This window comes from Loxodonta africana, chromosome 4, assembly GCF_030014295.1.
Source record: "Loxodonta africana isolate mLoxAfr1 chromosome 4, mLoxAfr1.hap2, whole genome shotgun sequence".
Taxonomy (NCBI): domain Eukaryota; kingdom Metazoa; phylum Chordata; class Mammalia; order Proboscidea; family Elephantidae; genus Loxodonta; species Loxodonta africana.
The window spans coordinates 42,311,641-42,599,998 of NC_087345.1; the positions used below are offsets into that span (position 1 = coordinate 42,311,641).

A 288,358-nucleotide genomic window follows, 5' to 3' on the forward strand; every position below is an offset into this window, starting at 1 on the left:
CTTCATAGTTCAATCATGTATATGAGACTAACGGGCACACCAGCCCAAAAGCAAAGACTAGATGGCAGGAAGAGAAAGGAAAGCTGGACAAATGGAAACAGGGAAGCTGGGGTGGAGAAGACAAGAGTGTTGACACATCACAGGGTTGTCAACCAACATCACAAAACAATTTGTCTATTGACTGTTTAATTAGAAACTAATTTGCTCTATAAACGTTAACCTAAATCACAATGAAAACAAAAAGTCATGGATTGAATTTGGTAGTCCTCACGTAATCGGAATATAAACAATTGAATCTGTGCATTTGTTTCTATTAAGTTGATTATTATAGCTCATTAGCTCAACAGTTAAATGTGAAAATGTTATCAGACCATCTTATGTGAAACTATTATTTATGTTAAAAAATAGGTCTGCTTATTTCATAGTTTAATTATGGCTTCTTAGTGTCAATTAAAGTCAGCAACATGTAAAAAAAATTGGCATAGAACACTTACAAAAATATGTGTAGGGGGTTGCAAAGTTGGAAAAAAATGTATAAAGTGCCTTATTTATGAAAAATACAGTACATGTATTAAACTATGCCTTGTAGTAAAAAACTCTGGTGGCATAGTGGTTAAGTGCTACAGCTGCTAGCCAAAAGGTCAGCAGTTCAAACCCACTAGGCACTCCTTGGAAACTCTACGGGGCAGTTCTACTCTGTCCTGTAGGGTCACTATGAGTCGTAATCAACTCGATGGGAGTGGGTTTAGGTTTGTATTAATATAAAAAATAAAATTTAGATAATTTTATGATTTGGATTAATCTTCTCAATAGATTTAATTTTTTCTAGATTAGTAGACCCCAATAATAAATGGTTAGATATACTGTCACTAAGAAACAAAAACAAAAACCCATTGCCAGCGAGTCAATTTCTACTCATAGAGACCCTATATGACAGAGTAGAACTGCTCCATATGGTTTCCGGGGAGCAGCTGGTGGATTCGAGCTGCTGAACTTTGGTTAGCAGCCAAGCTCTTAGCCACTGTGCCACCAGGGCTCCGATACTATCACACATATATTTAATTTAGGCCAAAAAATTTCTGTGAAATCTTAAAGTTATTGGTGGTGCTATTTTTCCTGTAATATTTACTTTCATTGTTTGAACTGAGTATTGTTTGGAAATAGGTTGTTTCAGTGACGTATCCTCAAGATGTTGAGGGGATACTTGAGAAGAAGGTGTAATGAAACATCTTCAATAGTTCTGGAATTAAACAATCTTTGGATTCATTCCTCAGTTTTGACCTTCATTAATCGAGTAACAAGGAGCCCTGGTGGTGCAGTGGTTAAACACTTAGCTGCCAACTGAAAGGTCTGCTGTTCAAACCCACCAGGAGGAAGATGTGGCAGTCTGCTTCTGTAAAGATTTACAGCCTTGAAAACTCCTTGGGGCAGTTCTACTCTGTCCTGTACGGCTACTATGAGTCACAATTGACTTGACAGCAACATTTTGTTTGTTTGTTTTTAATTATACAAGCTTGGGTAGGCCCCTAACCTTGGGCTTCAATTTTCTCATCATATAATCATCTCATCTTGCAACTACTGGAATAATTAAATTGGGAGAGAGACAGAGAGAGACTGCATGAGCACGTGAGCATCAAACCCAATGACTGAGAAACAATATATTTTCTGAAATAGTTACTATATAGTGGACTCTTACTGTGTGCCAGGCACTGCTGAGCATTTTCAAAACATTAATATGATAAAGGCATTATTATTCTTTATATCATTTGCTTTCTTATTTATAAATAAGAAAGTGGAGGTTCAAAAAAGTTTAAGCCATTTCTCTAAAATAACATGACTAGAAATAAGCATAGTATTCAAACTCATTTCCACCTGAGTTAACCAGTGTTATGGGGTGAATTGTGTCCCTCAACAAGATACTTTCAAGTCCTAATACCCTGAACCTGTGAATGTGGCCTTATTTGGAAATAGAGTCACTGGAGATATCATTAGTTAAGTTAGGATTAGATCATTAGGGTACACCCTAATCTCTTTATGACTGATATCCTTACAAGAGAAGAGATAAGCAGTAAGACACACACAGGGAAGAATGCCATGTGACAATGGTTGTAGTATTTGGAGTTATGCTGTCACAGCCAAGGAATGCCAAGGATTGCCAGGAACTACTAGAATCTAGGAAGAGGGAAGGGAAATCTTCCCTTAGACCCTTCAGAGAGAGCATGGTCCTGCAGACATGTTGATTTCAGACTTCTAGCCTCCAGAACTGAGATAGTGAACATCTGTTGCTATAAGCTACCCAGTTTGTGGCACTTAATGGAAGCCCTGGGAACCTATATGCAACCAGCATGCAAACATTCTAGGTGTCAGCCTAGCATTTATTAACAAAAGTGTATCACTTTATATTGATTAGTGTAAAATAATATTATAACTGGAGTCTAACTCACATAGCAGAAAATCAAAATGGAATGACCTATGGGACATGCTTAAGAATGAGGTGAATATCAAAAGAAATTGTCAGAAATGAACTGAGATGGACAAAGAGAAAGCAATGGAAATGGAAAACATAGAAGTCTATGTCCATAGCATCATCTTCTTCCTTTTTTTTTTTTTTTTCTTCTGGGGTGTGTGTGTGCGTGTGTGTGGCCAGCATGCATTAAACAATGGAAAGGTTTGGGAAATATTGATCATTTCTTAGCAGAATTTATTGAGGGAAGTGGTTGCCTAGCAGCAAATATACACTGCTTTGACATTATAGGGAAGATTGATGAAACATTAAAAAGTTTATTTTAAAAGCTTAAGGTTGCATTGGAAAATGTAAGGACATCTTGTTTTCTAGATTTTTTTTAATAGGCTTTGCATCAGTTTTATATGCCATGTAACAAACTGCTAAAAACTTAGTGACTTAAAGCAACACCCCCGCTTTATTATCTCACAGTTTCTATATCTCAGAAGCCTGGGCACAGTTTAACTGAATTCTCTGCTCAGGGTCTCATAAGGTATCAGCTGGGCTAAGTTCTTCTCTGGAGGCCGGACTAGGAAAAAATCCATTTTCAAACTCCCTCAGGTTGTTGGCAAGGTATGTTTTTTTGAGACTGCAAAATTCATTGCAGCTTGTTTCCTCAAAGACAGCAGTGGAGAGAGTGATCTTTGCCACTTGGAGTCTCTGACTTCAGGGAAGACCTAAGCCCTTTTTTAAACGCCATACTTGAATAGTTCAGGCACACTCAAGAAAATATTCCTTTTGATTAACTGAAAGTCAACATATTAATAGTCAAAACAATGTATTCAGACATACCAACGATCATCAAAATGGGTCAGGAAGACACAATGTTTCTGTTATACATAAGGTTGTTGTGAGGACTCAGTTTATATCTACACTCAAAGGGTTGATACTCAGGGGCAGAAATCATGGGGGTCACCTTAAGGTGTGTACACCACAGGCATGAACTAGTAGTTTCGTTCTTACCTCTCTTACCTTGAGTGAGAAAAATGAGCAACATTAAATTTTTTTCAGAGGGGTGGACACTCTTTTATTGGACAAGTTAATGTACAACAATTACTTAAAAATGATTATTTATGAGTCACGTAAAAATAATTTCCCCATTCTTAAATTAAAGTGCAACTTTTAGGGGATTCTCTATGGTGCTATATAAACAATCGAGTGATGATTTTTACAAAACAGATGGAAGCAAGTCTTTAAAACTTAGCAAATACAGTAAGGCTATTTTACTTATTTAATTTTTTTTTTTTTTTTTTACTTCTACCTAATCTGTGTTCTTAGAAAAGGATTTTTTTTTTAAGTCAGATTTTCTAATATGGTTTATGTGGCAGGATATGAAAAGAAAATTAATATATGAGTAGAAATACGTTGTTAGGTGCCTTCGAGTTGATTACAACTCAAAGTAACCCGATGTATAACAGGAGGAAACATTGCCTGGTCCTGTGCCATCCTCACAATTGTTGCTATTCTTGAGCCCGTTGTTGCAGCCACTGTGTCAGTCCATCTCATTGAGGCATTTCCTCTTTATCGCTGACCCTCTACCTTACCAAGCATGATGTCCTTCTCCAGGTCCCTCCTGGTAACATGTCCAAAGGAAGTGAGATGAAATCTTGCCGTACTCACTTGCAAGGAACACCTGGCTGTATTTCCTCCAAGACAAACTTGTTCATTATCCTAGCAGTCTACAGTATACACAATATTCTTTGCCAACACCATAATTCAAAGGTATCAATTCTTCTTCTGTCTTCCTTATTCACTGTCCAGGTTGCACATGTATATGAGGTGATTGAAAATAGCATGGCTTGGGTCAGGCACACCTTAGTTCTCAAAGTGACATCTTTGCTTTTCAACACTTTAAAGTGATCTTTTGCAGCAGTTTTACCCAATGCAATGCATCTTTTGATTTCTTGACTGCTGCTTCCATGGGTGTTGATTGTGGATCAAATTAAAATGAAATCCTTGACAACTTCAATATTTTCTCTCTTTATTATGATGATGCTTACTGGTCCAGTTGTGAAGATTTTTGTTTTCTTTATGTTGAGGTGTAATCTCTACAGAAGGCTGTAGTCTTTGATCATCATCAGTAAGTGCTTCAAGTCCTCTTTGCTTTCAGCAAGCAAGCAATCAGGCATATGTTATTTTTAGTTAACAAAATAAAAATTGACTTTGATGGTTATCTAAAATTTCTTTAGTAAACAACAGCAATGATCTCAAAAAAAGTTAACATGTCATATCAATTGTTCTCATATCTCACTAATTTCTTGACACAGAGGATATTAATGAATTTGGCATTTTGTATTTCTTTCTTGAGTAAAATTAATTCCTAATTCTGTGTAGATTCTTCCCTATATGCAAATCTTGAATAGCCTGGTAAATTAGGTTCATCTGAATAGATACTAGAGTCAAAGAAAGAAATTATGCCTCCAGTTTAAAATGGAGTAAAAAGCATTTGAGGAAAAAAAAAAAAACACAGAATCCGGTTGAATCAATGTAATTTATTTAATTTGTTTTTATTCATCATTTTAACTTCTGCTATTCACAATGCTTCTGCTTTCCAGATATCTTGACTTAAGTTAAAAGACTTAGTAGGAAAAATTATAATTAAACATTAAACTGTTCACAAGTTGCTTTAATTGACATTTAAAAACCTTTAGAATCCTGATATATGTTGATTATAAAAATGCACTACTATAAGCAAATACAACCTGAGTCCTACGGTCTTCTGGAATTACTTTTATTTTCATAAACAAATAAAACAAGTTGACTTCTCATTTCTGGGGGACATCAATATTATCATCCATATTTTGAGAATAATCAAGGATGGTGCTTATTTTTCCTTGGTGTTTGCTTGTCATCTCTTGTTCTGATTCACAGCTTTGCCCCTCAGTTTTCAATCTACTGGTTCTCTCTCAAAAGAAACAAACAAAAAATATATTTTACAAGTTATTTATGTAAATAGTTTATTGAGAGAATTTACAAGAGATTTATTAAAAAACAAAAAATCCCTTTACATTCATTCCCATTTACTGTGCATCTCTGACAATTTCTTTCACAACTTCTAGCTGATACTTTTGGCACTTATCTACATATCAATTGAAGGCATCAATCCTACACAGGAGGTGCTACACAGGGGTAGTGCTAGCTAAACTTTAAAAACCTGCTTCTATCACAAAACAGAGGAATCCTAGAGTGAAGATCACATGCACTGGCGGCTCAAAGATTAGACACTTGGCTACTAAAAAAAAGTCAGTGGTTTGAACCCACCAGCTACTCTGTGGGAGAAAACACCTGGTGATCTCCTTCCATAAAGGTTTCAGCACAGAAAACCTAATGGGTCAGTTCTATTCTGTTCTATAGGGTTGCTGTAAGTTGGAATTGACTCCACAGCACACAACCTGGGGTGGCACAAATGGTCAACTAAAAGGTGGACATTTTAAATTCCCCCTAGGGTGTATCAGAAAATGTACAATCTACGTCTGAAAGATCACAGCCATTGAAAACCCTGTGGAGCACCATTCTACTCTGACACAGATGGGGTTACAAAGGGTTGAAATTGATTCGATGGCAGGTGATTTTTTTTTTTTTAATTCCATTTAAAAATCAACTTACTGTTGACTGCCTCAAACTGATGGCATTTCATCTGTGCTTTCATTGCCAATTAACTACAGCTCTATTATAAAACTGCTGTATTACATTCTAGTCATTTTTATCATCTGTCTTCTCATTTGGGCTCCAAAGTGTTTGAGGCCCCTTAATATTTATGTTTATATTTTCTAACAGAATGACTGCCACATAGTCAATTTCTAACAAATACTTAACTGAATCAATTTAAATAAAATGTCTGATGTCACCATTTACGTGGCGCACTTACTCGACATTGTACTATGCTCTTTGAGAATCTACAATTCCTTTGGTTTCAGAGCCATGCAGCACCACCCTGAGAGTCACTCCACACACGTACCTTCACTGTCTTATTCCTGGAACCCTGGCAGCCTAGAGGTACCGCTTCAAGTTCTTACACTGTAAGAGGAGAATGTTCAAAGTAAAACTCTGATCATTCTTGTCTCATAAAACTCCTTAGCAGTAGCATAAAGTTAGGAGAAAGATAATCATCTAGGAGTAAAAGGATTATTGGGGAAAAATAAGTAGAATTGTTGCCTTTTGCTTGCCTAGCAAGTATTTCTATGGCAATTTTAAGGAATTATGGAATATTTACCAATATTTAGCCTTGGTAACCTTAGGATCTAACAGTCATCTGTCAGTTTGTCACACGTGGTAGTTTGCGTGTTGCTGTGATGCTGGAAGACATAACACTGATATTTCAAATATCAGCAGGGTCACTCATGGTGAGCAGGTTTCAGTGGAACTTCCAGACTAAGACAGACTAGAAAGAAGGACCTGACCATCTACTTCGAAAAAGATTGGCCAGTGAAAACTTTATGAACAGCAGCTGAACATTGTCTGATATAGCTGCAAAACATGATCCTCTGGAAGGCACTTAAAATATGACTGGGGAAGAGCTGTCTTCTCAAAATAGAATCAACCCTAATAAAGTGAACAGAGTAAAGCTTTTGGAATCTTCGTTTGCTGATGTGGCATGACTCAACATGAGAAGAAACAGCTGGAAAAATCCATTAATAATCAAAACATGGAATGTACAAAATATGAATATATGAAAATTGGAAGTCATCAAAAAAGAAATGGAGCACATAAAAATTGAAATTCTAGGCATTAGTGAGCTGAAATGGGTTGGTATTGGCTATTTTGAATCAGACAATCATGTATGTGGTCTACTATGCCAGGAATGACTAATTGAGAGGAATGGTTTTACATTCATCATCAAAATCAATTTTTCGATATCTATCCTGAAGTACAGTACTGTCAGTGATAGGACAATATCCATATGCCTACAAGGAAGACCAGTTAATATGACTATTATTCAAATTTATGCACCAACCATCAATGCCAAAGATGAAGAAATTGAAGATTTTAACCAACTTTTGCAGTCTGAAATTGATCAAACATGCAATCAACATGCACTGATAATTACTGGTGATTAGAATGTGAAAGTGGGAAACAAGGAAAAAGAATTGGTAGTTGGAAAATATGAACTTAGTAATGGAAATGACGATGGAGATTGCATGATAGAATTTTGCAAGACCAATGACTTCTTCATTGCAAAAACATTTTTTTTTCCAACAATATAAATGGCGACTACATATGTGGACCTTACCGGTTGGAAAACACAGGAATCAAATTGACTACATCTGTGGAAAGGGGCAATGGAAAAGTTCAATATCATCAGTTAGAACAAGGCCAGGGGCCGACTAGGGAACAAACCATCAATTGCTAGTATACAACTTCGAGTTGAAGCTGAAGGAAATGAAAGCAAGTCCATGAGAGCCAAAATATAACCTTGAATATATGCCACCTGAATTTGGAGACCACATCACACTGAACACTAATCACCAAAGACCAGATAAGTTGTGGAATGACATAGAAGACATCATATATAAAGAAAGGAAAAGGTTATTAAGAAGAAAGAAAAGACAAAAATGGATGTCAGAAGAGACTCTGAAACTTGCTCTTGCATACAGAGTAGCTAAAGCAAAGGAAAGAAATGATGACAAATAGCTGAACAGAAGATTTCAAAGAGTGACTGGAGAACACAAAGTAAAATACGATAACGAAATTTGTAAAGCCCTGCAGTTAGAAAACCAAAAGGGAAGAATAATCTTGGCATTCCTCAAGTGGAAAGAACTGAAGAAAAAAATTCAAGCCTCTAGTTGCAATTTTGAAGGATTCCATACGCAAAATGCAACACAATGCCATTACTCTTCATGTTGTCATTCCCGGCATAGTAGACCATACGACTTTCTAATTCAAAATTGCCAGTACTTGTCCATTTCAGCTCACTAATGCCTGGGATATAGATATTTATGTGTTCCATTTCACTTTTGATGAGTTCCAATTTTCCTAGATTCATGCTTCTTACACTCCATGTTATGATTATTAATGGATGTTTGCAACTGTTTCTTCTGAATTTGAGTTGTGCCACATTAGCAAATGAAGGTCCTGAAAGCTTGACTCCATCCATGTCATTAAGATTAGCTCTACTTTGAGGACGCAGCTCTTCTCAAGTCTTAATTTGAGTACTTTCCAACCTGAAAGGCTCATATTATGGCATTATATTAGACAAAGTTCCTCTACTATTCATAAGGTTTTCACCGGTTAATTCTTTTCAGAAGTAGGCCACCGGGTCCTTCTTCCTAGTCTGTTTTAGTCTGTAAGCTCAGCTGAAACCTGTCCACAACTGGTGATCACGTCGGTGTTTGAATACTAGTGGCATAGCTTCCAGCATTACTGCAACATGCAAGTACCCACAGTACACAAAATGATAGATGCATGGGGTCTACTATCATATATCAACTATGCCAGGAATGAAAACCTGAAAAGGAATGGTGTTGCATTCATCATTAAAAACAGCGTCTCAAAATCTATCACTAAGTACAAAGTTGTCAGTGGTAGGATAATATCCATTCACCTACAAGGAAGACCAGTAAACACGACTCTTATTCAAATTTACACAAGCACTAAAGCCAAAGATGAAGATTTTTCCCAGCTTCTGTGGTCTAAAGTTGATCAAACTTGCAATCAGGATGCATTGATAATTACTGTTGATTGGAATGAGAAAGGTGGAGACAAAGAAGATGAATTGGTAGTTGGAAAATATGGCCTTGGTGATAGAATTGATGCTGGAGATGGCATAACAGAATTTTACAAAACTAAAGACTTCTTCATTGCAATAACTTTTTTCACCAACAGAAACAGCGACTATACATGTAGACCTTGTAAGGTGGAATACACAGGAATCAAGATGACTACATCTGTGGAAAGAGACAATGGAAAAGCTCAATGTCATCAGTCAGAACAAGGTCAGGAGCCGACTGTGGAATGGACCATCAATTACCATATGCAAGTTCAAGTAGAAACTGAAGAAAATTAGAACAAGTCCACGAGAGCCAAACTATGACCTTGAGTATATCCCACCTGAATTTAGAGACCATCTCAAGACTAGATTTGACATGTCGAACACTAATGACCAAAGACCAGAGAAGTTGTGGAATGACATCCAGGATTTCATACATGAAGGAGGCACATGGTCTTTAAAAAGACAAGAAAGAAAAAAAGACCAAAATGGATGTTAGAAGAAACTCTGAAAATTGCTCTTGAATGTAGAGTAGCTAAAACAAAAGGAAGAAATGATGAAATAAAAGAACTAAAGAGTTCAAAGGGTGGCTCAAGAAGACAAAGTATTATAATGACATGTGCAAAGACCTGGGATTAGAAAACCAAAAGGGAAGAATACACTCAGCATTTCTCAAGCTGAAAGAACTGAAGAAAAAATTCAAGTCTCAAGTAACAAAATTGAAGAATTCTGTGGGGGAAAATATTAAATGACGCAGGAAACAAAGAAGATGGAAGGTATATACAGAGCCACAATATAAAAAGAATTGGTGGATGTTCAACTATTTCAGGAGCTAGCATATGAGCCAGAACCAATGGTACTGAAGGAAGAAGTCTAAACTGCTCTGAAAGCATTGGTGAAAAACAAGGCTCCAGGAATTGATGGAATACCAATTGAGATGTTTCAACAAAGGGAGGTAGCACTGGCAGTGCTCCTTCATCTATACCAAAAAATTTGAAAGACAGCTATCTGGTCAACCAGCTGGAAGAGATCCACATTTATGCCTATTCCCAAGAAAGGTGATCCAACTGAATGTGGAAATTATTCAACAATATCGTTACTATCACGTGCAATTAAAATTTTGTTGAAGATTATTTAAAAGTGACTACAGCAACATATCGACAGGGAACTGCCAGAAATTCAAGCCAGATTCAGAAGAGAACATGAAATCAGGGATATCATTGCTGATGTCAGATTGATTCTTGCTGAAAGCAGAGAATACCACAACAATGTTTACCTGTATGTTATTGACTATGCAAAGGCATTTGAATGTGTCAATCATAACAAATTATGGATAACATTGCAAAGAATGGAAATTCCAGAAAATGTAATTGTGCCCATTACATAGACCAAGAAGCAGAACAAGGGGATACCGCTTGGTTTAAAATCAGGAAAAGTGTTCATAAGGGTTGGATCTTCTACCATACTTACTCAATTTGTATGCTGAGCAAATAATCTGAGAAGCTGGACTACCTGAAGAAGAATGCGTCAGGTTTGGAGGAATTCTCATTAACAACCTGCAATATGCAGATAACATAATCTTGCTTGCTGAAAGTGAAGAGGACTTGAAGCACTTACTAATGAAGACCAATGACTACAGCCTTCAATAAGGATTACACCTCAACATAAAACAAAAATTCTCACACCTGGTCTAATAGGCAACATCATAATAAATGTAGAAAATGTTGAAGTTGTCAAGAATTTTATTTTACTTGTATCCACAATGAACACTCATGGAAAGAATGATCGAGAAGTCAAATGACATACTGCATTGGGCAAATCTGCTACAAAAGACCTCTTAAAGTGTTGAAAAGCAAAGATGTCACCTTGAGGACTAAGGTGCACCTAACCCTAGTCATGGTATATTTGATTGCCTTATATGCATGCAAAAGCTGGACAGTGAACAAGGAAGACAAAAAAGAATTGATGCCTTTGAATTGTGGTGTTGGCGAAGAATATTGAATATACCATGGTGTGCCAGAAGAACGAGCTAGTCTCTCTTGGAAGAAGTACATACAGCAGTGAGAATGGCTGGACTTCATTTCACATATTTTGGACTTGTTATCAGGAGGGACTAGTCCCTGGAGAAGGTCATCATACTTAGTTAGGTAGAAGGTCAGAGAAAAAGAGGAAGACCCCAGAGGAGTTGGATTGAAACAGTGGCTGCAACAATGAGCTCAAACATAACAATGATTGTGAGGTTGGTGTAAGACTGGGCAGTGTTTTGTTCTGTACTTCACAGGGTCACTGTGAGTCTGAACCAAATTGATGGCACCTAACACAACAATTTTAGAATAGAGCCAAATAGAATTCTATTCTACCATTAATATTTTTTGACATAGTAATTTTATAGTACCAGATAAAAAGACATTCCAAAATACAGACGATTACAATTTTAGTGACATTTACAATTTTAGGACACTGTTGCAAACACTTTACACAGATTTTCTAATACTCTCAGAAAGTACCTCAGAGAGTGCTTTAGTTATGTTCAGCTGTAACAGAAACCATCTTGATCTTTGTTATCTAAAACAGGGGAATGATCATAAGGATTCAGGGTGCTTAAATGAGCCTAAGGGTAGGCATAGAATCAGAACCTAAAAAAAAAAAAAACCTTTGCCATAGAGTCGATTCTGACTCATAGCTACCCTATAGGACAGAGTAGAACTGCCCCATAGAGTTTCCAAGGAACATCTGGTGGCTATAGCACTTAACCGCTACACCACCAGAGTTTCCAGTAAGTTAGAACCTGCCAAAACCCCAGTGCCGTCGAGTGGATTCCAACTCATAGTGACCCTATAGGGCAGAGTAGAACTGCCGCATAGAGTTTCCAAGGAGCACCAGGTGGATTTGAACTGCTGACTCTTTGTTTAGCAGCCATAGCTCTTAACCACTATTCCACCATGGAAATTAGAACCTAGAAGGTACTAAAGCCAGTACTGAGTAATTTTTCAGAAATTCTGTGTTTTTTATTTTTTCTTGTTTTTCTTTGTAAACTGCCTGGCTTCTCTTTGTAAGCCCAACCCACACTAAGGAACTGGGGGCACTGGTTCTGATCAGTTTAGGAATTCTCCACTGTAGGCTAGCAATGGCAGGTATTAGAGTATTATATGTTGCAAGTGAATATTATATAAATCTTACTGGCCTTCATATCCAAATAAAAGTCAGAGGAGATAATATATGTTATAGAAATATCGATATAGGATACTATTAGTGCTGTGATTTAGAGCATGATCAATAATTTTTTTTTAATAATTAGTACAATCAGTTTAGAGAGAAGCAGTTATTATTATTGCTATTATTATCATTATTATTATAACCAATATAGCTATAGGTGTTCAGTAAAATCCATTTTTTTTTCTTTTTCAGCAGTCAAAAATAAAAGATAATGGACATTTATCAATAAATTCAGTCTAGCTTTTGCATTTGATTTTTCCCCTGAAGATCCAAATAGAAAGAAAAAATGCCATTTTCATTATCATTTCTTGAGATTTTATATATTTTACTCTTGCTAATTTGGGGAACAATGATAGTTATTGCCACGCTTATAATTCCATTCATGTTGGAGCACAGAAAATCCTCTGGGCACAACTGTTTATAATTTGAAAAGTATACTGCATTTTCTAAAGATTATTTTAAGCTGTATTAATTATAAATAGAAGTCATGTTAACAATTCATGAAATCAAATGAAGGTATCATAGAATATCAATCTGGGGAGGATATTTTCTTTTTCTCAGAAATGATATATGGCTTAACTTAAGCATCTATTTTCTGAAATTTTAGAAGTCTTTAGAGTTGAAATTTGGAGGATAAACTTAATATCGAAGCCATATTTAGTGCCCTAAGTCTATTCAACTCATTAAAAAGAGTTTGTAATTTATTTGTAAGAATACATTTTAAGGTAATCCAACATCAATGATTTTTAAAAAAATTTCCAAGGAAATATTTTGACCACTTTCAACACAGTTTGTGTCAATAAGTAATGAAAATGAGTGAACAAAATATTTAATGTCTCAGATATTGAAAATTGAAAGGTGTATGAGATATACATTTTCTTCAAAACATATACAATAAAAAAAATACAATAGAGTCATAAAAATGAATAGCTGGCTATAAAACATATATGTAACTAAAATTATAGGCAAGACATTGGATAAAATCATTACATAAGGGAGGCAAAGCCAATATGGTGCCACAGGCAGACAGATCATGCTGTCCTCTGCAGCAAAGACCCAAAAAGCTAAGTAAAATAGATACAAACGTTAATCCTGGAACCCTATGTATCAAACGAAGGGATAAAGAAATAGTTCAAACACTGAATGGAAGAAGAAACTGAAGGAAAACAGAGAACAAGGAGAGATATGGAGTGGAGATCCCCTGCCAACTAACATGGCACAGCTCCACCAATTTGGAACACAGCCATCAATGACCTCAGACCTCAGACAGGGAATACAGGAAGACAACTTCACAGAGCTCCCGGGAGACAAACACCTGGTAAACAGAGAAACACACTTTCCTACCCCTCACCCTTCTGCCCCATATACCACCTCCACCCCTCCTGAAGGGCCACACTGAGCCACCTTGGCTAGAGTGCTACTGGTCTCTCACCAGCTGAGTCCACATCACCCCCACCTTCGTGCCATTTTTTAAATAATTTCTCTTTCCTCTTTTCCTTCTTCCCTCCCACCTAGCCCATATCTCACCTCTAGCCTGTCCTGCAGGGCCATGCTACACCACTGTGGGTAGAAAGCTACTTGCCCACTGCCAGCCCAGGTTCCCCCATCCCCACCTGCCTACTCCTCCCATACCATTTTATTTTTTTAATTTTATTTATTTTCCCCTTTTCTTTCTCCCTACCACCTAGCGCCATACCCCACCTCCACTCATTTCCACTAGGCCACCTGTACTGCCTTGGCAAGAGAGGCACCAACCCACCACCACGCCAGGTCCACCCTGCCTCCACCTGATGGCTCTTACCATGCCTTTTTTTTTTTCTCTCTTTCTTTCTCCCCTTTTTACTTTTTCTTCCTCCCTCCCACCTACCCCTGTACACCACCTACGCACCTTCCTGCTGAGTCTTGACACACTGCTATAGATAGATAGCTACTGGTCCACTTTCACCCCTAGTCCCACCCACCTCCATTCACCAGCACCCGCTGTGTCATTTTTATTTTATTTTATTTACTTATTATCCTTTCCCTCCCACCTAGCCCTATAAGACAACCCCTCCCCTTCCCCCAGGCCATGCTGCACTGTAGCAGCTAGTAAGCCACTGGCCAGCCACATTCTACCTCCCACCTAGCTCTGTACACCATCTCTTCCCCCTTTGCCCTGCCCCCAACTGTGGGCTACACCCCCTTTTTTCTACTTCTTTTCTTTGTTCCCCAACTAGCCCCATACTCAGCTCCCACTTCCCACTGGCCATTGCTGTGCCACAATGGCTAGAGCATCCCTGGCTCAGGCTTGCTGCTGCACTGAGCCTGCACTGCCCCCCTTCTCTCCTGCCACTTGATCAGCTGCTGAGTGGAGGAAAATAAGCCTGTACCACTCCCTGTCTGATAACCCCACCTACTTGTCAAGGGACTGTGAACACTTCCACATTGCTGGACCAAAGTCAGGAGGTAGACAGCATCCACTCAGTCTTCCCTCACCTACCTTGCCAAACCAATGTACAGCAAAATGTGCTTGCCCTGCCTACTGCTGTTGCCTTGCCCATCCAGACAAGGTGATGAGAGCTATCGTGTCCACAGATGAGCAAGAAGCAAGCATGCCAGCCCACCTGCCTGAAACATCAAAACAAAACAAAGGAGTAGGATGAAACAACAAATGAACATACAACCAACAAATAAAGAAGATAATACTTTAATGTCTCAGAGAAAGCAGACAATATCAAAACAAACAAACAAAAAAAAAAGCAGGACAAGATGGCTCCAGAAAGTCAACAAATGAAGAATCAGATGACTTTCTGGTAGAAGAAAAGGCAGTGGAACTACCTTACATGGAATTCAAAAGACTAATATTTAGGCTTTCCAAGAGATTAGGAAAGAGACCAAGGGAAAAAACAGACAAAACCAAGGAAAAAATAGACAAAATCATGGAAAACACAGACAATACGAACAAAAACACAGCCAAAATCAAGAAAAGCACAAAGCAATAGAATAATTCAGGAAATAATACAGGAACAAAATGTCAAAATAAATACACAATTAAAAATCATACAAAAACAGAAGCTAAAAATCCAAAAGGTAAATGACAAAATTTCAGAAATGGACAACTCAATATTAAGTTTTAGGAGCAAACCTGAAACAATGGAAAACAGAATTAACAAGATTGAAGAAAAATCTATGGACACCAATTAGTTTGATGAAAAATTAGAGAAAAGAATGAAAAAAAAAAATGAAGAAATCTAAGAATGATGTGGGGCACAATCAAGAGAAAAAAATCTGTGTGTGATTCGCATACCAGAACAGGGGGAGAAAATAGAAAACACAGAGAAGATTGTTGAAGATTTTCTGGCAGAAACCTTCCCAAATATAATGAAAAATGTAAAGCTGACCATCCAAGAAGCTCAACAAACCCCATGTGGTATAGACCCCAAAAGATAGTAAGACATATCATAATCACATTTGCCAAAACCAAAGACAAAGAAAAAATCCTGAGATGAGAGTAGCTCAAGAAAAATGAAAAGTCACTTACAAAGGGGAAACAATAAACTATGCAAGCAAGAAGACAATGGAACAACATATATAAAACCTTGAAAGAAAAAAAAATTGCCAGCCAAGAATAATATATCCTGCAAAATTCTCTCCTAAATGCAATGGTGAAATTAGGACATTTCCAGACAAAGAGAAATTAAGGGAATTAGCAAAAACTAAATGCAACTTATAAGAAATATTGAAGGGAGTCCTTCAGTTAGAGAGCCAACAACGTCAGACAACAACCAAAGTCTAGGACATAAGACAGCATCGGCTAGACCCCAACCTACATAAAGAACTCTTTCAATAATAAAACAAAGCTAAAAGACTTAAAATAGAGAAACAGAGGCATCAACCTGTATACAACAACAACATGAAAACAATAAAAAGGTGAATAAATGGTATACGTATAGAATGTTCAAATGGAGAGGAAGTCAAGGCAATATCAAGTAATAAAAGATTGGTTCAAACTTAGAAAGATAAGGGTAAATTTCAAGGTACCAACAAAGAAAGTTGACAAAACTACTCATCAGAATAAAAAAGAAGAAAAAACATGAAGTCTCAGAAATACACAACCTATAAAAATGAAAGAAAAAAAAATCTACAAAAAAAGGAAATCAGCAAAGGAAAATAAGAGGAACAAAGAAAAGATCAGCACCACACACACACACACACACACACAAAATGCCCAACAGTATGACAGCAATAAATTCATACCTATCAATAATCACACTGAATGTAAATGGCTTAAATGAACCTGTAAAGAGACAAAGAGTGGTAGAATGAATAAAAAAAAAAAAAAAAAAACTGGACCCATCAACACTCTGTCTACAAAAGACACACCTGAGACCCAAAGACATAAATACATTGAAAATTGAAGGAAGGAAAAAAAAGGTATCAAACAAACAGTAAACAAAAAAGGGAGGAGTGGCAATACTAATCTAAGATAAAATAGACTTTAAGGCAAAATCTGCAATAAAAGGCAAAGACATTATATAGTGATTAATGGCACTATCCACCAAGAAGGCATAACCTTAATAAATACATACGTACTCAATGACAGAGCTTCCAAATACACAAAACAAACTCTAACAGCACTGAAAAGAGAAATAAACCATTCCACAATAACAGTAGGAGGCTTCAACACACCACTCTTGGTAAAGGACAGAACATCTAGAAAGAAACTTGACAAAGATACACAAGATCTAAAAGCCAAAAATCAACCAACTTAGACATATATAGAACACTCCACCCAACAGCAGCAAAGTATACATTCTTTTCCAATGTACACAGAAAATTCTCCAGAATAGACCACATTTTAGGCGGCAAAGCAACCCTCAATAAAATCCAAAACGTGGAAATAATACAAAGCGTTCTGTCTGACCACAATGCCATAAAAGTAGAATGCAGTAATAGGGAAAGCAAGGAAAAAATCAAACACATGGAAACTGAATAACACCTAGTTTAAAACCAACAGGATAATAGAAGCAATCAAAGAGGAAATAAAATAATTCCTACAATTACAATGATTATGATTGGCTTTTAAATCATTCCAAATACGGGCTCACGATGAATTCCAAACAAGGCAGGGAAAAGTATTGAGCACATATATTTGTTAGGAAATCAACTGCAGTATCATTATGGAGGATGGCTTAGAAGGAAACTAGAGACAGAGGCCAGATAGTCTGTTCTTGTTTTGATTCCACACTGGAAATGCAAGAGGTCCGTTGGTATGCTTGAGACCATTATTGCAGCTATTGTGTAGTGCCTTTTGATATAGGGGCTCATTTTTCCCCGTTCCTATATACATGTATGTAAAAGCTGGGCAATGAAAAAGGAAGACAGAAGAATTGATGTATTTGAATTGTGACATTGATGAAAAATATTGAATATATACTGGACTGCCAGAAAAATGAACATATCAGTCTTAGAAGAAATATAATCAGAATATTCCACAGAAGTGAGGATGGCGAGATTTCAGCTTCCTTGGAAACTCTATGCGGCAGTTCTACTCTGTCCTATAGGGTCACTATGAGTTGGAATCGACTCGACAGCAACATGTTTTTTTACAGGTTTACTTTGGACACGTCATCACGAAGACCAATTGCTAGAAAAGATATCATGTTTGGCAAAGTAGAGGATGAGCAAAAATGAGGGAAACCCTCGATGAGATGGATTGACACAATAATCGCAACAATGGATTCAAGCATCCCAATGATCGCGAAGATGGTACAGGAGTTTTGTTCTGTTACACATAAGGTCACCATGAGTCAGAGCTGACTCCGTGGCAACAATCAACAATAAGAGAATAGAGAAGGCAGGAAATGAATGAATTAAACAGCGAATGCAGGGATTGAAGCAAAGTCACATAAGACCCAATGGGTACATGCAGGGAGGAGAAACAGAAAAGCAAAATGGAAAAGTTAATAACTAGCTTTGATGATTTATAAAACATTAAACTGGTAGGTGGTTCTTATACTACATCCATCCAGCATTTAAGTGTGTTTGGTATTAAAGTCATTAGACTATTAAAATTTTAAATAATAATAAAAAAAAATGTTGCAAAAAAATGGGATAAAGAATGCATCAAATCCTTTACAGTATTTGTACGAAGGGTAACAAAAAAACTATTCATTTAAAAAACTTAAAATGTTATCTTTTCATTAATTGTCTTGTCGTTGCAACCCACCCCCGCCCATATATATGTATATATAACCATCGTCTATGCTTGGACACCTTTGGCATGTCCTTGAAGATGTCTTAGCCGTTTTGACTTGAATTCACCATTAAATAATAGTGAAGAATAAAAGAAAGAAATAGAAATAAGTACATGAAACTAAGTAATTTATAATTACTTTTTTTTCAAGACCTGCTTAAAACACACACACACACACACGCACGCACGCACAGAAACCATGACGGAACTACGAGGCTATAAATATGGGGAGTAAAATAAACTTAAGTATACACCTTCCAGTATTTTTTATCGCAGATTACAATGGAGGTTAATCATGTGTTTAACATGTAGTATTTCTATATGTCATTTTAAGTATGATTAATCAGACTTAACTCTTTTATTACTTATACTTAGTTCTTTTGGAAACGGGTGATATTTTGAATTTGAAAATAGCTATATGATAAAATTTTAATTCACTGAAACCAACTGGGCTAAAAATCATTTTTTTTAATATAAAACATGAATCATCTAGTAAAAGAAAAATTTGAAAACTGTCTTAAAATGTTTTTCTATATGGAATAAAATGGATACGAGAAGAAATGTATAATGTCCTTTCCCTTTCTTGCCTTCTTTTTTTTTTTTTGAACACACCTACTCAGATTGAATCAATTTTTACACCTAAAAGAGCAGAAATCATTTGATTCAATTTTCACATATTACAGATGAGTGGCCATTCTATTTTTAAAGATTTGTTTTTCATTCTTTCATGGGCCGTTGTCTCCAACAAAAGAGTAATGAATGGTGTGGAATAAAAGCTCGAGTTTATCTTTTATTTTAAAGAAATGTATTGTTATTGCTACAACATTCAAAATATTCTAAAAACTCTGACAGGAAAGAACCCACACTCTATCGCTGCTGTAAATGACCCTCTCATTCTGTACTTTCAACCAAGCTAGTGGGAGAAGTGTTGTTGTTAGGTGCCTATGTCCAACAGAATGAAACCCTGTCTGGTCCTGTGCCATCCTCACAATCTTTGCTGTATTTGAACCCAGTGTTGCAGCGTCTGTGTCAATCCATGTCTTTTTTTTTTCACTGACCCTCTACCTTAACTTCTCCAGGGACTGCTCCTTCCTAATAACATGTCCAAAGCGTGTGAGGAAAAGTCTAGCCATCCTCACTCTGGCTATACTTCTTCCAAGACGGTTTTGTTCATTCTTCTGGCCCCATCGGTGGTATATTCAATATTTGTCACCAACATCATAATTCAAAGGCATCAATTCTTCTTCAGTTTTCCTTATTCATTGTCCAGCTTTCACATGCCTATGAGGTGATTGAAAATATCATGGCTTGGGTCACACACACCTTAGTCCTCAAAGTGGCATCTTTGCTTTTCAATGCTTTAAAGAGATGTTTTGCAGCAGATTTGCCCAATGAAATATGTGGTTTGATTTCTTGACGGCTGCTTCCATGGGTGTTAATTGTGAATCCAAGTAAAATGAAATCCTTGACAGCTTCAATATTATCTCCATTTATCATGGTGTTGCTCATTGATCCAGTTGTGAAGATTTTTGTTTTCTTTATGTTGGCATGTAATCTACACTGAAGGCTATGGTCTTTAATCTTCATCAGTAAGCCTCCAAATCAAGTTTTAATGTTTTCTCAATAAACATTAAACTTCTAACCATGGATTTTGAGTGTCTCCACCAATCTTTCTCTCAATGTACCCAGTTACTGTCATTTCTCACTTGATACTGATTACACGAAGCTGGAAAAGATGGCTTGAGAGTACAACAGAACACACATGGAGGTAATTATTTCTTCGACTTAAAGAAGCTAATGAAATAAAAAAAAAAAAAAAAGAATTCTAATTCCTGTGTAGCAAATTTTAATTTCTTGATGCCCTCCTAAATGACATTCATTCACACATACATACAAAGTATATAGGAACAATGAGTGGGTGCCATTTTTTTTTTTTTTTTCCCTACCCAGCATCTATTCCTTATAAACTAAACCCAAACTCATTGCCATAGAGTCAATTCTGACTGAGTAGAAATGCCCCATTCGGTCTCCAGGGCTGTAGATCTTTATGGAAGCAGACTGCCATGACTTTCTTCTGCAGAACAGCTGGTGGGTTCCAACTGCTGACCTTTTGGTTATCAGCCAAGCACTTACCCACTGCATCACCAGGGCTCCTTCTATTCCTTACAGTCCTTTCCAAAAAAGCCCAGCTTTGCTCATGTATCTACTCCTCAAGAATCAGCCATGTACCGTTGGGGAAGTCAACCTCATCTCCAAACAAAGTTTATACTAGACCTTATTGGTCTAATGGCAATCTCATTTACCAATACCTGCTATTGGTTCACAAAAGGGTAGGAGATCCTATTTCAACCAATAGTATTCGAGAAAAAAAATTGCTATGGGGAGGGGATATTTAGAAAAATTTCCCTCACTATTGTGAGAGATGCACAAAAAGTGATGGGCTGTCTTCTTTTTCTGGACGTTGTTATGCAAGGAACCGATTAAGGTGGCAACCTTGTTCCCATCCTGAGGAAGGAAGATCACAGATCTGAGATATGGAAGGAAAGCATCTATTGTACATCACCATGGAATTCCTTGATCAACCAATATATATCTCAACTTATATCTGGGTTCCTGTTATAAGAGGCAGAAAATTTCCCTGTTGTTTAAGTCTCAGAAAAGTTTTCATTTATTGAAACAGATTATCCTAGCTGATATAGTTGAGATAATTATTATTTAGCTGAGAGTTAAGAATAAGGGTTAGCATAAATTTTTCCACATAAATTGACTCTCTCGAATGGATTATTTCTTTATATGATTAAATAGATTTGTATTAATATTACTGATACATTGCATACTGAGCTCAAGACACATACTTGGAAGGATTCTGTCCCTTTCAGTGTGCTGATTCTTCTGTCCATGCATCTGATGTTTGGCAAAAATCTTATCAATACCAAAAGCAGCTTTTTCAAAGTCTCACTACAGTTCTGGGAAACAGCTGCTTGTAAAGTTTTTTGCAACAATGTTTTAGTGAGATATGAAATAGACACATATGGATTTAATTGCCCATAAATTAGTTTAAACTAATGAAAACAATTAGGCTATTGTTTTTACAAAAAAAAAGATAGCAAAAATAAATCACTGAAGACAACCCCAAGAAGAACAATTTTTTTTCCTAAGCCCATTCAACTCATTATTAAAATTTAAGAAATAGTTATAAATAGCTAAAAGCCAGGGTCACAATGAGTGTGAAAAATCTTGGCAAGTCACACCAAATATAGAATGAGTACCGCAGTCCGAGTAAAATGCAGTAATTCTTCTCATGTTCAGAATTAAAAATAAACAAACTTATGGTTCCCACTGACTCATAAATTTGGAATGCAGTCTTTTTGAAATGTTTGTACAAAAAGAAAGACTAATTGTTTCAACTTTTAAATGTTAAAATACATTTTATTTCTCTCGGGACACATTCCATACAGAACAATAGCTAGAGATAATATATGGCTCTCAGGATATCCTCCCGGTGTGAGCTGACATTTTGAAGCTCATAACCTATGTAAAGCAGTATGTTGTTGTTAGGTGCCTTCAAGCTGGTTCCGACTCATAGTGACCCTATGTACAACAGAACAAAACTTTGCCTGGTCCTGAGTCATCCTCACATCTGTTGCTCTTTGAGCCCATTGTTGTAGCCACTGTGTCGATCCATCTCTTTGAGGGTCTTCCTCTCTTTCACTGACCCTCTACTTTACCAAGCATGATGTCCTGCTCCTGGGACTGGTCCCTCCTGATAACACGTCCAGAGAATGTGAGAAGTCTCATCATCCTCACTTAGAAGGAACATTCTGGCTGTACTTCTCCCAAGACAGATTTGTTCGTCCTTCTGACAGTCTATGGTGTATTCAATATTCTTCACCAACACCACAATTCAAAGGCACTATACAACAGTACAAGTGAGGTGAAATACAGCCATTCTTAGAAAGAATTGCCCAAATGCATAGTTTTCTATTTCTTTGTTGCTGCCATTTTTAATGTTTTCATTAATACTTTCTTTCACTTATTTCTTTTCTTGAAGACATTGTTGAAATAACTCACCTCTAGATTTCTTATTTAGGATGAAAAAAAAAAAGCCTTGATCTTTTAGTGTTGGTCATTTGAAGAGATCAGGATATCATTTATTAATTCCATCATCCAACTTTGAATTTTTAAGCATCTAATATATATAATACATGTTAGAGCCACAGTATTCAATGCAGAGTCTATAACGGTAAGCAAGATAAATGCTGTGTCTGCCCTCACTGTACTTCCAATCTTTGGGGAAGATGGAAAATTAAACTAGGAATAACTCTAAGTATATTTAATGTTGTAATATGAGAAGTTCAAGGTCCAAGGGAATTATACAGCAGGGGTGTCAAGTTAGTGTACAGGGGGTCAGATAAATAAATGGTACTCAAGCAGTGGTTTTCAGATTGGAGATTATAAAATCAATTTATTAAATCAAGCAGAGTAGAAAAGAATAGAAATTATGAGACTGCATTGCACATAAAAAGTACAGATATCTCTTTTTGGGTAGAAACAATATATTCAATTTTTTTCATTAAAAAAATCATGAAAAAAAAATTTTTTTTGTATGTGTGGGGGGAAGGGGGAGGGGAAGAGAGAGAAAATTTGATATAAAATATGTTTTTTTAAAGATGGGGCATGGCCAAAAATGTGTTTGAAATCCAATAGCCTAAATGATGAATGGAGATTAGGTAGTCAAAAATGAGAAATGAGAATTTTCCCAGCCCAGAGGTATGAAAGTTCTAGCAACTGAAAGACATTCAGAATAGATGGAAGAGTTGCGTGAAGTGAGGGTGTGTGAAGGAAGTACAGTTGGGAGCTGGTGGTTGCCTGGAACATGAGGAATGAGGTTGGAGTCAGGGAAGAAAGTCACTGTGAAGCATTTTATAATCCAAGCTAAGAAGTTTGGATTTTATTTTCAGATAAATAGTTAGCCAATAAATAGTTTTAAACAGGTGAATATGATCCTCTTTTCATGTTAGAGGACTATCTCGTTGCATTTTCAAAGTGGGAGAGAGAAAAATCAATACTGGTGGCAGGAGGCTTGAAGATGTCTTGGTCAAGCAGAGTGATTAGGGGAATAGAGAGGAGAGGATGAATGTGAAAGTCATGTGGAAGCAAAACATCATTAACACTAGTAATTGGCTGGGGGAAGGAAGGCAGTTGGAGGTGTCTGGGATGCCTGACAAATTTCAGGTGTGGAAAATCTAGTGTACAGTGGCTACTCTCACTGACTGGGGAAGGAGCATGTTGGCTGGTAACAGGGACTGCAGTTCTCAGTTTGGAACATATCGTCAAATCTGCTCACCCTCAGATCACTCACAGTGACAAAAGTTCAAAGGGCTTCTGCCAAGGCTCAACTCATGATAAACACATGCAGCTCTCTGGAACACTTTCCAAGTGAGGAGCTAAATTTCCCAACTTCTTTATACTTTTCAATCTAGGTTCTGCCACTCTGGTTTTCTACTATAGTTCAAATAATAATGACCAATAGCTTACGTTTTAAAATACTACTTTTTGAACTTTTCATTTCATTTTCAAAGGGAAATTCATTTTTTATTCTATAGAAAAATTTCAAGCTAAAAATCACAATGTTGAAATAGTTTCGTAGTTTACCATAAGCAATTAAGATTCTGGTGCAGTGCTTAAATGCTTGGCTGCTAATGAAAAGGTTGACAGTTGAAATCCACCAGCCACTCCTTGGAAGCTCTATGGAGCAGTTTCTGCTCTGTCCCATAGAGTCGCTACAAGTCAGAATCGACTCAATGGCAACAGGTGTGGTTTTGGTTATGACATATCCATGGGCCCTAGTGCTACAAATGGTTAGCACTTGATTTCTAACCTAAAGGTTGACAATTCGAACCCACCCAGCAGCACCATGAAAGAAAGGCCTGGCAATCTGCTTCTGTAAAGATTATAGCCAAGAAAACCTTATGGCATAGTTCTACTCTGAAACTTATGGGGTCACTCTGAGGAGGAATTGACTGGATGGTGATGGTGTTTTTATTTTTAAATGACATATCCAATTCCCTAATATATGACGGTACTAAGGAAACCCTGGTGGTGTAGTGGTTAAGTACTATGGCTGCTAACCAAAGGGTCAGCAGTTCGAATCTGCCAAGCGCTCCTTGGAAACTCGATAGGGTAGTGCTACTCTGTCCTATAGGGTCGCTATGAGACGGAATCGACTCGACGGCACTGGGGTACGATGGTACTAAAGCTTAATTTTTTACACTTGGATATATGAATTGAAGATTGTTTATTATTTAAGCTGATTTGTTTGGTTTAAGAAAGAAATTAAATTGTATAGATGTATGAACTTTTTATTTAAAAAAATAATTTGAGTTCTCTTTAGACACATGAGATGCTTTGAAAACACGGACTTTTTAAAACTCAACAAATGTACATTTACACCACATCATTGCAATAAAGAGGATATTCATCCTGACAATTGTAATTTTCTGCTGGCTGAGCACTCAGGATGTAGCAGAATTGTAAAGCACAAATAGAAATACTGCCCCATCTCTAACAATTCATTTAGAAATTTTTGTCGAACTTTTTTTTTTTTATTATTAAATAAGTTCTTCTGTCTGCAATCTTGGGGTGCGGATGTGTATATCCTCAGAGCTTGACACCAGTTACCCATGTCAAAGAATGCTAATTATTCAATAATACATACTGATCAATCATGAAATGATTAGTCATGAGCGCGGTGTTTCATATCACGTATGAAACGTTTGTATTACTGTTGAGCAGGGGCAGATTAACCAATGAGCAAGGCATGTAAGGGCTTACAGTAAGCCAGTTCTCACAGGCTTAATTGTGTTTACTTGCTAATCTGTAGTAAACAATTTCATCAAAGATGTGGCGAAAAACAGATGAAATTGTGCACTACAGATCAGTAGGCACAAGTAAGCTTGTATCTTGCTTATTGAGTAATCTGTCCTTGCTATCGAGAAGACAGGGCTCTCTCTAAGAAAGTGAAGAACACAGGAAAATGCCACCGTGAGTCCCTCACATTTTTCTCTAGCGATAAAATTAGTTTAAAACTACACACCTACAGAAAGTGAAGGAAAAGAATTAGGAAAAGGGAAGGTATGTAGGTGAATGCATGCACACATGTGTGCATGTGCTTCTATGTGTATGCATGTGACTGTGCCTGTGTGTGTACATACAGGTGTGTGTATGAGTGTGATGTCAGGCACCCTTTGCCTACTTGCATATATGCTTACGCAGCTTGCATTGTAAGTTGAACCTGCTATTATTATTCAGAATCTGACTTTTTGTTTTGAATTCTTACAGAGCATCTCAGAAAAATCACGGCTCTTGAAAATGAAAAATTGTGACTTTTGATACTATTTTTTTTTCCAGTTATTCTGTAAGATTTAAAAGTTATTTTGGAAGGTCAAAGCTTCAATTCTCCTACCACTCTCTTTCTTGGGCAATGGCAGCTTCTGAGGATGTGTGGAAGGAGACCTCAAGGCTAACCTGGGAAACTGTTCTCCTGTCACAGAACAAGGCCACAGTGGATGCCACCAGTGCTTGTGGTGAATATACTGAAAATTGATTGTCTCTATTTATCAAGTGGCAGTCAGTCTAGGACCTTAACAATGTCCATGATCCCTGGCCCAATAATTTTATTTCTCAAAACTTGGCTGTCAAGTTTTCATAAATAAAGGAGTTCATTGTAGCATTACATATAATATGGAAAAAAAAAAAGCTAAATGTCCAAAACTAGAGAATAAATAAATTATAGTAGAGTCTCTTGATAGAAAACTATAATGTCATTAAAATGTTTTCTATGTTTAAAAAAGAAACATGATGGTTTACAAAAAGTTTACAGTCAATCAAAAAGCAAAGGAAATGAAGCAAGAAATATCATTGTATAGAATTTTTCCTGTTTTTTATATAATACCTATCAACTCAAAATAATTTTAAAAATTAGCTTAAAGGAATTATACTACAATATTTACAGCATTTATTTCTGAAAGGTATTTTTTTTTTATTATCATAAATAAAATTTTTATCTGTAGCTTAAAAATATTTGAGAGTGGATATGAATTACTTACTAATGAAAATCATGAACTATTATTAAATGTTCTGCAAATTCATAGTCTACTTCAAAAAAAAAATTCTGTTTATTATTTTCTGTTCTTCACCCCATCCTAGACTCTGCCAAACTGGAAACTATAGGTGGGTTTTCACATACTAAGAAAATTCAGGTTGGGTCTATTTCCATTTATCGACTAGATTTTTTTTTTCCCCCCAGTGTCAAGATGCCTGCCATTACTGTTTTTTCTGCAACCATTTGGTAGCCATCTTTGCAATAGTGAAATGCGAGGCAGCAAAATAACTGCAGTCTATTTTCTGTCTCTGTAAATTTAGCTGTATGGTACTGGAAATTCGACATAAAATCTGGATCCAAACATGAACAATAGCAAATATTGCCGTATCAAGATCCAACTTTTGTACATTCAACTCAATATATGAGGATGGCAGTCAAAGTAGAAAGGCAGTAAGTGACGTTGTAAACAATTCATCTGTACATTTCTCATCCTGGATGTTACCTTTCTCCCACAGTGGAAAAACACCTTTTGTGTCGAGTCGATTTCAACTCATAGTGACCCTATAGGACACAGTAGAACTGCCTGCCCCACAGGGTTTCCAAGGAGCGGCTGGGTATAGATTCAAACTGTCAGCATTTTGCGTAGCAGCCAAATATATAGTGAACTGTATAAGCTCTCTCTCTCTCTCTCTAGCTCACTCTTTTTTATTAATGTGAAGCCAGCTTTATGGTCTCCCAAAGCTGCAATTCAATTAGACACATAGAGTAATTCCCTGTTTCAATGCTTCTTCCCTTTGTCTGGTTTAGAATACAAATGCAGGCAATATCCCAGAGGCAGCCTACTACAATCTTTTTCTTTCTGTAATAGAGGCAGAGAATAAACATTTCTTGATTGAAAGCCACTTGTCTATAAACAGAAATGACATAGCTGACATTTCTGGGAAAAAAAAAAAAAACTGAGCAAGATTATCATTTCATAGCCTGCGGTAGATTGAAACTAGTTGAAAAGCAAATACTTATTTTAGCACATCATTTTCTCTCTCTGATAATGGGTGTTGATCTTTTTGTCCCAGTCCTTCTAATTGCTTTGCTTTTATTTTTAATGAACACCCATTTTACTTGTTCATCAGGCATGTATAGGTGAAAACGGATGGTGATGGACAATCATTTATAGGTGCACTTTCATTAAAGATAAAAAGCTTCTGGGGATTGTGTTCTTAAGAGGAAGTTAAAGGGTTTCATTCTTCTTTCCAGTTTCTTTCAGCTGTGTCATTCAAGCTCTATAAACCCTCACAGAAAAGGAAAAGCATTCACAATGTGCATAAAATAAGAAACCACCCTGAGTCATTATTATTTAATTTGTATGCATAGTCCTGGGAACTGAGCACATTGATTTGTGTCTGTGCCCCCATGCCCTAAAAATTGGGAAGGGTGGAATCTAAAAACAGTTATAAAGTTTTGACACATTGTCAAGTGCTTGACTTATCTGAGATCAAAAGTTATCTCAGATTAGTTACGTTCAGAAGGGAAAGTAAAACTAATCTGTCTACACCTTGAAGTGGTTTAAAACCACAACAAACCAACAGATCAGAGAAGTATACTAGGCATAAACCTGGAGCCAAGAAAAGAGCACAGGATTTGGAGTCCAAAACTGAGGTTTAAATTCCTGCTAAGTGTCTTGGAAGCTGCTGAACCTTAAGCAAATAATTCTGAGCCTCTGTTCCTTCACACGGAGCCCTGGTGCAGTGGTTAAGAGCTATAGCTGTAAGCCAAAAGTGTGACAGTTCAAATCCACCAGCTGCTCCTTGGAAACACTATGGGGCAGTTCTACTCCTATAGGGTAGCACTGAGTCTGAATCAACTCAGCTGCAATGGATTTTTGGTTCCTTCACATAGGAAAGACGTATACCAATGCTATCTACACTGCTTATCTCACAGCACCATAGTGAGGATAAGCTGAGAAAACATAAATGAAAACACTTCAAAAATTATATCAGTAAGGGGGAACCTTTCAAATGAGTAAAGAAAGGATGGCTTATTCAGGTAGTAATTTCATTGAGACAGCTGTCTGTAGTTTGGAAGAAAAAAAAAATATTAGAAGCCTCGCTCAAACTTCTCACGAAAATAAGTTGTAGCTAAGACTTAAATGCATAAAGTTAAATCCTAAAAGTACTAGAAGAAAATATTTTCAGTTATGTTTATGATCTTCAAGTAAGAAAGATCTTCTCATATAAGACGTAAAAAGTAAAACCTCGCATGAGAATATCTGAAGTATTTAACAATTTTTACACATATATGTTGTCTTAGTCATCTAGTGCTGCTATAACAGAAATACCACAAGCGATGGCTTTAACAAAGATAAATTTATTTTCTCACAGTAAAGTAGGCTAAAAGTCCAAATTCAGGGTGTCAGCTCCAGGGGAATGCTTTCTCTCTCTGTCAGCCTTCTTATCAATCTTCCCTGAGACTAGGAGCTTCTCCTCGTAGGGATCCCGGTTCCAAAGGTCATGCTTTGCTCCCAGCACTGCTTTCTCAGTAGTATGAGGTCCCCCAACTCTTTGCTTTCTTCTTTTTCTTTTTATCTGTTGTAAGATAAAAGGTGGTGCAGACCACACCCCAGGGAAACTTCCTTTACGTTGGATCAGGGATGTGACCTTAAAAAGGGTGCTATAATCCCACCCTAATCCTCTTTAACATAAAATTACAATCACAAAATGGAGGACAACCATACAATATGGGGAGTCATGGCCTAACCAAATTGCCACACACATTTTTGATGGGACATAATTCAATCCATGACACACACATATTGAGGAATATAGAAATACATGACACTTTACACATATTGAGGAATATAGAAATACATGACATTTTAAAAATTATATATATGTATATACACAGCAGCCAGAACTGACACAAATGAAAGAATTAACAAACAAGGATATTAAAACAATTCTTACAAATATATTCAATATATTATATATTAAAAAATAGTCCACCAAACCCTTCAGAGTACGTTATGAGGCACAGCCTAGAAACAATATTAATTAAAATAGTGTCTTTTCATTAATTCTTTTAAAGCTCATCCCAAAAATATTTATTGAGTGCTTACTTGCTTTGACATGTCATCAGGAGGGATCAAATGCTGAAGGGGACATAGTTTGGTGAAGAAGAGTGCCAACGAGGGCGAAGGAAAGCCTCAGTGAGACGAATTTGCACAGTAACCACAATGATATACTCAAAGATGTCAGGGATCGTGAGGATGATGCAGGACCATGCAGCATTCTGTTCTGTTGTACATAAGGCTGCCATGAGTCAGAGGTGATTTTGCAGCAACTACAGACATATCTACTTCATATTATGCTCTGTGAAAGGCAATGGACTTTAAATAGTAAGCACAGGAGATTCTGTGCCTGTTTCCAGAATGCTTGTATGTTAGTTTGCAGCCCTGGTGGTGCAGTGGTTAAGAATTTGGCTGTTAACCAAAAGGCTGGCAGTTTAAATCCACCAGCCACTCCTTGGTAACTCTATGGGGCAGTTCTACCCTGTCTTATAGGGTCACTATGAGTTGGAATTGACTCAATGGCAATGAGTGTGCCTTAGTTTAAACAAAAATAATAACAATGTATTATGGGGTTTGTAACACATGTAGAAGTAAAATGTATGAGGGAGGGGAAATAAGAAAATATGCAGTTTTAAGCACTGTGGTTAAGCATTTGGCTGCTAAGCAAAAGATCGGCAGTTCAAAACCACTAGCCACTCCTTGGAAACACTAGGGGGCAGTTCTACTGTGTCCTGTAGGATCACTATGGGTTGGAATCAACTCAAAAGCAATGGTTGGTTTATTTTTTTAATGCTAAACATGGAGCCCTGGTGGCACGGTGGTTAAGAGCTTGGCTGCTAATCAAAAGGCCTGCAGTTGGAATCCATCACCTGTTCCTTGGAAACACTATGGGGCAGTTCTACTCTGTCCTACAGGGTTGCTAGGAGTCAGAATCCACTCATCGGCAATGGGTTTGGTTTGGGGGATTTTTTTTATACTATACATGGAGATCTGGTGGTGCGCTGGTTAAGAGTTTGGCTGCTTACCAAAAGGTTGGCAGTTCGAATTCACCAGCTGCTCCTTGTAAGCCTAAGGGCCTTTCTATTCTATCCTCTAGGGTTGCTATGAGTTGGAATAGACTCAATGGCAAAGGTTTTTTTATTTTTTTATTTTAATACTATACATAAGGAGCCCTCATGACATTGTGGTTAAGAGCTTGACTGCTAACCCAAAGTCAGTGGTTCGAACTCACCAGCCACTCCACGGAACATTTATAGCCTTGGAAACCCTGTGGGGTAGCTCTACTCTGTCCTGCAGGGTCACTGTGAGTCCAAATCATCTCCACGGCAAAGGATTTTTGTTTTTTTTATACTATATGTGATATGATATAACATCACTTGAAGGTAAACTATGATATGTTACATGTATATAAACTTTAAAACAATCATCTTAATAAGAAAACAGTAACAAACAAGCCAGTAGAAGGTATAGAATGGAATCAGAAGAAGATACTAAAACTGATCGCAGAAAAATAAGGAAAAAAAACAAAGAACAGATGAGACAAATAAAAAGGTAATAGACTTAAACTTAACCATATTAATAATCATGTAAAATGTAAATAGTATAAATTCTCCAATTAAAAGAAAAAGATTCATATATTGGATATAAACAAGGAAGACTCAAACATATGCTACTTACAGGAAACTTAGCTCAAACATAAAGACACAAATAGGACAAAAGTAAAAGAATAGAGAAAGATCTATACCATGCTAACATTCATCAAAAGAAAGCTGAAGTGGCTATATTAATAATATTGGACAAAGTAGATTTCAAAGCAAAGAATATTACCAGGGACAAAGTATCTCATTTCATAACATAAAGGGGTAAATTCACCAAGAGGACACAAGATTCTTAAACATTCTGTTACGTATAATAGAGCTTCAAAATACTTGAAGTAAAAACTGATACAACTTGGAAGAAGAAAAAGATTTATTTACAAAAAACGCTAAGAGATTTCAATACCCTTCTTTAAAAAATAAAGAGAACAAGTTGGCAGAAAATCAACAAGGACATAGTATAGACTTCAAAACCACTATCAACCAATTTAACATGATTAACAATTATAAAACATTTCCCTCAACAATAACAGAATATATTCTGAATGTAGACCATATTCAAGGTAACGTTCCTAGATTTAGCAACAACAACATCAACAAAAAGGAATTGAATTTCAGATAAACAAATAATATTTTTAGTATAAATATCTTCCATGTAATATTTGAAACATACTAAAAATCACTCAGTATTTTATCTGAAACTCCAATTTAACTTGCCATCTTGCATTTTATCTGGCAAGCTTAATCCCAGGCCATAAAATTACAACATAATTAAATGAGAAACTAATAACCGAAAGATCTCTAAAAATCTCCAAGTATTTTTAATCTAAATAATACCATTCTAAATGACAAATATGTCAAAGAAAAAAATAATGAAAAGGGAAATTGGAAAGTGCTTGAACTGAATGAAAATGAAAATGGAACATACACAATGACCAGTATTCCTCATGATCATGGATGCAACACTTCTAAACAAAATTTGGGCTAATCGAAAACGACAATCATAAAATTGATAAAATGTCATGACTAAGTATAATTTGAAGCCCTGGTGGTGCAGTGGTTAACAGTTTGGCTGCTAATCCAAAGGTTAGCAGTTCAAATCCACCAACTGCTCCTTGGAAACCCTATGGGGCAGTTCTACTCTGTTCTATAGGGTCAACATGAGTCAGAATCGACTTGATGGCAATAGATTTTGAAGTAGGATTTATCTCATATGTGCAAGGTTGGTTTAATAGTTAGAAATGAATCAATATAATCATCATATTAAATTGAAAATAAAAGCATTATTATTTGAATAGATACAGCAAAACAATTAACAAAATCTAGCATTCATTTTTGAAAAAAATTCCTAGCAAAGTAGGAATAGAAGAGAATTTCCTCAATCTGATATAGGACATCCGTGAATAACCTTAAGCTATCATCATACATAATGGTAAAAGATTGAGTGTTTTCTTTCTCCTTATGATCAGAAACAACCAGGATGTTCACTACCATCACTTCTTTTCGATATTGTACTAGAGGTTCTGACCTTTATTATAAAGCAAGGAAAATAAAAGCAACCAAAATAGAAAGGAAAAACTAAAATCTCTTTATTCACATATGACACCATCATCTATGTATAAAATCTCATGGGTTCTATAAAGTCTGCTTAGGTTAGGTTAGGTTAGGTTAGGTTAGGTTAGGTTAGGTTAGGTTAGGTTAGGTTAGGTTAGGTTAGGTTAGGTTAGGTTAGGTTAGGTTAGGTTAGGTTAGGTTAGGTTAGGTTAGGTTAGGTTAGGTTAGGTTAGCCCAGCTTAGCTTAGCTTAGGTTAGCTTAGCTTAGGTTAGCTTAGCTTAGGTTAGGTTAGCTTAGCTTAGGTTAGGTTAGCTTAGCTTAGGTTAGGTTAGGTTAGGTTAGGTCCTGTCGAGTCAAATTCGACTCATAGCGACCCCATATAACAAATTAGAAATGCCCCATAGTGTTTTCTAGACTGTAATCTTTATGGGAGCAGATCACCAGGTCTTTCTCTCACACAGATTCCGGATGGATTTCAACCTCCAGCATCTCAGCATTTGAGCTCTTAACCATTTCTGCCATGAGAAAAACAAAACAAAAAACCCAAAGCCCTTGACATCGAATGCATTCCAACTCATAGCTACCCTATAGGACAGAGTAGAACTGCCCCATAATATTTGCAAGGAATGGCTGGTGGATTCGAACTGCCTAACTTTTGGCTAGCACAGCCAAGATCTTAACCACTGCTGCTAGAACTAATAAATAAGTTCAGTAAATTTGTAGGGTATAGGATTGTTGCTGTTGTTAGGTGCCATCAAGTCAGTTCCAACTCATAGCAACCCTATGTACCGTGGATCGAAACACTGCCCTATCCCACACCCTCCTCACAATTGTTATGCTTGAGCCCATTGTTGCAGCCACTTTGTCAATCCATTTTGTTGACAGTCTTCTTTTTTGCTGATGCTGTACTTTACTGAGCATGAAGTCCTTCTCCAGGGACTGATCCCCCCTGATAACATGTCCAAAGTACATAAGACAAAGTCTCACTATCCTCACTTCTAAGGAGCACTCTGTCTGTACTCCTTCCAAGACATACCTGTTCATTCTCTTGGCAGTCCATGGTCTATTCAATATTCTTCACCAACACCATAATTCAAAGGCATCTATTCTTCTTCAGTCTTCCTTATTCACTGTCCAGCTTTCGCATGCATATGAGGTGACTGAAAACACCATGGCTTGGGTTAGGCACACCATAGTCTTCAAGGTAACATCTTTGCTTTTTAACACTTTAAAGAGGTCTTTTGCAGCTAATTTGCCCAATGCAATGTGTCTTTTGATTTCTTTACTGCTGCTTCCATGGTTGGTGATTGTAGATCCACATAAAATGAATTCCTTCACAACTTCAATCTTTTCTTCATTTATCATGATGTTGCTTGTTGGTCCAGTTGTGAGGGTTTTTGTTTTCTTTATGTTGAGTTGTAATACATACTGAAGGCTGTAGTCTTTGATTTTTCATCACTAAGTACTTCGAGTCTTATTTCACTTTCAGCAAGCAAGGTTGTGCCATCTGCATAATGCAGGTTGTTAGTGAGTCTTCCTCCAATCCTGATGCCCCATTCTTCTTCATACAGTCCAGCTTCTCAGATTATTAGCTCAGCATACAGATTGAATAGGTATGGTGAAATGATACAACCATGACGCACAGCTTTCCTGACTTTGAACCATGCAGTATTCCCTTGTTATGTTCAAATGACTGCCTCTTGAACTATGTACAGGTTCCTCATGAGCATAATTCAGTGTTCTGGAGTTCCCATTCTTCCCAATATTATCCATAATTTGTTGTGATCCACACAGTCTAATGCCTTTGCATAGTCAATAAAAAAAAAGGTGAACATCTTCCTGATATTCCCTGCTTTCAGCCAGGATCTATCTGACATCAGCAATGATATTCCTGCTCCCATGTCCTCTTCTGAATCCAGCTTGAATTCCCGGCAGTTCCCTGTGAATGTACTGCTGCAATATAGCAGTAGTGTATATTATATTCTGTTTTCTATTTACTAGACATGAACAATCAGAAATTGAAATTAAATAAAAATTACCATATATAATAGTACCAATATAAATGAAATACTTCTGGATAAAACCAAAAAACCAAACCCTTTGCCATCAAGTAGATTCTGACTCAGAGTGACCCTACAGGACAGAGTGGAACTGCCCCATAGGGTTTCTAAGGAATGGCTGGTGGATTTGAACTGCCAACATTTTGGTTAGCAGCCAAATGCTTAACCACTATGTCACCAAGGTGCAACACATGTACACTGAAACCTACAAAGTGCTGCTGAGAGAAAGAAGGCTTATATAAATGGAGAGATATAACTTCTCATTAGTATATCAATTCTTCTCAAAATGGTCTACAGATTCAGCACAATTCCGACAACCAAATAGGTTTTATGTGGAAATTGACAAACTGACTTTATATTTACATGGAAAACCAAAGAACCTAGAATGCCGTTGTTAATTGCCGTTGAGTTGATTCCAACTTACAATGACTCTATGTGTACAGAGTAGAACTGTGCTCCATGGCGTTTTCAAAACTGTGATTTTTGGAAGTAAATCACCAGGCTTGTCTCCCAAGATGCCTCTGGGTGTGTTTGAACTGCCAATCTTTAAACTAGTGCTCCTTAGGACCTAGAATAGTTGAAACAATTTCTTAAAAGAATAAACTTTTAATACTTTCTCTGTTTATTATTTTTCAAAAAAAATAAGTTTTAAATGTTTATAGGCTTTAAATTTTAAATGATTAAAATAAAATTTTTTTTGCTTTGTTTTGAAAAAGTTGGCACTACTCCCAGAAAATAAGAAGCCTGTAAGAGGAAAGTAGAAATACCTGGTTCTGTTTTATCAGAGCAGACATGTCCTTACAGAGGGATAAATGGATCAAGGTCAAATATAAACTATATGATTATTGGAAAAAAGTTAAAACCATATGAAGTAGGGCACACTAGTAAAAAGCTGACCTTAGTAAGCCATTCAATATACAAAAAAAAAAGAAAGAAAGAAATTTCTCTGTCTTTGTACAATCTTTCTTTTCCTATTTTCTGTGCTTGCTTTTGAACACAGAATGAGGGGAAAACAGGTGAGGGAGATTATCAATTTGTTAATGCTGCATTTTGCAGCTTGTCCTATGTATACATATGTATAAAAAGAAATACATACACATATTTCAGTTTTTTAAAACCATCAGCTAAATGACACAATTAATTTAAATATGTTCCTTTCCTGGTGGCAAAAGTAGTAATAACCACCAATCTTCTGTCCGTTTGTATACAGTGGGAGCTCGTATGTTACTATGATGCTGGAACTTATGCCACCAGTATTCAAACACCAGCAAGGTCACCCATAGTGGATAAGTTTCAGCAGCGCTTCCAGACTATGACAAGCTGAGAAGAAATCTTGGCAATCTACTTCTGAAAATTAACCTGAATCCATTGCTGTCTAGTCAATTCCAGCTCACAGCGACCCTATAGGACAGGGTGGAACTGCTTCGTAGGCTTTCCAAGGAGTGGCTAGTGGATTCAAACTGCCAACCTTGTGTTTAGCAGCCTAACTCAAACACTACACCACCAGAACTCTGAACACACCTTCTGAAAAGTAGTCAGTTGTCTTAGGCTGGGTTCTCTAGAGAAGCAAAACGAGTAAAGCATATAAATATATATAGAGAGAGATTTCTATCAAGGAAATGGCTCATGGGATTATCCATAGATTAGGATAGAGGCTTCTCTCGATTGACTTAGCTGCAGGGGTTGGCAAGCCCAAGATCAGCAGGTCGTGGAGAGCAAGGCTTTTGCTCACAGGCTGTGAAGATCAATGAATCCCAAGATTGGCAGGCAAGACCGCAAGACTTGTCCTGATTCATGTAGCTGCAGGGGCTGGCAAACTCAAGATCTGCAGGTTGGAGAGCAGGGATCCCACTCTCAGGCTGTGAAGATCTAGGAATCCCAAGATTAGCAGATAAACTGATAGCTCAGATCTCTAGAGCCAGAGGTCAGACAAAGAGGAGGCAGCCACAGGATCCAGAGCAAGCAAAAAAGCCAGAAAGTCTGCTTATATTTGGATGCAGGTCACATCCCCGAGGAAAACTCCTTTCAACTGATTGGCTACTCACAGCCGATTCCATCCTTGGAGTAATCACATATAAACACTGAGAATCATGGCCCAGCCAAGGTGTCACACAATCTTAACCATCACACCAATTAAAACCTTACAGACCACAAGAGAACATTGTCCCACTAGCTTGCTTTAGACATGTCATCAGAAGGGATCGGTCACTGGAGAAGGACATCATGTTTGGTGGAGTAGTGAACCAGTGAGTGTGAGAGAGACCCTCAGTGACATGAATTGGCACAACAGCTACAACAACAGACTCAAACATTCCAGTGATCACGAGGGTGTTGCAGGACTGGGCAATGTTTCATTCTGTTGTACATGGGGTCACCATGAGTATGAGCTGACTCAACAGAACCTATCTGTTTAGTGTCACTAAGGTCCTAGTTGGGCTACAGTAACCCAGCTTCCCTTTATATCTGTTTCTATCTAGCTAACTCCCTAGCTAGTCAGATAACTCTTGTTTTAGCATAACAGTCATAATTTCAGCAGAAGAGTTTTTGGTCCCCACTCTGCTTACTCTGTACCAAGATGTCTTCCTTCTATTCCCCTGAACTCTATGCCTACTGCTCTCCTGTATTGATTGCAATAAAAAGGAGTCTATTTGTGTTTCTAACTCGTCTGATTGCTTATGAGTGCCTCAATGAACAAGCCCTTTTTACATTCGTATCACCTGCGCCTAGCAAAACGCTTAGCTCTTAATAAGTACTCAGTTTGTATTTACTGAACAGATATACTTTCTTTAGTAATTTCTCTTGTTTCTTAATGCAGAGTAAGACACTCTGGAATTCACATTTGTAAAATGCATCATGGAAATAAAGATAAATGAAAGGAGTCAGTGAAATTAAAAGAAAAAAAAATTCCCTTAGGAAGCAATTATTCTTCAGTAGAAATACCACCTGGGCAAAGGAATTTTAGCAAAGATAACCAAGTAGTGGAAAATAAAGTGCTGGTAATTTTAGAAGGTCAAGGTAGATCATAGAAGAAGGATTTTTGTTAAACCTCTTAGGATAATGCAATGTTAAAATCTTCACTTTTCCATTTAGATACTGTTTCCATTGCTTTAAAAATTGTTGCTCCGTAACTTAAAGGACACATAAAAACCCATTAGGAAGTACTATTAATTTTTAACTAAACGTTATTTTATGGAAATTAAAGTTTTAAGAGCAGATATGCATCTGTTCATTCTACTTCTGCAGAAAGAAAAAAAAAAAAGAGAGAAGTGATTAACAGCACTCCTGACTATGGCTAAAAAAATGGCTAGTGAATGTTAAATATTGATTTTGGCTCTGTTATCCTTACAAATGAAAACCATATGTAGAATCCAAACTTGTCACCATCGTGTCGATTCCAACTTATAGCAACCCAATAGGACAGAGTAGAATTGCCTCATATGGATTCCAAGGAGTGGCTGGTGGATTCAAACTGCCGACATTCGGTTAGCAGCGGAGCTCTTAACCACTGCACCACCAGGGCTCACATGTAGAATGGACCCTTCTTTATTGTTCTTTGGAAGAGAGAGTGGGAGTATTAGGAGGACGGGTATTTAGAAGAGAGTAAAAACAGAACTTTCTAGGTGATCAAGTACACCCTAAAAGGATATAAAACAAACAAATATCTATTGCCACCAATTCGATTCTGACTCACAGCAACCCTATAGGACAGAGTAGAACTGCCCTACAGGGTTTCCAAGGAGCGGCTGGTGGATTCAAACTGCCAACCTTTTGGTTAGCAGCCAAGCTGATAACTGCTATGCCACAAGGGCTCCAAAAGGATATAAAGAGAAAATGTAAAATCTACATGAAATTTCAGCCCTAGAAAAGCTTCTGTGATTATATAAGCAATTCTTGCATTGCCCAAATGAGAAAATCTGAGGATGCGGGAGATACAGCTTCACCGTGTCTAGAGGCAGAGCTAAAATGAGAACCTAAATGATAGACTTTATCTCTTTCCCTACAATTCTCTCTAAGAATTAGGATGCTGATTTCTTGAATTCTGAAGGAAAAAATGAAAATGATCCTGCTTTGCAGGTGATGCCAAAGACTGAGATTAGGTAGAGGAAAAAGCACACCAGGAGAAACCGGAGGAGAAAATCTGTGTGGGCCACTGAGAGACAGTATCATTTGTCATCATGAATATACTGAGGACCCAGGACAAAGTGGAGATTTAGGCTGTGGGAAAGAAAGCAACATGTCTTCCCAAGCATCTGTATGCTCTAAGTTGTATGGCTTTAGGAAATTTCCTTAACTTCTTTTCCCAGTCATGTGAAATGGGCCTAACCTATTATACAGCTTTGTTGTAAAAATTAAGTAAAGTAATACATGTAAAGAGCCTAATGCCTGACATAAAATATGCAAATTTTAAACTACATCCCTGGTACCTGGTAAGCACATGATAAGTGTTAGCAATAATAATAATAATAAATGATGATGATTGTAAATACAAATAATCTCAGCGACAGGAACAAGGCCTTCTCAAGAAGAACACCCTGAGGCTGGGCTGGAAAAGCCCCCAATGGAAAGAATCATAAAAAAAAAAAGAAAGGTAACATTTTTTGTTGAGTTGATTCTGACTCACAGCGACCCCATGGGTGTCAGAGTAGAGGTATGCTCCACAGGGCTTCCAATCGCTGATTTTTCAGAAGTAGATTTCCAGGCCTTCCTTCCAGTGTGGCTCTGGGCAGACTGGAACTGCCAAACTTTTGATTAGCATCTGAGTGCATAATCATTTGCACCACCCAGGAGCAATAGTACTTAATATGTGCCAGACACTGTATTAAGCTCTGCCTTATGAAATAATGTAAAGATTAGAAATTAGCATTTTACCAGACTCTGTTAATTGACAGGTCATAGCTTAGACAGGATATTCCCAGCTTATATAATTTTTCATGGGCTCCACCAAAAAAAGTGGTGCTGGGAGCATCTATCTGTTTTGTTTCCTCTCTGCTTAATAACTGCCATGCATATCCCAGTTCCACTGCCATTCACATAAGTGAAGAAAGGAAATGTGGATACCTCTCAAGGATGCAACAATGGGTCTAATTCTATAAATGGATGTGTGGTGCAGGATAAAGAGACTTCTATGGCCGTTCTCCACCAAGTTAGCCTACTTGATTGTCCCCATAGAATGAAAAATAAAAAGAGAATTGCCTTTTATGTCAGGATATTGTTTGATATTGTAACAGTCAGTATATTGGTCTCCTAACTGATATTATTCTGATTTCCCCAAAAGACAGAATTCTAACATCTGCTAAGAAAATTATATGTATTTTAATATATTTTTATCCTTGGTTCTTGTTCTCATTATTATGTTGCTTAAGTCTTCTGTTGTTTATTCCTGAACAGTTAAACTAGTTCCTTCAGCTATATTAAAATTAGACCAAGTTTGAATTTTCTATTTATGATTAGAACCACTTTGTTATTGGCAGACCTGGCATTTAATCACAGCTTGCCATTTCAGAAATTTGGATTAAATGAGGTCTAAAGCTGGTATTTGTCATCTCTACCAAACCGATACATTCTTCAAACCCTCTTTTGTTCTTCATTTTGATTTTTTTGCCTTCTTACTATTTGGATCCCATGTACTTAACTTCTAAATGTCCTGGCTGGCTGACTTACTGACTATAAATCCTTTATCTGCAATTACCAAATCCTAACCTATTAGTAGGAGTTCCTGAATGGCAGAAACCGTTAAGTGCTGCACTACTAACCAAAATGTTGGTGGTTCGAACCCATCCAGAGTTATTTCAGAAGACAGGCCTGATACTCTGCTTCTGAAAGGTCAGTCTGGAAGACTCTAGGAGTGCAGTTCTACTCTGCACACAGGGGGTCACAAGTGAATCCACATCAGGGCAACTTTTATTTTATTTTATTTTTTACCCACAGAGCCACTGACCTCTGGATTTTCCACCTCCTTTCATGGCTTCTTTGTACTTTAGTAAAGAAACAAAGAGTCATTATTTGCAGGTAGTGGGGGGTCCACTACCAGGTCATGCCATTCAGCCTCAACTAGGTACATCTACTCAGCAATGTTTTGCCATCAGTGTTTAATTAATCGCATACTCTACTGAAGATGTACTCAGAATTTTCCTCACTCTCAAACACTCAAATCTACTCCTACCCTCCTTACCATTCGTCAACTCCCATGGTTCAGAAAAAACGGGAGGAATTTGATCCAGAGACTTTGTTTCCCCCTGTAACTCAGAGTTACTGTCTTTGTCATTATTCCTATTTGCTTCTGGGAAAAAGATATCTTTATCTTTCTGAGTTGATCCCTCCACTTGTTTTCTTAATGGCTTATTATCTCTTCATATATTGTTCTGTGAATTATTACTTTCTCCTGCATCTTCAACTCTTACTCTTCACTGGATCTCTCTCTTCTACTTACAAACATGTTTGTATCTGTTCTATCCTCAAAGCCCAGTGCTTTTCCTCAAAATAGCATTGTATGACTTCTAAATTCCTCACAAATCTAATCTACACTAATTATATTACTTACCATGAGCATACCCCTTAACCCTTGGCTGTTTGCAACCCACCTTTCCTAAACTACTGAAATGTCTCTCATAAAATTTTCACCGGCCTACTCCTCACCAAGTATCATGATGTCCTCTCCATCCTCTTGTTCCTTGCTAGAAATAAAATCAAAAGTAAAAATTGCCTTTCTTGCCCTTTCCCAACCTTAATTCTTCTACTCAAAAGCATTACCTACCCCCAATAACAGTCTTTTGTCTGTTGAAGCATTTGTAGACAGATGGATAGATAGATAGATAGATAGATAGATAGATAGATAGATAGATAGATAGATAGATAGATAGATAGATAGATAGATGATAGATGATAGATGGATGGATGGATGGATAGGTAGATAGATAGATAGATAGATAGATAGATAGATAGATAGATAGATAGATAGATAGATAGATAGATAGATAGGTAGGTAGGTAGATAGATAGATAGATAGATAGATAGATAGATAGATAGATAGATAGATAGATAGATAGATAATTAGTTATTAGGCTGACATTTAGACAAATATATATCAGAAGTTCTAGCTATTAACATATAAAAATATTTCCAGAAAAGTTGCCAAAATATCTGCTATCCAGAGCACCAAGTCCTCCTTCCCCTGTGCCCTGGCAATTCCATCCAGGCTATAAGATTCCTAGGACTTCTGCACAATCTACTAAATCAGTAGATGCCTGACCAGGCAGTGAATCTCCAGGCTCTGCTCCAGCTCTCTTGTTGGGCTTTATTCTGATTGGTTACGGCCAGGGATGACATCAGTTGGTAAATGCTTTGAAAATCGTCAACAGACACATTGAAAGGTAAATAGAAAATAAATACTTTTAGGTGGTAGGGTCAATATTATAAATGTCTTCATTTTCTGTAATTGCTATAACCACAACCTCCTTCTAAAACATCATTTCAGCTGCTAGTGGGAAAACAATCTTGCCGTTTTAAACTAATTCTTTCTTTTCTGGTTTGGGCAAATAGTCAAATCCAGAATTCTCCCATTCCCATTTCTCCTGCTTTTCTCCCTCAATGTGACCTAAATTCTTTGGGTCTCATGCATTGATTTGTTAACGAAAACGGTGTCTGATTCCTGCTACCCTCCAGTTGTGGTGTTTCTTAGCATCAGCTACTGTTCTTTCTGTACCTGCTGCTAGAATATAACAAGGTCCTTTTTTTCCACCGTAGTTATTGTTCCTGGGAGATATTTATCACTCTCTGTCCTGACTTGTCTCCCCATCTCGATTCCTTCTGAACCTATGAGACTCAATTGTTTCCTTCATCTAGTTTCTGATCTTGGACTATTTAATCTGAAGTCTCTATGAAAACCCAGGGTTCTGCCGGATACCCTGGCAGGCAGGTATACTGTTAATACCTAAAGACCTCCTATTTTCTCTAGTTGAGCCACAAGAACGGTTCTCCATCTCCTCTATGGCTTGCCAAACTACGGAGGATTAAGGGTTTGAGGAGTGTGATCACCAGCCTTTGCTAACCAAATTCCACACACACCAATTCTGTAGCCATCTTCTCAGTACATTTGGTGCTTCTTTATCTTATCCCACACTTGAGGGAAGACCCAAGAAGTGGAGGCGTGGGGCATCTTCTCAGAGATCTAAACAGAATCTATAACCTAGGTGTGTAGTTGTTGTTAGGTGCCATAGAGTCGATTCTCTTCTAACTCATGGCAACCCTACGTACAACAGAACGAAATACTGCCCAGTCCTGTGCCATCCTCACATTCATTGTTATGTATGAGCCCATTGTTGCACTCACTGTGTAAACCCACCTCAGTGAGGGTCTTCCTCTTTTTTTCTGACCCTCTACTTTGTCATTCTCCAGGGACTTGTCCCTCCTGATAACATGTCCAAACTACATGAGACATAGTCTCGCCATCCTTGCTTCTAAAGAGTATTCTGGTTGTACTTCTTCCAAAACAGATTTGTGCATTCTTTTGGCATTTCATGATATATTCAGTATTCTTCACCGGTGCCAGGGTTCAAAGGCATCAATTCTTCTTTTGTCTTCCTTATTAACTGTCCAGCTTTTGCATGCATATGAAGTGATTGAAAACACCATGGCTTGGGTCATGCACATCTTGGTCCTCAAAGTGACATCTTTGCTTTTTAACACTTTAAAGAGGTCTTTTGCAGCAGCTCTGCCCAATGCAGTGTGTCTTTTGATTTCTTGACTGCTGCTTCCATGGGTGTTGATTGTGGAGCCAAGTAAAATGAAATCCTTGACAAATTCAATCTGTTCTCTGTTTATCATGATATTGCTTATTGGTCCAGTTGTGAGGATTTTTTTTTTTTTATGTTGAGGTATAATTCATACTGAACACTGTGGTCTCTGATCTTCATCAGTAAGTGCTTCAAGTCCTCTTCACTTTCAGCAAGCAAGGTTGTGTCATCTGCATATTGAAGATTGTTAATGAGCCTTCCGCCAATCCTGATACAACGGAGTTGTATCCTCTATGAATTATCCTTCAGAGGGAAAAGTCAGTCCCAATCCCTGGTAGCGTAGTGGTTAAGTGCTATGGCTGCTAACCAAAATGTCGGTAGTTCAAATCTGCCAGGTGCTCCTTGGAAACTCTATGGGGCAATCCTACTCGGTCCTATAGTGTTGCTATGAGTAGGAATCGACTAGACTGCAATGGCTTTGGTTTTTCCGGTTTTTACGCACCTTGTTTCCCAGCAAACACAAGAGAAGAAAGTATTTCACGAGGTGGAGTGATCAATCCTGTTAAATATTGTTGAGACATCAACTGTACACCAGAAGGATCTTTTTGATTTGGTAATATAACCATCATGAGCGGAGTGGCAGAGATAAACATTAGAGTAAAGTGAGTTTTTGAGACATTATATACTTAAGTTTTTTCTCCTACCTCTATGGCCTTTCCTTCTTGTACCACTTTCCATCCTCAATCTCTTCTGTTCAAACTTTAAATTTGGGACTGCTCCATCGTGTGGTATACCATCTATCTGTATCCTTTTCCTGGGTGAGCTTATTTGGTCCTGTGACTTTAAATACCGGAGACTTATCAAAGATTCCCAAATTTTTCCATCCTCAAGTTATCTCCAGAACGTTAGTCTCATGTTTCCCTATTTCTACCTGACATTTCTGCTAAGATATCTAGTATAATCTCAAAAATATCTCTGAATTATTTTTCACTCCCTAAGCCTACTTAACATCTTCCTATCTAAATATAAAATACCATAACCCTCCAAGTTGTCCAAGTTAAAAAAAAAAAAAAACTTTAATTTCTCTCTTCCTCACCTCTCTCACAATAACCAAGCTATTAGCCAGTCTTCAGATTTTTTACTCCAAAATATATCTCAAATCCACCTGTTTTCACCATTTCCAAAACACCACCTAAATTAAACCACGATTTTTCATATGCGTGAATGTTAATAGTCCACTAACTGACTTCCATTCTTCATCTTACCCGACCCCCGCCATAAAAACAACAATAGCAACATTTCCCACTAGAAACCAAAGTAATATTTTTTTCTTAGACTTTAATTATTAGAGAAGTTTTAGGTTAACAGAAAAACTGTGCAGAAAGTAGAGTTTCTCTGCTTGCACGCTGTTTCTCCTGTTATTAACAGGTTACATTTTTTTTTTATTCATGTGGTACATTGGTTACATTTGATGAACCAATATCGATACATTATTTATTAACTAAAACCCACAGTTTACACTAGGTTTCATGCCAAATTAATCTTTTGAAAATGTAAAATCCAAATCGGTTTGAGCATATTATCATGTTCACTGGCCATCTGTATTTCTTGTTCTAATGAACAGTTTGCTCAAATCCTTCGTCTATATTTCCAGTAGGTTGTTACTTTTCTTTTTGGTTTTTATAAGCTCTTTGTAAGTTAAGGAAATGAGCATTGTCATAGACGTGGAAAAAAAATTTTTTTTTCAATGTTACTTGTCTTCTGACTTTGATAGTTATTTTGTGTTATCGGAGTTTTATAATTCTTATGTAGTCAAATTCATCTACTTTTGTGATGTATGGGATTAGAGTCCTGCTTAAGGATGCCTTCTTCATATACGTATATATGTATTTCTTATGGCATACTTGACTGATTTTTGTTCTTAGCCTTCGAATTCATCCGGAATTTACTTTGTTTCTCCAACCTGGTGACATGTTAGAGTCACTTAAGATTCGTTTTTTCTATCAACTATATTGCAGTGCCCTTCACATACAGTAAAATATATCCCTCATCTAACTGGGTCATAATCAAATTTTACATTTCCGTCAACCCAAATAGTTTCTTTCTGTCCCTTTGCATTCAATCTTCCATCTAACTATCCGAGCCAGGCAACGACTGATCCACTCTGTCGCTATAGATTCTGGAATTTCATACACTTTTGAGTATCTGGCTTCTTCCACTCTGCATAATGTTTTTGAGTCCTACCCATGCTGTTGTATCTGTCGGTTTGTATATTTTATTGCTGAGTACTGGTTACCTGAGTTTGTTTGTTTTAAATTACCAATGTCCTTGCTGCACCCCATATCAACTAAATCAAAATGTCTGCGTGCACCATTAAATATATATATATATATATCCCCACTGAATCCAATGCAGAGGGTTAAGAACTACGGCTCAAAAGAGTGAGGTAAAGCTCCAGATTTAGTTTTTCTTTTGTTTTTTTCCCCACTGCATAGTCATGTTCTTCAACACCATGTATTACATAATCCATCTTTTCTATTCTGATTTGAAATGCTATCTTTATCATATGCTATATTTCTCTGTGTAAATTTATCTATCTCCAGCTATGCTTTTTGGTGTGTCTATTTCCTCTCTAGTTCCAATCTACTCTGAATGTTGCACTTTCAAAAGACAGGCTAATATCTTGTGTTTTTCTAGAATATCACAATTTTTTCCAACCCATACAAAAAAATATTTAAAACAATAACAAAAAATACAAAAACTCTTAAATGAAAGTGAAAACATTCTTTGTGCATCAGAAGATGAGGGAAGTGGTTAAGAAGGACTCTTATCTGACATAACTATTGCAAAGTTGATTTTTTGTGTATTTGTTTTGAATGATTCTGTCCTTTTCTCTTTATATCCTTTTTAGGTTTTTGTTACTGTTGTCATTGTTTCTAGATACCTTTTTAGTGAGACAGCATATCTTTAGGTTTTGATTTTTAACTTACCCTGTGACTATTTTTAGGAGCTCAATTTAGCCCATTGGTATTTCTTGTTCTAATAGATATTTCTTAACTTTTAATATTGATATTTTATTTCATGCTTTCAGGTTTCAATACTTCCTTTGATTTTTATGTTTTGCTAAATGGATTGACCTTGTTTTGTCTCCTTTATTTATTTATTCAGTATATATTTAGTGAGTGCCTACCGTGTATGGGTGGCTATACTCTATGGGTAGTATGATAGGAGTGAACCAAGCAGACAAAAGTTCCTTTTCCACTGGAGCTGAGTGACTTTTCTAACAGGAATTTGGATTATTAAATAATCTGCTTTTCTGTTTTTTTAGCCATTTAAAATTTTATGTATTGTATTTAAAATTCTATTTCCTTCTGTGTTTTTTTCTTTTTAGATAATATGACTTCCCCATAGCTGTGAAAGAGATTTTTTTCATTCACTTTTTTTTGGTGTACGTAAATCTACATTTCTTGACTTTTCTACTTTAGGTAACATCTATATTCTGCTAAACCACATGAGAAAATCTTTGACCTCAATTTTCTTCCCTTTTCTGGCCCCCAATATACTGAATTTTGGTTTTATTTTATTATTTTTAAATTGTCAAGGTTTGTAATATTTATCTTCTGTATTTTCCCCTATATTTTGGCTTAGTATACCACTTAATTAGATTCAATGATCACCATCAGTCCATTAAACCATGGCTATCTGTGGTTTGTGTATGTGTGTGTATTTATTTTGTCAGAAGTAACCCAAAGGTTCATAGGTTATGAGTTCTTGAAAGTTTGAGAAGGCATATCTATTCCCTTTATATTTGAATAATAACTTGCACCCAGATTCATTCCGTCATTGAGTTCTTGTCCTCTTATATATTTGGGCTTTACCTCCAAATTAGTATGGAGCCCTGTAAACTTGTCTTTCCCCATAGAAAATCTGCTCTTCTGTGCCCTCTCTTTGTCCCAAACTCTCTCCTGCATAGGCCCACTCCTGACCTTCCAGTCACAGGAGAGTAAAAGCAGTGAAACATAGCAAACTTGGTCTTTCTATTATCAGTCCATAGTGAAGAAAGAGGAACTAGAACTGGAACTCTGGGTGCCCTTCCCTTCTGAGCCCTCCTTTTGTCAGAGTGTCCTCATTTGTTGCTATGAGTTATTTCTGGGAGAATACTATTGATTTTCTCTTCCTCTTCAGCTTGCCTCCTAAGAAAGGAAACTTAAAATTAGTGAGTCTGACTTATCTTGTGTCAGGTAGGATAATGTTGATGGTTGTAATGAATCTTTTCTTCAGGGTACTTTTATATATTCTCAGTCCTTTCCTTTCTAAATTGGGAGCGTATCTCACTTCTTGGGCACCACATCTACTTATCGTTGAAGTTTCTTACAAAGGCACAAGGCTGTCTCCTAAAAGTTCTCACAGGGTGACATTTAACGAAATTCAACTCTTATCTTCAGTATCATATGTTTTTAAATCTCACTTGCCCACAGAGAATAAGCTTCCAGTGTTAAAAATTTCAATAAAACATGTAACTTTCACTAGTAAAAAAATATTGTTACCGATATGACAATCACAGTTCCCCACTGGAGGTTTATTTACATTGGAACACAATTATAACTTGGAATATGATTACTGAGACTCTTGTCAAGCCAAAGAAGTTGGAAGATCTTAAGAAATTCTCTTCAGTTAAAATAGTTTGAGATTATTTTCCCTGCTTTAGGTACTTGTCAAACAGACCAGTAATGTTCAAAGTCCATGACCGATCAACAAATATAGCTTGTTATATTCTCAATTTAGATATATTAACATTTTATATAGAGCTTATATTTTGTGCAAGGAGCCCTGGTGGTGCAATGGTTAAAGTGATTGACTGCTAACCAACAGGTTGGCAGTTCAAAACCACCAGTGGCCCTGCTTAAGAAAGATGTGGCAGTCTGCTTCCTTAGAGATTTACAACCTCAAAACCCTGTGGGGTCGCTATGAGTCGAAATCAACTTGACTTCAGTGGGTTTGGTTTTTGGTATACTGTGTGCAGCATAAGTTCTATACCTTTCATGTGACTACGTATTGGAACTTTTCTAATAGTTTCACAATTTAAAAATTGAGATCGATTATCCCTATTACAGAGATGAAGAAATTGAAATCCAGGGGGGCTAACTCGCCTAATACAGGTCATATAGCTAGAATGGCATAATTAACCAAGTCTCTATGGCACCATTGCCTATGCTTCTTCTATAGTGTGTCATCTGAGCTAAAAAAAAGCTGATATGTTTCTGAGATCTTCGTATCCCTTCCTGTACTAGTTGATCCTTTTATCCTATGTGGGTCTACACAACAAAATATTCAACTTACAAGATCCTTGGAAATATTTTATTTACTTATTTATTTAATCAAGATATATATATCCAAAAAAAAACCCACTGCCATCGAGTCTATTCCAATAGGACAGAGTAGAACTGCCCCGTAGCATTTCCAAGGAGTGCCTGGCAGATTAGAACTGTCAACCTCTTGGTTAGCAGTCAGCACTTATCCACTATGCCACCAGGAACACCATAGCACATGTTCTCAGTGTCACACACATATCCCCTCTGGACTTACTGCTGAAGGCTGCTTTCTAGGAATACTTATGTTCTGCCTAAAGGCTTGGTTTTTTGTTTGGTTTTGTTTTCTGGCCTCAGTAGCATGCTCAAACTGCACCCACAACAAACTAGACATAAAAAGAGTCAACATTTCTGGAGATAGCCCTCAACCGATGACAATCAGAGAATAGGTGAATAAAATACTCAGGACCTTCACTCTTTGGTTGGAATAGCCCTGATGCATGTTCTTCACTGTCTTTCAGAATTGTCCATGGTACTAAGTTCCCATTACAAATTGGTAACTTGCCTGATATCATACTCATTTTGGCTTCCTTCCCTTCCTTATCTACTTCCTTACTCCCCTGCCAGTTTTTACAGGTCACCAGTAAAACTATATGCATTCGTATTTTTGCCTTAGTGTCTACTCTTTGGAGAACCTAAGCTAAGAGAAACACATACTCTGTCCAATCACTATTGAAATATCTAGGGATATTGCAGTGGAAAAAAAATAATCAAATTCCCTGACCTTGTAAATGTCAGAAAAATAATTTGCAACTTGGAAACAGGCAAAGAGATTGCTGGGTGTCCTTTCAGTGCAGTCCTGTGCTTGATTTACCATCAACCAGGCTATTACAACTCTGTTGGGGCAGAAGTTAACTTGCAGATTCTTGTTCAGTAGAGATGCAAATAATGTCTGTTCAGTGGAACAGATAGTGCCAAAGGTTACACCTTATTGCCCTGTAGGAAATTAATCAATTCTATATGTAACCCAGCAATCCTATCCTAAAACTTCCTTATTAAAATGTCTAGCTTCACCCAATGTTCTTTGAACCAGTTTTAACATTTTACTGGTTGCTTTATTAATTAAAAAGTAGAAAAATGTTTTTGACATGTGTTCATTTTATGTTTGTCTGAGAATAGTGTTTATAACCTTTTTAAAATTATATTTTAACCCAAGGGAGATGGGGGAGACAAACACACGCACACACAGTCAAGTCTTACTATTCATAATACTTATTTTCTATGTCACAGACACTGAATAGTGAATACTAAACCATTGTTCTAGGGGAAGTGCAAGGTTTGGTTCCTGTGAGCTTCTGGTCACAACATTTTCATTACATAGCCTTGTTTTTATGTGCCTCTGTTTAAAGACATCTTACTAATATGAATTTTTGATTCAATAACATTGAGCTCATGGACAACTCATGCCAGAATGAAGCTTATCTAATAGATGTATTTTCGCCATAAGCTATTATCACAGACTTCTTGCACTGCGGTAATAGATAGCACTCCAGCACTAATGCTGGGGGGACCATTTTAAACAACAAAATCACCACCAAAAATACAAAATGAGAAAAATATGGCGGTAAATAGACCATGAGAAAGACATTTGTTTACAGTATCAGAGCTGAAACAAGAAGGCAGAGCGTCACCTTGTTCAACCTCATTTGGGAACATGTGTGTTGGACAACTCAATTTTTTTTGTCACTCCATGTCTTGTTGGGGAAGCATAAGTAAAAACAAAATCTCCTGCTAACACAAACTCTCTACAAAAAATAGATGAGAAAGAAAACAGTTCTATTATTGAATAAGCATTAACCTAGAATAAGAGGCAATCCACTAAAGAGACTGCAAAAACATAAAGGAATGTTATCCTTTTATATAGCCAAGCTGACACAACCCATTTCTCAAGATAAATGATAACTAATCCTCAAGTAAAAGGATTTGACAGGACCATTTGTCATACATGGTTCAGTCTAAATTCACTTGGTAACTGGAATAGCCACCTGGGCTTGCTAACTGCCTTTATCCAAAGAGGGTGAGCGGACCCTCATATGTTTATGACCTGAAGTAGATTTGATACTTGGAGCCAATTGTCAAAAGAAGTTAGGCTCCTAGTCTCCCAGGAAACTGGGAGATAGAATACTATCTCTCTTGATTGATTACATTTCAAAGAGATGGCTTCAAGGTCCTTGAGGAAATATTCCAGGGCTGTAAAATTGGCAAGAGGTGTATTTAGGCTTTAAAAGCATTTAAATTTACTTCACAGTTGTAAAGAAAGAACTTACAAGTTTCCTAAAGTAAATGTTTAAAACAAGGTGTGTCTCTTTCCTCTTTTTTCAGTAGGGAGAAATAAGCCTCTCTCTTGCTCTCTCTCTCTCTCTCTTTTTTCTCACTTTCTTACTTCTATGTTGTATTTGCCACTACATCTTGTCCACGAATGATGGCAAAAGGACCAGCATATTGATTTGGGGGTTAGAAATAAATTTTACAAGTAGGCAAATTTGCAAATATGGAATATATAAATAATGATGATTGACTCAGTGTATGTGTATATACATATGCTTATATATGCATAGATATATGTAATAAGTATATTATTTATATTGTATTGTATTATGCTCCTTAGAAGTGAGGATGGCGAGACTTCCTCTCTCTTACTTGGACCTGTCATGATGGCACCTAACAGTAACAACAACCCATATATATATATAAAAAATAATAAAACATCCTGATAAATGTTATGAAGAAAAAAAAAATAATGGCTTTGGGGTGGGTGCTGTTTTATACAGAGTGGTCATGATGGTATTTTTGAGTGCAGACCTGAAGGAAAAGAGATAGTGGGACACACAAGTATCTGGAGAACAAGCATTCTAGGCAAATGGAACAGAAAGTGTGAAGACTCGGAGACAAGAGTTGTTTGACAAACTCAGGTAACAGCAACCAAATCATTGAGGTAGAAATTCAGTGACTGTCAGGGGGGAGGGGTAAGAGATGAAGACAGAGAAGTGATTTGGGCCAGATCACATACGACTTTGTTGGGCTTTCTGAGGGTTTTGGCTTACACTCTTTCAGTGAGATAAAAAGAAGCCAATGGAGGATTTTTTTAAGAAAGAAGTGATATGATATGATCTGTTTCTAAAGGATCAAGTGGGCTACTATAGTAAAACTAGACTAGAGTGAAGTAAGGACAGGTAGGGTCCAATTAACGTTCTATTTCTTCAATTGAGGCAAAAGATGTTAGTGGCATGGACTTGGTGATGGTGGTTGTGAAAAAGGTACAGATCCTAAATAAATTAAGAAAGTAGAAATGATATAATTCTACAAAAAATGATTGGATGTGATTTATAATCTATTTCATTCTTTCATTAATTCATCCTTTGTTTTTTCAATATATTTAGTGCAAGGAACTAGAGTAAGCATACAAAAAAACAGCTCCTAAGATGCATAAAGACCTTTGTTACAGTTATAACAAATCTGAGATTAATACAGTCATGGCACTTCAGATTTATTTTAATAGTACTGTTTCCACAAATGATGATAAATGCATCAGCTCAAAATCGCATGATAGCAACTCAAGCCTAGGTGGTCCTAACCTGGTCAGTTCTGAGGTGCAGCCCAATTCTCAGGGAAAACATGCATATGAAGCAAAAATCACGTTTTTTTTTTTTTTTTTTCCATCAATACAACAAAAGTACATGAAAGCAAAACTCAGAATTTGAATTTATCTAAATGAACTTTAGGACTATGAAACCAGGGTTGTGAAAATTTTAACTACTTATTTTTTAAAATGGTGTTGATTTCCGAAATTGATACCTAATCACTCATAATACTCTGAGTAACTACCTAGAGCAGTGCTTTTCTTTGGCATTGATTATGATAATATTTTTCCTAAACTTAATGAATTCCATACACTTCTTGCTAAGAATTGTGTATTTTTCTTTCAACTTATCTTTTTACCTTTAAATAAAGAGATTTTATTTTACCTTTAATGGTGTATATAGGTCAGTGGTTCAAACCCACCAGCTGCTCCACTGGAGAAAGATGTGGCGATCTGCTTCTGTAAAGGTTACAGCTATGGAAACCCTATGAAGCCATTCTATTCTGTCCTATAGGGTCACTATTTCTTAAAGAATTGCTCTCTAAAGCAAGATGCACATACCAGAGATGGAGTGAAAGATACCTTACGTTTACACAAATAATGCACACCTTCTATGTTTGTTTGCCAAGTGCACCTACCCCCTCTGAGGTATTTTCATAAACATCTCTATGTCATTTTTTTTAACATGTTGTTGTAAAAAAAATTAACATAGCATGCTTTTGAAAATGCCTTGTGGGGAGAGGGCACGGTTGGCAAGCAAATATAGAAGGTGCGTGTTGTTTATGTAAAAATATGAACTTCGTTAAGGCAGAAAAAAAATAGATCTTCAGTTAATATTTATCTTTATATTTTCTATTTCAATGTAAAATTTGAATATCATTTAATATGGCTATACATGAATAAAAATTATACTATGCATTGCCCAAGACCAACAGGAGCATGACAATACAGTGTGGGTAGTAAGCCAACAGAAACAAGAAAAAAGCTGAGAGAATTTGAGGAGCCACGTAGGTTTATGTCTCAATACAAAGGCAGATAAAACAAAAGAATGCACTGCTTCTTGATGCCTCCTTATGCCCACCTCACATAATGCCAGAAGAAAAAGAGGGCAGAACTCAGAGAAGAAGGCCTAGTTAAAGTACTTTGGGACAAAATAGGAGTGCTTAGAATAGCACTCTAGACTAAGAGTCCAATTGAAGCAAGAATATGGCAAATCTAGACTAGACCTAGGCTAGTGTTTGTATCCTAAAAGTTGGACCCAAGGGTAAATTGGTAGGCAAAGTTGAAAAGCTCAGGGAAAGGTCAAGGAGAGAATGTGAGCTGTGATAAACAGAAGTTGAAATATCTGAGAGTGCAGAATCTCAAAGCAGAGGAAGGTAAAAATAAGCTCTGGAAAAATGGCTAACTGGGCAGAGAATGGACACCCATGAATTCATGGATAAAAGCAGAAGAGAGCTAAGTATGTAAGTGTATGCCATGACCTGTCATTTTACATATTGTTATGATAATAATTGACATTTATTCCATGCATATTATATACCAGGCTTTGTGGGATATTTATATTTATTAACTTATTTTTTTCTCCCATTGATTCTTATGAGGCAAGTATAGTTATTATCTCATTTTAAAAATAAGAAAAAGACATCAGTTGAAGTGCCCAGTGTATTAGTTTCTTTGAGCACCATAATGAATTACCACACACTAAAACTAAAGCACACCAGCTGCCATTGAGTCAGTTCTGACTCATGGTAACAGTGGAACTGCTTTGTTAGAATGGAGCTGCTCCATAGGGTTTTCTTGGCTTTAACTTTACTGAGGAGTACCAAGCCTTTCTTGGTGCTGGTGGATGGGTTTGAACTAACAAGAGCAAACTATTTGCACTGCCCAGGGGCCGTTCTAACACACACTAAGTGGCTTAAAACAATGAAATTTATTCTTTTAGGCTTCTGAGGGCCAAAAACCTGCAACCAAATTGTTGGCAGGGTTGGTTCCTTCCGAGGAATTTGAGGGTGAATCCTTTCCACACTTCTGTCCTGACTTCTGGTAGCTGCCAGCAATTCTTGGCATTCCTTGGCTCATAGCTGTGTAACTCCAGTCTCTCTCTATTTTCATATGGCCTCCTCCCTCTGTGGGAAACCCTGGTGGCTTAGAGCTACAGCTGCTAACTAAGAGATCAGCAGTTCAAATCCACCAGGCGCTCCTTAGAAGCTCTATGGGGCAGTTCTACTCTGTCCCAATAGGGTCTGTATAAGTCAGAATCAACTCGATGGCAGTGGGTTTGGTTTTGGTATTCCCCCTCTGTATGTGCCTCTGTGTGCCCTCTCCATTTTTTAAAAGAATACCAGCAGTTGGATTTAGGGCCCACCCTAATCCAAGAAACCCTGGAAACCCTGGTGGCATAGTGGTTAAGTGCTACGGCTGCTAACCAAAGCGTCGGCAGTTCAAATCCACCAGGTGCTCCTTGGAAACTCTATGGGGCAGCTCTACTCTGTCCTAAAGGGTCGTTATGAGTTGGAATCGACTCAACGGCACTGGGTGTTTTGTTTGCTTGTTTGTTCGTTTGCTAATCCAAGAAAATCTCATTTCAAGATCCTTATTACATTTGCAAAGACCCTATTTCCAAATAAATTTGCTTTCTGAAGTTCTGGGTAAACAAGAATTTGGGAGGTGGGGAGTGGATACTACTCAGTCCGAAGTGCTTTTTAACGGAAATGGTTAACACACTCAGCTGCTAACCAAAAGACTGACAGTTTGAGCCCATGCAGTGTTGCCTCAGGGGAAAGGCTTAGAAACCTACTTCTAAAAAATTAGCCACTGAAGATCCTATAAAGCACATTTCTACTCTTACATACACAGGGTTACCAAGGGTTGGAATGGACTTGACAGTGCTTGCTTTTGTTTGGTTTTGTACCATTAAACACACAGCACCCAGGTTGCATAGCTAATATAAGAAACAAAGCCAGAATTTTAACCTGGGCAGTCAGCGTCCAGAGTGTGCAAAGAGGAGGGATGTTGGCTACCACCAGCATCAAGGAAAGGCTCAAGAGTCTAGGACTTTGATATGTCTCTCCAACTCATTTAACATAAACGGAATGAGCAGATTTCCAAACTGACCAAATTATCAAAATAGAATGTCAGTTTATTTTAATGACTATGAATTCTCAAAGAGAATTTTCACAGTGAAGCATATCATGTATTCATTGAAATCTCCTACTGAAAAAAATGTCCAGTAGTATTAATAATCACAGACAGAATAAAAAAGAAAATGAACAAAGTTAAGATGAAAAACCTCCCCATGACTTAGAAATTCTTATTTAGGAAAGTTGAAATAATCAGTAGCGAAGAGAAAATCTGAAAGTGCAGCTACACTATTCAAATAAAAATTGCTTATCACAGGGGTAGGGCTATCATTTCAATTCATTCCTTCTCCACGGTTTCATTATTACTAGGTTATTGTCATGAGAAGTCACTTTTTATTTTATAATTCCTGTTGCACCCAGTTGCTGTCAAAATAATTCCGACTCATGGTGAGCCCACGTGTTCCAGAGTAAACTGAGATCCATAGGGTTTTCTCGGCTGTAATCTTTATGAAAGCAGACCACCAGGCTTTTTTTCCATGGTGCCACTGGGTGGGTTTGAACTGCTAACCTTTCAGTTAGTAGATGAGTGCAAACTCAGGGACCTTGTTTTACAATAGAGGGCATCAATATGCATTATTGTACATTTTATGCGATAAATCATTGCAACTTTGCTGGAATGCCTTGATCCAGAATGGTAAGATATCTTTACAGAGTCAAAGAATTTACCATGAAACAGCAAATACATCTGTGCTATATTTAGGATTTTGCTCTCTTTGAGAAACTACTCAGATATCTGCAAGTTTTTAATATTTCTTGAATAAATTTAAAATAAGATAGGAGTGCTTTATAGGGACCTTGATTTTGATGGCAATTAAATATAAATTAGCTTTCTCACTTTCACAGTATTATTAGAAGGCTGGCTGCAATTTAGGCTTCATCAAGAGTTGATCTGAATATTTTAACTTCAAAGCGTTAATAATCACTTGTGAAAATCTTTATATGACTTCTTTTTTTTCTTCTACACTTTGAACAGAAAAAAATGTTTTCTCTTTTGAAGAAAAAGTATGAATATCCATTTAATGTTGGAAATAAAACCAATAAAGAAACCCTTAGCCACCATAAAACTAAAGACTTATTTGAAGAAAAAGAAAAGGTGGGTAGGAGAAGGTCAGTGCATAGCCATGTGTGTTTCTGACCTCTCTCCTTTAATTTGCCAGAATGACAACTAACAGGTCCGTCTTCATTGAAGGAAAATAACTTTAAGCTCATACCTTTGAGACAGTCAAAGCACTTTCACCAGTCATGAATGTTTATTTAAATGCCCTTTAGAATGACTCACTCATCTGGAGTTGCAAATGAGCAAAACATTTGTAATACAGCACCTTTTTTCCTTAAAGCAATTACTCTCTTAATAACTAGCTGATATTGAGGGAAAATTCCAATAATGTTTTTGTAAAAAAAGTGTAAAGCACTGGGCATAGTTGGTAGAAAGTAGTGCCCAGTTGATTGCATATTTCTGTCGATACTTTCTTGAAGTTTTTTCTGGCTTCTTTAACTCATCTTCCTTGTTGTCTTTATTCTTCCACCCTCTAGTTTCCCGCACAGATTTCTTCCTTGTATTTTTCTCATTTCTTGGGCCTGTGACACCCATAGCTCTTAATCTCTCTGTTGACTTTCATCTTCTTATTGGTTGCCATGGAGTTGATGTCTGCTCATGTCGACCTTGTGGATTACAAATTAGAACTGCTCCATAGAGCTTTCTTGGTTGAAATCTTTATGGTAACAGGTCACCAGGACTTACTTCCGTGGTGCTGCTAGGTGGTTTCTAACTGCCAACTTTCACATTAGCAGTCAAGAGCAAACCATTTGCAGCCCCCAGGGATCTTGTTCATAACTAAACTATATGAAAATATTAGCTATTTTTCTCTAATACATTTCAGTAAATTAACAAACAAGTACTTCCATTAATGAATCAAATAGCACGCTAAAGGTGGGATTTTATGACTTCTTATTCCATTCCCTAGCTCCCCTTTCGGTCCAAAGAAGTCTTTGTGAACCCAACATTCAATCTCCTTAACGAAGTAAAAGGTCAGGAACAGAATCATTGGAGCTTGCCTTTTCTTAATCTTGAAGAAAATATCCAATGTAGACATCTACTTTATCGGCCTTAATATTTACTAAACATTAACTATAGGCCAGAAAATGTCTTTAAGTGCTTTACAGATATAAACACATTTAATCTTCATAACAACCTTGTGAAGTAAATACTATTGTTATCCCTATTTAACAAATAAGAATGATAAGACACAGAGGTTAAGTAAAATGTCTAAGTTTGCATGACTGGTAAATTGTGGAGCAGGATTAGAACCCAAATTTTCTAGCTCAAAAACCTGAGGTGTTAACTGCCATGCTATAGGGACTGTTAATCCTGTGTTCTTAGCCACAGGCCATACAGAGAAAATTAATATTGAAAAGAAACACTTCAAATATAGCTACAGAACAGTTCTGCAAACCCTGTAAAAAGTATCTATTGTGTTGTTCACAGACATGAATGAAGCTCTTTCTACTAAGGGCCATGTTTAAATAAACATTTTTGTCACTTCATATTTCCATATGAATATGAAGTAAGATTGTCCCCGCTTCTGTTTAAAATCAATCCAGTTTCCTTTCCATAAGTTTCTGTGTAAGAAAAAGATGATTTGTTTGTAGAAGAGCTGTACACTATCCAGGTGTTTTTTATGGTTGGGCTTCACATTAAAAAAAACATTTGTCATGGAAACATCTGGAAAACAGATCAAGCAGACAGCATTTTACACAAGGAGATCTACTTTAATTCAGTTGCTCTTTTTTAAAATGGGCCACCCTGTTCATGCCAACTGTATGCATTTAAAAAGCATATGAGCTATAAAAAAGTCTGATGTTTAAGCAATCAGTTTTTCATTATTCTCAAATATTTTATCTGCTGGCTGGATTGCACTCCACAGCTAAGGTCTTTCCTTCTATTATCAGCTCTGCCCTGTGATAAGGGATGGTTCGGAGTCCCCTTGCCACCCCTTCTTTTGCCACGAAAGATGTAGTTAATGCAAAGAAGACTCTGATAAATGGTAAGGAATGGGCTAAAGAGAGAAAAACTTTATGTGTAAGTGCTTCCTCTATAACTGAATAGCAGTATATGAGAATAAGAAAGTTAAAGTCTAAAACAATGGCTCCTAATTGGGAGTTAGTGCAAAAACAGCTGTAGAACTTTTTCACAATTTCTGGACCTCACTTATCTCTTATTCATAAATTTGAGTGATTCAATGTATATGTACATGTATATGTTTAAAAATCTTCCTGTGTTAATCATCTAGTGCTGCCATAACAGAATACCTCAAGCAGATGGCTTTAACAAACAGAAATTTATTTTCTCACAGTCTAGTAGGTTCAAAACCAAAATCAAACCCAGTGCCATCAAGTCGATTCCTACTCATAGCGACTCTATAGGACAGAGTAGAACTGCCCCATAGAGTTTCCAAGGAGCGCCTGGTGGATTTGAACTGCCAACCTTTTGGTTAGCAGTTGTAGCACTTAACCGTTACGCCACCAGGGTTTCCTCTAGTAGGTTACAGGTCCAAATTCAGGGTGTTGGCTCCAGGGAAGGCTTTCTCTCTCTGCTGGCTTTGGAGGAAGGTCCTTGTCCTCAATCTTCCCCTGGTCGAGCAGCTTCTCAGCCATGGGGACCCCATGTTCAAAGGATGCACTCTGCTCCTGGTGCTGCTTTCTTGGGGGTATGAGGTCCCCAACTCTGCTTGCTTCCCTTTCCTTTTATCTCTTGAGGGATAAAAGGTGGTGCAGGCCACAACCTAAGGAAACTCCCTTTACCTTGGACCAGGGAGGTGACCTGAGTAAGGGTGGTGTTACAATCCCACCCTAAACCTCTCAACATAAAATTACAGTCACAAAATGGAGGACAACAACACAGTACTGGGAATTATGGCCTAACCAATTTGATATGCATATTTTTGGGGGGACATAATTCAATCCATGACACTTCTCATGTGACTTTGGTATGTACTCCTAGTGAAAAAACATTTCTATAAATCAGTGTTTCCAAATGTTTCTTAATGATAAGAGTGGCCGGGGCTGCTGCAAGTTGTCAGGTCCTTCCTCTGGAGAAGCTAAATTTTGTAAGTTTGGGGGATGGGAAGGGCAGTTTATTTTCTCTTTAGACAAGTTTCAGGAACACTGCACTAAATCAATATTTTATTACAAAGCCTGGTAAGGTACATTGCCAGGAAACAGTTACCTGCAAGGCAGACTATGCATACAATAATCCACCAGTTAGATATTTTCAAAACACTAGCACAATAAAGGTTCTTAAAAGGCTTGCTGAAAGGAAAGAAACCTGTTAACATTGCTTTGGGAAAACATTCTAGGTCTTCAAACGTGTTATGTATAATGCCACCTGGCAAGAGCAACAAGCGGCAGATTCAGTCTAGTTGTACAAATTAGAAAGATATTCATCTGGGTGGAAGAATTGTAATAGGAGTGGCTTTTCTGGGCATTTAAATTACAGAAAGACACTCCTTCCACTGGGATTTTAGCCCCTCTCTGACCTCTGTCTGTGTGCATAAACTGTACTATTGTCCACAGTGGCCCTGTTCTTTAAGAATAGAATAAAATTCTTCTTTTACTGAAACAGGAATGCCAGTGAAAGATACTTGCTCTCAGTCCCAACTTTGTAGGAATATGACACAATATCACTGGTCTTAATATAGGCACAGAGTCGAAGCCCATCATGAGGACGGGCAGGAGTCTAAGATAACCACAAGTATACTAGGTGTGAGCCCATTATGAGGACAGGTGGAATGGAGTTGTCAACTGGGGTATACCAGGTGTGTAGCCACCACTTGTCTGTCAGTTTGTGTTGCTGTAATGCTAGAAACTATGTCACCAGTATTTTAAATACCAACAGTGTCACACATGGTAGACAGGTTTTAATGAGCTTCCAGACTAAGCCAGACCAGAAAGAAAGACCTGGAGATCTACTTTTGAAAATTATCCATGGAAACCTATGGATCACAACAGAACATTGACCAACTTGTTTGCTTTGAACATATTATCAATCACTTAAGAAGGACATCATGTTTGATGAAGTAGAGGGCCAATAAGGGTGAGGGAGACTTTTAGTGAGACTGAGTGGCATGATGGCTGCAATGATGGACTCAAATGTGCTGGTGATCATGAGGAAGACACATGGCCAGGCAATGTTTCATTTTGTACATAATGTCTCCACGAGTCAGAGTCAACTCACTAAAAGCTACGTATCTATCCTGTCTATCTGTCATCTATCTACCTACCTACCTATCTACTTATCTATCTCAATATTTAGATACTTATCTATCTGAATACCTAGATATCTACTTATGTAAGTATATATCTAGATACCTATCAAGATATCAGATACTGCTAGTTGTCCAGAAATATTTTTCCTTCACCAGTTTTATAATGGTAAAATGTTGCCATTGTTAGGCGCTGTAGAGTCTATTTTGACTTATAGTAACCTCATGTGACAGAATATAACTGCCCCATAGAGTTTTCTAGGCTGTAATCTCTATGCGAGTGGATCATCAGGTCTTTCTGCTACAGAGTGGCTGGGTGGGTTCGTGCCCCCGGGGCTCATTAGTGATAGACTAGAACCTTGATTTTCTACATTTCCCAGACTCCTTTGCTTAAAATTTTGTCCATTACTCTAAGTGATGGTCAATGACATATAAATGGAAACTGTGTGTGCAAGTTCCAGGCTGGGATCTTAGAGGGAGGAGTGCACCATTAGCCTTCCTTTTCCTTCCTGCTAGCTAAAATTCAGATCAGTGGCTTGACCAAGAGTGGTCACCCTGAAACATGAAATGAACTTGCGAATGGAAGCTATAGATAATGGACTAAAAAGAGAAAGAGTCTGGGTGCCTTACACCCTGAAGGGCCCTACTGTCTATCTCCAGACCACCTACCCCCAGATTGCATAAACCAAACCAAACCAAACCCACTGCTGTCGAGTCGATTCTGACTCATAGCGACCCTATAGAACAGAGTAGAACTGCCCCGTAGAGTTTCCAAGGAGCGCCTGGTGGATTCAAACTGCCAACCTCTTGGTTAACAGTCGTAGCGCTTAACCACTACGCCACCAGCGTTTCCGCAGATTGCGTAGTGAGAGTTAAATAAACTCACTTTACATACCAAAAAAACCCAAACCCATTGTCATCAAGTTAATTTCAACTCTTAGTGACCCCAAAGGACAGAGTAGAACTACCCCCATAAGGTTTCCAAGGCTGTAAATCTTTAAGAAAGCAAACTGCCACATCTTTCCCCTGTGGAGTGGCTGGTAGGTTTGAACTGCCAATCTTTCAGTTTGCAGCTGAGTGCTTAACCACTGCAACCCCAGGTTTTCTTTACATAACACAGTATTATTTGTTTTTTTTCTCTATCGCTTGTAATCAAATATAATTGTAAAAAAGTCAGTATCTGTGGTTGATAAGTGAATTCCCAAGAAACATTACTACCATGTTTTAAAAAGATTATCTATGCTGCTTCCTGCTTTCAATTAGCATCACTAATTAAAACTTGATTTTGCTTCTGTAATTCTGTCTAAATTTAAAAGGCCTTTTACATATTTTATATGTATTAATTGCTAAGTTTCATATATTTTTATATGTACTAATTGCTAAGTTTTAGGAAAAGGCAAAGGTCAACCTAAGCAGCCATCTAAGACTTATTGAGAACCCTAAACTCGGAAAAACTTATCCATAGTATGAATATGATTTCAAATTTAAACTGATATTTCCTGATTGACAGCAAAGATCAAGATATTCCTATTGTTGTTGCTAGGTGCTGTTGAGTTGGTTCCGACTCACAGCGAACCTATGTACAACAGAACGAAACACTGTCCAGTCCTGCGCCATCCTCACAATCATTGTTATGCTTGAAGATATTCCTGTAGTAAGTTTTTTTTCTAGGTTTGTAACTTAAACATCGAAATATAGTAAGATACACTCATCATATTTAACAAATGTACAGCCTTGAGAAAAGTAGTCAAATAGAACTGATCATTTACACTGTGATAAACTCTAACGTGGTGTTGTTAACTGCAGTCAAGTTGGTCCCCAAGTCATGGCGACCCCATGCACAATGGAACCAAATGCTGCCAGGTTCTGTGCCATCCCCCAAATTGATTATGGATCAGGCAGTTGTGATCCATAGGGTTTTCACAAAACGGACTAGGAATCTCTGGCCTAGGCTGAGCTAAATATATATTAGTAAATATACTAAAAAAAAAAAAATTAAAAAAAACAAACCCAAACCCATTGCTGTCAAGTCAATTCTGGCTCACAGTAACCCTAGAGGACAGAGTAGAACTGTCCCATAGGGTTCCCAGGAAGTGGCTGGTAGATTCAAAGTGCCAGCATTTTGGTTAACAGTCAAGCTCTTAACCACTGCACTATGACGGCTACAGTAAATATACTAAAAATAATAATAATAATAACAAATTCATGTGTTTCATGTATCTTACAAATTTTCAGTTATGCCTAAAATAGGCCTCTAATACAATTCATCTCTTCTTTCTATGGCTCATTCTTTATTTGATATATCATATCCCACATTAATAGAATCTAACAATGTTATATAATCAAATGGAAGTATACCACCAAGTATTGGAAATCACTTTTTCTGCAATTTCGTGATTATACAAATGCGTGTTAGACACTATTTATAACATCCTATGTATGTTTATTTGTTTGTTTTTATTTGGTACTCTAGCACTTACGAGCTACTCATCGGGTACTCCCTCATCTCCTGGGAATACTTCTTCCTCTGTTCCAGTCATATAGTTACTGAACGATGTTCCTCTGTGCCCTCACGTCTCTGATATAACTAGTTAAAAGTTACCATGGGCCAATTGGAGACATTTTCTGAAATTTTTGAATTTGGGACCAGGGAAAATGTCAGCCATTTTTCCCCTGTTAGCTGACTCTGTGATTTATGAAACTCAAAGACTATCAATGGTCAAATTTCTCTCCAAGTGAAGAAGAGAGCCAGTTTGCAATCACAGGCAATAATGCTAAATGGCCTGAGAGAAGTATACTCAAGAGGGAATGAGAGAGAAAAAGAATTCTGCAGCAATCAATTCCTAGTTTTATCCTGAGGCCAGATGGGTCACTGTTCTTCCTGTGGCTTGACCTTTCAAACCATGTCCGTTGTGCTGAAGCTCCTTGAGATGATCTTTAATCATTCTGAACAGATTCCATTATGGTCTGGTAATGAACAATCCCCAAATATAATGCCTTAAAAACAAATCCACTGAGGTTCATTTGTCTCTCCTATTACATGACAACCAAGAGTTGGCAGGGGGAGCACTGCCTATTACAGACATTTGGAAACTCAGGCAAATACTACAGTCTATTGTATGCCAAAGGGAAGAGAGAGAGTTTCAGAGGTTCTCACAGTAGCAATTAAATGCTTAAGCCAAAGCCAGAAAATAATACACATCGTTTCTAGTCATTTCTATTACCTACTCTTTGTCCAGAACTACTAACATGACCCCAACCCATCACAAAAGGACTAGGAGGTAAAATCCTGCCATATGCTCAGAAAGGAGGAGAATGGGACGTAATCACATTAGCAACTAGAGTCTTAGTTATTATAGCAATAAACATTCTACTTTGTCAAAGTGTCTTAGTCATCTAGTGCTGCTGTAACAGCAATACCACAAGTAGATGACTTTAACAAGGAAAAATGTATTCTCTCATAGTCTAATAGGCTACAAGTCAGAATTCAGGGCATCAGCTCCAGGGAAAGGCTTTTTCCTTCTGTTGGTTCTGGAGGAAGGTCCTTCTCATCAGTCTTCCCCTAGTTGCGGAGCTTCTCATGTGCAGAGACCCCAGGTCCAAAGGACGAGCTCTGCTCCAGAGCTGTTTTCTTGTTAGTATGAGGTCCCTACTTTCTGATCACTTCCCTTTCCTTTTTATTTCTCGAGAGATAAAAGGTGGTACACGCCACAACCCAGGGAAACTCCCTTTACATTGGATCAGGGATGTGACCTGGGTAAGGGTGTTACGATCCCACCCTAACCCTCTTTAACATAAAATTACTATCACAAAATGGAGGACAAACACACAATTCTGGGAATCACAGCCTAAACCAAGTTGACATGTATTTTGGGGGGATACAATTCAATCCATGACACAAAGTAAACCAAAAAAAAAAAAGACATTGGTATTTAGAATGAAATCTGTTGCAGTGGTCACATTTGGTTTAAGGGTTTTGTTACATTTATAAATTTCGATGTTGTGGGGCTGCAACTTTGGATGTCTTGTAGGTTTTGATAGTCACCTAGAATTATAGAAAAGTAGAAGAGGTTGGGATTGTTATGTTCTTGGAAGTGCTTAAGTCGCAACATAAGTTGCCATAGAAAGGCTCTTTAGGTTGAGGTTTCTAAAGAAACTCAGACTCTACCTAGGCACCAATGAATTTTCACTGTCTAGTAGATATATGCAAAATGAAATCTTGAGACAGCAGTTGGTGACTGCTGTGAAAGATTTTCAGTGCTGTCAATTCATTTCCTGCTTGGCCATCTTTTAATGTGTGACTCCAGTATCTCACAATAACTCCAGGCACTATAACACAAGATATACAGGTAGGTAGGCCAAAGGGCCTATGTCAAATAGGTCAGCTGAGTCTTCCCTTTTAAAATCTTTCTGGAAAGTTCCTTCCAATAGATGTCACTTACATTTTATTGACCAAAACTTTGCCACAGGAAAACCTGGGGAACAGGATATTTTAGCTTTCTAGCCTCTATAAATCCAAGTTGTCTTATTTACCATAAGTTTCTGTATTTAAAACTTGAACATTTACTTTCCTTTGGGAACAAGAAAGGGCAATGAAACTTGGATATAAAACAGAATTTATTTGTGGGGAAGGAAAGGAATGAACATTTTCAAAGAAAATAGATTTGTTGTATTGGCTTTTCAGATGGTAAAATGGGGAATTTTCTGTACCTGGTAATTCATAGATGTTACTTCACCAATACACTTGGTGTTTCTGAAGCTGAAAGAACTGAAGAAAAAATTCAAGCTTCGAGTTGCAATAGTGAAGGATTCTATGGGGAAAATATTAAATGACGCGGGAAGCATCAAAAGAAGTTGGAAGGAATACACAGAGTCATTACACCAAAAAGAATTAGTTGATGTTCAACCATTTCAAGAGGTAGCATATGATCAGGAACTGATGGTATTGAAGGAAGAAGTCCAAGCTGCTCTGAAGGCATTGGCGAAAAACAAGGCTCTAGGAACTGATGGAATATCAGTTGAGATGTTTCAACAAACAGATGCTGCGCTGGAGGTGCTCACTCATCTATGTCAAGAAATATGGAAGACAGATTCCTGGCCAACTGTCTGGAAGAGATCCATATTTATGCCTATTCCCAAGAAAGATGATCCAACTGAATGTAGAAATTATAGAACAATATCATTAATACCACACAGAAGCAAAATTTTGCTGAAGATCATTCAAATATGGCTGCAGCAGTATATTGACAGGAACTACCAGAAATTCAGGCCAGTTTCAGAAGAGCACGTGGAACCAGGGATATCATTGCCAATGTCAGATAGATCCTGGCTGAAAGCAGAGAACAACAGAAGGATGTTTACCTGTGTTTTATTGACTATGCAAAGGCATTCGACTGTGTGGATCATAACAAATTATAGATAACATTGCAAAGAATGGGAATTCCAGAACACTTAAATGTGCTCGTGAGAAACCTTTACATAGATTAGGAGGCAGTTGTTCAGACAGAACGAGGGGATACTGATTGGTTTAAGGTCAGGAAAGGAGTGCACCAGGGTTCTATTCTTTCACCTACCTATTCAATCTGTGTGCTGAGCAAATAATCCGAGAAGCTGGACTATATGAAGAAGAACGGGTATCAGGATTGGAGGAAGACTCATTAACAACCTGTGTTATGCAGATGACACAACCTTGCTTGCTGAAAGTGAAGAAGACTTGAAGCACTTACTAATGAAGATCAAAGACCACAGCCTTCAGTATGGGTTGCATCTCAACATAAAGAAAACAAAAATCCTCGCAACTGGATCAATGAGCAACATCATGATAAACGGAGAAACGATTGAAGTTGTCAAGGATTTCATTTTACTTGGATCCACAATCAACAGCCATGGAAGCAGCAGTCAAGAAATGAAAAGACACATTGCATTGGGTAAATCTGCTGCAAAGGACCTCTTTAAAGTGTTGAAGAGCAAAGATGTCACCTTGAAGACTAAGGTGCACCTGACCCAAGCCATGGTATTTTCAATCACATCATATGCATATGAAAGCTGGACAATGAATAAGGAAAACGGAAGAAGAATTGATGCCTTTGAATTGTGGTGTTGGCAAAGAATGTTGAATATACCACGGACTGCCAGAAGAACAGATAACTCTATCTTGGAAGAAGTACAACCAGAATGTTCCTTAGAAGCAAGGATGGCGAGACTGCTTCTTATATACTTTGTACATGTTGTCAGGAGGGATCAGTCTCTGAAGAAGGACATCATACTTGGCAAAGTACAGGGTCAGCAGAAAAGAGGAAGACCCTCAACGAAGTGGATTGACACACTGGCTACAACAATGTGCTCAAGCATAATAACGATTGTAAGGATGGCTCAGGACCGGGCAGTATTTCATTCTGTTGCGCACGGGGTCGCTGAGTCGGAACCGACTCGACAGCACCTAACAACAACAACAACAACTTCACCAGCTGTCAGTTTGTTGTACTGTGAGGGTTTACATGCTGCTATGATCTGGAAGCTGTGTTATTGGTATTTCAAATACCAGTGAGGCCACCCGTGGTAGACAGGTTTCATTGGAGCTTCAGGACTAAGAGACTAGGAAGAATGTCCTGGTGATCTACTTCCAAAAATTAGCCAATGAAACCTTATAGATAACAACAGAATACTATCTGATATAAGGAAGCAAATCAGACCCAAAAGTTCGAAGGCAATGCACAATAGTAACTACAATGGAGATGAGCACACCGATGATAGTGAAGATGGTGCAGGATCAGGCAACATTTTATTCTATTACACATAAGGTTGCTGTGAGTTGGGCCCACTCAATGGCAACTAACAACAATATAGATTGTACTAATTTGATTCAATTATTGGGGCATGTCGTATAACTTCGAACAATATCATTAATATCACGCGCAAGTAAAATTTTGCTGAAAATCATTCAAAAGCAGCTAAAGCTGTACATTGACAGGGAACTGCCAGAAATTCAAGCCAGATTCAGAAGAAGAACCAGGGACAACATTGCTGATGTCAGGCGGATCCTGGCTGTAAGCACAGAATACCACAAAGATGTTTACCTGTGTTTTATTGACTAAGCAAAACCATTCGACTGTGTGGATCATAAAAAAATTATGGATAACATCGCAAAGAATGGGAATTCCAGAAAACTTAATTGTGCTCACGAGGAACCTATGCACCGATCAAGAGGCAGTTGTTTGAACAGAACAAGGGGACACTGACTGGTTTAAAGTTGGGAAAGGTGTGTGTCAGGGTTGTATCCTTTCACCATACTTATTCAATCTGTATGCTGAGCTGGGCTCTATGGAGAAGAATGGGTCATCGGAATTGGAAGAGGACTCATTAACAACATGCGTAATGCAGATGACACAATCTCGCTTGCTGAAAGTAAAGAGAACTTGAGGCACTTACTGATGAAGATCAAACACCACAGCCTTCAGTATGGATTACACCTCAACATAAAGAAAACAAAAATATTCAGAACTGGACAAATAAGCAACATCATGATAAATGGAGAAAAGATTGAAGTTGTCAAGGATTTCATTTTACTTGAATCCACAATCAACACCCACAGAAGAGGCAGTCAAGAAATCAAAAGACACATTGCATTGGGCAAATCGACTGCAAGAGACCTCTTTAGAGTGTTCAAAAGCAAAGATGTCACCTTAAAGAATAAGGTGTCCCTGACCCACGCCATGGAATAAGGAAGACCAGGGAAGAATTGATGCCTTTGAATTATGGTGTTGGCAAAGAATATTGAATATACCATGGATTGTCAAAAGAACAAACAAATCTGTCTTGGACAAAGTACAGCCGGAATGTTCCTTAGACGCAAGGATGATGAGACTATGTCTCACATACTTTGGACATGTTATCAGGGGGGATTATTCCCTGGAGAAGAACATCATGCTTGGTAAAGTAGAAGCTCAGTGAAAAAGAGGAAGACCCGCAATGAGATGGATTGACACAATGGCTACAACAATGAGCTTAAGTGTAACAATGATTGTGAGGATGTCACAGGACCAGGCCGTGTTTCGTTGTGTTGTACATAGGGTGCCAATGAGTTGGAACTGATTAGACAGCACCTAACAGCAATAACAACAGCATAACTTCAGCAAAAGGGCTTGGGGTAGGTTGGGCATTAAAAAAAGAAGGATAATTTGAGATGGAAAATAAAATGCAAGGAATGATTTCTTTTCTTACTAAATTGTTAATTTTGGAGAAGACAGAATTCGTGTATTTTCTTGGCTTCTGGGTGATATATAAAAAAGATATTACTGAAAGTCTTTTAGTAGTTAAATTCCTGCGGTGGATTGTATTATATCTTCATAATTCTTCCTTTCTACCTTGACTTGCTCTGGCTCGCTGTAGATTATGTATACTTCCCTGTCCCATTACCTTTGTTGTTAGCCATGGAGGAAGAAGAGACCACGTGCCAGTTTTGTGCAAAGCCAGTAAGAAGCATCATGCATTTCTGCTGATCACTCTCATGCTCCTACCATCCACCACAAAAAAAAACATACCCCAAATAGAGCCTGCTCTTTATTCTTGGCCCAAGAATGAAGGAAATGTGGACCAGACCTGAATCAAACCCAGCCATGTCCAGCTAAGCCTAGCTGTGCCACATCTGATGTGACGACCCATATGCAATGTTGTACGGCACTAAGGTTTGGAGGTTGTTTATTGCCACTGAAATAATGAATACATTTCCCATTTCACACGTCCAGGGAGATCCCCAGAAGCAGTTGCTAGGACTGAAAAAGAGATCAAATGCATGCATGTAGTGCTTTTCTGGTATTCAACAACCTCTTGAAAAGGTCAGTATCATCCCTGAGTAGCTCTAAGCCTGATTGTTAAAGCCATTAAGAGAAGGTAGGAACAACATATGTGAAAATGAGAGCCTCATAATCTGACATCCAAAGAGTTCAAGGCTTTTCTTCTACTCAATTAACCCTAAAAGAAAAAACCCTCTGATATAAGGCTCAGGCAAAATGGGAACTTACTGAAGAAGTGCCCTGACAAGTATATGAACCCAAAGTTTTAACTAGTTATAGTGAATATGCATTTGCCTTCACTAAACTATAGTATTTCTTTGCATATGTCAAGGGTATATTGGAAGTGTCAAGTTTTTAAAAATCATAGCCATTCATATTTTTCTTTAGATACAACTAAAATGATTTAGTAACCCAGTGGTTAGTGTTAATTACCACCAAATAAATTATAATGATCATATCTAACTGAGAGCTTATGCATAGATATTGTCATGAGACACACTGGGCTAGACTCCTGGCTATAAGATATATTACATATGTGCTCATGAGGACAGGTCTTAGATTTATTTGTTTCACCATTAGGTACTCAGTGCTCAGTGCAGTGCCTTGTTCCTCATAAGTGCTCAATAAATCACTGTTGAGGGAGCGAGAGTTGAAGGAATCTTGGGATGTTACTTAAAGTCTCTTAAGCTTCAGTGCCCTCGTCTATAAAATGAACATAGTAATGAACGTTCAGGATTACTGAGAGGATTTAGTGAGATGTAAAAGTTTTAGCATAATGCCTTGCACATAGAAATTACTCAATACATTACAGTGTTGTTATTTTTTTTCATTATTATTATAAAGTTAATGGAGTTTAGGCAAGTTTAAAGTATGCTTCTATTCACCTCACGATCTAAAAAAAAAAATCTTTGGAACATCTTTTATTCAACATAGTATTTGCTTTATGTTGCAGTAGAGCCGGTAAAGTTAGGTAGTGCAGATAATTCAGCCAACACGTAGAACTTACCATAACAATATATTACTATCTTTAAATACAGGTCTTTCTGTGATCTGAAAATTTATTGAAGAAAATTATAATTTTAGATGCATTCTTTCTTCTTTTGTTTAATGTAAAAAATCATGATCATGGCAAAAATTAAAAGACTTCATATTTTAACCTTGCCTAAAAACCAAAAGCATTTGATGAAAAGACATAACTTAAAATGAAGCTTAAACTTAAATAATTTGATTCAAGAGGCACTTCCTTTCCTTTTGTCTAGCACCTCATTCAAGAAATAACATTGGTGATGTTGATAAATATATGAGCAATGGAGAATAGGGAACTTAGGTTCCATATTCCTTATTCTTCTGTGAAAACAAAAGCAAATGACTCAACTTTTGAAGGCTTTCCAAGTGTAAAAAATACATAATGCTGTTTATTTGAACTCATTTCTAAGGAAGATGTTACCGTCCTTCAAAAAATCTAAGACACCATTGATCTAAAAAAAATGTTTTATGGACCACTAAGAAATTAAAAACGAAAATTCTAGTTAAATCCTGACATGTCGTCAATGGTTAAGACAGATCATGATTTAGAGATGTTAAAATGTGGGGAAAATTTGAATCTCTGAGTTGAATATTACATTTTATTAATACAGAAAATACAACTGAACTTGAACACAGCCTTAACCTGTTTTCTAATTAGACCTTATCCATGTCTCTTAGCTTTTTACTCAACCTCAGTTTGTCTTTTCTGTAAAAGGGAAATAATTTTAATCTACATTGTGTGGTTGGTCTGAAAAACTGAATTTAATAATATATACAAAAGCAATGAGCACAATGCCTTGCACATAGGAAAAGCTCAATAATAGTTCATTGCTTTGTATTACATGAAGGCCAAAATGAGACGCAGAGCACAGGTCAGAATGCCTTTGTTTATAAAGTGAGAATACAGACCAGGACCCAGCTGACCTGGCTCCTGCTTCTTCCTGGGCCAATATTCCAACATAATTGTCATAATCTCCTAATATTTAGGTGGTACCTCCTGTGCCATGAACATTTCCTCCATTTATTTTTGCTTAACATTTATGTATTACGTATTTTCATTTCTACTTTTTTTTTTTTTCTCCCAGGTTTGGACTAACATAGCTTTGTTTGCTTCATGGGTTTTTTCTGGTTTATCCCCTCAGAGTTTGATAATATTTATACAGCATCTGTTCAAATTTGCTTTCATGCCCAGTGACTCCTTGCAGTTCACCTGTGCTGTTACGAATTTCCTCCAAAGCAGCAGTGAAGTTAAATTCTCTGGGAGTTGTCATTCCTGCCACATATATGTTAGGATGCCTCAGTTTTAGCATCTTCATGATGAGTAAGAAGTTCCAACATCTCCTTTTCCTCACAGAATCACATACTTTCCTACAGGCACACTGGACTTTATTGGGAAATCAATGCCACAAATAATTACTGACCACCAATTTCCTCACTAAACTGATAAGAACATGAAAATCCAAGAACATTACATGGATTGTCAATCACCATACAGATAGTTTGGCTTATTTTTCATGCCTTTAAGATTCCTTAAGAAGGATTTCAAAAGACAAAAAGGACAGAGAAAAACTAAGCCAAGTACACATGGGCTGGACCAGTGACTAAAGCCCAGAATCTTGGAAAAGAAGATAACTCGCCCTGAAGCACTTCTACATGGGTTTTTTGTTTGTTTATTTTGTTTATTTGTTTATTTATTTTAAGGTGACTTACTTGGATAATACGAAGTGCTTCATTTTTTTTTAAAATGTGGTCTTTTTAAGAAAAAAAAAAATATATTGGAAAACACAAAATTGGATTAATGTAGTCTCCAAAACTATTTCTGCCAGCAGAATCGATCAGACACACGGACAGCTTTTTGGAGGCTTTTCTCTTCCCAACTCCCAAAGAATTCTCTCTGAGCCTACTAACAAGAGTAAGAAGTGGGCAGTCCAAAATTCTGACTTCATTCAGATGCTTTGCATAAAACATTGTTCTACATATGAAATTAATTTTTATTGTGCTTTAAGTGAAAGTTTAGAAATCAAGTCAGTCTCTCATAAAAAAAAAAAATTATATATACTCCTAATCTCTGTCCCCATAATGAGACAGCACACTCCTTTACTCCACTCTCTATTTTCGTGTCCATTCCGCCAGCTTCTGACCTCCTATGCCCTCTCATTTCCCCTCCAGATAGGAGATGCCAACATAGTCTCATGTGTCTACTTGATCCAAGAAGCTCGTTCTTCACCAGCATCATTTTCTATCCCAGAGTCCAATCCAATCCCTATCTGAAGAGTTGCCTTTGGGAATGGTTCCTGTCTTGGGCTAACAGAAGGTCTGGGGACCATGACCTCTGAAGTCCTTCTAGTCTCAGTCAGACCATTAAGTATGGTCTCTTTACGAGAATTTGGGGTCTGCATCCCACTGCTCTCCTGCTCCTTCAGAGGTTCTCTGTTGTGTTACCTGTCAGGGCAGTCATCGATTATAGCTGGGCACCATCTAGTTCTTCTGATCTCAGGCTGATGTAGTCTCTGGTTTATGTGGCCCTTTCTGTCTCTTGGGCTCATAATTACCTTGTGTCTTTAGTGTTCTTCATTCTCATCTGTTCCAGGTGGGTTGAGACCAATTGATGGGTCTTAGATGGCTGCTTGGTAGCGTTGAAGACCCCAGGAACCACTCTCCAAAGTGGAATGCAGGATGTTTTCTTAATAGCTTTTATTATGCCAATTGACTTAGATGTCCCCTAAGACCATGGTCCCCAAACCCCCGCCCCTGCTATGTTGGCCTTTGAACCATTCAGTTTATTGAGGAAACTTCTTTGCTTTTGGTTTAGTCCACTTGTGCTGACCTCTCCCATATTGTGTGTTGTCTTTCCCTTCACCTAAAATAGTTCTTATACACTATTTAATTAGTGAAAACCCCTCTCCCTCCACCCCCCTCCCCCCTCTTATAACCATCAAAGAATATATTCTTCTCTGTTTAAATTATTTCTTCCATTTTTATAATAGTGGTCTTATACGATATTTGTCTTTTGCAACTAACTTTAGTCAGCATGTCTTCCAAGTTCCTCCATGTTATGAAATGTTTCACAGATTCATCACTGTTCTTTATCAATGCATAGTATTCCATTGTGTGAATATACCATTATTTATCCATTCATCCATTGATGGGCACCTCGGTTGCTTCCACCTTTTTGCTATTGTAAACAGTGCTGCGATAAACATGGGTGTGCATATATCTGTTTGTGTAAAGGCTCTTATTTCTCTAGGATAGATTCCAAGGAGTGGGATTGTTAGATCATACGGTAGTTCTATTTCTAGCTTTTTAAGGAAGCGCCAAATCAGTTTCCAAAGTGATTGTACCATTTTACATTCCCACCAGCAGTGTATAAGTGTTCCAGTCTCTCTACAACCTCTCCAACATTTATTATTTTGTGTCTTTTGGATTAATGCCAGCACTGTTGGACTGAGATGGAATCTCATTGTTGTTCTGATTTGCATTCCTCTAATGGCTAATGATCATGAGCATTTCCTCATATATCTGTTAGCTACCTGAATGTCTTCTTTAGTGAAGTGCCTGTTCATATCTTTTGCACATTTTTTAATTGGGTTATTTGTCTTTTTGTAGTTGAGTTTTTGCAGTATCTTGTAGATTTTTTTTTTTTTTTTTTTGCAGATTTAGAGGTCAGGCGCTGATCAGGAATGTCATAGCTAAAAACTGTTTCCCAGTCTGTAGGTAATCTTTTTACTCTTTTGGTGGAGGCTTCAAATGAGCATAGGTGTTTGATTTTCAGAAGCTCCCAGTTGTCTAGTTTCTCTTCTGCATTGTCAGCAATGTTTTGTATATTGTTTATGCCATGTATTAGGGCTCCAAAAGTTGTTCCTATTTTTTCCCCCATAATCTTTATCATTTTGGATTCTATATTTCAGTCTTCGACCCATTTTGAGTTACTTTTTGTGCATGGTGTGAGGTATGGGTCTTGTTGCATTGGTTTGCAGATGGATATCCAGTTATGCCAGCACCATTTGTTAAAAAGACTGTCTTTTCCACATTCAACTGATTTTGGGCCATTGTCAAATATCAACTGCTCATATGTGGATGGATTTATGTCTGGATTCTCAATTCTGTTCCAGTGGTCTATGTATCTGTTGTTGTACCAGTACCAGGCTGTTTTGACTACTCTGGTGGTATAATAGGTTCTAAAATCAGGTAGAGTGAAGCCTCCCATTTTGTTCTTAATTCTTTTTTAAAGAATCGGTTGTTTACAATATCAAAATGAGTCCAGAAAATAATTCTAGAAACAAGTCAACAAATCTTGGAGAGAAGTAAAGAAAGAATTTGCAAAAATTGAGTGACTTCAAGGAACCAAAATCCACAGAATTACTGGATCAGGGCAATGTGCTCCTCCAAATCAATTATCAAAGTTTTGTCCAAGTAAAATCAGCTTATTTGTTTGTATTAAAAAAACAAACTAAAAAAAAAGCCTCGAGGCGGAGCCAAGATGGGGGAATAGACAGACGCTTCTGGTGAGTCCTCTTTACAACAAAGACCTGAAAAAACAAGTGAAACAAGTATATTTGTGACAAGCTGGGAGCCCTAAGCATCAAAGGCAAGCTTAGACAATGAAATGAGGGGCGGGGGAGGAAGAGACCATTCAGAAGTGGAGAGGAGTTACTGGACCTGAATTGCGGGGAGCCTTCAGGCACCATTCCCGGAGCGGTAATGACAGAGGTGGCGGGATGGTAGTAGCGTTCAGCCACAGTTTCCTCAGGGAGAAACAGGCAGCCACGCAGCCCACTCACACATCTGGAACCTGAGGAGAATGGAGCTCTCAGCAAAAGCTAAGTACCTGCGTATATTTTACCACACCCCCCCCCACCCCCAAGCCAGCTTCAGCAGCTGAATCCCTGGGCCTGAGATAGACCGTGGTGAGCACCTAGAGTCATCCTCCTGGGCTTGGGGGAGGAAAAAATTTGCAGTTGGGGGGAAAAGATAATTTGCTAGCTCCATTAACCAGGGGAGCCCAGGACAGAGCGGCTCCTGTCCAGGTATAAGCCGTCCATGGACCTTGTGCACCTTTCCCTTCTGTATGGACCTACGTGGGCCTATTTGGGGAGAACAGGCCCTTGTTGGCAAACTCCAACCATTTCAGCTGTGCAGTGGAGAGGTGGGTGTTTGATGTTTGATGTTGCTTTGCCTATTAAACAAGTTCCCCACCTACCCCTATCAGGGACCTAAGGTCTGGTAGCTCCACTCAGGTCACTCAGCCACACATGACAGGGGTCCAAAGATAACTGGTGCCTCACACTCCTTACAACCAAAAGCTTTGGGTGCCCATGATCTGTCTGCAGAACCCATCCACCAGCATGCTGCAGGGAACAGAGATGCATTTTCCTCAGAGACACATGGGGGTTGGTTCTCAGCCCCTGCCTTGTTCAGAACGTGACTCCCTGCTGCAATCAGATACCGGTATATATGCCAATCACCTCTGCCCCTCTAAAACTGTAGGACAGAGCCTACCACACACTTGATGATCAGCTACCTGGAAACCTGAGCTGAATTCATACAAGAAAACTGAGTTGATTCCTAGACTGATATACCTGATAACAGCTCTAGCCAGCTGGGGACAGGACGCCAGAGCTCCAAAGGTGAAAATAATCAAGCTAGCTCACTCAAGCAACCCATAGGGGTATACCAAAACAAAGCAAAGCAAGCAGCTACGACACAGTAAGCAAGCAAATACTAATACAATAACTTACAGAGGGCTCAGAGACAACAGTCAATATCAAGTCACATAAAGAAGCAGACCATGATCACCTCAACAGGCCCTCAAAACAGAGAATCCAGGGATCTTCTAGATGAAAGTGCATTCCTGGAATTACCAAATGCAGAATACAAAAGTTTAATATACAGAACACTTCAAGACATCAGGAAGGAAAAGAGGCAATATGCACAACAAGCCAAGGAACACACAGATAAAGCAACTGAAGAAATTAGAAAGATTGTTCAGGAACATAATGAAAAGTTTAATAAGCTGGAAAAATCCATAGACAGACAGCAATCAGAAATTCAGAAGATTAACAATAAAATTATAGAATTAGACAACTCAATAGAAAGTCAGAGGAGCAGAATTGAGCATGTAGAAGCTAGAATTTCTGAACTCGAACATAAATCACTTGGCACTGATATATTTAAAGAAAAATCAGACAAAAGAATTAAAAAAAATGAAGACACCGTAAGAATCATGTGGGACTCTATCAAGAGAAATAATCTATGAGTGATTGGAGTACAAGAACAGGGAAGGATAACAGAAAATACAGAGAAAATTTTTGAAGATTTGTTGGCAGACAACTTCCTTGATATCATGAAAGATGAGAAGACATCTATCCAAGATTCTCATCGAACTCCACATAAGGTAGATCTTAAAAGAAAGTCACCAAGACATATTATAATCAAACTTGCCAAAACCAAAGATAAAGAGAGAATTATAAGAGCAGCAAGGGATAAACGAAAAGTCACCTACAAAGGAAAGCCAATAAGAATAAGCTCAGAATACTCGGCAGAAACCAAGCAGGCAAGAAGGCAATGGGATGACATATTTAAAAAATTGAAGGAAAAAAATTGCCTGCCAAAAATCATATATCCATTAAACTGTCTCTTAAATATGAAGGTGAAATTAAGACATTGCCAGATGAACACAAGTTTAGGGAATTTGTAAAAATTAAACCAAAACTACGAGAAATATTAAGAGAGTTCTTCGGTTAGAAAATCAATAATATCAGGTATCAACCCAAGACTAGAACACTCGGCAGTGCAACCAGAAGTCTATCCAGACAGGGAAATCCAAAAAAACAGAGCAAGATTAAAAAAAAAAAAAAAAGCCCCAAACAGGGTAACAGCGATGTTATTATATAAAAGAAGACAACATTAAAGTAAAAAAGAGGGACTAAGAAATGTAATCATACACCTTCCATGTGGAGAGGAAGATACAGTGATACAAAGAAATAAGTTAGTTTTAAATTTAGAAAAATAGGGGTAAATAATAAGGTAACCACATACGACACAAACTATCCTACTCACCAAAATACAAGGGAAAAATAGAGCCTCAGCAGAAACAAAATCAACAACAACGAATATGAGGAAAGGACAATATATGAAGAAAATACACTCAGCACATAAAATCAAATGGGAAAAAGAAACTGTCAACAACACAGAAAGAAAGACATCAAAATGATAGCACTAAATTCCTACCTATCCCTAATTACCCTGAATGTAAATGGACTAAATGCACCAATAAAGAGACAGAGACTGGCCGAATGGATTAAAAAACAAGATCCGTCTATATGCTGCCTACAAGAGACACACCTTAGACTTAGAGTCACAAACAAAATAAAACTCAAGGATGGAAAAAAATATATCAAGCAAACAACAATCAAAAAAGAGCAGGAGTGGTAATATTAATTACTGACAAAATAGACTTTAAAGTTAAATCTATCAGAAAGGATACGGAAGGACACTATATAATGATTAAAGGGACAATACACCAAGAAGATACAACCATATTAAATATTTACGCACCCAATGCCAGGGCTGCAAGATACATAAAACAAACTCTATCAGCGTTAAAAAGTGAGACAGACAGCTGCACAATAATAGTAGGAGACTTCAACACACCACTTTCGGTGAAGGACAGGACATCCAGAAAGAAGCTCAATAAAGACACGGAAGATCTAAAAGCCACAATCAACCAACTCACAGACAATACAGAACACTCCACCCAACAGCAACCAAGTATATTTTCTTTTCTAGTGCACATGGAACATTCTCTAGAATAGACTACATATTAGGTCATAAAGCAAGCCTTAGCAGAATCCAAAACATTGAAATATTACAAAGAATGTTCTCTGACCATAAAATAAGGCCATAAAAATGGAACTCAATAACAGGAAAAGCAGGGAAAAGAAATCAAACACCTGGAAACTGAACAATACCCTGCTCAAAAAAGACTGCATTATTGACGACATTAAGGATGAAATAAAGAAATTCAGAGAATCCAAAGAGAATGAAAACACTTCCTATCAAAACCTTTGGGACACAGCAAAAGTGGTGCTCAGAGGCCAGTTTATATCAATAAATGTACACATCCAAAAAGAAGAAAGGGCCAAAATCAAAGAATTATCCCTATAACTTTGAACAAATAGAAAGAGAGCAACAAAAGAAACCCACAGTCACCAGAAGAAAACAAATAATAAAAATTAGAGAAGAACTAAAGGAAATAGAAAACAGAAAAACAGTTGAAAGAATTAACAAGACCAAAAGCTGGTTTTTTGGAAAAAAATCAACAAAATTGAAAAACCACTGGCCAAACTGACAAAAGAAAAGCAGGAAAGGAAGCAAATAACCTGAATGAGAAATGAGTTGGGTGATATTACAACAGACCCAACTGAAATTAAAAGAATCATATCAGATTACTATGAAAAACTATACTCAAACAAATTTGAAAACCTAGAAGAAATGGATGAATTCCTAGAAACACACTACCTACCTAAACTAACACAAACAGAGGTAGAACAACTAAATAGACCCATAAAAAAAAGAAGAGATTGAAAAGGTAATCAAAAAACCCCCAACAAAAAAAAGCCCTGGTCCGGACGACTTCACTGCAGAATTCTGCCAAACTTTCAGAGAGGAGTTAACACCACTACTACTAAAGGTATTTCAGAGCATAGAAAAGGACAGAATACTACCAAACTCATTCTATGAAGCCACCATATCTCTGATACCAAAACCAGGTAAAGACACCACAAGAAAAGAAAATGATAGACCTATATCCCTCACCAATGTAGATGCAAAAATCCTCAACAAAATTCTAGCCAATAGAATTCAACAACATATCACAAAAATAATTCACCATGACTAAGTGGGATTCATACCAGGTATGCAGGGATGGTTCAACATTAGAAAAACAATTAATGTAATCCACCACATAAATAAAAGACAAGCATCACATGATTTTATCAATTGATGCAGAAAAGGCATTTGACAAAGTTCAACACTCATTCATGATAAAAACTCTCAGCAAAATAGGAATAGAAGGAAAATTCCTCAACATAATAAAGGGCATTTATACAAAGCCAAAAGCCAACATCACCCTAAATGGAGAGAGCCTGAAAACATTCCCATCGAGATCACGAACCAGACAAGGATGCCCTTTACCAACCCGCTTATTCAACATTGGGCTGGAAGTCCTAGCCAGAGCAATTAGGCTAGGTAAAGAAATAAAGGGCATCCAGATCTGCAGGGAAGAAGTAAAAGTATCTCTATTTGCAGATGACATGATATTATACACAGAAAACCATAAGGAATCCTCCAGAAAACTACTGAAACTAATAGAAGAGTTCAGCAGAATATTAGGATACAAGATAAACATACAAAAATCAGTTGGATTCCTCTACACCAACAAAAAGAACATCGAAGAGGAAACCACCAAATCAATGCCATTTACAGTGGCCCCCAAGAAGATAAAATACTTAGGAATAAATCTTACCAGAGATGTAAAAGACTTATACAAAGAAAACTACAGTACACTACTTCAAGAAACCAAAAGAGACTTACGTAAGTGGAGGAATATACTTTGCTTGTGGATAGGAAGACTTAACATTATAAAAATGTCTATTCTACCAAAAGCGATCTATACATTTAATGCAATTCCGATCCAAATCCCAAGGACTTTCTTTAATGAGATGGAGAAACAAATCATCAACTTCATATGGAAGGGAAAGAGGCCCCAGATAAATAAGACACTACTGAAAAAGAAGAACAAAGTGGGAGGCCTTACTTTACCTGATGTTAGAACCTGTTATACCACCACAGTAGGCAAAACAGCCTGGTACTGGTACAACAACAGATACATAGACCAATGGAACAGAATTGAAAACCCAGACATAAAAACATCCACATATGAGCGGTTGATATTTGACAAAGGCCCCAAAACAGTGAAATGGGGAAAAGACAGTCTTTTTAAAAAATGGTGCTGGCATAACTGGATATCCATCTGCAAAAAAATGAAACAAGACTCATACCTCACTCCATGCACATAAACTAACTCAAAATGGACCAAAGACCTAAATATAAAATGTAAAACAATAAAGATCATGGAAGAAAAAATAGGGACAACGTTAGGAGCCCGAATACATGGCATAAACAGTATACAAAATATTACTAACGATGCAGAAGAAAAACTAGAAAACTGGGAGCTCCTAAAAATCAAACACCTATGCTCATCCAAACACTTCACCAAAAGAGTAAAAAGATTACCTACAGGCTAGGAAAAAGTTTTTAGCTATGACATTTCTGATCAGCGGCTGATCTCTAAAATCTACGTGATACTGCAAAACTCAACTGCAAAAAGACAAATAACCCAATTAAAAAATGGATGAAAGAAGTGAATAGACACTTCACTAAAGAAGACTTAAGGTAGCCAACAGATATATGAGGAAATGTTCAACATTCATTAGCCATTAGAGAAATGCAGATCAAAACTACAATGAGATTGCATCTCCCTCCAACACGGCTGACATTAATCCAAAAAACACAAAATAATAAATGTTTGAGAGGCTGTGGAGAGATTGGACCACTTATACACTGCTGGTGGGAATGTAAAGTGGTACAACCACTTTGGAAGTTGATTTGGCGCTTACTTAAAAAAATAGAAATAGAACTATCATATGATCCAGCAATCCCACTCCTTGGAATCTATCCTAGAGAAATAAGAGCCTTTACGAGAACAGATACACGCACACCCATGTTTATTGCAGCACTGTTTACAATAGCAAAAAGATGGAAGCAACCAACGTGCCCATCAACTGATGAGTGGATAAATAAATTATGGCATATTCACACAATGGAATACTGTGCATTGATAAAGAACAGTGAGGAATCTGTGAAACATTTCATAACATGCAGGAACCTGGAAGGCATTATGTTGAGTGAAATTAGTCAGTTGCAAAAGGACAAATATTGTATGAGACCACTATTATAAGAACTTGAGAAATAGTTTAAACTGAGAAGAAAACATTCTTTTATGGTTACGAGAGGGGGAGGGAGGGAGGGTGGGAGAAGGGCATTCACTAATTAGACAGTAGATAAGAACTACTTTAGGTAAAGGGAAAGGCAACATACAGGGGAGGTCAGCACAGTTGGACTAAACAAAAAGCAAAGAAGTTTCTTGAATAAACTGAATGCTTCGAAGGCCAGCGTAGCAGGGGCAGGGGTCTGGGGAGCATGGTTTCGGGGACATCTAAGTCAATTGGCATAATAAAATGTATTAAGAAAACATTCTGCATCCCACTTTGAAGAGTGGCATCTGGGGTCTTAAACACTAGCAAGCAGCCATTTAAGATGCATCAATAGGTCTCAACCCACCTGGATCAAAGGAGAATGAAGAACACCAAGGACACAAGGCGATTACAAACCCAAGAGACAGAAAGGGCCACATGAACCAGAGTCTTCATCATCCTGAGACCAGAAGAACTGGATGGTACCTGGCTACAACTGATGACTACCCTGACAGGGAACAAAACAGAGAACCCCCGAGGGAGCAGGAGAGCAGTGGGATGCAGACCCAAAATTCCCATAAAACCAGACTTAATGAATGGTCTAACTGAGACTAGAAGGACCCTGGGCAGTCATGGCCCCCAGACCTTCTGTTGGCCCAGGACAGGAACCATTCCCGAAGCCAACTTATCAGACATGGATTGGACTGGACGATGGGTTGGAGAGGGATGCTGGTGAGGAGTGAGCTTCTTGGATCATGTGGACACTTGAGTCTATGTTGGCCTCTCCTGCCTGGAGGGGAGATGAGAGAGGGGAGGGGGCTAGAAGCTGGTGAAAAGGACTTGAAACGAGAGAGTGGAGGGAGAAGGCAGGCTGTCCCATAAGGGGGCGAGTAATTGGGAGTGTGTAAAAAGGTGTATATGGGTTTTTGTGTGAAAGGCTAGCTTGAACTGTAAATTTCAGTTAAAGCACAATAAAAATTATTAAAAAAAAAAAAAAAACCTCAGTGCTGTGTAGTTGCTTCCAACTCATAGCAAACCTATAGAGGTACATTTCATGTGCTGTAAACTTTGGGCATATGTTTTTGCATATATATATATATATACACACACACATATAGTGTGTGTGTGTGAATTTTGCTTCAGCTTCTTTAAATAGTTGAGCTTCTGAAATGGCAGAGCACATATACATCTATAAATTATATATATATATATATAGTGTGTGTGTGTGTGGTTGTTATTAAGAAAGTGGTCTTTTGAAATTTGAAATTTGTATCTTTTTCTGTTCCAATAGGTCAAGACAACAAATGATCTCAGAGCAGTTTCTTTTGCTTTGGGAGGAATCATTCCATTGTTTCCACTATGTAAAATCAGCAGCCCTGTCCTAGGGAAAGATTAAAATGAAGAAATGTTTTGGCTTAATAGTCAGGGCCCCATCATTTACCGAATGGTATGCCAGATGTTAAAGCTGTTGACCAAAAGATCAAAATTCCTTGCTTTTGGGAGTTGGAGTTATCAAAATATTTCTAATGGATTGAGATTGGTCCTAAATAAAGTCATCTGGCAGAAAATGAATACAAAAATGGTGCAAAAGATAAGTCAACATGAGAAAGTACAGAGCATAGATTTATAACCACAGAAGACTTGACTTGTATGGGGGAAGACGAATAACGGGAACAGAGTGTGCCTAAATCTAAACACATTTACTGACACAGCTATCTTGGTATTGTGAGTTTGATGAGAGAAAAGACTGTGTGTGACTGTAAATAAAGAGTCATGACTAACGGAATCTAGGCCTGTGTTGGCTGGAGTGAGCTGCGAGAAAAACTCACTCTTCTTTCACTGCCCATACCTAAAAAAAATAAGGCCTGACTAGCATGGTGACATGATGTGGTCCTTGAAACAGGACATGAATCCATATTGGACCTGATCTATTTGGGAGCAAAGAGGATCCTCCAGTGCTCCCTCTTTAAAGTGCCTGAAGACAGGACTGACACTTTGTACCCAGCCAGCAATGAAATGTATCAGGTAGGAATAGGGTCTCATGAATCTCAGATGAGGAATTCTCACTCTATGGAGATTTGATACAATTATGGGAACAGAAGCAAGGTTTAGGTTATTTGCAGGTTTAATTCCTCCATTTCCACTAGCTTCACGTTCCAGTGGCAATTCTGATGCTAACAGTGGCAGCATCAGTAAGTAGAAGATATCCCTGGAGTAACGAGAAAACTGCTGCTTACATCATTTTGAGAAGCAAACCAGGGTGGCGGATGATTCCGGAGTAACTGATTTTCGGTGATCCTATGACATCTTCAGTTTCCACCCGAGTTCTAGCTGTATCTGTGAGGTTGAATGATGGGGGTGAACTGATGTAATTAAATATCCAGGAGCTTTGAGATTATTATACAAGTGCTGACCCATCCAAGAGAAGGATAAAGGGGAGTAAAATTAATTTTGATTTGAAAAATCAAAGAAATGGTAACTCATTTTCTACAGTCCAGAAAACTGGGTCATGTCAATTGTATATAAAAAAGATTAAAACACATCTTTATGGGAGGAAAGATAAGTGGAAAGGAAAACATAACAAGGTAATTTGAGCTAAATAGTTTAGGAGACAGCCTATGAAGATATAAGAATTACTGATTTCTCTAATGATGATTAATTTTCAAGAAGACAATCCTGCTTTCCAGGACTGTTATGTTTATAGGAAGATCCAACCTTCTAGTGGGGGAAAAAAGTGATATTAGCTTTATAACCCATTTGTAATCATAAATCACAGGAGGCAAACATTTTCAGTAAAAGGCCAGACAGTAATTATTTTAGGCTTAGTTGGCAATATGAACTCTGTCACATCTACTAAACTTCGCCAGTCTAACTCAAAAAGTCTCATAGATAATGCATAAATGATTAGAGCATAGCTGTGTTTCAATAAAACTTTATTTATAGAAACAGGAGGCAGCTGGATTTGGCTTCTGAACTCCTGTCCACATTATAGTATAATAATTATTTGCTTAACTTTTGAAGGATGTTTTATGCAAAGCTAGCCCTTTTTTCAACAAACATTTATTGAGCTTCCACTGTGTTTGATTTATTATGCTTTTGCCTAGAGATAAAAAGAAAAATAACACACTGTTGCTTTTAAGGATCTCACAATTTAAAGAGAAAGACAGATACACAAAAGCACAAAGTTCTAGTACCATACTCCAAGTGTAATTGTAAAACACAACAACCATGACCACAAGTTGTCATCAAGTGTGTTCCCACTCACGGCAACCACGTATGTGTCAGTGTAGAACTGTGCTCCATAGGGTTTTCAATGGCTGATTTTCTTTTCTTTGTTTTTTTGAAGTAGATCACCAGCCCTTTCTTCCAAGGCACCTTTAGGTGGACTCAAACCTCCAACCTTTAGGTTAACAGCTAAGCACATTAACCACTTGTACCACCCAGGAACTCCAGATACAATGTGGGAATTCAGAAGAGGGAATAATTAAATTTCCCCAAGGGCCTCAGCAAATTCTTCAAACAGAAGGTAACATGAGTTGAGAATTTGTGGATCAGTTACTATTTAAAAAGATGGATAAACAGTCACTTCTAGTAGAGCCAAAAGCATGAAAAAGATACTGACAGAAGAAAATATATGAAAGATTGGAGAATTCATCATTGTATGTATATATGCTATCCCAATGAATTTGGGCTATCCTCTGTAGCTAATAATGATAATTAGAGTAATAAACATGAGGATGATGGTTAACATTTATTGAACATTAAATTACCAATTCACAAAAAAATCAATTTCCTGAAACTTATTTTGATGTTCTTATTGTTCTTAGGTGTCACTGAGTTGGATCTGACTCAGCGACCTACATACAACAGAATGAAACATTACTCAGTCCTGCACCATTCTCACAATTGTTGCTATGTTTGAGACCAGTGTTACAGCCATGGCATCAATTCGTCTCTTTTAATGGTTCCTCTTTGTTGCTGACCCTCTACTTTACCAACCATGATGTGTTTCTCCAGGGACTGGTCCCTCCTGATAACAAGTCCAAAGTACTTGAGATGAAGTCTAACCATCCTTGCTACCAAGGAGAATTCTGGCTATACTTCTTCCAAGATAGATTTGTTCATTCTTCTGGTAGTCCATGTATATTCAATAGTCTTCAACAACATCATCATTCAAAGGCATCAATTCTTCTTCAGTCTTCCTCATTCATTGTCCGGATTTCTGACGCATATGAGATAAATGAAAATACCATGGCTTGGGTCAGGGGCACCTTACTCCTCAAAGTGTCATCTTTGCTTTTGAACACTTTAAAGAGGACTTTTGCAGTGGATTTACCCAATGCAATACGTCCCTTTTTTTTTTTTTTTTTTTTCTTGACTGCTGCTTCCATGGATGTTCATTGTGGATCCAAGTAAAATGAGAATCCTTGACAACTTCAACATTTTCTCCTTTTATCATGATGTGGTTTATTGGTCCAAATATGAGGATTTTTGTCTTCTTTATGTTGAGGAGTAATCCACATTGAAGGCTGTAGTCCTGATCTTCATCAATAAGTGCCTCAAGTCCTCTTTGTTTACAGCGAGCAAGATTGTATCATTTTCATATCACATTTTGTTAATGAGTCTTCTTCCAAACCTGATGCCACATTCTTCTCCTTAGGGTCCAGCTTCTAGGATTATTTGCTAACATACAGATTGAATAAGTATAGCAAAAGGATACAACCCTAATGCATACCTTTCCTGATTTTAAACAATGAAGTATCCCCTTGCTCTTTCGAATAACTGTCGCTTGGTCTATGTACGTGTTTTGCATGAGCACAATTAAGTGTTCTGAGATTCTCATTCTTTGTAATGTTATCCATAATTTGTTATGAGCCACACAGTCAAATGCCTTTGCATAGTCAATAAAACACAGGTAAACATCTTTCTGGTTTTCTCTGCTTCTAGCCAGGATCCATCTGCTGATGACATCAGCAATGGTTCCATGTCCTTTTCTGAATCTGGGTTGAATTCCTGGCAATTCCCTGTGAATATACTGCTGCAGCTGCTTTTGGGTGAAATATCTCATCAAAATTTTATTTGTGTTTGATATTAATGATGTTGTTGTTGTTAGGTGCCATCAAGTAAGTATGTACAACAGAACAAAATATTGCCCGGTCCTGCTTCATCCTCATAATCATTGCTGTTTCAGCCCATTGGTGTAACAACTGCTTGAAATCATCTCCTTAATGGTCCTTCTCTTTTTTGCTAATTAACAACACTAATGATACAGATTGATAATTTCCACAATCTGTTAGATCACCTGTCTTTGGAATGGGCACAAATATGGATCTCTTCCACTCAGTTGTCTAGGTAGCTGTCTTTCAAATTTCTTGGCATAGATGAGTGAGTGCTTTTAACATTGCATCTGTTTGTTGAAACATCTCAATTGGTATTTTGTAAATTCCTGGAGACTTGTTTTTCACCAATGCTTTGCATGTTTCATTATAGTACTGTAGCTTGCCTTCTTAAGCCACCATTTGAAATCTTCTGTTCAGCTCATTTACTTCACTGTTTCTTCCATTTGATTTAGCTACTTTATATTCAAGAACAAGCTTCAGAGTCTCTTCTGACATTTATTTTGATCTTTTCTTTCTTTCTTTCTTTCCTGTCTTTTAGTTACGTTATGCTTTCTTCATGTATGATCTCCCTCATGTCATCTCACAGCTCGTCTGGTCCTCAATGTTCAGTATGTCAGAACTTTTTTTGAGATGGTCTCTAAGTTCAAGTGGGATATACTCCAGGTCATATTTTGGCTCTCGTGGAGTTGTTTTAATTTTCTTCAGCTTTAACTGGAACTTGCATATGAGCAATTGATGGTCTGTTCCACAGTCAGCCCCTCGCCTTGTTCTGTCTGATGATACTAAACTTCTCTATCTCTTGCCATAGATGTAGTCAATTTGATTCCTCTGTATTCCATCCAGTGAGGTCCATGTGTATACCCACCCACCCATTGCCATCGAGTCAATTCTGACTCATAGTGACCCTATAGGACATTTTGTTGTTGAAAAAGGTATTTCTCATGGGTAGGTCATTGGTCTCCCAAAATTCTATCATGCAATCTCCGGCATCATTTCTGTCACCAAGGCCATATTTTCCAACTATTATTCCTTCTTTTTTGTTTCCAACTTTCACATTCCAATGCCCAGTAATTACCAATGCATCTTGAATGTATGTTTGATCAATTTCAGACTGCAGAAGTTGGTAAAGATCTTCAAATTCTTCATCTTTGACATTAGTGGTTGATGCATAAATTTGAATCATAGTTGCATTAACTGGTCTTCCTTGGTCTTCAGTTGTTGTTGCTGGCATAATAGACCGTATGTTTGTTTGATTCAAAATGGTAAGTACTAGTTCTTTTTCAGCTCACTAATGCCTAAAATCCCCCATGTGTCTATCAGTTTGTCATACTGTGGGGGCTTGCATTTTGCTGTGTTGCCGGAAACTATGCCACCAGTATTCGGATACCAGCAGGGTCACCCATGGCAGACAGGTTTCAGTTGAGCTTCCAGACTAAGACAGACTAGGAAGAAGGACCCAGCAGTCTATTTCTGAAAAGCATTAGCCAGTGAAAACCTTATGAATAGCAGCAGAGCATTGTCTGATATAGTGGGGGAACATGAGCCCCCAGATTGGAAGTCTCAAAAGATGACTGGAGAAGAGCTGCCTCTTCAAAGTAGAGTTGGCCTTAATGACGTGGATGGAGCAAAGCTTTCAGGACCTTCATTTGCTGATGTGGCACGACTCAAAATGAGAAGAAACAGCTGCAAACATCCATTAATAATCGGAATGTGGAATGTACAAAGTATGAATGTAAGAAAACTGAAAATTGGCAAAAATTAAATGGAATGTATAAACATTGATATCCTAGGCATTAGTGAGCTGAAATAGGCTGGTATTGGCCATTTTGAATCAGACAATCCTATGGTCTACTATGCCAGGAATGACAACTTGAAGAGGAATGGCCTTGCATTCATCATTAAAAGGAACATTTCAAGATCGATCCTGAAGTACAACACTGTCACTGATAGGATAATATTCATACACCTACAAGGAAGACCAGTTAATACGACTATTATTCAAATTTACACACCAACCACTAAGGCCAAAGATAAAGAAACTGAAGTTTTTACTAGTTTCTGCTGTCTGAAATTGATTGAAAGTGCAATCAGGATGCACTGGTAATTACTGGTGATTGGAATGCAAAAGCTGGAAACTAAGAAGAAGGATAGGTAGTTGGAAGATATGGCCTTGGTGATAGAAACAATGCCGGAGATTGCATGATAGAATTTGGCAAAACCAATGACTTCTGCATTACAAATACCTTTTTTCCACCAACACAAATGGTGACTATACACATGGACGTTGCCAGATGGAATGCACAGAAATCAAATCGACTACATCTGTGGAAAGAGATGACGGAAAAGCTCAATATCATCAGTCAGTACAAGGCCAAGGGCCAGCTGTGGAACAGATCACCAATTGCTTATATGCAAGTTCAAATTGAAACTGAAGAAATTTAGAACAAGTCGATGACAGCCATAGTATGATCTTGAGTATATCTCACCTGAATTTAGAGGCCATCTCAAGAATAGATTTGAAGCATTGAACACTAATGATGGAAGACCAGACGAACTGTGGAATGACATCAAGTACATCATACATGAAGAAAGCAAGAGATCATTAAAAAGACAAGAAAGAAAGAAAGAAAAGACCAAAATGGATCTCAGAAGAAACTCTGAAACTTGCTCTTGAACACTGAGCATCTAAAGCAAAAGGAAAAAATGATGGCATAAAAGAACTGAACAAAAAATTTATAGGGCGGCTCAAGAAGACAAAGTATTAATGACATGGGCAAAGAGCTGAAGATAGAAAAACAAAATGGAAGAACATGCTTAGCAGTTTTCAAGCTGAAAGAACTTAAGAAAAAATTCAAGCCTTCAGTTGCAATACTGAAGGATTCTATGGGGAAAATATTAAATGACACAGGAAACATCAAAAGAAGATGGGAGGAATACACAGAGTCATTATACCAAAAAGAACTGGTTGACATTCAACCATTTGAACAGGTAGCAGTTGATCTGGAACCGATGGTACTGAAGGAAGAAGTCCAAGCTGCGCTGAAGGCATTGGTGAAACACAAGGCTGCAGGAGCTGATGGAATATCGATTGAGATGTTTCAACAAATGGATGCAGTCCTGGAAGTGTTCACTTGTCTATGCCAAGAAATCTGGAAGACAACTACCTGACCAACCGACTGGAAGAGATCCATATTTACACCTATTCCCAAGCAAGGTGATCCAACAGAATGTGAAAATTATTGAACAATATCATTAATATCTCATGCAAGCAAAATTTTGCAGAAGATAACTCAAAAGTGGCTGCCGCGGTATATCGACAGGGAACTGCCAGAAATTCAGGCCAGATTCAGAAGAGGACGTGGAACCAGGGATATCATTGCTGATGTCAAATGGATCCTGGCTGAAAATTGAGATTCTCAGAAGAATGTTTACCTGTGTTTTATTGACTATGCAGAGGCATTTGACTGTGTGAATCATAACAAATTATAAATAACATTGCAAAGAATAGGAATTCCAGAACACTTAATTGTGCGCATGAGGAACCTGTACATAGATCAAGAGACAGTTGTTCAGACAGAACAAGGGGATATTGCATGATTTAAAGTCAGGAAAGGTGTACATCAGTGTTGTGTTCTTTCACCATACATATTCAATCTGTGTGCTGAGCACATAATACGAGAAGCTGGACTATATGAAGAAGAAGTGGGCATCAAGATTGAAGGAAGACTCATTTAACAACCTTTGTTATGCAAATGGCACAACCTTGCTTGCCTAAAGTTAAGAGGACTTGAAGGCACTTACTGATGAAGACCAAAGACCACAGCCTTCAGTATGGATTACATCTCAACATAAAGAAAACAAAAATCTTCACAACTGGACCAATAAGCAATAGCATGATAAATAGAGAAAAGATTGAAGTTGTCAAGAATTTCATTTGACATGGATCCACAATCAGCAGCCATGGAAGCAGCAGTCAAGAAATCAAAAGACACATTGCATTGGGCAAATCAGCTGCAAAAAACCTCTTTAAAGTGTTGAAGAGCAAAGATGTTACATTGAAGACTAAGGTGCACGTGACCCAAGCCATGGTATTGTCAATCGCATCATATGCATGCGAAAGCTGGACAATGAATAAGGAAGACCGAAGAAGAATTGATGCCTTTGGATTGTATTGTTGGCAAAAAATATTGAATATACCACGGACTCCCAAAAAAAAACAAACGAATCTCTCTTGGAAGAAGTACAACCAGAATGCTCCTTAGAAGCAAGGATGGAAGACTGCGTCTTACATACTTTGGACACGTTGTCAGGATGGATCAGTCCCTGGAGAAGGACATCACGCTTGGTAAAGTGCAGGGTTAGTAGAAAAGGGTAAGATCCTCAGTGAGATGGATTGACACAGAGGCTGCAACAATGTGGTCAAGCATAACAAGGATTGTGAGCATGGCGTAGGACTGGGAGGTGTTTTGTTCTGTGGTACATAGTGTTGCTGTGAGCTGGAACCAACTTGAGAGCACCTAACCACAATAACAGCAATGCTAGAATATTGATCTCCCAGCATTCCATTTCATTTTTGATGACTTCCAATTTTCCTAGATTCATACTTAGTACATTCCACATTCCTGTAATTAATCAATATTTGCAGCTTGTTTTTTCTCATTTTGAGTCATGTCACATCAACACGTAAAGGTCCTGAAAGCTTTACTCCATCCACGTCATCAAGGCTGACTCTACTTTGATAAGGCAGCTCTTCTCCAGTCTTGTTTTGAGTGCCTTCTAATCTGAGGGGCTTTTCTTCTGGCACTATATCAGACAATGTTCTACTGCTACTCATAAGGTTTTCACTGGCCAAGTTTTTTAGAAGTAGATCACTAGGTTTTTCTTCTTAGACAGCCTTGTCTAGCTCTGCTGAAACCTGTCCACTGTGGGTGACCCTGCTGTTATTTGAAACACTGGTGACATAGCTTCCAACAACAGAGCAACATGCAAGCCACCACAGTATGTTAAGATGACAGGTGAGTGGTGGACTTATTTAGATACATGATCAATTTTCTGAATTTCTGAATATTGATTTATTAAAAACAATTTTATGTGCTTTAGCAGGAATGTTCAGTTTCTTATAATAAATATCTTTAATAGCAATGTAAATTCAATATTCAACATTGTTACAAGGATATTATAAAGCATATAATTTTTTGATTTTTTTTTTACTACTAAGTCAGTGTCTTAGTATTTATCTTCTACCATTTCTAGAATTTTTTAACTGTTTTATGTATGTTCTCAATCCCATACTTATGATTAGATGCTATTATATTTGAGGTGTGCTCTTTACATCGTGTACAAATTACTAATGTACTGTCTCAAATCCAGATCAACCATTCTACATTGCTTTGTGAGGCAGCCACCAAGACTGCAAGATGGAGTCCCCCTCTGACAGCTTGATCCCCATTAAGGGACACTGGAGATACAATGCAAAGCTTGCATTATATAATTTCTTCTTTTCTTTAGAGTAATTTGAGTATGTACACACAAGACCTATCTTTTTTGGCATAGTGAGGACAATATTCAAGGATTTTTAAAACTTTCTTGTATCTGGTGACCTCCACCAATAATACTGTATTTTTGTGAAAATATTGTGTGCCTTCTGTTTGTTTGCCAGCCATGGCCTCTGTCTGTGAGGTATTTTCATAAGCGCCACTATGCCAATTTAATTTTATATGTTATTGTAAAAAAAAAAATAAGCATAGGTTGTTTATGAAAATATCTTCCAGGAAGAGGGTGCAATTGTCACATAAATGTAGAAGGTGCACATCAATTGCATGAAAATACGGTATTCCAGAGGCATTCATCTGTCTAATGGAGGATTAGAATTGCGCAGCATAAATGCCGTGGCTAAACAGGGAGTTGAACTGTGGCTTGGACATCTAGAATACAAATTCTTGAGTCTTTTCAAAACAATGACTTGAAAGTCAGGTTATGTTGAGAAATAAAGGATTCCCTAAATTGTTTCAATTGCCTTTCACATATCGAAATCCACACTTACCCATGAGATTTTACTATAAACTAGGGATACAGGGTATAACGAAAAGCAAGTTTGGTGGATGGAGAACATTTCTTCAGGTTTAGAGCACTGTGAGTGTGAGAAAGGAGATATTGGAACAGATGGTTAGAATTATGTGGTCTGACCTTCCCAAGTACTAGATAGGTTGATGGAAAACCTAGAGCAAAAAAGAACGTGTTCTAAGCTTTGCTCTTGAAACCGGAAGAGAAAACTACCATGTAGGTTGGCACAGCAAAAACCCAGGGGCTGGATCACTCAGTACAGCCAAAATAGGTATTTAGAGAGGTGAATATAAGGTGTCACTCCTGTATCTCCATGGTTTGCATGTTACCTACATCTGTCACGCTTTAATGAGACAAAGCAGAGGTCCTAAGATGGCCAGTGAATCAGGACATAAAGACAACAGTGAAGGGACTTTGTGTCAGAGACAAACAGTGAAAACCACAGCCTCCAAAGATAAGCGCCAACATGATGCCTGGAACAGCCAGAAAAAATCAATTATACTTCAGTGGTCATCAGTCCAGACTAGATTATTTTACTACATGGAGTAGTAAGGATCAAGAAAACATGACATGGATCTTATATTTCTATAAGAAATTACTACAAACTTCATGACTTAAAACAATAAAAATGTATAATATTACAGTCCTGGAGGTTAGAAGTCTGAAATGGGTCTCAGTGAGCTAAAAACAAGGTTTCAGCAGGGCTGCATTTCTCTGGAGGAACTAGGAGACAACCTATTTCCTTGCTGATTCCAGCTTTTAGAGTCTGACTGCTTTCCTTGGCTCATGACCCCTTTCCATCTTCAAAGTCAGTAAGGAAAGGTGAAGTCTTCCTCACACTGTTATCACTCTGACAGTGAATCTCCTGCTTTTCTCTCTCACTTACAAGGACGTTGTGATTACTTTGGGCACACTTAGTGAATCCAGGAAAATCTTCCCCTTTCAAGGTCAGCTGATTAACAACTTTCCCCTTTGCATTGCAATCTAACACATGGGTATGTTTGAGGGCCCATTGTTTTTCCTACCACAGATCTGATGCATTTTTTTTTTCTTTCTTTTTAAGTCAACCTACATACCTGGAGGGAACCCTGGTGGTACAGTGGTTAAGTGATACAGCTCCTAATTAAGAGGTCGGCAGTTCAAATCCACCAGGCACTCCTTGGAAACTCTGTGGGGCAGTTCTACTCTGTCCTATAGGGCTGCTATGAGTCTGAATTGACTCGACAATAGTGGGTTTTGGTTTGGGTTTACATACCTGGACACCATCTTGGAACAGAGCAGGGAAAGGAGGCAGTAATATAAAATAAAGACTTTCTTAGAAAGGGAATGAGTCATCCCAAAGGGACAATTTAAAGGTTAAGAAAGAAAAATGCCATCGATTGGCTTGTTTGCTCCTCACTGTACCCACCTTCACTTTCCAATCACTCTTCAACAGGATAGAGACTCTTAAGAAAGCTTTAGATCAATTACATAAACTAAGAAGCTCATTTTACTTGTACATCCGAGGAGCGTAAGAGTGTTAGATTTTCGAATTTGCTACATTATTTCTAATCATAATAATGTCCCTAATAATGAGCTTTAAAAACATAACAGATTTACCACATGGATTCCGTAAGAAAGAAATTCTAGCATTGTTATTTGGCAGATGAGGCTCACACATGTTAACAGATTTACCTATAAAATAAAATAACAGAGGAATCTGGAGGAGTCTGGAGCTCCGACAAGGACCTCAAGTTCCTGGCCTCTAGTGCAGTATTGGTATCCCGAGCCAAGAGTTCAAATAAATTAATTTTTCTAAGAACTCATTACATTATATTTATTTACAATAAGTGGTCCTCTTAAATTTTAGGAAACCCACCCCTTTGTTTACCAGAACTGCAAAGTAGAGATAAAAAAAATTGAATGTCAGCATACTATGTGGGACACTTCCTAGGCCATCCATAGATGCTCGCTTAAACACGTGAAGAAACTATTAAGCAAAGAAGAGCAACTGAAGAGCTAAGCATGTCATCAGACAATGTCAGAAGAAAAGATGAATTTAAGGAAAAAGATAGATTTGAGTTGTTGGCAGTTTTATGAAGCTACTGTGAATGGAAAGTAAAAAAATTTGTAAAAGATACATATAAATTTCAGAAAATATAATGGGGAGAAAATTTCAAAGTACTAAATCCTAAGAGTGGTACTGGACTGTGAGATTAAGGAGAAAAATTTCCAGCAGTACATAAAAGATCCAAGTGATAGTAATGAGAGTTTATGAGAGTAACCAGGTGTGTACCTGAGTATATTAAGTTGATGGAAAGGTAGCAGCAGAATATCTATGACACTTGTGCAGAAGAAAAGTGAGATTTCCTATTTCTTTAATTAGCAAATCAACAAGAAGGAAGAAAGTAGTGTCATCCATTTTTAATCACTTCCCTTCACAGCCATGAAGGACTTTTGCTCAGAAGTGGTAGTATATGAGGGGATATAAACACAGGACTCAAGATTCTTAAAGACTACCAAAGTAACTAACAACTATGGATACAGATATGGCAAATCATAACACTGGGATGAATGATTCCTAAACCAAAGTATAAGCATTCTGAACTATGTGATGAGGGAAGTATCTATGATGGAGCCCTGGTGCCACAATGGTTAAGCTCTCAGCTACTAACCAAAAGGTTGGAGGTTCTCAGTGCCTCCCTGAGAAACAAGACCTGGCAATCTGCTCCCGTAAAGATTACGGCCTAGGAAACTCTATGAGTCAGTTCCATTCTGACCTATAGCGTCACTATGAGTTAAAATCAACTTGAGGGCACACACAAATAATGTATGTATTGCTATATTCCTTTTGTTCTAATTTGGTCTTTTTCTCTATTAACAATAAATCTAGTTGAAAGAACACAATGTCTGTGTGGACAGCTACCCTCTGATCATTTTTATCAATGCAATTTGACCTAGTGAAGAAACTAACATTTTCCAGAGGCTCATACTTCTTTCTTAGGAAGAATAATATAAAGTTAATATAGTCAGATTTTTTTTTTTACCAGAGAATTAAAGAAGTTATATACAAAGGATATTCAACTTGAAACCATTTTAAAGCACACAAACAAGATGATTTCATGTATAACTTAAAAAAAAAGAACTTCCTAACGCTTTTTTTCTAATTGTATTTTCAATTGCAAATGGATATCTAATATTTTATATAACAGCATTGAGTACGTTTTCAAGTGCAAACACACACATACACATGAAAAGGGTGTTTTAAGGCAAGGTTTGTGAATAAGAAACATTTGGAAAAAGACTTCAAGGAAGTGACTGAGCCATGTAGCTACATGGGGCAAGAGTCTTACAGTCAGAAGGAAAGACAGTTTTTGTTTCATACTTGGACCTGTAGAAATGATTAATTTCTTAGATGGCTAGCTAGCTAATTTCAATCAGTGAGTATCTTTTGGCAAGTCCCTCAAACCTTCTTTCAGGGATTTGAGTCAGTTTGTTCCAGTTCGAACCCCTGCTGAGAATGTGCATATCCACTCCCAGATATACTGAATCAGAATCTACATTTTAACAAGATCTCCAGGTGATTCTTATGTATAATAAATGTTAAGAACCATTGTTCTGCTAACAGTTTTCAGAATTGGTCCCTAACCAGCAGCATTAGCATCACCTGTGAACTTGTTAGAAATACAAATTCTTAGCAGGGGTTTGAACCAGAAGGAACCGTTCCAAGTCCTGTTTTCTTTACTAAATTTGTTGACTAAATAATAGAAACTTTCTCTTCTCTGGTTCCTGTAAATATCATCATAATGAATTCTATGATATACATCAACCATATGCGATGGGAGGAATCAGAAACTACCACCCACTCCTCACATCCTTCTATAAGAAGCATTCTTAAATCAAATGCATTTGATCAAGACTAGTGTCTTTTTTTTAGTGTCGTTTCCCTCAACCAGACAATAGCCATTAATTACTCTAGGTTCTAATTCTAGGAGCAATGACATAAGTTATATAACTTGAAATTCTCTTGCTATATATGCCTATAATGGCTAGATTAAATATAACAGAAATAAAATCATAGTAAGACTGATTTTTTATGCTGATCTGATTGCTTAAAATCATAATAAAAAATAATGATATGAAAACATAGCAATACCAAATATTCACAAGGATGTGCAGCAATAGAGACTCTTACATATTGTAGGCATGAGCATAATTTGATACAACTTCTTTGAAGAGCAATTTGGCATTTTCTAGTAAAGTGAAAATGTGTCTTTGTCAGGTGCCATCAAGACTCATAGCCACCCTATATGCAACAGAATGAAATACTGCCCGGTCCTGTGTCATCCTCATGATCATTGCTATGTGTGAGCCACTGTTGCAGCCACTGTGTCAATCTACCTCTTTGACGCTCTTCCTTTGTTTCACTGACCCTCTACTTTACCAAGCATAGTGTCCTTCTCCAGAGGCTGGTCCCTCCTGATAACATGTCCAAAGTACATGAGATAAAGTCTTGACATTCTTGCTTCTCAGGAACATGCTGGCTATACTTCTTCCAAGACAGATTTGTTCATTCCTCTGGAAGTCCATGGTATATTCAATATTCTTTGCCAACAATATAATTCGAAGGTATCAATTCCACTTAAGTCTTACTTATTCATTGTCCTGCTTTCACATGCATATGAGGCAATTGAAAATACCATGGTTTGGGCCAGGGGCACCTTAGTCCTCAGAGACATCTTTGCTTTTTGACATTTTAAAGTGATCTTTATGCAACAGATTTGCCCAGTGCAATACATTGCTTGGTATCTTGACTGCTGCTTCCATGGGTGTTGATTGTAGATCCAAGTAAAAAGAAACCCCTTGACAACTTCAATCTTTTCTCCACTTATCATGATGTTGCTTATTGGTCCATTTGTGAGGATTTTTGTTTTCTTTTTGTTGAAGCGTAATCCATACTGAAGGCTGGAGTCTTTGATCTTCACCAGTAAGTGCTTCAAGTCTTCTTCAGTTTCACCAAGCAAGGTTATTTCATCTGCATACCATGGGTTGTTAATGAGTCTTTCTCCAATCCTGATACCCCATTCTTCTCCACAGAGCCCAGCTTCTAGGATTATTTGCTCAGCATACAGTTTGAATAGGTATGGTGAAAGGATACAACCCTGACACACACCTTTCCTGACTTTAAACCATGCAGCATCCCCTCGTTCTCTTCAAAGGACTGCCTCATGGTCTATATACAGGTTCCTCATGAGCACAATTAAATGCTCTGTAATTCCCATTCTTCCCAATGTTATCCATAATCTGTTATGATCCACACAGTTGAATGTCTTTGCATAGTTAATAAAACACAGGTAAACATCTTTCTGGTATTCTCTGTTTTCAGTCAAGATCTGTCTGACATCAGCAATGATCTCCCATGTTCCACATCCTCTTCTGAACTCCGCTTGAATTTCTGGCAATTCCTTGTAGATGTACTGCTGCAACTATTTTTGAATGATGTTCAGCAAAATTTTACTTGTATGTGATAATAATGATATTGTTCAATAATTTCTGCATTCTGTTGGATCATCTTTCTTTGGAATGGTCATGAATGTGGATCTCTTCCACTTGGTTGGCCAGGAAACTGTCTACCAAATTTTTTTGCATGGACACATGAGCACTTCCAGTGTCACATCCATTTGTTGAAACTTCTCAACTGGTATTCCTTCCATTCCTGGAGCCTTGTTTTTCACCAGTGCCTTCGGTGCAACTTGAACTTCTTCCTTCAATACCATCAGTTATTGATCATATATTACCTCCTGAAATGGTTGAATGTTGACCAAATTTTTCTGGTGGAGTGTCTCTGTATATTCCTCCCATCTTCTTTTGATGCTTCCAGTGTCATTCAATATTTTCCCTGTAGAATCCTTCAATATTGCAACTCGAGTCTTGAGTTTTTTCTTCACTTCTTTCAGCTTCAGTAATATTGAGAATATTCTTCCTTTTTGGTTTTCTAAATCCATGTCTTTGCACATTTAATTTAAATATTTTGTCTTCTTGAGCCGCCCTATGAAATCTGTTCAGCTCTTTTACTTCATCGTTTCTTCCATTTGCTTTAGCTACGCTATGTTCAAGAGTAAGTTTCAGAGTCTCTTCTGATGCCCGTTTTGGTGTTTTCATTCTTTCTTTTCTGTCTTTTTAATAACTTTTGTTTTACTCCACCCACATCATTATGATCATCATTATGATTGACTCTACTTTGAGGAGGCAGCTCTTCCCCAGTTATATTTTGAGTGCCTTCCAAATTGAGGGGCTCATTGTCCAGTACTACATCAGACAATGTTCCACTGCTACTCATAAAATTTTCACTGGCGATTTTTTTTTTTTTTAGGAGATTTCCAGTTCCTTCTTCCTAGTCTGTCTTACTGTGGAAGCTGTGCTGAAACCTGTTCACTATGGGTGACCCTACTGGTATTTGAGTACCAGTGGCATAGCTTTCAGCATCACAGCAATGCACAAGTCACCACAATATGACAAACTGACAGACTAGTGCTGCATTGATACAGACACACATATATATACATATGTACATATATAAATATATATAAATATATATATATATATATATATATATATATATATATATATTTGTTGCCTTTGATTCAATTCTGACTCATAGCAACCCTATAGAGCAGAGTAGACCAGAGTAGAATAGAACTGCCCCATAGGGTTTACCAGGAGAGGCTGGTGGATTAGAACTACTAACCTTTTTGTTATCAGCCAAGCTTTTAACCACTGCACCACCAGGGCTCCAAATATGTATACTCATGGAGACCACAAGTGTGTCAGAGTAGAATTGCACTCCATAGGGTTTTCAAATGGCTGACTTTTGGAAGTAGATCTCCAGACCTTTCTTCCAAGGCACTTCTGGGTGGACTCCAACCATCAGTTTTTGGTTAGCAGCCACGTGCCTTAACGATTTACACTATTTAGGAACCCATATATATACATACGTGTGTGTGTGTGTCTATATTTTATATATATATATATATATAAATAATACACGCATATATATACCCATGTATTTTATATATATATACACACACACATGACTTATACATACAAACTTGCATCATATGCATCATGTGCCAGGCATTGTTCTAAAAAAGATATTATTATTTCCTCCCATTTACAAATAAGGAACTAAAGCATAGAAAGTTTAAATAACTTAGTCCATATCACAGAGTTAATAAACGGTGCACTGGTACTGAAACCAGAGAGCCTGAGTTCACAACCACTACACAACGGCCCTTGGTAATGAACTTAGATTAAAGCAGCCATTCTTAACATGTGGTCCAGGGTCTTGTAGTGTAAGCATCACCTGTGAACTTATTAGAAATTCAGGTTTTTGAGGGTCATCCCAACCTACTAAGTCCGAAACTCAGGCACCCAGCAAAATCTACTTTACCAAGCCCTTCAGGTGACTCTAACTCATGCTAAATTTCACGAAGCTCTACAGTACAGAAAACTACAGACTATAGATCTCATAAATGATAAAACTAAAGAGAAAACTGGAGCATATTTTTCACTCCAACTAAAACCTGATGTTATCTGACTCATACATTTTCCTTTGTGTGTGTGAGCTGCAGAAAGGTTCCAAGGATCAATATATCTACTTGGTGATGGGGTAAAGTTTTTGTAGTGGGGGGTGGGATTTTCAGAGGGAGAAACTTGAAGGAGAGGATGCTTGGAGAATCTGTGCAAAGTTGAAGTAGAAGACTCAAGTAAACAGAAAGGGAAGATTCCATGTGGAATATGCACCCCGTCCTCTATCCTCCAGCAAAGTTTTGATCTTTATGTTCCTTCCTAAAGAGACTCAAATCCCCTGCCAATGAATCAATTCCGACTCACAGCAGCCCTACAGAACAGAGTAGGACTGCTCCACAGGGCTTCCAAAGCTGTGAATCTTTATGGAAGCAGACTACCGCCTCTTTCCACCATGGAGCAGCTAGTAGATATGAAGCACAGGGAGCCAAATTAGCTCAAACTTTAACACCTTTATCCTTTGTGCTACATGCATTTTGAAATTAAACTTATCTTTTTCAGTAAAGATGTTCACATTTTCTAGCTGAGTCTGGCCTCATAAACCTGTAAATTTGGCAGGAACAATGTGGTCAAGGGGAAGAAGAGTGAAAGGCTGTTGCAATTCATTCCACTTCTCTCCCCTCCACCCCTAGTCCAGGAGAAGGGCACTGGCCTGTCGAGTGTGCTAAGACTTGGAGGAGTCCTAGATGGTGAAGGATGGTACTGAAAGTGAGATTACGTATAGAGAAGAGACCCGTGAGCATTCTGTAGAGGCTATACACCAGGGAATAGGACCCAACCTTTATATCCCTTCATGGGCTTAAGAACGCTGAGACAGATGTGATACATTTGCTCTCTTTGATGTAGCATTACTCTAGCAGGATTGGCTCAGACAAGGTGATTCAGGATACACATTCCTCATGTTGGAAAAAGGAAAGGGATCTTCATCATAGAAGACTATTGTAGCGTCACCAAAATTCAAAAACTTTTTTCTTGGGGGCTCACAATTTAAATTATTCCTCTGCTTCCAGTCCTATTACTCTGTTTTCTTGTTTGTTTTTTTTTGCTTGTTAGTTTCTGTTGTTGTTAATGACTATGATATAAAAGAGAGGAAGGAAGACTTTCGTCACCTTGACCCCACTTTGTACCCACTTAGAGAAATGGATTTTAAATAGATTTATAGTGGAACTATTCAGCAGATATTTCACTCCAATACAAGTATTCTTTCCTCCCTCCAATCTTTGCAAGCACTTAAGTAAATTAACAGAGACTGGATAATGCTATCTCTACAGATACAAAGAGGTAGTGGTTCAACAAAAAGGCTGTCTTTCTCCTGGAATTATTCCCACTTTTCCTTGGACACCCACTGGCTCTAATCTGTGACCTCTGCAATCCCTTGCTAAGCACAGATTCATCAGGTTTATGTAATTATTTAAATGTGGGTGAAAGTTGTTGCATCTAAAAAAAATCTCCATAATGTTATATCTTATTTGTATGAAAACCTGGAGTTAGGAATGGTCGGGAAATCTTACTTAGTGATTTTATTATTTTCGGACCAACTATGGTAATGTAGGCTATGAGAAGCATTTCGTATCTTATTCTTCATTCACTGCTTAAAATTATCACTTGCCTCTATAAAATTTTATTATTTCTTGAGAGTACTCCTTTACCTTTCTTCCAACAATTAACTACCATTTATTATGTACTATGAATCAGGCATTTTACAAACACCTTTCGTGTTCCTATGGTAGGTAGATATTACGGTCCATTATTTATAGATGAAGAAATTGAGGCTCTGAATGACTTGCTGAAGATCTGGCAGACAGTAAGTCGTAGAGCTGAATTTTGAAGCCAAATCAGGATGGCACATTCTGTAGCCTTCTCCATCCCATTACACTACTTCTCATATGGAACAACCTAATATTGATATACAAGCACATTTTTTAGGACCTCAAGGCCCAAGAATAATGTATATAGGCCTTTGTGTCTTGGAGGTAAGCTACAGCCTTCCCCAGATCTGGCACTTTGTTGAAGAGCCAGTTATCCATATGTGTCCTAAGCAGGGCTATATGTTTTCTCATACTGAAGAATACTACGGCTTTGCCTACTGAGGTCTGAGAATATTGTAGCCCTTCGGAAGAAGGAAGAAGTTTGATTTACAAAGTCCCATGTTTCTTTGAACATTTCCTTTATCTGCTGGCTGCACTCAAAAATTGATTGATTTTGCAATATTTACTGTCAGTTGGAAGACAACCATTTGTGGGGAGGAAAATGTAATGTGATGTAGTGAACCTGCAGACAAGTAGATTCAGATTAAAATTCTGACTCTACTCATTAGCTCTGTGAATTTACACAAGGACCTCAGATTTCTCATTTGTAAAAGGACTGTAAAAAGATGTTCTCGTCTATCTACATAGTTAAAATAGATATTGTATAAAATAGGAATTAAAGAGAAAAAATCAGTACAAATGTAAGGAATTGACATTATTAAAAGAACCACTCTGCTGTTGTGTTTTGGATCAACTATGGCCTTTCTTCTTTTTTCTTAATTATGTGATAAAAAATGGTAAAGAAAAATATATCAAAATCCAATGTACTTGCCACTCAGCTAATATATATATATATATATATACACCAAAGTCCACTGCCGTCGAGTCGACTCTGACTTATAGCGACCCTACAGGACAGAGTAGAACTTCCCCATAGAGTTTCCAAGGAGCACCTGGCGGATTCGAACTTCTGACCTCTTGGTTAGCAGCCATAGCACTTAGTCACTATGCCACCAGGGTTTCCATATATATATATAATTACAGACCCTACATATCATCTCCTTATCTACTTCCTTTCTCTTATTCTCCAGAGAACCACTGTCCTGAAGTTCTGTATCATTCCCATACATGTTCTTAAACCATTACTATATCTGTAGAGTATAATTTCCAATTATTTGGTATTATAATTAATATTGTATTGGCATTTCTTATACAACACCCTTTAGAGATTCTCTGGCAAGACATAGAGATCCTCTATGTCTTGCCAGTTGGTGCATTGTCCATGTACCAGCAACCATGCCATTAACCAAGAGCTTGTTAGAAATGCAGAATCTCAGGCTCAACTCCAAACCTTCTAAACAGAACCCGTATTCGAGCAAGATCCCCAGGTAATCTGAGAAACACTGCTGTAGAATAAAAACCCTGGTGGTGCAGTGGTTAACTAAAAGCTCGTCAGTTCGAATCCACTATGTGCTTCTTGGAAACTCTATGGGGCAGTTCTACTCTGTCCTAAGGGTTGCTGTTAGTTGGAATTAACTTGATGGCAATGGGTCTATTTGTTTGTTTTCGCTCTAGAATATATAAAAAGGGGGAGTAATTGCTGAGATAATGTATACTTGCTTCCTCAATATTATTGTCAAATTATTCTCCAAAGTGATTATATCAATATGCACTCCTACCAGAAGTTGCACTTTTTAGTTTTTATCAGTCAGCTCAATGCGCAATGCTGTATCATTGTTGTGATTCACCTTTCCCTCGTACCTAGTGAGGTTCAGCATCTCTTCATAAATCCATCATCTATTTGGTTTCTTCTGTGAATTCTCTAATCATAACCTGTGCCAGACTTTTGTTGGTTTTTGTTGTCTGCATTCTGTTCTTTTGTGTCATCTCAAAGCATCCTCAACTGGTCCTTTTATTTTTATTTTCCCTCTTCCCAGCCCCTTCCTCCTTTCTCCCTCCCTCTCTCTTTTTTGCTAGGAGGGGTTACAAACTAAGGAGTTATTCAGATATTCCAGTCACCATAATATTAGATGTGTACTGTTCTTACCAAAGTACTTTTTAAAAATTTCTTTGACTTTTCATAATAAGATAAACTAATAATAACTACAATGGCTAGTTCATAAATCAAAAAGACAATATTTGAATACAGGTCTGCATGATTTCAAGGTCTATGCTCAAAGGCTCCTTCAATTTCCAATTGTTTCTTGTGAGCAAAACGCTAATCTTACATGAAAGCTGAATGCTACCATTCTGATGATAAAATATAATCTATATCACATGCATGCATAATAGTTAATGTTACATATAATAAATAACACATTCTATATATATAATATGTAAAAATATCATCTTTTTATAACATTGATATGTTGGGGTTTGGAGCTAACCTCTGGGATACAGTGTTCAATAATGAGTAGATAACAGAAGAGATGAAATGGTTCTAATTCTTTCATAAGATTTATTATAGGTTCTACTTCCATAACATTAAAAAATGTTATAAGAATTTTATGTGATACCTGCTATGATGGATTAAATTGTAACCCCCCAAAAGATATATTAAAATCCTAACTCCTATACCTCTGAATGTGACCTTGTTTGGAATAGGGTTTTTCTTTTATCACTTAAACAAACAAATCTCTTAGAAGAAGTAGAGTCAGAATGCTCATTACATGCAAGAATGGCAAGACTTCATCTCACATACTTTGCAGGTGTTATCAGGAGGGACCAGTCCCTGGAGAAGGACATTATGCTTGGTAGAGTAGAGGGTCAGTGAAAAAGAGGAAGACCTTCTGAGATTAACTGACACACTGGCTGCAACAACGGGCTCAAGCATAATGATTTTGAGGATTGCGCAGGACCGGTCAGTGTTTCATTCTGTTCCACTAGGGCCTTCATGACTCAGAACTGACTCTATAGCACCTAACAACAACAAAGGAGGTCATATAGGAGTAGGGTGTATCCTAATCCTAGTCACTTCTATGTGGTGTCTAGTAAGACACACAGGGGAAGACAGATACCATGTGACCATGGAGGCAGCTGCAACCATAAGCAGCAAAGAAACGCCAAGTATTGTTGACAGCTTCCAAAAACCAGGAAAGAGGCATACAACAGTTTCTCCCTCAAAGTCTCCAGAAGAAATCGACATGGTTGAGATGCTGATTTGAACTTCTAGCTTCCAGAACTGTAAGAAAATAGATTTCCACTCTTTAAAGACATCTTCTTTTTGGTATTTTGTTGTGGCAGCCCCAGGAGATTAAGACAGCCATTGAATGAATAATGGTTGTTTATTCATTTGTATGTGTTATACTAAGCCTCTTACCTGGAAATTCTGATCCTGTGGGTCTGGGTTGGAGTCTAGATATCTACAGATATCTCCTCTTTTACAGGCTCACCGGAGTATCTTTTTATAAGTAAATTTAGGAAAGAAAACCTCCTATAACCTAAGGAATAATTGGATATATCTGCTCCCTTGCACCTGAATACTGACCCAGCATAATTCGAAACACCTGGTAGCAACAGCACACTGATGCATACATTTTGTAGAGAACATTTTGGTCAGTCTTGCTCAGGGAGGAAATATCCTCCCACATCCCAAAGAGGTATCCACTGGGCAAATGTCAAGGCAATTATAATTAGGACCCATTTAAACACTGCACAGCTTACGAACCTATCTCAAAACACCAATAAAGTGCCGAGTCAAAGTGCTGACTTATTTTACAAGCCACCCACTCCCCCAGCACAGCTGCCGCTTCAGTTATATCTGGGTGATCTCTAAGTAGGCTGCAGATAAGGGAGGCCTTCAGGGCAGCAGCAACTCAGGGCTCTACCAGGTCCCCTGGCAACAAGTTAGAGCTGGACTGACCCCTGCTTCAACTTCAATCTCAGTCTACGCAGCCCTTTGAATTCTAACATCTTGGCTGCATTCTCTGCACATCTGTAAATGTGTGTCTTATTTTTCACTGCGAAGTTCTGAGATGCCTGGTTTGGAAAATACGATTAATTTAAGAAGCAGTGAATCTGATTTGATGTGACAGATGAAAGCAATTGGGAAAGATATTATAACTTCTCAAGTTTGCAGGAAGTTTTTTATTGCCAATAAAGAACTTTCTCAATTTGGACAATAAAACAAGCATGAGGTGCGCTTGGTAAGTACTTTTCTTGCCAGAAATCTAAAAATAGTTTATAAACATATCATCAGGCATTTGTAAGGGTGCTATTGAATGCTGCCATTCCTACAGAAAAGGGGAAAGGGTAGTAAGAGAAGAGATTCTTTTTTTATTAGTATTTTTTAGGAAAGTACTCCCCAAAAGGACAAGATTTTCAGGCATAGATTCTTTCTTTTCCAACAATCAAGCAATAAATATCCAGTAAGTAACACTGCATTAGGTGTGGAAAAAAATAGAGGATTATAAATATCAAATATTAATAGTATCGCCCCATAAGGTTGTTATAGGAATTATATAAATCAATACTTGTAGAACTTAGAGCAGAACTGCAAAGGTAGAAGAAGCTTGATAACTGTTGTTTTCGTGAACTATTTTTATTTTAAGAGCTTAAGGTATTCACATGCAAAGATACCTAATGAAATCCTCTCCAGTACTGGGAGCAAGTTTTGCATATTTTTAATTCTTTTTTGCATCCCCTGCAAGTAGCTCAGGGGCTGATCAATAAATATCCGCAGAATTCAATTGAAGTTAGTATACATTAAATTCCAATTCAATTCAAGGAACAGTAAATCCTATAGAACCAAATCTGTTGCCGTCTAGTTAATTCTGACTCATAGCGATCCTATAAGACAGAGTAGAACTGCCCCATAGGGTTTCCAAATTGCAGCTGGTAGACTCGAACTGCCGACCTTTTGGTTAGCAGCCATAACTCTTAACCACTGTGCCACCTGGGCCCCATGCTATAGAACAGTGATTCTCAACTAGTGTGATTTTGTCCTCCCCCGCCAGGGGACATTTGGCATGTCTGGAACCATTTTCGGACATCACGACGAGCGAGGGAGGTTGCTACTGGCATGTACTGGCTACAGGCTAGGAGTGCTACTAAACATCCGTAAAGCACAAGACATCCCGCACACAGAAAATCATCATGCTCAAACCGTCAATAATGCCAAGGTTGGGAAAATTTGCTCTGGTGTAGTTTACAGGGGTTTCTTACAAAAGGCGGTGGCAAAGTCATAACAATTCAAGAATAGGAGACACATTACAGACATAATAGGAAATATAAGAAAAATGGGGCAGAAGAACTTAAGATCAAGAATAACAACCAGTTGCCACCTAGTCGACTCTGACTCACCACGACCCCACGTGTGTTAGAGTAGAGCTGTGCTTCATAGGGTTTTCTATGGTTGAGTTTTTGGAAGTAAATTGCCAGACCTTTCTTCCGAGGTGCCTCTGGGCAGATGCAAACCTCCAGTCTTTTGGTTAGTAGCCACATGTGTTAACTAAACAGTTAGGCACCACTCAGGGAATCCTCAAGAAGAAAATATCAGAACAAAACCCAGAGGGAGTATTCAGGAACCAGTGAAGAGATCATTAGATTTTTCTTCCCATCTCTGCAATTATCCAGTCTCTGCAATTTCTCCTACTAATTCCTCTTGTATTCTGACTAAAGCACGTAGCCATGTGACTCTGATCCAGAAATCTGCCCCCAGCTCCAACTCCACTTGAGGAAATCATATTCCTTCCTCTGGTTTGTCTGTACAAATATTACAGCTCCGAATTTCTCAGAGACAATTCTATTCTCCCTTCCTGTAGCTTTGTTGAAGTTGGACAAGTGAAGAATTCCTCTTTCTCTTTAAATCTATGCTTCGCTAGACAGGGGAAGAGTGACTCTACATTTCTCTGAGATCCCCCAAAAATGCCCAAGACCCATTTTAATAAATCACCTAAAATGAACTGTGGTTAATCGGAATGATTGCCCCGATCTTAAAAAATCTTTATCTTCAGTCACTTATACAAACACAAAACAGAATAGTATTAGACACATTTCGTTCTGGACTATTAAGCAACCACACATTTCTTCCATTTATGTTTTTCTCTGTGCACATGGTTAAAATTGTGAGACCTCAATCCCATATTTTGGGTTTCTCACTTGCAACGGTTTCTTCCAAAGGAAATTAAATGATCGAGCACATTTCTTCCATTACCAGGATATTATGTTATTTTCCTACTCATACCACTTTAACAAAGATTATTTACCCTAAAAAACACTGCAAGGACAGTGTTTGGGGGGAAAAAAATCATTTATGAATTCATAAAATTTAAGGAATGAGAATTGAAGAGTAATTTTATAATTGATATGATCTAACATTTGGTTTGTTTTATCTCTTTGATTTTCTTTACACCAAAAGACAAACAATGACATTACCTCTTTGTCTTGTTATTTTAAACATCCTAGTAATTTTGTGCAAATCAGATAGAGAAACCAGAACCAAGGAACGGAAAAAATGTGAAAAATTATCTAGCAGCTGCCTGATTATAACAACCTCTAGGCAAGGAGTTGGTCAGGAGTGCAATTCTTTTGTTTACTTTTAATTTCCTTCTAGCTTTTAAAAATATAACTTGTGTTCATATAAATGCTACATCAAAGCAGTCATAATAAATAATTAGAGTGTTATCAAAGACGGTTTTGTTCTTCCAGCTGCTAGAACGGCTTTATTTACAAAGAATTGTGAAGTGAGTCAAAAACAGCTGCTATTTTATGTGAGACTTTGCATGATTTGATTTGAAATGCTTTCCCCTAGTATACCCAAAGGCATTTTAAGAGCCATGACAGATTCATGACAAAACAGTTTTTGGACTTTCTTGCATCTCAACAGGAAAATAATTTTGGTAGATGAGTGGTGTGAATGGAAATGAATTTGTTTAAAAGTAAAATGCTAACTTGAAATTGGGTGTTTTCAGGCTAAGCACGCAACTAAGAAACATGTGCACAGCTCAGACACCTAGCAGACCTTCCGAGAAGTGCACGCTGCCTCTGGAGCAGACAACCCACTTACTAATTAATTCACCTCGCCTCCTCAGTCTGCCAATCTTTGACAATTTGTAACAACCAAAATTGTAAGATACATAAGGAAATCCCCCTACATAGAAGTAAACATGAGCAGGGCAAAGCAAACAGGAAAAAAAAAAAAAAAAAGGCTGTGAAGAGGAAGAAACTGGGCAAGAGAAGATGACAAAAAATAAAAAGAGAGAAAGAGGAGAAGGAAGGGGAGAATAATTGCCTAAATGGTCTCATGGATTTTCTACTCATTGTGGCAGTCTCTTTTAATCATCTTGATTAATTGCTTTGTGCCTGGGCTGTCATGTGATTCCTTACTTTCATCTACTTCCACCTCAGCCACAAAAATGTGCAAATTCCTACTGGTTTTTCGCAAAGAATGGCACACAAACTGGTGGTAATTTCAGTAGTATAACAACCTCTAAGACCTGTTGTTATGAGCTGATATGACGGCAATGACTGTAACACCTCACCATCAGAAATGTTCTAAGTAGGTTTGTTTATTTATTGACCCCTAACCCAAACTCCTTATGTATTCAGTGATGGGAAATCCAAGCTTAGTGCTCCCATAGCCAAATCAATACTTATTCTCAGTTTGTCCCAAACCTTTATTATTGATACTATTTGGGAAATCACAGCTTTTATTGTCCCCCAATTTTTTTACCCATAATTTATTTTTTAAACTCTTTCAAGATATTTTATCTTTTGGAGATACAACAAAAAAATATACAAATATATACATTGGTAACTTTTCCCAGGATATAAAATGGTATGGACAGCTATATTTAATATAACTTTAAAAGTATGCCTGCAAAAATCAATGAGGATGATTATCTCACTTCTTAATTTATGTCTAGATTCCTGTGCGTTTGACTTTTACCCTTTTGTTTCTAACTGTTGCTATATAGCCCATGCTTCTTTAATATAAACAGTTAAATAGAAAGTCCGTGAATAGAGAAATAGCTAACTAAGTCATGAAATGTCCATAAAATGGAATATTATATAGCAATTTAAAAGATGAGCTAAATCCACATGTTGACCTGGTGAATAAAGAAGTAAATTAGAAAGTGATACATATAACATGATCTCATTATTTAGAAAAAAAAAAAAAAAAGAAGAAAAGCAAGTGTTTGTTTATAGTTACATTTTCCTAAATGAGAAGAAATACAAGTTAATTCTAGTTATTTCAGGAGTATTGAAGGAGGATAAGGAGAGATGTTTAAATTTTTCTTTATGCAACTCTATATTTTTAGTTTCCATTGTACATATTATAGTATTGTGTTTATAATTTAAGAAAAAAAAATAATGGTTAAATAAGTGAATAGAATAAATATTGACATATTTGTGAGTACTACTCCAATATTGTCATTTGCACGTTGTTGTTGTTAGGTGCCGTTGAGTCAATTCTGACTCATAACAATCCCATGCATAACAGAACAAAACACTGCCCGGCCCTGCACCATCCTCACAATTGTTGCTGTGCTGGAGCCCATTGTTGTAGCCACTGTGTCAATCCATCTCATTGAAGCTCTTCCTCTTTTTCACTGACCCTCTATTTTACCAAGCATGATGTCCTTCTCTAGGGACTGATCCCTCCAAAGTATGTAAGATGTAGTCTCACCATCCTTGCTTCTAAGGAGCATTCTGGCTGCACTTCTTCCAAGACAGACTTGTTTTCTCTTTTGGCAATCCATGTTATATTCAACATTCTTCATCAACACCACAATCCAAAGGCATCAATTCTTCTTTGGTCTTCCTTATTCATTGTTCCGCTTTCACATACATATGAAGCTATTGGAAACACCACGGCTTAGGTCAGGCACGCCTTAGTCTTCAAGGTGACATCTTTAAAGAGTTCTTTTGCAGCTGATTTGCCCAGTGCAATGCATCTTTTGATTTCTTGACTGCTGCTTCCATGGGTGTTGATTGTGGGTCCAAGTAAAATGAAATCCTTGACAACATCAATACTTTCTCATGATATTGTCAATACTTTATCATGATGTTGCTTATTGGTCCAGTTGTGAGGATATTTGTTTTCTTTATGTTGAGATGTAATCCATACTGAAGACTGTGGCCTTTGACCTTCATCACTAAGTGCTTCAAGTTCTCTTCACTTTCAGGGAGGAAGGTTGTATCATCTGCATAATGCACATTGTTAATGAGTCTTCCTTCAATCTTGATGCCCTGTTCTTCTTCATATAGTCCAGTAATTTACATAGAAAAGTGTATTTTGACTATTTACTTTTCTACATAACACATTATACACTTATTTAGTTTTTTTTTTTAGTTAATAATAGTATATTTTTGAGAGATATATCAAGAGTATGTTTCAATTCTACTACATCATTTTTCTCTAGCAAAAAATGTTTATTAAATGATTCTAAATACTATTGTTAAATAATTAACTGCCACAGTTCTTGAGCCATGAGTTGGGTGGATCCTTGAAGAAGGTTTTGAAGGAGAAATCCATGCCATAATTTATAGATTGTCCGTGCTTGCCTTTTCTTACTTACTGTGGATGCTTCTGTATGTAACAGAGAGAAAAGACACTGGCCAATGGAAAATCCACCCATTGCCATCAAGTTGATTCCAACTCATAGCAACCCCATAGAGTTTCCAAGGTCTTAATCTTTACTGAAGCAGACTGCCACCTGTTCTTCCAGCAGAGCTGCTGGTGATTTTCTACCATCGACATTTTGGTTAACAGCCCAGCACTAAATGCAGCATGAGTTGGATAGGTAACTTGTTTCCAATGTGAATGTGACCTAATAATGTTGAGAGGAAAGGTCTTGTGTGGTTGCATTGTGAAGGGATTTCATAAGCTTTCAATCCTTTCAAAGAAAAAGATGAACTCTCAGACGGACTTCATACTCCCTTTTTTATATAATTTTCTATGACTCTGAACTCAAAAATTTGTGAATTTTTGAATTACCATACGTGGCACCTTTGGAGTCAAGCACGTCATCATCACTACCGCCACCCCCTCACACCATCATTCCCAATGCCCATTTATCCTGGTTTATTTACTTCCATAGTATTGATCACTTTCCTGGAGCCCTGGTGTCATAGCTTTTAAGAGCTTGGCTGCTAACCAAAAAAAAAGGTTGGCAGTTCAAAGCTACCAGCCACTCCTTGGAAACTCTATGGGGCAGTTCTACACTGTCCTGTAGGGTCACAATGAGTAGGAATCAAATCAACAGCAATGGATTATTTTATCACTTTTAGAAGAATATATAATGTACTCATTTATTGCCTTTATTTTTTTTTAATAATTTTCTATGCCTTTCTATTAGAATATAACTCTACAAGGATAAGGATTTTCTTTTGGGGGGGGGTCTATTTTATTTTATAGTCAGAATCGACTCAACAGCAATTTTTTTTTTTTTAATAAATGAATCCAAGTAGCCCAGAAAGGTACCTGACACACAGCAGATACTTAATAAATATTTGTTGAGTAAATGTATATCATCTGGGGCAAAATGTCACATATCAGGATCTCCATTGTTTTGAGAGCTTCTATTTTCCACGAATTTTGAGAATCACCCTAAATCCATCTGTATAATCACTGTCCGTAGAAACCTCAGTTCACTTGTAATGTGGGCCTCCTTGGTGGACACAGGAGCATGTGTTTGGAAAACATTTTTTAATTCATTCATTTAGTAAATATTTATTGAGCACCTACCGCACTAGGTCCTGAAGAGAAAATGATTAATAATTATTATCCTCAAGGAGTTCATTGTAGTAGAGGAGAAATTAACATATAAATAGCACACCATTAAACTGATATTCAGTCAGTCAACATGTACACATATATATATATATTTTCTGTCATTTCTCAGGTACTGTTCTACTTGGAACAGTTCTACTTGGAAATCCTGGTGGCATAGTGGTTAAGTGCTACGGCTGCTAGGTGTGGTGTGTTGTGTTCTACTTGTTAGGGATACAATAGTAAACAAAAAATTCCCTTCTCCATTGGAGGTTTTTACTTGAAAGTACAGCCATTAAACAAATACATAAGCAAATATTGATAAGTAAATATGTATTATGTGAAATAGTGATAAGTGCTATGGAGAAAAATAAAGCCAATTAAGAGGAATACGGAATGTAGGACATGGCAGGTAGTAGCTATTTTAACTAAGGTAGCTAGTGTAAACCTCAATCATAAGGTGGCATTTGAGCAAAGATAGAAAGGAGAGAGGAGTGTGCCTCATAGCTATCTGGGGAGATTTTCAGGCAAAGAGAACGGTATGTTCAAAGTCCTAGAGGCAGGGGTATTATGGTTATGTTGAAGGATCAGCAAGAGGCTATGTGGCTGATGCTGAAAGAGTAAATGGAAAGGGTGGAATGGTAGATGAGTTGGAGCAGAAATCAGGACCACAACACGCAGTGATTTGCAGGCCATTGAAAGGGCTTTGAGTTTTACTCTGAGTAGATGGGAAAATACTGAAAGATTTTGAATAAAATAATGGCATGACCTAACTTGGGTTTTAAAAGGTACACCGCAGCCACTATGAGAATATACTATATGGAGCAAATGTATACATAGGGAAACCAGTTAGAATGATGATAAATCAATATTAGGAGAAAGCAATGGTGACTTGAACCAAGATGGTAGCCATAGAGATAGTGAAGTTAGACTTTTTTATATGCATTTAAGGTACAGTTATTAGGATTTGCTGATGAATTAGATATAGAGTGTAAGAGGAAGAATAATGTAAGTATGGCTTCCATGTATTTCGTCTGAGCAACTGGAAGAATGAGTTGCCATTTGCTGATATGAATAGAGCTATGGGAGGAGCAGGTGTTGGGAAGAAGATTCAAAGTACAATTTTGAATATGCGTGTTAAATTTGAAGTAACCTTGGCCAATCAATACAAATAAATACTAGAAATAAAATACCTCAGTGAAAGCTTGGTATTCTCTGCTTTCAGCCAGGATCTACCTGGTTCCACATCCTTTTCTGAAACCAGACTGAATTTCTGGGAGTTCCCTGTCGATATACTGCTGCAGCTGTTTTTGAATGATCTTCAGCTAAATTTTGCTTGCCTGTGATATTAATTATATTGTTCTATAATTTCCACTTTTGGTTGGATCACCTTTCTTGGGAATAGGCATAAGTATGGATCTCTTACAGTCAGTTGGCCAGGAAGCAGTCTTCCATATTTCTTGGCATAGATGAGTGAGCACCTCCAGCACTGCATATGTTTGTTGAAACATAAAGCAGAGTATAATAGAAGGATGTATACCTGTGTTTTATTGACTAAGCAAAGGCATTTGACTGTGTGGAACATAACAAATTATGGATAACATTGTGAAGAATGAGAATTCCAGAACACTTAATTGTGCTCATCAGGAACCTTTACATAGATCAAGAGGCAGTTGTTCAGAAAGAACCAAGGTATACTGAGCAGTTTAAAGTCAGGAAAGGTGTGCGTCAGGGCTGTATCCTTTCACCATACCTATTCCATCTGTATGCTAAGCAAATAATCTGAGAAGCTGGACTATATGAAGAAGAACGGGGCATCAGGATTGAAGACTCATTAACAACCTGCATTATGCAGATGACACAACCTTGCTTGCTGAAAGTCAAGAGGACTTGAAGCACTTACTAATGAAGATCAAAGACCACAGCCTTCAGTGTGGATTGCACCTCAATATAAAGAAAACAAAAATCCTCTCAACTGGACCAATGAGCAACATCATGATAAACGGAGAAAAGATTGAAGTTGTCAAGGATTTCATTTTTCTTGGATCCACAATCAACAGCCACAGAAGCAGCAGTCAAGAAATCAAAAGACACATTGCATTGGGCAAATCTGCTGCAAAGGACCTCTTTAAAGTCTTGAAGAACAAAGATGTCACCTTGAAGACTAAGGTGCGTCTGACCCAAGCCATGGTGTTTTCAATTACATCATATGCATCTGAAAGCTGGACAATGAATAGGGAAAACCGAAGAAGAATTGATGCCTTTGAATTGTGGTGTTGGCAAAGAATATTGGATATACCATGGACTGCCAAAACAACGAACAAATCTGTCTTAGAAGAAGTACAGCCAGAACGCTTCTTAGAAGCAAGAATGGCGAGATTGTGTCTTACGTACTTTGGACATGTTGTCAGGAGGGATCAGTGCCTGGAGAAGGACATTGTGCTTGGCAGAATACAGGGTCAGCAGAAAAGAGGAAGACCCTCAACAAGGTGGATTGACACAGTGGCTGCAACAATAAGGTCAAGCATAACAACAATTGTAAGAATGGCACAGGACTGGGCCATGGTTTGTTCAGTTTTGCATAGGGTCATTATGAGTCAGAACTGACTTGACAACACCTAACTACAACAACAACAAAGCAGAAACCTGGGGTGAGAGGTGGGGTGAAAAAAGAGGGTAAAGGAAGACCTTCTTGAGATGTTAACTTTACAAAGTAATAGCAGTAAGTAGGAATTATGTACACATTTGGAAAAAGGTCTTACAGGGACAAGGGTCAGCATGAACAAAACCAAGGAGGTAATAAGAGTATGTGATATACAGCAGGGAATCCCTGAGGGAGCAGGAGAACAGTAGGATGCAGACCTCAAATTCTTGTAAAAAGACCAGGCTTAATGGTCCGACAGAGACTAGAGGGACCCTGGAGGTCATGGTCCCCGAACGCTCTGTTAGCCCAAGGCTGGAACCATCCCTGAAGTCAACTCTTCAGACAGGGATTGGACTGGACTATAAGACAGAAAATGATACTGGTAAGGAGTAAGCTTCTTGGCTAAAGTAGACACATGAGACTGACTATGTGGGGAGCTCCTGTCCGGAGGTAAGATGAGAAGGCAGAGGGGGACAGGAGCTGGTTAAATGAACACGGGGAATACAAGGTGAATAGGAGTACGCTCTCATTAGGGGGAGAGCAGCTAGGTGTATATTGCAAGGTGTGTATAAGTTTTTTATGAGACACTGACTTGATTTTTAAACTTTCACTTAAAGCACAATAAATTAAAAATAAATAAAGAGTATGTGATATAAAGAAAATCAGTTTAATGTTCCTGGAACTCAAATTTTAATTGGGGATTAGAACCTTGGATTATATGCTTTTGTCAGTGGGGACCCATTAAAAGTCTCCAAGCAGGGAAGTAATAGGTTAGTATGTAGACCTTATTTGGGTTATTCCAACAATCGTGAGACATATGTATTTGAGGAGGATAATGTTAGTGACAAGGAGAAAGCAAGAAATCTATCGGGGTGGTCTAAGCAAGAACTGAGGAAGGTCTGGGCTAGGGCAGAGTAAACACAGATAGAGAGGGAGATATACACTCAAAATATAATAAAGATAAAATATGTTTGATGATTTATGAAAGAGAGGGGTAAATGGTGATCCTAAACATCTAGCGTGGGTGGATGGTTGTACTATCAAGTCAGATTGATGCAGGAAGAAGAGCAGGATTAAGGAAAAAAAAAAAACACATGAATTATATTTGTATAAGTTAAATATGATAGGAAAATAAAATAATAATAGTGGTATTAATAATTGCATATAGGATGTTGAGTGCTTAATATATGTCAGGAATTTTACATGCACCTTGTCATTTAATTTTTATGACACAATAAAGTAAATAAACTCTCTTGATTTTAGAGGAGGGAAACTACGTTTAGAAAATTTGTGCAAACTGACTTACGTGACAGAACAGGGATTCTAAACAAGATCTTTTTTTTAATCTAGAGCCCAAGTTCTGAACCACTGGGACTATGAACAATCAAGTCCGAAATTTAGGTAAAAAGTCAGGCCAACTGATAGAGACTTGTAAATCACCAGCATATAGGCAATAGTTAAAATTACAATAGTTTATATGTTAACCAAGGTAAAATATGAAGAGTAAAAGATGTGGCATGTTGTAGATGGAACCCTAACAACAACAACAACAAAATTTAAATATGGACAAAGCAAGGAGAAAAATCCTTTATATGACCCAGAAGGAATCCAGAGAGGAAAGGACGAAAACTATCAGAACAATGTGAGATACTGAGGTCAACAGAGGAGACTTCAAGGAGAAGAAAATGATCTATGATGTGAAAAGCATTAGAGTATATATGTCCATTGGATTTGACAATAAGGAGACTATCAATGAGTACAGCTTCTGTAAAGTGGCAAGAGGATAAACCAGAAATAATGGTTCAAAAAGCAAATAGAATCTTGGGAAGCAGAGTCTGTGAGCATATACTACACTATAAAAAACTTGAATGAGAAATAGAGGAGAGAACTTTTAAGATACCTACCCGATGAGTCACAGAGTTTTTTTTTTTTCCCAAATTTGTTGAGGAGAAAGACTCAACAATTGTTTAAGGGAAAAAGCATCTAAAATAGGACCTATTGGAGATTCAGAACAACTAGTGTATAAAAAAACGACTAAGATTTTACAATATGTTACTAAGGCACAGGTAAAGGATTTGGCCTAGAACAGGATCCATAATTCAATGAGCCTGGACAATAAAATGTAAGTATGTGTACGATTGTAACTTTGTCTATATGGGGGAAGAAATGAAATTTAAAGAGATTAAATGACCTATTGATGAAACTGGAGACAGATCTTTTACTGAAAGTGAATAAGCTGGGTATTAAGCAGGGGCTTGAAGAGAGTAGTACAGCCTTGTGATGGGTAAGGAAGATGCCAAATTCAGATAAAAAAATTGAAGTACCAGCTGAATTTGATTATTATAAATGTATAGTCCTGCTACTGAAGAAATAATATAGGAAAGCCAATAATAAAAATATCCAAAAATATAAATTAATAATTGAAAATTAATGGGAAAAAAGATGTAGAGACTATACCATGCCAGATTTGTTTCCTAATATTCTTCCTAATAATGTTTAAACCCAAGTCCATCATGCAACTGACACAATATTTTAACAATTGTTGAGTAGAACTCATCTATCTTTAAAAAAAAGAATTGCTTAGATAAAAACATCTCTTTGAGTCACAAATATAGGAGGGTTTCTTGATACATTTCACCATCATCCAATTCATTATCATTATCATCACTACCACTACCACCAAGAACAGTAATTTTATTGTGTATATGTGTGACATTCCCAACAGGGAAGAAGAGAAATAAGAATATGATGTAGTTCCATCATGAAAATATGTTTTCCCACATCTACTATAATTTCTTTTAGCTAGTATCTCATCAAAATAATGATTGTTTTTCTCGGAAGCTGCTTTATTTGAATTTGGCTTTTGCTACAAACCTCGTTCTGTGTTTTCTCCAAGTAACTTTCTATAATTACCTTCCGCTGAATTAGCAAAATCGAAAGAAAACTATTTGGACTTCTGATTTAATGGGTCTCTTCTGGCTTGTTTTTTCTGTGAAGGAGGACTTTTTCCAGGTGCTAAATAAACTCAATTTGTGAGACTCTAATGATTTTGTCATTGTGCAGATATTACAGGAAAATGCTTGAGGTTCCTTTTATTTTCCTTCCATCCCTCTTGGTGAACATCTCTCAAGGTCATAAATCTGGGGTTTATCTCTTGGATATTACTGTTCAGTTTTGTTCCCAACCCCATCTCTCAGTCTTTGGATTTGCAATTTCTGTTCTGACTTTTAATCTGTATGATTCAGAGTTTGGCAATCACTAAGTGAATAACATGCCAGGAAAATCATCTGCTTAGACTAATGTCGTTTTTACAAATTTGTAATATATAAATTAAAAATTACTCCCCAATTAAGAAATCTTGAGCAATGTGCATTGTAGTTAATGTAATTAAATGAACTGGTATCCATCAATGATTGACAAAATAAAGCATGATGCTCACAGTGATACTTTCCTGTTACCAATCGTTGTTTGTTATATATAACTATTATCATTAGATATCCTTGGAACATCAGCATGTTGCTAAAAATAATTAGTCTTGAGGATAAAATTCTAACCAAAAAATGCCTAGTTGTTGTTAGGTGCTGTCAGGTCAATTCCAACTCATAGCGACCCTATATACAACAGAAGGAAACACTGCTCAGTCCTGCACCATCCTCACAAACCTTGTTATGCTTGAGCCCATAGTTGCAGCCACTGTGTCAGCCCATCTCCTTGAGGGTTCCACTTTTTCACTGGTCCTGTACTTTATCAAGCTTGATGTCCTTCTCCAGGGACTGATCCCTCCTGATTACATGTCCAAAGTATGTGAAACATAGTCTCGCCATCTTTGCTTCAAAGGAGCATTCTGGTTGTACTTCTTCCAAGACAGATTTGTTCATTCTTTTGGCAGCTCATGGTATATTCAATATTCTTTGCCAACACCACAATTCAAAGCCATCAATTCTTCTTTGGTCTTCCTTATTCATCATTCAGCTTTCACATGCATGTGACATAATGCCTAGACATCAGCTAAATAAAAAGGACATTATGTTGAAAACAAAAATGGTGACATTAGAACAGCTCACTCATTTGCCAATTGCTGATGGACTGTGATCACATACATGTGGTGAGTCCAACAAAACACGTAACTTCAGGCTTATAAAGGTATTGTTAGTTATATGTTGATCATTTCGCTCAATCTAGTATTGGCTATAGACTTCCAATTCTAGCACTATTCACTAAGGAAAATGACCATTTGGCATATTTTATTAAGATATTTGTCTATTTTACATCTATAATATCTTCTGAACTCTCAAATTCTGTAGTATAACATTGTTATTACTCTAGGTTACAACCATCAGTGGCATAGGCCTATTTTCAAAAATCTGTTTTATAGAAATGTGATAAAAATATTGAAAAACTCTCAGGGAAAAAAAAAGTCATCAGGCTTTAATGGGTACTGAGCTATCTTGAGTTGTAACCATCTAGGGCATACCCATTGCCGATGAGTGGATTCTAACTCATAGCGACCCTATAGGACAGAGTAGAACTGCCCCATAGGGTTTCCAAGGAGCAGCTGATGGATTTGAATTGCTGACCTTTTGTTTAGCAGCCAAGCTCTTAACCACTGCACCACCAGGGCACCAATCTGGGGGATAACCAGGCCTTGTGTTAATAACTTATACTTCATAGAACCACAGTGTTTTTATACAGCATTTTCATATGCATCATATTTTAAATAGGTTGGCAGTGTTGGTTCCTTTTTTTCAAATGAAAATAAATGGCCTCAGGAAGGGTTAAGTAACTTACCAAGAGTGACAGAGTAGATGAATATCTGGGACCCATGTCTCCTAAACCATTTGTGCATCAAATAATAAGACATATCAAATGAGGACACAGGTCTTCTGACTCTAGGTGTAATACATGTTCCCAGACAATTTTTACTGAGCTTGCTGCTATATTTTGCAATGTGTGCTAAACTCTAGGGACAAAATAGTGAGTAAACCAGACAAAATAATTTATTTTCATGGAATTTACATTAAAAGAGAAAATTAAATAATTACATTAACTGTCAACTTAAAACCAGATAAGAAGGAAAGGAACAGGATTCCCTGAGAAAGCATAGACAAGTCGCCTGACCTTGACTGAGGCTGGAAGGCTCTTGAGGACACCTTGTCCTGAGATCTGTATAGTAGATCACCTGAATGAAGGTGAAGTGGGTAAAAGGCAGAAGAGGTTTGTTGAAGAGGGGAAACAGCATGTGCAAATGACATGGGCAAGAGAAAACATGGCTGATTGGAGGAACTGCAAGTCCAGGATAGCTGGAGTACAAAGAACTAGAGGAAGAGAGCTTACAGACGAATCCGGAGAGTACAAGTTGCTTATGTAGGCCCTTTCAAAACGTATAGAATATTTAGATCTTTATCATTGGAGTTACAGGAAGGCACTGCGGAGTATTAAAAGGTGACCAGTGTGGCTAGGTTGTGATTTACATTTTGAACAGGTAATTCTGGCCTCAGTGTAGAGAATAAATATGACAAGGCCAAAAGTGGATTCAGGGAGACTATTCAATGGTTAATTCAAGTATCCAGGTGAAATATGATAGAAGTTAGACAAGGATGGTTTTAATAGAGATAAAAGAGAAGGGGGTACGTTTAAAAATTTACTGTTTTCATAAATTACTGTTGACGGTACTTGGTGATGCACTGATTATGTAAGTGAGGAATAAAGAGTAACAATGGTGACCTTGAGGTTTGTGTAAGCCAGTAGTAGTCTTAAGGAAGTAATTAGATGCATACAACTCTTCAGTTGCATATGTGTATTTGTGAGAAGAAACAAACTAGCTGGACAAATAACAATAATTGCTACCATTCATACAGTGTTTACCATGTGCAAGCACTGATCCAAATACTATTATTCATTTATCAGTCCTCCCAATTCTAGATTGGTACTATTATCTTCACTTTACGAATGAGGAAACTAAGACACAGAGTGTTTAATAACTTGCCCAAGGACCAAAACCTGTTGCCCACAAGTCAATTCCAACTCATAGCAACCCTAGGACAGAGTAGAGCTGCCCCATAGGCTTTCCAGGAAGAGGCTGGTGGATTCAAACTGCTGACCTTTTGGTTTGCAGCCAAACTCTTAACCACTATGCCACTAGGGTTGCATACATGCAGCTTATAAGTGGTGGAGCAGAATTTGAAATCAGGCAGCAGTCTCTAGAATCTGTCCTCTTAACCACTTCATACACTGCCTTTGTGCAGTAATCTCATTTTCAGAATAATTTATTTCCATTGTCAGTTTTTGATCCAACAGCAGAGGCAGATGAGCACTGTTCTTCCAATAAAACAGAGAATAGCATTCAAAAAGACTGTATTATTGTCAAAGTAAAAAAGTAGATTTACCCTACCTAGCTCTATTTTAGGCCTCATTAAACTGCCAGAAGAAATAGCCACATTTTTAGTAATACAGATAATCTTCTTACATATTGAATTTATTGGTGTCATTTAGTCTACATCCAGCAAGTCAATCCAAGTCACATTGGTTCAAGTTCCTTTGAAATATTTAAATATATATATATATATATAAATTACAGTGACTCAGATCTTCAGTTACAGCTTCACATTATAGTTATGGTTTCAATTATGTTTGCTGAGCATCAGACAATATTCTAAATTCTTCTCTGTGAATCCTGTTAAATTTTGTTGGTACACATATATTAGTGACTTATCTGCACATTCTGTTGGTGGTACTGTACCTAATCCAAAGGCAACTCCTTGCTTATCTGCTCTTTCATAAATTATCTACTAAGACCTATAACTAAATAACAAAAAGACAAAAAAAAAAAGCAATTAAAAAATGGGCAAAGGACATAAACAGACATTTCACCAAAAAGTATATTCAAATGGTCAACAAGCACATAGAAAGATGAGCACAATGTTATTAGCCATTAAAACAAAACAAAACCTGTTGCCGTCAAATCCATTCCAACTTGTGGCAACCTCATGTATTGTAGAGTAGAACTGAGCTCCATAGGGTTTTCCTGGCTATAATCTTTATGAAAGCAGATCACTAGGCCTGTCTTTGGAAGCCATGCTGAGTGGGTTCAAACCAGCAACCTTCTGGTTGGTAGATGAGTGCAATACTTTGGGCCACTCACAGACCTTCATTAGCCATTAAAAACAAACAAACCCATTGCTGTGGAGTCAATTCTGACTCATAGCGACCCTATAAGACAGACTAGTACTGCCTCATAGGGTTTCCAAGGAGCAGATGGTAGATTTAAACTGATGACCTTTTTGTCAGCAGTCAGGCTTTTAACCACTGGCCACCAGGGCTCCTCATTAGCCATTTAAAAAAAAAAGAAAAAGAGAAAACCAAAACCCATTGCCTACAAGTTCATTCTGACTCATAGCAATCCTATAGAACAGGGTAGAACTGCCCCATAGGGTTTCCAAGGACCAGCTGGTGGATTCAAACTGCTGACCTTTTGGGTAGCAGCCATAGCCCTTAACCACTGTGCCACCAGGGCTCCCATTGGCCATTAGAGAGACACAAATCAAAACTAAAACGAGATATCACCTCACCCCCACTAGAATGGCATGATCAAAAAAACTGAAAATGAGATGCTGGCAGGTTGTGGAGAAACTGAAATCCTCATCTGCTGATGGTGAGAATGTAGAATAGTAAAGATACTATGGACCCAACAATCTGGAAGTTCCTCGAAAAAAAAAAAAAATTGACCCAGAAGTCCCAGTCCTGGACATACACCCAGAAGAAGTGAAGACTACAAGGCAAAGAGAAACCTGTATACCCATGTTCATTGCAGCACTTTTCATATCAGCCAAAAGTTGGAAACAACCAAAATGTCCAGAATGTTCTTCAACAGATATGTGAATAAAACAAAATGTGGTGTATACACATAACGGAACACTACCCAGCCATAAAGAGAAGTAAAGTCCTGATGCATGCCACAACATGGATGAACCTTGAAACATGCTGAGCGAAATAAGTCCGTTACAAAAAAGACAAATGTTGTATGGTCTCACTTATATAAAATAAATAAATAAATATATGGAAAACAAAGATTATTAATAATTACCCGGATTGGAAGGGAGGGAGGGGGAAAGGCAAAGTTTTTGCTTAGGGGACATTTGGTTATGCTATGGAATGATTTGGTGAAGTGTAGTGAGAATGGTTGCACATCTTGAAGAATGCAATCAATGTACATGCCCTGACTTGTACATGCAGATATTGCTGAGATAGCATATGTTTTGTTGAGCATATTTCCACCACAAGAAAAAATAAATTTAGCAAAAGACTTTTAATAAATCAAACTTATAAAACCCAGGATTAGAGGGGAAAACACAGCAATTGACACCTTAATTTAGGATTAGAATTTAAAAAAAAAAACCATTTTGGGTGGCCCTCCTCTCCACAGCCCTGCTCCTCCCCTTTTCTCTTTCTTCCCACTCTTTCCCTGCTCCCTTTCCACTTCTTTCCCCCCTCCCGCCTCCCCCCCTCCCCTCTCCTTTTCTCTACCCCTTCTTGTCTTCTTTCTTCTTCAGAGATAGGCTTATGGTTGTTAAAAAAAAAAAAAACTTTCAGTATTACTACACACTTATTTTCTTAGAAGTGGCAATATCCTGTTACAGTAATTGCCAAAAATAAGTATTCTAATTCTAGGAGAAATTGTATTGGACAAAGAAGCAATAAGTGATTAAGGATAATGACTACAAAGAAAAAAAAAAAACAGAGAGCTATAAATTGATTTTTGGCAATAAAAAAATTAGCCCTTTACCTGATTTTTTTTTCCAATGTAAATTCTAAGTTTTAGGTAGAAAACATAAGAATAATAGCTCTTGTTGGTTTGAAAGTTACTAGGCGTCAAAATGCATTGTCAAGTCGCTTAAATATATTCTTTCACATAATCTTCGGAACATATTATTACTCCTCCATTTTACAAATAAAACAGGTGAGGGTCAAGAAAAAAAAAAAAATCCGGTGCACAGATGGAGAGAGATGGAGCCAAAAACCAAAACTAGTGTTCCGGATGTCTCCAAAAAAATTACTCCTAATGAATATGCTATAAGATGAGAGAGTAAAAAATGTCCAATGTGTCTGTAGTTCTAAGATGGATTTTTTTTTTTAACAGTCATAAAACTGCTTAACAATTTTGAATTTAGGATGTTATATTGATTTGGAGCTCTGGTGGCACAGTGGTTTACAGCTGCTAACCGTAAAGGTTGGCAGTTTGAATCTACCAGCTGCTCTTTGGAAACCCTGCGGGGCAGTTCTACTCTTTCCTGTAGGGCTGCTATGAGTTGGAATAGACTCGATGGCCATGGGGTGGGTGTGTGTGTGTGTGTGTGTGTGTGTGTGTGTGTGTGTGTGTGTGTTTAATATTGATTTACAAAAGAAATTTACCAGTTACCAAATTTAAAACAAAACTAAACCAAACCGACTACCGTTGAGTTTCCAAGGCTGTAATTTTTACAGAAGCAGATAGCCACATCTTTCTCCCACCAACTGGCTGGTAAGTTCGAACTGCTGACCTTTCAGTTATCTACCGAGCACTTTAACCACTGCACCACCAGGGATCCTTGTATTACCAAATTTAAGGGTAAGTTATTACTTTCAAGTCACAGCCTGTTCACGAACTTGGCCATGCATCGTTGGTCTTTCAATTTATTAGAATTATATGCACTGGTGGAATCACGTAAGATTGTAATTTAATTTAAAATCTGGATCCTTAAATGTCAATTAAAATGTCTTTTAAAAGATTGCATTAGGATGCAGCTCTAAAGTAAGAAGTTATTGGGGACACAGAAGACTGCCTACCTCACCCTAGGCAAAGCAATTAAAGGCAATAGAAATTTCTAAAACACTGATAACCTGATCAAATTTTCAAATTTAATTGGATGTTGTGACTGACTCTTACATCACAAATGGCTATTATTTAGACAATGGATAGCTATCTGCCAAAAGGTGACTTCGAAGATAAACTATTTGTCTGACAGGTACCTGTCTTAGTCATCTAGTGCTGCTATAACAGAAATACCACAAGTGGATGGCTTTAACAAAGAGAAATTTATTTTCTCACAGTCTAGGAGGCTAGAAGTCTGCATTCAGGGAACCAGCTCCAGGGGAAGGCCTTCTCTGTCTGTCAGCTCTAGGGGAAGGTCCTTGTCATCAATCTTCCCTGTTTGAGGAGCTTCTCAGCACAGGGACCCCAGGTCCAAAGGACATGCTATTCCCCTGGCTCTTGTTTCTTGGTGGTGTGAGGTCCCCCTGTATCTCTGCTCACTTACCTCTTCCATATTTCAAAAGAGATTGACTTAAGACACAGTCTAATCTTGTAGAATGAGTCTTAACTCATAAACATAACAGCTTCTAATCCTGCCTCATTAACATCATAGAGGCAGGATTTATAACACATAGGAAAATCACATCAGATGGCAAAATGGTAGACAATCACACAATACTGGGAATCTCGGCCTGGACAAGTTGATGTACATTCTGGGTGAACACAATTCAATCCATAACAGTATCTAATACAATTAAAGAAAATAGAAGTATACATTTACCAAATAAGACAGAGAGATGGAGCTTAGGTTTTTCCTAACTTCACTTGACCGTATATCTACTTCTACAAGTTAGGCATAGAAGGAGGCTATGAGCAAATTGTTAAGGCTCACATGTATGGAAGAGATTTTGTAATATGGGTAGGATTGAAAGAGGTAGTGAGAATAAGAATGGCATGTTAGGCGAAAGATACAAAAGCAGAAGTTAAAAGGCAGGAGTTAGCATTAATAGTTGAATAAACAGACCAGGCGAATGTATAAAAAAAGAAGAAGAAAGCCACAAAGGGCTGCTTAAAGTTTGCCTTTAGGTTTGCCTCAGGTTCTCTATTAGAGCATTCGAATTTAAGAAGAAACAGTAAACAGATTTTTGATCCCTTCATATGCAGAGAAAATTTCCCCTTACATGATTTACTTCAAGAACTCAGTAACCTTCATAATCTTGCTCAATCTGAAATGCCCAGAGTTTATTGTTTCTTCCTTTAGCTTAAATCATTGATCTTCAAGAAAAATACAAATAGCAGCGCTAAGACGTTATCTTTTTCTGAATCTTTACACCTTCATAAGAATAAGTGCTTCAAAAAGTGGTTTTGGTATACGGCAGAGGATTACAAAACTAAGTGCCTTTAGGTACCAAACAGGTACACAAATGAGTGGAACAGCTGTAGGTTAGACAGACGGAGTAATGATAAGCTGGTCTATAAAAGTAGTAAATGCTACTCAGTCTCATACAATTGTTGTTAGGTCCAAGAATGGTGGCAAGTAATGGCAGATTTTATGTTTGATGCCTGTTAACTTCCCGATTCCCACCAAACAAAAGAAATCAGAGAACTTCTTTATGTTAAATATTCTAATGTTCAAATTTTTGTTCAGCTAATAGAAAAAAGAAAAGAAAAAGAGAGAAAACTCCGCATGCGAAGTCAAACACATCTGTCACATCTACCAGGCAGATGTGGACCTCCTTCTGCTATTGGGTGGCATGTGACAGAGAACTGGTGGGGGGAGGACAAAATTCTATAGTTAATGAGTGTTTGGGAAGTGCAGGGGAGGGGACACTACTAAGGTGAAGAACTGGGAAACTGGACACTAAAGAGAAATTCTGTTTACCTCACACTTTGAATTATGGTTTGGAGTATACTGAAGCTTGGAGGAGGATCATATCAACATTAGCAGGAGAAGAGAAAAGTGGGAGGAAGCATGATGAGAGCCTAGTTAGAGTCTATAGAAACAGAAACATAGGATCATGCCTTTGGGATGGAAGTCTGTGTACTCTTTGGAGAAATCCTGCAAAGACGATGACTGAAAAGTTCTACCATGGCGTCTTGAATGAAACGAAATAAAGAACATTAATCATCTTCAATATTAAACTTCCGTAATTTTCTACCAATTAAGAGCTTAGAAAGGCTTTCTGGAATGTAAGGAAAATTATGTGAGTCTAACTGGTAAATAAAGAAAAAAAAAATCAACTAATTGCCTTGCCTGGGTTTGCCCTATCGTAACCCAAGACACACTTACGAGAATGTATTCAGTGCTGGGTATTTTGCCAATTAAATTAAGTAGAACTGGTGGGCTGCCTTTCAGAATGGTAAATCCTAAAGCCTACTCAATCTTATCTCTTCTCCACAATTCCCTCAGAGAAAACTGTACTTGATCCTATTCTGTTGTGAGTAATTTTACCCTCTTCCTCAAGAGTTCCTTCTCTCCAATGTCATAGTGCTCCCCTGACACACCTCTGAAAACAGGCAATAAATATCAATTTCATGTGGCTCTGATTCCTCTGACTACCTCGTACTGCGTTCAGAATCACTTATTGTTTAATATTATTTATAACTTTAAAAGAAAGAGCATCCTGATGGTTTCCAGATGTCAATTGGTTCAGACCCCAGGCTTCCAGACACTGGAAGTGAAGTTAATGCCCAGAATGCTACAACAAACATTTTCTATTCTGTTTTGCTTTTCTAAATTGAAATTTTCATATTGTAAAAGTAATGCTGGCATGTAAAAAGTATTCAAATTACACTTAACATGAAGTAGAAAATAAAACAACAATGATAAAAAAAAACTCACTGCCGTCGAGTCGATTCTAACTCATAGCGACCCTCTAGAACAGGGTAGAACTGTCCCATAAAGTTTCCAAGGAGCACCTGGTGGATTCAAACTGCCAACCTCTTGGTTAGCAGCTGTAGCACTTAACCATTATCCCACCAGGGTTCTTTTATTTTCTACTTCTACTAACTACATGAAGTAGAAAATAAAAATTTCCTTCTCTTCCTGAAATCCCACACACCCACCTCCCACCTCTATCTTCCTCCAGGGTTTTTTTTTTTTTCTTTCCTTTCCTTTGTTTGCATTACATATAGATAAATACAAATGATGGATATATAAGTAGATTGATGAAAACACAGGTATATGTTTTAAAAGTAAAATTGCATCATATCACACACGCTGCTCTACTGTTTTCACTTAAATAACATTGGCACAGACAAGAAAACCTCATAGAGCACTGTCACATAGGGTTCCTGAGTCAGAATCAACTGAACTGCACCTAACAACAACAACAAGGTATTTTCTGTCCAGTTTTTAAGGTCTACGTATATGGGTGTTTCATAATGATTTAAACAATTCATTATTAACAGACAAATATACAACTTTTTCCCAACAAAATGAGAGATGAAAAGAAGAAACTTTAAAGTTCAATTGAGTTTGAAACTTCAATTTAAAATACCTACATTAAGATTATGGAGAGTTATTAATTTTTTTTTTAACTATTTGTTTTTAAGACTGTTTCTGTACTCTCAATTGAATAGTTTCAAAATGATATGTGTCTTTAAATATTCAAGTGCCTTCTACTGACGATTAATTTGCCATTAAAGGAGTATTTCTTTGGTATAAATTAATGAGCATATGTAATTTGTTCAATTTTTCTCAATATTTATTATCAAATTGGACTAGAGTTTATATAAATTATGAACAAATGAATGAATCACTTGATTACAGACAGGAAAGAAATTGATATTAACACTGAGTTTCTTGGCTGAGAAGTAAATTATGAAATAATAATGGCTGGCCTCCAATTTTATATTGGAAAATCAGATAACAAACTGGATAATTATAAAGTTAACCCTACTTGATTAATTTTCTATTAGAATTTAAGATTTAAAAAGAAAAAAAGAACAGTTTTTTTTTCATTAATTATTGTCAAAGCTGATTATTCTATTGAAATTAAAAAACATTAAAAAAAAAAACCTCAGGCTTCCTTTCTTATCAGTTATTATCAGGATTTAGATTGCTTAGCTTTGGACTTCACATTTGAATATGTTCTATTGGTCTCGTTTGATTTGTAACATCTGTAATTGACCATCATATAGGAAAAAGTTTTCTTAAAACATGCTGGGTTCAGCACTCAGTATCTATTGAACTGTCTTGTAATATCTTTAAATTTAATTGACCATGGTAAAATGGACAAAGCTTAGAGTTCATACAGGAAAACAGAGAAACAAAAAACATTTATATCAGTCATGTTTCAAAACTATTTAACATGAAAAGCTCTATTAGTCAACTACAAATTTAAACCACAGTGAACCAATTACATCACAAAAATATATACTTTATGAGTAACAGATAATCCCATATACTAAAAATTTCACTGAGAAGCAATTCTATTTGCGTAAGGCTTTTCAATTATTTATTTAATGACCTATAGCCATATTGTTGGGTGCCTTTGAGTTGGCCCTGATTCACAGCGACACTATATACAACAGAATGAAACACTGCCTGGTCCTGCACCATCCTCACAATCTTTTCTATGCTTAATCCCATCATTGCAGCCACTGTGTCAATCCGTTTTTTTGAGGGTATTCCTCTTTTTTGATGACTCTCTACTTTACCAAGCATGACGTCCTTCTCCAGAGACTGGTCCCCCCCATAACATGTCCAAATTATGTGAGACAAAGTTCCATCATCCTCACTTCTAAGGAGCATTCTGGCTGTACTTCTCCCAAGATAGATTTGTTTGTTCTTCTGAAAGTCCATATTCTTCACCAACACCATAATTCAAAGATAGCAATTCCTCTTCGGTCTTGCTTATTCATTGTCCAGCTTTCACATGCATATGAAGCGTCTGGGTCAGGGGCACCTTAGTCCTCAAAGTGACATCTTTGCTTTTCAACCCTTTAAAAAGACCTTTTGCAGCAGATTAGCCTATGCAGTATGTCACCTGATTTCTTGACTGCTGCTGCCATGGGCATTGATTGTGGATTCAAATAAAATGAAGTGCTTGACAACTTCAATCGTTTCTCCATTTACCATGGTGTTGTTTATCAGTCCAGTTGTGAGGATTTTTGTTTTCTTTATGTTGAGGTGTAATCCTCACTGAAGGCTGTAGTCTTTGATATTCATCAGTAAGTGCTTCAAGTCCTCTTCGCTTTCAGCAAGCAAGGTTGTGTCATCTGCATATTGCAGGTTGTTGATTCATCTTCTTCTAATGCTGATGCCATGTTCTTCTCCATATAGTCCAGTTTCTCAGATTATTTGCTTAGCATACAGATTGAGTAAGTACAGTGAAAGGATACAACCCTGATGTATATTTTCCTGACTTTAAACCACAGAGTATCCCCTTGTTCTGTTCGGATGACTACCTCTTGGTCTATGTACAAGTTTCTCGTGAGCACAATTGAGTGTTCTGGAATTCCCGTTCTTCACAATATTATTTCTCAGCAACAAATTTAAACCACAGTGAGCCAATTTATCCCAAAAATATGTTTTTTTTAATGAGTAATAGATGACCAGAAGTATTGAAAATTTCCCTGAGAAGCAATTATATTTGCATAAGGCTTTTCAATTATTTATTTAATAACCTGTAGCCATAGTACTCCCTATGTTACTATTATCTGTATCTTAAAATTGAAGCAATTGAGAATAAAAAATAAACAAACAAAACATATTTATAGGCTGGAGACTCTGCAAATCTTGAGAGTGTGAATATACTTCCACTTCTTAATCCAGTCAGGTTTCTGTAGAATTCCAGAAGTCCACTTCTAGTAGAGAAGCAGCTGTGGCTCAATGCAATGAGTTTGGATCTAGAATCGAAAGGCTACTTCCCTACTTAACTGAAAATTTGGGGCAATTTATTTACTCTAGTTTCAGTTTCTTCAGTAAGAAAATTAAAATGAACTGGAGAAAAATAGCTAACTCTGACAAGCACTGATTAAGAAATAATTTTGAAAGTGCTCTTTTAAATTATAAAATTGTATGCAGTTTATAGAAAGTATGTATATTAGGGTTCTCCCAGAAAATGGAACCAATATCTAACTACATACCTACCTACAATCTACCTATCTGTGAACACTCCTCATTAACTAAGATTGATGCTAAGAAAATTTGCATTTAAGTTTAAACCAAAATAGTCACCATTTGAATAAATCTATATTTTTCTTCACATTCTAGCCTAATGATTCTACTGCTAAAGGGAATACAACTTTGATGTAATCTTTATGCTGTTTGGTCTAGTGTGGACTCATGCAGCCATTCACCAAAGACTTCTGAGGCATTGAAACTACAGAACAACTCCAACTGGCCTACCCCTGTGATCTTTAAATAAGAATGCTGTTTATTACCGGTTTCCTCACCAGGCTGAAAAATCAATGCATTGAAATAAAATTGATTTTTCTATTACATCTCTGAGAAAACAAATATGGTATGTTCCTCAAATCACTACCATCGAGTCGATTCCGACTCATAGCGACCCTATAGGACAGAGTAGAACTGACTCATAGAGTTCCTAGGGAACAATTTTATATACACACGGACATTGACATACAAACATATAGACACACATTAAAGAATTTTCAATGAAAACATTTTTGAAAAACTAAAGTTAACCCTGAACTACCAAGAATAAAATTGGTCATAAGTATTTTATAAAAATTAAAACACTGAATCAAATTGTGTTTGATATTTCGCATACTTTAATCCCTACTCCACATGATTTCTGTAAGGTGGAAATCTTTATTCACATTCTAGACATAAGAAAACAGAGTTAGAGAGGTTAAGTGATATACTTGCCTAAGGTAGTATTGTTAGCAGTGACAAAAACAATCACTAAAATGACCGGTAAATAAATATGTTGTCACTGTTATAAGCATTTTGCTAACCAAAAGGTCGGCAGTTTGAATCCAGTAGCCGTTCCTTGGAAACCCTACGTGGCAGTTCTACCCTGTACTATAGGGTTGCTTTGAGTCGGAATTGACTTGACGGCACACATAAACAACAATTGTGTTTGTATTTGATGGGAGCAATATGAGCACTTTAGATACGCTAAACTAATTTATTACATGTCCATAACAGGAAAAAAAAAAAAAGAACTTTAATTATCTTTACCTAAATTTGTATATTACAAGTTTATTCTTATTAGTATTAGAAAAAAAAAAAAAAAAACTGTGCAAACTTCAGAAAAACTATCTAAATTTTATTCTTCCAAATTCTCCTCAGAATTTTTTTCCTTTTTAATCAGACAAAGCACAGAGGCTCCAGAGTTTAAACAATCACATAGAATGACATTAATAAATTATATCAAGTTTCAGAAAAACAAGTCTTCTATTGAAAATAAGAATGCAAATTGTCAAAAATGGAGAATTATTATTTAAAGCCAAGATGGAGTAGCAGGTACCAGATTTACACCACCCCCCCTTGAACAATTACAAACTGATTAAATATATAAGACGGTTGTTTTCATATGTTGAATATGAGATAGCTCAAGACTGTGGTCCCCAAGAGAAGGGAAGCAAATAAGCTGATCTATATGATTTCACTAGCTTATTGCTTGTATGTAATTTCTAGGATACCAAAGAGAGGAATAAAATAGCGGAGTACAGAATTCTTGCTGAATTGAGGGGACAGAAATCACAATTCAGAGAGGCCAACATGCCAAAAAGAAGGTAGCTGCACAGAGAAAAAGAAAGAGTTATAGAAATAGGCAGAAGAGTCCTCCCAAGTCACTGGCTGAGTACTGATCTCTACATGTTTGAGAGGAAAATATCTGAGGCCTGAGAAAGAACCACTAGAAAGGAGTATTTAAACTATTCCAAGAGCTCACAGACAGCTGGGAAGAGTTCATATTCCCAACATGCAGCACAAAAATATTTCATAAAACACAGAGCATCAGATAGAGGCTTCAGAACAGTATTACTTTACGAGTGGGACTAAATTAGCCCTAGACTAAATTATGCTGAGAACTCATCTTTAGGAAATTTTAAACTAAACCTCAAAAGGACCAATCTGATTCCAAGTAATTTAACAGTATGCTGCAACAAAATGTAACATGACATAAAATATAACACTATATATGAAAAAATACAACAGAATTCAATGACCAATTAAGTAAAATTAAAAATATCTGTCATCTAATAAGAAATTAGCAGGCAAGCAAAGAAGCAGAAAAGTATGACCTATAACCACAAAAAAATCAGTTAATAAAAAATTTAATGGCATTAGTAAAAAAGGAAGTTAAAACAGCTTTTATTAATTTGTATTATGTTCAAGAAACCACAGAAAAACCTGAGCAGGAAGAGAAATGTGAGACACAAAAATGAAACGAAAAGAATTTCTGGAGAAATAAATTACATTTGAAATGAAAAATACTCTGGATGACACATGAAACACTGGAGGACGAAAGATCATTGCACCTGATGGCATAACAATGGAAACTATCTGAAATGAAACATAGAGTGAAAAAAAAGACAAAAAACAGACAAGCAAACAAAAAAGATTTGAGACACAACATCAAATAGCAAAATGTTCGTATAATTGGAGTCCCAGGGAGAAAAAAGGGAGGAAGAGATAGGAAAAAAATGCTTGAAAAAATATAGCAAATTTTTTTCTAAATTTGATTTAAATTATTATAAACTGACAGATAAAAGGAGCTCAACAAACCTCCAGTTGAAGAAACATAAAGAAAACCATGCCAAGATATATCATAATCAAATTTTCTTAAACCACCAATAAAGTCTGAAAAGCATTCAGAAAAAAATAGGCATATTTCATATCCTACAGAACAATGCTTAGAATGAGAGCAAACTTCAAATCAGAAACAATGGAAACCAGAAAAATATTTTTAAAGTACTGGGGAAAAAAATATATCTAATAGCCTACTTTTTTTGCCCAGTGAAACTATTTTCAATATTAAAGATGAAATAAAGACAATTCCAAATCAAAAAAGAAAATACAGTGAGAGAGATCTGCCTTACAAGAAATGAGAAAAGAGTTATTGAGGCACAAGAAACTGATACTAAATAAAATTTGGTTCTGCACAAAGAATGGAGAGCACCTAAAAGAGTAAATATGTGAGTAAATACAAAAGTATTTTTTAATCCATTTTAATATCTTTAGATGATAATTGTTTAAAGAAAACTAATGACAATAAACTGTGGAGTTTTAACAAGTATAGAAATAAAATGTATGCAAGCAATTGCACAAAAAAAGGATGAAGGAAATGACAGCATATAGTTGCAAGATTCTTATATTACATATAAAGGGCATAATATCATTTAAAGAGATTGTGATAAGTTAAAAAATGTATACCATTAACTCTAGAGCAATAACTATAGAAAGAAAGCAAAGACATACACCTAATAAGCCAGATTGGAAATAAATGGTAAGAAAACAAAGAAAAAAATAATAATTCAATCCAAAAGTCATAAGAAAAAGATGAAAAGGGAAACAAAGACCGACAGAGAAAAACAGCAAGATGATTGAAATGAATCCAACTATATCAAGAATTACATTTAAAAGGTAAAGACTAACACACTGGTTAAAAAAATAGCAATACCTAACTATACGCTCTCTATCAGACACATGCTCTAAATTTAAAAACAGAACAAGAAAAAAAGAAAGAGAGAATGAAAGAAAGCAAAAATGGTTTAAAAGTAAAAGACTGGAAAAAAGATACAGCATGCAAACAAAATACAAAATAATTCTGAAGTGATTATATTAATAGCAAAACTGTTTTCAGAACAAGGAGTATTACCAGAAACCAAGTGTAACATTTAATAATGATAAAGACAACGAGTAGGACATAACAATTCTAAAGGTTATGCACCTAACAGCAGAACTTCAAAATACATAATGAAAAATCTGAGAGATCAGGGAAGAGAGACAGAAAAATTCACAATTATGGTTGATTTCAAAACCATTTTCTCAGAGACTGATGAAGTACGTTTATTTCGAATAATTAGTAGGTCATTAAGTACCATTCTACAAAGAAAATTCCAAAAGGCCAAAATAACTTCACTGATTAATTTTACCATCATTGAAAGAAAAAAAAAAATTACCAATTCTTTATAAACACAGAAAAGAAAGAAATGCTTCCAAACATGTTTTACAAGCCCAGCATTATTCTGATGTCAAAACCAAAGGCATAAGAAAACTACAGATCAACAGTGATCATGAAGATAGATGCAAACATCCTTAATACTATACCAGCAAATTGAGCCCAACAATATATAAAAATGATAATGCATCTTGAACAAATAGAGTTTATCCCCTGAATGCATGATTGACTTAACGTTCACAAACCAAGCAAATCCATGTAATTTACCTTATTAATAGATGAAGAGAGAAAATCAGGTGACTACCTCAAAAGAAGCAGGACAAAACTTACCCAGTCGTTACAAAAATCTCAGCAAACTAGTAACATAAGGAAAATTTTTCAACCATATAAAGGGCATCTAAGAAAACCCTACAATTGACATCAAACTTAATCTCAAAAGACTGAATACACTCCCACCCCCCAAAATGAAAGAAAAGGCAAGGATTTGTGCTCTCGCTGTTTCTATTCAACTTTGTACTAGAGACCCTAGCCACTGAATCAGGGCAAGAAAAAGAAAAAAATATATATATACATATATACATATATACATATATATATATAGAAATAGCATGATCATACATATAATCTTTAAAATTTTACAAAAAAACTATTAAAACTAATAAGTTAGTAAGTTTATAGAACACAATGCTAATATACAAATCAATTATACTTCCATATACTAATAATAAACACTGGAAATCGAATATAAAAAATACTACTTACGATAGTATCGTTCTTTTTGATGATGAATGCACCATTCCTCTTCGAGTTGTCATTCCCAGCACAGTAGACTATACGATTGTCTGATTCAAAATGGCCAATACCAGTTCATTTCAGCTCACTAATGCCTAGGATATCGATGTTTATGCATTCCATTTCATTTTTGACGATTTCCAATTTTCCTAGATTCATACTTTGTACCTTCCAGTTTCTGATTTTTAATGGATGTTTACAGCTGTTTCTTCTCATTTTGAGTCGTGCCACATCAGCAAATGAAGGTTCCGAAAGCTTTACTCCATCCACATCATTAAGGTCGACTCTACTTTGAGGAGGCAGCTCTTCCCAGACATTTTTTTAGTGCCTTCCAACCTGGGGGCTCATCTTCCAGCACTACATCAGACAATGTTCCGCTGCTATTCATAAGGTTTTCACTGGCTTACAATAATATCAGATCTATCCTGAAGTACAACGCTGTCAGTGGTAGGATAGTATCCATACGCCTACAAGGAAGACCAGTTAATACGACTATTATTCAAATTTACGCACCAAACACTAGGGCCAAAGATGAAGAAATAGAAGATTTTTATCAGCTGCTGCAGTCTGAAATCGATCGAACATGCAATCAAGATGCATTGAGAATTACTGGTGATTGGAATGCAAAAGTTGGAAACAAAGAAGAAGGATCAGTAGTTGGAAAATGTGGCCTTGGTGACAGAAACAATGCCGGAGATTGAATGATAGAATTTTGCAAGACCAACGACTTCTTCATTGCAAATACCTTCTTTCACCAACATAAACAGCGACTGTACACATGGACCTCGCCAGATGAAGCACACAGAAATCAAATTGACTACACCTGTGGAAAGAGATGATGGAAAAGCTCAATATCATCGGTCAGAACAAGGCCAGGGGCTGGCTGTGGAACAGACCATCAATTGCTCATATGCAAGTTCAAGCTGAAAATTAACAAAATCAGAGCAAGTCCATGAGAGCCAAAATATGACCTTGAGTATATCCCACCTGAATTTAGAGACCAACTGAAGAATAGATTTGATGCATTGAACACTAGTGACCACAGACCAGACAAGTTGAGGAATGACATCAAGGACATCATCCATGAAGAAAGCAAGAGGTCACTGAAAAGGCAGGAAAGAAAGAAAAGACCAAGATGGGTGTCACAGGAGACTCTGAAACTTGTTCTTGAGCGTCGAGCAGCTAAACCAAAAGAAACAATTGATGAACTAAAAGAACTGAACAGAATATTTCAAAGGGCTTCTCGAGAAGACAAAGTAAAGTATTATAATGACATGCAAAGAGCTGGAGATGGAAAACCAAAAGGGAAGAACACGCTCGGTGTTTCTCAAGCTGAAAGAACTGAAGAAAAAATTCAAGCCTCGAGTTGCAATAGTGAAGGATTCCATGGGGAAAATATTAAATGATGCGGGAAGAATCACAAGAAGATGGAAGGAATACACAGAGTCATTATACCAAAAAGAATTAGTTGATATTCAACCATTTCAAGAGGTGGCATATGATCAGGAACCGATGGTATTGAAGGAAGAAGTCTAAGCTGCTCTGAAGGCATTGGAGAAAAACAAGCCTCCAGGAATTGATGGAATATCAATTGAGATGTTTCAAAAAACAGACGCAGCGCTGGAGGTGCTCACTCGTCTATGCCAAGAAATATGGAAGACAGCTTCCTGGCCAACTGACTGGAAGAGATCCATATTTATGCCTATTTCCAAGAAAGGTGATCCAACCAAATGTGGAAATTATAGAACAATATCATTAATATCACATGCAAGCAAATTTTGCTGAAGATCATTCAAAAACGGCTACAGCAGTATATCGACAGGGAACTGCCAGAAATTCAGGCCGGTTTCAGAAGAGGACATGGAACCAGGGATATCATTGCTGATGTCAGATGGATCCTGGCTGAAAGCAGAGAATACCAGAAGGATGTTTACCTGTGTTTTATTGACTATGCAAAGGCATTCAACTGCGTGGATGATAACAAACTATGGATAAAACTGCGAAGAATGGGAATCCCAGAACACTTAAATGTGCTCATGAGGAACCTTTACATAGATCTAGAGGCAGTTGTTCAGACAGAACAAGGGGATACCGACTGGTTTAAAGTCAGGAAAGGTGTACGTCAGGGTTGTATTCTTTCACCATACCTATTTAATCTGTATGCTGAACAAATAGTACGAGAAGCTGGACTATATGAAGAAGAACGGGGCATCAGGATTGGAGGCAGACTCATTAACAACCTGCATTATGCAGATGATACAACTTTGCTTGCTGAAAGTGAAGAAGACTTGAAGCACTTACTAATGAAGATCAAAGACGACAGCCTTCAGTATGGATTACACCTCAACATAAAGAAAGCAAAAATCCTCACAACTGGACCAATGAGCAACATCATGATAAATGGAGAAAAGATTGAAGTTGTCAAGGATTTCTTTTTTCTTGGATCCACAATCAACACCCATGGAAGCGGCAGTTAAGAAATCAAAAGATGCTTTGCATTGGGCAAATCTGCTGCAAAGGACCTCTTCAAAGTGTTGAAGAGCAAAGATGTCACCCTGAAGACTAAGGTGCGTCTGACCCAAGCCATGGTATTTTCAATTGCATCATATGCATGTGAAAGTCGGACAATGAATAAGGAAGACCGAAGAAGAATTGACGCCTTTGAATTGTGGTGTTGGCGAAGAATATTGAATATATACCATGGACTGCCAAAAGAATGAACAAATCTGTCTTGGAATAAGTGCAGCCAGAATGCTCCTTAGAAGCAAGGATGGCGAGACTGCATCTTACATACTTTGGACATGTTGTCAGGAGGGATCAGTCCCTGGAGAAGGACATCATGCTTGGTAGAGTACACGGTGAGCGGAAAAGAGGAAGACCCTCAACAAGGTGGATTGACACAGTGGCTGCAACAATGAGCTCAAGCACAACGATTGTAAGGATGGCACAGGACCAGGCAGTGTTTCGTTCTGTTGTGCATAGGGTTGCTATGAGTTGGAACAGACTCGACGGCACCTAACAACAACAATAACAACAATAGTATCAAAACATAAGAAATACTTAAAGATGAAATTAACAAAGTATGTGCAAGTAATATCATTAGAAACAATTTTAAAAATGCTGAGATTAAAGAGGAAATTAAAACCAAAAACTAAGCCCACTACCATTGAGTCAATTCTGACTCACAGAGATCCTAACTACCCGACACGGTTTCCAAGGCTGTAATCTTTATGGAAGCAGATTGCCACATCTTTCTGCCTCAGAGTAGCTCGTGGATTCGAACCACCAACGTTTCGGTTAACAGTTGATCACTTAACCACTGCCCCACCAGGGCTCCTAAAAAATGGAGATATCATGTTCAAGAATTAAAAGACTCAATATTATTAAAAAGCCAGTTCTCTACAAATTTATCTATAGTTTCAATCAAAATCCATTCAATGCCCAGAAGCTTATTTTTTGATATTAACAGGCTGATTTAAAAATGTATATGAAAATGCAAACAACGTAGAAATCCGGAAAAGAATAAAATAGATTGCTTACACTTCTGATTTTAAGATTTATCATAAACCTACAGTAATTGGGGGAGTCCCTGGGTGGTGCAAAAGGTTAAAACACTCAGCTGCTAACCAAAAGATTGGAGGTTTGAGTCTACCTAGAGGTGCCTCAGGTGAATCATCTTCCAAAAAATCAGCCATTGGAAACCCTGTGGAACACAGTTCTACTCTGACACACATGGGATCACCATGACTAGAAGTGGACATGATGGCAACTGGTTTATAGTAATTTGTACACTGTAGCATCGACATAAGGATAGCCATACACCTCAGCGGAACATTCTATAGTTCAGAAATTGACCCTCACAGATATCATCAATTTATTTTCAACAAAAGTTCTGGAACAATTGGATGGGCATATGGAAAAAATACGAACCAAAGCTCTAACTTCACGTCATACCTATAAATTAATTCCAAATGGATCATAGACATACATGTAAGAGCTAAAACTATGCAACTTTTGGAAGACTATCTCAGGAGAATATTTTTGTGACATTGGGTTTTGCAAATATCTCTTAAATAAAACATAGAAACCATGCAAGAAATACAATTTAAAAGGTTAACTTTGTTCAAATTAAATATTTCTACTCTTCAAAAGATATTATTAAGAAAATACTTAAAATATTTATTGCTAAATAACTTCTGTTTAAAAAGGACTCTTGCAACTCAGCATTTAAGAAGCAGAATTTAAAAAGAAAATGGGGAAATGATAGGAATAGACACCTCACCAAAGAAGTTATAATGTGGCAGATAAACATAGGATAAGATGTTTAACATCATTAATCACCAAGGAAATGCAAAGTAAGACCACAATAACATGCCACTACACAACAAGAACCAAAAGATTGACAGTTTGAATCCACCAGGCGCTACTTGGAAATCCTTTGGGGCAGTTCTACTCTGAGTCATTCTGACTATGAGTCGGCCATGGCTTGTCAGCAATTTTTTTTTTTTTTAACACAATGACATGAGATGCCACTTTACACCCATTGGGATGACTAAAATTCAAAACACTGACAATACAAAGTTTTAATGAATTTTGGGGAACTCATATAATGCTAGTGGAAAGTAAAATGGGGCAATTGCTTTGAAAAAAAGATCGTCAATTTCCCATAAATTTAAACCTTGCATTTGACTCAATGACCTCACTCCTAGGTATTTACCAAGAGAAATAAAAACATATTTTCACACATACAAAAAAAAAAACTTATATGGAACTCAAATGTTCATTAACTGGTGAATGGAGATATAGCTATATCTGCCCATATAGTCATACAATGGAATGTGACTCAGTAAAGCAAAGAGTTACTGATGTAAACAGCATGAGTGAATCTCAAACTTTTACGCTAAGTGAAAGAAGCTAGGCAGGAAACATTACCTATGGAAAGAACCCATTCTAGAAAAGATAAAACTATAGTAAGAGAAGTCAGATCAATAGATGCCAGGGATGAGGGTGGGGAAGGAGTTTGCACAAGGCATGAAAGAATATTCTGGGTTATGAAAATGTTCTGTATTGTTATCATGGTGCTGATTACACAATTGTATACATTTTTCAATTCATTAAATGTACACTTACATTGGAAAATTGTATATTATGCTTCAATAAATCTAAATATATATATATTTAATTCCAAATAATTAATTCATCCTTAAGTTTCTTTGGCTGGCTGTAATTTTTCAAAACTTCTACATGGCTATCAAAAGACTAAAATCTCTATGCTACCTTTAAGATTGTTTTGTTTGATCTTTCCTGTAGCAGAAGGCAAACGTGATAGTAATTTCTACTGTTACTGTCCAACCACAATATAATTTCATCTATTCTGTTAATATGTTTTATTATATCAGATTTCCTTACAGATAACTACGTGATACCTGGGTTCATTTACACCTGAAGACAGCTGAGTTACAGTGATAACCCAAAATATCTCCCCCTTTTCCTCAGCACCTGTGATAGCATCCTACATATTTTGGGATATGTTATATCATTTAATCTCAAAAACTGTGTAACAAGTATTGTTTTTTTTAGTTTCACCAATGAAGGGACAGGCTTAGAATGGATAAATAATGGAACAAGTTATCACAGCTACTAAGGGCAAGTCCAGTAGTGGATAAGAGTTCTTCCTGAATTCAAATCCTCTATTTCCCGCCCCCCGCCACTATGAATTACCACCTCTCTGCATTTGAGCAGAAATAATTCACTTACCACCTCCTTTCTGGACCAGGAGATTTCTACTTCAGTCTGTACATTTTATTTTTGAAATAAACCCTCAAGTCAGAAAATTACCTTCAATGCTCATAGCACTTGACTCAACTACACCTCTGTTTTATAACACACCCCTTAGCTGTCCATATGTGTCAGAGGTTAGTAATCTCTTGATATAAAGATAAAATTATATGCCTTGCCTTCCACTGGTAGAAAAGTGCAAGGGATACTGACTCTTTTGTTGCAAAAGACAAGCTTTTCTCACATGTGATTTGAGGCAAAAATTAAAATATCAGAGAATATCAAAGATCGTAGAACATTTACTTCCACATAAAACATATATACTGAGCACATATAATTTTAAATTTTAAGATTAAGCTGAGGCTACACACTCAAGTCTCTGCAATGAATGTAATCCCTACTCTTCTTGTCTTTATATCCTCTTCATCTCTAAGTTTCAGTCGACTGTCACTTCTTATATGATGCTCCATGAAGTAAACACATTGACCAGGCTTCTGGACACAAAAGGATTCCTCAGTGGCCATGTCCCAGTTGTCCTCTTTGCCTTTGGGAAATCTCTCCCTCACTCCATGTTTCCACAAATATACAGTCTGAATGGAAAGTTCATAGCCCCTCTCTACCATGGCCTAATTGATTCGTCAAATGGTGGTATGTGATCCAGAGCGTTTCCCAAGGAATTTTTAAACTGGAGCTAGTAGGTAGATCTAGCCAAAATAAAAATGTTCTGGTTAATCACAACATAAAGTAATACAAACTCTAATGGAGGTATGCTTAAAAAATGTGCTATGGGCAGGGGAGGATTATCCAATAGGTAACGTAAGCACAGTGCTTACCTTGCTTACCAGATCATCTGTGTTGTGTTTTTGTTAGGTGCCATCAAGTAGGTTCCAACTCATAGCGACCCTATGTACAACAGAATGAAACACTGCCCAGTCCTGCACTACCCTCACAATTGTTGTTATGCCATTGTTGCAACCACTGTGTCAATCCATCTCCTTAACGGTCAACCTCTTTTTCACTGACCCTCTACTCTATCAAGCATGATGTCCTTCTCCAGGGACCGGCCCCTCCTGATAACATGTCCAAAGTATGTGAGATGAAGTCTTGCCATCCTTGCTTCTAAAAAAGCATTCTGGCTGTACTTCTTCCAATAGACTTGTTTGTTCTTCTGGCAGTCAGTGGTATATTCTATATTCTTCACCAATACTGTAATTCAAAGGCATCAATTCTTCTTCAATCTTCCTTATTCATTGTCCAGCTTTCACATGCATATGAGGTGATTGAAAACACCATGGCTTGGGTCAGGAGCCCTTAGTCCTTAAAGTGACACCTTTGCTTTTTTAACACTTTAAAGAGATCCCTTGCAGCAGATTTTCCCAGTGCAATATGTTGTTTGATTTCTTGACTGCTATTTCCATGGGCGTTGATTGTGGATCCAAGTAAAATCTGTAGTGAATAATTTGACAATTTTTCACCACAAAGAAGATTTTGCTTCTAAATATGGTTGACATCTGTCTCTTCCCCAGCCCCACAGCACCTTCCTACAGAATCATAGCCTCTTTTCAAATTTACAATCTCTGAGAGGGACAGATGGCCCAGTAAGCAAGGTAAGCATGGACTTAGTTGTGCTTGCTAATTAATCTGTAGTGAAAAATTTCACATGGGTTTCACCGCATCTTTGAAACTGTTCACTACAGATGAGCTGGTAAGGAGGGTAGGCACTGTGCTTACCTTGCCTAATGGATAATCCACCTCTGGCTATGGAACAACAAAAGAGTGTCTAAAATGAGAAGATTTGATTTGTGGTCTTGATAACAGGAAGACTATCATTCACAGAAAGAAAAATTAGGTGAGTAAGAATAGTGGAGGATTGCATACAGAGAGTTAATTTTTTTTTTTTGAAGTTCCAAAATAAAATGGTTAAATAAATTTATTTTACTTGAAGGTTCAAATTCTGGTGCATGTGCTATCTGTTATGCAGCACTGAGCAAACTGTTTCACCTCTCAAAACCTGTTCTCTTACCTGTAAAAAAAAAAAAAAAAAAAAAACTCCATAGAGTAGTGAATATCAAATGAAGTAGAGCATATGAAATATTGTATACTTTAGTTTCATGAGCAATCATGTAATGTAAAGTCCCATTAGTTGCCTAGTATCTTAAAAAAGAAAAAAAAAAGTGTTTTTTTTTTTTTTTTCAAGAAAACATTGAAAGAGTGGGTTTCTTGAAATTATTAATACAGTTAGCTGTGGTCATCAGATAAAATGAGATTGACATATGCTGGTCTCAATGTAAATAGTAGAAATACTTTTTTCTGGAGTGCAATTGCCTCCTCAAAGGCTAGTGTTTGTGTTACGTGACTTGCTTTCCTCTCCTTTTTTTTTTTTTTCTCCCTGTCTTTTCTTCCTGCCCCTAAGCACGCTGACCTTTCAGGATAACGCCTTTCTACAGTATCACCCGAGCCTCCTGTGCAGACCTCTTCTGCTATTTCTCCTCTCTCTCTTTGCCACATTATATTTGATAATATCACAATTCAATCCATAACACAAAAAAAGTTGCTCTTCCTTAATCACCTGTTGCCTTGAGATAGAGTAATCCATAATTGATAATAAGAATTCCACTGTATTTGTTGCTAAAGTTAGGATATACTGCTTATTTCTCACAAGTAGGTACAGCAAAGAGCCGGATGTTAGTTACTAGGAACATTTGAATAATACATTATACAAGAGAAGTTACTTTACCTCTCTAAATAATGGACGTGTAATTTTTTACAAACAAGGGTTCAAAATTATCTGCTTTCTCTTGCTACAGAGCCACGTGATATGTATAAAGGCTGTAACGGGAGTATGTAAAACTGATACTGAACAGAGATAGCAACCTCCAATATCCAGTCCACGGAATTGTCAGGCAACCTCTCAGGACTCTTAAGTCTTCAACTGTCAGAATAATGTTTGTAAAATCATATTTTATGCTGTAGTGCTCCAAATTATGCAGTTATGATTTGACTATAAAATATGCTTGATTCTTACTTGTGGCCTGCAAACTGGTTAAAAGAATAATCGGGTTTCTCTAGGCAGGGCAGAACAGAGCATGTTTTTAACTGTGAAAAATAATACTTAAAAGCTTATATGGTAAGAACAAAATTTATTGGACAGTTTGCATTGCATGGGTACATGCTACTTTTAAGGATTCCAAAGTATATTATAATTTTTTTTATTTAATTTCACGAAGTCAAGTGTATATGAAATACAGGTAAATTTTCAACAACTCTAATTAGGCACAAAGAACAATAGTCTTAAGTAAATATGTAGATAACTTAGAAAATATAATGTTAATAGCATTATTCCATACTCTTTGGGTATAGACCCTCTAATTAGATGAAGAACTATGAAGTTACAATTATTTTTAAAATATGGCTATTGATATTTTTTAGCCTTTGATCTATAGGGTCGCTGTGAGTCGGAATTGACTCGACAGCACTGGGTTTGGCTTTTCGGTTTAGCCTTTGATGATCATAAGATTAACTCTTCGTGAATTATGACTGTTGAATTCTGTTAATCTTGCATTAGTCTATTTTTCATTTTCATTTACTACATAATATTAATTCTTTTTTCTTTGTTCGTTATATTTATCCAAGGAATGACAAAGGGCAACACTGCAAGATTCTGCTTATTTCTCAAATTGTGTACTGAATGCTTTTTAGTTTCGCATATATTTTAGTTTTACATTCTTTAAAAAAGTTATTTTGTAATAAGAAAAGTAATAGTTGATTGCTACAGAAAGTTCATAAATTATAAATAAGCAAAGTAGAATACCTCTAATTTCAAAATTCAGAACAAAACAACTATCAACATTTTTCTGTTCTTCTTTTAGCCTTCTATGTACAATAAAATCTCTGAGAGCTGGAACTTAACAGGACTGCTTTGTTTCTCTGGGTCTCCAAAGCTTCCTGCCTTTGACAGAGTACATTCCTACCACTTTTCTATCACTCATTTTAGTGGAAAATATATGAGTTCCCTTCTCTGGCAGGTTTCTGCTTTATATCAGTTTTGCTTTTGCGGGTTTTACTGTATATGTATCATAAAGTATGATAGTTCACAAACTCATGTATACAAATAATATAAATTCATTTATTTTTATTTCAATTAATTCAAAGGCCCCCAAATTTTTTCCCCAAGGAAAAAATATTGGAAGGAAATGGCTCATACAATGTCAAGGTGTTCAGGAAATTGGAGGCAATGGAAGAAGAGTTGGTGTAAACAAGATGAAGTGGACTTTGTATCATATTCTAATACCTGGTAGGGCTAGTGTCCCCACTCTCTTACTGCTGTGTGATCTTTTGCTTTTTTCTTTGCTATCATTTTTTTTTTTTATCATTTTATTTTTCCTAGGAACTATAGAATAAACTTGTCTGGTTCCCAAAAGTGTCATTGGTCATTTTATTGGCATTAGATAAACTTAGTAAGATAATGAATTTATGTGTCTCTAAATAAGATACATACACAGGCTATAAAATTCTATGGATGTATAGTTTGTGATATGCACTTTGTTTTTCTTGTTTACCACATGTACAACTGGTGTATGTATCAGCGACTGGCAGAGAGTAGGTGCTTAAATATTTATTGAGCTTTCTCAAGGATTTTCAAAAGTTTATTAAAATACAAACTGAATTGTCCTATACTCTTTTTTTTCTTCAGTGGTGCACAGATTATTCAGATATTTGGGTTCATCTAGTTTGGGAAGTTTTCCAGATTGGTGTTTCAGAAGGAGAGGGTGATAAGAAAGAGAAACACTATCTGCAAGGAAGTGTTTATTATTACTGAAGATGAATCTAAGTAGACACACACACATACATATATAAAATGAAGTCAAGCGGAGGCTGATACAGAAAGAGTGTCCTGAATGAGAGGTCGCACTGAGAATGTAGAAGTCCTGAGGTGGAAATACCTGAGAAATTAAGGAACTGAGAGAACAGAGCACTGACTGAGTTGTTGTTTTGTGCTGTCAAGTCAATTCCAACTCATAGTGACCCTGTAGAACAGGGTAGAACTGCCCCATTGGGTTTCCTAGCCTGTAATCTTTATGGAAGCTTATCGCCAGGTCTTTTCTCCTGGTGCATTTGATCTGCCCGCCTTTCAGTTAGCAACCAAGTGCTTAACCATTGCACCAGCAGGGCTCCTAGTTAAGTTTAAATCAGGGTGATGATATAAGTTTGAGTGGCGAGAAGGTGCAAGATTGAGGTATGCGGTGATGCAGATATTACTATATTTGCTTAAAAAAACCCAAAACCCATTGCCATCAGTCTAATTTGACTCAGAGAGACCCTGTAGGACAGAGTGTAACTGCTCCATAAGGTTTCCAAGGAGTACCTGGAAGATTCAAACTGCTGACCTTTTGGCTAGCAGCCAAACTCTTAACCATTACACCACTAGGGTTTTCATATTTGTTAAGTAGGAGAAAATAATTAGGTCAGTAAATTATTATGATAAGAAGTAAAGAAAGGGAGGAGAGGCTGATGAGTAGGGTGAACTAGAAAGCAGCAAAGGATACATGCGTGCAAGTGGGAGTAAAAGAGTGGAGGCCACTGCTTGACTGGGCTTCAGGGGAAAGAAACCCTCTGGGGGGAAGAAAAAAAAAAAAAAAAAAGCCAGGTTTCTATTTAGTTAGACAGACAAGGGGCCTTTGAAAACGACATTAAGAATATTGGAGAGTTTACTGATGTCAAATCAGGAAATTGTTCCATCTTTTTCTTTTGGAATAATTTAATTGTTTTCACTTGATAGAGGAAAAACAATTAAAAATTATGGCATGGAAAAAACACGGGTGAGGTTTCTGTTTCCCATTATTATGGAATGGAATTATTTCTTCATAATGTTTACATATGGAGATCCATAAATAAATAAGCTGATGTGAAAGTAAACAAAGTGTTTCAAAAACAGCAGTGAATCAATATGATGGAGCATTTGTTACACAAGAAATTTACACCATCATCTAGTCTTGTCTGCCGGAAAAATGGTTTCACTGAGCAGGAAGTGAATTTCTGCCACTGGAGTGGGAGTAAAGGAGTGGGAGTAGTAGGTAGAAAAACCTCATTGACCAAATGCCACCATGGTCATTTGCATGGCAATTGTGTCTCTCATCTTTGCCTTCTTACCTCCTCTTTCATATGATTAAAAACAAAACAAAACAAAAACAATGTACTGCAAACTTCCATACTTAATATTGAAACTTAAACGTATTTCCATTATAATCAGCAAAAAATACTATCACTTCCTGTCTTAATAACTAGAGATTCTACCTATCAAAGTAAGATAAGAAAAAATAAATAGCAAATATAATAAAAGGACAGCAACAAAACTATAATTATTCTCAGACAAAAATTTCTTCCATTCAGAAAACTCAAATGAGTCTACATTCAAATTATTGCAGTTAATACGAGTTCAAAGAAGTTATTGGATATGAGAAATATTATATTTAAAACTATGTATTTATATCCTAGCAACTGTAAAATGTAAAATATAATGCTAAAAAGATAATTATTTTGATAATAACAAGATAAAGAGAAAGACAAAGCTGGTTTTTGGGTAAGATTAAATATCATAAATATCACAATTCTCCCACAATTGGTATGCAAATTCATGAAATTTCTGAATATTTTTCATGACACTTGAAACAGGGATTCTAAAAGGAATACAGAAATGCAAAGGTCTAAGAATTAAAGACATCCCTAAAGAAGGGGAAAATGAAGATTAAGATGGAGGTACTTACTTAACCAGATATCAAGATTATTGCAAAGCTATATTGATAAAAGAGCCCTAGTGGCACAGTGGTTAAGAGCTCAACTGCCAGCAGACAGGTAGGCAGTTCGAGTACATCTTGGACTCCTTTGAAACCCTAAGGGGTAGTTCTACTCTGTCCTATAGGGTTGCTATGAGTCAGAATTGATTTGATGGCAACAGGTTTGGTTTGGTGTTGTTTTTATATTGACAACAACAGTGTGGTATTTCACAGAGGTAGAATAGACTAAAGACTAGTCGAACAAAATAGAGAGCTCAGAGACAACTCCAAGTATGTATGAAAACTTGACTTATATAATAAAGTTGTCATTATAGATCAGTGGGAAAAGGATAGACTCTTCAGTAACAGGCTTCTACTTACAAAAAAAAAAAAGGTCTATACATCAGCCCATACACAAGTAATCAATTCTTGTAGATTAATGCCCTGTATACAAAAAGCAGTATTTTAAAAACTTTAAGAGAAAATATGCTTCTTTCATATTAGGAAGCTTTTTCAGGCAAACACATACATCATAAAGGAAAAAAGTTAATTCAACTACATTAAAAATAAAATACTTCTGACTATCAAGAGACCACATTCAAAAAGTGAGAAGCCAAATCACAGGCAAAGAAGAAATATTTGTAAGAAAACAGAAAATAATTGGTATTCAGAATACGTAAGCAATAAAAACCACTAAACCACTGCCGTCTAGTCGATTCCGACTCATAGCGACCCTACAGGACAGAGTAGAACTGCCACATAGGGTTTCTAAGGAGCACCTAGTGGATTCGAACTGCCGACTTCTTTGTTAGCAGCTGTAGCACTTAACCACTACGCCACCATCACTCTGGTTTAATTTGTATTTTTTTGTTTGCAAGTGAGATGAAGTGACTTTAAAGGTTTTTTGGCCAGTAAGATTTATATATAAGCAATACATAAAAAAAAAAAAAAAAAAAAAACGTACATACAAATCTTACTAGCCAAAAAACCTTTAAAGTTACTTCATCTCACTTGCAAACAACAAAATACAAATTAAAACCAGAGTGATGAGTATTTAACAGCTCAATATTTTGTAAGAATTAACAAATCTGCAATATCTAGCATTGCAGAGGACTTAGAGCAGAAGGCATGCATATATGGCTGCTAGCGGTGTAAAGTGGTACAGCCTCTACCGAGTATATTGGCTAAAGATGTGTCATCCCTTAATTCACCAAGTCCACTCCTTGTTACATAATTTAAGGAAGTCGTGCACAATCCCCAAGAAGGCAGGTAAAAGAAAGTTTATAACCACCTTAATTATAATAGGACACTATGCTTGGTAAGGTAGAGAGTGAGCAAAAAGAGGAAGACCTTCAATGAGATGGATTGATACAGGGGCTGCAACAATGGGCTTAAGCGTAACAATTGTGAGGATGGTGCAGGACTGGGCAGTGTTTCATTCTGTTGTACATGGGGTCACTATGACCCAGAACCGACCGGATAGCTCCTAACAAGAACAACAGCAGAAACAACCTAATTGTCTATCAACAAATTAATGGATAAACTGTGATATAATCACACAATGGAATACAAACAGCTGTGAAAATAACCAAATTAAAGCCTCACAAATCAACAAGCATAGCTCTCCAAAAAAATAATGTCAAGTGAAAGACATAAGTTACAAAAAAATACAGAGTAAGATAGCGTTTAAACAAAGTTTAAATACATGGAAAAGAACAGTAGATGTAGTATTATATATGGCTGTTAACTGAAATGTTGGAGGTTAGAGTCCACCCAAACGTGCCTTGGAAGAAAGGCCTGTTAATCAACTTCTTAAAAATCAACCATGGAAAATCATATGGGGCACAGTTCCACTCTGACACACATGAGGTCGCCATGAGTTGGAACTGACTCAACAGCAACTGGTTTTTACGATACATGCATATGAACACACACAGTCATATGAAAAGTATGAAAAATGAATGGAAGTGATGGACATCACATTTAAGGTAGAAGCTACCTCTGTGATGCTTGAGGCCGCAGGAGAATGTAGCCAGGGTGTAGTACTACATGGGGTATTTCAACTGCAAGGGTATTGTTTTATATCTTAAGCTGGGTAGTGTTTACCCAATGTCTATTATACTATTCCTTATACTGTTTGCTATGTGCTTAAAGTTTCATAATTCCTTTAAGGAACTACTGCACTAGTACAGGTGAGGGATGCAAAGGGCTTGAACTGAAGTATAGGCCTAGATAAGAGAGGGCATGTGTAAGAAGTACTTAGGAGATGAAATCATTACAACTTGATGATTAAAGGAGAGGTTTCTGGTTCAGGAGCTAGAGTTAATAGTCTCACTAAGCAAGATAGGGAGTACCTAAGGAAGAGAGAGGAATAGGTAGCCCAGTCTTCTGTCATCTCAGTGTGCATACAGATTTGATGGCTATTGTTTCTGAGTCACGTCTCATTTTCACGTTCTTGAGAAAAAATATTGCAGATTCTGGGAGGTTTATCCACAAGTATCAGTTTCCATTTTTATTATGTTACTGCATAGTAAAGATCTCTCTGTCATTTTTAAGCAGAGTGCAAAAGATCAAATGTGTAAAATGTGGGATAGGATTATGGCAAAGAAATGACCGTTTGAGGCTGTGGTGGAGACAGGAGCTACTCCCAAATCAAGCTATAATGGGATTCCAGGTATAGCAGGAGTTTGACTCAGTGTTGTGTTCCAATATGGGCTTAGGAAACCATTGCTCATGTGAGCTGCAAGAGACCTCATGAACCTCTTTAGCCCAGGCCTGCTCTGTCAACATGTGAAGAGCTAAGTCATTCTAGACAGATGTTCCTTTATTGGCTGGCCCCTGAGTCTTCTCCAAGTCCTCCATGTTCCACTTAACAGTATGTTGCTTTTCACTTGGGGAGATGTTTTTTGTTTTTGTTTTTACCTGGGGTATCAATTAATTTAAAAAACAAGCAAAACAAAATGTTTTCTTTCTATGTGCCATCTAGTCTTCACATAGAGAATTGTGATAGAATTAATGTAATTTTATTCATACAGAATAGACAATACATTTGTCCTTTTTAATGAATAAATCAATTCTTTATTAGTTGTACAATTTAAAAGTATATTGGAACAGGGCTTCAGGCCAGTTTGTTCCAGTTTGAAGCCCTGCTCAGAATTTGCATTTCCATCCCCCAGATACACTAAATCAGAATCTGCATTTTAACACGGTGCCTAGGTGATTCTTATGTATAACTACCTGTAAACTTGTTATAAATGCAAATTCTCAGCAGGAAACCTGTTAGAAGTACAAATTCTCAGCAGGGGTTTGAGTGAGAATGAATCGGTTCAAAGCCCTGGTTGAACAAAACATTTGAATGTGGTGGGTAATCATGCTGTGACAGGAAGCTAGAGAGGATAATAATGAGGAAGGAAGAAATAATGTTTCTCTATGTTTAGAACCAACCCAAATCTTGTGGATTCTTAGTTTCAGAGCAAATTCAAATTGCCTTTTGGAGTTAGTTTATTCTTGGGCAGAAGAATAACTTCCTTTTCTCCAGAAAGGAAAAACAAGCTTTGCATAGGCCCAAAATAATCTCATAAGGCTTTTGGGGACTTTCTTTTCCTCTTATGAATCATTTTGGTGAGTTAAGGCAGTCAGAATCATATCATTTTGGTGAGTTAAGGCAGTCAGAATCACAATAATAAGTATTAGATTTTGAGTCTAACAACATGGAAAGTAAGAGAGCTTTACAAATTTATGCCATCTCAAAAACTGATTGGAGGATTCTGAAATGAACATTTGGCATGTGCATGCTACATCTCCAACATATTTGATTTCTAACATTTAGTTAGTTGTTTTAGTTTTTTTTTTTTTTAACATTTAGTATGTATTTTTAAATATTCAATAATAATTGACAGAATCTTTTGCCTAGAACTGGGTCATAAATTCCACAAGGAAAGTGACATGTCTGTCTTGTTCATCCATCCCTTCCAGGGCTTCACACAGTCCTTGTCCCATTGTGGGAACTCATTGCCTTCCTAACTATGATGAAAACCATGGGCTATTTTATCTGTGACCATATAGCATGCCTTTGGGGTTTACTTACATAATGGACAAAGGCAAAACAATGAACCACTCTCAGCTTCCCCTCAGGATAACAAATCCCAGAAATGAGAAAGAAGTTTTGAAAAGAGCTAGGGTTTATGCTAACACAGACAAGAATTGTGCGATATACTCTGATAAGTACATTTATTCAAATGCATGAAACTTTGGAGTCATAATACTTAGAAATCACTCTCCACACACTGAGTATATAATGATATATGCTCTCTATCATAAAGAAAATTTAATTCAATGAATTATATTTTTATTGTGGTCACAAAAATTTAATGTAATACTTTATTGTTATAGTTATAAATACTAGTAATAAAAACAAGAGAAAATAAGGACTTATAAGCTTTATTGTGACAGAATTTACCAAGGAAAGCTCATGAACTTTGTCCTCTCTGAAAATAAGATAGTCGAAAAATGTTTTGTAACTTAAAACCTTATGCAGGTGCACATGAATATATTTTAGAATAATATACATAACAGTATACAGTAGATCAGTACTTTTTGTAATAGAGCATACTATCAATGTTTTAAAAGCAAGCAATATGTGGCAGCTTTTAGAAAGATATACTTCTGTTTTCAAATCTCAGATCCAACTCTTTGGTATATATATCAATCAGCATCTCCTTAAGAAAGAAACTCCATATTAAGTAATATTGGAAAGGAAATTTGATACAGTAACTAGTTATAAAGATGATGAAAGAGCTGACTGATGCAAAATGTAAAAAAAAGGATTATCATATTTTTACATAAATAATGCACACCTACTATATTTGCTTGCCAACTGTGCCCTCCCTCCATGAGGTATTTTTGTAATAGCAACATGCTACTTTTTTTACAGCAACACTTACAAAAAAATTGGCATGGCAGTGCTTATGAAAATACTTTGTGGAGGGGGGAGGGCGTGGTTGGCAAACAAACATAAAAGGTGTGTGTTATTGGCATTGAAATATGGTAGATACCATGATGTAGGTAGGATTTGTCCCAGGAATGTAAGGTTAATTTAACATGTCAAAATTAATCAATGTATTACACTATATTAGTAGAATACACTATACTAGTGTAATACAATGTATTACACTGTATTAGTAGGAAAAAAACAAGATCATTTCAGTAGACAAAGAAAAAACATTTGACAAAATTAAACATCTTTCAATTAAAAAAAACCATTTAACAGTCAACATACTAGGAATAGAAGGGGACTTTCTCAACCTTTTAATAGTCATCTATGAAAAACCCACAGCTAACATAATTGTTAATGATGAAAAACTAAAACCTTTCCCTCTACGATTGGGAATAACACAAGGAAGTCTTCTCTTACCACCTTTAATTAACGCTGTACGTGATGTTCTAGCCAGGAAAATTAAAGGAGAAAAAGACGTAAAAGGCTTTTATACTGGAAAAGAAGTAAAAATTATCTCTGTTTTCAGATGACATGACTTTGTGTATAGAAAATCCTAAGGAATGTGCACACATACACACACACAATATTAGAGCTAATAAACAAATTCAGCACAGCTGCAAAATATAATGTTAACGTACAAAAATCAGTTGTATTTCTAAACACTTGGAATGATCAGAAAATAGAATTAAAACAATTACATTTACAATAACATTAAAAAGAATAAAATTCTTCAAAATAGATGCTACAAAATTAAGGTAAGACTTTTATGCTGAAAACTACAAAATGTTGTTGAAAGAAACTAAGCCAGAGCTCCATAAATAGAAAGACATTCTTTGTTCATGGATTGGGAGACTTAATACCGCTAAGATGACAATACTTCCCAAATTGGTCTACAGAGTTAATATAATCCTTTGCAAAATTTCTGTTGCCTTGTTTGAGAAAATGACAAACTGATCCTAAAAGTCATATGTAAATGCAAACAAACCAGAGTAGTCAAAACATTCTTGAAAAAGAACAACATTGGAAGAGTTACATTTTCTGAATTAAAACATTACTACAAAGTAATTGTGACTACATGGTACTAGTATAAGGACAGAAAGTGATTAATTCAATAGAATTGGAAGTCCAGCAATAAACCCATACATTTATGTTCTACTGATTTCAACAAGGGTGCCAATAAAATCCAATGGGGGCATAATATTCTTTTCAGCAAATCCACGCACAAAAGAATATATTTGGACTCCAATATGACACCTAACACAAAAGTTAACTCAAAATAGATCAAGGACTTAAATGCAAAAGCTGAAACTATAAAACTCCTAGGAGAAAATATAGGTATAAAGCTTTGTGATCTTGGATTAGACAATAATCTCTTAGATGTGACACCAAAAACAAGCAACCAATGAAAAAATAGATAAACTAGAATTCATTAAAATTAAAAACTTTTGAAAAAAATTAAAAACTTTGTGCTTCAAAGATAACTACTAATAATTTGAAAATACAACCCACAGAATTGGAGAAAACATATTTGATAAGAGTCTAGTATACACAATATATAAAGAAATTTTACAACAACAAAAATGGGCAAAAGATTTGAATATGCATTTTCTCAAAGAAGATATACAAATGACCAGTAAGCACATCAAAAATTTTTTTCAACATCTTTAGTCATTAGGGAAATGCAAATCAAAACTGCAATAAGATACCACTCTTATTTACTACAGCAAAAAAGAAAATAACAAGTGTTGGCAAGGATGTGGAGAAATTAGAATCCTTGTATATTGTTGATGGGAAGTTAAATAATGTAGTTGCCTTGGAAAAACAGTTTGACAGCTTCTCACAAAAGTTAAACATAGAGTTTACCATATAATCCAGAAAATTTCACTCCTAGCTATGAAAGGATTGAAAACACGTATGCACACAAATACTTGAGCCAAAATATTCATAGCAATTTTATTCATAATAGCCAACAAATGGAAACAACTCATATGTCTGTCTACAAGTGACTGGATAAATAGTATGGTATATCCATACAATGGAATATTATTCATCCATAAAAAGCAATAATGCTCTGGATAAATACTGAAAACATTTTACTAAATAATAGAGGCCACATACTAAAAGATATTGCATAATTCCATTTATATGAACTGTCGAGACTAGACAAATCCATAAAGACCAAAAGTAGGTTAATGGTTACCAGGAGCTGGTGGGTAGGAAGAATGAGTACAGGATTTCTTTTGGGGATGATAAAAATATTCTGGAATTATTTAGTGGTGATGGTTGAACAACTTTGAATACATTAAGAATCACTAAACTGTATACTTTAAAAATGTGAATATTAGGTATGCAGATTCTATTTCACTAAAAATAGATAAATTTAAATTATGGTCAGGGATTAATATAATAAATATAAATAAATATTATAATAAATATAAATAAATGAATATAATAAAAATATCATATTGCACATTGTAAGTAAGGAGATTATACGGCATGTTAATTACATACCAACATAACCATTAAAAAATATGAAATACATGGGGATGAATTTGACAAAAATTGTAAAATACCTGTATAGTGAATAGAACAAAACATTACTAAGAGAACTAAAGAAGCCCTAAACAAATGAGGAGATATACAATGTCTATGGATTACAAGACTGAATATTGTTAAGATGTCAATTCTCTTCTAATTTATCTATAGATTCAAGGAAATCCCAAGTAAAACCCCAGAAAGTTTTGTTTTGTGTTGTGCTTTTGTGTGTGTGTGTGTGTGTGTGTGTGTGAGTGTGTGTAAATTGACAAGCTGACTGTAAACTTCATTTGGAAATTCAGGAAAGTTAAGAGTATCCAAAAAAAATTAAAAATAAAACCTTGAAAAAGAATAAAGTTGGAGAATGAAAATGACCTTATTTCAAGACATTATAAAGCTACTTTAATAGATACAGTGTCATATGCACATAAGGATAGAAAAATGTATCTGAGCAGAATACAGAATCCAAAAATAGACCCACATATATATGGCCAATTTATTTCTTAAAAAGTATAAGGGCAATTTAGTGGTGCATATATGTTTTTCAAAATTGGTGCTGGAATAGTTGGAAATCAGTATGCAAAAATATTGAGCTTTGATCCATATCTTGCATGCTACATAAAAATTAACTTAAAATGAGTAACTGACTTAAATGTAAAATCTAAAATTATATAACTTTAGAAGTTTACATAGGATATGACTCCAAAATCATGATTCATAAAAGAAGACTTTGATGAATAGGATTTTATTAAAAGTAAGAATGTCTGCTCTTTGAAAGATAGATACAGGTAAAAAAGATTTACAAATCATATATTTGATAAGACTTGCATTAAGAATATGTAAAGAAATCTCAAAACACGATAATAAACTAAATTAAAAATTGATAAAGGACTATTCAACAGAAGAAGTATATGGGTGGCAAATAAGCATGCAAAAAGATACTCAACTACGTCATTAGTCATGAGGGAAATGCAATTTTAAAATCACTATTAAATACCACCAGACACATATTTGAACATATAAAATTGAAAAGAATAACTACCAATTTTACTAAGGAAGATTTAGAACAGCAAAATCATCATTAATTAGAGATAAGTGTGTAAAATAATATAACCAACTTTCCAAACTGCTTTACAGTTTATGCCTACCTTAAGACACAGCAATTCCATTCTTAGCTGTACCTGAAAGAAAAATGGTTGAATATGGTTTAGAAAAGACTTGTACAATGATTTATAGCATCTTTAACCATAAAAGTCCTCCAAATTATAAACACCACAAATATCTATCAATCAGAGAATGCATAAACACATGGTGGTACATTTATCCAATGGACTTCTACAGAGCAAAATAAATATTTAAATAAAAAAGCTACTCCTACATGCAATGACTTGGCTGAATCTGACAGATACAAGAGTGCAAAAAAGTACATCAAGAGTATATATTTAATGATTCCACTTATATGAAGTTCAAGCACCAGGAAAACATATTAATGATTATAGAGATTAGAATTATCTTCTATAGATGGCTTTCTAAATGAAATGAGGCACAAAAAAATCTCAGGTCATAGGAAGATTTTTATATCTTGATCTGGTTTGTGCTTATACAGGTGCACAGATATATAAAAGGTCTTCAGTTGTATATTTAAAATTAGAGAACTTTAGTGTATGTATGTCATGTTTGAATTTAAACAATGCTTTGATGAAAAAATAACAGACTAGACTTTTTATGAAAGAACTGGCAGTGAACATTGAAATCTCTTAAGTTTATTAGAGATAAATATAATAGATATGATTCCAATTTAAAACAATCTGGCTAAAAGTCTTGAAGTCCTTCCAAGTACTTTTTTAAAGATACAAAAATATAGAGAGAAAAGGCAAAATTTTGCAATGCCAACAGTTATGATTATTAGAATAAATAATAAATTACAAGAGCTGGAGGAAACTTATATCAGCTCTAAGCCAAGACATTAGATTGATAAAATCAATCTGTGATTTATCAAAACTTTGTATCTTAAATACTGCAGTCCTGACTGCATTAAAAAAAAAAAAATTACTATTTTGTTCCCTAATACGTAGGCACATAGCTGAAAAACCCGAGGATTACTGGCAAAAAGAATACTGAATACTTGTAAGGAAATAATACACCCATTGATCTCACATGTCTTCCACTATTGATAATAAATTTTAGAGTTAATCCTGCCAAATTGGAATTAATATGGAATATCAAAATCCAATCTAAAATATTAAAATTTTCAGAAATTATGACATACACAAATTCATTTTGAAAAAAAATTACTGTATGACACACACTAGCAAACTGATAGATGAGTCACAATTAGGAACTCAAGGAAAGAAAAGTCTTAATAAGAAGGACTGGTGGTGTACCAATTTAATGAACTAGAATACAGAATTAAATCTAACAAAATATTTATGAATATTGTTACGAAGCCAAAAGCCATCCAAAGTAACTACTTAACTACAAGGACATTACAATAGACATAATTTTTAAATGCCAATTTAGTTTGTAAATTCTACAATATAATAAAGAATGGAGTATGTGTGCATGTGTTTGCATGGAGTTTGTTCATGTGTGTGTGCATATGTATGTGTTACGGGTAAGGGAAGAGAGAAAGATGAGTTTCAAGAAATGAGAAAGTTAAAGAAGGTCAAAGTTATCAACCTAAACAAGAAGCACTCTAATATACCTTGGATGTGAAAATTAGATAAGTGTGTTAAGAAAAATAACATTGGGGGGTGGAGCCAAGATGGCGGACTAGGCAGACGCTACCTCGGATCCCTCTTACAACAAAGACACGGAAAAACAAGTGAATCGATCACATACATAACAATCTATGAACCCTAAACAACAAACACAGATTTAGAGACGGAGAACAAACTAATATGGGGAAGCAGCGATTGTTTTCAGAGCCTGGAACCAGCATACCAGTCAGGTACGGCACAAGCACAGAGAGCTGCTCCACCCCCCTGAACTAACCCCGGGAGGGGGACCAGCCGGTTCTGCGGGCAGCCTGGGACGCAGCCGGTGGGAGAAGTCCCTGGGAGGCAGTGACTGGTCTTGGAACAGGGAGAGCAGCGTCCCAGCCGGGGAACCGTCCCGCCGGGATTTGGACTGGACGCAGGTACGGCATAAACACGGAGAGCTGCTCCACCCCCCTGAACTAACCCCAGGAGGGGGCCCAGTTGGGTCGCGCGGGCAGCATGGGACGCAGCCAGTAGGAGAAGTCCCTGGGAGGCAGCGACTGGTATTGGAGCGGGGAGAACAGCATCCCAGCCGGGACACCGGGTCACAGCACAAGCACGGGGAGCTGCTCCACCCACCTGAACTAACCCCGGGAGGCGGCCCAACTAGTTCACGGAGGTGGCACGGCAACGTGGCTGGAGGGACGAGAAGTCCCCTGGAGGCAGCGACTGATTTTGGAGTCAAGAGTGCACCGTCCCAGTAGGGGAGCCTTGACGCTGGGCGTGGGGCTGGAAGTGGAGGCTCTGACCTTGACTCCAGCAGGCCAGACCCCCCGGGGGCAATCTCCACACAGCCAGCACACATAGGCGACGCGCCCCGTGGGAATCTCAGATATAATAGTCATTCCAAGCAAGACAAGCAACTCTGGTTATATTCTGAGGTGCTACTCTCCTATCTCTCTGTTCCCTCCCACACCCTCCCCAGGCGGCTTCATTAACATCCGAATAGCCTGAGCCAGAGGGAGAACTCTGATAGGGATCTGACTGCATTTTTTTTAGCGGATTTTCTGGAAAAACTAGTTTCCCAGTGATGGCTCGGAGACAACAATCCATATCAAACCACTTAAAGAAGCAGACCATGACAGCTTCTCTAAGCCCCCAAACAAAAGAATCAAAATATTTCCCAAATGAAGATACAATCCTGGAATTATCAGATACAGAATATAAAAAACTAATTTACAGAATGCTTCAAGACATCACAAATGAAATAAGGCAAACTGCAGGAAAAGCCAAGGAACACACTGATAAAACTGTTGAAGAACTCAAAAAGATTATTCAAGAACATAGTGGAAAAATTAATAAGTTGCAAGAATCCATAGAGAGACAGCATGTAGAAATCCAAAAGATTAACAATAAAATTACAGAATTAGACAACGCAATAGGAAGTCAGAGGAGCAGACTCGAGCAATTAGAATGCAGACTGGGACATCTGGAGGACCAGGGAATCAATACCAACATAGCTGAAAAAAAATCAGATAAAAGAATTAAAAAAAATCAGATAAAAGAATTAAAAAAAATGAAGAAACCCTAAGAATCATGTGGGACTCTATCGAGAAGAATAACTGGGATGTGATTGGAGTTCCAGAACAGGGAGGGATAACAGAAAATACAGAGAGAATAGTCGAAGATCTGTTGGAAGAAAATTTCCCTGGCATTGTGAAAGACGAAGGGATACCTATCCAAGATGCTCATTGAAGCCCATACAAGACAGATCCCAAAAGAAAATCACCAAGACATATTATCATCATACTTGTCAAAACCAAAGATAAAGAAAAAATTTTAAAAGCAGCCAAGGATAAATGAAAAGTCATCTACAAAGGAGAATCAACAAGAATACGTTCGAACTACTTGGCAGAAACCATGCAGGCAAGAAGGCAATGGGATGACATATATAGAGCACTGAAGGAGAAAAACTGCCAGCCAAGAATTATATATCCAGCAAAGCTCTCTCTCAAACATGAAGGTGAAATTAAGACATTTACAGACAAACACAAGCTTAGAGATTTTGCAAAAACGAAACCAAAGCTATAAGAATTACTAAAGGAAATTCTTTGGTCAGTAAACCAATAATATCAGGTACCAACACAACACAAGGTCACAGAACAGAACATCCTGATATCAACTCAGAAAAGGAAATCACAAAAACAAAATAAAATTAGTTAAAAAGAAAAATGCTCAAAACAGGGAATCATTAATGTCGTTATGTAAAAGATTACAATAATCAAAAAAGAGGGACTAAATACAGGAGGCATAGATGATCCATATGGAGAGAAAAACAAGGCAATATAGGGTGATACAAGTTAGGTTTTTAATTAGAAAAATAGGGGTAAATATTAAGGTAGCTACAAAGAGGTCTAACAATACCATACTTCAAAATAAAAACCAAGATAAACATAATGACTCAGCAAAAAGAAATTCAACTACTATGAAAATGAGGAACACACAATTTACAAAGAAACACATCTCAGCACAAAAAAAATAAGAGCAAAAATGAAATTTTCAACAACACACAAAATAAGGCAAAAAAATGACAGCACTAAACTCATACTTATCTATACACTGAATGTAAATGGACTAAATGAACCAAAAAAGAGGCAGAGAGTTGCAGATTGGATAAAAAAACACAATCTGTCTACATGCTGCCTACAAGAGACACACCTTAGACTTAGAGACACAAACAAACTAAAACTCAAAGGATGGAAAAAATATATCACACAAACAACAATCAAAAAAGAGCAGGAGTGGCAATATTAATTTCTGACAAAATAGACTTTAAAGTTAAATCCACCACAGAGAATAAAGAAGGACACTACATAATGATTAAAGGGACAATTGACCAGGAAGATATAACCATATTAAATATTTATGCACCCAATGACAGGGCTGCAAGATACATAAAACAAACTCTAACAGAATTGAAAAGTGAGATAGACGTCTCCACAATTATAGTAGGAGACTTCAACATACCACTTTCGGTGAAGGACAGAACATCCAGTAAGAAGCTTAATAAAGACACAGAAGATCTAAATGCCACAATCAACCAACTTGATCTCATAGACTTATACAGAACACTCCACCCAACAGCTGCAAAGTATACTTTCTTTTCCAGTGCACATGGAACATTCTCTAGAATAGGCCACATATCAGGTCATAAAGCAAGCCTTTGCAGAATCCAAAACATCGAAATATTACAAACCATCTTCTCAGACCATAAGGCCATAAAAGTAGAAATCATTAACAGAAAAACCAGGGAAAAGAAATCAAATACTTGGAAACTGAACAAAACTCTGCTCAAAAAAGACTGGGTTATAGAAGACATTAAGGATGGACTAAACAAATTCATAGAATCCAATGAGACTGAAAACACTGCCTATCAGAACCTTTGGGACACAGAGAAAGTAGTGCTCAGAGGCCAATTTATATCTATAAATGCACACATACAAAAAGAAGAAAGAGCCAAAACCAAAGAGCTGTCCCTACAACTTTGAACAAATAGAAAGAGAGCAACAAAAGAAACCCTCAGGCACCAGAAGAAAACAAATAATAAAAATTAGAGCAGAATTAAATCAATTAGAGAACAGAAAAACAATCGAAAGAATTAACAAGGCCAAAAGCTGGTTCTTTGAAAAAATTAACAAAATTGATAAACCATTGGCCAGAATGACTAAAGAAATACAGGAAAGGAAACAAATAACCTGAATAAAAATGAGATGGGTGATATTACAACAGACCCAAGTGAAATTAAAAGAATCATATAAGATTACTATGAAAAATTGTACTCTAAAAAATTTGAAAACCTAGAAGAAATGGATGAATTCCTAGAAACACACTACCTACCTAAACTAACACAAACAGAAGTAGAACAACTAAATAGACCCATAACAAAAGAAGACATCAAAAAAGTAATCGAAAAACTCCCTCCCCCAAAAAGCCCTGGTCCTGACGGCTTCATTGCAGAGTTCTGTCAAACCTTCAGAGAAGAGTTAACATCACTATTACTAAAGGTATTTCAAAGCATAGAAAAGGACAGTATACTCCCTAACTCATTCTATGAAGCCAGCATTTCCCTGATACCAAAATCTGCTAAAGATAGCACAAAAAAAGAAAATTACAGACTGTATCCCTCATGAACATAGATGCAAAAATTCTTAACAAAATTCTAGCCAATAGAATTCAACAACATATCAAAAAAAAAAAAAAATCCACCACGACCAAGTGGAATTTATACCAGGTAAGGATGGTTCAATATTAGAAAAACAATGTAATCCACCATATAAATAAAAGACGAGAACCACATGATCTTATCAATGATGCAGAAAACGTCATTTGACAAAGTCCAACACTCATTCATGATAAAAACGCTCAGCAAAATAGGAATAGAAGGAAAATTCCTGAACATAGTAAAGGGCATTTATACAAAACCAACAGCCCACAACATCCTTAATGGAGAGATTTTAAAAACATTTCCCTTGAGAACGGGAGCCAGACAAGGATACCCCTTATCACCACTCTTATTCAACATTATGCTGGGGGTCCTAGCCAGAGCAATTAGGCTGGATAAAGAAATAAAGGGCATCCAGATTGGTAAGGAAGAAGTAAAAGTATCTCTGTTTGCAGAAGACATGATCTTATACAAAGAAAACCCAAAAGAATCCTCAAAAAAACTACTAAAATTAATACAAGAGTTCAGCAGAGTATCAGGTTACAAGATAAACATACAAAAATCAGTTGGATTCCTCTACACCAACAAAAAGAACATTGAAGAGGAAATCACCAAATCAATACCATTCACAGCAGCCCAAAAGAAGATAAAATACTTAGGAATAAATCTAACCAGAGATGTAAAAGACCTATACAAAGAAAACTACAAGGTACTACTACTGCAAGAAACCAAAAGAGACCTACATAAGTGGAAAAACATACCTTGCTCAGGAATAGGAAGACTTAACATTGTAAAAATATCTATACTACCAAAAGCCATCTATATATACAATACAATTCCGATCCAAATTCCAACAACATTTTTTAATGAGATGGAGAAACAAATCACCAACCTCATATGGAAGGGAAAGAAGCCCCAAATAAGTAAAGCATTACTGAAAAAGTAGAACAAAGTGGGAGACCTCACTCTTCCTGATTTTAGAACCTATTATACCGCCACAGTAGTTAAAACGGCCTGGTACTGGTACAAAAACAGATACATAGACCAATGGAACAGAATTGAGAGTCCAGACATAAATCCATCCACATATGAGCAGCTGATATTTGACAAAGGCCCAGAGTCAGTTAATTGGGGAAAAGATAATCTTTTTTAACAAAAGGTGCTAACACAACTGGATATCCATCTGCAACAAAATGAAACAAGACCCATACCTCACACCATGCACAAAAACTAACTCAAAATGTATCAAAGACCTAAACATAAAATCTAAAACAATAAAGATTATGGGAGAAAAAACAGGGACAATGTTAGGAGCCGTAATATATGGCATAACAGAATACAAAACATTACTAAAAATGCTGAAGAGAAACCAGGTAACTGGGAGCTCCTAAAAATCAAGCACCTGTGCTCATCCAAAGACTTCACCAAAAGACTGGGAAAAAGTTTTCAGCTATGACATCTCTGACCAGCGCCTGATCTCTAAAATCTACATGATTCTGCTAAAACTAAACCACAAAAAACAAATAACCCAATTACAAAATGGATATGAACAGACACTTCAATAAAGAAGACATTCAGGCGGCTAACAGATACATGAGGAAATGCTCTCGATCATTAGCCATTAGAGAAATGCAAATCAAGACTACAATGAGATTCCATTTCACTCCAACAAGGCTGGCATTAATAACAGAGTGGCGTCTGCGGTCTTAAATGCTAACGAGCGGCCATCTAAGATGCATCAATGGATCTCAGCCGACCTGGAACAAGGAAGAATGAAGAACATCAAAGGCACAAAATAATTATGAGCCTAAGAGACAAAAAGGACCACATAAACCAGAGACTACATAAGCCTGAGACTAGAAGAGCTAGGTGGTATCTAGTCACAACCGATGACTGTCCTGACAGGGAACTCTACAGAGAAACCCTGAGGGAGCAAGAGAGCAATGGGATGCAGACCCCAAAATCTCATAAAAAGACCAGACTTAATGGTCAGACTGGGACTGGAGGAACCCCAGAGGCCATGGACCCCAGGCCTTCTGTTACCCCAGGGCAGGAATCATTCTCAAAGCCACTCCTCAGACAGGGACTGGACTGGAATAGGGGATGGAAAATGAGACTTGTGAAGAACAAGCTTCTTGGATCAAGTAGACACATGAGACTATGTTGGCATCACCTGTCTGGACAGGAGATGAGAGGGCAGAGGTGCCCAGAAGCTACCCAAATGTACATGAGGAGAGAGAGGGGAGGGAAGTACTGTGCTATCTCAGAAGAGGGAGAGCAATTAGGAGTGTATAGCAAGGTGTATGCAAATTTTGGTATGAGAGACTGACCTGATTTGTAAACTTTCACTTAAAGCACAATAATAATAATAATAGCATTTTAAATAGTATGAAAAAATAGAAAGCTTACAAATCTAACAAAAGATATGAAAAAAAACTATATTGTTATCCTACAAAACATTTCTGAAATATTTTTTTTAAACCTAAATAGAGAAATATACCATGTTCATGGGTTAAAATATGCAATACTGTTAACATTTGTATTCTCACAAATTGATCTATTGATTCAATGCAATGTCAATCAAAATACTAGTAGGGTTCCTCATAAAAATTTATTTCAGGGGAAATTTATATGGAAATGCAGAGGAACAGATAAAACAAAAAGCATCTTGGAAAAAAAGATAGATCTCTACTACACAATTTTTTGAAACTATAATGTTACAGTAATTAAGACTGTATGGTATTGGTTTATTGAAAAAAAGACTCAGAAGTAGACCCATATGTATGAAGTCAATTGATTTTCGACAAAGGTGCCAAGATAATTTAATAAGAGAATGACAATCTTTTTCAATAATCGGTGATAGGACTATTATATACCCATAATGAAAGAAATATGATAAACAACAGTCAATTCAAAATTGACTATTGACTCAAATACCAAAAAGTCTGTTGCCGTTGAGTCTATTCCTACTCATAGCGAAATTACATAACTTTTAAAAGAAAACACAGGATAAAATCTTTGCAACCTTTAGATAGACAAAGATTTCTTAGACTAGACCAAAATAAATAAATAAAAATAATTAATCATTAAAAAAAGATACATTGAACTAAATATAATTCTAAAAACTTCTTTTCAAAAGACATCATTAAGAAAATCAAAAGGCAAAGCCACAAGTTGGAATAAAATATTCACAATGCAAATATTTGATAAACGACACAGAATTTACAAAGAACTCTTACAGCTCAGTAATAAATAGACCAGCAACCCAATTAAAAATATGCAAAAGATTTGGACACTTCACAGAAGGTATATGAATGACCAAAAAATACCCTGAAAAGATAATCAACATCATTATTCAGCTAGGGAATGCAACGTAAAACTGTGATTAGATATGACTACACACCCATTAACACACCCATTACAGTGACTAAAATCTAAAAGACTGACAATAGCAAGCTTAATAAGAATGTGGAGCAACTGAAATTCTCACATTTTGGCAATGAGAGGAATAATATGGTACAATGTCTTTGAAAAAATAGTTTGGGAATTTAAGAAGTTAAACATACACCTACCAAGTGACTCACCAATCTTACTCCAGTATTTACACAAGGAAAGAAAGAAAGAAAAAAAAGTTCACAAAAACTCAGGAGTATTAATGTCTATCACAACTTTATTCATAATAGCCAAACACTGAAAACAATCTGAATGCTTATCAATAGGCAAATGGATATAGAAACTGTGGAATACTCACAAAATGGCATACTATTTATCAAAAAAAAAAAGCGATTAACTACTGATTGGGTTTGGGTACAACATTGATGAGTCTCAAAAACAATATGTTGGGAAAAAAAAGCTAGATACATTAAAAAAAATGCATTTTTGTATGAGTCCCTTTAGGTGCATTCTAAAATAGTCAAAGCAAATCTCTAGTAACAGAAAGTACTTCATTTATTGCCTAATGACAAAGGGGAAGTAGCTGTTCACTCCAAAGTGGCCAGTGGGAAATTTTGTGTGTGATGGAAAGGTTGTATATCTTGATTTGGGTAGTGATTACATGGAGTTATACATTTATCAAATCTAATCCAATTCTGGAGCTCTGGTGGCAGAGTGGTTAAGAGCTATAGCTGTTAACCAAAAGGTCAGCTGTTTGAATCCATCAGCTGCTCCTTGGAAACCCTATGGGGCAGTTCTACTCTGTCCTATAGTAAAATCTTGTGCATTAAACTGTATGTAAACTGCACTTAGATAAAGTCAATTAACACAAAGAAACATAAAACCTATGCCACTTACAATTTTCTGTAATAGGACATAATAACTTTGTTTGGTTTACCTTGGCACAATTATCATTATAAGAAACAGAACTGATGATACTTCATTATGGAGCAGCTAATGGAAAAATCTTTGAGTTGGCAGAACTGGGCTCTGTTCAATTTTACAAGGTAAACTTCCCGGAGCTATGCAGGAAATATAGGGCTCTGAGCCCTCACAAGCTTACAGACTAATCAGGAGCCAGGTTATTAGAAAACCAACCCCATCATTTACTGTGGGACCGTCAGCAATTTATTTAACATAGTAAACTAACCTTGGTCTTTGCACATGCTAAGTGTTGTTGTTGTTAGGTGCCATCGAGTCAGTTCCGACTCATAGTGACCCTACGCACAACAGAACGAAACATTGCCTGGTCCGGTGCCATCCTTACAATGTTTGTTATGCTTGAGCTCATTGTTGCAGCCACTGTGTCAATCCACCTCGTTGAGGGTCTTCCTCTTTTCCCCTGACCCTTTACTCTGCCAAGCATGATGTCCTTCTCCAGGGAATGATCCCGCCTGACAACATGTCCAAAGTATGTAAGACGCAGTTTCGCCATCCTTGCCTCTAAGGAACATTCTGGCTGTACTTCTAAGACACATTTGTTCGTTCTTTTGGCAGTCCACGGCATATTCAATATTCTTCTCCAACACCATAGTTCAAAGGCATCAATTCTTCTTCACTCTTCCTTATTCATTGTCCAGCTTTCACATGCATATGATGCAATTGAAAATACCATGGCTTGGGTCAGGCGCATCTTAGTCTTCAAGGTGACATCTTGGCTCTTCAACACTTTGAAGAGGTCCTTTGCAGAAGATTTGCCGAATACAATGCATCTTTTGATTTCTTGACTGCTGCTTCCATGGCTGTTGATTGTGGATCCAAGCAAAATGAAATCCTTGACAACTTCAATCTTTTCTCCGCTTATCATGATGTTGCTCATTGCTCCAGTTTTGAGAATTTTTGTTTTCTTTATGTGGAGGTACAATCCATACTGAAGGCTGTGGTCTTTGATCTTCATTAGTAAGTGCTTCAAGTCCTCTTCACTTTCAGCAAGCAAGGTTGTGTCATCTGCATAATGCAGGTTGTTAATGAATCTTCCTCCAGTCCTGATGCCCTGCTCTTCTTCATATAGTCCAGCTTCTCGGATTATTTGTGCAGCATACAGATTGAATAGGTAAGGTGAAAGAATACAATACTGATTCACAACTTTCCTGACTTTAAACCAATCAGTATCCCTTTGTTCTGTCCAAACAACCACCTCTTGATCTATGTAAAGGTTTCTCACGAGCACAATTGAGTGTTCTGTAATTCCAATTCTTCGCAATGTTTGTTATGATCCACACAGTCGAATGTCTTTGGATAGTCAATAAAACACAGGTAAACATCCTTCTGGTATTCTCTGCTTTCATCCAGGATCCTTCTGACATCAGCAATGATATCCCTGGCTCTACGTCCTCTTCTGAAACTGGCCTGAATTTCTGGCAGTTCCCTGTCGATATACTGCTATAGCCGGTTTTGAATGATCTTCAGCAAAATTTTGCTTGCGTGTGATATTAATGATATTGTTCTATAATTTCCACATTCAGTTGGATCAAATTTTGCAAGACCAATGAGTTCTTCATTGCAAACACCTATTTTCACCAACATGAACAGCGACTATACACATGGACCCCGCCAGGTGGAACACACAGAAATCAAATTGACTACATCTGTGGAAAAAGACAATGGAAAAGCTCAATATCATCAGTCAGAACAAGGCCAGGTTCTGTCTGTGGAACAGACCATCAATTGCTCATATGCAAGTTCAAGCTGAAACTGAAGAAAATCAGAGCAAGTCCACGAGAGCCAAAATATGACCTTGAGTATATCCCACCTGAATTTAAAGACCATCTGAAGAATAGATTTGATGCATTGAACACTAGTGACTGACGACCGGACGAGTTGTGGAATGACATCAAGGACATCATACGTGAAGAAAGCATGAGGTCATTGAAAAGACAGGACAGAAAGAAAAGATCAAGATTGATGTCAGAGGAGACTCTGAAACTTGCTCTTGAGCTTTGAGCAACTAAAGCAAGAGGAAGAATTGATGAAGTAAAAGAATTGAACAGATGACTTCAAAGGGCGTCTTGAGAAGACAAAGTAAAGTATTATAATGGCATGTGCAAAGAGCTGGAGATGGAAAACCAAAAGGGAAGAACACACTCAGCTTTTCTCAAGCTGAAAGAACTGAAGAAAAAATTCAGACCTCGAGTTGCAATAGTGAAGGATTCCATGGGGAAAATATTAAACGATGCAGGAAGCATCAAAAGAAGATGGAAGGAATACACAGAGTCATTATACCAAAAAGAATTAGTTGATGTTCAACCATCTCAAGACGTGGCATATGATCAGGAACCGATGGTACTGAAGGAGGAAGTCCAAGCTGCTCTGAAGGCACTGGTGAAAAACAAGGCTCCAGGAACTGATAGAATAGAAATTGAGATGTTTCAACAAACAGATTCAGCGCTGGAGGTGCTCACTCATCTATGCCAAGAAATATGCAAGACAGCTTCCTGGCCAACTGACTGGAAGAGAGACATGCAAAGTAGGAGTACTAATACCTATTCCACAATGACTCCCTAAGGATAAAAGTAGAAAGTGGGTAAAGCACATAAAGGAATGAATGAATGAATGAGTTGCTTAAAAAATTGTAACTTGAAAAATTAAAATGGAGCATAGACAGAAAATTATTTAACTGATACAATATAAAAACAATGATATAAAATACATGCCAAGAATCAGTTCCTATACATACAGACATGTTTCTTAAAACTTCCAAAGAACAGATTATGTGGCGCAGTGGTTAAGAGTTCGGCCACTAACCAAAAGGTCAGCAGCTCAAATCCACTGGCAGCTCCTTGGAAACCCTATGTGGCCATTCTATTCTGTCCCACAGGGTCGCTATGAGTTGGAACTGACTCCATGAAAACAGGTTTGGTTTTTTGTTTGGTATGTAAATTTATAAAAAAAAAATTTATAGAGAGTATAAAATGGCAACACGTTTCCTTAATCTTACTAAGCTAATGTGACCCTCATACTAAAACCAGATAAAGATATCTTACAAAACATAAACTGTAGTGCATATCCACTTATAACTATAGATTTATTTATTCTAAATGAGTTATTAGCAAGTCAATCCCAGAAGGATACGAAAAGAATACCTCCTGAGAAGTGAAAATTTTCTTCTAGGAATGTAAGGACAGTTAGTTCAATGTTGGGAAATCCAGTAAATGCTTTTTTGACATTAATAATTCAAGGGAAAAATCATCTGTAAAAGGATTCTAGAAAAGCAAATGATAAAATTCAACATCTATTTTTGATCTTTGAAAGCTTTTAAATAATCAGAAACTGAAGATTACTTTATAACCACTGCTTTCAGTGTATGATTTTGTGCCTAGAAAACCTGAGATAAGCAACTGACAAGTTTCCAGAATAAAGAATACGTCATTAAAATGTCTGAGTATATGACAATTATTTTAAATTTATTTTTAAATTATTCGGTGTCTTTTGTGACAGCTGAAGGAGCCCTGGTGTCCCAGTGGTTAAGCACTCAGCTGCTAACCAAAAGTTGGTGGTTTGAACCCACCAGCCACTCTTAGGGAGAAGAATGTGGCAGTCTGCTTCTGTAAAGATTTAGAACCTTGCAAACCCAGTGGAGTAGTTTTATAGGGCCCTATAGGGTCACTATGAGTCAGAATCAACTCAGTGGAAGGGCTTTTTCAGGTTTGTCACAGCCATCATTCAACAGAAAAAAAAAAGGAAACAGCCCAAAATATGAATGACCTAAGAGGTGATTTTAAGAGGTGATTTAACAAATATTATCTGAGACTCTCTGAAGATAACTGAAAAATTCACTTAGAACTTTTATCAAGAAAACTTGAAAAAGGGAGAAAAAGAATATTATGATGCTAAATATTTACTAAATTAATTAAACTTCCTGAACGTATTGTATACATGCATATAATTTCTCATGTTGTCCTTCTTTCAAACAGTTTTCACTTTGTCTTCTAGAAATTATCTATGTGAGTTTTAAAAACCAAGCACAAACACCTTCCTTTTCAGATTTTCCGTTAAAGTCTCAGATTTTCTGTCTTCTGGGCTTCCACAGCTCTTGACATGTTAAGTTTATATGATCGTTTATTTGTTGGCAACAATTTTATGTGCCTGCCCGTTTCTGTTTAAATAGGGATTGTTAACTTGACCCAGCACAAAGTAGGTAGATATATTTCCATTGGTTTCCTGGGGCAGCTGTAAAAAGTTACTACAAAGTGAGTGACTTTAAAGAACAGAAGCATATTATTTCCCAGTTCTGGAGGCTACTAGCCTGGATGCAGGGTGTCAGCTGAAACATGTTCTTTCTGAAGGCTGTGGATCAAGGTGTTTTCTTAATTGTTTCTGGTAGTCCCAGGCATTCTTGGCTTGCGGATGCATCTTCACATGGCTGTGTGGTTGTCAGTGTCTCATTCCTTTTTTATAGGATACCACTTAGCTGGGATTAGAACCCACCCTTCTCTGGTAGGATCTCATGTTAACTGATAACATCTTCAAAAATCCCATTTCCAAACAATGTTGTGTTCCTAAGTACTAGAGGTTAAAACTTCGAAATATATAATATATAAAAAAAAGTGCTTAAAGCAATCATCAGGTAAAGGAAGAGAATATATCTAACTAAAAAAAAAAAAAAAAATGACTAGGCTAAGCATTTTGGGAAGACAGAAAATATTCTTCGATAATAGTACATTTTTTCAAGTTTTAGGGACTATAACATTTTACTGAAATTTGAGTGAATTATTTTGCAGGCATACAGCTTCAACTAATTTTTTTTTTCCTTTATCTGCTGAGCTTTTTTTAGTTTGATAATGTCCCAAAAACTGTGACCAGCAAAATATCACCCTAAATGAGGAAAGCTTTTATCATTAGTAACAGTGTTTTCTATGTAACTCCCAATAAAAGAGCACTGAAATATGGGAAGCTTGAAAATAAACATACATTATAAAGAGAGCTGTGCTTAGGTAAATATTATCTTCTCTTGGCTTTCTCTTATATTGGATCATTCATCTTTCATGTGAACTCTTCTTTATTTATTAATTTTGGCTCTTCTCTTGTGTCTTTTTTTTTCAAGCATTTAGCTGGGTTTGAAGATGGGAGGATTGCTGGATAATGTACTCCATCTTAGGCAGACAAGCTAGACCAGAGTAGTGTTTCAAGAAAGAAAAATATTAAGAGGGAAATTTGTTGAAACAATGTTTTTCATGAAAGAAAGGGCTTTGTTTTTTCATATTCTTTATTACCATCCTTCTCATACAGTTAGAGTAGACATAATACCCTTAAGGTCAAGACCAGAGCCTGAGCTTAAGAAAGAGGCAAAAATAGTAGCAGTCTTTGTGAACCTAGGCTTTAAGTGAAAGTGGCAAAAGGAGTCCAGCCCAGCTCTCCAAAGTGGGAGACCACACAGAAATTTAGGAGCAAAGACACAATCATAGGGCAATGGTCCTAAAGCAAGCCACTAATCCAGAGTCTTAGACTGCACCTCTGATGCAGTGAATCAGATCTTTTTGCAGCTGGATTTTTAAAAGCTCCACAGTCATTGCAGATGTGCAGCTAAGATGAGGATGACTGGTCTAGCTTATGACAAAGAATGTGTATGTGTGTGTGTTTTTAATAAAAATATATTTCTGATCAATTCCCTATGGGAATTTCCACATATAAATCTATAAACCTGATAGTAGGCATGTGAAACAGGTACTTGGGTAAAAAATAATCAGATTCCAACAAACTTTTGTACAGTTGATTGATTCTTTATATCATCCTAGAATTAAATTGGATGTGATGGACCCATAAGCTCAATACGCCACACAATATATTTAACCTCATTTATTTATCTAATAGCAAAACAAATGAAGAATAGATGAACATCTAACATTAAGTTATATTCAGTTGTTGTTTTTGTTAGGTGCTGTCCAGGTGCTTCCAGCTCACAGCAACTCTATGTACAAAGGAATTACACTCTTTCCTGTATGTAATTGCAGCTGAAGGTTTCAACACTTCTCTCTCAGCTATTGATATAACAACTACACAAAAAAGTCAGGAAAAATGTTGATGTTCCCCAAGACAGGCCATATCCTGGCCCATAATACAAGTCGCAATAAATTTAGGAGGATTAAAATTATGCAGAGCATGTTCTTGGACCACAATGATATTAAATAATAAACAAAATATCTAGGAAAAAAAACCCCTAAATATTTGAAAATTTAACAGTTCTCTGCTAAGCAACCCAAGAGTTAAAGAAGAAATCACAAGTAATGAAAATAGAACAAATCAAAATTTGGTAGATACAGCCACGGGAGACTTAAAAGGAAATTCATAGCTTTAAATATTTATAAAAAAAAAAGAAGAGAGGACTGAGATCAATAACTTCAGTTTCCATTTTGAAGCTAAAAATTGAAAAAAGATAAAGAATGTAATTACTTCTTTTATAGAGTGTGTCAATGTATCCCAAGGTCAAAATACCTACTCAAGTTGATCTTATTCCTTATTTTGCAAGTGATAACAGATCAGAGTCATCCTGAGTTATTTGCCATTTCACTGTACTGCTTTAGAAGTTTCAGGTCAAGAATACTTACTACAACTTTCAGCATGATTCATGCTATTTTGGTTAATTAGCATACTGATATATTGATTTTTACTTTTTTAAAAGCAATGTTAAAGAACGCTAAACTTTGATCTCCTCACCTGGCAGTGAGATTCCATCTTATTGATCATAACACCTCCAAAAGAGTGTCTGACATATACTAGGTCCTCAAAAATTATGTGTAACAGAGCTGAGCTCATAAACCCAGGTTAGGCCAATTGATAGTGTCAAGTAAACAAAAGCTATAAGGCGTTTAGAATAATTTAGAAACATTCTGAAAATAAAATTCATTGAACATATATATGTATATGTTAGGATTTTTACCAATGTAGTGGTTCATTTCAAATTAAAATCTTGGAACTTTTACAGCGAGAGAAAACAAATTTTTAAAATATAGTTCTCTCACTAGAGCTATGTTTCTTACACCCCTTTTCTCTGCACCTTCAAACCAGATAGCCTACTCAGTTGAAATGTGAGGTTTCTTTAAGCTTTTGGAGTTCCTGGGTGGTACAAATGATAATGCTCCTTGAAGGCTCAAATTCACCCAGAGGTGCCTCAGAAGAAAAGCCTGGTGATCTACATTCAAAAAAATTAGCCATTGAAAACTTTATGGAGTACAGTTTTACTCTGACACACACGGAATTCCCATGAGCAGGAATAGACTGAAAGGTAACCGGGGTTTTTTGTTTGTTTGGTTTTGGTTTTTGATATAAGCTTCTAGTGATGTGGATACTTTGAAAATGTTAATGGGAGTGGCCATGTTGGAAAAACCCCATTGTAAACACAGGATTCCCACTGAGTCATGTGACACGGAATTCAAACAGAAACCAAACCCGCTGCTCTTGATTCAATTCTAACTCGTAGCGACCCTATAGGACAGAGTAAAACTGCCCCATGGGATTTCCAAGGCTGTAAATCTTTATGGAAGCAGACTGCCACATCTTTCTTGCATGGAGCAGCTGGTGGGTTTGAATTGCTGACCTTTCAGTTAGCAGTCAAGTGTTTAACCACTGTGCCACCAAGGGCTCCGGACAGGTGCTTACAGGAGGAAAAATAATTTAATCAAAAACCGCTACTGAAAACAAAAAGGCTTTTTAATTTTGGTTAAATCCACGCTTTGTTATTGTTAGTTGCCATCAAGTTGATTCTGACTCATGGTGACCCCATGTGTGCAGAATAAAACTGCTCCACAGGGCTTTCAAGGTTGTTACTTTTCAAAAACAGATCACCAAGTGCCTCTGGTGTGTTCAAACTGCCAATATTTCAGGTAGTAGTTCAAAGTTTAAGAGTGCTTAACAATGTCTGCCAGTACTCATGCTTTAGGTATGTAACATTTAAGAACAACTAGTCGCTATGAGTCAGAATTGACTCCACTGCAGTGTTTTTTTGGGGGGTTACTCACAGGAGAAAAACCTGGCAATCTGCTCCTGTAAAGATTACTGCCTAGAAAACATTATGAGGCAGTTGTACTCTGCCACATGGGGTCACTATGAGTTGATCTGACTTGATGACACCTAACAACAACATCTTTTAAATTAAGGAGCCTTGGTGGCACAGTGGTTAAGTGCTTGACTGCTAACCAGAAGGTTGCCGGTTCTTGGTAGATCAAACCCACCAGCTGTTCCATGGGAGAAAGATGTGGCAGTCTCCTTTGGTAAAGATTCAGCCTTGGAAACCCTATGTGGCAGTTCTACTTTGTCCTATAGGGTTGCTATAAATTGGAATCTACTGGATGGCAATGGATGTGTGTGTATATCTTTTAAATTATGCTAATAGTTTCGCATTTGTTTGGGTGAAGTTACCTTTTATCTTTAAAAAAATTCCAGGTATGCTAAGGGCCTTACATAACAAGCTATTTTCCTCCCTCTGGTAAGGAGTCAAAAAGCACTTTATCAAAACAGACTTGAAAACTTGAGAAGAGAGGAGATGGGAAGAAGTTGAGAGATGAAAAGGCAGTCCTGCCCACAAAGCAGCCCTCCCCACACACCCTTACTCCCACCTCATGCATTCATCTCTGTCTTATGCCAAGGGCTTTGGTCCAAGTGCTGGGATGAGTTTACCACTAGTACTGATTGGAAAGGCAAAGAGAAGGTATTTCAGAGGAAAAGAGGAAACAACATTTATCTTTAACTTTAAACTCAAGATTTTAAAGATTCATGTCCTTGTTTTATCAGGATAAAACCTATCCTTGCCTCATTAAGAGTTAAGATTTTACAAAATTATCTGGTATATTTGCCAATTGTGTGCTGAGAAACAAGCTATTTTCATTTTGGAAATTATTAATGACTTCTGAAAGGTGTTTGAACTCATATACATAAGTTTAAAGCCACATAATTTGTATTGCTGAGGCTTAAAAGAATCAAAGGAAGAAAATTACCCCAAGCTGAAAGCTTAACTACTATGTTTCAGTCCAGAGGTATTTTTTAATCAGAAACTCTAACGGATCTTTGACAATAATGTTAGGAACAAAGTTGTTTTAACTCAAGAGGGTACCTACTAAATGAAAGCGAACACAGCTAATTGCGTGGTAATTGCCTTATATACAGTACCTGAAACATGGTATTAGTCATTATGGATGATAACAGATGGGTCACGATTTTTTTGCTCACTTTAACACTGCAATTGGCAAGCAGGATTCAATTAATTTCAACCTTTCCGTGTGAATGGACTGATCTACAGCATTTATTAAGTTTTTCCTTTTTATCTTATTTTATAAATTGTTTATCTTCTGTAAATAATATATTGAGTGGGGATAACCAATTGAAAAGAAAGACTAAGACATATTCTGGAAAATGCTATTTTCTACTCAAGTGGACAGGTATAAACGGAGAGTTCCCCTGATCTCTACTAAAATGTAAGTATCCCAGGATCGCACAGTCCATTAAAGTGGATGGCTCATGTTGTTCCATTATAATTCTACCTCATTTGGTGAGCTCCACAACCCTAACTGATCAATAGCAACTTCCTAATGAGTTGTTTCTAAAAAGGTACAGGTTAGTGTACCATAAAGAAGGAGGTGTTTAAATGCCTCGTTCTGTGGTGTTACTCTCCTGCAATGACAACATACAGTAAGAGTTATGGCTGTTCCAATTAAAGTTTAATAAATGCTTAAAAAAAAAAAACCTGCCATTTCAAAGGCATCTGTACAGTTCACAAAGTGATCTCGCAAATATGATGATATTGTTTTTAACAAAACTATGAGACAAATAAGGAAAGTGATGTTGCCAATACCATGTCACCACTAGGATTGCTGGAGCTCAGAAAAGTGGTGACCTGATTTGCATGAATGGAAACAGGAGCCAAACTAAGATCTTTTAGCTACTGATTCAGGAATATTTCCCCTATGCAATATTTAATCTGATTTTCAACAATCATTTGAGGAAAATGAGGAAACAACAAGGGCAAGCTAACATTTGTTGTAGCGTGCACTAGGGTAAGCTGGTTTCGGGTATATCTCATTGTTTTGTTTTTTTTTTTTTTTCCCTCGGATCCCTGTGAGCAACACCTTGAGAAATCACATTTAAAATTAGACCAAATAATTCATGTCTCCTTAAATGCCGTAATTTTGTAGCTAACCTTACTAGAGAAATTTCAGAAACCTTTTTTGTTTACCAGTTTTCAAATAATGACTTGATTGCTTTGTATCCTCCAAAGATGACAGATGAAAAATGTTCTTGCTTTTACTCTTTTCTTATTCTTTTAAGCACTGATATGAACTGATGAATTTAAATTTATTGGATATGTGTTAACTGATTGCAGTTATTATGCTTATTGATGTTCAAGGAATCCCAAATGGGCACTAAAGTAGGCACATGCTATTGGGTTAGATTTTGTTTCTGTGTATTCACGTTGGACAGGAACTAGGAGATGTGTTTTTAGTACATGTTTGTTTTATCTTTGTTAGTTTGTGAGTGTGTGTTTACAATCGAATATCATGAATTACTACTGAACTTTCCAATTTAAATTCAGGACTACAAGGAAATTACTTAATCTCTTCCATCTTTCAAATCCCTGTTCTTAATAATGCCATCATAATTTACTCATAATACACACAGAAAAGTTTCAAAATACCAGATAATAAATTAACGGAAACATTTCTTATATAAACAGTGGCATAATATAATACTGTCCTACAACTTGTTTTTTTCACTACTAATATATCCTTAGTAGCACTTAGAGACATCTCTCTTTTTTACACTGGCATATTATTCCATTGTGTGGATGTATCATAGCTTATTCAACTAGCTCCTTATTATTGAACAAAACCAAGTGTTTGCTATTAGAGATAGTGTTACAATGAATCATTCATAGAAAATTTTTTTCTGTATTTTTTTCCTGGGTAATCTTTGAAATAATATCTTAGAAGTAGATTGTTGGGTTAAAGAGTAAAAGAATACATAATTTTGCTATATATGACAATTCCCTACAAAGGATTTTATAATTTTCCATACCACCAGAAATGGGCAAGACTGTTGATTTTATATAGTTCTGTCAACATGTATGTTGTCATACTTTTTGGTTTTTGACTATCTTATTGGTAAGAAATGTGACATTAGTACACTTGTGCCTTATATACATATATGTATATTTATGACTAAGGTTGAATAATGTTACTTTGATTAGAGACATTTGCATTTCTTTTTCCGTGAAATTTCTGTTCATATTTTTAGACCTTTTTTTCTATAGAATTGTTGGCCTTATCATTATTTTATAAATCTCTCTAGATATTGGCAGAGTAGTCAGACACTTCCTGTGATCTTTCATACAATGAAAGAAGAAAAATGAAGACCCGAAAAAACAAGTGAATTGATTATATATGACTATCTAGGAGGCCTGAATGTCAAAGACAAAGTTGAGTAGTCAGACTGAGGAGCAGGAGGAGGGAGAAATAGTTCAGAGGCAGCGAGAACTTGACAGACCTGACCTGGCCAGCACTCTGCAGGCTGAGGCAAGCAGTAGTGCTTGGGACTTGTTTTCCACACCAGAAGAAATCAAGTAGCAGAGGGCCTGCTCAAGCACCTGGAACCAGGGAGAAGTGGCACTTAATCTGAGAAAGTTAAGTGTAAATGTTTACACTACCATGCAGGATCAAAAAAAAAACCTTCCCCACTCTGGGAAATACCTCTCTTCCATTTAAGCCTCCTCCTTGCTCTGTTCCAGTTCTGGTCCAGCTTCAGTGATTGCCATGCCCCCTGGAACAAGAGTGGGACCAGTTGTGTCTCCTGAGCCATTCTCCTGGCATTGGAGAGGGAACAAATTAACAAACAGGAAAAAATAATCTTCTAGCTCACCAAAGCCAGGTACTGAGGGCAGGCATAGCCCCTTTGCCTAGGCACTGGCTTAAGGGGTCTACAGACTTTGAAAGCCATTCACCCCTGCCTAGACCTGTGTGGGCTCCTTTCAGCAGCATAAGCCCTCGTTACCACAGTACAATAGGGTATATACTTCAAGTCTATTTTCAACTACAACAGCTAAGGGGGAGTGGCAGACACCACTTTGCCCACTAAGCAGGGTCCCCACTTACCCACATCAGGGGCCTTCGGACTGTTGGTTCCACACACTCCACCTAGCCACCCACGACAGGGGCCTGAGAATAAGTGGTGACTGCCAAAACTTATAGCCAACAACACTGGGTGCCCAAAGTCTGACTGTAAAACCCACCCACCTACGTGCAATAGGGAAGAGGGGCATACTTTCCACTCAGACACTCAGGGGCAGCCATCAGCCCCTTACTTTGCTCAGCACATAACCTCCTACTGCAGCCAGATACCTGTGCTTACTCCAATCACCCCTACATAGACCTGCCCATCTAGGACTGTACGTGAGAGCCTGCATCACACACTTGGTGACCAACAACCTGGAAACCTGAGCTATATCCACAAACAGTCTCCTGGGCTCATATACCTACTAACAATTCTAATCACCTCGTGACAGGACACGAGAGCTTCAAAGATGCCAATATTAAAAGTAGCTCGCATGAGCAGCCTATCTGACTATGTCAAAACAAAACAAAACAAGAAGCTAGGACATAGTAAGCAAACATAAAATAAATAAATATAATAAGTTATTGGTGGCTTGGAGAGAACAGTCAATATCAAATCACATAAAGAGGCAGACCATGATGGCTTCAGCAACCTCCCAAAACAAAGGACCGAGAAACCTCCCGGAGGAAGAGAAAGTCTTAGAATTACCAGAGGTAGAATACAAAAGATTAATACATAGAGTTCCTCAAGAGATCAGGAAGGAGATCAGACAAAATGCAAACCAAGCCAAAGAACACACAGAGAAAGCAACAGAGGAACTTAAGAAGGTTATACGAGAGTATAATGACAAATTTAACAGGCTGCAAGAATAGATAGAGACGGCAAACAGATATCCAAAAGATTAACAATAAAATTTCAGACTTATGCAACTCAATAGAAAATCATAGGAGCAGAATTGAGGCAATGGTAGACAGAATTAGTGAGATTGAAGAGAAAGCACTTGACACCAATTTATTTGAGGAAAAATCAGATAAAAGAATTTTAAAAAATGAAGACACCTTAAGAATTATGTGGGGCTCAATCAAGAGGAATAACCTACGAGTGATTGGAGTACCAAAACAAAGGTGGATAACAAAAAATACAGAGAGAATTGTTGAAGATTTGTTGGCAGATAACTTCCCTGATATTGTGAAAGACAAGGAGATATCTATCCAAATCATCTAGCTCCACACAGGGTAGATTCTAAAAGAAAATCACCAAGACATATTACAATCAAATTTGTCAAAACCAAAGATAAAGAGAATTTTCAGAAAGGCTAGGATAAATGAAAAGTCATCTACAAAGAAGAGGCAATAAGACTAAACTCTGACTACTCAGTAGAAACCATGCAGGCAAGAAGGCAATGGGATGACATATATAAAGAATTGAAGGAAAAAAAATGCCAACCAGGAATTATATATCCAGCAAAACTTTCTCTCAAATATGATGGTGAAATTGGGGTATTTCCAGATGAACATAGGTTGAGAGAATTTGTATAAACCAAACCAAAATTACAAGAAATACTAAAGGGAGTCCCCCAGTTAGAAAACTAGTAACATCAGATAACAACCCAAGACTAGAACACAGGCTGGAACAACCAGATACCAACCCAGAGAGGGAAGTCATAAAAATAAATCAAAGCTAAAACACTGAAAACAGGGAAACAGAGACATCAATATGTAAAAGATGACAATATTAAAACAAAAAAGAGGGACTAAAAAATGTAGTCACAGAACTTTCATATGGAGAGGAAGTCAAGGAGATATCAAGAAATAAAATATTGGTTTAAACTTAGAAAAATAGAGGTAAATACTAAGGTAAAGACAAAGGAAATGAACAACCCTACACATCAAAATAAAACAGAAGAAAAATATAAAGACTCAGCAAATACAAAATCAACAACAATGAAAAAGATGAAAAGAAAGTACATAAAGAAAAAAGACTCAGCATAGCAAATTAAGTGGAATGAGGAAACTGTCAACAACACACATACACACACACAAATACATCAAAATGATAACACTAAACTCATACCTATCAATAACTACACTGAATGTAAGTGGAATAAATTCACCAATAAAGAGACAGAGACTGACAATGGATAAAAAAACATGATCCATCTGTATGCTGCCTACAAGAGATGCACCTTAGACTTAGAGACACAAACAAACTAAAGCTCAAAGGATGGAAAAAAATATACCAAGCAAACAACAATCAGAAAAGAGCAGGAGTGGTGATATTAATCTCTGACAAAATAGACTTTAAAGCAAAATCCACCACGAAGGATAAGGAAAGACATCGTATAATGATTAAAGGGTCAATACACCAAGAGGACATAACCATAATAAATATTTACACACTCAATGACAGGGCTCCAAAATACATAAAACAAACTCTAACAGCACTGAAAAGAGAAATAGATAGTTCCACAATAATAGTAGAAGACTTCAACACTCCACTTTTGGTGAAGGACAGAACACCCAGAAAGAAGCTCAGTGAAGACACGGAAGCTCTAAATGCCACAATCAAACCAACTTGATCCCATAGACATACACAGAACACACCACCCAACAGCAGCCAAGTATACTTTCTTTTCCAACTCACATGGAACATTCTCCAGAATAGGACGTGTAATAGGCCACAAAGCAAGCCTTAACAGAATCCAAAACACTGAAATATTACAAAGCATCTTTTCCGACCATAAAGACATACATGTAGAAAACAACAACAGAAAAAGCAAGGAAAAAAAAAAATCATATACACAGAAACTGAGCAATGCCTTGCTCAAAAACTACTGGGTTTTAGAAGAAACTAAGGACGGAATAAAGAAATTCACAGAATCAAACAAGAAAGAAAACACATCCTATCAGAACCTTTGGAACACAGCAAAAGCAGTGTTCAGAGGTCAACTGATAGCCATAAATGCACACATCCCAAAAGAAAATGGGCCAAAATCAAAACATTAACCCTACATCTCGAACAAATAGAAAGAGATCAGCAAAAGAAGCCCACTGCCACCAGAAGAAAGGAAATAATAAAAATTAGAGCAGAAATAAATAAAATAGAGAGTAGAAAAACAATTGAAAGAGTTAATAAGACCAAAAGCTGGCTCTTCGAAAATATCTACAAAATCAACAAACCATTGGCCAAACTGAGAGAAGAAAAAAAGGAAAGGAAGCATATAACCTGAATAATGAGATGGGCGAGATCACAACAGACTCAGCTGAAATTAAAAGAATCATAACAGAATACTATGACAAATTATAATTCAACAAATTTGAAAACCGAAATGGACACATTTCTAGAAACACACTATCTACCTAAACTAACAACACAAACCAGGATAGAACAACTAAATACACCTATAAAAAAAGAAGAAATTGAAGAGGTAATTAAAAAACTCCCAACAACAACAAAAAACCCTGCCCTTGACGGCTTCACTGGAGAACTCTACTAAACTTTCAGAGAAGAGTTAACACTACTACTGCTAAAAGTATTTAAAAACGTAGAAAGGATGGAATACTCCCCAAATCATTCTATGAAACCAGCATAACCCTGACACCAAAGCCAGGTAAAAAAAAAAAAAAAAAGACACCACAAAAAAAGAAAATTACAGACTAATATCCCTCATGAACACAGATACAAAAATCCTCAACAAAATTCTAGCCAATAGAATTCAACAACATAGCAAAAAAATAATTCACCATGACCAAGTGGGATTCATACCATGTATGCAGGGATGGCTTGACACTAGAAAAACAATCAATGTAATCTACCACATAAATAAAAGACAAGAACCACATGATCTTATCAATTGATGCAGAAAAAGCATTTGACAAAGTTCAACACGCATTCATGATAAAAACTCTCAGCAAAATAGGAATAGAAGCAAAATTCCTCAACATAATAAAGGGCATTTATAATATGAGTCGGAATCGACTCGTTGGCACTGGGTATACAAAGCCAACAGCCAACGTCATCCTAAATGGAGAGAGTCTGAAAGCATTCCCCTTGAGAAAAGGAACCAAAGATGCCCTTTATCATCACTTTTATTTAGCATAAGAGTGGCAAGGAAAAGAAATAAAGGACATCCAAATTGGTAAAGAGGAAGTAAAAGTATCCCTATTTGCAGATGATATGATCTTACACACAGGAAACTCCAAAGAATCCACAAAAAAAGAAAACTACTGAAACTAATAGAAGATTTCAGCAAAATATCAGTATATAAGATAAACATACAAAAATCAGTTGTGTTCTTCTACACCAACAAAGAGATCTTCAAAGAGGAAATCACCAAATCAATACCATTTACAATAGCCCCCCCAAAAGATAAAATACTTAGGAATAAATCTAACCAGAGATGCACATAACCTATACAAAGAAAATTACAAGACACTACTGTAAGAAACCAAAAGAGGCCTACATAACTGGAAAAACATATCTTGTTCATGGATAGGAAGACTCAACATTGTGAAAATGTCAGTTCTACCCAAAGTGATCTATAGTTACAATACAATCCCAATCCAAATTCCAACATTTTTTAATGAGATGGAGAAACAAATCATCAACTTCATATGGAAAGGGAAGAGACCCCAGTTCAGTAAAGCATTACTGAAGAAGAACAAAGTGGGAGGCCTTAGACTACCTGATTTTAGAATCTATTATACCACCACACTAGTCAAAGCAGCCTGGTACTTGTAAAACAACTGATACATCAACCAATGGAACAGAATTGAGTTTCCAGATGCAAATTCATCCACCTATGTATGGGCAGCTGATATTTGACAAAGGCCCAACGTCTGTTAAATGGGGAAAAGATGGTCTCTTTAACAAATGGTGCTGGCATAACCGGATTAAAACAAACAAACCCATTGCCATCCAGTTGATTCCAACTCATAGCAACCCTAATTGGATATCCATCTGCAAAAAAATGAAACAAGACCCATATCTCACACCATGCACAAAAACTAACTCAAAATGGATCAAAGACCTAAACATAAAATCTAAAACAACAAAGTTTCGTGGAAGAAAAAATAGGGACAACTCTAGGAGCCCTAATCCATGGCATTAAACAGAATATGAAACATAACTAACAATGCACAAACACCAGAAGAGAAACTAGGTAACTGGGAGCTCCTAAATTTCAAACACTTATCTTCATCAAAACGCTTTACCAAAAGAGTAAAAAGACAATTTACAGACTAGGAAAAAAATTTTTAACTAGGACATATCTGATCAGGGTCTCATCTGTAAAATCTATAAGTTATTGCAAAACTTCAACAACAAAAGGACAAATAATCCAATTAAAAAATGGACAAAGGATGTGAACAGATACTTCACCAAAGAAGACATTTAGGCAGCTAATAGTTACGTGAGGAATGCTTATGATCGTTAGCCATTAGTGAAATGCAAATCAAATTTACAATGAGATACCATCTTACCTCAACAAGGCTAGCATTAATCCAAAAGACACAAAATAACATATGTTGGAGAGGTTGTGAAGAGATTGGAACACTTATAACCTGCTAGTAGGAATGTAAAATGGTACAACCCAATTTGGTGCTTCCTTAAAAAGCTAGAAATAGAAGTACCATATGATCCAGCAATCCCATTCCTTGCAATATACTCTAAAGAAATAACAGCCATCACATGAATAGGTATATGCACACCCATGTTCACTGTAGCACTGTTCACAATAGCAAAAAGGATAGAAATAACCTAGGTGCCCATTAACAGACAAATGGATAAACAAATTATGCTGTATTCACACAATGGAATACTATGCAACAATAAAGAACAATGATGAATCTTTGAAACATCTCACCCCATAGACAAAACTGGAAGGCCTTGTGCTGAATGAAATTAGTCGTGAAAGGACAAATATTGTATGAGACCACTATTATAAGAACTCAAGAAAAGATTTAAACACAAAGGAAAACATTATTTTATGGTTACAAGGGTGGGGATGGAGGAAGAAGGGTATTCACTAACTAGGCAGTAGATAAGAATTAACTAGGGTGGAGGACAGCACAGAAAACAGGGGAAGTCAGCACGACTGGACTAAACCAAGCTAAGAAGTTTCCTGAATACAACCAAACACTTCGAGGGACAGAGTAGCAGGTGCAGGGGTCTGGGGACCAGGGTTTCAGGGCACATCTAGGTCAATTGGCATAACACAGTTTATTAAGAAAATGTTCTGCATCCCATTTTGGTGAGTAGCATTTGGGGTCATAAAAGCTAGCGAGCAGCCATCTAAGATGCATTAATTGGTCCCAAGCCACCTGGAGCAAAGGACAATGAGAAACACCAAAGACACAAGGAAAATATGAGCCCAAGAGACAGAAAGAGCAGCATAAACCAGAGACTCCATCAGCCTGATACCAAAAGAATTAGATTGTGCCAGGCTACCACCAATGACCCCCTTGACAGGAAATACAACAGAGAGTCCCTGACAGAGCAGAAGAAAAGTGGGGTGCAGAACTCAAACTCTAGTAAAAAGACCAAACTTAATGGCCTGGCTGACTGGAGGGGCCCCAGAAGACATGGTCCCTGGACTCTCTGTTAGCCCAAAACTAAAGCCATTCCCAAAGTCAACTCTTCAGACAAAGATTAGACTGGACTATAAGACATAAAATAATACTCATGAAGAGTGTGCTTTTTAGCTCAAGAAGATACATGAGACTGAATGTGCAGCTCCTGTCTGAAGGTGAGATGAGAAGGAAGAAAGGGACAGGAGCTGGTTGAATGCACATGGGAAATCCAGGGTGGAAAGGAGGAGTTTGCTGTCACATTACAGGGAGAGTAACTAGGGTCACATAACAATGTGTGTATAAATTTTTGTATGAGAAACTAACTTGAACTGCAAACTTTGACTTAAAGGACAATTGAAAAAAAGAAAAAAATAAATAAAAGGTGATAATAAAAGAAAAGATTTAAACACAGAAGAAAACATGCTTTGATAGTTACAAGTGTAGGGCGGGAGGAGAGTGGAATTTGCTAAATAGTAGACAAGAATTGTCTTAGGTGAAGGGAAGGACACAATACACGGGAACTCAGCACAACTGGACTGAACCAAAAGCTAAGAAGTTTTGTGAACACAACCAATTACTTCGAGGGACAGATTAGCACGGGCAGGAGTCTGGGGACCGTGGTTTCAGGGGACATCTTGGTCAATTGGCATAACAAAGTTTATTAAGAAAATGTTCTGCATCCTACTTTGGTGAGTGGCGTCTGAGCTCTTAAAACCTAGAGAGCAAACATGTAAGATGCATCGACTGATCCCAACTGACCTAGAGCAAAAGAGAATGAAGAACACTAAAGACATAAGGAAAATATTAGCCTGAGACAAAAAGGCCTCATAAAACAGAGACTCCATCAGCCTGAGACCAGAAGAACTAGATGGTGCCCTGACAGGGAACACAACAGAGAGCCCCTGATGGAGAAGGAGAAACATGTCATGCTGAACTCAAATTCATGTAAAAAGACCAGACTCAATGGTCTGAGTGAGACTAGAGGAACCCCAGAAGACATGGACTCCAGACTCTCTGTTAACCCAGAACTAAAACCATTCCAAAGCCAACTCTTCAAACAAAGATTAGATGGGACTATAAAACATAAAATAGTACTGTGAAGAGTGTGCTTCTTAGTTCAAGTATATGTATATGTATACATATATATATATATATATACACATCTATGTATATGTGTTTATACACCAAACTAAGTGGGCAGCTCCTGTCTGAAGGCAGGATGAGAAGACAGGGATAAGAGCTGGTTGAACGGACACGGGAAACCTGGGGTAGAAAGGAGGAGTGTGCTATCACATTATAATGATTGCAAGTAGGGTCACAACAATATGTGTATAAATTTTTGTATGACAAATTAACTTGAGCTGTAAACTTTCACCTAACACACAATTAAAAAAAAAGCAAACTCTAGATATTAGATGTATTATCTTTTCATCTATGATACATATCGCAAATTTTCTCAATTTTCATTTATCTTTTATTTATGACAATATTATTTTATCCTTGCTCCCCCCTATAATTATAATTTTATATAATCAAAGCATTTAATCCTTTTTCTTTTGGGGGAGAACTTGGAGTTTTATTTTTGATTTTTTCCCCCCAATTTCCAGGTTATAGAGAAATTCACCCATGATTTTCTCTGGTATTTGCGTAATTTAATTTTTTTAACCCATAAATTCCTTATCCATTTGAAATTTGTCTGGTTTATCGTTTGAGGAATAGGTCCAGTTCTGTCTTTCTGTGTGGCTTTCTAACTATCCCAACACTACTGGTAAAGAGAGACAATCATTTCCCCACTGACTTCAGATTTTTAATCTTTAATGTTTGTTCAATTTCAAACATGAAGAGAGACAATCATTTCCCAATGACTTCAGATTTTTAATCTTTAATGTTTGTTCAATTTCTATATAGTATTTTTGAATTTTCTGTTCTGTTTCTTTGTTTAGTCTGCCTGTCCATTCATTAATACCACAAAAAATCAGTTACTTTACTAGCTGTAGGTGGAAAATCAGCTGTTTGGAATAAGACCCATAATTGGAAGTTCCTGAAAAACAAAAATATAAAAGCAGAGAGGTAAGCTTGTGGTAATTAAGACGATTTTGGTGCCTCCCTCCCTTTCTTGCTAGGGAAAAGTATAATTTCAAACTTTTTAAAAGACTTCTGAAAAAAAAAAGAAAATCGAGAAAAATATCTTTGAAAGGAAAAAAAGAAAATAAAAAGCTAGGGAGGACTGTAAATCCTCCTATTTGATCAGGGAAACTACTCTCTTAAATAACTGAAGTTTCCAGTTAAGCAAAAGCTTCGTGCATTTGAAAATTTTAAACGTTATTTTCCAAAATATGAAAACATAACTTACTTTGTTAGAAGTCACAAAATATCCATTTTTTTTTTTTCACTTAGTAATTACAGAGGTTTACAGATCATTTAACATGTTCTTGTTCACTTGATGTCATCATTATTATGAACGATATTCAAATATAGGTTTTAGGTCTTTTTTTAATTTATTTCTTTGTTCATTCATACATTAAATACTTATTATATTCAAAGGACTCTTTTTAAATATTTTATGCATATTAATTCACTTAAATCTTGCAAGTACTCTGTAAAATAGCCACCATTGTTATTGCCATTCTACAGATGAAAAAACTGAGGTGCAGAGTATTTAAGTAGGACATATAGCTAGTAAGCATTAAAGCTGAGATTCAAACCCAAGATGGCTCCTTAGTCTGGGCTTTTAACTACTGCATCATCATAAGTGTCTCTCTAATAAAAATGTATACAGTGCCTCAGATACCTAACACTGTTCTAGGTATAGAAGATGGATAGAAAACAAAAAGACAAGTTTCTTCCCTCATTGTGCTTATATTTTAGTCAGAATTCTGACAATAAACAAGGATACAAGCAAATACCTAGCATGAAGCTAATATATTGATGATGCAATTTTTAGCACGGGTTAGGGTGGACTGAATTTATATTTTGTAGTTATCTTAGTCATCTAATGCTGCTATAACAGAAATACCACAAGTGGATGGCTTTAACAAAGAGAAATTTATTTTCTTACAGTCTAGTCGGCTACAAGTCCAAATTCAGGGCGTCAGCTCCAGGTGTAGGCTTTCTTTCTCTGTTGGCTCTGCGGGAAGGTCCTTGTCATCCATTTTCCCTTGGTCTGGGAGCATCTTGACACAGGAACCTCAGGTCCAAAGGGCGTGCCCTACTCCTGGCACTGCTTTCTTGGTGGTATGAGTTTCCACCGGCTCTCTGCTAGCTTCTCTCTTTTATATCTCAAAAGATTGCCTCAAGACAAAATCTAATCTTGTAAATTGAGTCCTGCCTCACTAACACAACTGCAGCCCATGCTCCCTTATTAACATCATAGAGGCAGAATTTACAACATATAGGAAAATCACACAATACCAGGAATCATGGCCGAGCCCAATTGATACACACATTTTTGAGGGGACATAATTCAATCTATGACAGTAGTCGAAGGGTACCTTTCTAAGGGGTGAAATTTGACCTAAAATCTGAAGGATAAGAAAGTGTTTCAGTCAGGGTTATCCAGAGAAACAAAACCAAGAGTATGGAGATGTATATTAAGGAATTGGCTCACACAAATGTGGGGGCTGAGAAGCCCAAAATTTACCTGGTAGGGCAGGCTGGCAGGCTGAAAACTCAAGCAGGATTTTATGCTGAAGTCTTCAGGCAGAATTTCTTCTTCCCTTGGAAAACTCAGTTTTGGCTGTTAAGGTCTTCAACTGATTGGATTTGACCCATTCATATCATTGAGGCTGTTGATGTTAACCACCTGTACAAAATACCTTCACAGCAACACCCAGGTTAGTGTTTGATTAAATAATTGGGTACTAGAGCCGAGCCAAATTAACACATAAGACTAACCGCAACAGTGAGACAACATTGTGAAGAACTAGGGGAAGAGCTTGCTATACAGAAAGACCAAACCAAAAAAACGAAACCCATTGCCTTCAAGTTGATTCCAAATCATAGTGACCCTATAGGACAGAGCAGAACTGCCCTATAGAGTTTCCAAGGAGTACCTGGCGGATTCGAACTGCCAACCCTTTGGTTAGCAGCCGTAGCACTTAACTACTACGCCACCAGGGTTTCCCTATATTAAATACAAAGTTTAAAATCAAAACACTGTTATTATGATAGATTTAAAACATCTTTATTTTTTGTTTTGAAATTTGTAAAGCTCTTCAGTTTTTAATGAGAGTCATTGTGACGAAAGTCATTACTGCTACTCTTACGACTCATAGTGACACTATGTACCACAGAACGAAACACTGCCTGATCCTGCACTATCCTCATAATTGGTGTTATGCTTCAGCCCTTTGTTGCAGCCACTGTGTCAATCCATCTTGTTGAGGGTCCTCCTCTTTTTTGCTAACCCTCTACTTTACCAAGCATGATGCCCTTTTCCAGAGACTGATCCCTCCTGATAATATGTTCAAAGTAGGTGAGATGTAGTCTCACCACCATTGCTTCTAAGGAGCATTCTGGCTGTACTTCTTCCAACACAGATTGGTTTGTTCTTTTGGCAGTCCATGGTATATTCAATACTCTTTGCCAACACCATAATTCAATGACATCAATTCTTCTTCCCTGGGAAGAGTTTACCCAAAATACTGGCAATAAGGGGATGCTTTGTCCACAGAGAATATAAGAATAATAATAAAGTGAACTAAAAATTAAGTTTTTTTATTATCACCACGCACTGACAATTCTAAACATTGTCAGTGATAAAATACTCCTCTGTACCTTGGTGAACTGTTTTTATAACCCCACCCACATGGCTACTGTATATGTCTACTTTAAGGCCTCCTAGGCAAAGTAACAAAAGAAAGCAGCAATGAAAGCTATATTAGCATGTTAGTTATGTCCTTCTCATCCTTCAGGTCTGCTTAAAAGCCTTCCTTCAAGGTAACCAACATATATAGCTCAGCTCCTCCTTGTTATATGCTGCCATAACTCCCTGTATTTCTCTTGTGGGATAATCACCACAGTTGTAAATAGTTAATTTTGTAATTAATTGTTCAATCTGTATCTTTTTTAGAAGAATATGACTTTTCTTCCATGAGCTCAGGGCTACATCCATCTTGTGCACCAGGGACTATAACTCAATACATATTTTCAGAGTAAGTGAAGGAATGCTAGAGTTTGTGTGTTTGTTTTGTTTTTGTTTTTGTTTTTTAAACAACTCTGTTGCACAGGCACAGAACACATAGTGGCATGTGCAAATGGAACACTTGAAGGAACAGTGTGGGCAGCCCCACCATCTGCTGGGCCAGTGGAACTACTCTGAGTGTTCTTGGCACTCCATTGCTTCTGCATTCTGGTACCACACTACCATCAAATCAGCGATCTCAGCAATGAGAGAAAGCTGTGTCCTCAGCGTGGCCGTCACAATCATCTACTCAACTCAAGCATCGACAGGAAGTACGAGCAGACAGACGAGTTATGGGCATCAAAGGCCTGGGAAACTGATCACCTAAGGGAGCCAGAGCAGCAGAGGAAGAGAATAACGAACACAGTGTGGTAGCTGAGAGGATTTCACTCCTGAATACTTCTAGCACGTGAGGTTGAGAAACAAAACTTTGAAGGAGACTTCAGAGCCATTAATAACAGGTGGGAGAAAAATCCAAAAACGTATTTTATATGACCACCACTGAAGATCTTAGTTTTATGTATTGTTTGTATATCATGGAAAAAGGAGGCATTATTTGCTCAGTAGACTACCACAGAAAATGATTCTTCCGCTGTCATCAGTTAGATGAAGAGTTACTTTTTGTCATGGATTGAATTATGTCCCCCAAAAAATGTGTGTATTAACTTGGTTAGGCCATGATTCCCAGTATTGTGTGGTTGTCCTCCATTTTGTGATTGTAATTTTATGTTGAGAGGATTAGGGTGGGATTGTAATACCACCCTTACTCAGGTCACCTCCCTGATCCAAGGTAAAGGGAGTTTCCAAAGAAAGCCTTCCGCTGGAGCCAACGCCCTGAATTTGAACTTGTAACCTACTAGACTGTGGGAGAATAAATTTCTTTTTGTTAAAGCCATCCGCTTGTGGTATTTCTATTACAGCAGTACTAGATGACTAAGACAGAATTTGGTACCAAGAGAGTGGGGCACTGCACTAACGGATACCTAAAATGTGGAAGCAGTTTTGAAACTGAATGAATAGAGGAGCGACAGCAGCAGAGGGCCAGCGCAGCAGAGAACCTGCAACGGCAGAGAACCAACAGCAGCAGAACCAGGAGATCCACATGAGGCAGCTCTGAAGCTGACCCACAGAGCGAGAGAGCTGAGTGCCTGGGTGCAGCAGGCTTCCTGGCGGAGTGGGGTGCCTCTAGGCACTTACTGGTGAAGCTAGGCTTGCCGACCCATGGAACCAGAGAGCTGAGTGCCTGTGTGCAGGAGGCTTCCTGGCAGAGTGGCGTGCCTCTAGGCTCTTATTGGCAGAGCTACAGAGCTTTGGAACACTTGCCCCAGCAGAGCCGATACAGGCATGAGGTCTGAGGAGCTGAGAGGCCAAGAAACCAGGAAACAGAAGCTGAAGAGACACAGAACACAAGAAGCTGAGCTGTCTCAATCTCAAAAGGTATTGCCATGGCCTCAGGGGTTTCAAAGGGTAGAGCCATGGCTTCTGATCTTCCTAAGGGTGGAGTTGCCACTCAGATGGACTAAGGGAATGGTGCCCCTAATGGTCCAGTGAGCCTGAAGGTGTGGCTGAAGCCCAGGGCTCAGGGGCCTCCACTCGGAATCTGGAAAGTATGGCCAATACCTAGAGTCTGGAGGGCAGGGCCATTGTATAAATTGTCTCAGAGAAAGGGGGATTATTTTCAAAGCTTTGAGGGCTAATGTAACGCCTTCTCTGACTTGCTTGGTGTCTGTTATGCCTTCTTTTCCTGCCAGTTTCTCCCATTTGTAATAGAAATGTCTAGCTTGTGCCTGTTCTGCCTTTGCATTCTTGGAAGCAGATAACTTCTAGATTTCACAGATAAAGAGGAATTTTTAGATTTTGGACTTGGAATTAAGACTTTCATGATAGGATGAATATGTTTTGCATGTTGCAAGAATGTGATTTTCAGGGGGCCAAAGGATTGAATGCCATGGATTGAATTGTGTCCCCCAAAAAATGTGTGTATTGACTTGGTTAGGCTATGATTCCCAGTATTGTGTGGTTATCCTCTATTTTGTGATTCTTGAGAGGATTAGGGTGGGACTGTAACACCACCCTTGCTCAGGTCACCACCCTGATCCAAGTAAAGGGCATTTCCCTGGGGTGTGGCCTGCACCACCTTTTATCTCTCAAGAGATAAAAGGAAAGGGAAGCAAACAGTTGGGGACCACATACCACCAAGAAAGCATGGCATGTCCTTTGGACATGGGGTCCCTGTGCCTGAGTAGCTCCTCTGCCAGGGGAAGATTGAGGACAAGGACCTTCCTCCAAAGCCGACAGAGAAAGAAAGTCTTCCCCTGGAGTTGAAACCCTGAATTTGGACTTGTAACGTACTAGACTGTGAGAGAATAGATTTCTCTTTGTTAAAGCCATTCACTTGTGGTATTTCTGTTATAGCAGTACTAGATGACTAAGATATTTTTCAACAATTATTTAGTTTTATTTAAATAAACTTTTTAAAGTACAAATTTGATTACACAACATTTTAATGATATTTTTATAATTCAGTCCCATTAAAATGGTGTTAGCTGCCATTGAGTCAGCTCCCAGCTCACGGTGGCCCCATGTGTTACAGAATAGAACTGCTCCATAGGGTTTTCTTGGCCGTAATCTTTATGCCAGGCCTTTTCTTCCATGGATCCATTGAATGGGTTTGAAACACCAACCTTTGGGTTAGAACAGATCACATATTGCTTGTGCCACCAAGGCTCCTTCTCATCAAAATGTTTTTTTCTTTAATCATAACTTTGTAAAGTATTTTTTTTCTTCCTGTATTGGTTCATTTCTAGGAAATAACCACCACTCGTCTGTTCGGTTTGTTGTACTGTGATAGCTTGCTTGCTGTTGTGATGCTGGAAACTATCTCACTGGTATTTCAAATACTAACGGGTTCACCTGTGGTAGATAGGTTTCAGTGGAGCTTCCTGACTAAAACAGACTAGGAAGAAGGTCTGGTGATCCACTTCGAAAAATTAGTCAAAGAAAACCTCTGGAACACAACAGAACACTGTCCAACTTACTTGCTTTGGCCATGTCACAGGAGGGATCAATTGCTGGAAGATGACATTGTGTTTGATGAAGTTGAGAGCCAACGAGGGTGAGGGAACCCCTCAGTGAGATGGATTCACAGAACAGCCTCAACCGTGGACTTGAACATGTTGGTGACCATGAGGATGAAGCGGGGTCAAGCAACATTTTATTCTGTTGTACATAAGGTCACCATGAGTCAGAGTCAATTTGATGGCAGCTACCTATCTGTCTGTCTGTCTATCTGTTGAAAATTAGGATGTCACAAATGTATAAACGGTTAATTTATTTTCAAATAGTTGTAAGATTACGTGTAATCGCTTTTAAAAAACGAACAGAGTTGTAATGTGTTCTAACCAATAATTTCTTCTGTGAAGAAAAAGGAACCCTGACATCTAAAATATATTGAAGTTTGATTTAGTACTACATTTTCTTCCAAGTTATGCACTGATCTGTTTTTAAGACTTACGATAATATAATATGTATAACAACAGGTTCAATTTTTAAAGCTTTGTAGACATTTTTTTTTTCCCAAGCTAAGATCATATCAAATGAAGATGCCTTTTTTGCTTTTCTTCAAAGGCCATCCATTAGTTTGAATCTTTTTTTTAATTCAAGTCATTTTTCTTTCTCTCTCTCTCTCTCTTTAAAAACACAGGTAATTGTATCTACCTCCTAAGGAACTGTAAGGATTAAGTATAATAATATATCTGAAAGACCCTGACATGGTACCTAGACCTAGTAGGTCAATAAATGTTTAAATCTGGATTCTGTGGACGAAAATCAGTGCAAGTAAGGCAAAAGAGTAAGACATTTGTATTTGATAATATAGCTTTGAAAAAAAAAAAACTAAATTTAGCCAAGTTTTAAAGTATGGTAAAGATTTATCAAATAGAATTTTAAGATGATTGTGAATGAAGCCTGTACTTGGAAAAGAAGCAAAAATGTGTTTGTAAATGTTCCACTTTTTAAAACTGATAGACATTTAAACCTGAAAAGGATTTTAGTGGTTCTCTGATCCAATTTCTATGTTTACAAACAAAACTCCTGAGGTCCAGACGTGTTAAATAACTTACCCAAAATTATGTCTTTTTGTTTTGTTTTGTGTTTTAACAAAGCTTCAAAATAATATCCAGTTTTCTTAAATTGCAGTCCAACAGCTTCTAAGAATGGGAAAGACAAGTCTTTTCAAAATTTCCTGAGAAGTTTTTCTAATTTATGTACTGATTTTGATTGAGAGATTCATATGTTGCTACTGTATTTGTTGGGGTAAAAACTAAGCTGCTAGAAAAAATCAAGAACACAGTGGTTTCAAGAAAATAGAGAGCAAGTACAGGGCAGTGATTTCCTTTTCAGCAGTGAAGGCAAACATTGCTTATATCTCTTCTGCTCGTCCCACAATTTGCCATACCTAGCTGCAAGGGTTTTCACTGGCTAATTCTTTTCAGCAGTAAACCACTGGGTCCTTTTTCCTAGCCTGTCTTAGTCTGGAAGCTCAGCTGAAACCTGGCCACCACAGGAAACCCTGCCGGTATTTGAATACCAGTGGCATAGCTTCCAGCATCACAGCAATACGCGTCACAGCAACATGTAAGCCCCCACAGTACCACAAACTGACAGACCTCAACGAGATGGATTGACACAGTGGCTGCAACAACGGGCTCAAGCATAACAATGATTATGAAGATGGTGCAGGACTGGGTAGTGTTTTATTCTGTTGTACATAGGGTAGCTATGAGTTGGAACCGACTCAACGACACCTAAGAACAACAGCTGCAAGGGAGGCCGCAGAATGTAGTTTCTAGCTGGGCAATCATGAATGCAACTTAAGCTCTAGCAATATGAGAGAAAGAAGCATAAATTTTGGTGGATTTGTTGTCTTGGATATAAACTCTAAAGGGTGAGGGACTGAAGATAAAGATGAGAGGGATGAGGAAGGAAAAAAATACCAGACACATATGTTGAAAAAGTCTTCTTATGATATCTGATATGTGATAATGCCCCTCTATTATTCTGCAGACTCATAACCACCACCAAGAGGATTATTATCTTGGTCCAATATTCTTTCCAAGTAACACTTCTGGGAGAAATCAGTCTTTTTATGTTTTATCTTTTGAAGGATATATAATATGCAATGGACTGGGTAGACACAATGGCTCCCATTAACAATATGTGATTTCAATAATAATGTGTTCTCAATATGTTGCTGGTGTTGTGAGGTGCTGTCAAGACAGAATGAAACATTGCTTAGTCCTGTGCCATCCTCACAATAGTATGTAAGTTGCAGCCACTGTGCCAGTCCATCTCATTGAGTCTTCCTCTTTGTCAGTGACGGTCTACTTTACCAAGCATGATGTCCTTCTCCAGGGATTGATCTCTCCTGATAACATGTCCTAAGTAAGCAAAACGAAACCTTGCCATCCTCATTTCTAAGTAGCATTCATCCATTTTCTGTCATTGTATCTTACATACTTTGCACATTTTTCTGATTATTATGTATCTCTCACAGATTTTCAAGTGCGATCTCAAGATTACAGATTCATTTTCTGGAAATGCAAATTCTGATATTACCCTCTTTGATTTTTGTTCATCTTTCTTCTTTTCAACCTGCTTCATTTTCATTCCACTTTTTTTTTTTTTTTTACATCATGCCACTCACATCTTAGACCTCGGTCCTTCAGGGCCAGCTATTTAAGTTCTCCCAGGCTTAGCAATTGTACTGGAAATATAAGGAAGAGAATTATGTTATAGGGTCGTTGGCATACTAAAGATATAGAAGTAAAATGCCAACACAGTGCAAAATGTAGTTGGCTTTCAATACATATTAGCTTCATTTTAAATCACTGAGCTTAATTACAAAGCAGAAAGGAGTATATACTTTATTTATTTATTTTCAAGGAAAGTAAAGTCTAAGATAATGAGAAAATTCAGGATACATCATTCTCGTTTTAATGTTTTTTTTTAACTTCCGGAATAAGAAAGAAGGGGACTAGTATAATGACTTTATTATTAATAGTTATAACAAAATTAGGATTTATGTAACACTTAAAAAATGCATTGCCAAGTACTTTGATGTTGTATATCTTAATTATTATGATTCTTAATAAAAACTAAGTGTGCGAGGCACTTTACAAATTACTATTGCTTGAATTATCTCATTTTATTCTTAAAATAGCCTATGAGCTCATTATGTAAACTATTCAGTGTAAAATCTTCATTTTATAAGGTACAAAACCTAACCTCAGAGCTACAATCTGGTTTGTATGAACACAGCTGGTAAAAGGCAGATCTGGGATTCTGAGTGTTTTGACTCTACACGCTATGCTTTTTCTGCTGAATCTTGCGATTTTTAATCATGTTGAATAACTCTCGAACCCTTTGCATCTGCAGAGGCAATTTGCTTTGTTTCCCCACAATATCTCTATTTTTATGCCACCAGGACACAACTCCAGGGGAGAAGAGCCTCAGTGGACCCTGTCTGGGGAAGCCAGTTTGGTTTTGCCACCTCCTCGGTCACAGCCCCTGTATTTCACCAGGCCAAAAAAAAATTTTTTTTTTTTTCAAACCCTGTAAGCCCCCCTGCCTTGAGGTTACTTAAGAGCATTTACTTTGTGTTTTCCTGATAGCTTAACAAGTTGTTCCCACGATTTTACTTGGCCTTGGCATTTCATTTTGATCTCCAAAGACCTGCCCTGACAGTTTTGTCTTGTTCTGACTTCTCTAGGGCTTCACCTCAGACTTTTAAAAAATTATATAATGTATTCCTGTTGATGCAAATGACCGAAATCGGCATTCAATATTATAATCAGCTGGGCAAGGGAGGACGGAACAATTTTCAGGGCCTAGGATGAAAACAAAACAGGAAAATAAATTCAAGGAAAATGAAACTGATATTCCAAAAAGATAAAGGTCTCACACTTTCTTATAATTCCCTAAAGTCCTATCATTCAAAGCATAAGAGAATATATTATAAGAGGTAGGTTTTCTAACAAGGCGCTGTACTTAGTAGTAGGTTTAAAATTTCCAAAGGATGTTTACAAAGGCAAAATTCATTGTTTGGAATTTGTCAAATGTAGAAACACAGAACTCTAGAAATGACCATAGCTTGGAATGGACCACAATCTGGAAAAGACCGTACAGTTGCTGTTTATTATACCCAAGTCTTTCTGACTACAGTCCTGTAGGACTTGACCTTACCGATCCATCCTGAATCACAGTTCTTTCTTCAGTTGTCTCCTTTGACAGTACTCACTAATATTTCTCAATATATAGCACAAAAGATGGTCAATGCAAAATGTCACAAACTGGTTTTTCTCTTGACTTGCCCCTGAGAGGCTACCCCAACAAGAAAATAACTCTAATTAGGCATTTAAGGGTTCTACATGAAAACATCTCATGTTTTTACCTGAAAGAATGAGAAAACCAGAAGTCAAAACCCAGAAGTACAAACTGAAAATTTAGAAGTTTTAGAGGTTTATTAGTATGAAAATGTAAATTATCTTCACTTATGGTAAGTAACCAAGAACAAAATCCTGGGATCCATTAGAAGAGATTTGTGAAACACTCAGTTGCTGCTAACTTAGATTTGATGCAATATAAAGCTAGAGAATGAACATAGAACTTGTATGTGTTTAAGTACATATTCTCTATGTTGCTTCTAGTAATTTCAATATAGGGTCAATTGGTAGACCTTAAAGTTGACATATTTAAGCTACAATTTGCCTGGAGTTTTGACTTATAACAAGTTATTTAAGTTTCCTGAGCCTCAGACTCCCTTCTAGAAAATCTTGATGAATGTTTTTTACCTCCCAGTGGTGGAGGATGATTAAATAAAATATGTGAAAGTCCCTAGCAAAATGCCCAACAAGTATTAGGTAAATAAATACGATTGAAATAAATAAGAGATAGTCAACAGTAATAATGGTTTTGAATAATTTTCAATAATATTCATAGTAATATTGTTGTTTTTATTATTAGATGCCATCGAGTCATTTCTGACTCATAGTGACCCTGGGCACAACAGAATGAAACACTGTCTTGTCCTGGACCATCCTCACAATTGTTGCTGTGCTTGAGCTCATTGTTGCAGCCACTGTATCAATGCGTCTCATTGAGGGTCTTCCTCTTTTTCATTGACCCTCTAATTTACCAAGCATGATGTCCTTCTCCAGGGACTGATCTCTCCTGACAACATGTCCAAAGCTTGTGAGACGCAGCCTCGCCATTCTTGCTTCTAAGAAGCATTCTGGTTGTACTTCTTCTGAAACAGATTTATTTGTTCTTTGGGCAGTCCATGGTGTATTCGATATTCTTCGCCAACACCACAATGCAAAGGTGTCAATTCTTCTTCAGTCTTCCTTATTCATTGTCTAGCTTTCACGTGCACATGAGGTGATTGAAAACATTGGATCAGGCACATCTTAGTCCTCAAGGTGACATCTTTGCTTTTTTGCACTTGAAAGAAATCTCTTGCAACTCATTTGCCCAATGTAATGTGTCCTTTGATTTCTTGACTGCTGCTTCCATGGTTGTTGATTGTGGATCCAAGTAAAATGAAATCCTTGACAACATCAATCTTTCTTCTGTTTATTATGATGTTGCTTATTGGTCCATTTGTGAGGATTTTTTGTTTTCTTTATGTTGAGATGTAATCCATATTGAAGGCTGTGGCCTTTTATCTTCATCAGTAAGTACTTCAAGTCCTCTTCACTTTCACCAAGCAAGGTTGTGTCATCTGCATAGCACAGGTTGTTAATGAGTCTTCCTCCAATCCTGATGCCCCGTTCTTCCTCATATAGTCCAGCTTCTCAGATTATTTGCTCAGCATACAGACTGAATAGGTATGATGAAAGAATACAACCCTAAAACACACCTTTCCTGACTTTAAACCCTGCAGTATTTCCTTATTCTGTTCTAATGACTGTTCAGACTGTACAGATTCCTCATGAGCACAATTAAGTGTTCCTGAATTACCATTCTTTGCAGTGTTATCCATAGTTTGTTATGACCCACACAGTCGAATGCCTTAGGATAGCCAAGAAAACACAGGTAAACATCTTTCTGGTATTCTCTGCTTTCAGCCAGGATCCATCTGACATCAGCAATGATATCCCTGGTTCCACATCCTCTTCTAAATGCTGCTTGAATTTCTGGCTGTTCCCTGCCAATATACTGCTGCAATTGCTTTTAAATGATCTTCAGCAAAATTTGCTTGAATGTGATATTAATGATATTGTTTATTTCCACATTCATTTGGATCTCCTTTCTTAGGAATAGGCATAAATATAGATCTCTTCCAGTGAATTAGCCAGGTAGCTCTCTTCCAAATTTCTTGGCATAGAAAAGTGAGCACTTCCAGCACTGCATCCATTTGTTGAATCATCGCGAGTGATATTTTGTCAATTCCTGGAGCCTTGTTTGTCGCCAATGCCTTCAGTGCAGCTTGGACTTCTTCTTTCAGTACCACTGGTTCTTTATCATATGTTACCTCCTGAAATGATTAAACGTTGACCAACTTTTTTTTTGGTATAGTAACTCTATGTATTCCTTCTATTTTCCTTTGATGTTTCCTGTGTCATTTAATATGTTCCCCCGTAGAATCCTTCAGTATTGTGACTCAAGTCTTGAATTTTTTCTTCAGTTCTTTCAGCTTGAGAAGTGCTGTGTGTGTTTTTCCCTTTTGGTTTTTATCTCCAGGTCTTTGCACATGTCAAGATCATCATAATACTATATTTTGTCTTCTCGAGCCACCCTTTGAAATCTTCTGTTCAGCTCTTTTACTTCATCATTTTTTCCTTTTGCTTTAGCTACTTGACATTCAAAAGCAAGTTTCAGAGTCTCTTCTGACATCCATTTAGGTCTTTTCTTTCTCTCCTGTCTTTTTAATGACCCGTTGCTTTCTTCAAGCATAATGTCCTTGATGTCATTCAACAACTCATCTGGTCTTCGGTCATTAGTGTTCAATGCTCCAAATCTATTCTTGAGATGGTATCTAAATTCAGGTGGAATATACTCAAGGTTGTACTCTGTTGCAGCAAATATGCTCAATACAATGTGTCATTTCATTTCTTGACTGCTGCTTCCACGGGCATTGATTGTAGATACAAGTAAAATGAAATCCGTGACAACTTCAATGTTTTCTCCATTTATCATGATGTCACTTATATGTCCAATTTTGAGGATTTTTGTCCCTTTGTCATACTGTGGTGGCTTGCATGTTGTTGTGGTGCTGGAAGCTATCCCACCAGTATTTCAAATATCAGCATGGTCATCCATGGTGGACGGGTTTAAGCAGAGATTCCAGGCTAAGGCAGACTAGGAAGAAGAACCTGGCAGTTTACTTTTGAAAAAATTGGCCAGTTGCGGGGAGGGGGGAATATATATATACATATTTATAGATACAGTTTTTATTGTAAAATGTCATCTCTACTGTAACCAAAGGACTCAAATGTGTTACAAATGTGAATCTTTGATCCCTAGCTCCATTTTTTAAACTAGTGTGGTATATCACAAATCCTCATAGCAATAGCTGTTAACATACAGTACATTGCAAAAAAAAAAAAAAATAGGACTTTTAATTACAAACATATATATACGCACACATTCATCCAAGCATATTTTCTCTCAATCTCTCTCTCTCTCACGTCTTGTTTAAGAGCTGTCAAAATAAACTGGTAGAATATTTAATACTCCCCTAGCTGCTGTTTTAAATTGTTCCTCTTGCCTGAAACCCAGAGCCTCGGTGGCCCCATGGTTGACTGCTAACCAGAAGGTCAGCAGTCACTCTATGGAAACCCTATGGGGCAATTTTACTCTGTCCTATAGGGTCACTATGAGTTGGAATCGATTTGATGGCAACAGGGTTTTCTTGGCTAAAAAATACTAAAAAAGTATCTGTTCCTTCTGGAGTCCCACAGCATACTAAAGGAAACGTTAAAAGGGTCTTTAGAGTTGAGAAATTTTATGCACCTGCTTGAAATCACTGAAAGCCAATTGGAGGGCAATAGATTTCATTTATTATGTAAAAATTTTGGCAAATGTGGAGTTAAAAAGAGAGTAAAAGAAGGCTTTTGGGAACTCTTTAATTTGTACATTGAAACCAAAATAGTTATGATTTAAATATGATTAAAAAGGAATTTTTACTCTTATTGTAAAGTGTCTAGGTCCCTATTTAGGAGATTTTAAAAAATGTTTTAACCTCTCATCTTCTCTATTCTCTCCTTTTATCCAGGAAGTTTATCATTCAGATAATGTTTTCACCTCTTGCTGAAATATAACATTTGAAGATTGAAACTCATATATTGAACAAACCACCAAAAAAAAAAAAAAAATGCTTCCTGTGATGTTGATTCCGACTCATAGCGACCCTTTAGGACAGGGTAGAACTGCCCCACAGGGATTCCAAGGAGTGACTGGTGGATTCGAACTGCTGACATTTTGGTTAGCAACCATATCACTTAACCACTGAACCACCAGGGCTCTCAAACTAACCACTTAAGAAACAAAAAAACACAAACTTGTTGCCGTCCAGTCAATTCTGACTCCTAGTGACCTTATAGGAGCCCTGGTGGTGTAGTAGGTAGGAGCTACAGCTGCTAACCAAAGATAAGCAGTTCAAATCCACCAGCTCCTCTTCAGAGACCCTATGGAGTAGTTTTACTGACTAACTACTAGCAGAAGTTTATTTTTACGCCACGCAATACTTGAAACAATACTAAACAGAGATTTTCATTTATTGTGGAAAATCCATTCATGCTAAAGCATTTACGAGCAACTCATAATTATTCAAGATTTCAAAAGGAAGAGAAACAAAGAGTATTCACAACAAACATTGAACTTGGAAAAATATTCCACAACAGTTTATTCTTTTTGATAGTTGCTAGGCCAATTCATATTCATGGTGACCCCCTGTGTTACTGAATAGAGCTGCTCCATAGGGCTTTCTTGGCTGTAATTTTGATGGAAGCCCATTGCCAGAACTTTTCTTCCACAGGACCACTGAGTGGATCCAAACCACCAACCTTTAGGTTAGCAGTCAAGTATGAACTGCACCACCTAGGGACTTTCCCCAACACACAGTCATTCTAAACCACTTTTCCAGCTGCACAGTCACTTACAAGATCTCCTCCATGTATAACACATACCTCAACCCTTCAAGTCTTTCTTTCTCAAAATAATTTAGGTCTTTTCACCTTCTGATTACAAACTTACCTATCATAAATCCATTGTCATATGGTCTTGAAGAATGTAATTAATCATAACTATTCTGTATGATACTGTAAGAGTAGACACATGATTTTACATCTGTCAAAATCCCTAGGACTACACAACAAACAGGCAACTCTAATGTAAGCGATGAATTTTGTTAATAATAATGGATCAATATTGGTTTATCTAATTGTAACAAATGTACCAGAGAAATGCAAGATGTTAATAAGAAAAGAAACTGTATGAGGGGGAAAAGGAGGTATATGAGAACTCTCTGTACTTTATGCACAACTTTCTGTAGACCTAAAACTCCTCAAAAAATAAAATCTATTAAAAAAAAAAAAGCAAGAGAATCAGTACAATGTTAGGGATACAGATGATTAGTTGTGAAAAAGAAAAAAAAGAGTACTACACTGGGTCCATTGTAACTGAAAAAAAAATCAAAATACGGAATAATGGAACCCATTATTATTTTGAAGATTAAGATGATTTCTGTCATGAAGCGAACACTCAATATATGTTAGCCATTATTTTTAGCCCTATATTCCAGCCTACTTTTCTTCATGCACAGAATGTGTGGGGAGGTGGTCATTAGATCTCTCTCTTTAGCCTCACCTCCAGACTTAGATACACAACTGATTTCGCTCCTTAATATGAAAGACAAAGCAGGAATTAGAACCTAACTCAGATATAATTCAGGGTCAGCTGAGGATAGCAGTGCATTCGTCTTGACCAAAGCCCAGAGACAAACAAAACATCAACTCCAAGAAGCATCATGTCGATGAATCAAGACCAGAAACCAAAACTCTGAATCTGAATAAGTTTAACTGAAAGTAAAGCCAAATATAAACGGGTAATTGGACACAAAAAAAAAAGATTGCCAATAAAGGGAAGAAAATGAAGAGAGAGTTATAATTCAGGAAATGACAAGTTTCCTTAATATAAATTTCTAGTTTATATTAAGTCCTGTGACTTCAGATGGGGGTTCCTGCATGGTAAAAGAAGCAGTTGGGAATGGTCAGTGTTTAATAATTTTCAGATTTATTCTGACATTCTTGAGTTCATTGCGAAATCTTTTTCTTTTTTTTTTTTTTTTGCTAGACTAATGTAACTGATCTATCTTATTACAAAAACCTAAAAACAGTGTTCCATATCCTCTGATTTTGAAATCTAGTTCTGGTAACTTGTCGATTGTCTAGTATCCTTCTAGAATGGGTCCAGAAGCCTGCACATGAATAATTAACTGGGATGTTCATCATCGTAGACAAAGATCTCTGGTGCTGCCCATTTCTTACAGGATTTCCACATATTGCCTAAGCTGCATTTCCTGTCACTTTGCTGCCCCTCTCTGATGCAACTTGAAACACTAGTGACTTCCTGAACTACATCTAATTTAAGTGGCATCCACAAGAGTACTGCTCTGTGTACAATATTATTCTATCAGTGTCTGGAGTAAAATCAGACCTTCCAGCTCATAGTCGTGGGTGGATGTATTTCTCAGTTAATTATTTCCTCTGTTGTTCTGTGCTGTGGCTATATTGTCTGTCTAAACAACTCCCTCATAAAGGAGCTGGAGCTAAAAGTACTGAACCTAGATGAGGTTCTGGGAGCTGGGCAACTAGGTTGGTTGGGAATTCCCCCAGTGTAGAGAACAAAGACAAGGAAAATGAATAATACACTGCCCAAAGGTAAAACTGAATATGTGAGGTAAAGTGCACAGACTACCCAAACTACCCAACTGTAGTAACTGAGAAGAGATGAAATATTCAAATGAGCACCCAGGTTTAAAATGCAAGTTTAGAGGGTTGAACCTCAATTTTTTTTTTTCCTGAATCCTGGAACACAAGGCCTGAATCCTCATTAGCGATTGAAAATGGAGTTGTGAAAAACATCACATAAGTTTGAGAAGTATGATTGACTGGGCAGCTAGAATATTAAGGTCACCAAAAAACAAACTTCTTAAATTTTGCCACTTGGCTAAAGCAAAATCTAGCTACATACTTAAGAATAAACTTTAGTAGGTGCTCTCTTATGCGCTCTGTGGTGACTATACCACAAGTAGAGCAAATATAATAATTAAATGGTCAATTTCCCAGCTGCCCGCTGCCATCGAGTCGATTCTGACTCATAGCAACCCTACAGGGCAGGGTGGAACTGCCCCAAAGAGTTTCCAAGAAGTGCCTGGTGGATTCGAACTGCTGACCTTTTGGTTAGCAGCTGTAGCACTTAGCACTACGCCACCAGGGTTTCCTCAATTTCCCACAGTGCCCTGAAAAAAAGAAAAAAGTCAACCTCACATATCACCATACAATTCATGATAGAAGAAAAGAGAGAGAATTTTCCTGTGAGGGTCTTCTCAGCTTTCTTGGTTTCAAAGAGTGGGGCCATGATCTCCTGGATCACAAAAGGTGGGGCTATAGCCTCCTAGGTTTCAAAGAGTCAGATTTTGCCAACTTGGGTCTGGAGTGTGGGGATGCTGTTAAGGTGTGCCAGGAGGATGGAGCCACCACCCAAAGCTGAGGGAATGGGTTTGCCACGCCCCAGGGGCAAAAGAATGAGGGGCCAAGGGAGTGGGATCACCACTGAGATGGACAAGGACAAGAAGAATGGATTTGCCTAAAGCTGAGAGAAGAGAGTTGCTATCCCAGCAGGGGTGGAAGGCCGAGCTGAAGCCCAGGGCCAAGGGACCTCCACTCAGAATTCAGAAAGCATGTCCAACATCCTATCACTGAATTTGTTATCCTAGATATCAAAAACTCAAATACAGAAAGCAGCTCATTCAACCCCCCACCCCCACACACATTTTGGAATAACTTATAGTTACACGGAGTCCCTGGGTAGTGCAAATGGCTAATGTGCTCAGCTGCTAACCAAATGGCTTTGAGGTTCCTGTCCACCCAAAGGCTCCTTGGAAGAAAGGCCTAGCGATCTACTTCTGAAAGATCACAGCCATTGAAAACACAGTTCTACTCTGACCAGGGGCAGATTATCCAAATAGGTATGGAACTCACAGTGCTTACTTTCTTACAAGATCATCTGTGGTGAACAATTTCATGTTTTTTCACCACACCAAAAATTCTCCTTTTAGTTATGGCTGGTATCTCTCACTCTCCCAACCCCAGAGCACAATCCTCTTCTCAAATTTATAATCCCTAACAGGGACAGAATACCCAGAAACCAAGGTAAGCCAAGGTTTACTTGTGCTTACTTACTAATCTGTAGTCCACAATTTCATCGGTTTTTCCCACATCAAAAATACGGTGAAACCCATGTGAAATTGTTCGGGTTGGTAACCTGACTCCAGCTCTCACACACATGGGATCACCATGAGTTAGAGTTGAGTCCACTGGCAACTGCTACTGATTAAAATAGGCACCACAGCTCCTCATTTACGAGTTGAAAAATGACAACAAAGATAATGGTGAATTTCAAAAGGAGGCAAATTTTATATTCTTAGAGAACTATATAATCCTAGAATTAAAAGAGAATTTAGAGGTCATCTCTAACCTCAGGGTCTCTTCTGGAATGTTTCTGTCAAGTCACAGCTGTGCAAGTATAGTAGACACAGTTTTCAGCTTTCTGGGCACCTATTCCATTCACCCCCTTTCCTAACAGTTCTTTGAGTGTCCCTTCCATATGACTCAGATAATCACTGTATATCTATCCTTAGAAAGAGATCAATACATTTCCTTGATTGCTTATCTACCGTTTTGAGAATTTCTTCCTGACCCATGCACAATGACAAGTATCTTACTCCCTCACAAAAATGTCCACTCGGTTTTTTTTCTTGTTTTTTTTTTTTTAATATAATTCTAAAGTATAAAACCTTCTGTCTTTTAATAAACCAAGGTCTGACTTGGTTTAACTTCCAAAAATTGATACTACCATTGTTCTACCATCTGTAAAATGCAGAAAAAAAAAATGGCTACTTTCTCTTACTTCACTGTACTTAAAATCATTACAAAATGTGGAAGCAATTTTTATTAACTCAGATATTTTTCATCTACTCTTATAAAATTGCCAGTGTTTTTGTTTTGCTTTGTTTTGTTTTTTATTCAATCATGTTTTAGAACTACAGATCAACTTATTCTACAAATTTGGACAGATCATAGTTCTCAATTTGCATATTGCTTGATGCTGCCAATGAACAACAATGTATGGCGCAGGGTGCTGCCCAGATTGATTCTCCTGAAGGGGCTTATAGAATTTTCCCCTGCAATATTAACTCATATGTAACAAGAAGATTTGGGACAATTTTTTTTTCTTTCTTTCTTTCTTTTTTTTTATTATTAACTTTTATTGAGCTTCAAGTGAACGTTTACAAATCAAGTCAGTCTGTCACATATAAGTTTACATACATCTTACTCCGTACTCCCACTTGCTCTCCCCTTAATGAGTCAGCCCTTCCAGTCTCTCCTTTCGTGACAATTTTGCCAGCTTCCAACTCTCTCTATCCTCCCACGCCCCCTCCAGACAGGAGATGCCAACACAATCTCAAGTGTCCACCTGATATAATTAGCTCACTCTTCATCAGCATCTCTCTCCCACCCACTGTCCAGTCCCTTTCATGTCTGATGAGTTGTCTTCGGGGATGGTTCCTGTCCTGTGCCAACAGAAGGTCTGGGGACCATGGCTGCCAGGATTCCTCTAGTCTCAGTCAGACCATTAAGTATGGTCTTTTTATGAGAATTTGGGGTCTGCATCCCACTGATCTCCTGCTCCCTCAGGGGTTCTCTGTTGTGCTCCCTGTCAGGGCAGTCATCGATTGTGGCTGGGCACCAACTAGTTCTTCTGGTCTCAGGATGATGTAGGTCTCTGGTTCATGTGGCCCTTTCTGTCTCTTGGGCTCTTAGTTGTCGTGTGACCTTGGTGTTCTTCATTCTCCTTTGCTCCAGGTGGGTTGAGACCAATTGATGCATCTTAGATGGCCGCTTGTTAGCATTTAAGACCCCAGACGCCACATTTCAAAGTGGGATGCAGAATGTTTTCATAATAGAATTATTTTGCCAATTGACTTAGAAGTCCCCTTAAACCATGGTCCCTAAACCCCCGCCCTTGCTCCGCTGACCTTTGAAGCATTCATTTTATCCCGGAAACTTCTTTGCTTTTGGTCCAGTCCAATTGAGCTGACCTTCCCTGTATTGAGTGTTGTCCTTCCCTTCACCTAAAGCAGTTCTTATCTACTAATTAATCAGTAAAAAAAACCTCTCCCACCCTCCCTCCCCACCTCGTAACCACAAAAGTATGTGTTCTTCTCAGTTTATACTATTTCTCAAGATCTTATAATAGTGGTCTTATACAATATTTGTCCTTTTGCCTCTGACTGATTTCGCTCAGCATAATGCCTTCCAGGTTCCTCCATGTTATGAAATGTTTCACAGATTCGTCACTGTTCTTTATCAATGAGTAGTATTCCGTTGTGTGGATATACCACAATTTACCCATTCATCTGTTGATGGACGCCTTGGTTGCTTCCAGTTTTTTGCTATTGTAAACAGAGCTGCAATAAACATGGGTGTGCATATATCTGTTTGTGTGAAGGCTCTTGTTTCTCTAGGGTATATTCCGAGGAGTGGGATTTCTGGGTTGGGACAATTTTTTAAAAGAGTAAATAAATAGTATATATTGCAGTTATGAAAGTATCATATTTTTACACAAATAGCACACACCTTTTCTACATTTGTTTGCCAACTATGCCCTCCCTCCCGTTAGGTAGTTTCATAAGCAGTGTTAGCCAATTTTTTTTTACAGCATAGCTGTGCTTATGAGAATACCTCTCTGGAAGAGAGCGTGGCTGGCAGACAAACATAGAACCTGGTCATTATTAGCGTAAAAACATGGTATTAGCACACATGCTCAAAATTCTTAGTCATAAGTCCAAATGAAAAAATCTTTGATATTTACTGAGAGGTATTAACAATGAGGTGGATTGACACAGTAGCTGCAACAATGCTCAAGTATAACAACAATTGTGAGAATGGCACAGGGCTGGCCACTGTTTCATTCTATTGTATATAGTGTCACTATGAGGCGGAACTGACTTGAGGGCACCTAAAAACAATATTCACATGCTTATTAATGAAGTGGAGAAGAGTCCTTGTCGTTCTGTGTTTTCATTGGTTTTCCTGTGTGACACAAAGTAAACCCTATCCTTCTTATTTTTAGGCACTCTTATAATAATAAATAGTATATGCATAACATTCATTCAAGAAATATTCTGGCCTTAGGAATGCTGCTTAGCTGGTCTGGCCACCCTAGAAACCAGAATTTGACCTGCAGTTTTCATCTGGTATCAACTTGGCTCAAATACCCATTTGTAATAATTCTTGATGAGTTCTGAGTTTTTAGTTTTCTTTTTTGTTGCCTGTTTGTTTGCTTTTATTATTTTTTAAAGCAGCTTTATTTATATAGCATAAAATTTACTCATTTTAAGTGTATAGTTCAATGATTTATAGTAAATTTATGGAGTCGTGCAACCATCACCACCAACTAATTTTAGAAGATTTCTGTCTCCAAAAAGAAACCCTGTGCCCATTTGCAGTCCCCCCTCTTCCCACCCTCAGCTACAAACAGCTACAAATCTTTACATATAGTATAGATTTACTTTTTCTGGACATCTCTTATAAATATAACCATACAATATGTGGCATTTTCAATCTGGCTCTTGATGGGTTTTTTTAACGAGTGGCATCAAAATTACAAAGTATTCATTTTAGAATGACTCACCAGTCTTCTCAGTCCTAAGTTCCACATATCTGAAAATTATATACAAAATGCTACATGAAGATAAAAACACATTATCCATCAAAGGATTGTGCTTGGACACTGGAATAGAATCAATGCACTTTTATCAGTGTTGTAGCATGGCTGTCTTCCCAACCTCACCGTCTGGAATAGGTGTAGAACCTTTTGTAGTTTCCAAGTTGAACTACTCAAACCCTGATTCTCTCATGTGTCCTGCTTTTCCTGAAGAGTCCAAAGTGCCGAAGACCATACATGACCGCACCAGCGTCGCTCACATAAAACTTAGAATGCATAAGCAACAATCTAGGCTCTGGGGACTTGCCCATAGCAAAAGCATGTTTTCAGAGCCCAGTATGTAGTCCAACCCAGAAACATATTTCTGATGCAAGACGAAGCCAGGATATAAACAGAGAAAGATACATGAGAAGAAAGAGAAAATCTTTTTCAGTCATATGTTCAAAATCCATGACCTGGATTTTGGGAAAATTTGGGCAAAAATTTTGTGATACTATGCTTCCTATGTTCATAGAAGAAAGCCCTATGTGTCTGTCTGGGTTTCAGATAGTAGCATTTAACCCCCTCTTACCCTGTGTACAAAGTGCAGACATTTACAACAGTGGTACCTCCAGGACTTACTTGAGGCTTCTTTATTGCCTTACTGTTTCCCCACATATACAGAATGCCATGTATTGAATTGTGTCCCCCAAAATATCTGTCAGCTTGGCTGGGTCATGATTCCCAGTATTGTATGATTGTTTACCATTTTGTCATCTGATGTGATTTCCCTATGTGTTTGTAAATCCCATCACTATGATTTAATAAGATGGATTAGTGGCAGTTATATTGTTGAAATCTCCAAGATTAGGTAATGTCTTAAGCCAGTCTCTTTTGAGATATAAAACAGAGAAGTGAGCAGAGAGACATGGGGACCTCATACCACCAAGAAGGCAGTGCCAAGAGCAGATCGTGTTCTTTGGACTTGAGGTTCCTGTGCTGAGATGCTCCCAGACCAAGGGAAGACTGATGACAAGGACCTTCCTCCAGAGCTGACAGAGAGAGAAAGGCTTCCCCGGGAGCCGGTACCCTGAATTCAGACTTCTGGCCTACTGAACTGTGAGAGAATAAACTTCTCTTTGTTAAAGCCATCCACCTGTGGTATTTCTGCTATAGAAGCACTAGATGACCAACACACAGAACCTCATCATTTCTATATCCACCTTTGAGTCTTGCATTCCCAGCCCACTACAAAGTTTGAGTAGTTTTCAGCAGAGCTTCCCAATTAATATGAATTAGGGAAAAAGGCCTGGCAATCTACTTCCTGAAAAAAAACAGTGAAAACCCCATGGATCACAATGGTTCTATCTGCAACTGATCATGGGGTTGGTGCAGGACCTGGCAGCAGTTTTGTTCCATTGTCTATGAGGTCACCATGAGTTGGGGGCTGACTTGAAGGCAGCTAAAACCAATAAAAACAAAGTTAAACTGATCCTGAACTCCCTTTAAAAGGCAGCAATTTTGTGATTATAACAGAAAAAAATAATTAAAAAGTTGAAAGCTTTGAATTTTTTGAATGCTGTAATTTATACCTCTATCTCCACAAAAATTACAAGTTGTTTTTAGTACCATACACTTTGGCAATTACTGTAGAGCTTGCCTCATAAGCCTCAAACCAAAAACCCACTGCCATCTAGTCACCTCCAACTCCTCCCAGATCCCAGTGCCCTCGAGTCGACCAGTCGACTCATAGCGACCCTGTATGATGGAGTAGAACTCCTAGTGACCCTATAAGACAGAATAGAACTGCCCCCAAAGGGTTTCCAAAGCTGTAAATCTTTAGGGAAGCAGGCTACCACATCATTCTCCCATGAAGCAGCTGGTGGGTTTGAACTCCCTGACCTTTTGCTTAGTAGTGGAGCACATTAACCACTGCACCACCAGAGCTCCTTCTCATAAGCCCAGTGAAGAATAACTGTCTAAGGAGATCCTTTCACAGGTTTCTTCGGTCCTTGTTTGATGCTGGCACTCATTGAGCCGATGTCTTCAGAGACTAATGAGACTTTTGCTTACATGTTTTCTCCTCAAAACTTTTCTCATCTTCACCTGTTAAATCTCTTGATGGGTTTTTCAATGGGTAACATTAAAATGACAGTCAAAGTATTCATTTTTGAAGGACTCAGCAATCTTCTCAGTCCTAAGCTCCACATATTTGAAAAATACTTAGGAAAGACTAAATGAAGATAAAAACACATTATCCATCAAAGGATTGTGTTTGGACACTGGAATGGAATCAGTGCACTTTTATCAGTGTTGTATCATAGCTACTACTACATAATTTTCATTGCTTTTTTGTTGTGGAAAATTCTAACTTCTGTAGAATACTTGCCACCTTTGCCCTGACTTGCTCTGACTAACAAACAGGGTGCAGGAAGAATAAAAGGAAAACAAGGTAGAAGACTAGATACCAAAGCAAAGCCTGCCACACATTTCTCCCTAGTTTTTCTGGCCAGGGCTGGCTTTAGCAAGTCCTTGGAGAAATTAAGCTGCTTTTCTGTACTAAGCTTCCTCTATCTCTCTCTCTCTGCCTCACACCAGATCTCTTCTCTCTAAGGTCCTAGACAAAGATTTCTTAGCCCTTGGGAAGAGTCGTCTTGCTAACTAGACTTCAACTTGTGCCTGAAGTCCTACTAACAGTTCTACCCCTGTAGCTCAGTAGCCTGCCACCAACAGTGTGCCTATTGTTTAATCTGGCCTTTGACTTGTAGAACCAGTCATTGGAGGTAAACAAAGCCTAACCCTCTCCTCACTGGATACTTCATTGCTTAAATGTTAATCTTTATTCTCATTCTAAAGATTCACACTTTGTGAACCATGTGTTACAATGGAAGGCACCATAATGTCTGCATAAAACCAACAACAACAACAACAAAAATCTGTTGCCATTGAGTCGATTCCAACTAATAGCAACCCTTTAGAACTGCCTCATAGGGCTGTCAAGAAGTGGCTGGTGGATTCGAACTACTAACCTTTTGGTTAACAGCTACGTTCTTAACAACTGAGCCACCAGGGCTCCACGTTGTTGTTTTTAGGTGCCATTGAGTCGGTTCCGACTCATAACCACAACAAAACAAAACACTGCCCAGTCCTGTGCTATCCTCACAATTGTTGTATGCTTGAGCCCATTCTTGCAGTCACTGTGTCAATTCATCTCATTGAGGGTCTTCTTCTTTTTTTGCTGACCCTCTACTTTACCAAGCATGATGTCCTTCTCTAGGGACTGATTCCTCCTAAATAACAAGTCCAAAGTATGTGAGACATAGTCTCGCCGTTGATGCTTCTAAGGAACATTCTGGTTGTACTTCCTCCAAGACAGATTCATTTGTTCTTTTGGCAGTCCATTCAATATTCTTCACCAACACCACATTTCAAAGGTGTCAATTCTTCTTCAGTCTTCCTTATTCATTATCCAGCTTGTGCATGCATATGAGGCAATTGAAAACACCATGGCTTGGTTCAGGAGCACCGTAGTCCTTAAGGTGACATCTTTGCTTCTCCACACTTTAAAGAGGTCTTTTGCAGCAGTTTTGCCCAATACAATGCATCTTTTGACTTTTGGACTGCTGCTTCCACGGGTGTTGATTGTGGATCCAAGTAAAATGAAATCCTTGAGAACTTCAATCTTTTCTCCGTTTATCATGCTATTGCTTATTAGTCCAGTTTTGAGGATTTTTAACTTTCTTTAGTGTTAAGTGCAATCCATACTGAAGGCTGTGGTCTTTGATCTTCATCAGTAAGTGCTTCAAGTCCTTTTCACTTTCAGCAATCAAGGTTGTGTCATCTGCATAACGCAGGTTGTTAATGAGTCTTCCTCCAATCCTGATGCCCACTTCTTCATATAATTTAGCTTCTCAGGTTATTTGCTCAGCATACAGATTGAATAGGTATGATGAAAGAATACAACCCTGACACCTTTCCTGACTTTAAACCACTCACTATACCCTTGTTCTGTCCAAACGACTGCCTCTTGGTCTATGTACACATTGAACACTAATGACCTAAGGGCTCCATAGTCTACCATTAATTCCAGTTAATTGAGAAACTGTAGAAAACACTGGGGTAAATGCATAAAATCAACTTTGTTACTGGTAAAGTTGTGTTGGTAAATCCCCTGTGGTGAGGATTTTGAGAATAATATTGGACTTCTGTGAGTTTCTTGGTGGTACAGTTAACGCACTTGGCTGCTAACTAGAAAGTTGGAAGTTCAAGTTAACTTCAAGGTGCCTCAGAAGAAAGGTTTGGCAATCAACTTCTGGAAATTCGGTCACTGAAAGCTGTGTGTAGCTCAATTCTACTCTGACACACATGTGTCATAATGAGTTGGAATCAACTTGATGGCAATTTTTTTTTTTTAAATGCACTTCTTATAACACATGAATTACACACACACACACACCAGACTCTGCTTACCCACCTAGGCCCATGTGGACAACATAAAAAAAAAAAAGAGAGAGAGAGAGCCGAAACCTGTTTGAATCTATTTGCTCACTTCATGGAAAATGGAAACACAAGTCCTTTCTTAACCTTTTGTTGTTGTTATATGCCGTAGAGTTTATTTCAACTCATAGCGACCCTATATGACAGAGTAGAGCTGGTTTATATGGTTTCCTAGGCTGTAATCTTTATGGAGAGGAGCCCTGGTGGTGCAGTGGTGAAAGCTCTTGGCTGCTAACCAAAAGGTCGATGGTTCCAACCCACCAGCCAATCCACAGGAGAGAGATGTGGCAGTCTGCTTCCGTAAAGATTTACAGCTTTAGAAACCTTGTGGGGAAGTTCTACTCTGTCCTATAGGGTCACTGTGAGTCGAATCAACTTGACGGCAGTGAGTTTGGTTTGGTTTGGAATCCTTATGGGAATAGATCACCAGGTCTTTTCTCTCGAGGAGCCACTGGTGGGTTCAAAGCACCAAAATTTGGTTAGCAGCCAAGTACTTAATCATTGCTCCTGCACAGATTCTTTCCCTTAGCTTAGAAGATGGCAAGCAGTACCAAGAGAGTAAAAGAAATAGCCTACAGAGGGTGGTACATATGAGTCATGATCTTCATCACAAAGAATTGGTAGAAGTTACTTTACCTCTAGGGGGAGGAATAAGTAATAAAATGATGAAAAAGACACTGCCTCCCAAAATTTTCTCAAGAGTCTGAAAGGATTACTGGAAATTTTCTTCTTTATGGGCCAAAGTAATAATATGGGGAGAAGAGTAAAAATAAATAAATAAATAATATTTCCTACAGTCTAGACTCATTCTGTGAAATGATAGCTTTGTGCCATTCACCTTACCTTACAAACAGGGATGGATGACCCAATAATCAGAGTAAGCACTTGCTTTGGGCATCAACAAAATAAGGACACCAGCTGTCCAAAGCAAAGACCCGTAGATGCCAAACACACAGGACACAAGGGAAAGCTAGTGTACAACAATGATTCAAGAAAGACTGAATTCATTATTCCTATTATCTATGGAAGTAGATATTGTTCAGCAGCTTAGCTGTGACGAAATCACTGAAGAATTTGTAAGAGCAAAGAATAGAAAGAAATGTTTTTAATTATAATATGTTAGAGATGAAAAAATTATCTAAAAATAAAATATAGTAATTCGTTGTAATATTTGTTTTCTGATCAATAAATTTCTTTTATAACATCTTTTCATTTGTTCATTTATAATTGTAACGTTTATTATGAAACAAGCTTCAAAACTGAAGTATGAGCCATTTAAAGCAAAATTGGTGAAAGTCGATTTTTTGTTCTGAGAGATGAATAGAATTTTATATTGATTGTTGAGACAACTAAGTTCACCGACTCATTTTCTTTGTTGTAGAATATGTGGAATATCCTCTTTGTAAAAAATGTGGTATATAGTAAAAATATTAGTACCCTGCAACCACTAAAACATTGAAAATTCAGTTCATCTCACTCCGCTAAAATGGCATGCCATTTTGTGTTCAATCTCTAATACTATAGTAGCATTTAAAAAGAAGTTATAGCAATAGATAGCTGAGACCACACACACACACACACACACACACACACACACACACATACGCACGTGCATATGTATATATCTAACTCTCACATCCCATTAGAAATTGTGAGTAAGCAAAGGAGGGGGAACCGCAGATTTTCAGTGTTTAGGGCCCTCACATGCCTTAATTCAGTCTTGCTTACAAATAAAGAACTATGAAGTTTAAGAAGTGAAGCAGATGGACATGAGTATAGTTTCTGGAGCTATACTGTTCAAAGTCTGCTGCTGCCGCTTGTCAATGAGTTACCCACCTCAGGCAAACTATTTAACCACTCTAAATCTCAGTTTTTTAGGTGACCATCCAAGGCACAACAATTGATCTCCATTCACCTGGAGCAATGGAGGAAGAAGAAGAGCCAGGAATAGCAGTACTGAAGTGCATGGCTAATTGCCTCCATGAACAACTGCCTTCTTTGCCATGTGACCAGAAGAATCGGACGGTGCCCTGCTACCATTACTGAAATTTTGATCAAAGATTCTATAGAAGAATCCTGATCAAGAGGGGGAAAATGCAAAATGAAATTTCAAATTCTCATGGATTCCAGACTTTCTGGAGCCATAGAGATTGGATGAACCCCTGAAACTATTGTACTGCGATAATCTTTTAAACCTTAAACCAAAAATATCTCCTGATGTCTTCTTAAAACCAAACAGCAGTTCAGCTTCACTAGTAAAAAAAAAAGTCTGCCTTGAGCATTATGCTCTTTTAAAAAGTACCTATATGGGATTAAATTGACAAAAGCAACTCAAAAGATTAGATAGAAACCCTAGGGAGCAGTTAGTGTATGTTAATGGGGAGAACAACTCAGAAAAGGAGGATGAGAATGGTTGCATAATTCAAAGAATGTAATCAGCAACATGGAATTATACATGTAGAAACTGTTGAATTGGTGTGTATTCTTAACAGTAACAACAGTAAAATAACTTTTTTTAAAGGGAATGATGGTAGCTACTTTGTAGATACTGTTGGTTCATAGAAATCCTTAGCTCTAATAATAATGATAGTTATTATTATCATTATTATATGTGACTTCTACAAAATGATATAATATTAATTATTAACCCTTTATTATTAAAGAAAGGAGTCCAGGTGGTGCAGTGGTTAACCAATTGCTAACCAAAAGATAGGCTGTTCAAACCCACCAGTGGCTCTGCAAGACAAAGACGGGGCAGTCTGCTTCTGTAAAGACTAGTCTTGGAAACCCTATGGGGCAGTTCTACTGGGTCTTATAGGGTTGTTATGAATTGGAATCAACTTGATGGCAACAGGTTTTCGTTTATTACTAAAGAATAGACATAGCTCTTAGTTGTATCTGTCATCCAGGATAAATATGCCCCTACTACTATTAGCTATTGCTGGACAGGCCTTATTATTTACGGAAAATTCTCAGCCTTTGCATCTCTAATTGGCCCATGTCATTGCAAAAAATACTTCTTCCAAATGCTCTGCAAAGTATCTGTTCTGAGGTACTGCAGAATAGACTTGCAGCAATCTCTATTTCTTGGAGATTTTCCGTATTTCTACCATGCTGTAGTGCCAAGAGGGGCTTTTATATCCATGATGCTTTTGTCAGGAAAAATAACTTCCAGATTAACACCCTTGAGGAAAGGAATCCCAGTTGGGCAGAATCATGATTTCCATGATCCTTCCTCTGTGCCATTATCAAAAATATCTTCTCTAGTAACACAGGGTTTTGCACAAAACTTTTGGAAACCGATAGAAACATCTATCAAAAATTTAAGTGCTATTATCTTTGGACCCAGAAATCCACCTAAGATACTATGACTCTCTAAACGTACTCAGAAAAAAAACTTAAAGATACATATACTAGAATGAACATTGTAGCTTTCTTTGTAAAGCAAACAAATGCTCCCAGGAAGTAACAAAGCCAAATAGAAACCTGATTAAATAAATTGTGTGTTCTTACAGTGGCATGCTTCAAAGCCACTGAAAAGAATGAGGTGGATCTACATACGATGATATTGAAAGCTGGCCCCAAAATTTGATTAAGTGGAAACAAAGAAATTACAAAACAGAATGTACAGTCCGATGTTATTTGCAGTGGTATATAGACCAGGTAACGTTTCATTTTGTTATACGTAAGGTCGCCATGAGTTGGAACTGACTCAATGACAACTAACAACAAAAGCAACAACAACAAATATCGAATATACCCCTTTGTACAGTTAATGCACTCAGCTGCTAACCGAAAAGTTAGAGGTTTGAGTCTACCCAAAGGTACCTCAAAAGAAAGGCCCGGTCATCTGCACCTAAAAAAACCAGCCACTGAAAGCCCTATGGATGACAGTTCTACTCAGACACAAATGGAGTCACCATGAGTCAGAATCAACTCAGTGGCAATCTGTAGTGATGGTGCTCCACTTGTATTTTGCACCACGGAGATATTTTAATTTAGTTTAGCATTTAATTTATAAGAAATCTCTTCTGGTAAGTTTGATAAGTTGCTAGGTTTAAAAATTACTATTATACTATCCAGCTTGATTAAATACTACATTGTTCCAGTTAATCACATATCTGGTTAACACAGAGCTATCTTGCTGGGTTTTCTAAAAGATTAAATGAGATAATAGATAAGAAAACACTTTTTAAAATGCTACGTGATCTGCAAATTATTGTTATTACCTTCAAGAGTCATTCAGCATTTTGATTGCTATTATACTAGTGAAATTCTAGGAACAGTAGATATAAAGGTAAATAAGGCAGAATACATGGCCTTGAGAGGTTTGTACATTCTAATAGAGATAAATGTGTTTAAAAAAATGTGGAATACAGTATAAACTATCACTACAAGAGAGCTATGGAAAAATTACCATGAAAACATGGCTTGTTGCGTGCAGGGAATATTTAACATGAAAATTGTTAAGCGTTTCTCAAGCATATAAGGGTTAAGAGGAAAATTATGGTAAAGGGAAGATCCAAACCAATCATATGGTTGTATAAGAGAATGGATCTTGCAACAGAAAATGTGAATAGTTATATGTAGTTGATACTATCATTTTTTTCTTAAGATTTGTATTCAGTAAAATACACTTAACGCTACTTGCCATGTTCTAATCTTTTTTAATAATGCTGAAAATACTTTCATATTCATTAATGCCACCATATCATCTTATGCATCAAAGAAACAAAAGGACTGCTATAACCAGAGGTTAGGTTGGTGGATAAATCAGAATTTCATGAAATCATTGAAACATGGCTTTTGAAGGACTTTTAATTTGTTTTTCATACAAGTCTATTAGGGGAAAACCCATGACACTGTTATATGCTGATATATGTGGTATTATACATGTAGTCGTCTAGGTCCAATGAGTGGTAGAAAATAATTAGTAATAAACAGAAGCAGCATTGTGGGGAGAGAAAACACTGATGGGAGGAATGTTTGTGAGTCTATTTATATTTGCAAGTGAGAAGTATTTTCCACCTTTTTTCAGCCGATTAGAAAACATCTTGGTATTGAAAAAAATACTTTCAAAATATAACTCATTTTTCACTTAGAACATTTTGTATGCCAATTCCTATAAATAATTATTTCTTTCCTCTTCCTGCTCCCTTCCGCTTTTATTTTGTCATTGTCTGTATAGTTGCTCAGTATTCGATCATGCATATGTCCTGTGTGACTTAACAGGAGAGCTACTTTTTTATTTAACAGTGTCATATATAAATTTGCAAATTCAGTGGATAATTTTCAGTTTTAGGTTATATGGTCAAAAACATTTACCATATTTCCACAAAAATAACAGGCATCTTATACCATCTTATACTTTTTTTGCCAACCGCATCTTCCCCCAGGAGGTATTTTCATAAGCAGGCTATGCTAAGTTTTTTTTTTTAAAGCAGTATGTGAAAAATTAGCATAAAAAACTTACAAAAATACTTCATAGTGGAAGGGCGAGGTTGGCAAAAAACAAAAAAACGTATAACGTGGGTTATTTGCATAAAAATACAACACTACATGCGTGTGTCCAAATTTTGCACTTTGGTACTTTGGATACAAATCCTCAGGTCAAGTCTTACAACGATTCCTTTTCCTTAAGTAAAACAGTCATTATTAGATAGTTCTTGGTCAAACCAAAATACATTTCCAAATTCACATAACAGAAAATCTTAGTAAAATATCTTATCCCATTGCTATGTTTCCCAATATTGCTTGTTCTCTTCCTACAAGAAAAGAGATAAGGAATATAGACTCTATAATAGCAATTCTACAACGATGAGTAGTTGTGCTGACCAGCCAGCTGCCATTGTCTTAAAAACTGGGCTACCGCCAAAATACCTAAAGCTATGTAGTAATGACATTTGATTCTGTATGTATTTTTTTTTCCGCTACCTACGCCTTTTTTAATCTAAAAATGGTTTGAGGTCATTCTCTTTTAATTAAATCGTCCCGAATTTTGAGAAATAAGAAAATGAACTAGTTTAGTTAGGTATTCCCAGAATGTTTTAATACAAAGAGTTCTATTTTAAATTGCATGCACCCCTCTCTTCTCTCTTTTATATCACTGTTCAATAACCAAACTCAAATAATTTTATATTAACATGCATTTGACCCAATCATCATTTAGGAAACCAAAGATCTGCGTTACAACAGATGAAATTGATAGTCATTTTGGGGTTCTTCTCAGATTCTCAGTTTTGGAAACCCTAGTGGCCTAGTGGTTAAGTGCTATGGCTGCTAACCAAAGGTCAGCAGTTGGAGTCCATCAGGCACTCCTTGGATACCCTATGGGGCAGTTTCACTGTCTTCTATAGGGTCGCTATGAGTCAGGTTTTTTTTTTTTTTTTTTTTCGTCTCAGATTCTTTGGAAACTTCTTGTTTTGCTCTGAGGTAGAAAATTCTGTAGTAAAATAAGATAAAATCAATAATCGTGAAGATGGTGCAGGACCAGGCAACATTTTGCTCTGTTATACATAAGGTCGCCATGAGTCAGAGTTGGCTTGATGGTAACTAACAAGGAAACAACAACAAAATGGAATATGTTTCTCTTATTTCAAAATACTGACTAAAGGATTTGAAACACAGGAGATTAGAAAACTAGTGTTAGCACTGAGACCTGAGCATAAGATATCCTATATTCTAAAAGGTAGGGTACTAGCTGGTTTGGAACTAAGTTCTGCTTTTCCACATGCACACAAATTCTATACCCAACACCCATTGTTATTTTCCGGAAATCTACTTTCATCCTGCCTTCCTTTAGATTATTTAAAATTTTTTAGTGTGTCATTTTAATTTATTTATTGGATTTTTTGTTCCTGGGAAAACTATTCAAAGTATATAACCAAATGGGGTTTGTAGTCACCACATATATACGGTGCAAGCTGGGGTTAGTAGATAGAGAGGCTCTAGAGGTAAAATTCCCAGAAACACTATGAGGTCAAAGATAAAATATATACTTATGAAATAAATCAGATACAAGGAGCAATCACTGGTCCTTGTTAGCTCAAATAATCCCAAACCAGCCACCTTAGTTGAGCTGACCCCTACAATAAAAACAATGGAGCTATGACCCGTTTCAACAAAGCATAATATGGAGAATAAAGAATCCAACTTGTTTTTTTAGCTTAAAACAATTAGAGGTCAGTTAAGTGGAGAAGTAAGTAAGGGGCAGTGATGGTTCAGTGGTAGAATTCTTGGCTTTTATGCAGGAGACCCAGGTTCAATTCCCAGCTAATGCAATTTATGTGCAGCTACCACCTGTCTGTCGATGAAGGCTTGTGTGTTACTATTCTGCTGAACAGGTTTCGTGGAGTTTTCGGACCAAGACAGACTAGGAAAAAATGTCTCGGGATCTACTTCTGAAAATCAGCTAATGAAAACTTTACAGGTCACATCGCTTTGATCCCCATCCCATCTTGGTAATGGTGCAGGATAACCGTGTTTTGTTCTGTGGTGCGTGCATGAGGTTGCCGTGAGTCAGGCCAAACACAATGGTAGCTAACAACAACAAAAAAAAAGGGGAAGAAAACTCCATTTGCTCAGAGTATATCACAGAACAGAACTAGAGATCAGCGATGGCCCAAAGCAGATGCCGATCAGCAGTAGCAATGGAGTGTACAAAAAGCCCTGATTCGCTTACTAGCATTGCAGGAAGGTTGTGGGTACTCCAAGACACTCTTGAGAGGGAAAAATATGGATCCCTAAAATGTTCTAGATCCTGACATTACATAAATAGTAGCTAAAAGCTAGTGAATTTAATACATTGTTTTATAAGGCTTGGTGAGAACTATAGGCATTTGGTTAGCATGGCATATTTGGACAATACAATGGGACGATGTATTAGACTGCAGGCTAGGTAGGCATATTACTAAGAATTCAGGCTAGACTTCTATAATAAGAGATTAATAATATAGCTTTTTTTTTTTTCTTCCCCTCGTGCAACAATAATTCATTTCCTTCTCACAAAAACAGCCTGAGTACGTGATCCATTACTGGTATGGCAAATTGATGGTATTGGAGACCAAGGCTCCTTCCTGTTTTTGTTTCTCTGCTCTAGTTTGAATACAGCTTATTACCAAATCATGTTTCAGCCTGTGAGAAGGAAGAGAAAGAGACCAGAAGCAAAGCTCCTTCCCTTTTTTACTTATTTATTTAATTTCTGTGCTTTAGGTGAAAGTCTACAATTCAAGTCAGTCTCTCATACAAAAAGCCATACACACCCCGCTGTAAACTCCCAAATGCTCACCGCTTAATGAGATGGCACATTCCTCTTCTCCACCCTGTATTCCCCGTGTCCATTCAACCAGCTCCTGTCCACCTCTTCCTTCTCATCTTGCCACCAGGCAGGTGTCACCTGCATAGTCTCATGTGTCTACTTGAGCCATAAAGTTCACTCTTCACCAGCATCATTGTCTATCTTATAGTCCAGGCCAATCCCTGTCCGTAGAGTTGGTTTTGGGAATCATTCGAATCTTAGCTCCTTCACTTTTAAGAGATAATCCAGAAGTTACATAAATGACTTCTGCTTATATTTTTTTGTCCAGAACCTAGTCATATGACCACACCTAATTGTGAGGAAGTCTAGAAAATGTAGTCTTTAGCTGGTCAGCCATGTAACCAACAAAAACTTCAATTATCATAGAAGAAGATGTGAAGAAATACTGGTAAATTTACAGTCTCTTTTCACATCCGAAAATATTATCTCTGGATCTTTACCTGGTGCCAATATGCCAGGATCTTATATGGTTCTCACACTAATTCTGCAAAGTACACATTTAACAGACAAAGGGCCTGATACTCAGGAGAGTTAAAAGACCTCTCCAAATCCACATAGAAGATATATGGCCAGGGCTCAAATGATAATCTGTCTAAATTTAAATAAAGCCTGTGATCTTCTCAGCATGACAGTCTGTCCCACAAATAAATGTGGGGGTGAAAATCAGCTTGGTAAATTGCACTGTGCATGGTCTGTTTCTAGCATATTATGATATTTAAGAATTAAAAGGTGAATAGATACGATTCTCTTACCACTGAAGAAATACACACATACAGAGCTCCTCTATTTCTTATACTATTTTATGTCCTTTGATAAGTTGCTTAAGATGCAGAGACAATGTATTCAGCTTCTTTTCACACTTCAGAGAACCTGGCATTATGCTAAACACCAATCAGGCAATCAACGTATTCTCTTCACAATCATATGAAACAAACACCTAGGATGATTGTCGCTTTTCTCAACATTAATGATGCCAGCATGGAAGAGGATATGAACTTGACTGTGAGCTCTTTGAGGGAAGAAAGTGTATCTACTTTATCTCTGCAACTCCAATGACTAACACACCTGACCCTTAGTGAAGGTGCAATATTTATTCCTTGAACTGGATTAAATGTCAGAGTTTCAGACAAGGAGGAAAGAATGTCTTTGCTTATTCAAATTGTCATGAAAATGACTTTAAAAGACATTTTTCTGACAATCATGCAAAAATATACTAACTTTTAAAAAATAAAATAATGCTTTTAGTTTTAAAGAAGTTTGCTAAATCTTCAGTAGAGTTCAATCCATTTCCTTAACTACGTATTGTATAACAGGTTCTAACTTCCATTATTCCAAGTGTTTGCTTTTGGTTTTGAAACAAAATTAATTTTCTTTTCAATGTGTTTTCTGATTATAGAAAGATATGCTTTTGTTTTACTTGACAACTATATAGTCATGATATATTTTCTCCTGCTTTTGCATTTTGCTGCTAGGTTTTGAAAATGTAATCTCTTCTTATCAAATGATGACTAAGGCTTGGGGAAAAAAAAAAAGCCATAATCCACATTTTACTTTTCACGAAAAATCAAAAAACAAAATAGCAACATACAGAAGACATATTAGATGTTTTTCTGTATAACTATTCATTATTTATTTTGCCTATTTCATTTCGATTCTACTTGCCTATTATTCTACATTTAGTTATACATTTCTTGTATTAAAAAGATGTCCAGACCATACAATGCAGCAATCACATTCTTATGTATTTACTCAAATGAGTTGAAAACCTATAAAACAAAAAAACCTGCACACAAATGTTTATAGCAGGTGTAGCTGCCTCCAGTTCCTGGCAATGTCGCCCTCTCCAAAAGCAGTTAGAAACAGGTCAGCTGAATAATCTTTTTCTCCAGTCTGCTAAGCTGGAGTCTAAAATAACTAAACATAATCATGGGAGTGACATCTTATTACCTTTGCTATAGTCTAATGGTTAGAAGCAAGTCACAGATTTCACCCACACTCAAGGGGAGGGGAATATACAAGGCCATTACTCATCACTCGTTAGGATTCACCTTAGGATGTGTCTGACACAAGAGTATTGAATTAGATCACCTTTTTTCTTTTCCACTTCTAGCATTTTATGTTTACTATAGACATCATGGAGTCATGCTAACACAGTGGTTAAGACCTTGACTGCTAACCGAAAGGTCAGCAGTTTAATCCATCAGCCACTCCTTGGAAACTCTGTGGGGCAGTTCTACTCTGTCCTATAGGGTTGCTGTGAGTCGGAATCTACTTAACGACAATTAGTTTGGTCTTTTGGTCTTTTTCAGTAGGCATAATGAGAATATTCCTTTTTTTTTTTTTTTAAGTTACAGATCCTGAGCTCAAGGTTCAGGAAGGTCTTTGACCTCTTTATAGTGGGTGTGGAACTGGTAAAGTCATGGTACCTACCATATTCCATGGATCCAAAGTATAAGCAAGGGATTCCTACTAAAGAGGCCCAGGAACACTGACAAATGACAAAGGGAACCCATTCCAAACACAACTGACTGGGGTAAAGGATACACGATCCTGCAACACATCCATACTTACAAACTCATCCATTCTTTCATAGATTTATTTACTTGGCGAGGCAATCAACAGTTTTCAAATACGGGTTTTACGTCCCAGACACCCACTGTGCTGGGTGTCAGATTCTTACAGAATTAAAGTGACCTCAGCTTTCAGCATAAACAGCTCCCTGAGACTCCATGTCACGATACATGAGCAAAGCAAGAACGCCTCACCATTGATCAGTCAGTCTCAAGGCTGGTGAAGGAAACGGTAAAGTGGAGTCTGGATTCCTCCACGTGTCAGAGAGATACTTAGCAGAAACCAAAGACAAGATGTTTCAGTTTGAACAACTTCTTGCTGAATTTTAGAGTTAGTTTCCTTGGTGACCTTCAGAGAAAGCTTTCCATGAAAATTCAGTTTAAGCACAGGCTAGAATTAGTTAATCTATAACAAAAATATCATAAGTTATTCAGCTGTTCTGTAACAAACCGTACAAGGAAAATTTTAAAAGGACCGTGATTTCATCTTTTTAACACTTAGAAACTAAAATGACTGTAGGTGGTTATCCTTGAAGCCTAAAGCAAGGGAAATTTTCCACTTATATTCCTTTCAAAAATAAAGAGCTGCTGGAAGCACTATAGAAATGTTTTTTAGTGACTGTGCCAATATACCTGGGCTTTCTTTCAAGCCGTGAGTGATTATTTTGAATTATGTTTGAGCCAAAAATAGCGTTACTCATAAATTGCATGAATACCTTCCAGCTCATAACTGCCAGGTTCCGGTCTTGGATTTTAGTCATCAGCCTAAGCTCTTATTGTATCTAATCTCAAGTTGATATAACTTTCTTCTTTTTCCCTTCTTCCCTGCCCCTACCCCTGTCCCAGGCCACCTCTTCCTTTCCTTACCACACCTAGATAACACCCTTTACCACCACCACTGCCACCACTGCCCCCCCACCACACACACACACGGTGAGGACTTATCCTACCCACCACAGTGGGTTACATGCAAAGACTGGCTCATACTGATGAGCCATTCTTGAACATAAGGCTTCAATCTGAATGAAATGGTTTCTCATCACATTTAAAAAAGAAGAAATCCATTAACAGATATTGATAAGCTCAGGAATATTTCTGTAGAAAAATCAGTTTAAGTTCAAGGTAAATACATAGAAACTGACAAGCGGTGAAGCAGGACGTATTTTTTGGTGCTATTTGTCAGATATTTGGGAAAGATATTTTAGGAGAACTGCCTTCAGTAAACAGAGAAATTACGTTGGCATTTCCCTCTGCCTTTCTACTTCTGAGCTGTGCTAAATGGCCTGTGTACTTTTTTTTTCTGAAAGGTACAGACAATGCAGCCATTAAACATTAGAAATTAAGAGGAATAAAAGGAAATAACAGGTCATCAACAAATAATCTGAACTTATTTACTGATTAACTTTTTTAATTTATAAAAACAAGAAATTTCAACTCACCATGTCTGGGAGAGAGAATTGATTTCCATAGTAAAACACTACATTCTTTTCAGGCAAGCAAAAAGCTCAATCAACATTCAGATATATTTCTGTTTTCACAGTCAAGATTAATGGTATTCATAAATGGAGAAAATGGCCACCTGTACTAATCGATTTATGGAATACCCAATTTCCAGCACCAAAGTCTGTGTCTTTCACCCTCAAGGTCCATATGGATTTCCTACTGTCCTGGAAGAACCTCAATGGGAGAGATGTTGGACCACCTGGGATACCATGAGGATACCAGTAGATGGAAGTAAAAACTAACAAGAAGTTCACCAACACTGTAATTCTCCCCAAAACTGCCTCTGAGTTACACATGCCATTTGGTGTATTTAATACATGTAGAGTAAGAAAAGAAAATAAATTTTGAAAAAAGAATATTAAGGTAATACAGATTAATCTTGTAGTTATACAACCAACTTTTTTTGAAACATGACAAACCAACTGAAATCTTAAAAAAAGGAAAGGGGAGTGTGTTTTCTCCAGATATTTTGTTTTCTTTGCATTCAATTCCATTTAAATGTTAAAGTGTTTGTTATGTTTATTATATTCATGATGAAAATTTTATTTTCTTCTTATTTTTCTGAGATGGAATAGCATCTACATCTATAGTCTACTGCTGAATTTGAGCTATTCAAAGGCAAATGAACATTTCTTATTACTATTCAACTCTTACCCAAACTCTGATGCAATCCCCCAGCTGCAGTGAGCCTACAGATACAGTACTTTGTATCTCCTACCTAAAAATCTAGGCTAAGAGAATCTGCTTTCTCCCCTAAACCTGTCTCCAAACTTGGTCCTCCTGATTTTAACACTGATGTTAAGAGAAGCATAAAAAGAGGCATATCCAAAAGGAGGAGGGGAACCAAACAAAGAAAAGAGAAGGCGTTCCTTGATGCCTAAAATGGTTTTTCTAAATTATCCAATTTTTGGTCTTTCCAGCACAGGAAAAGTAACACAATATGCTGTCTTACTTCTTGAACTGTAGGAAATGAAAAGAGAGACAACAGGAGTGAATCTCTTTCTAAGTAAAAAAAAAAAAAGAATAGTCTAAAAGCAGCATTTTCTAAAAAGGAATAAGAACTGTATTCTAAGCTATTTTAATTTATCGCTCAATGATGTCCCTGATTTTGACCACATTGGACATCCTTTCCTAGAGAGCTTGATTTCCCGCATAAGTTGGAGTAACAAGATGGATATGTTCTCCAGACACATAATTAGGACCTACAGTCTAAGAAGAAGACCATATTTTTTAAACTGGGGCTACTATAGACAATTCGGCACATGTGGTGACAACAATCTACTAGTAAAACGGCTAACATAGTATCACCAAATATGTAACTTCTCTTTCTTAAGTTCTTACCTTGTGCATTGGGAAGTTTATTCTTCCCCATCAGATGGATGGATAAATGGATAATTGGATGGACGGATGGATGAAGCATGTAGTGTATATTAGACTGAGCTGATCTATCTGAACCTGGTTCCAGGCTGAACTCAATGAACTGGAATCTAAACCAGGCTAAATGAGAGCCTAAACCAACCCTAGGTAACCCAGAGTGCTAAAGATCCTGGAGAATACAGAAAGGATTGTGAGGCTTACAAGGATTAGATGTGATCAGGACAGGGAATATATGTGTAACAAATAGTTCCCCAAACTTCAGGACCTTTCCTAAGTAATTTGATAGAATTGCTGATTGAAACAGAACCTGCAGCTGCTTTCTGGAATGATCGTTTCAAATGAGGTTTTTATTGAACATTTGGAGAAGAGAATGATTTTAACTTTAATATAGTGTTTGATTCCAATGCTTTTCAGTCACTTCTGCTTTATTTCACCTGCCTCCCACATACTGAAGTATCCAAACACTAATTTAAGCGGCATAATTTGTTTCTTGTGATATAAAAAGCTATGGTAAGAGGATGGTACAAAAATATTACCACATTAACCAGGATCTTAAGTTCTTATTTTGAAACAATGAATTTGTCATGAAATATTCACTACTGCAGGGAACTATAAAAAAAAAAAAATCCACTTAGTCTTGACATTTTTTTTAACCCTTCATATTTATCATAGCTCCTCAGCAAAAATGAATAAGGATGCTGATATTAAATAAAGAACTGGAACCACTAACTCACCACAGCACATCATTTATGCTTCTTGGAGATTAAGAAGAAGGATTGGGCTCTCAAAAAAGACAGATAACATAGAATAATGGATGTTAGATTGTGGAATAGGAGAGTTTTGAAGATATTCCATTGTTTCTGAGATCTGGTAAGACAGGAATTTTAAAAGATATAAAATATACAGATTTCAAATGCTCCTTGATATAAATGAATTAAAATATAGTGCATCCATTCAACAAAATTTTATATTTGACTATTTTGCATAAGATACAGCTTCAGAGAAAGAATAATAGTTAGACACTATTTGATGCGCTATATATTTTCATTCTAAGTTCTCCTTCGATGAGCATTTATTAAATACCCATTGTATTAAACACTGCTTTAGTTTTTTTTTTTTTAGATGAAAAGCCAAAACAGAAAGCAATTTTTGTTGTGCTATGACTTACTTAAAAAAAAAAAAAAGTATCACAGCTTTCTGAATCATCACTAAGTTATTTTCTAGTCGGCTTAATATTAAAGGAGTATTTGTTTCTATTGCCACTGCAACAAATTACCACGATCTTCGTGGTTTAAAACAACACAGATTTATTATCTTCCAGTTCCATAGGTCAGAAGTCCAACATAGGTCTCACTGGACTAAAATCAAGGGGTCAGCAGGGCTGCATTCCTTTTTGTAGCCTCTAGAGGAGAAACTCTCTCCTTACAGTTATAGGACTGACAACCCTGTTTGCTTGCTGAGGGTTATTTTTAGATTCTGGGGGCCACCCACATTCTTTGTCTCACTGTTCCCTTTCTTCATCTTCAAAGCCAACAATAGTGGATCAAGTCCTTTTCACTTCACTCCTCACTGACCCACACTTCTGCCTCCTTTTTCCCTTTGACGGGCTCATGTGATTAGATTAGTCCTGCTGGATAATCTAGAATAATCTCTCTATCTCAAGGTCCTTAACTTTTGTCATGCAAGGTAACATAGTCAAGGTTTCTGGGATTAGAACATGGACGCCTTTGTGGTAGGTAACACAAAAGACACTGTGAAAATATATACACTTTGCCAAAACATCTAGAGGCATGCGTACTGGAGAAAGTATTTAGCTACACAAAGATGTTTTAATTCTTTCCCAGACATGATTAAGTGAAACTGAGGTTCTGTTTAGTCTTTTAAAAATGTGTTGGTTTTTTTTATGGAAGAGAGATATTGCAAATGTTAAACATTGTCATTTGTTCTGACCATGACGTTTTTACTCATCGCAGATTATATTCATACTTCAACACTCAGCTCGAATATTGGTTTTACATGAAACTCTCTTTGATCATTTCAGCCAGAAGTGACCCTTCTTTCCTCTGAATTCTAATACATTGTAAATCAGCTACTTTATCTGTTCGTTCAATTTTACATGCACTTATTCACTGATTTCATATAATTATTATTTTTTCAGTGTATTTCAGGGCTTCTTCAAGGTTGAATTCTGAAGAAGCTAATAATTCCTATAGAAATATACCTGCTTCTTTACTAAACTTTAAGCTTGACCGAAGAGACCATAACTTACTCAGCTTTTTTGACCCCATACTGTTTATATATCCAAAAGCCAGTTGCTATGGTATGTGTGTTGTGTGCGTTTTCTCTAAATTTTTGTTGGATATGTAATAAATGACTAATAAATCATCTGACATAGAACTCTTGAAAAAATTAATTCGATTGGTCAATTGATGTGTTATCCTTACTAAAAGACTACTTTTCTGCTATAATTTAATTTCCTGAAATTAAAATCCTCAAAGAAGGATTATAGATATTTCAAACTACAAAAAACAAATGTACTCCCTTCTACCTTGCAACATCATGCATGCTTCAGGAAAATTGAATTGGTTATATATAATTCTAGTTTTTAATCCTTTCTTCTTCCAAGGAATTTGGATGCGTGTATCACAATTAACACACCCAGAAATGTGTGTGGCTAAAATAATCATAAATCATGTTACAGTGATTTGACCAACTTCATACCTAAATGGGCATTGAGAAAACAAAATTAAAATTATCACAAGCCATCAAAATATGAAATTATAACCAAAAGAAAACCAAACCTGTTGCCAAAGAGACAATTCAGGCTCATGGCCACTCCATGTGTTACAGAGCAGAGCTGCTCCATAGGGTTTTCTTGGCTGTAATCTTCGCAGAAGAAATCCCTGCATGGCAAAATGGTTAAGTGCTCAACTACTAGCTGAAAGGTTGGGGGTTTGAATCCACTCAGACGTGCCTCAGTAGATAGTTGTGGTGATCTGCTTCCCAAAATTCACACCCTTGAAAGTCCTATGAAGCAGCTCTACTCTGCACACATGGAGTCACCGTGAATCAGAATTGACTAGACAGCAACTAACAACAACAGCAGCAGCAATCTTAATGGGAGCAGACCACCAGGCCTTTGTTCCGTGGTGCTGCTGCATTGGTTCAAACTGCCAACCTTTAGATTAGTCGTTGAGTGCAAACTATTTGTGTCACCCAGGGTCCTCATGTTAAAAATATAGAGATTAAAAAGAATAGATTTTTCCTTTATTTCTAAAATTATTTATGGGGAAAATGTCTGTTGGTTCATTTGTTTCCTATTTATTTTAGAAATGCAGATCTTAAGCATTAAAGGAGAAATAATGCAAGTTCTAGTTATCACTGTATGCCTTTGAGGATTGTTTGCTGATACAGACAGGCAGAAAAGAATTTAGACTGAGAGGACATTTAAAAAACATATTTACATCATTCATTCATTCAGTGATTTCATGACAAATATTCTGCACGTTTGATGTGCACCTTTGAGAATACAAAGATAAAGTAAAAACAGTTATTTTCTCAAAAATCTCATCAGTGCGTTTTAATTAGAATTAATGAATAGTATTTTTTTAATAGAATATGAGATCATTAAATTTTCCTTAATTTATCACCGAACAATCCTTTTCTCAGTTTTTAATGCAAGTGATAGCATGTTTTCCAAAATTGTCCACAATTAATTAAAAAAAAACAAAAAACATATTCTACATACCTTGAGACACTCCAGATTTAAAACATTCTGTTTAATTATTCTTAAAAGTATATTACTGTAAGATCATGTGCCCTGGTTTAAGATTCACAATGCAGGCTGTCCCCAACTTACTATGTATCTGAGTTACTTCGAACCGTACTTGCAACCATCTTTTTTTTTTTCTTCTATGCCTTATCATTACTGACTATGCAAAGGCATTTGACTGTGTGGATCATAACAAATTACAGATAAAACTGCAAAGAATTTTTTGAATTTCAGGACACTTAATTGTGCTCATGAGGAGCCTGTATATAGATCAAGAGGCAGTCGTTCAAACAGAACAAGGAGATACTTCATGGTTTAAAGTCAGTAAAGGTGTGCGTCAGAGTGGTATCCTTTCACCATACCTATCCATTCTGTATGCTGAGCAACTAATCTAAGAAGCTGGACTATCATGAGGATTGGAGGAAGACTCATTAACAACCTGCAATATGTGGATGGCACAACTTTGCTTGCTGGAAGCGAAGAGGACTTGAAGCACTTACTGATGAAGACCAAAGACCACAGCCTTCAGTATTACAGCTCAACATAAAGAAAACGAAAATCTTCACAACTGGACCACTAAACAATAGCATGATAAACAGAGAAAAGACTGAAGTTGTCAAGGATTTCATTTTTCTTGGATCCACAATCAACACCCATGGAAGCAGCAGTCAAGAAATAAGAAGACTTGTTGCTTCGGGCAAACCTGCTGCAAAAAAGTTCTTTAAAGTGTTAAAAAGCAAAGATGTCACCTTGAAGACTAAGGTACACCTGACTGAAGTCATGGTGTTTTCAATCACCTCATATCCTTGTGAAAGCTGGACGATGAATAAGGAAGATCAAAGAAGGATTGATGCCTTTGAATTGTGGTGTTGGTGAAGAATATTGAAAATACCATGGACTGCCAAAAGAACCAACAAATCTGTCTTGCAAGAAGTACAATCAGAATGCTCCTTAGAAGGAAGGATGGAGAGACTATGTCTCACATACTTTGGACGTGTTATCAGGAGGAATCAGTCCCTGGAGAAGGGCATCGTGCTAAGCAAAGTAGAGGGTCAGCCAAAAAGAGGAAGACCCTGACAAGATGGATTGACACAGTGGCTGCAACAATGGGCTCAAGCATAAGAACCATTGTGAGGACAACGCAGGACTGGGGGGCAGTGTTTCGTTCCATTGTACATAGGGTCACTATGAGTGGAACCGGCTCGACAGCAGCTAACAACAACAACACCATTATGAATATGTACTACATACAATGTTGCAGTGCGTAATCTGCTGATACCATTCTCACTCACAGGTGTTCAATTTTATGATTTATAAAGATACTGAAAATAAAAGGCAATAATAATGAAAACTAAAAGAAAAAATGAAGTATTTGACTTATGTCAGAACCTACTCAGGACAAAACAGTCATAACCGAACACCGTCATCAGTGAGAGAATACCTGTATATGGTTCCTGCCTTTGTAAAAAAAAAGAGCCCTGGTGGCACAGTGGTTAAGCACTCAGCTGCTAACCAAAAGGTCAGTGGTTTGAACCCACCAGCTTCTCCACAAGAGAAAGATGTGGAAGTCTTCTTTTGTAATAATCACAGCATTGGAAATTTTATGGGGCAGTTCTACTCTGTCCTACACAGTCTCTTTGAGTCAGAATTGATTAGACTGCAATGGATTTTTTTTAGCCCTTGTAAAAAATGATTCTGATAAATTCTGCTGTCCTACTGTCATCTTCCATAGATTAGATTATACTTATTATTAGAAAGGGTAGGCAAAAAATGTCCTTCTTTGTATCCTAATAATTTCAGCTATTGACACTAAAAAAAATACCATCAAGTTAAAATTTCCCCAAGGCAACAGCTGATCAAAAAACATTAGAGAATTAAGTTTTGTTTGTTTGTTTTTGTTTTTATGATTGAGTAAATAGCATTACTGTGTACGGGCAATTTTATAGGTAAAGGAGTTTATAGAACTTTACCTCAAGAAAGGTCAAGAATAATTATAACCATCAAAAATTTCAGATATAGTCATACACCGCATGTCTGTTTGGGCATCTGACTGCATGTACATCAGTGGTCCCATAAGGTTTTTTTTTTTTTAATAGAGTTCAGAAATCTTGATCAGAGAACGGGATGTAGCAGACGTAACTAGACACAGCAAATGCAGCAGCACCCTGCACGCGATCTGCATGTCTCACGTCTCTTGTATACAAAGTGGTTGTATACAGAGCCTATATGGTGGAGCGCCTTGTAGCTTCTCTGGGAACAGCAGAGGGGACTCCAGGAGAACCACAGCTGAGACTGCATGGCTGTTGTGACATGACAGGGGGTTGGAGGCAAGGGGAGGGCTTGCTAAGTATATAGTATGGTGTTCACACAACGTCTAAATCACACAACTTCCTATTTCACAGAACATATTGTGGACATTAAGCAAAGCATGACTGTATATCTGTAGGCAATAATATGTTTCTTATTAAGTTAGATGAGCGATATACACTATGGTCAATCTACCTTTTAAAAACTCCCTGAGGCAATATAATTATGAATACAGAGTACTTTTAAACTAGGAAAATATTACATGAAATTTTATTTTAAGCTATAACTAAAATAGACAATTTTTCAGACAGTAAATGATCCAAATTTAAAAATATAGTTGTCAAAAACCATTTCCATAAAAGGCTTGAAGTTTACATGATTTAGATTAGTCTCTTCAATGCTCAAACTGGAGAAAAAGAGAAAGCAATCCAATTTGGTTGATGACATTCATGGATCCATGGACTCCAAATCGGACGAAAATACCCCCTGCTTCTAGAAACTATTGGCAAGCCCCAGGTGTGAACACAGATGCTAAAATACTAGCACATCAAATCTAACACTCTCTTTAAACTGTCTTTATATGTACTGTGGACAAACACAGTAAACATAAAAATAAAAGAATATTTCAATATTAGAATAATTTATCACTTCAATAAGAGAAAAGCATGTGATACCCTCAATAGATGATTAATAATTTTTTAGTTAAATGTATTCTTACTCTTTTTAAAAATTAGGTAATTATTAGTAAACTAGTATGTTTTTCTCAAGACAACTTATTTCATTCTTAATTTTGAAATTATACAGTAGGGTGATCAAATATTGCTGATTAGTCACAACCCTTTTTTTCCCCCAGCGATCCCAGGTGCATAGAAGATGACACCTATGTGCTTCCCAACCATTAAGGCATGCCTATTAATGACAGAAGCAAGATAAATATGTCCCTAATTATTAGTATTATTTAGCATTGCTCTGGCTGTTCTAGTGAATGAAACAGCACAAGAGGAAAAGAGTATGTGTAAATTCTGCCATTGTTTTTATATATTTGGAATTCATAGTGGCCCTAATTGTTATAACTATTTTTTTTCTATTGTGTTTTTTTTAATGTAAATTCTATTTTTTCCAGATGTTAAAACTCCTTCTTTGGCTTTCCATTTTCTCATATTTGCTTAGTGTATTTTTTCCATCAATCTGTGTTCGATCTTTTGGAGTTCTTTTGTGTGAAATGGGTTTCTTATCAACAAGATATTTCTTAGTCATATTTTTAATCTAGTATTTGAGTTTTTTTTATCTATTCAGTAATTATAACTCACTTATACTTATTTTAATTACTTTTATATTAGTGCTTATTTTTACTAGACTTTATTTCATATATATTTTTTAATTTACTTTGTTTAATTTTTATTTATTTCATTTGTCCTTACCTACATTCCATTGTATAGATATATTTTATTCTACTGGTTTTATAGTTATAGATTCTATATGTATTCATTCATTTTTCAACAAATATTTGCTTAGTATTTACCACATGCCAAGCACTGTCCTAGGCAATAGAGATACATCTGCGAACCAACTGACAAGGCTGACTGACAAGAATGGGAAACATACAACACAGTAAATAAATGAGCTCAGAAACACAGAGCACGTGAGGACTAATAACTGCTGTGGAGAAAAATGAAGCCAGATAAGAGGTGACAGCATACTGAGGGAAGGAAGTACTGCTATTACATAGAACAGTCAGCCTTCCGAATATTGTTACTTTTCAGCAGAGACCTGGATAAAGTGAGGGAATGAGACTCCTAGATATTCAGGGGAAGAGGAAATATCAAACACAGCAAGGAGCCAGTATAGCTGGAGTGATGTGGGAGGGGGAATAGCAAGAGGATACAAAATGGAAAGGGGAAAAGGGAGCGGGTGAATAGACTGTGAATTTTCCTCTGTTTATCCCTCCTCTTGGTGGTGGCCACCCTCCAAAATTTCTAACAGTGCTTATGTTTGGTATATTTTAGAACTAGATGCCTTACTTCCCCTCAGTCCAACCATTGCAACAGCAACAAGCTATTTGCAGATGAAACTAGACAGCAGCTCACCTCAGCTACACCACATCTCTTACTTTATGCTTGAGGGTTTCTCTGACATCACAGGTGCAGTGTTTTCAGATACTCACCTAGCACTCCTGCATATGCAGCTTGTGGGTGACAGACTGACAGAGGTTTAACAAGCCATTGCCCAAACCTTCATGAATGCAGAAAGAAAGCCAGTATTTAAATGTTTCCCTCAACCAACCCAACGGTGAGCAATTCCAAAGTACTCTGCACAGCTTTTCTGAGAGGCCTGGTGAGATTCATCCCCATTTCCCGCAGTAGTGACCAGCTTGAGAACATACCCTTGTATTGGCTTTTCATCTTCTCTTGTTCCTCTCTCATCAATCTAGCTCTCCTTTTCCCTGGATCACTTCCAAAAAAAAACTACCTGCGTGACACAATGTGTTCCTGGAAGGACCCAGACTAAGATGCTTCTGGACACCTTACATGCCTGCAAAATACTTATTTTCTTTCATGTTTAAATTATTTTTTTAAGCTGCATAGAAAATTGCAAGGTAAAACTTAATTCTTTGAAGAACATTCTTCATCGTTTTCTTGTACTTAGTGTTGCTAATGAGGAGTATGATGTCAATTTTGTTCTTGATTCATTCGTGGGTGATCAGCTTTTTACCCCTGGTAATTCTTGAATTCTTTCTTTGCCTTCGATGTTCCTAAGTTGAACTTTAATAGATCCCGGAGTGAGATTTTCTTACTGATCCTGCCTGGCACTTTGAGCCGTTTCAATCTGAAGTGTTATGCCTCTCTGTACTTCTGGGAAATACTTGGGTATTGCTTATTCAAATTTTCCATACCCTTGATTTTTTTTTTTCTTTTATTTCCTTCTGAGGCTCCTATTAAACAGATTCTGATTCGTCTGTACCATGCTCCCTATTTCCACTCCTGTCTGAATCATTTTCTGCTTCATCTTTTCCTGACCCTTCTTGGGTAATTCCTCAAAATGACCTTCAAGCTCATTTAATTTGTTCTTTATCTGTATCCACCTTGCTTTTAAATAAGTACATTGAATTCTTTATTTGAAAAAATAGTATATATTTTTTAATGCATTTCTCTTTGCCAATTTATATACTCAGACCCAGAGCTGATATACTTGCCATTTATTCTTTTCTCTGTGCGTTACTTTTTATTTTGTGCTTACAGAATCCCCCATTCTTTCTGAATACATTTATTGGGTTTAGTTTAATGTTCTGTTTATTCAATTAATTCTGCATTCTCCAATTTATGTTGTTATGTTTACAGTCTCTCAGTCATAATTCTTGAGTTCATCATATAATCTATAACCTGTAAAAAACATATAACCTATAGCTCTTCTAACTTTGCACTGTATTATCAGGGCCTTTATCCCCCTTAGGGTGAGATGGGACAAAAGTTCAGTACCTGCACTTTAGGGTGTACTACACTTGCTCACGAAGATTATGTTGGGTATACGTGTAGGCTAGAAATGTATTTCACTCGTATTTGAGCACCCAGCTTCTGGTTTAGTTGGCTGTGATTACAACTCCATGCTTGGACTTAGCTAAGGCAACATGGGAACAGAAGGAGGTTCAACAGAATCCTCTATTCCAGGTCATCTGTGCAACTCTTTACTGTCTCCCAAGGTCTTCACATTTTATTTTGCCTACAGAGTTCTAGTCACCCTCTTTATTCCCTCCAGCATCTCCAAGATTGGGTGAGTACAAGAAACCCAGGAGTCCTCATGATGAATGCAACTGTCAGGAAGGTTATTAACATCAATGCCTCAGCTAGAGGGACAGAGTTAGGTATTATTTTGTCACTCCAGGAATTAACAAGGAAAAACTATAAATTAAATGTAATTGTTAATAAAGGTTCTAGATCAAAAGCTATACATTCCAGCAAAATAGATTGAGCAATATGGGACAAAAGGAACATAGGATACAAAACAGAGGTGTCATACCATTAGTTAAGGGCAGGACCCTGTCTTCTCTAGGGAGATAAGCCTAGAAACTGAAAAATCCTCCTGTTGGCTTCATAAAGGTCTGTGTCAACAAATACTACAGGTTGATTTTATAGATACATGCCTATATTCAAAAACACCAAACCAAACCCATTGCCACTGAGTTTCTTCAAACTCCAAGACACCCTATAGGACAGGGTAGAACTGCCCTGTAGGGTTTCCAAGGAGCAGCTCGTGCATTCAAACTGCTGACCTTTTGGTTAGCAGCCTAGCTCTGGGCTCTAATATCTGCGTTAGAGTATGACAAATAGAGGGCTATATTCAAGGGTATGGTGCAAAGAGTTGGCAAAGTTAGGTGAACAATCTCCCTTAACAAATTGGTCTTACGTTTGCTGCATTCTTTTCAGAAGGCTCTTAGTGATTGCAAAAAACTGAGGATCTATGCAAGGTGCCTCGAGAAAAAAATAATTTTTTTTGTTTTCCCAAATTTGCATTACTTTCTCCTAGGAGTCATATACTCTCATTTATCTAGCATCTCTGCTTCTCTCTACACACTGAATATTTCTGGATTGAAAACTTAAATTTATGGATTACTATGTGTCAGGTACTCTACTCATTACCAGGGTACAATGATGCACAAGACAAAGACCGTGCCCTCATTGTTCTACTTGCTCAGGATGGCTGGCCCCTCGTAATTTGCATTACATTTTACCTCCTAAACGTTCAGCTGATCAGCCAATTTTTCTTTCCTTCTTTCTCTCTCTTTAGCAGTTTTATTTAAAATTCCCAGTTGAAAGGAATATGATTCACTGATTCATTCTGGGTCATAATTTGTTAGCATATAAATTAGTAAATCTTGGATCAGGTGTAATGCCCTATCCAATAAGCCATGGATAGGGGGCAGAGTCAACTGACAAACATGGTTACTTAAGGATTTTTCCTATAGCAGAGGCTGTAGGTGAACATGTCATGATGAAAGAGGTTAAATGTGGGTATGTGGCATAAACATGTATAATACGTTTATATTATATTTTACTTAAAATAATTCCCCAAAGGTTAAGGGCATGATCTAAGTATGTCATTTCCCTTAACAATTGATTAGAGATCCTTTTCAGCACAGTGTGATCTGGCCCTAGGAACAGAGAAAATTAGAATAGCATACTCAGATATGTTTCTGTGAATCAGAGCTGCAGAGTGCTTTTTTCAAGAAAAATGATTAGAAGTAGCTTTTACTCTGGATATGAAATCATAGAGATATCAAGAAGCAAGATATCAAGACCAGTCTATGTCTGTTTGATCAGGACAGCCAAAAGAGCAAACACTGCTCAACAACTTTCCAAAGATAAGATTGCCCTTGGAGAGAAGTGATTCACTTACCTCAGTGACTTCTAAGGAAAAATCTTCTCCGCACTTCCGCCTCCCACACATACCAGCACCATTAGCACACAAAGCCCACCATCAATTTTAAACCCCACATCACAGAGAGTGACAAATAAAAATGAACACAGAGAGTGGCAATACAGGGCTTTGTTTCAAGCTGTTGATTGATTTGTTGCATGCTTTTTTTGTTAGATCTTTTAAAAAATATTTTCCTTCTCTTCATTTTGGAGCTGTCTTCATTATTTCGCTGATTTTTATACTAGGTCAGGTTAAGAGAAAAAGAAGGAACAATTTAGAAGACGAAAAAAATACTTTTGAAAAGTATACATTAATTCAATCCAATAAGTGACTGTAAGCGTAAGCGTAAACTTTTTAGGAGGCTTAGAACTCAGGACTTAGCAGATACAAAGACAAACTACAGTCTTTCTTCAAATTCTTCTAGAAATGTTCTCATGTGTCCATCTGGTAATGATTTCTTCTCCTAAAAGATTCAGTTAATTTAATTTTATTGTGGCATAGTGGTTAAGAATGTGGCTGCTAACCAATAGGTTGGCAGTTCGAATCTACCAGCTGCTCCTTGGAAACCCCATGGGGCAGTTCTACACTGTCATATAGGCCGTCTACAAGTCAGAATCAGCTTCATGGTAACAGGATAATAATCTGATAAGAAAATATCAAATTAATCGTTTAAGGAAATAGCGCTAGTCAGTCAGAGGGATTTTTTCTCTGTGCATTGTTTAAGCTGGTCACGGCATGTACAAACAAGGAAAATGCCAGACAATTCCATTCTTATATGAGTTACTCAGCCTTATATTTAGGATACAAAAGAACATCAAGACATCTGCAGGTCATTCTGACTCTTTTCAAATTCAGTGCAGCACAATACATGAACACCTACATATACGAACACATTATCATTATAATTATAAGCATGATTATAATTCCAAAGTGTATTATTGTGAGGCTGTAAATCAGAGGAAGTATCCAGTTTAGGGACAGTGTTAGGGGCAGGGGTATTACAGTGCAGATAAAGGGAAAGAAAGGAAAAAGAAAAGAAAAACAAACAGCGAGAACCATGAAGAACCCACTTGGGAAAGAAAGAGTGCTGAGCAGAGTATGTAAATTCAGGCACAATGACCAAGAGAGAGACGGGGTAATCAAAACCTGTACCCAACAGTCCTGGAACAAGGCAGTTGTCTGGTAGTCAAAACTAGAACACTGCAGCAGAGTTAAAGAGCAGCACCTGTGATTCCATACTGACCCAGAAGATGTGGACGTGAGAAATATTTAAGTACTGCTTAAGCCCAAGGGTAGGATTGAGTTTAGCCATTTAGAAATATATTTAAATATTCCCTGCTGTGGTGAAAGGAGAGGTGCGGAGCCTGAGAAGTCAGTGTGCCCCAATAAGGGAGAATCCTCTCCTTCCATGTGGGAGGACCAGTTCAATTTCCAGCCAATGAACCTCGTGTGAAGCTACTACCCTTCCATCAGTGGACCCTTGTAAGCTGCTAGGTTGCTCAACAGTGTTCAGCAGAGCTTCCAGGCTCTGATGGACTAGGAGGAAAAGCCTGGTGATCTGCTTCAGAAAATCAGCCAGTGAAAACCCTATGGATCACAAGAGTCCCATCTGCAACTGATCATGGGGATGTCCCAGGACCAGGCAGCATTTCATTCAGTTGTGTCTGTGGTCACCAGGAGCCAAGGCCAACTTGAAGGCAACTAATGACATTTATGAATTTAAATATATACACCATCAGGACTGTGTCCTTGGATGTTACTCAAAATACATGGGTTTACTGTATCGATGCCCTTTAAATCTTTTTAAAAGGAAACTAAACAAAAATAATGAATTGGGTAATCCATCAAAGTAATTCACCAATTCAGAGTTTTTGAATCCAGCAAAAGTTCACTTATATAAAGTATTCTTAATGGATATAAAACTTGGTTCTTAGCTGGCAAAAAATCTTACTCTTTTTATGTATAAACCAAAACCAAACCCAGTGCTGTCGAGTCGATTCTGACTCATAGCGACCCTATAGGACAGAGTAGAACTGCCCCATAGAGTTTCCAAGGAACACCGACCTTTTGGTTAGCAGCCATAGCACTTAACCACTATGCCCTCAGGGTTTCCTTAAGTATAAAGCACAGATATAAAGTACATAAACAGATACACAGTGTAACTGTAGTATTAAAATGTCATGATGCGGTAACAATAAGGAAAAAGTAATGTCTAAAAAAGTTCCTTATGAGAGTGATATGAATAAAAGGCTAAGAAACACTGACTTACATAATTAAATCTAGGGGTTATATATCTGAATAAATAAAATGAACTCATATAAGAAATTAGTATGTAACAGGGTACACTCAATTGATAGTTTTAAAAAGAAATTAAGAGCTACTGATAGACTATTTTGGAAACCCTGGTGGCATAGTTGTTAAGTGCTTCGGCTGCTAACCAAAAGGTCAGCATTTCAAATCCATCAGGCGCTCCTTGGAAACCTTATGGGGCAGTTCTACTCTGTCTTATAGGGTCTAGGGTCGCTATAAGTCGAATCAACTTGACGGCCACGGGTTTGGTTTTGGTTAATAGACTATTTTAAATATCTTGTTATTTAATTATGCATCTAGAGCTAGAATTACCTAACGAAAACCCTGTTATTGATTGGAATGATTTGTGTTTTCCTTGCCATAGCATCAGCTTGAACTGCTATTCTCTCTTTATTCAGAAACCGTATTATCAGTATATAAATATGCTTCTTAAATGAATTTAATATTTACTGTCTTAATTATATCTTAATTATTTAAGAATAATACGAAAATGTCAGTCTCTCTTAAAATAACAGCAAACTTCTATTTGATTAAATGAGGCTTTGTATTATTTGCAAATGTTCCGTTTGGCTATTCAGTTTTCCTACTGTGTACTCCTCAGCTCCCTCCCCTTCCTAGCCTAAGCCTGCTATTCCTTTTACTGAACTTACCCTCAGTTATATGAGTCAGAATCAACTCGACAGCAGTGGGTTTGGGTGGGTACCCTCAGTTAAATTTTCAAAGGGAAAACACAGCTTTTGAAAAAAAAATCATACTAGAACAAGGAAGAACAATATTCAGAAAAGCAAGTGATTTTTCTCTTTTTATACCACCTGTCTTTGCTAGCTGACCTTTTCTGAAGAATCAGTACTGGAAATTAAAATTTCAGCATGCATGCTCTGTGAGTAAGGGGCCTGATGACCGTGCTTGCTAAGCTTCTCTTCATTCAGGAGAGAGAAAAGACTTTCTGAGCTGAAAATCTTCAGTAAGCCAAAAATTGATTGCATTGAAGCGTGGTTCACAACAAAGATCAAAGATCAATTGTCTTGCTAATTAAGTGTTAGAAAAATCAATAAAATGATGACATTTTAACTATATTTACTATGAGTGGCTACTTCAAATGAAGTCAACTGCTTCTGTGGAATAAAACTGATCTCTTTTAGTGGGTTGTCCTTTTCTCTAATTTGGGAAGTAGGGAGAGAGAAGAGCAGGGAGGCAGGAGGGAGGGATTTTCTAGAAGATTGTTGTAATTTGCAGGTTGTAAACTTTTCGTTAAGAAGTTCCTTAAATTAGGAGTGAGCTCCTTGGCTCAAGTAGACACATGAAATATGTGGGCAGCTCCTGTCTGGAGGGGAGATGAGAAAGCAGAGGAGGACAGAGCTGGCTGAATGGACAAGGGGAATACAGGGTGGAGAGGAGGAGTGTGCTGTATCATTAAGGGGAATGCAAGTAGGAGTATATAGCAAGGTGTATACGAATTTTTGTATGAGAGACTGACTTGATTTGTAAACTTTCACTTAAAGCACAATAAAAATAAAAAATAAAAAAAGAAGTTCCTTAAATTATGTAAAGTATAATGTAATTAAATTCCATAGTTGGAAATCAAGTTTTATTCAAACCACAAGGTTAAAGAAAGAACATTCAAGTTTTTTCCTTTTATTATATTTTGAAATGTGTGTATACTCCCTGCTTGAAAATTCAATGGCTTTTATTACAAAATTACTAAACAAACATGGAGGGAAATAGGAATAGAGCTAAGGGAAGTCTTCAATTAATGAAAAGCAATGCATTACTCAAATTAATTATGTTGCTCTAATTTGGAATTGCGTGGGATTAAACTCTAAGATTTTTTTTTTTACCTTCAAATTTCTCCTAATTACCTAAAATGGGCTTTCTTAAATGAAATCTCTTAGTAATTTAAGTGTCATCCCCGTAAGATGATTCAGATATTTTTATTAAAAGGAGAAAGCTATCCAATTTGGGGAGAGGTATTGTTTTAATATGAGATCAGGTTCTATTGAGGTGCTCCTCTCTAGAATATTGTGTTTCTTAACCATAAAATAACACAGTGACTGCACTAAACTTGCCTAGCCAAGAATTCTAGGTCAAAACTAGTAGTTATACAGAATTTGCTCTTTTATGAATTTGTTTTAGAAGTATATTTTGCCAAGTACTTTGACATCCCTAAATTCATAACATAGCATTGATTCCTAAAAGATTGGAAGCAAAAGCTAACCTAAATTTTACTTAAGATTCCTATCACTTATTGGCGGTGGCAGAAGGTGTAGAGAAGAAAGCAAAAGTAGAAAAAAAAAAAAGAGGGTTCATAATTTGTTTTCTCCCTGAAGTTCTGTGAATTCCAGGAAAGTTCTGTGCAAATTAAGCTATCGGTTGGAAATGGATTCATGTTTTTATAGGATATGTACACAATTTACTACATATATGCTTTTCAAGCTTTGTCTTCAGATCTTAGTTAACCCAGATATCCCTTATGATCATTAACTCTGTGACTCCCATCTTCAATTATTTCATTCTTATATTTTGGTGAGTGATATTTCCACCTTGCCTGTCTTTTTTCACTTGCCCTATTGTCAAAGTATGGAATTCCTACTTATGTATCTGTATCAGTCACAGCTGTCCAGAAAAAAACAGAACCAATAGAATTTGAGGTTTATTTAAGGCACCGATAGACTGGATTGTGAGGATTGGCAAATCTGAAATCTGTAGGGCAAGCCAGTAGGCAGAGAACTCAGGCAAGACATCCATATTACAATGTTGAGGCAAAATTCTTCCTTCTCTGGGAAAATTTAAGGCCTTCAACTGATTGACTGAGGCCCACCCACATTACCAAGGACAGTCTGCTTTACCTAAAGCCAACTAAGTGTAAATGTTAATCACATCTGTAAAATATCTTCACAGCAACACCTAGATAAGTGTTTGAACACTTATCTGGGCACCATAACCTAGCCAAGTTGACTCATAAAATTAACCATCACAGTATCTCTCTGACCAATTCTTAGTTATGCTAATGTAACTGGAGCTAAATTAGACTCCACACCAAATCAAAGGTCCCCTTCTTTTCTAAAACCTAGGTAATCCTTGGAACTTAGCAATGAATTCAGGCCCCAGAAATAATGGATTAAACCAAAACCAGTGGAAACCTGTTGTTGTTAGGTACTGTCCAGGCAGTTTCGACTCATGGTGACCCTGTGTACAGCCGTTTGAAACACTGACCTGTCCTGTACCATCCTCACAATCGTTATGCTTGAGCTCATTGTTGCCGCCACTGTGTCAATCCATTTTGTTGAGGGTCTTCCTCTTTTTCACTGACCCACTACTTTCCCAAGCCTAATATCCTTCTCCAGAGACTAATCTCTCCTGAAAACATGTTCAAAGTACATGAGATGTAGTCTTGCCATCCTGCTTCTAAGGAACATTCTGATTGTACTTCTTCCAAGACAGGTTTGTCCTTTTGGTAGTCTGTGGTATATTCAATATTCTTCACCAACACTACAATTCAAAAGCATCAATTCTTCCTCAGTCTTCTTTATTCATAGACCAGCTTTCGAATGTATACAAGGCAATTGAAAACACCATTTTGGATTGGGTCAGATGCATCTTAATCTTTAAAGTGACGTATTTGCTTTTTAACATTTTAAAGAGGTCTTTTGCAGCAGATTTGCCCATTGCAATGTGTCTTTTGATTTCTTGACTGCTGCTTCCATGGGTGTTGATTGTGGATCCAAGTAAAATGAAAGCCTTGACAACTTCAGTCTTTTCTCCATTTGTCATGATGTTACTTCTTGGTCCAGTTGTGAGGATTTTTGTTTTCTTTATGTTGAGGCGTAATACATACTGAAGGCTGAGATCTTTGATCTTCATCAGTAAGTGCTTCAACGGCTCTTCACTTTCAGTAAGCAAGGTCGTGTCATCTGCATAACGCAGGTTGTTAATAAGTCTTCCTCCAATCCAGATGCTAGGTTCTTCTTCACATAGTTCAGCTCCTCAGATTATTTGCTCAGCATACATATTGAATAAGTGTGGTGAAAGGATACAACCCTGACATGGACCTCCCCTGATATTAAACCATGCAGTATCTCCTTGGTTTGTTGGAACGACTGCCTCTAGGTCTATGTACAAGTTCTGCATGAGCACAATTGTTTTGGAATTCCCATTCTTTGTAAGGTTATCCATAATTTGTTATGATCCACATAGTTGAGTGCCTTTACATAGTCAATAAAACACAGGTAAACATCTTTATGGCATTATCTGCTTTCAGCCATGATCCATCTGTTATCAGCAATGATAGCCCTCGTTTCTGCATCTTCTTCTGATCTGGCTTGGATTTCTGGGTATTCCCTGTAGATGTACTGCTGCAACCATTTTTCAATGATCTTCAGCAAAATTTTACTCGTGTGTGATATTAATGATATTGTTCAATAATTTCTGCATTCTGTTGGGTCACTTTTCTTTAGAATGGACATAAATATGGATCTCTTCCAGTTGGTTAGCCAAGTAGCTGTCTTCTAAATTTCTTGGCATACACAAATGAGCACTTCCAGTGTTGCATCTCTTTGTTGAAACATCTCAATCAGTATTCTATCAATTCCTGGAGCCTTGTTTTTGCCAATGCCTTCAGTGCAGCTTGGAATTTTTCCTTCAGTGCCATCGGTTTTCGATCATATGCTCATGGGCAGAGCTGACCAGAAGCACGGTACAGTCCTCAGTAGTTTACCTCTTTAACAAAATTTGAGAGTTGCTACGAAGGCCTAGTACTCAAAAATAGCTTTCCCGCTGTTGTTTGAATTTGCCATTATTTTTTGTTCTTTCTGTAAAGGTTTGCATGGTCTAGTCAGTGGTATTTTTAAAAGTAAATATCATTTCGAGTAATACATTAAGACAGCAGCCAAGTGCTACCCCTTTTCCTTGTAAGAGCAAAACCTTAGGATATTAAGTATCAGAAAAAAGTAGGCACAGAAAAGTTCAAAATGGAGAGATAGACCACTGATGACAGATTTGTTTTTGCCTCAATTTTCTCTAAGGACTGTTTGGCTTACCTTTCATTCAATAGTTGTAAAACATTCACTATTAACTTTCAAAATTTAAAAGTTAATAGTTAAAATAACATATTCTAGAAAGTTCTTTGAATGGAACTCACAGTGTAATTTACGGAAATCTTGAATCACTTCTAACTGAAGTTACACTGGGATCCCTGTGGCAGATTCCTTCAGCGGAACCGGCTGAGCCCAAACCTTTTCTTGTTTTAGTACTCCCCCCACATATATAGTTTGTTTGTATTTCAGATCCCACTCACTAATTTACAGCTGTTTGAATCAAGGGTAGATAATCTACTTACCCAAGCAGAATCTTTTTCCCAGATCTATGAAAATGGGACTCAATGTGATTAGTTAGTATCTTACAGGTGGGAGAACTAATATAAAAGTAGAAGGTGTTTCCTGAACACTATCCTCTATGCTCTGGGGAGAATAAAGATAGTAAGCAAAGAGAGAGAGCGGAATGCAGCAGATCTATGCACAGAAATAGATGAGAGGCTATGTAGTTTTCAAGACATCGTCTTAGTCTTAAACCAGAGCCCCCTTTGGGGATTTCTAGATCCTGACTCCTGTAGTTCCTCTATAGTGTCTGACTGTCCTTTGAGATTGTGGGTTCCATGGACTCACTGATCCCTTACAATATATTTTCTTTTATTTTTTTAATTTAGATAGTCAGTGAATTGTGCAGTCACGTGTTCAACTACTAGCCAAAAGGTTGGTGGTTGGAACCCATCAAGAGGCACCTCAGAAGACAGACCTGACAATCTGCTTCTGAAAGGTCATAGCCTTGAAAACCCTAAGGAACAGTTCTACTCTGCACGCATGGAGTCACCATGAGTCAGAATAAACTCAATGGCAATTAACAATAGCAATATTTCTTAAGTTAACATGAGGATGTGGCTAATGATAACAGAAGCCACAACAGCCACGTTAGAGCAATACCGGATAACTCTTATGAAAAAAAACACCAATGTCGTCAAGTCGATTCCGACTCATAGTGACCCTATTGGACAGAATAGAACTGCCCTATAGGGTTTCCAAGAAGAGCGTGGTGGATTCAAGCTGCCAACGTTTTAGTTAGCAGCCATAGCTCTTAACCACTACACCACCAGGGTTTCCAAACTCTTACAGAGGACCTATAAATGCCAGATACCGTCTTATTATGTTCTTCTCCTTATCTTCACAATGACCCTATATGATAGGCGCTATGATCACTTCCAGGCCTGCATTTAGTAGAGCCAGAATATGGCCCTAAGCAGCTGACAGTGGCAATCTAGTGTTTAAGTACACAATGTATGCAGCGTTTTATAAAGTGTGGTATTTGACCATCTCCATCAAATGCACCAGGAATCATTGAAAAGATACATGCAGCTCCGAGACCCTGATGTGATCACAGAGTTACAATTTCTAGAGGATACAAATTTTTCCAGTTACTCCAAGATAATTCGTACGTGAACTTTGATACTTTGAGGATATGCATTGAGGACTGTTGCTTGTCTTGTGGAGACAGTTTCAATTTGTGTGAACATGGAGGAAAAAGGGACCCGTGAAAAGGGCAACGAACAACAGTGGGTGAAGTATTCACTTTCATTATTATCTCTGTGATCCATCAGCAGCATTTGTCCTGCGACTACAGAGACTTATTTTCTGGGATTCAAGGTCTGGTCAAGAAGCGGTGGATTCATTGATGGGAAGACTTTAGTCTGCTCTGGGAGCCAAGATTAGTTATATAGATTTCCAATTCTAATCAGAAGCATAACAATTCCATTGTGAAAAATCCTAGCCTAGAAACACAAGGGGCTTTGGAAAAATGAATTGCTAAATCAAAACATTTCATTCTGCACATGGACAGCACACACATTTGGTTTCTTTCGTTTTTGTTTTAATTTAATTTTGTGTGTGTGTGTGTGTGCATGCTTTAAGTGAATGCCCACAGAGCAAACCAGTTTCCCATTCAATAGTTTGGACATAAAGTGTTCCATAACATTGGCTGCACTCCCCACAGCATGTAAGCACTCTCTCCATTTCTGCCCTGGGCTCCCCACCTCCCCCGTCCTGATTTTCTACCTCTTCCTGCCTTCTCATCCCTGCCCCTGGGATCACATATAATTAATCAATTGTTCCAAAAAGCACGGCCCTATCTGATGCTACTGTTTATATTATAGACCTGTCTACTCTTTGGCTGAAAGGTGGTCTCTGGGAATGGCTCCAGTTCCAGGTCAGAAGGGTGTCTTTGGGTCATAGTCTCAGGGGTTCCTCCAGTCTCTGTCAGACCAGTTAGTCTAGTATTTTTTGTGAATTTGATTTTCTTTGTTCTACATTTTTCTCCTGCTCTGTCTGGGACCCTCTGTTGTGATCCCAGTCAGAGCAGTCTGTAGTGGCAGTGAGGCATCTCTAGTTCTTCTGGTCTCGGGATTGTGTAGGCTGTTGTTCAGGTGGTCCATTAGTCCTTTGAACTAATCGCTCCCTTCAGTCTTTAGTTTTCTTCACTCTTCTTTGCTCTGGATGGGATGAGCCCAAGAGTTGTATATTAGATGGCTCCTTTTTTTTAGCAAGCTTTTAAGGGCCCAGACACTACTCACCAAAGTAGAATGCAGAACATTGTCTTTATGAACTGTGTTGTGCCAATTGATGGAGATGTCCCCCAAGTCAATGGTCCTTTGCCTTAGAGCCTAGGAAATCTGTCCCCCAAGGTGTTTGGTTTTGTCTAAGAAGCTTCCATGGCTGTCCCCCTTGTGTACTCTATTGTCTATACTAATATACATGCAGCACCTACAGTTACGTATATAGAAATTGTTGTGTTGTTGTTAGCCGCCATTGAGTCAGTTCTGACTCATAGAGACCCTGCGTATAACAGAATGAAACACTGCCCGGTCCTGCGCTATCCTCACAATCAAGGGGCTCTTCCTGTTATTAATTTCTAACTTTATTGCTTTGTGATCGGAGAAAATGCTTTGTATTATTTCAGTGTTTTGGATTTTATTGAGGCTTGCTTTGTGGCCTAAAATGTGGTCTATTCTGGAGAATGATCCATGTGCATTGAACAAGAAATGTATAGACTGCTCCTGTTGGGTGGAGTGTTCTGTATATGTCTATGAGGTCAAGTTGGTTGCTTGTGGCATTTAGATCTTCTGTATCTTTGTTGAATTTCTTTCTAGTTGTTCTGTCCTTCACTGAAAGTAGTGTGTTGAAGTGTCCTACTATTCTTGTGGAGCTATCTAATTTTCTTTTCAATGCTGTTAGAGTTTGTTTTATGTATTTTGGAGTCCTGTCATTGGGCAAGTATATATTTATTATGGTTAGGTTCTCTTGGTGGACTGACCCTTTAATTATTACATAAAATTCTTTCTTATCTTTTGTGGTAGATTTTACCTTAAAGTCTATTTTATCAGAGATTAATATTGCCTCAACTGCTCTTTTCGGTTATTGTTAATTTGACTTATTTTTTCCATCCTTTGGGTTTTAGTTTATTTCTGTCTTTTTGTCTAAGTTGTGCCTCTTGTAGACAGCACACTGATGGGTCTTTTTTTTTTTTTTTTTTTTAATCTGTTCTGCCACTCTCCAACTCTATATGGATGCATTTAAGCCATTTACATTCAGTGTGATTATCGATAGGTATAAGTTTCGCTGCTGTCATTCTGTTGTGCTTTTTTGTTTTGTTGATGGTTTCTTTGTTCCACTTAATTTTCTGGGCTGAGTTCTTTTTGTTTGTGGATTTTCTCTTCCTTTCTTTCATTGTTCATTTTGTGTTTACTGAGTCTATGTTTTTTTTTCTTTTGGTGAGTAAGTTTGCTGACTTTTTTGTGATTACCTAGAAATTTACCTTTATCTTTCTAAGTTCAAAGCAGTCTTTTGTTTCTCAATATTGCCTTGACTTCCTCTCCACATGAAAGTTCCATAGCCACACCACTTATTCCCTCTTTTTGTTTTGATACTGTTGTCATTTACAAGTTGACATCTCTGGTTCCCTGTTTTCAGTCTTTTAGCTTTGTTTTATTTTCGGGAATTCTTTATCTGGATTGGTGGCTGGCTGATGTCCTGTGTCCCAATTTCAGATTATTGTTGGTTCTCTGTGCAAAGGACTCCCTTAATATTTCTTGTAAGTTGATCTGGCTTTTACAAATTCCCTTAATTTCTGTTTATCTGGAAATGTCCTAATTTCGCCATCATATTTGAGAGATAATTTTTTTCTGGATATGTAATTCTTGGTTGGCAATTTTTTTCTTTTAAGGTTTTACACATGTCATCCCATTGTCTTCTTGCCTGCATGGTTTCTGCTGAGTAAACAAAACTTAGTCTTATTGGTTTCCCTTTGCATGTGACTTTTCATTTTTCCCAAGTGGTTCTCAGGATTCCTTCTTTGTCTTTGGTTTTGACAAGTTAGGTTATGAAATGCCTTGATGACTTTCTTTTTGAGGTCTATCTCACATAGACTTTGTTGAGCTTTTGGATGGATATCTTTTCTTTCATATTAAGGAAGCTTTCTGCCAGTAAATCTTCAACAATTCTCTTTGTGCATTTTTTTTTTTTTTTTTTTGCCTCTTCCTGTTCTGGAATTCTAATCATGTGTAAATTTTTCCTCTTGATAGAGTCTCACATAATTCTTAGGGTTTCTTCATTCTTTTTTCTGATTTTTCCTCAAAAAATTGGTGTCAAGGGACTTGTCCTCTATTTTGCAAATTCTGTCTTCCATTTATTCATTTCTACTCCTATGTCCTTCTATTGAGTTATCTATTTCTGAATTTTTTTTTTTAATCTTTTGGATTTCTAGTTGCTGTTTTTGTATATCTAATTATCTTTTTTTTTTTTTTCATTTTGTTCTTATATTGTTTTCCTGAATTCTTCTATTGCTTTGTGTTTTCCTTCATTTTTTCTGTGTGTTCCTTGAATTTGTTTTCCTTGATCTTTTTCTTGATCACTTGAACAAGCCTATATATTAGTCTTTTGAATTCCTTATCAAGCAGTTCTATTACCATTTCTTCTGCTAGAAGGCCATCTGCTTCTTTATTTTGGCCACTTGCTGGAGCCATCTTGTCCTGCTTCTTTGTGTGAATTGATATTTTCTGTTATCTCTGAGGTATTAAGGTGCTACTATATTTATTTATTTATTGTACATTTGTGGGATGCATCCTGATGTTTTGTTTTGTTTTGTTTTGTTTTGTTTTGTTTTGATACATACATGTTCATGTCACTGTGGTTGCTAGTCTGGCCACACTGGAACTCTAACCACCTGTCTCTGGGTGGATGGGGCACTGGCTGAGTATGCGAGCATGGGTCTCTGTTAACTGGTCTTGCAGGACAACTGGGGATGTAGCTAGCATTGTTGGTGAGGTGATGTGTCTGTCCAGCCAGGCACTTGGGGATGGGTGCAGAGAGTGTTCTCTCTGGTTGCTGGGTTGGGTGTTATATGTGCGTGCTACCAGTTTCCAGATGGTTGGGATAAAGGTGTCTGGTTCATCAGCCACTGGGTGGGTGGTACAAAAACTCACTGATGGTCCCAGGTGGGCAAGCTTGTGGAGATAGTTGAAGTGGGCAAAAGCCTCCAGTTCTGGGGAGTGACATGGGAGGTAAGGTAGAAGGGGATGTCACCAGTCCACGGGTGCCTATTGGAGGGAGTACCCCGTCTGCTAGAGTGTGATGCAAGGGAAGGTATGTTGCATGTCCTCATGCCCCCAGTGCAGGTGACTGGAGGCAGTCGGAGGCACTGCTCTTCCACAGGCCCTGCACAGGTGGCTGGGTTTGGGAGCAAGCGCCTCAGGTTCATGGGCTCCTGGCATCAGTGGTTGGGTGGAACAGCAGGTGCCCCCGGTAAAGGCAGCTGGGTGTACAAGCAAGCACCACCAGTCCTGAGTCCCCCAGAGCATTTGGAGAGCAGAAGAGGGAGTGCTGCCATTTCCTGGGCATCTGGTGCCAGCAGCCAGGAAGAGATGTGGATGTCATCAGTCCTTGGACCCTTGGCTCAGGTAGCTTGGCTTAAGAGCAATCATCACCATTCTGTAGGTCCCCAGTGTGTGTAGGTGGGCAAAAGAGGGGATGCCACCAGTCCCCAGCCCCCCAGTGAAGGTGGCTAGACGGAGAAGCAGGTACTGCCATTCTGTAGTCCCCTGGTGTGAGTGGGTGAGCAAAGGGGCAGTCACCGCTGGTCTGTGAGCCCCCAGCAGGGCAGCAGTGGGTGCCACTGAACTGCGATCATGCTCACGGGGGAATAAATCTGGGCATGGGCAGAGGTGCAGGTCCGTGGGCCTCCAGCACGGGGGCCGGGGGCAGTGCAGTGGGTGAAGTAAGTGCATTTAGCTTGTGCAGGGTACTGAGCACTCCTGCCTGGCTCTGGATGTGGATGCAGAGTAGCTCCTGTTTGGGCACACCTGGTGCTGGGCACTTGGCTGGGAATTCTGCTTGTTTTATCCCACTACGTCTGCCCTGTGTAGCCTTGGCTGGCAGGGAGCTGGCGACCCACAATTCTCCATGTCCACTGTTTTTGTGCAATCTCTCTTTCTACTTGGCACTCAGTCCAATTCTTCAGCCTTCCCTTTAATGCTCAGGTTTTCAAAGTTGTCGTCTATGTTCAATTCACTTGTTTTCTTAGGTCTTTGTTGTTAAGAAGGGTGGTTTGAGGCATCTGAGTACTCTGCCACCTTGGGCCGCCCCTGCACATTAGGTTTCTTGAGTAGAAATATATAATTGTGTTTTTATTCCTTTTTTTTTTTTTTTTTAACAACCACAGGGATTTTCCAACACTATCATTTGCTCTGCTGGAGCCATTCCATTCCTAAAGAGTGGGAAGTCTTTCCTGTCGTATTTTATCGGTTCTCGTGGTCATTAAATTTGACAGACTATAAATCCCCTGTTTACCATTAAACAGATTGTGGATGACAAGATAGTATTAAGCAGTTTTGGCATTCAGATTCCAGTTGGGAAATCAATAGCACCATCATTCTAGGAAAATTATTGCTGTAATTGAAAGGGGGATGATCGTCAAAGAGAATTGTATGTTCTCTTTATCTGTGGACTTAGCTAAAAATAAAAACTGGGGCACTTCACAGTTGCAAACATTCTGATTAATAATAATGATGAAGGAAGGCAGGAAAGAAGCATTTGAGGTTGAGACAGAAGATGTGGTCTTCTCTTTGGATGGTATCTTCTCAGCAGTGTCAGACATGGGAAAGATGGTAGCCTGTCATCCGAATGTAACGGCACTGCCTAATCTCACAGCCAAGTTCACTGACTATCCATTAATTTCTTAAAAGTTACTTACTGTAGTGCTTCTCCATTAATGAGTTGATTATATTTTTAGAAGTCATGGAAAATATATAGACGCTGATGTCACTATACTTTGGCTTTGCTAAAGATGCCTATTGTGAACAAAATTGTTTCCTCCCTTGGCACTGGGCCACTCCACTGCTGCTCCTTAACTCCTTTCCCACCCAACCCCTCTCTCCCTCACACACAAATAGTCTAGATAGTAGGAAAAATATGTCTTGAAAGGTCTAAATCTGCTCTCTCTGATGCTGACTAAATTAAGTTCCCAGTATGTAATTTTCAAAGTATTCTATATTTTTACTTCATGGCTTTCCTTATGAAAGTGAAGAGGAAAAAAATGTAATTATTAACTTCACGCCTTTCTCTCCTCTGTTTGATGTAAGTGCCTTGAGGGTGAAAATCTTTTTTTTTTAAATTTTACCTCAGTATCCCTAGCACATCACAAACTGCACCAGAGTGCCAGAAATATGGGAAATGTTATATATGTATATATATATATATATGTATGTGTGTATGTATATATTTGAATCATGAATGCTTATCTCCCAGTTAATATTGTGCCCACGGTCACTGGATAGTTGTGATCAAAAGAATGTGTGGTAACCTGTTGTTATTATTAGTTCATTTATTTAATCTTTGCTAAAGTAAAAATTTCATGGGGGTCAGAGCACTTCTACATAACTTTAGCCTCAATCAAGAAAAGTTCTTGTTAAGTTTATTAGGACACCTCACTCATCCATGTCCCAGTAAAGCAATTCCAAGACCCTGGTGTTTTTTGTTTGTTTACTTTTTTTTAAGTATGTTTTCTTTTGACTGAATTATACCCCTCTTCATCATGTCACTTTCCTTCTTCTTTTGTCCAATGTAGCCCTTAAGCCCCTGTCCCTCTACAGAATCACAATATCTCAAGAATGGAGACTTTACCAAGTACCCTAGGGAACACTTACCTAGCCTTTTAGAAACGTTGCTGAAGAGACAAAGCAGAGTGTATGGAATAGGAACTGTGTTTCCAATTCTAATTGGTATTTCCAACACTAATATTCAATCATATTGTTTTCCTATTTCATTTCATTTGTCAGTGTCCACTTGATATTGGGTGGTTAGGAGGGTGCTTCCTAAAGGAGTTTAGCAAAGCTGCACTTCCCTTCTTTTCTTCCTCAGAAGCTTTGATTTCTATTAAGCCATGTGTAGTTCCTTTAAGTAGCCCTGTCCAGCACACAAAAGTACACCCTGGAATATTCTTTAATTGGGGACAAAATTGTGAACCAAAGGACTAGACATTTGGTTTGAATTAAACTGCATTTCCAAGCATTTCAGTGGAACTATACTATGGAAAAGGAAAATGGCCAGAAATGATAAATCTACCAAGTATATATAAATGGTTTGTCAAAGAACATAATAAGGTTAATAATGCCATGAACATATTTCTTTAACTTTTGATATGAATTCTGTTTGAGGGGAAAAAAAAAATATTTACCACTCCCTGCCAAAGATACAAAACTCATTATCTTCCAGTAATTTAGTATAGGGAGATGGGATACAATGAGAAAAATGTCTGGAAAAGAAACACACTTTGTCATATGCCTGACAGAAAACAGCAAAATAGAAAGCATAATCCCAATTTTATGAGAAAACCATATTTCCACAAAACTTTGTCATAACATTAAAGCCATGGAGGATTTTAATTTAGAACTTCATAAACACGAATAGGAGCTCATTTTACCCTGAAGATCCAAGGACAAGGAGCAACACATCATTTTTCTGTTTCTTGGGTTTTTCAAACCGGAAAGTGAAAATTCCAAGATATCCAGGACTTTGAAGCAACCAACAGAAAGAAATAATAAAATCTTAACTTTCTTGTCTGAAGAAATTTATGAATTCTCATTGACCAAAGATGGAAGCATAGCCTCTCTTTTCCTGACTACCACGCAGTATAACGCACATGCTCACACACAGTCATACACAAACTCGTTGGTTATTAACTGTAGTTTTCTAATGAATTCTAGTGCATAGAAAGATTCTAAGTTCTTTGAAGGCAAGGAGAATTCTCTTCTGCTACTGTATTCCATCCAGAAGGTAATTTTTGTTAGGTGACATAAACTCAATTCCAACTCATAGTGACCCTGTAGGACAGAGTAGAACTACCCTATAGAGTTTCCAGGGAGCCCCTGGTGGATTTGAACTGCCAGCATTTTGGTTAGCAGCCTTACCTCTTAATCACTGCACCACCAGGGTTTTTGACCTTATGTATAACAGAATGAAACATTGCCTGGTCCTGCACCATCCTCAAAATCATTGCTGTGTTTGAACCCATTGTTGCAGCCACTGTTCCAATCCATCTCATTGAGGGTCTTCTTTTGGCTGACCCTCTACTTTACCAAGTATGATATCCTTCTCCAGGGATTTGTCCCTCCTGATAACATGTCCAGAGTAAGTGAGAAAATTCTCATCATCCTTGCTTCTAAGGAGCATACTGGCTGTACTCCTTCCAAGACAGATTTGTTCGTTCTTCTGTCAGTCCATTATTTTTCCAATACTCTTTGCCAACACAATTCAAATGTATCATTTTTTCTTTGGTCTTCCTTATCCATTTTCCAGCTTTCCCATGCATATGGGTCAATAGAAAACACCATGGCTTAGGTCAGGCCCACCTTAGTCCTAAAAGTGACATCTTTGTTTTTTAACTCTTTAAAGAGATCCTTTGCAGCAAATTTACCCAATGCAATACCTTGTTTGATTCTTTGTCTTCCATGGATAATTAGTATGTGCTTATTGAATTGAATTATATAATAAAATTTAATTTAAATGAACCATAATTCATTCCCTTGGAATTTCAGAAACCTGAGGTTAACCATTTTCCAGCTACTGCTAACTTAGCTGCCCTGAAGGGAAATCTGTCTACTCTGCTCTCTTTAAAACACAAAAGTCATGAAATTTTCCAGGGTAAAATGTCCAGATTCCATTTTTTTAGTCAAGATTGTTCTGATATCGGACAAATTGTGCCAATGGATTTGAGTTTTAAGCAAATCTATAAGCATCTGTGAATTTGTATGACTTTCTTTAGAAATTGCCTATTTCTTATTATTCAGATAATGAGGAAGAAAAGACAATATTTTTACCATTTGTTTTTAGATAAAGAAACTGGAGCTCAGAATTGTCAAGTCAGGCAGAGTCTGCCAGTAGAATCCCCAGTTAACTATTCTCCTATCTTCCTTATTTAACAGAATACTGCTTTTTGTTGGGGTTGGCAAAGTTCCCACCTAAAAAAGGATTTCTCAGGCTTTTTTACAGATAAGGATAGCCATGTGATGATATTTCTGGACAATGAGATGTAAGCGGATTTGTTGGGAGGGGTTTCTGGGAAAGTACCTTAAACAACTCATCCAGTACCACAAGCACCCTTTTTGCCTTTGGCTCTTATCCCTTCTTCCCATCAGAAACGCAGACCTACTGGCCATAGCTCTAGCAACTATCTTGAGCAGACTGTGAGGGAAAAGCCTTGACATTCTTGCAACACCATGATGAATTTTTCGCTATGAGAGAATAGCATAACACCTGTCTTGCTTAAGCCACTGCTCCTAAGATTACCTGTTACATGCAGTTGAACCTTGTTCTTCTTTTTTACCTCCAGTGACAAACCCAAGTTTCCACCGCTATAAAATAGTGTAACTTGTTCTGATTCCACACTGAATAAAGGGTGCTAAGAGAAGAAGTCCTCAAGTTTAAATCAGCTAGCCAAAGTAATATTTAAGTACTTACTTTCAGGGTTAGAATTATCCCTGAGGTCCATCTGTGTCCTGAGATGCAAAAATAAGTTCTCATTGCATTCCCCATTGTTGTATACATGCATTTATCAACTATTATTGAAAGCTTACTATCGATAGACAATACACTACCTGTAGACCAAAGACAGAATATGTGACTGCTACCCAGAAGTTTGTAGTTTATTTTCAAATAAACATATATAGTCACACTCCAGTTTCAAATAAACGAATACAGCCATATTTTAAAGAAACAATTAACCAAATAATTTTCATAATTTTGATGTGTTGTTGTTAGGTGCTGTCAAGTCAATTCCGACTCATAGTGACCTTCTGTACAACAGAACGAAACACTACCTGGTCCTGTGTCATACTCACAATCATTGTTAATCTTGAACCCATTGTTATAACCATGGTGCCAATCTATCTTATTGAGGGGTTTCTCTTTTTCACTGACCTTCTGCTTTAACAAGTGTAATGTCCTTCTCCAGGGAATGATCCCTCCTGATAACATGTCTAAAGTATGTGAGATGAAGTTGTCTCACCATCCTTGCTTCTAAGGAGCATTCTGGCTGCACTTCTTCCAAGACAAATTTGTTCATCCTTTTGGCAGTCCATGATACATTCAATCTTCTTCATTAACACCATAGTTCGAAGGCAACAGTTTTTCTAAGGCCTTCATTATTCTTAGGCATATGAGGCAAATGAAAATACCACAGCTTGAGTCAGGTGCACCTTAGTCCTTAAAGTGACATCTTTGCTTTTCAACATTTTAAAGAGATCTTTTGTGGTAGATTTACCCAATACAATGTGTCATTTGATTTCTTGACTGTTGCTTCCATGGGCGTTAATTTTGGTTCCAAGTAAAATGAACACTTTGACGACTTCAATCTTTTCTTCATTTATCATGATGTAGCTTATTGGCCCATTTGTGAGGATTTTTGTTTTCCTTATGTTGAGGTGTAATCCATACAGAAGCCTGTAGTCTTTGATTTTCATAGGTAAGTGTTTCAAGGTCTCTTCACCTTCAGCAACAAGGTTGTGTCATGTCCCTATCACAGGTTGCTAATTAGTCTTCCTCCAATTCTGATGCCACATTCTTGTTTATATAATCCAACTTCTCAGATTATTTGCTCATCATACAGAATGAATAAGTATGGTGAGAGGACACAACCCTACACACACCTTTTTTTTACTTTAAATAACACAGTACCCCTTGTTCTGTTCGAGTGACTACCTCTTAATCTGTGAGCACAATTAAGTGTTCTAGAATTTCCATTTTTCACAATGTTATCCATAATTTGTTGAATGCCTTTGTATAGTCAATAAAACATCTGTCTGGCCTTCTCTGGTTTCAGCCAGGATCCATCTGACATCAGCAATGATATCCCTCATTTCAAGTCCTCTTCTGAATCCAGCCTGAATTTCTGGCAGCTTCCTGTCAATGTACTGCTACCACCAGTTTTGAATGATCTTCAGAAAAATTTTACTAGTGTGTGATATTAATGATATTGTTCAATAATTTCCACATTCTGTTGGATCACCTTTCTTTGAAAGGGGCACAAATATGGATCCTGCCAGGTAGTTGGCCAGGTAGTTGTTTTCCAAATTTCTCGGCATAGATGAGTAAGCATCTCCAGCACTGCATCCATTTGTTGAAACATTTCAGTTGATATTCTATCAATTCCTGGAGCCTTGTTTTCCCCCAATGCCTTCGGTGTAGCTTGGACCTCTTCCTTCAGTACCATCGGTTCTTGATCATATGCTACCTCTTGAAATAGTTGAATGTCAACCAATTATTTTTGGTACAGTGACTCTGTGTATTCCTTCCACCTTCTTTTGATGTTTCCTGAGTCTTTTAATATTTTCCTAATACAGTCCTTTACTATTGTAACTTGAGTCTTGAATTTTTTCTTCAGTTCTTTCATCTTGAGAAATCCTGAGAGCATTCTTCCCTTTTGGTTTTCTATCTCCAGGTCTTTGCACATGTTATTATAATACTTTGTTTTCTCAAGCCACCCTTTGAAATCTTCTGTTAAGCTCTTTTACTTCATCATTTCTTCTGTTTGCTTTAAAAACCCAACAAAAAAGTTTCAGAGTCTCTTCTGACATCCATTTTGGTCTTTTCTTTCTTTTTGGTCTTTTTAATGACCTCTTGCTTTCTTCATGTATGTTTTTGATGTCATTGCACCACTCACCCAGTCTTCCATCGTTAGTGTTAAATATGTCAAATCTGTTTTAAGATGGTCTCTAAATTTAGGTGGGATGTACTCAAGATGGTACTTTGCTTGTTATGGGCTTATTCTAACTTTCTTCAACTTCGTCTTGAACTTGCATATGAGCAATTGATGGTCTGTTTCACAGTCAGCCTCTGACCCATTTCTGACTAAGGATTTTGAGCTTCATCATCGTCTCTTTTCACAGATGTAGTCAATTTGATTTCTGTGCATTCCATCTGGTGAGGTCCATGTGTATATTCACCATTTATGTTTTTGAAAAAAGGTATTTGTAATGAAAAAGTTGTTAGTCTTGCAAAATTCTGTTGGGCCATCTCCAGTGTCATTTCTGTCATCAAGGTCATATTTTCTATCAATTCTTATTCTTTGTTTCCAACTTTCACATTCCAATCACCAATATTTACCAATGTAACTTGATTAGATGTGTAATCAATTTCAAGCTGCAGAAGTTGGTTAAATCTTCAATTTCTTCATCTTTGGTCTTAGTGCTTGGTGTGTAAATTTGAATAATAGTCATATTAACTGGTCTTCCTTGTATGTGTGTGGATATTATCCTATCACTGACAGGCCTGTACTTCAGGCTAGAACTTGAAATGTTCTTTTTGACGACGAATGTGACATCATTGCTCTTGAAGTTGTCATTTCTGGCATAGTAGATCGTATGATTATCTGATTCAAAATGGCCACTACTAGTCCATTTCAGCTCATTAATGCCTCAGATATGGATGTTTATGTGTTCCATTTCATTTTTGAGACTTCCAATTTCCTAGATTCATACTGCATACATTTCCCTTTCCTATTATTAATGGCTGTATACAGTTGTTTCTTCTCTTTTTGAGTCATGCCACATCAGTAAATGAAGGTCTGGAGAGCTTTATTCCATCCACTTTATTAAGGTCGACTCTACTTTTAGCAGCCAGCTCTTCCCCAGTCATCTTTTGAGTGGTTTTCAACCTGAGGGGCTCCTTTTCCAATAGTATATAATTTTGATAATACCATAAAAGTAACATGTTATTATGACAGCACATAATTAGGAAGGCTATTCCAGTCTGTGGCATAACTGAAGGCTTCAGAGAGAGTGGGACATTTGTGCTGACTTCTGAAAGATGAGCATGAATTAGCCTGACAAGTGTGTGTATATATCCAGGGGACAGGGGGTCTAACAACACAGCATATGTAAAGTTCCTGTGTTTTAATAAAGGTCACAAAGAATGGTTCACTATTAGACTTGAGAAGTAGGTCCCTTTAGACTCTGCCGATATTGTGGGCGTTATAGCATCTGAAACCATGGAAGACGTCTAAATGGTAAAGAGATATAACTAAATAGCTTGTGGATTAAAAAGAAAACAATCTAGCTAAGACACTTTTTAAAAAAAATTTGGAAAGAGACAAAGGGAAGCAGAACTATTAGTTAACATGTTATTGCAGTAGTTCAGATAAAAGATGTTGGTGAATTAGAATACAGCACTGATAGATGAATTAGAAATAAGTGGTCAGATTCAATAAGTTTTTAGGAAGTACATAGTATTTAACATCTGGATATAACGACTGACTGGATAGGAAAGAATGATGATGTTAGGAATGACTCCCTGGTTTCTGCCGTGAACAACTTTGTGGATGCTGTCATAAAATACCAAGATAGAGAATGGAAGAGAAAGACAGATTTTGAAGGAAAGAGCATAAATTCAGTTTGTTGAGTTTGGGATATGTATATAAATTTAAAAAAAAAAATTTTTTTTTTTTTTTTTTTTTTTTGTATCACATCCAAGTGAAGATATTGAATAGGCAATAGAACAAAAAGGACTAAGCTCAAGAGAAGTCTTGAGTGAATCTCTAGTTATGGGTGTGGCCAGCATACAAATTATACCTTTATTTATGTTTTCCCTGCACATCTGTCAGTACGTCCTACTGTGGGGGTTTACATGTTGCTATGATATTGGAAGCTATGCCTCTGATATCAAACAAAAGCAGGGTCACCACTGGCAGACAGGATTCAACTGAGCATTCAAACTAAGACAGACTAGGAAGAAGGACCTGGCAATCTATTTCTGAAAAAAGTTAGCCAGTGAAAACCTTACAAATAACAGAGGAACATGGTCTGATATAGTGGCAGAAGATGAGTCCCTCTGGTTGGAAGGCACTGGGGAAGATCTGCCTCCTCAAAGTAAAGTCAACCTTAACAACATGGATAGAGTCAAGCTTTAAGAATCTTCACTTGCTGATGTGGCACCACTCAAAATGAGGAGAAACAGCTGCAAATATTCATTAATGATCAGAATGTGGAATGTATGAAGTATAAATCTAGGAAAATTGGAAATCATCAGAAATTAAATGGAATGCATAAACATGAATATCCTAGGCACTAGTGAGCTGAAACGGACTAGTAGCGGTCATTTTGAATCAGGAAATCATACGGTCTACTATGCCAGAGATGACAACTTGAAGAGAAATGATGTCACATTCGTTGTGAAAAAGAACATTTCAAGGTCTATCCTGAAGTACAGCCCTATCAGTGATAGGATAATATTCATAAATCTACAAGGAAGACCAGTTAATATGACTATTATTCAAATTTAAGCACCAACCACTAAGGCCAAAGATGAAGAAATTGAAGATTTTTACCAAATTCTGGAGTCTAAAATTCATCAAACATGCAATCAGAATGCAATGATAATTACTGGTGATTGGAATCCAAAAGTGGGAAACAAAAAAGAAGGATAGGTAGTTGGACAATATGGCCTTGGTGATAGAAATGATGCTGGAGATCACATGATAGAACTTTAGAGGGCTATTGACTTCTTCACTGCAAATACCTTTTTTCAACAACATAAATGGCAACTATACACATGGACCTCACAAGATAGAGTACACAGGAATAAAATTGACTACATTTGTGGAAAGAGACGATGATAAAACTCAACACCATCAGTCAGAACAAGGCCAGGGGCTAACTGCGGAACAACCATCAATTCCTCATACGAAAGTTCAAGTTTAAGCTGAAGAAAATTGGAACAAGTCTGTGAGAGCAAAAGTAGGACCTTGAGTATATCCAACACGAATTTAGAGGCCATCTCAATAATAGATTTGACTCACTAAACACTAATAACCAAAGACCACACAAGTTGTGGAATGACATCAAGGACGTCATACATGAAGAAAGCAAGAGGTCATTAAAAAGACAGGAAAGATAGAAAAGACCAAAATGGCTGTCAGAAGAGACTTTGAAACTTGCTCTTGAACATCAAGTGGCTAAAGAGAAAGGAAGAAATGATGAAGTAAAAGAGCTAAACAGAAGATTTCAAAGGGCACCTCGAGAAGACAAAGTAAAATATTATAACCACAAGTTCAAGGACTTGGAGTTAATAAACCAAAAGGAAAGAACACATTCAGCATTTCTCAAGCTGAAAGAACTGAAGAAAAATTCAAGCCTCAAGTTGCAATATTGAAGGATTCTACAGGGAAAATTTTAAACAATGCAGGAAACATCAAAAGAAGATGGAAGGGATACATAGAGTCACTGTACCAAACAGAACTGGCCAAGGTTCAACCATTTCAGGAGATAGCATATGATCAGGAACCAGTGGTACTGAAGGAAGTGGTCCAAGCCGCACTGAAGGTATTGGTAAAAAACAAGGCTCCAGGAATTGACAGAATATCAATTGAGATGTTTCAACAAACAGATTCAGCGCTGGAGGTGCTCACTCATCTATGCCAAGAAATTTGGAAGACAGCTCCCTGGCTAACAAACTGGAAGAGATCCATATTTACGACTATGCCCAAGAGAGGTGATTCAACCAAATGTGGAAGTTATTGAACAATATCACTAATATCACTTGCAAGTCAAATTTTGCCAAAGATCGTTCCAAAATGGCTGCAGCAGCACATCCACAGGGAACTGTCAGAAATTCACCCGGATTCAGAAGAGGACAAAGAATGAGTGATATCATTGCTGATGTCAGATGGATTCTAGTTGAAAGCAGAGAATACCACAAAGATGTTTACCTGTTTTTTATTGACTATGCAAATGTATTTTACTGTGTGGATCATAACAAATTATGGATAACATTGCAAAGAATGGGAATTCTAGAGAGCTTATTTGTCCTTGTGAGGAACCTGTACATAGACCAAAAGGCAGTCATTTGAACAGAACAAAGGGGTGCTGCGTGGCTTAAAATCGGGAAGGTGTGTGTCAGGGTTGTATCCTTTCAACACACTTATTCAAACTGCATGCTGAGCAAATAATCCGAGAAGCTGGACTATATGAAGAAAAACGAGGCAATAGAATTGGAGGAAGACTCGCTAACAACCTGCATTATGCAAATGACATAACCTTGTTTGCTGAAAATGAAGTGGACTTGAAGCACTTGCTGATGAAGATCAAATCTTTCAGTATGGATTACACCTCAACATCAAGAAAACAAAAATCCTCACAACTAGACCAATAAGCAACATCATGATAAACGGAGAAAAGATCGAAGTTAAGGGTTTCATTTTACTTGGATCCACAATCAACACACATGGCAGCAGCAGTTAAAAAATCAAAGATTGAGCAAATCTGCTGCAGAAGACCTCTTTAAAGTGGTAAAAAGCAAAGATGTCACCTCGAAGACTCATGTGTGCCTGACCCAAGCCATGGTGCTCTCAATAGCCTCATATGCATGCGAAAGCCAGACAAAGTATAAGGAAGGCTGAAGAAGAATTGATGCCTTTGAATTATGGTGTTGGGGCAGAATATTGAATATACCATGGACTGCCATAAGGACGAACAAATCTGTCTTGGAAGAAGGCCAGAATGCTCCTTAGAAGCAAAGATGGTGAGACTTCGTCTCACATACTTTCACAATGTTATCAGGAGGGATCAGTCTCTAGAAAAGGTCATCATGCTTGGTAAAGTAGAGGAAGACTCTCTTTACAAGATGGATTGACACAGTGACTAGAACAATGGGCTCAAACGTAACGACAATTGTGAGAATGGCACAGGATCAGACAGTGTTCCATTGTACATAGGCTTGGTATGAGTCGAAACTGACTTGAGGGCACCCGAGAACAACAACAGTGTATGTTCATTACTGCACTTCCATTTCTCGTGTTTCTAGACTAGGGGCTCTTTGTACTACCAGTAAGTAGTTTTATGCTAATGAGAATTAGATATGTTATTGTATCTTCATCCATCCTATGCATCTTACTTACTTTGCTCTATGTTTTCAATTCTAAATGAGTTAGTTAGAAAGCTAACTTTCTCAGAGAGCTCAGACAGGACCTTTATCATTCTGCATTGTATCTGTCTCCTATTATGTTACAATAATATTAAGAAGAAGAATATCAGCAATTTACCGACCACTTAAATGTGCCAGACACTCTTCCATTCTTTGTGTATCTTATTTCTGATAGTCTCAACAATTCTACAAAGAAGTGTTTTCAACATCAATTTATAATTGACAAAGCTGAGAATCACATTGATCAAAATCATTCTTATGGCAAGTGTGAGGCTTGCCTTCAATCCTGAGTCTCTCAGACTCCCACACTGTCCCTGTTAAGTGCCTAATAAACAATGCTTCACGGTAATGATGAAAACACGTACCAGCTCTTCCTAAAGTAGCCCCCAAACACTCCATACAAATCCTCTAGAAGTATTTTGAAGAGTGTGGAGCTATTTTCCTTAGGAAAATTACATTTATAGATAAGATATGGATGGTGTTCATAAAGCAGTCAAGGGACTACATTTTATACCTATTCCCTTTGTTCACTTTTATAAAGGAAATGAACAATGAGAGCTACTTCTTATCCCTTTATATACTAATATTTCAAAATAGGCCTCAAAAAGTCCATTTGTTTTAAGAAAGATCTCAGTAAGAAATTCATTTAGAGTAGTTATGATGAATGAGAATTTTATTTCTGCAGAAATAGCAAAATAGTCTGTCCACAGTGGGATCTCCAGGTCCTGGTTCAGTGCCCACTGCTTCTAAGAATTTGACACATTCATAAGATGGATGAGTGAGGTGGTAAGAAACATTCTTTAGACCTCATTTCGACTGTTCTTTGTCTCATCTCAGTCATTTTACTTCCCCCCCCCCGCCCCGCAACGAAGTTGTACTCTTTTAGATAGGAGCATTTTGAGCAAATGATGAGGTGAATTTCATCCTTTCTTAGTAGGATCTTCATTCAAGTATAGATTACAAATTAATGATCTAAACTATGTATTTTAAATAGCATTCTAAATAATGAGGAGTATAACTGGAAATATATGCCTGAAACGTATTCATTTTCAAAGATGCAAATTATCTATCTGTTAAAATTGCTGTTGTTAGGTGCCATCAGGTTGCTTCTGATTCATGGTGACTCTACATACAATAGATCGAACCACAGCCAGGTCCTGTGCCATCCTCATGATTGTTGTCATGCTTGAGCTCATTGTTGCAGCCACTGTGTCAATCTATCTCCCTGAAGGTCTTCCTCTTTTTCACTGACTCTCTACTGTACCAAGCATGATGTCCTTCTCCAGGGACTGATCCCTCCCGATAACATGTCCAAAGTATGTGAGACGAAGTTTCGCCATCCTTGCTTCTAAGGACCACTCTGGCTGTACTTCTTTCAAGACAGATTTGTTCATTCTTCTGGCAGTTCATGGTATATTCAATATTCTTTGGCAATGTCATACTTCAAAGGCTTCAGTTCTTCTTTGGTCTTCCTTATTAAAACAGGTCTTATTAAAATATGTCTTCAAAAGTGATCACTTTTAGACTCCTTTTTTAAAATAAAATATAATAATTTTCCCAATGTAAAAATAATAAACATTCATTATAAAAACTTGGAAAATACTAAAAGATATAAAAATTTCCTTCCAGGATTTTTTTTCATTGCATGACTATGATTGTAAAATACATATACACATATACACATCTATACCCTAATATATTTAATATTATTGAATTGGGGTATATGATATATATATTATTAAATTTGGATATAGATATAAAAAAACGGAAATCCAGGCGGCATAGTGGTTAGGAGTTTGGCTGCTAAACAAAAGGCCAGCAGTTCAAATCCACCAGGCTCTTCTCGGAAACCATATGGAGCAGCTCTCCTCTGTCCTATAGCGTTACTATGAATCAGAATTGACTCGATGGCTAGAGTTTGGTTTTTTTGGTATATGTATATATATCCTTATCCTCCAGAAAGTGTGAATCTTACAAAGCAAAAAACACTTTGTAGATGTGAATAAGATACAGATCTTGAGATGGTGAGGTTATTCTGGATTATCTAGGCATGACCAATCTAATCAAATGAGTTCTTTAAAGTAGAGAACCTTTTCCAGCTCAGCTAAAAAATAAGGTGAAATAAGAAGGCAGAGAGGCTGAAAGTGTGAGAAAGCCTCAACCCACCATTGCTGGCTTTGAAAATGGAGCAAGAAGGCCAATAGTCAAGAATCTCAGTTGCCCTAGAAGCTGAGAATATTCTTCAGCTGACAGACAGCAAGAAAATGGTAATCTCAGTCCTACAACTGCAAGGAACTGAATTTTGCCGACGACCTGAATGAACAAGGAAACTGATTCTCCCCTAGAGCCTCCAGAAAGAAACATAGTCATGCTGACACTATGAATTTAACCTGATAAAACCATATTGGATTTATGACACACAAAACTATGAGATAACAAATTTCTGTTGTTTAAACCACTAAATCTGTGGTAATTTGTTTTGGCAGCAGTAGAAAATTAACACAAAGTCAATTTAGTCCTCCTCACTTATTGGTAACATTTATTCTCTGTCCTGTACAGGTACAGCATGGCACAGTCAATGCTAAATAGTCTACTTTTAGAGAAGCTTTTAACCACTGAAAGCCTTTTAGTATCCATTTGCTCTTTCCTGGTGCCTTTAAATACTTGTAAGTCCCTCTTGTATTAAACTGCTCTATAACTCATTGCTATTTAATTCATTTTTCAATATCCCCTCCAAGATTAGCCAAGGCTTTATTATTATGGTAGGTGGAGGGGAGGAGTAGAATGGAAGGAAAATTAAGGTTATGATGATGGGGATGGTGATGGTAGGGGGGACTTGTATAAAATAAATGTCATAAAACTATAGCATTTTTTAGATGGTTATATGAGAAGGAATATTAATTTAGACTCTTAATCATACTTGTGTGACTTTGGTAGTGTGGCAGTTATGAGATACTAAATAGGAAAGTATTTTGTGAACTCTAAACCAAATACAAATACAAAAACTAGACATTATTACATTAATTCGGCACTTATCCCAATTACTTGAATCAAATCAACAATGACATAGTACAGAAAGTTATTGAAAGTTCTTCATTCCATTGTGTTATTTCACTCTTAACTTGAGGGCTTAGTCAATGCAAGGCTCTTATGCTAGCTCAACTTGCTTGCCATTCTGAACCTATTGAAATATTTGCCATGTAAACAGAGACAGAATTTTTAACCTTCCCCAGAGACCATTTGATTTTTTTTTTTTTTCCTGCTATGCCAAATACCATAGGCATTAGAAGTTTCAAGATGGGCCTAAGTGATTTTATTTGTTTAAAGGAGCACAGACCAAAGAGCTTACCCTTATCTCTATCGGTTAGGAGTTGGTCAGGAGACTGGTCTCCAAGTATCCCACTGCGGTTGAGCCGATTCCAACTCATAGCAACCCTATAGGGCAGAGTAGAACTGCCCCATAGGGTTTCCAAGGCTCTAAATCTTTTTGGAAGCAGACTGCCACATCTTTCTGCCACGGAGTGGCTGGTGGTTTCAAACTGCTGACCTTTTGGTTCGCAGTCAGTGCTTAACCACTGCGCCACCAGGGCTCCTTTCTCTAAGAATAAAGGGCTTTAATATATGGAATTAGAGGTTTACAAACTATTGAAAGGGCTGAGGGAGTGAAGTCAGGAAAACCATTACAATGACACTAACCTGCAGTATCACAGTAGACATATTTCAAAAACTGGCCAAGAAGCTGCTGAAAAATCTTAGGAACCTGCAGAAATTTTGCAACTGTTTTGGTCTGCAGAACTAAGGCAAGTGACTCTTAAGATGCTGCAGCCTTCAATACCAGCTGTTTACAGCCCTGAAGCAGATGATTACAGGAGATTCCCTGGAAGTACTGAAACACTGAAATTCATTGTGACCCCATGCGTGTGACCCAAATGCCTCCAGAGAAGATGCACTTTCCTTCTCTTTCACATCAGAATTTCTCTTACTGACTGACCCTACACTAGAACCACTCAGGGAAGCAGATTCTGGCAATTTTAGTTCTATGACACTGTAGAAGGGATTGGTGCGATGCCAAATCGACAGCGGAAAATGTACTACACTATCCTATAAAAAAAAAAAAAAAATAGGGGCTGAAAAGGCTGAAGACCTCTAAATGTTCCTGATTTAATGCTGCTCTTTGAAACATCGTTACTTCTTCCTGATCTGAGTACTTTGGGTGCTCTAAATTTTATAAGGAAGGAATTTTAATTTTTGTTTTAATCAAAATCATTAAATATAGTGAAGAGTAAACAGAAGTTGCCCAATCCTTGACCTCTCCTTTTTGCCATCTACATTCACTGCCTCAGTGTTCTAATGCAGACTTGTGGCTTGAGTTATCATCTTTACACTGAAAACTTCCAAATCTATATTTCCAGACTAACCTTCTCCCCGTCTTCCATCCAGAATTCAGTCAACCTTCACCACTTCCATGGCCACTACCCTAACCTAAGCTAACATAAGCTATTGTGTGCTTTTATAGTTAAAAGCACTTTGCTTTGACCCTTAGTGTCTGATTCTCAACAAAGTATATGTTGAGAATGAATTGTTGGCCCTCTGCGGCAAAATTTTTGTTCATCCTGGATTATCCCAGATGGGACCTAAATGCAATCATACGAGAGAGATAGAGGGAGTGTGACATACATACGCACGGAAAATAAGTAAATATAAAGATGAAACAGAGAGAGATGCTGACACAAGCCAAGGAATGCTGACACTCACAAGCTGAAAAAGGAATGAATTCTCCTCTAGAGCTTCTGTAGGCATCTGATACTGCCTACTCCTTGATTTAGACTTCTGTGACAAAATAAATTTCTATTGTTTAGCTCACCTAGTTTGTGGTAATTTTTTACAGCAGCCCCAAGAAACTAACACAAATGATAACACATGGTTGCAGTTCTCACACAAGTATTTAAGTACATGGCAGCATCCAGAACGAGGGTGACTATTGCATAGTGGAGCTCATTTACCAAAGTGAGTATCAACAATTCTTATTCAATTTAGTACTTAATGGGTAGTTTCTAACTTATTTGATTCTATATTAATATAATATACAGACAGGATGTACACTAGGCTCCGTAGAAAAGTAAGAACATTACACCATTTTTTTTTTTGCTTTAAAATGAGCATTGTCAAAAAAAAAAGTAAGCAACAAATACATATATTTTTTTACTTCTTTAGTCATACCCAGAGAACTGTGACCTGATATTTAACTGGCTTTTCAGCTACTTCTCCCAACATTCTCTGTTGACAATTTCTGTTTGAGTTTCTCTTCCTCATCTACAACTTAGTACATTATCTTCCTTCTGCCTGAATGCCCTTACAGTGTTAATTTGCATATAAACTATTATCTCTGCTTCTAACACTCATTTTGAGTGCCTATTACCTGCCAACACTTTCCCAGCTCACCTTGATGGATCAAGATGCTCTTCTTATCTTCTTACTGTACCATGAACACAGTATTCTTGAAGGAAACACAAAACAAAAAAATATCTATCATATAGTTATCCCTATTGTCTAAGAAATTTGGAAGAGAGCCACCTGGCCAACTGACTGGAAGAGATCCTTATTTGTGCCCACTTCAGAGAAGGCTGATTCAACAAAATGTGGAAATTATCGAACAATATCATTAATATCATAGACAAGTAAAATTTTGCTGAAGATCATTCAAAAGCAGATGCAGCAATAGACCAACAGGGAATTGCCAGAAATCCAAACCATATTCAGAAGAGGACATGGAAATAGGAATATCATTGCTGATGTCAGATAGATCTTGGCTGAAAGCAGAGAATACCAGAAAGATGTTTACCTGTGTTACGTTGACTGTGCAAAGGCATTTGACTGTGTGGATCATAACGAATTACAGATAACATTGTGAAGAATGGTAATTCCAGAACACTTGATTATGCTCATGCAGAAACTGTACATAGGCCAAGAGGTAGTCACTCGAACAGAACAAGGGGATATTGCATGGTTTAAAATCAGGAAAAGTGTGCATCAGGGTTGTATTCTTTCACCATACGTATTCAATATGTATGCTGAGCAAATAATCCGAGAAGCTGGACTATATGAAGAAGAATGTGGCATAAGGACTGGTGGAAGACTGATTAACAACCTTTGATAAACAGATGAGATTACCTTGCTTGCTGAAGGTGAAGGGGGCTTGAAGCACATACTGGTGAAGAACAAAGACCACAGCCTTCAGTATGGATTACACCTCAACATAAAAAAAAAAAAAATCCTCACAACTGGACCAAGAGGAAACATCATGATAAATGGAGAAAATAATGAAGTTGCCAAGGATTTCATTTTACCTGGATCCACAATCAACGCCCTGGAAGTGGCAGTCAAGAAATCAAACAACATATTGCATTGGGCAAATCTGTTGCAAGAGACCTCTTTAAAGTGTTGAAAAGCAAAGATGTCACTTTGAGGACTAAGGTGTCCCTGGCCCAAGTCATGGTATTTTCAATCACTTCATATGCATGCAAAACCTGAACAATGAATAAGGAAGACCAAAGAAGAATCAACACCTTTGAATTACGATGTTGGCAAAGAATATTGAACATACCATGGACTGCCAAAAGAATGAACAAATCTGTCTCAGAAGAAGTATACCCAGAATGCTCCTTAGAAGCAAGGATGGCGAGACTGCGTCTTGGGTACTTTGGATAGGTTATCAGGAGGGACCAGTCTCTGGAGAAGGACATCATACTTGGTAAGGCAGAGGGTCAGAGAAAAAGAGGAAGAACCTCAATGAGATGCACTGATACAGTGGCTGCAACAAGGAGTTCAAGCATAACAACGATTATGAGGATGATACAGGACTGGGCAACATTCTGTTCTATTGTACATAGGGTTGCTATGAGTCGGAACTGACTTGATGACATCCAACAACAAGTGTCCTCACACTTGTTACCCAGATTTTTTGTTGTTGTTAGCTGCACTCAAGTCAGTCCCTGATTCATGCACCACACCCAGGATTGGTTGCAGTTTGGACCATTGTGATGCATAGGTTTTTTGTTGGCTTGTTTTTAGAAGTGAATCACTAAGCCTTTCTTCCTAGTCCATCTTAGTCTGGAAATTCTGCTGAAACCTGTTCAACATCATAGCAACACAAAAGCCTCCCCTGACAGATGGTTGGTGGCTATGCATGAGGTTACTGGGCATAAATTCAACCTGGATCTCCCACAAGGAAGATTAGAATTTTACCACTGAATCACCATAGCCTCCATGTTACTCAGATTAGGTACTTATTAAATATTTTCCATATGAATGAATGTAAGTGAACTAAACTAGCATCCAAAGCCAAATGAAGCTCCCAAATGTTAACGTTTAGTTTCAAGTCAGATTGTTTTATATTCTAGGCATATAAAGTTCTTCATTAAGGAAAAAAAATGCATTAATTTCTATAATGTCACAGATCTTGAACTCTGAACAGAAAATATTTAATTTCCTAATGTGAAAACATGGTTTAGAGAAATAAAACTAGCAAATTTCTCTCTTAGGTAATATGGTTTATTTGTACCAACGAGTATGTTTATATTTTAATGTGTATAAATTTTCTCTGTGAAAACTGATAGATCTAGAATTTATAGTGAATTTCACTCATTATGTATGTGCAATGTTTTTGAGTTAAAAAAAATGAAACACTGATTCTTATAGCTAGAAAAATTATAAAACAGCTCTCATTCCTAACTCCATCCATACCCTGAAGCCTTATTCCCTCCTAATTTTCACTGACAGGTAAATTTGTCTCCCAAGCTAAGTGAATCACTTCAGATGGAAACATAACTTTCATGGATCCAGTTGGGCCAAGTTAATCTGAAGAAAATATAACAAAGAAAAAAGTCACCATGTCATATGACTACACATAAAAGCGTAACTGACAACTGAATAGTATACAGCAAAATCTCCAAATAGACATTTTTGCTGGACCACAACCTTGCTAATTTTATAAATTAAATTGTACTTCTACAATGGCTAATTCTCCAAGCTTATATGAAATCCAAGGAGCTGAAAAGCTAAAAATGGGTTTGATGGTTTAAAACCGTGTCCACAAATTCCTTGATACTCTTCCCCTTAAGTGGAACTAAGTTCTTCTCTCATTAAGTATGGGATGGATTTAGTGAATCACTTCCAGCCCACAGAATTGCAGAAGTGATGAGATATCACTTCAGTATTAGAAGCTAGTTTCCATACTATGATGACACTCAAGCAGTCCAATGGAGAGGTTCACATGGTGTTGAACTGATGCCTTGAGCCAACAGCCATGTGAGTGGACTATTTTAAAAAAGAACCCACCAGTGCCAGTAAAGAATTCAGATATCTATAACCCTGGCTGATACCCTGACTACAATTTCAGGAAAAAACCTGGTTGAGTTTTCCATTAAACCAAACCAAACCCATTGCCCTTAAGACAGTTTTAGCCCTGGTGGTGTAGTAGTTAAGAACTACAACTGCCAACCAAAAGGTTGGCTGTGTGAATCTACCAGGTGCTCCTTGGAAACTCTATGGGCAGTTCTACATTGTCCTACAAGGTCACTACGAGTAAGAGTTTTCTGTGTAACAAATTACCACCTATTTAGCATATTAAAACAACATACATTTATTATCTTATAGTTTTCCTGGATCAGAAGTCCAGAAATGGATTATCAGGGTCATCTGTGCATTGTTTAATATCAAATGGGTAGCTGGGCTGCATTCCCTTTTGGAGCTTGGGGGGGTATTCTTCCAAGGTCATCTGATTATTGACAGTATTTGTCTTAGTCTGGGTTCTCTAGAGTAGTAAAATCAGTAACCAAACCAAAACCAAACCCAGTGCCCTCAAGTTGATTCTGACTCATACTGACCCCATAGGAGTAGAACTGCCCCATAGAGTTTCCAAGGAGCACCTGGTGGATTCAAACTGCCGACCCTTTAGTTAACAGTCGTAGCACTTAACCACTATGCCACCAGGCTTTCCAAAATCAGTAAAGCATATAGAAATATCTATAGAGAGAAGTTTATTTCAAGGAAATGGCTCAGGCAATTGTGAGAAAATGGCTCACAAAAATATGGGGGCTGGTAAGTCCCAAATCCATGAATCAGACAACAGGCTGAAGACCTCTGCTGGCTCACAGGGTTGCAGAGGCTAGGGAATCCAAAATCTGCAGGCCAAGCAATAGGCTGGAGGACTCTATTGGTTTCAGTCCCAAGAACTAGAGGTCAGATAACAAGAAGACTGCAGGGTCTAGACAGAGACAGTGAGACTTTTGCCATTTATATACTGGGAAGAAGGCCATACCCCCAAGGAAACTCCCCTTCTGACTGTTTGGCTGCTCATGTTGTTGTCAGCTGTTGTCCAGTTGGTTCCAACTCATAGTGACTCTGTGTACAACAGAATGAAACACAGCCAGGTCCTGCGTCATCCTCACAATTGTTCCTATGCTTGAACCCATTGTTACAGCCACTCTATCAATCCGTCTCATTGAGGATCTTTCTCTTTTTCACCAATCCTCTACTAAGCATGATGAACCTTCTCCAGGGACTGATCCCTCCTGATAACATGTTCAAAGTATGTGAGACGTAGTCTTGCCACGCTTGCTTCTAAGGAGCATTCTGGTTGTGCTTCTTTCAAGACAGATACGTTTGTTCTTTTGAGAGGCCATGGTATATTCGATATCCTTCACCAACACCACAATTCAAGAGTCATCTCTTCTGTGCTCTTCCTTATTCATTGTTCAGCTTTCACATGCATATGCATTCTGTTTGTGCTTCTTTCAAGACGGCTATGTTCGTTCTTGTGGGAGTCCATGGTATATTCAATATTCTTCGCCAACACCACAATTCAAAAGAGTCAATTCTTCTTTGGTCTTCCTTATTCATTGTTCAGTTTTCACATGCATATGAGGCAATTGAAAACACCATGGCTTGGGTCAGGTGACCTTAGTCCTCAAGGTGATATCTTTGCTTTTCAACTCTTTAAAGGGGCCTTTTGCAGCCAATTTACCCAATGCAATGAGTCTTCCGGTTTCTCGACTGCTGCTTCCATGGCTGTTGATGGTGGATCCAAGTAAAATGAAATCCTTGACAACCTCAGTATCCTCTTCATTTATCATGATGTTGCTTTTTGTTCCAGTTGTGAGGTGTAATCCATACTGAAGGCTGTGTTCTTTGATCTATGTTGGTAAGTGCTTCAAATCCTCTTCACTTTCTGCAAGCAAGGTTGTGTCATCTGCATAATGCAGGTTGTTAATGAGTCTTCCTCCAACCCTGATGCCCTGTTCTTCACATAGTCCAGCTTCTCGGATTATTTGCTCAGTATACAGATGGAACAGGTATGGTAAAAGGACACAACCCCGACACACACCTTTCCTGTCTTTAAAACATGCAGTATCCCCTTGTTCCGTTCGAACAACTGCCTCTTGATCCATGCACAGATTCCTCATGAGCAAAATCAAGTGTTCTGGAATTCCCATTCTCTGCAATGTTATCCATAATTTGTTATGATCCACACAGTCGAATGCCTTAGCATAGTTAATAAAACAGAAGTAAACATCTTTCTGGTATTCTCTGCTTTCAGCCAGGATCCATTTGACATCAACAATGATGTCTCCTGTTCCACATCCTCTTCTAAATCAGGCTTGAATTTCTGGCAGTTCCCTGTCGATATACTGTTGCAGTCTATTTTGAATGATATTCAGCAAAACTTTGCTTGCATGTGGTATTAATGACATTGTTCGATAATTTCCGTATTCAGCTGGATCACCTTTCTTGGGAATAGGCATACATATGGATCTCTTCCAGTCAGTAGACCAGGTAGCTGTCTTCCAAGTTTCTTGGTATAGATGAGTGAGCACTTCCAGCACGACATTTGTTTGCTGAAACATCTCAATTTGTATTCCGTCAATTCCCAGGGCCTTGTTTTTTTGCCAATGCCTTCAGTGTGGCTTGGACTTCTTCCTTCAGTATCATTGGTTCCTGATCATATGTTCCCTTCTGGAATGGTTGAGTGTTGACCAGCTCTTTTTGGTATAGTGACTCTGTGTATTCCTTCCATCTTCTTTTGATGCTTTGTGAGTCATTTAATATTTTCCCCATAGAATCCTTCAGTGTAACAACTTGAGGCTTGAATTTTTTCTTCAACTCTTTCAGCTTGAGAAACACTGAGTGTGTTCTTCCTTTGTGGTTTTCTAGCTCCAGGCCTTTGCACATGTCCTCATAATAGTTTACTCTTTGAAAAGAATACTCTTCTTGAGCCGCCTTTTGAAATCTTCTAGTCAGCTCTTCTACTTCTTCATTTTTTCCTTTTGCTTTAGATACTCGATGTTCAAGAACAAATTTCAGAGTCTCTTCTGACATCCATTTTGATCTTTTCTTTCTCTTCTGTCTTTTTAATGACCTTTTGCTTTCTTCATGTATCATGTCATTGATGTTATTCCGCAACTCGTCTGGTCTTCAGCTACCAGTGTTCAACACTTTAAATCTATTCTTGAGACAGTCTCTAAATTCAGGTGTGATATACTCAAGGTTGTACTTTGCCTTTCATCAACTTGTTCTAATTTTCTTCAGTTTCAACTTGAACTTGCATATGAGCAATTGATGGTCTGTTCCACAGTCAGCCCCTGCTCTTGTTCTGACTGATGATATTGAGCTTTTCCATCGTCTCTTCCCACAGATATATTCTATTTCATTCCTGTGTATTCCATCTGGCAAGGTCCACATGTATAGTCACCATTTTTGTTGGTGAAAAAAGTGTTTGCAGTTAAGAAGTCGTTGGTCTTACAAAATTCAATCATTTTATCTCCAGGATTGTTTCTTTCACCTAGGCCATATTTTCTAACTACTGAACCTTCTTTGTTTCCAACTTTCTCATTCCAATCACCAGTAATTATCAGTGCATACTGATTGTCTGTTTAATCAATTTCATACTACAGAAGTTGGTAGAAATCTTCAATTTCTTTGTTTTGGGCATTAGTTGTTGGTGCATAAATTTGAATAATATTTGTATTAACTGGTCTTCCTTTTAGACGTATGAATATTATCCTATCACTGACAGTGTTGTACTTCAGGATAGATCTTGAAATGTTCTTTTTGACAATGAATGCAAAGCCATTCCTCTTCAAGTTGTCATTCTTGGCATAGTAGACCATATTATTGTCAGATTCAAAATGGCCAATACCAGTCCATTTCAGCTCACTAATGCCTAGGATATTAATATTTATGTGTTCCATTTTATTTCTGATGACTTCCAATTTTCCTAGATTTAAACTTTGTGTGTTCTCCATTTTGATTATTAATGGATGTTTGCAGCTGTGTCTTCTCATTTTGAGTTGTGCCACATAAGCAAATGAAGGTCCCAAAAGCTTTACTCCTTCCACATCATTAAGGTCTACTCAATTTTGAGGAGGCAGCTCTTCCCTAGTTGTATTTTCAGTGCCTTCCAACCTGAGAGGCTCATCTTCAGGCACTATATCAGACAGTGTTCTCCTGCTATTCATAAGGTTTTCACTGGCTAATTCTTTTCAGATGTAGACTGCTGGCTCCTTCTTCCTTGTATGTCTCAGTCTGGAAGCTCAGCTGAAACCTCTCCTCCATAGGTGACCCTGCTAATATCTGAATACTGGTGGCATAGCTTCCAGCATCACAAGCAATAAACAATCCCCCACAGTACAACAAACTGACAGACAAGTGGAGGTGGCTGCTCATATCAGGTCATAAAATGGAAGGTGATTCTATAGTGTCTCCCAAACCACTGAGAACCATAGCCTAACCAGAACATTTACCATCACAGTATGCATTTCCTTGCAGCTATAGATCTCATGGTGGCTTGCTTCTTCAAGGCCTGCAGCAGATCATCTCTGACCTCTAGGCTGTCATTTAAAGGGTTAATCTGATAAATCAGGCCTACCCAGGTTAAAATCCCTTTTATTAACTTAAAATCAACAGATTGGGGACTTTATTTACATCTTTTAAATCCCTTCATCTTTGCCATATCCTGTTAGTTAGAGCTGGTTCACACAAAAGTGTGGATACCAGGGGCAGGGATTAGGGAGACCATCTTAGAATTATGGCTACCAAAGACCCTAAATCTGAACCAACCACCCCAGCTTCTCCCAAATTTCTACCCACAGAAACATTGAGATGATAAATTTTTGTCGTATTAAGTTGTGAAATTTTGGGAGTATTTTGTTATACAGCAGTAGGTATCTAAAACAGTGGAATTATACCTGCATGAGTTACACTCAGGAAAGGAGTGTAGACTAGCTTCCTCTTCTCTTGGTTTACCACCTCCAGTTGTGCTGAAAGTGAATACTGAAAGAGTATGATATTAAGTAAGGCCACGATCCTTGGGTTTCAGATGAAGACCTTACACAAAAAATTGCACAAAGAGTACTAGAAATTACAAAATATAATACGAATACTCAAAGAGTTAACTTAAGAAACTGGTACAGATTTGGCACTAATTCTTGCATCATAGCTGTCCTTTTAAAAAGTACTGGAGCTTTAGGAAATGCCATTTTTGAAGTCAAAGTAAGATACAAATTTAAAGGCAGAATCATCTTACAGCCAAATACAAATGACAAATATTTCTGGCTGACATAGCAGTCATTAAATTTTTTCATATTAGGGTTGAAAACAAACAGCCATTAAAGCCTGCTCTGTAACAAATGGGGTTAAAACAGTTTCCATATAGGTGCATGTGTAACCTTCCCTTTATACTTAGTACCGATAGTAATGAAGAGTAGTGAAACTGATATAAAAAAGATTACTTCATTATACAAGACACTGCAAGCTAATGAAAATAACCCCAACCTTTAAACTCTCAAAGAAGCTTATTTCAAATATATAGCTGATCTTATTGGAGATAAACTATTTTATTGTAGGTGAGTTAGTTATCATGTCTTGTTTTTATTGTAAGATGCTGTTGAGTCGCCTCCAACCCCAGGGCACAATGGGATGAAATACTGCTCTGTCCAACACTATCCACATGTTTGGCTGGGGATCGAACCACTGTGACTGGTAGGGTTTTCATCAATTGATTTTTAGTAATAAATTTTCAGACCTTTCTTCCTAGTCCACTTTAGTCTGGAGACTCTATGGAATCCTGTTTGGCAACATAGCAACACTCAAGCCTCTGCTTACAGATGGGTAGTGGCTGTTCATGAGATGCATTGGATAAGAATTGAACCTGGGTCTCCAACACGGAAGTGAAGAATTCTACCAGTGAGCCATCACTGCCCCCCTATCATGGCACAGATTACCCCAAAATCATGAATTATATGTAGATCATCTTGCTTCCAAATTCTTTTTAGTAAATTACCATTATGTAATTTGTTAAGCCTAAAATAATATTTATTTTAAGAGAATAAGCAAATCAAAACAAAACAATTGCTTCCTCTGTGCTGGAGAATAAAAAACAAAAAGCTAGGGAAAACAGTTCTGCTTTGGTGAGACCCTTTGCATCAAACAGATGGTGGAATTTATGTTGTATCAAAAAGAGGGATCGATTAGAAACTCAGAAGTATAGGTTTAGGAACATGGATTCTGAACTCATTATAATTTACCTTTATTGCTCTCGATAATTTCCGGTATTGAAATGGTGTCTTTTTTCACATATAAGTATGAATATAATTTTAAAGTTAAATATAATGTGATTTTAGACTCTGCTTTTTGTGCATATTTTCCAGTTCTGAGAATAGTGAAGTGTCAGTCTTATTCGCAACCCTACGTCTTATCTTCATGGCCAGCAGCACAACTTCAAAGTAGAAATAATGAAAACAAGAAAGCAGGTAGAAATAGTAAGCAATTGAAATTCTTTTCCTGAGGAGAAATAGGCTTCTGATATCTAACTGGCGATAACACAATTTATGAATACAAGGATTTCAGAAAGCAATTTTATAATATTGCCTTAAAAATTGTCAGACTCTAAAAACAGAGGATTTAGGGCAATGCTGCATGGTGGAATGAGCACTGGGAACTTCCATACCCATTACTTCACTTCACCTTCACAAGTTCCCTACGAGTAACAGGAGATAAACTGCCTTTTACAGGAGAGAAACTGAGCCTCAAAAGCATTAAGGTATTGGTCCAGGTTGCAAAGCTATGAAATGGTAACACTGGGAACAAAACTCAAGTCTTCTGAGTAGCTTTTTGAAGCTTTTCCCACTAAGAAATATTGCCTTGACTCATCCATATATGTTTAAATTTGGATCTCCATGAACTAATAAGAGCCAAAGAGTCTTAATTTTGAAATTAGAATGATAGAATTTTACAATTCACTGATACACAGAAATCATCCCAGAGAGTTCAAATGGGTTCAAGGTCTTAGTGCAGTCTTGTAAGATAACTTCATATTGTGGGATTTACAACTTTCCAGAAAAATAGCCTCAACCTTATAAGATTAAGTAGCCAATAAACACTGTAACTATGAGTCTCCATCTCCCACAGCTTCTGGAGTCTAGCTCAACTCAGGAATTTCTAAGTCCATTGTTCTCAAAGTGGGGTGTTCATATCCCATAACCATTGTATAAGGGAGTCTACAAAACTGCTGGACAAACTGGGCACAGTTTTCCAGAGTATCAATTTTACTCAGTACTAAGCCCTACAATACAGTTTTCTTATACAAAGACAATCACAAATATACACTGGAAAAATCAAAGGAATTATTAAAATAAGAAAGGAGACTTTGAAAATATTTCTCACATTGGTGGTTTCTTGGATCTCCCTCCAAGCTCCATAGGTGTTTGCTTACATTCCTCTGACACCGGGATGCTGTTTGGGAAAATTTAGGAAAGCATGGTTTTAGGACACAAAGCCCCTTCCTTTCTTTTCATCTCTGTCCATGAGACGACCCTCTAGAGTGAATCCAGACTTCAACTCACACTCTTAACGTTCATATCATAACATTACCATAATAGTCTACAATTTAGAAATTTCTTATGCATCTTCAAACATACAGTCTAGGCTCTTGGTTGGACTAAAACATGTCCCTATCAAAAGCTCAATAAGGAATGTGGTGTGCTTTCTAATATACCATTTATATTCTAAAGCATTGCAACATTACCAGTTACATACTGACTTCTCATTGTTGAGTAGACTTTTGTTTTAAGTCCTGTTTCATTTGGCAGTCCTCTAAGGCTTGCATATTGGACTTGCCTTACTTAGAAGTTGCCTCAAATTGATTCCAAAGCATGGCAAACCCAGGTGTTTAGAGTAAAACACTGTTCCATAGGGTTTTCAATTTTTAGGAAATAGATTGCCAGGCCTTTCTTTTGAGGCATGTGTGGGTGGACTCAAACTTCCAACCTTTCATTTAGCAGCAGACTATGTTGATCTTTTGCAGCAATCAGGGATTCCAGACTTCCCTTAGAATTTCCTTTTTTTTTTTTTAAGGTCCTTGGGTGGCACAAATCATTTGTGCTTGCCTGTTAATGGAAAGGTTCATGATTAGAGCCCGCTCAATGGTGCCACAAAAGAAAGGTCTGGTGATCTGCTTCCGTAAAGATTACAGACAACATAAGCCTGTAGAACAGTTCTGCTTTGCAGACATGAAGTCTCCTTGAGTCAGAATCAACTCAATGGCAACAGGCTTTTTTTTCCCGTTTTTTTATATTCCACCTAACCTGTAGTCTCTCCCCTTCCTCTGACATTCATTCAAAACCCACTCCAGATGTATAACACTCTCAGATAAACTAAGGACTAATATTTCATTTAAGTTGAGACAGGATTGGAATGAGTAGATTGAATTTATTAAATTCTATGACCCTCTTCGAGTGTCATAAGAAAATATTTTTGCCATCTACATTTGGCTGTAGTTAAACCTCTATTTATTCTTCCTCACCCTTTCCTTCAGGTTTCTAAGATAATAAAAATTGGAATACCTTAGCTGTCAGCATTGAAATATTTGATCATTTGTATTACCAGTTACACATATATTTTAAATTATTTTACTTCATATTGTTTCTTTTCAAGGTTGGTAGCCTGTTGGTATACTAACCTGTATTTTTGCTAAAATAAAAGTTCAGCCTAAGCTTTCCATGTGTCTGATTTTTAAGAAAATGTATGTAAAATACTTATGAACCTAGAATTATCCTCAATATATTTGACAATAAATTCTCATTTGAGTGAGATAGGAATGGAGGGCTCAATAGAACTTCTCCTAATTCACAATATTATGCAACCTAAGCTTAGAAGAGATAATAAATATCCCTGTCTTGAAAAGGGGTGCTTATATTGCTTCTACTATAAACAGTGAGCCAATTTCAACCTGAGAAATGAAAGAAATAAAAGAATATTTTTGAGCTTTTCAGGGTCAGTTTCAAAGCCACCAAAAATTTTTTGGCTGAGATATAAGCAAGGCTTCAGACACCTCTAAAGCACTTAATATATTTTCAGGAAGAAGAAGGTAACTCACCCTAATAATGTACATAGATTATATAGATTTCATCATGCCTTTGCTGATGAGAGAATCTCTTTCTTTAATAATACAGGTTCATATCACACTTTGGAGAAGGAAACATGGTCAGGCGCTTGATGGGGACACATAGAAAGTAAAGACATAATTCATAACATATTTCTCTCCTTGTAGGGGCAGCATGACACCTTGTGCAGAGAATGGACTTTGGAGACTGACAGACTTGGGGTGGAAAGATTTGCTGTTTGGTATAAAATGGATGCTCAAGAGTTCTATAGAGGTTTTGCAGCAGTTACCAAGTATTGCAGGCTGGGTTCTCAGGAAGGAGCCTCTGAGACAGAGTTTAAAATACAGGCGCAGGACATTTCTTAGGAAGTGCCCTTGGAACCAACACTTGTGGAAAGAGATGAAAGTAGAATTGGGCTGAGGGAGAAGTTGGGCTTCCAGCCCAATAGTATTAGCTGTCTATATGAGGGACACTGTAGCCCAGAGTTGCCTTGCTTTGGGATGAAATGTTCAGCATTTTTACCCTTGTCTTGATCGGTCATTGAATAAGGATCATCCCTGGGAGGACATGACCTTGAGAAAAGTGGATCTCAGAACCTGAGGTAATCCTCGAAAAGGCTCCTAGCTAAAGACTGTTGACGGCACTATGTCCACTACAGTCTACCCCTTGCACCTCTATGACTCCCTTTTTCATTCACAGTCCCAAAACAGCTCCTCCAGAATTCCAGCAGCCCATCTTCCTGGATGAAACATAGATGAGGAAGTTTAGTAGGGCTAACTATTGTCCTGGCCACTGTAACTGACCTTGAGACATCTCCATCCATTCTACATTCCACAACCCATTCCACAGTCCTTTCACCCTCAAGTAGCCCCTTTGCTGGTCTTGGTAGCTTAGCTCGTTGCGTGACCCTGATCCAACATCCCTGAGGAGTCTAAGTTTTTGGTCACCATTTGTTGCACTTGCCAGTTCACAATCACAGTTGAGCAAAAAAATACCAAGAGGTACCCTGGATGCAACAATGGACTCAAGCATAGCAAGGATTGTGAGGATGGCGCAAGACTGGGAAGTGTTTCGTTCTATTGTACATGGAATCGCTTTCAGTCAGAATCAACTTGATGGCACACCACAAGAATGACAACAGCCCTGGATGCCAAATATATTCCTCCCCTCCCTCATTGAGTAATATCAGTCCCACCCAAGGTTTTAAACCAGTTTGTTCTGGTTCAGGTCACCTGGGGATTTTACTAAAATGTAGGTTGTGATTCAGTATATCTACGGTAGAAATGCAAATTCTCAGCTGGGGTTCAAACTGGAATGGATTGGTTTGAAGCCCTGATCCTCCCTCCTCCTGGTGATCTAGTCAATTACCCAGGTCAAGGTGCTTGCTAATCTTTGAACATAAGGGGCTTAAAGTGCCCAGGATGCTGCTGTGGCTTATAACTGCTATTGCTATATTCCCTCACTGAAGGGGTCCCCTTTGGAGACAGAGACTTTTGATCCCGCAGAATCTAGAATTATGGAGATTGGATGACCAGATTTCCCTATTTAGTTATTGGCAGTGATGATAAGTGAGGCTATTCCTGTTTCTACTTCTTGGTTTCCAAACCCATATAGCCTTCCTACTGGGATCACAGCATCATATAAAATGTTTTGACTCAAAGTATATAGAGCAACCTGGAAGATGATGTCTAATCCTCAAATCATTGTCTCCAAGCCAGTGAGAATACTTAGCTGGCTATTATTTTATCATGCCAACTACTTCTGGGTAGTAGAGTACCTGACATAAACAGTGAACTCAAAGAAATAAGTCCACTATTTTTGCCATACAACGGGCCCCCCATTGGGAAACATTCAAGATCTTGAATAACACTGTTGGCTGAGACACTGCAAGAATACTTGGCTGGTTTACATACAAAATGTGTGGACTAGCCAGTCCACATACACAATATCTGTCTAGGCTTGTTAGAATTGATAACTGCCCCCTTAAACTGGAAGGGAACAAATGTAGTCAGTGTGCCACCAAGTGACAAATGAGCTCCTCCTGTAATGGCACCACATGAGAAGCTCAGCATTAGTCTTTGTTGCTGGCAGGTTGGACATTGGCATTGTCAGAAGCTATATAAGCTTTGATAAATTGGTGTCCATGCTTTTGGGCTCAAGAATAACCTCCACTCTGCTACTACGGCTATATCAGATCTCTTTATTCTCAATCTCCCAGTTTTTCTCCTTCTAGGTTTCTGGCCGGCCAGCCATGAATCTCTATATATTTTAACTTTAGATCAGTTCCCTGTACTCATACAGTGAATAAGCAGGTGCAATGCCCATTTGCTTTTGTTGTTAGGTGCCATTGAGTTGGTTCCGACTCATAGAGGCCCCATGTACAACAGAATGAAACACAAGGACACTGCCCGGTCCTATACCATCCTCACAATCTTTGTTATGCCTGAGCCCGTTGTTGTAGCCACTGTGTCAATCTGTCTCATTGAGGAGCTTCCTCTTTTTTTGCTGACCCTCTACTTTACCAAGCATGTTGTACCTCTCCGGGGAATGATCCTCCTGACAACATGTCCAAAGTCTGCGAGATGTAATTTCACCATTCCTGCCTTTAAGAAGCATTCTGGCTGTACTTCTTCCAAGACAGATGCCAATAACTCTGTCCATAGGAATGACTTTTTCACCACTGTTTTTCAAGAGCACCACTGAATAGGGTTGTGATGCAGCTATTGTCCATTTTTGATTTGTGCCCACATACCAAGCTAACCCAACTATAAACCAAATTTGGGCTTTTTTTTTTTTTTTTCTTCTGAGGGATCATTGTATTGAAATATGTGTAAGCTAAGTGAGGATCAGGTGCTGGTACAACAGCGGTGGATGTATGGGTTTGGGCTATGGGCGCATACATTTTCTTGTGTTCTCTGGTCCTGCTTGTATGTGATATTGGATATACCACTTCCATCTATGGAGCCTATTGCTGGATTCATTTGTAGGTCAATCAGAACCTAATTCCTGATGGGAAATTCTGGACACATGGTCACTTAATGTCCCATGGTCAAGTGTTCTGCCTCTACCAAGACCAAAGATATATTATTTTCTATTGCAGATGGCATGTCCTTGATCCAGAATTCCCTATGCCTGCATTTTTATTCTCCCACCGATATAGCCAAAAACTCAATATAGCATCTTTTCTGATCATTGATACCTCTAGTAGCAAAAGATTGATGGGTCCCATGGCGCAACCTGTAGGATTGCTTGCACTGTAGCTTGAACTTGGCTACAAAGACCTCTCCTGCTCTGGGCCTGACTCAAAGTAGGCAGCTTCTCATGTCACCTGGTATAAACCGCTCAAGCCCATTGCTGTCAAGTCACTTCTGACTCATAGCAACCCTATAGCACAGAGTAGAACTGCTCCATAGGGTTTCCAAGGAGCAGCTGGTGAATTCAAACTACTGACCTTTTCATTAGCAGCCGTAGCATGCCATAGCTGTTAAACACTATGCCCCAGGACTCCTCACCTGGTATATAGGCCAGCAAGTATTTCCGGCCATATAATATGCTATTTTCAGGACCCCAAGAGGCCTACCCAGCATTCTATTTTATTCTTTGCAGTGGAAGGTAAAAGATGCAATAATTTGTCTTTTACTCTGAATAGAATAGAATAGAAAGCCACTGACCACTGGATCCATAAAAAAACTTTAGCAATGTACAAACCTGTGATTTTTCATAGGGTTTATCTTAGATCCCTTGAGTGTATGTATCTTACAAAGGCATCCAACATACTAGCCACTTCCAGCCCAAACAGCCTAACACTGTGTCATTAATGTAGTGGATTGAAGTGATGTTCTGAGGGCAGTGCAAATGTTCAAGATCTTTTTGAAATATATCATGACTAAGGGCAGATGAGTTAACACATACCTGGCCAAAAAAAAAAAAAAAGTGAATTATAGTACTTCCATTGTGAATGTAAACTGTTAAATATTCTTTTCTGATAAAGAAAAAAAAGACATTTGCTAATTTAATGTCCACATATCTGAGACCATGTTAATCTGCTTTAGAAAAGATACCAGACATGATGTAGAAGCTGCAATTGAAAGTACTATTTGCTTGAGTTTGTGGTAGACTACCATCATCTTCCAGAATTCACTTAGCTTTTGCAGAGAGAAGACTGATGGATTGAATGGAGATACGATAGTGACCATCACCACTGCATCCATTAGATCCTTAAAGGTAGCACTAATTTCTGCAATTCTTCTTGGTGTAGGATGTTGTTTTTTAATTTCTAATTTGGCTGTAGCAAAGACAATTTCAGAGCTTTCCATTTAACTTTATCCACTATGATAGCTCTGATTTCACAAGTCAAACATCCAATGCGAGTTTTGTACCTTCTACTAAGTATGTCAACTACAATTGAATATATTCAGAAACTGGAGAAATGACCACCAGCTAGGTCTGCAGAACCAGTGGTCCCACTATGAGTCAGACCTTGGCAATTACTTCATTTATCACCTGACTCTCATATGTCCCCACTCTAAAAGGAGGGCCAATGATGATACATTAAGTATTCAGATATTGATGTCAAGTTGGATACTGTGTCCAATATTCCTTTAAATGTTTGGATATGTCCATTTGGCC

General features: G+C 37.3%; 1 long non-coding RNA gene across 2 annotated transcripts; it reads right to left on the bottom strand.

Annotated features, from left to right (window-relative positions):
* Positions 1-6,140: 6,140 nt before the first annotated feature.
* LOC135231183 (uncharacterized) lies at positions 6,141-224,175 on the bottom strand. Of its 2 annotated transcripts, XR_010321730.1 has the most exons (5): positions 223,504-224,175; positions 194,768-197,493; positions 190,188-190,362; positions 157,739-157,771; positions 6,141-6,520 (listed from the first exon to the last, which is right to left on the bottom strand). It is a non-coding gene; the product is annotated as an uncharacterized LOC135231183 (long non-coding RNA). The 2 variants fall into 2 exon arrangements; XR_010321729.1 differs by lacking the exon at positions 6,141-6,520 and having other exon boundaries at positions 151,082-157,771.
* Positions 224,176-288,358: the final 64,183 nt, after the last annotated feature.